Source organism: Anopheles coluzzii, chromosome 2 (genome assembly GCF_943734685.1).
Source record: "Anopheles coluzzii chromosome 2, AcolN3, whole genome shotgun sequence".
Taxonomy (NCBI): domain Eukaryota; kingdom Metazoa; phylum Arthropoda; class Insecta; order Diptera; family Culicidae; genus Anopheles; species Anopheles coluzzii.
The window spans coordinates 56745429-56984195 of record NC_064670.1 but is presented as its reverse complement, the minus strand read 5'-3'; the positions used below and the strand labels follow the sequence as shown (position 1 = coordinate 56984195).

At 39.5% G+C, this 238767-nt stretch overlaps 19 protein-coding genes and 2 long non-coding RNA genes across 43 annotated transcripts; 11 read left to right on the top strand and 10 right to left on the bottom strand.

Moving 5' to 3' along the window:
- Positions 1-38814: 38814 nt before the first annotated feature.
- On the bottom strand, positions 38815-53945 carry LOC120947789 (sodium-independent sulfate anion transporter-like). 9 transcript variants are annotated; one of them, XM_040363503.2, is made up of 5 exons: positions 53750-53945; positions 43367-43804; positions 42947-43297; positions 41992-42875; positions 40779-40904 (listed from the first exon to the last, which is right to left on the bottom strand). In XM_040363503.2, exons 1-5 carry the CDS (start codon positions 53832-53834, stop codon positions 40893-40895), a joined length of 1770 nt encoding a protein of 589 aa, XP_040219437.2. In that variant the 5' UTR covers positions 53835-53945; the 3' UTR covers positions 40779-40892. The 9 variants fall into 9 exon arrangements, 8 of the variants coding, with proteins under 8 accessions (XP_040219436.2, XP_040219437.2, XP_049463848.1 ...); XR_007452249.1 differs by having other exon boundaries at positions 40793-40904; positions 41802-42875; XM_049607891.1 differs by having other exon boundaries at positions 40796-40969.
- Positions 53946-55339: 1394 nt separating this feature from the next.
- LOC120947260 (zinc finger protein 570-like) lies at positions 55340-57072 on the top strand. The gene is made up of 2 exons (XM_040362428.2): positions 55340-55616; positions 55746-57072. Exons 1-2 carry the CDS (start codon positions 55534-55536, stop codon positions 56935-56937), a joined length of 1275 nt encoding a protein of 424 aa, XP_040218362.1. The 5' UTR covers positions 55340-55533; the 3' UTR covers positions 56938-57072.
- A 27-nt stretch (positions 57073-57099) lies between these two features.
- On the bottom strand, positions 57100-59657 carry LOC120947259 (sodium-independent sulfate anion transporter-like). 2 transcript variants are annotated; one of them, XM_040362426.2, is made up of 4 exons: positions 59396-59657; positions 59211-59329; positions 58459-59120; positions 57100-58379 (listed from the first exon to the last, which is right to left on the bottom strand). In XM_040362426.2, exons 2-4 carry the CDS (start codon positions 59293-59295, stop codon positions 57255-57257), a joined length of 1872 nt encoding a protein of 623 aa, XP_040218360.1. In that variant the 5' UTR covers positions 59296-59329; positions 59396-59657; the 3' UTR covers positions 57100-57254. The 2 variants fall into 2 exon arrangements, with proteins under 2 accessions (XP_040218360.1, XP_049463658.1); XM_049607701.1 differs by having other exon boundaries at positions 59211-59657.
- Positions 59658-60804: 1147 nt separating this feature from the next.
- Positions 60805-64867, top strand: LOC120947261 (multiple coagulation factor deficiency protein 2 homolog). 4 transcript variants are annotated; one of them, XM_040362429.2, is made up of 4 exons: positions 60805-61185; positions 61259-61473; positions 61541-61689; positions 62794-63675. In XM_040362429.2, the coding sequence occupies exons 1-4, from the start codon at positions 61087-61089 to the stop codon at positions 63000-63002; spliced, it is 672 nt and encodes a 223-aa protein (XP_040218363.2). In that variant the 5' UTR covers positions 60805-61086; the 3' UTR covers positions 63003-63675. The 4 variants fall into 4 exon arrangements, with proteins under 4 accessions (XP_040218363.2, XP_040218365.2, XP_040218364.2 ...); XM_040362431.2 differs by lacking the exon at positions 62794-63675 and adding an exon at positions 64589-64867 and having other exon boundaries at positions 60806-61185; XM_040362430.2 differs by lacking the exon at positions 62794-63675 and adding an exon at positions 63805-64369 and having other exon boundaries at positions 60806-61185.
- A 3165-nt stretch (positions 64868-68032) lies between these two features.
- On the top strand, positions 68033-88168 carry LOC120947262 (uncharacterized). 5 transcript variants are annotated; one of them, XM_040362434.2, is made up of 5 exons: positions 68033-68392; positions 81639-82146; positions 82249-82339; positions 82433-82551; positions 86138-88168. In XM_040362434.2, exons 2-5 carry the CDS (start codon positions 82011-82013, stop codon positions 86287-86289), a joined length of 498 nt encoding a protein of 165 aa, XP_040218368.1. In that variant the 5' UTR covers positions 68033-68392; positions 81639-82010; the 3' UTR covers positions 86290-88168. The 5 variants fall into 5 exon arrangements, with proteins under 5 accessions (XP_040218368.1, XP_040218367.1, XP_040218369.1 ...); XM_040362433.2 differs by having other exon boundaries at positions 68033-68468; XM_040362435.2 differs by lacking the exon at positions 68033-68392 and adding an exon at positions 68514-69052.
- Positions 88169-94761: 6593 nt separating this feature from the next.
- LOC120953288 (calmodulin) lies at positions 94762-95756 on the bottom strand. The gene is made up of 4 exons (XM_040373091.2): positions 95635-95756; positions 95525-95555; positions 95100-95413; positions 94762-95000 (listed from the first exon to the last, which is right to left on the bottom strand). The coding sequence occupies exons 1-4, from the start codon at positions 95635-95637 to the stop codon at positions 94899-94901; spliced, it is 450 nt and encodes a 149-aa protein (XP_040229025.1). The 5' UTR covers positions 95638-95756; the 3' UTR covers positions 94762-94898.
- Positions 95757-95815: 59 nt separating this feature from the next.
- Positions 95816-98962, top strand: LOC120953280 (scaffold protein salvador). The gene is made up of 6 exons (XM_040373080.2): positions 95816-96000; positions 96080-96257; positions 96392-97925; positions 98152-98327; positions 98395-98527; positions 98589-98962. Exons 2-6 carry the CDS (start codon positions 96170-96172, stop codon positions 98629-98631), a joined length of 1974 nt encoding a protein of 657 aa, XP_040229014.1. The 5' UTR covers positions 95816-96000; positions 96080-96169; the 3' UTR covers positions 98632-98962.
- On the bottom strand, positions 98892-99454 carry LOC120953289 (uncharacterized). The gene has a single exon (XM_040373092.2). It carries the CDS (start codon positions 99348-99350, stop codon positions 98979-98981), a length of 372 nt encoding a protein of 123 aa, XP_040229026.1. The 5' UTR covers positions 99351-99454; the 3' UTR covers positions 98892-98978.
- Positions 99455-99787: 333 nt separating this feature from the next.
- On the top strand, positions 99788-100779 carry LOC120953287 (ER membrane protein complex subunit 7 homolog). The gene is made up of 2 exons (XM_040373090.2): positions 99788-100480; positions 100570-100779. The coding sequence occupies exons 1-2, from the start codon at positions 99908-99910 to the stop codon at positions 100702-100704; spliced, it is 708 nt and encodes a 235-aa protein (XP_040229024.1). The 5' UTR covers positions 99788-99907; the 3' UTR covers positions 100705-100779.
- A 209-nt stretch (positions 100780-100988) lies between these two features.
- Positions 100989-104090, bottom strand: LOC120953285 (src substrate cortactin). Of its 3 annotated transcripts, none has more exons than XM_040373085.2 (7): positions 103887-104090; positions 103163-103811; positions 102965-103075; positions 102488-102745; positions 102280-102417; positions 101797-102195; positions 100989-101725 (listed from the first exon to the last, which is right to left on the bottom strand). In XM_040373085.2, the coding sequence occupies exons 2-7, from the start codon at positions 103736-103738 to the stop codon at positions 101645-101647; spliced, it is 1563 nt and encodes a 520-aa protein (XP_040229019.1). In that variant the 5' UTR covers positions 103739-103811; positions 103887-104090; the 3' UTR covers positions 100989-101644. The 3 variants fall into 3 exon arrangements, with proteins under 3 accessions (XP_040229019.1, XP_040229018.1, XP_040229020.1); XM_040373084.2 differs by having other exon boundaries at positions 101797-102198; positions 103887-104089; XM_040373086.2 differs by lacking the exon at positions 102965-103075 and having other exon boundaries at positions 101797-102198.
- Positions 104091-104504: 414 nt separating this feature from the next.
- On the bottom strand, positions 104505-106572 carry LOC120953281 (protein lin-9 homolog). The gene has a single exon (XM_040373081.2). The coding sequence runs from the start codon at positions 106397-106399 to the stop codon at positions 104663-104665; it is 1737 nt and encodes a 578-aa protein (XP_040229015.2). The 5' UTR covers positions 106400-106572; the 3' UTR covers positions 104505-104662.
- Positions 106573-106801: 229 nt separating this feature from the next.
- LOC120953279 (cell division cycle protein 16 homolog) lies at positions 106802-109485 on the top strand. Its single transcript, XM_040373079.2, has 3 exons — positions 106802-106977; positions 107044-107685; positions 107775-109485. The coding sequence occupies exons 1-3, from the start codon at positions 106894-106896 to the stop codon at positions 109338-109340; spliced, it is 2292 nt and encodes a 763-aa protein (XP_040229013.1). The 5' UTR covers positions 106802-106893; the 3' UTR covers positions 109341-109485.
- A 186-nt stretch (positions 109486-109671) lies between these two features.
- On the bottom strand, positions 109672-111419 carry LOC120953284 (glutamate dehydrogenase, mitochondrial). Its single transcript, XM_040373083.2, has one exon. The coding sequence runs from the start codon at positions 111319-111321 to the stop codon at positions 109753-109755; it is 1569 nt and encodes a 522-aa protein (XP_040229017.1). The 5' UTR covers positions 111322-111419; the 3' UTR covers positions 109672-109752.
- Positions 111420-111480: 61 nt separating this feature from the next.
- On the top strand, positions 111481-113281 carry LOC120953282 (golgin subfamily A member 8A). Its single transcript, XM_040373082.2, has one exon. The coding sequence runs from the start codon at positions 111560-111562 to the stop codon at positions 113204-113206; it is 1647 nt and encodes a 548-aa protein (XP_040229016.2). The 5' UTR covers positions 111481-111559; the 3' UTR covers positions 113207-113281.
- Positions 113217-115800, bottom strand: LOC120953286 (zinc metalloproteinase nas-4). Of its 2 annotated transcripts, none has more exons than XM_040373088.2 (3): positions 115243-115800; positions 114727-115163; positions 113217-113700 (listed from the first exon to the last, which is right to left on the bottom strand). In XM_040373088.2, the coding sequence occupies exons 1-3, from the start codon at positions 115589-115591 to the stop codon at positions 113326-113328; spliced, it is 1161 nt and encodes a 386-aa protein (XP_040229022.1). In that variant the 5' UTR covers positions 115592-115800; the 3' UTR covers positions 113217-113325. The 2 variants fall into 2 exon arrangements, with proteins under 2 accessions (XP_040229022.1, XP_040229023.1); XM_040373089.2 differs by lacking the exon at positions 113217-113700 and adding an exon at positions 113788-114208 and having other exon boundaries at positions 115243-115798.
- A 5003-nt stretch (positions 115801-120803) lies between these two features.
- On the bottom strand, positions 120804-202256 carry LOC120952665 (ETS-like protein pointed). 4 transcript variants are annotated; one of them, XM_040372111.2, is made up of 11 exons: positions 202149-202241; positions 201074-201122; positions 196895-197396; positions 193443-193563; positions 152614-152730; positions 151266-151469; positions 148919-149200; positions 124896-125170; positions 123840-124751; positions 123584-123741; positions 120804-123492 (listed from the first exon to the last, which is right to left on the bottom strand). In XM_040372111.2, the coding sequence occupies exons 2-11, from the start codon at positions 201082-201084 to the stop codon at positions 123429-123431; spliced, it is 2646 nt and encodes an 881-aa protein (XP_040228045.2). In that variant the 5' UTR covers positions 201085-201122; positions 202149-202241; the 3' UTR covers positions 120804-123428. The 4 variants fall into 4 exon arrangements, with proteins under 4 accessions (XP_040228045.2, XP_040228046.2, XP_040228047.2 ...); XM_040372112.2 differs by lacking the exon at positions 202149-202241 and adding an exon at positions 201207-201309; XM_040372113.2 differs by lacking the exon at positions 201074-201122 and having other exon boundaries at positions 202149-202256.
- A 1024-nt stretch (positions 202257-203280) lies between these two features.
- On the top strand, positions 203281-204232 carry LOC125906817 (uncharacterized). The gene is made up of 2 exons (XR_007452165.1): positions 203281-203368; positions 203550-204232. It is a non-coding gene; the product is annotated as an uncharacterized LOC125906817 (long non-coding RNA).
- A 519-nt stretch (positions 204233-204751) lies between these two features.
- On the top strand, positions 204752-208127 carry LOC125906816 (uncharacterized). Its single transcript, XR_007452164.1, has 3 exons — positions 204752-204843; positions 204942-205110; positions 205205-208127. It is a non-coding gene; the product is annotated as an uncharacterized LOC125906816 (long non-coding RNA).
- An 8166-nt stretch (positions 208128-216293) lies between these two features.
- Positions 216294-217069, top strand: LOC120952666 (ATP synthase-coupling factor 6, mitochondrial). The gene is made up of 3 exons (XM_040372115.2): positions 216294-216428; positions 216593-216750; positions 216824-217069. The coding sequence occupies exons 2-3, from the start codon at positions 216593-216595 to the stop codon at positions 216987-216989; spliced, it is 324 nt and encodes a 107-aa protein (XP_040228049.2). The 5' UTR covers positions 216294-216428; the 3' UTR covers positions 216990-217069.
- Positions 217062-224040, bottom strand: LOC120952664 (DNA polymerase epsilon catalytic subunit 1). The gene is made up of 3 exons (XM_040372109.2): positions 223946-224040; positions 223751-223874; positions 217062-223686 (listed from the first exon to the last, which is right to left on the bottom strand). The coding sequence occupies exons 1-3, from the start codon at positions 223990-223992 to the stop codon at positions 217198-217200; spliced, it is 6660 nt and encodes a 2219-aa protein (XP_040228043.2). The 5' UTR covers positions 223993-224040; the 3' UTR covers positions 217062-217197.
- Positions 224041-224320: 280 nt separating this feature from the next.
- LOC120952151 (DNA polymerase epsilon subunit 2) lies at positions 224321-229061 on the top strand. Its single transcript, XM_040371317.2, has 3 exons — positions 224321-224474; positions 224550-225777; positions 225870-229061. Exons 1-3 carry the CDS (start codon positions 224404-224406, stop codon positions 226134-226136), a joined length of 1566 nt encoding a protein of 521 aa, XP_040227251.2. The 5' UTR covers positions 224321-224403; the 3' UTR covers positions 226137-229061.
- Positions 229062-238767: the final 9706 nt, after the last annotated feature.

Genomic DNA, 238767 nt, shown 5'->3' with positions numbered 1-238767 from the left:
TTTCGCTGTTTCAGCAGTTTTGTTAGGTTTTGTCTGTTTACTTATTCTTGTATAACATCATGAAACAATAATTTTTGCATGGTATTTTTGAAACGCATAACGAAATTTTACAGATAGTTTTTTTCTACCTGTATCAAGCACAGCAGGTAGCGTAAGTTGCAACAGGTTCAGAAAATAGGATTCAAACATTCTACCTTTCTCTGTGCCAGCTTACGCGTAATATGCCATGCCAGATAAAAAATCTAAAGGCCATTTTTGGTGCCTAAGGCACGATGTAATTCCTTCTGATTCGACATGGACAGGGATCCTTCCAATAGTGATAGATTTTGTTTTGTGTTTGTTGATTGTTCGATGATTACTTCATCTAACAATTTGACATGCTCAGTGGAACTGAAATGTTTGCCTGGCGTTGACCATAAGGCTTAATAGAATGTTCGCACACATTTCCATGTATTTTATTCCATGTTCTTATCTACACGTGCGATAACAAGCCATGCGTCTCCATCGCACAAACATTTAATAGAATATTGTAAGTATTTATACTAACAAATAAGAAAGAACTACAGATCAAAGCAATCGAAAAATAACAGATATGAATAGGCATGTTTTATACAGTAGAATCCCTACGTTAGTAATAAATTTGCAAAGCGCGTAGTGTCGTGCAGCGCCATTCCTGAACGATTCCTGGTCTGGTACACCTGTTGGTTAGCCACCCGTCGCTGGGATGTATGGTGCGAGTTTTTCGTGTCCTCTTCTATCGTATGACAGAGAGAAGGATGAGGAAACGAAAAAGGCGCTCTCCGCGCAGCGTGAGTATGGATGCAATACCCGTTGCTCTGCTTTGAAGGGGTAGGTTATAAATTAACCGAGCTTGAAACCCTCGCCGTAGGCGGTGTTACTCTGTATTCGATAAAAGTCGAGGCCAATGCAGGAAGGCTGCAACTAATAATACCCAAAAACCGATTCTAGATGGTCACAGAGGAAATAAAAATCCATTCGATTGCCGACGGTGCGTCGAGTCATGCTGTGAACTAAGATTTAGGAAATCTTGTCGACAAGATCAGCCCAAGAGTTGCTTGTTACAATACGTTTTGCGATCGTATTTCGCAAACCGTGTTCCATCGAACCATAGTCAAGTCGGGCACTGTAACTGCCTTGTGACCTAGCAGAGATGGATGAACAACTTTTCCGTTTACAACTCAATTCAGCCGATGTATGAGAGAGACATGGATTGCCTCAGGTAAGTTTTTGCTATCATTATTCCAAGTGTGGACCCTATCTTGCGAGACTGTTCACGTGTCTCTTTTTATGATGGTTCAATCTGGTGGCAGCAAAATCGAAGCCAAAAAGACTCGAGAAGAAGGACACAAAAAACAATCACAATCTAGCGAAATTGTCAAAAGATCTTTCTCTTTAGAACTCGTTTTTTGTATGGTAGACCCCATCGTGCAGGAGATGCGGGATGGTTGATTTCGTCGTTAGTTAGTTCGTTTATTCTTTCGTCGTGGCTCCCCGAGGCCGAATTGGAAGAATAAAATCCCAGGGTGATGCCCGTTGCGGAGGAATATAAACAAGATAATCAAAGAATTTTTAGTTCCACAAGACGCGAGACTCGTGGTCCTGGACATTGCACGTTCTAGTGTGGAAGAACGGGAAAGAAAAAAAAGCGATGAAGAGATAGGAAGAGAGCCCGAAACAGAAACAAAACTAAGAAATCATTGAGTATCATCATGGTCGGGACGGTGTTCGAGCTGAGGAGCCTGGTTCAACGCCAATAAACGCGTTTCATTAGTCCACCAAGGGGGTGAGAAAATTAAGAGGTATCTCTTTAATGATTCCTCCGTCTCGCTTTGAATGGTCTGTTTGCCGTTTGCCAGCTTCTTCGGACAGCAATATTTACTTGCCGTGGGTTTTAAGGCTTTCGTGCAGGGTCCCAAAAAATATATATATTTCACGAGCATACACGCGTCTCTGCTCCATTTATGTACTATCTCTTTCGCTCTTACACTTGGCTTATTGGCCTCTCTATAGGTCTCTATCTTCCTTAATTTGAAGCGACCTTTGAAGGTGCGGAACTGATCGGACAACAGCATCGGAAGCACACGGGAATACAACGTTTACGTTCCCTATGCTACACACAACAAGAAAATTATCCTTTACCGTGGGTTTCGTGTTCATTTAATCACTTATTTAATTTCTCGTTTTGCGTCCGCTGTTCGTGTCTTTGAGGTTTTCACATTTCGCGTGTATGTTTCTAATTCAAACCATTCGCTAGAACGCTGATCTGTTTTAGCAGTTAGCTATCTTGTCTTTATAAATAGTTACTGAGCATAAAAAAATCATCTACATGATGCATACGTCATACGCAAGTAAGGAGAAAATGGACGGTTTTAAATTCTTTCCCAACGCAACAGATAATTCTACCCAGTAGCTTGCTTTTTATGACTGTTCTACTTCATGTTCCATTCCCTGCAATAATATTCCACACCATAGATGTAAGGCAAATTTTATACAACATACACTAAATAATGCAGCTGTAAATTACTTGAATTGTTCGCAATAGTTATCAATTGAAAAGAGATTCAATAACAGAAAAAGCATAACATTTTACATCGATTCAAATATATTCAAAATATTTGACCTGATATAATGTTTCTGTAAATAAACATGCATGTTGTTTGATTCAAAATGCAAAGTTTTAAAGAACTTCAAAGTAACGATAACAAATCTATCTTTTATGGGTAGCAACATATAGGTTTGCACATGTCATCAAAGACAGTAGCGGCTAGACAGACAGGATGGATTTATTTTGATTGTATTGTCTATTTTGGTCTTTTGGTTGAGTTTGGTACATTGTCTAGATGTAAAAAAACATGGTAAAAATACTGATTTGTCAGCCATATCCGGTCGAAGCCGACAAAACATGAAACTATAAAGACATTTTTTTCTAAACAACATGCATGTTGTTGCATGCATGTTGCTCTATAAAAGAGATCAAAAAGAAATTAATCAACTTTCTTCATACCATGATGTTGATTAAAACCAATGATCAGGAATTGCTGTGTACAGAGCGAAAGAAAGCTAACAATCGGGAGCACAGATGTTATAATTTCCTCTTCTTTTTCATCTGGCTTACACCAGGATAAGCAATACATTGATTGGTAAAAAATCTCCACAACCGGAACTCGATTGCCGTTGGTAAAAAACACCTTAAACCGCAAGAGAAGATCCTCCAAGTTTTCCTAAACATTAATTGATATTGAATATCGGTATTTGACGCTGTTTTAGGTTATAATAGTTTGCATATATGTACATGTTTTGCCAGTATATTCACAAAGGAGCCCATTTTTCATGGACAACATTGTATTCACTTAAAAAAACCGGCAGTCTGAGACAAATAATATAAGGAGATAATATTAAAATATAAGAGGAGACCTATCAGACCAACAGTTGGATTTATTAATAATATCCTAAATTAAATATTACAAAATTAAACCGATGAAGTAAATTGAAGGATTTGTTTGAATCAAATACGTATTTCACATAGCTTTCACTTGATCGTTTATTTCATATTCGTACAAATCAAACAAAACAAATAAGGTCGGCGATTTCTTCGCGTTTGCTTTGTTGTATGAGATCCAACTGATGGATTGAAGATTGCAGAATGAATTTATTCTATCGCGGTTCATCTGACCTGGGAGGTGGTTGGAACAAAGCTTAAAATAAAAATACCGTATGCGATCCTACTCAAGACACTCCACTGGGACAGACCCTTTGTTGTGCAAGTTGGATCGCGCGGAAGTATAAATAACTAAATTAAGCCATTATCTTCGTTTTACTCCTCATCAGAAAATTGACGATTGAGGCATCCTTTCGTCGGTGAGTCGGTGGGTCTGCTGTTTACGTGCCCTTTAGATATGACGCTGGAAAATACAGGTTAAAACAGACATGGTACACAAGCACAAAAAATGGAGTTCTAGCGTATGCGATGCGAATGGTTTCATGGGTGCGTTTCGAGCCCTGCAGGGGGAGCCCTTCCCATAGCATTGCTTTTGTGAGTTCATGACTTACCGTGTACAGTATACGTGAAGAGGAGTTCGTGCAATGGAAAACCGATCGATTCTCAACAACATCATTTCACATCTCTATAGGGCCGCAAGGGCTGGCCTGATAATGAGGTAGTGTGGTCTACCTGAGCGTGCAGAGCGTATATTATATCCGCAGTCATAATAATACCGCGGTGCCTCAGATTTCGCCTGGCTGCGTGACTTTTATCAGCGTTTTCGCTTGTTTATTTTTGGGTCCTCATTTATTTGCTTGGTGCCAAAAGAGACGGTATAACTTGTTCCGCGGATACTATTGCACTCATGTGGCTCGTGTGGATCAGACCCTTACACAACCATCGAGCTTTTTCGATTGGATAAAGAAGCCGCAGTCATGATTGCTCGTTCCCGAGGGACCCGTGCTGCAAGATGACCAAAGATGCACAAGAAACTGGGGGTAATATTTCGAAGAAAGATGAAGGAAACACAAGTGATGTAGAAAATGTTAAACCTTCCAGCATTTTGGTACAGTATACCGGTGGTTCCGGAGTATAAAACGAGAGAGAAATCATTTCGGCTCGACATATTATATCAACCAGTCGGCTATTATACACGAATAAAATATTATCAAAAAAAAAAACATTCTATTCGCTTCTTCTATTTGCTTTAACATTCTACGCGGATATGCCGGCCTATACAGGCTTTCGGGACTTTATTCATTACCACGCAGCCGGATAGTCATTATTTATTTATTTATTTATTTATTTATTTATTTATTTATTTATTTATTTATTTATTTATTTATTTATTTATTTATTTATTTATTTATTTATTTATTTATTTATTTATTTATCTATTATTTTTATTACTAAACACATTTTTTTTATTTTAATATTCAGGAGGAATGGTTCAAACAGGCCGTATTGCTTAATATAATTTATTTTATTCATTTTCAATTTATAAGTGTTTAAAAGGCAATTTATTTTTCAGAAAATTAGACAATAAGCTGTTGGAATAGTGGTATTACCTCAAACATTTTACTAAAAATAATGGTAAAACAGGGTTTTCGGAGTCCAAACAACGCACATACCGATCCTCAATCGCAAGAACATGAACATGGTGTATTTTGTTGAGTATTTGAGATGGAAGAACGGACCATGCGACGGTTTTGTGCAAGATACCACACTCGTTCAATGGCGAGAAAGTGAAAGCGAAGGCGATCGCGTCGTATGTGATCTGCACTTAGCCGATTGCGTAAAAAAAACACTCGAAACGCATAGAGATGAATTATTAAAATTCATTCCCGTTAAATATTAATTTAGTCATCATCAACATACCTATAAACTACAAATTATTGATGTATGTATATATAACTTTGTGAAGATAATTCATATTTACAGTTTATGATGGAACCATTGAATGTCATAGATGGAATTGATGGAATTGAAAATTTACACTGTAAGAGTTCTCCGCTAACTACGTGTATCTTCATAAATAAATAAATTATATGATTCGCGTTCAAATAATACTAAATTCCACTCTTTTTGATACGTATATTTGAAGAAATAAATAAATAAATAATCGATGGCTTAACATACATTTCATCTGAAAAAGAAACGAAAATGAATCAGGCATGGTATGAAGTGATGACGTGAACCAAGAATAATGATGCATCAAAACCATCGCCATCGTTATTTTTCAGTAGGAAGCATTGCACCTCACTGCAGATGATAACCCTTTGAACCGTGCAATAGATCTGTGAAGCCTCTAAATCATAACCATTGGTGATCACACTCTTCAACTATACGCGTGCTCTTTGACTGCATTGCTCAGTTCTCTTATCGAACACACAGCTTATTTGTAAGTTCTTAGTACTATGTTCTACTATGATTATAGACAATCGTACAGTTCCGTTTTCAAACATCTGATAACCAAAAAAGTAATCATAAAGAATGAACCAAAATTGATACCCGTTAATGACATTTGTTTTCAAAATTCCATAAACAATAGTTATACGATACATGTTACTGGCAAGGAGAAAATGTTAGCTTAATGATAAAAAATGATAAGAAATTTGCTATAACGATAAAAATACTAACGATTCATTTCAAAGAGCATATAATAAAAACTAAACGGAGCTAAACTTGCTACACCACGTAAATCGAACTATGACTGTCGTCGTAGTTTCATAGGCTTTCATAGTATTTGTGTTTCTTGGGCATGACGCGTTATAAGGACTAAGAATGCGAAAGAAATGGACTATCATCTCTAATAACGCCTAATTATACTCGATTTGATTGAGTCATCAACGATCAAGCTAATCTACCGAACAAAACTAAGCATCAACAGCATGTAATAACGATGTGGATGACCAGTTCAACGATGGAAAATAACCTAAAAACAAACCGACCACTGCAAGGATGAGAAACGGAATGCCGTTCAAAGCGAGAGAACTATAGTCGAATCATCCGCATCAGTATTGAGTCGTAAGATTCTTTTGAACTTTACCGGCACCAGGCCTGTTGCTGGCGCCTACGATAACTGTTGAAAATCCTCCTGCGGTGTGACCGAAAAGCAGAACTTGAGTCGCTGTAGCACTCTTTCCTTGAAAGGAATCAAACATAACAATATTCGTATTAAGCAAGTTATTGTTTACCAATGTTTTTATTTTTGTTTAATCATTGGTGATGGAAGAACGTCAAATCTACACTGGACTGTCTAGTTGCTAAATGAGACCGTTTTCAACAATGTTTTCTAATTCCTGTTTCTTGGTCGTGTTTCATTTGCTGAAATACTGGAGTGAAATCACTATAAAATATTCCTTCCTTCCTTAGGTGATTCTTTGATCGCAAATGACAGCTAGTCGGGGGCTTCCTATATTCAGAGAGATGGTTATCCCGACCAGCCCCTTACATGGCTTGAGGCAACCAATCTTTTCTTCCCTATCCACTCGCATTCGGTGTCGAAATTCCAATCAATCTCACGCAGCGGCATCCTCCGGCTGTGATTACTGGCAATAAATCTTTCACCTCTCGAAACGTGATCATTAATCCTTTCGTTCGTCTTTTCATCGTCAACGGTGTCGTTTACTCATCTCCGTATCTTCATCAGAGTTGATCGTGTATGTCAGAGATAGAAGGTGCGAGCGTGCTCATGCTCGACCTAACCCGTGCATAATTGCTTACTGTTTACTACCTTCTGCATAACTCGTGTACTCATGACTAGGTAATATGATGACTAACTTTCTACGGCCAATAGAACTAGACTATTCCCTTGCACGTTAGCGATAAATATGTTTGTGACAATAAAATTATTTTTGAAGAGTTGCACCATTCCTAACACAGCACCAATAACGAAGATTAAAAAATTGTTTTCAGAAGAAGGTCAAGTTATCTTAATTATAAAAAGGGTTTAATTATAATAAATAATCGTTGTTTGCAACGATACATATTCAATGGTCAGAATATTTTAATATAATATTTTACCAGATTCCGTTTGACTTTTTACTTTTTCATATTCACTAACTCAATTATTCATATTCACTTCAAGTGTAAAAATTTCTTACCGATTCCTTCTACTAAAAAAATCTAAAATCTTCAAAACAGGCTGCATTTTTTACTACCTTTTCTTTAATACATATCGACAATACGAAAAGCAGCTATCCTAATTTGCACCGACATCAATGAAGCCAAAACCAACAGAAGGTGATCATGATATTAATCAAATCATAAAAATGTCTCTCGGCTTCTTTCTCACCTTGGCTTTTAGATATCATCTTTTAGCTACAATTTTCAGGTTGTATTATATGTGCACATAAAGAAAGCCATTAGTAATCTGAAAAAGGCAAACCTAGAAAAACGAATTTGATCTTATAGAAAAAACAGACTAAAATGTATTCGATCCTATTCTGGAGTCAGGAGGCTGGCTTAAAACATTCTAAACTCAGCCCAGGTAAAACGTGGCAATTTTAGAAGCTTGTAAGATTTATGCCATGATCATGTATGGTTCGTTTTTCCTTAAATGGAATCAAACAGATTACAAAATTCTTATTAAAGCTCGTTAATGTTTATCACTATGTATTTTTGTTTAATCATTGATGATGGAAGAACGTCATACTAGATTGTACTGGATGGTGCTTTATAATTCGCCAAATAGGCCTACAGGTCTCCTGTATAGGACGGCATGACCGAGTCGATCGTTACACCAAAACAAAAAGAAGAACACTAAATTATTATTTATATTAAATTACACTATGATTGAACTTTTCAATTTCATTTAATGAAATTTAATTGTTTAATGAGAAATATAACTATGCTACGGTTGTGCTACAGTCGTCAACTCGTACGACTTAACAACATGCCTGACATGGGTTCAAGCCCCAAATAGACCGTTGGACGTAGGACTGACTATCCTGCTATGGGAGGGAATCAATAAGTCACGGAAAGCCAAGCCCACTAGTGGTATAGGCAGGTCTTGACCGACAACGGTCGACCGACAAATTGTGCCAAAAGAAGAAGATAATTAAACAATAATTAGACTATAATTATGTTTTGAAAATGATAACATACTACCTACAATTTGATAACATATATTCGGGTGCTTTGTATAAAAAATCTTCTTCTTTTTTAGTATATCTATTATACACTTCATTATGTTCAAAAAGTCATTTTTACATTATTCGAATACAACAGTTTATGTATTTACGATGTAAGCTTCAATTATATCTGCATAAGCACATCTTTTCTTTCGTCTGTATACATTAACGGCGTCCCTTGGGGGTCTGAGTGCAAAGCAAACTTGCAAAAATATCCCTCGATAACCAACACGCAAGATAGCCTGATTCGTAATTAAGTCATTAAATTTAGCTTTACAGTCAGTTGCTTGCTTACTTGCGTTCATGTTTTAGTGTATACTTGTTTTGCTTTCCTCCTCGATTTATGTACTCAAACACACTGGCAGTTTACAGTGTCCTCAACAACGTCGTCGTTGGACGCATGTTCCAACAGCGATGCTACATATCTCTTGCGCTGGTAACTGGTTAGCACTTTTGTATCTTGTTTCCGAGAGCTGGTCACTTTTTAATGAGTACCAACAACGACGAAAAACTGAGAGCTCCTCAGTTTCGTTGTGTCGCTGGTGTATGTAATTTTGTGCTGAAAATGTATGTTTCGCATTTTACTCAAACGATTGAATCTAGGGCAATACTTGCAACCATTGTTTTGTAAAGCAGATATTTTGGCCCAACAGCAGGTTCCATTCCAATCCACCAATCTACCCACATACAAGCTATTGCTCACTATAACAGCGATCCCCAAATTAGCAGCAACTACCATGCAATAAAGTTATTATGGATCATTTTAGTCGTATACAAATAATGTATGTAAATTTGATGTCGTTTTATTTTACTTTTTCATTCGTATCACTTTACTTATTTTTGACTTTCTTACCGAATTGAATGAAATGCATGACGTGAAACAACCATGCCCTTACGAAATTTACAAACAATTATCAATGAAATCAAAATTTGAACCCGAACTGGCGCGAGTGTGCTACTCAGTGAACAAAGCAAATTGAAACTTTGAAATACAATAAGCTAATTTGTTATACATAAGGTGTAAAAATGGGTTATATGTTGTATATGTTGCATATGTTGTATGTGTATATCAACGCAATCCTGTTGTACAGTCGTAAACTCGCCTAACGAAATAACAACCTCTCGTCTCTTTCAAATCCCATATCCCCGTCCCCCGTAACAACAACTGATTTTCCGGCTATGTGTGGTAATAAATAAGTCTCATGAATAGGACAGTTTTGGCACGTAGGTTGTTACACCAGAGCTGCTATTTTAAATATACATATATTATACTAAAATTCTATCTATCGTGTAACACATTCAGCATTTATCGTTTCGTTCGGGCGCATTTCTGATGCGACATTTTAATCCAGCTCAAATGTCTCACAATAGTGTTGCATGTTATGATGTGTACATGAAGCCTACTTTTTTTAAAGCACACAATGTGTCTTGCCCAAAACCCTCTACTCCACAGCGAAAGCAGCTACGGCCTGCAGTTCCTTGTTTTATTCCTGCTTCGCTGGCGGGTGAATGCAATTTTCTGACGAATGCACCGTCACTAAAGCGGCCCAAATGATTGACCATCACCGAGAGTAGCGCAAAGGATGAGCACAGGAAAGGCTGAAGAAGAAAAAAAAGTAACGAAAAAGCTCTATTGCATGTCCCGAAGCTGCCAATACGCATTCGCGAGAGGTTAAGAAAATAAAACATTTATTACCAGGGAAATATAGCCAGTGCGGCTAAAATATAGATTGCGAGACGAAAGCAATTTGCGACACTCAAGAAGGCGGTCTGTCGATAGTATAAGGGACGATTGGACAGCAGAAGCCTCGTAATTAACTCTTCAATCGATTGAGGGTTACGGATACGTTGGTAATATAGTTGGTGATAAAAAATATTATTACCGAGTATAATGAGTCTGACCACACTAACGTTTCGATTCGTACATCGTAAAATCTGAAAACTATAAATAGTAACTGTGACTACAAAAATACTCTATTCCATCGTGTTAATATAGCATTTCCGTGAACAATTAATTTGCATGCATTTTCAAACGTTTGGCTAGTAATGTGAATCTGATAATTCCTTGATGCAATCATGGCAGAAAAAAGTAATGATTAATGCACCTTCTCATATTTATGATACAACATGAAACATGGCAAAATTCGTCTTTATCAGTGAGTTCATCCTTTCTATTTTGAAATCTCATTTCATGCCATTAGAGTCATTTGAACGTACATGTGCTCTTTAGCACTTTTTAACGTTTACCATGAAATTTGGGGGTTGCCAAGATCAGGGGTAGTAGTATTTCTGAAGAACCAACGTAACCCGAAGGTTCACGTTTTCACCCAAAATGATATTTCAATTTTGATGAAGAAAGTTCAGATTCCAATAATCGCATATTTTTTCACACTCGCTAGTTTTTTAGTTTGACTGTCAGCCAACTATCGCAACTATTCTCTATAGCATGGGTCTTTAATGCGGCTCGTGATGACTTTAAAGGTTAAAGGAGATAGACTTCAATGGCATAAAGGTTAAAATATATAGTTTATTATTTTGACTTTTATAATCAAAATTCAAAAGTCTAAATTAAAGCTTACATAATATTCATTTTGTGACCTGGTAGCCGTCAACTCGTGCAACTTAACAACATGCTTGCTCATACTAGCTTCAAGCCCCGAATGGATCGTGCCTCTCGTACCCAGAACTGACTATCCTGCTGGGTAATCAGTAACTGATAGATATCCAAAGAACATTTTATATCTTATTATAGTTGCTACGGTTACTGCTACATTAAGTCTTCCTTTTTCACTTGAATGTCGTGTATGATCTAATAAGACTATAAGAAAACTCACTTAAGACTGAAAGGGCCCATTTACAGAACTCTGTTAAGACTACTAATTAAATCCACTGCTAGACCTTTAACATGTGAGGCGCAAATAAACTATCAAAATTACAGCATATTGCTATGGATATGTTCTTGAGATGGAATATGCAATGAAGCATTGAATATGAAGTCATAATAATGGTTGAGAATTATTTAAGCTAATAACACGACATAATAATTCGTGCTGATTTTTCTGATGAATTCGCTCGCGTATGAGCAGAAATCCATACCAAGAAAATTTCATTATTGAAATACATTATAGTAATTTGAAAAATATATCAAAGCATCTCAATAATATGCATCTTTTTAGTTAAAAAATACATTACCTCAAAAATAAAAATAAATGTTTTCATTGCCTGCAGTTTGCATCAAAAGCTGTGTCACAATGAACATGACATGAAAAGCGTTTTGTAAAATGCCATTTTTCTATTTGCCATGTAAACTATGAATTTGTTTATCAAAATATCAAAATATCAACACATATTGGACACACAAATCAACAATCATATAAATAAAAATGGATTTCATTGGCTTAAGATCAGAAGGGCTTTCCTGATCACAAGTTCATACGATTTGTAGTGTAATATGTGTGGCTAAGATCGTTTTAAACAACACATTGCTTTAGGAAGCGCTTGTGCAGACTAACAAGTTTTAAGACTCTCCGCGTACAGGCAGTGTCAGAGATAAGCGGAACCTGGTATACGCATATTTACATAATCTCGGTATTTCTTCTTCTATTTAACGTAGCGTCTTAAGCGGACATGCCGGCCTATACAGGCTTTCAAGAATTTATTCATTACCACGCAGCCGGATTGTCAATCCTTGCTAAGGAGGGACGGTCCATTCTAGGCTTGAACCCATGACGGGCATGTTATTGAGTCGTTCGAGTTGACGACTGTACTACGGGACCGCCCCAAATCTCGTTATATATGTATAGTTATATATGTTATATATTTATTTATATTTATAGTACCAGTTTTATCCTATGCATAGGTTATTAGAATTAGACAGATATCGAATCATCTTTGCCAGGGGATAAAATCACCTACTGCAAGCTAAAGGAAAAGTTAAATTAAATAAATTATGGTTGAAAACCGCAAAATACAACTCACGCAGAAGTTAGAAATTCTCGGCTTATCCGTGTTTTGCATTAATAGCGTATTTCAGGTACAACCTGTATAGTCTGTTCCAAGTTCCCTTCAACCAAGACTTAATATGCATTTAATAAGATCAATTGATCTTAATGCTACTGTTACTCTTAAATAACACGTCTTTAATTGTGCTTAAGAATACGTTTACAGGTTGATTAAAGCCAGCCATCAACTTTAAACAAGAATTTTAATTTAAATAGACAGTCTTATAAGCGTCTTCAGAAAGTTTTAAAGGTTTAACAACTTTAAAAACTGTTAAGCATCTTCAAAAGACATGTTAAAACTATGTGCCTTAGTACACTCATAATAAAGAATGTTTTAAGACTTAAAGCAGCTTTAAATAAATGAACAAATGAACAAATACATGTTTAAGTTTAAAAGATATGGGAAATGTTTTTTTTGGGTAAGCCTTTTAATATTATAGGCAGGCCTAGATGAACAAAGGCTCTGCGTCAAAGAAGAAAGAGATCAATATAAATATTAAGAAAATTGACATAGAGAAGTAAATCCCTTCATCTACCATGTGACGTTGGTCATTGTCAAACTGATCAGTTCGAACGATATTTTTCAAAAGTTCAATTCCATTATTTCAGATTTTCAGCATCAGCGTTGTCAAACTTTTTTCATCAGAGGGCCGCAAGTATAGGTATTCCCCGATACACGCTTTTGATGCAGACGGGAGGCAGTAGCGTGTCTCGAATATAAGGGTAAGTCGAATTTCGAGGTTTTCAATCATTATAGCTAAATCATAGCTAATAATTATTGCTAAATTTTGTATAATCTTGCTTGAAGTGGTAGGTTTTAGCCACTAATTAGTTATTTGATCTGATTTCAACTGAAGATTACAATTTTGCACCTTTTAAAATGGTTTTTAAGATTCGAATTTATTTTGCATTTGACATTTGATGTGTCAAATCAGTATAAATTGTTCGAAGAGCTGTGAAATTAAGACAATTGCGTATAGCGAAATCGCGTTTATTGGGTATGTTGAGATTTAAAAATGTACCTCAATATTTATGTTATGTTTGTTATGTTATGGCAAAATTGCTAGGTGAGGGGAAATAGTCACCTGCATTATTAGCAAATAAACACTTCTTATTATTGAAAAACTTCAAATACAATGCTTAAAGCCTACCATGAACGTTTTATAACCTAAGATTTTAAAATAAGTGAATAAATTAGCAAATAAAATGTTAGCTCAAAACGATGTAATTTTCACCGTCTCAAAAATAAGTTTTTGTAAGAATTTAACAAATAATTTGAGAAAAAAGAATGTGAGTTATGAGTCGGAGGAAAGATTAACTTGCTTGCTCGATGTCTAAATCCAATCTTCTTTATTCTACAACTATCCGTCGCTAAACTTATTCCTTACAACTACCTAGGCATCCTGATTTAACTATTACTACCAAACTATCATTATTATTAATACAGTGGTGTTCGTAACGCAATATTGTATTGGTATTCGTAACTTGTGCATCCATGCACAAGATGTTGATCTATGGTTTATGTGAAAAAGTACCCATTTTAATTTAATGTAAAGTTTTTAAAGTTGGTCGTTCCAGCTTGGGGCAAAATGGTCGGTATGTTTTGACAGGAGCAACATGATGAGGCTGTGGTATAAGCAAAGATCGCTACAATATACTAGCTTTACATAAATAAAACTGTATTGTATGTATACTATTATCAACAAGAAAAATTATTGTTGTGACGGTAACGTGTTGGGAATTATTGAAATGCTAAATTTGACAGTTCTTTGAGTACATTGCACTGATTTGACACATCAATTGTAAAATGCCAAATAATTTCCCTTTTGATCTAATGTGAAATACTATTTAAAAAGGTTTAAAATTGTTAAATTCAGTCTTAATCATATCAAATAACTAATTAATAGGCTAAAACTACCACTTACTTGCAAAATTATACCAAAATTAGTAATATTTCGGCTAGAAATTACGAGATCCGACTTACGCGGAAATTCGAGATACACGGTTTTTTGCGGCCCCATTAACCGTGTATCTCGGGGACCGCCTGTACTTTATAAAATTTAATATCCTTCGACAAATAGTAATAACAGATTTTTTGGTTCACAATGCTTTTCTTTCTTTTTTCTGCTTTTCTAGCAATTCTCAAAATATTCCCGAGGACTGCCAGTTTGACATACCTGATCTACATGATCTACTGATTGGTTACTCCATTTGGGAACCCAGAGGCGAGGGCCGGTTTCCGACATTCCTGTAGAAGAACACTTTTTACGCAAGGGTTAGAGATTGAAGAACTTGACAAGACTGCATGCCAGATTTTTGTATGATGTTTTCTAAATTTGAGACTTTGTATGATGAATTCTAAATTTGATTGTTTATCGTTTTTAGCACAACAACGTTAGTTGTCGGTCAAGGCCTGCCTGTATCACTAGTGAGCTTGGCTTTCAGTGGCTTATTGTTTACCTATAACAGGATAGTCAGTCCTACGTATAGGGTCACACGGTCTATTCGGATCTTAAACCCATGACGGGCAAGTTGGTAAGTCATGCGAGTTGACATCAGTACCACGAGACCGGCCGAAATTATGATATATACTTCGGAAATTCAATTACGTACCTTACCGAGGTCACAGCACGTAGTCAGTAACAAATTTTATTGTAATTCCTTATTTTCTCTCAAACATTAATTCAGTATCATGTAGTTTTTGAAAAAATATCAACTAGTAGCCGTTTAGTACTTAACGGTTAGTGTTATTATTCTTAGAAGCAATTTTTCAGTAATCAATACCACGTTGTTGAAATTCGAAAAAAAATAATTTCAACAATAATGCTCTCTTCACGTTCTGCTGGGTTTAAAACTTATTAGAACCATGCACGGCAAATTGCAAAATATGTTGCCTACCCATGGTCTATCTGGTTAAATATTAACCTATTTAGCCTGTTGCATATAGACCATTCCATTTACCACCCAACAAAAAAAAAGATTTTTAGTTAATTTTTGTTTTCTTACACCAAGCGATAGGATTGACGAAAGAAAAGAGATACATTGATTTTTTTTCCAATTCACTGCATCCATCGCACGAGCTGCTGAAATTAAAGAAGGGTTTGCTAATTTACCTTTCAAACGTTGCTACCTGCTATCAAATTGCCTTGAAGTGTCCACTGTTGTCGAAAGATATTGAACTTATGTTTGGTGTGTGTATTTTTTTTATTTTACTTTACTCGAAAAGTCGTTTGAAAGAGCTGCTCAGCATATGCTGCTTTTTTCGCAGTCATATGAGATACTATAACATTTGCGACGGCGTTGCAAACAGAATGAAATTAAGCATGCAAGAAGCAATTCCCGACAAGATGAGTAACTTGATACTTAATCCAATAAATAATCTATACCTAGCTTAGTATTAGATGTCCTGGTTAATAAAAAAACAGGTAGCTTCGAGATATCCGAAATTGAAGCATATGCATTGCTTAAGGCAGTACGGTGTCCGGCCTAATCCGTTTACAATAGCTGAGAGGAATGTGAGCGTTATTAGCTGGATAATAAATAAACATATTTGAACAGAGCACAGAATAGACTCAACCAAACGTTCGCAATGCTCCAGAGCGGTTTGATTGTTTGATCGTCGAGCGGGAAAGAAAAGACGTGATGAGATCAAAATTAATTCCTCCATTTCAATGTGACCAGCGCACTGTCAATATTAGTTAAACAATTTACAGTGCAAACAGCTTAGTGTGTACTGGTTTCACTAAAGTCACTGGCTAAGGCGCGCAAGGAGAATAAATACTCTGTTTCTACAATCCCACTTCGTTTTGTCATTGACTTCTCTCCATAAGCTTGGAGTTGGTGAGATTGTTTACGATGTGCAAAGCAGATTCGTCTCCAAGAATCCTCATATTGGTGGCTACCTGGGGTTATGTACAGCATCTTCTCTGTCAAGGATGATAAAATCGATTACCTTGAACGGTACCTCATTTAAAATCGACGGTAACATATCAATTACCACCGATCTGGCCTGCCGGATTCGTTAGCGAATTCCACTATTTGTCTTATTCGTCAAGCTGAGAATTTCCACTAAATATCTTTCAAAATGCACAGTCTGTTTGTAGTGCAAGGAATCATCGTCATTGGTACCTACCAATTTAAACTAGTATAATACAACAGGTATTCGTAGCATTGCTTGTATGCAGATACTTCTTACTTTTCGTTTAGTGATTTTTTCATGTATACAATTTTGAAGAATATAAAATTACATATTGAAATATTAAATAACCGGATAGAAACTGCCAAAAATTTAATGTTTTATAAAGCCCGTTTTTTATGTCATTTTGCAATAACTGTAAGCAACACTGTCGAATATGTGAACCTTTTGCTTAAGTATGAATCCGATCGTAAGCGATTGTGGCTCATCTGGGAAGCATGTGTGTGCCATTTCCACTTCCACATTAACTTCGCTTCACACAATTGCCCGAGGACAGTCACGTCAGATTACTTTGGTATCTTTCGTTTCTTTCTTTTGTTTCTTTTCAAGACCCTCGACGTGTGGGAGTAGATCCATGACGATTCCGTAACCAAATTAATGCAAAGTGATTCTGCCGGGGCTTCTTTTACGGTGTTATGGAGATAACTTCGTAAGGCGAACCAATTGCAGAATGATCAAAGTGAATGGGTGGAAAGCAAAATGCAACTAAACTGCATGCGCCTGACACGAAAAACAGGCACCCAAACTAAAGCTTTTAGTGTGGCTAAATTGCGTGATGTGTGTAAATGAAAGAAAAAATCAATTACTGCGTGCAATGGCGAGCAGGCAAGAACATTCAGCAGCGTGAAAGGTTATTGACGACCAAAGACACTAAAAGAGAGTTAACAAAATAACATTCAAAACTGCAGCTTTCAGATCATGCAGAGGGATGTAGCGAACATTGAATCACCCTGGGCCACATCTAATGAGAAGGAGAACCCGTTCGCGAATGCTTACGGTCGAATAAAATCGAATGATAAATGTGTTCCGAAATAAATTGAGCTTACCTGTACGAGTTAATCAATTGACTAAAACTTGCCAAAAAAAAAAGCGGATTGAGATATATATCTCAGGTCCCGGACTTAAGTTGGGATATTCGTAACGGAATGGATGCAGTTAATTATTGTCCACAATCCACACCGCTTATCAGTTCAGCTTCAATGTATCCTATTCTGACTATTCAGAAAGTGGTGTACTTGCGAAGGGTATAAAGAAGGATTCAACTAATGTTGATGGTTACTCAGTCGCTCAGTCGGTTTACACGTGGAAGGTCGGTCAGAAGGGTACACGTGGTACAGTCGTCAACTCGTACAACTTAGTAACATACCCGTCATGGGTACAAGCCTTTTGTGAACCGTCCTCCCTGACTATCGGGCGCATGGTATTCAATATAGTGGCATTCAATAAATATAGTTTTACCAACTTAACCCCTGCTGTCTTGGGAGCTTTCGTAGAATTGTGCTCTGTCGATTTCTCCATTTAGTCTCTTTCGCTTTATCATTATCCACAACTTCAACTGTCTTCTAAAAGCGGCATTTTTCAAACGTTGACGAATAAATAATGTTCCGATGAAATCGACAGAAAATAAGAGCAAATAAAAGCAAATTTCAATCCGATCAGTAAGCAATCATTTGTGCAATCGGGCGCGCACGCTTGGTCTGATGCGTGTACAGTGTGGTTCGGCGGCGCGCTTGCACTCCATTAACCATGACCTCAAGTAAGCGTTTTTCCCTTATACATATCGTTTGCGATCGTTTTGCATACATATCCGCCCAGCTTGATCCGTCGACCGTTGCCTCACCTTTTCCATCCTTCACCATTATACTTCAATACCTTGCAGCTTCTCAATCCGTACCCGTAATAGATATGATTGCTTATTTACGCCCATACTGCCATCTCGCGTTTTTTGCAAGTACAAGGGATTCAACAGCTGAGGGATTGATATGTGAGTGGAAGTAATCTATACAGTACGGTGCATCGGCTTTCCATGCTCTATATAGCCAAACCTCTATCTTCCGAGTGTTTACCAACTCGGTTATGGCTCGCTCCCTATTCCTACGTCCTGAAGGGTTTTGTAAAATTATCTGATTTATGATTATAGCAATTCATATCTTCATTTTCTATTATATTGTTACTCTTCATATGAAAAAGCAGGATTCTGAACGTTCTTTTCGTTTCCAGAAAAAATGAAACATGTCTGTAACGTACTTAACTGAGCAGCGCGTTGTCGGTCACGTACTTGGTCGTGGCACGGTACCATAATATGTTTGATATTATTCTTCCTTTGATATACTAGTATTATTTGAATAAAAAACGATTGAAGCTTTTTTTTTGTTTCTTTACAAGTTGTGTAGATAATTACTATAGTCGTTTGAAATCGGTTAGAATGTATTTGATTTTTAAATGAGAAAAAAGATTATGCACCACCGTCTTTTACTCTTCTCTCATATATACATTTTCTCCAGTTAAAGTATGAACCAGCCTCCACAAAGAATTGCTCGCGCTTTTGTCATCATGACATGACAAAAGTGATCGTTGGTATGACAAAACTATTTTACATTTTTTGCGTTGGTGGGCTCGCGATGCACAATGCATTCGTGGGAGCCATTACAAACACATAGACTTAAAGTTAGAGCACGATTTGACTTCTGACGTTTATTTTTACCGTAATCTAGAGAGGTGATGGGCTCGCCACCGTTTCCCAGAACGGTTTGATGGTCTGAAAAATGGAAAGCAGACTGGAGTAAGGATTTCAATCTTTCAACAAGATATTCAACAAGACAGGAACAAAGATGAGATAAACAAAACAATCCTACTCCTTGTTGAAATTATTAATACTTATTTATTTTTGGATTAAATAGTCGCTGCAATTCATATATAATACTGTCAAACTAAAAACTTTCAGTTGTTTCAGTTACAATTATATAACTCTATTATTCAATTATTTCGAAAAGTTCCTTTGACGTTGTTTTATTGGTCTATGTTTTGCCTGGCTTAGTTAATAAAATATCACCCTTGAATGTCTCCTTGCGGTTGTGGGATTACGATCGTGCACTGAATCGTTTCACCGGAGTAATCTAAAAGGCCTGCACCAGTTGTGCATTCAATGTTTCACAATGTTTCTACCTCAACATGGTATGCTCAGAGAATCATCGACTTTCAACAACGATGCTGGAGCAGCACGCCGCAATTCTATGAACACACAATACATAAAATACACACGCTCCCAAAATACATGCTAACTTGCAAACTTCGTTCACATTCTGCCGAGTTGCAGTTTAAAGTTAGATTTTTTTTACAGATTTAAAAATAACAGCAACCGGATAGCCGGGGAAAACATAAAGTGCGGTCCGACAATAAAGACCTCCGAAATGGCCATAGCGATGCGCAAAATGAGACCGTTTCGTACCAGCATCTTCATCACCATATGTGAACGGTATTCGTGCATATCCTGAATCCTTTTCATTGTTTCAGTGTAATGTATCAAGGTCGCAGTAACCGTGGAAACTGTTGCCATATACAAAAATAAAGTCATTAACATTATAAACTTATGACGCATTATAATTCGTCACACACATTTTTTAAATATTTACTCTCTAAGTGTGCTAGGCGCGATACTCTATGACGAGAGAGAAGCATGCGTCATAATCGAATAAGATGACTTCGATTGTATGCATTTTGCCAGGACCATGAAATGGTCGCCTACTCATTCGCATTCTCGGTCCGATCCTTAAGGTCGCTTTAGACCTTGCCTGGAAGGGATCGTGAAAATTTAGTTTTTGTTGCAATATTTCATTAAACATTTATCAGATTATGAAATATCGTACACGAAAAGAAAGGATACTCAACTCTCCAACTATCTAGATTATAAAACAAATTGAATTAAATCCATTTTCTTGTGATTTTCCGCTGACCATTACTTTTTTTAACGGTAACAAAGCGGGGAATCACAAGGAAATGCATGTGATGTATATATTCAAAATGTTTTATAGCCTAAATAGTTGAGTATTTGGATATCATTTCTTTTGGTGTACAATAAGCCCTATTTTGAATAATATTTAATTAAATATATAAAAAATTCACGATCAATTTCACTGGAGCTGTAACGCGGGCTTACAGAGGAAACCAGAGTTGTCAAACATGTTAATCGAAGGAGATTTGTCGCGGGAAGGAGATAAAACTTTATGTTCTAATAATAACTACCTACTAGAATAATAAATTAGTAGAGCAACATGTTATTTAATGATTGATTGGTTCATTCCATGTTATTTTCAGAAAACCTAATGTAGTAGAACGTCGATTGCACGGGCAGCTCGGGACCGGACGGATTTCGCTTAATCGATTGGCGGATTCCAAGAAATGTGAAATTCACGTAAAAATTATAAAATTCTTATAATTTTAAGAGTTAAAGAGTTTTATTAACAATTCACTTCAAATTAATCGATAATCATTAGTAGAATATTTGTTTGTTGTTGTTATTTGTCACAACAACCGTTGTCGGTAAAGGCCAACCTGTACTGCTATACTTTCAGTGACTACATATAGCAGGATTCACTACCCATAGCAGGATAGTCAATCCTACGCATGGAGACACGGTATTGGGCTCGAACACATGACGGGGCATGTTGTTAAGCCGTACGAGAAATAAAATACGAAATACTAAATATTATAAAAATCAATCAGCTCCGGATAACCAACGTTCTTCTGTACAGGCCTCTCCTATATTTTAATTCAGAAAGCTGAAATTTGAAGTCTGTCAGTGGAAGTATTCATCACCTGAGTTGTTACGGTCTGGAATATTGGATTTCAGCAATTGTGTACAAACAAAGATGCATTTTTAAATTGTCTTGTTTTCGTAGCTTATATTTTCTGGATGGGGGGATGGGTTAAGGGGATGGGGATGGGTTGGATGGGTTATGGATAATGAATAATCTTCAAATAGATGTGTAGGAAGAGTGTACTGCTCACAAAACCTTTAGACATAATTTGTTTTTTGAATCTGTTACTTACAATTATCGTACCACTCGTAGATGAAAACAGCAACATTGTTTTTGTGTGTTTCTAATGAATAATGTTTATATTTAAGCAATAAAGCGTACCGTTACTCTAGAATAACCGTTACTCTAGAATAACGATATTTATTGTTATGCCTGATGTTTTTAATTCATGTTGTGTGCATACAAGACTAGACCGCTGATGATAGAAATAATTACACTCGCTGACACACATTGATATTGATAAAATAATTACAGTGTAAACATTATTTTTACATTTAAATCTATGTATCTTTTTATTTGTTCCATCATTCTGGTCCAACGGCGCACCACTATTGCCAGCAGTAATGTAGGCGTCAAATAACGTTGACATCGCTGGCATAAACGTTTGTCAAGCCGCACAAACGCTTGATCATTTTTGTGTTAATAATATTACACACGATGAATGCAATTTGTATCTACTCTTTGCTTTCCACACACTTCACACCTCACATCGTCTCTACACGATCGATCGATTATTGCGTTTGCGAAAGTCGCGCACGAAACTACATACTAAAAAACCGGAATCGCTTGCAATCGCTTGTAGGGGAGGGTAGGTAATGACCGACACTGCGGGTAAAATGGACACTTCTCATAAATGTATGCAAAAGGTAATTTTTGAATAATTCAACAATTCAAATTGAAAATAAAACAACACATTTGAGAACATTTTCGGCACAATGTATGCAAAATTAGATTCACGAACAAAACAAATATTCAATCGTGTGTGTAATTTGATTACTGAGGATCTTAAGCTCAGTAACTTGTATGTAATATTGATAAGTATTATCAGTAATATTTTTATTACAAGAATGAGTTTATTATTATATGTATATGAGAATGAGTAGCAATATTATACAAGAAAGTTTTATTAGAAGAATGAGTTGTCGTGATCGTTGAGCCAAAACTGGCGAAAGAACTAGAATGAAAGCAACAAAAAATCTTGTTTTCTGGTGGTTTAAGCATCCTGACACCAAAGCGGAAACGACGGACACTATGTCAGAAGGAAAGATGAACACCGAATTTGTTAATTTATTTCACTTCTCATATCAATTTGTGATGAATAGATTTCATCAAATACCTTAAATAAAGATATTCGGGAGATATAAACCATCCAGCAACTAGAGAAAGCATGGAAATATGTGAGAAACAGCACACCAGTCAAAATAGCAGCCATTCGTTAAGCTATTACTCGCTCGTTGCTGTTGAGGCACTTCACAAAATCCAATATCTTGTCACAACTTGGACAACATTAATCAATTAAAAGAAGAGGCATTGATATGACATCGTTCAGGAATTACAAATATAAAAAAAATTGACATGGACCTTTCCCTTCATGAAATCCATCTTTCCTATATCAGCTGTCCGTCTTACCCGAACATTTCAAAATTACACGAAAACACCATGTTTTTATTTCATTAAAAACAAATTAAAAATCGATAGAAACTTAAAAGTTTAAATACATTTTCTGATAAACCATGAGTGTAAGATAAGGTATGCTCATTTTTATGGTCGTTGTATTATTACAACTCTAGATTTTTAACATTTTCCTTAACGTGTCCGTCTTTACCTACTTTTTCTTCTATTTGGCGTAACGTCCGGGCAAAAGCAACTATCCGTAATTTTGCCAATGCTGGGAATGCCAGATATCTTCGGAATCTAAATAAATTCAAAAGCGTGATTTAATAAAAACATTTTACATAAAATAAAAAGTAATATTCTAGCGAGTCACAACCTCAATCAAATTAGAAGAGAAATAAGAAAAAAAAATAGAATCAAATAGAAAAGAAAGAGAATTAGAATATAAATCAGGTACAAATGATTCGATAAAGGATAATGATGAATTAAACACGACGTTTAATTTTTTTTTGGCTGAATCACTCACATAGGAATACTCATTTCCTGGTACCTATTACATATTCTGGAGAAAAAGAGGAAATATTTTATGACCTGCTGAGCGCGAATTTTTTCGCTGCGCTATGTTTGCAATGGTAACATTGTATAATAATAATAAAAGGTGCGATTATGCAGTCATAAGGCGGCAGGGAGAAGTGCATTTCAAAATATAGTACATAACTATGTCAATCGTTCCTGTTTTCTAGTTGCATTGGTACTTATAAAATGTAAGCTTTCATGTCACAAATTAACTAATAATAATATATAAAATCCTCTCTGTTTGCATATTTCTTTGCTTCCTACATTTGGCTGCATAAATATTGTTGTCGAATACCAAACCGAGCAAACAGCGTTACTAAAAACAAAAGCGAACTGAACGTAGTTTGGTGATTGAATCCAAGCGATACGATTTCGATCTTCTTACTTTTGCTTCGGTTGCGCGAACCTGGAATGGCTACTCAAAAAGAGACTGTCGTAGTGAATGAACCTTTGTCCACCAAATTAAACATATTTCCCCAAAAGTGAGCACAAAAAGGAACAAGGAAGCAAAAGCGATTATCTTTCCGTTGTATCCAAGCCGAAGTCCAAAACCGACCAGTGTACGTGTTTCCTTCTAACAGTTTCCTCTATTCGAGCATCCCGCTTCTTTCGAAGGTAGAATTCCTCATCGGATCGTTTTGCGGGGTGATCAGAGCATCATCACATACAGAATGACCGCTGATTTGTGTTGCCACGAATGCTTCAACAGCGGCAGGCGAGCGCCAGAGAGGACTTGTGTTTCGGGAGGTAATATTCTCGAATATAATGTCTTAATTAGTGAAATAGCAAAAACCTCCAGTCGAGCATTACTGAAGAGACCGCGTGGACTGAAGAGAAGAGTTATGTGAGCGCAAACTCACACATAACATAGCATATGTTAGGTTGCCTTTTAATCATCCATCGAGAGTATCTTCTGCCTTCTGACCACTGGGCCGACCATGGTAAACCCTCACCATAAAGATTATCGATCTTTTTTTATTCTTCGAACGTAAAGACACACCGTTAGGGTGAATTAAAGAAGTTACTGCGTCCAGTCAAGCGTGGCCAGCCAACGAAAACACAACAGCGTTAACATCGTACGCGCGATGTCTCATGATAAAACTGTCATCACACGTTTTCGCGTGAACAGTTGCAGTAATGTTATCATGTTTTAGTTATATCAACCTTGAAAATGGTTTTTAGGGGGGTTAATGGCTGGTTTATTTTCTTTTTCTTTTTTTTTTCAAGCAAATATGGCAAATTCTGACTTATTTTTTATATTCCTTTTTATATTCATTAGTATGAAAATTTTAAAACTGGAAGTTCTTAAAATAACAATAAGTAAATATCCTTTAAATAATGTTTTTTGGTTGTTGTAGTGCAGCATCAACTGATTTTTTTTTCAATAAAAAAAGTGAATCAAAAACTGAAAATAACTATAACATAATGTACTGAAATGAAGTTAGCTACAAATATAGTTAGCTGACTGTGTCAGAAATAACCGGAATAGATATGGAGTCAAAAAATGGTTTAGTGTTAAAATAAACCCTAGGAAAAGGATCGCTATAGCGGGCATCTAAGATATAGAAAGACAGTGAACATATTAAATTGGTTTGTTATGACGGTACTGGATGCGAACTGGCCTATCCAAATGACCTGTTTCAGCCGCTGACCAATTGGATTTCTCCACTGCGGAGCTTTCTTACCTTTCCATCGATAATCGACATTAAATTTGGGACTGTCATTTTGAAAAATTAATCTGGTTAATCATCACCTTCTCCCGGTGTCAGTCGCGGTATAATAGGGTAACCATCTAATTCTGAAGAAACTTTTTTTTTCATTTTCCGAACAAACATTGGGGAAAGTGTGAGTAAACGATCAATATTCATGAGGAGTATGTATTTTTTATGATAAAATCCGTCCTGTTATAGAATACACCGGAGACAGCAGGGATAAAGAAGATATTTTATGACCCATATAAGAATAGAATAAATTGACAATGATGGGAAACAACAATACTTTGGTCAATAACACGAACGGTCTGTATCAAATCTATTCTTTCTATGCTGAGTTGCAGTGAAAGATGTCGTGAATGTGTACAACTCTATAGTTACGTGAATTCACGGCAGTCTATAGTTTTAACATACTCAAAATACCCTGAAGGTTTTATATATATGTCGTTTTTGTTATGTATTTGTATCTATTATATATGTAAATATATATATATATATATATATATATATATATATATATATATATATATATATATATATATATATATATATATATATATATATATATATATATATATATATATATATATATATAAAATATATGCATATATGGAAAAATATATGCAGCGTTTGATACCTTGATACCTCTATGAATATAAGGTAATCAACAAAAGAAACCGTACATCCTGAAAGAAGACATGAAAAACTCGTGAATCTTCAAACAAATGCCTAAACAAAACGATAGCGTGGAACAGAACGCTAGCTTGTCGGCGATAGAGAATGAAGGAAGATCGAGCACCAGTGCGCATCACGATACCTGTGCAACAGATCCGCCAGCTCTGCTCAGTACCACTCTGCTCTTTGAAAGATTGTCATAAATCTTGAAGATTGCTGCTTCAAAACTATAAGATCGTGAGAGAAACAAATCCCCAACACAGACCGTCAACTCATAGGTATGGACAAGTACCTGGAGTAGGGTCTCTTAAAACATCCCTTACATCTGCCCTGACTTAGATGATGATGATGATCTTCGAATAGTTAACAGTAAACACCATCCAGAGAAGAACTTCTCCACCTCGGCCTGGGATAATTAGTGAAACGATTACTTTATCCTCTTGTGCTACTTGAACGCTTTGAATGAGAAAGCTATGTTGCTCACTATCTCTTTCTATCTATTTCGTTCTCTCTCTCTCTCGTCCTCTTTCTCTCCCTGTATATCTCTATTTCTCTCTTTCTCCTTCCCTCTTTTTCTTTCTCTCTCTGTCTGTTTCCTCCTTTTTGTGAAGTTTTATTTTCTAATTTCGCAGACATTTTTAAAAGTTAGGAAAAACGAAACAATCAGAATAAACAAACTTAATATCTCCTTCCGTCTGATTGAACAATCAAGACGTACGACCAATTCAACCTAAGGACAGAGTAGATAGCATTTACAAAGTTGTTACTTCCAGACAACTGGCAGTGAAGGATGTGGTAAAATTATAAAATCCACTTTAGGAAAATGATCAACGACGTGATTCATCGTGAACATTGGACGCATAGACAATCATGACACACAGAACCATGAAACCCAAATCCGAGGGTCGTGTGTATATCGAAAGTAATGATTGAAACATTTGGATATCTACAAACAAATCGATAGATACAAAAAGCACCACCAAAACGTATATATTCCACGTATGTGCCTGTTTGCGGACTGATTCAGGCTCTGCTACGCCATTCAAGCCAATAGATAATTGAAAATGCAGATACATTCAAGCGCACAATCCACACAACCTCTTGTGCCTTTCCAGTTGGCCGTACAAATTAAGTCATTTTTCACAAATCCCTCTACTTCTTTCTGTCTGTCTTTCAAATCAGCTTGGTCAGCCTCTCTCTGACACATCATTCGTTCCCGCTTCGCTTTCTTTAAACGTAAACTGGTCGATTGAGCTAGCATTTTCATCTCAGCGTCCACACCTTTGTATCGGTCGCATAAATAGTGAGAAAATATTTTGAAGCACGTCTCAGCATAAATTAAACGATTTGTTAATTTTTTCAAGCGGGATGGTTCAACGCGATGCTGTGGAGTGAAAGAAACTATTGATAGTGAGAGAAATACAAATTGAGCGAAAGAAAACACTAAGGGAGAATGAACGATTGCGTTCATGTGCCATTCGATGAGCACGAACACGAAGCCGGACAATACAACATTGGAGCGTTTTTACAACATAACTTTAACAATTGTACTGTTATATATATATACATACATATAGGTATATGTATATATATATATTGTATTACTTCGGGATAGATTGAGGAATGATCATTTGTTCACATATTCACAAAACCACATATCATTACTGCGAGATACCGTTTAAGCTTCAAGGCATACTAGATTTTGCTATGGAACAAACTGTCGAATTGTGTGCCGATGTATTATTGAGGAAGAACACCATAAGCCCACCTGATATACACACTCACTTTGGTACAACTATTGAATTCTGACTGTAGTCGTTAGAATAAGTTTTTGACAATTAAATATTAGATAAATAAAGTGTTACAGTGAAATCTCTCTAAGGTCAATCTTCAAAGGACCGTCAGCTTAGAGAGATATTCATGTTGAGGAAAACTGATGAAAATGTGGCTATCAAGTATCCAAGAAACTACGGCAAAAACATGTCCTCCTTCGACCAATATTTTTATGAGCAGTCATCCAAAATTCCAAAATTCATTTAAAAGAATTTCGACTGCCAAATCGCAAGTTTAGAAGTTTTTATTAGCACAAAGCGCTCGCAGAAAGTTTGTCGCGGTATCATAGTTGGTCGTCTAGAAGCAGTGTTAGGGAGATATTCATCTTCAAGAGACGTAAACTGTATGGAATATGAAGGGACCGTCAAAATGCTCACCTTAGAGAGATTTCACTGTATATCATATTTTTGTTCTGTTCATTCCGCCAGCTAAATTGCAACTTATCGCTTCCACTTCAAACCGAACGAGCGTTAAATTGTTTTTGTTTCACTACAATGTTATGATTTGAAGAGGTGAACAAATGATCATCCCTCAATCTATCCCGAAGCAATACAAGACATTTGCAGAGTTTTCCCTTCATAACGACGATATATAAGCAGCACAGGAGACATTGGAGTGAAACTCCAAAGAAACAATACCCGTACAACGAAGGCATAAGCATGAATACTAATAAAACAAAATATGCCGGATTAATAACAGTTCCCTTTCCTTGGCATCATTGAGTCATCGGGAAATAATCAATTCAATTCAATCCAGATCCAAACTGGCCCGAGCGATGCGCGCGCGTATTCTCAGACAGGTTGTATTCAGTTAGTGCTATAAGAAAGGTCGAGTCGTACGAATGGAAGAAAGGATGGTTATGAAGTGACCCTGATTATGAAGATAAAAACAGAATCTAATTTTCTTATACTGCTTCGCTTGAACTGAAGATGCCTTGCAGATAGAGGGACATACTTTTCTTCGTCGTATTCGCCGCTTATTCGCCAAAACTACCCAGACTATACGCAATACTTCCGCAAGGTTCATTAGGCCCGAGAGTCGATTGGGGGCTGTTTAAGGTTCGATTTTTATGCTTCCTTTGCTTTACACCACTTTTGATGCAATTGTACCTTTGTAGACCCCGGGCATTTAAGTTAACCCTTGATCTTAGCGATCAACATAGACGGCTACTTGGTGATTATATGTTATTTTTATCAAAACAGTCAACCCGTATTATTAAATTTTGGTAGACTACAAAATAGTATACAAAGGCCATCGTTTTACTCCAGTTTATGTTTTTTTTTTTTACATTTAATACCTCTCAAATTCAATATATATTAATGTTTTACAGCGAAACACACCTCGCTTAGACATGGTGAGAGTTGGAAAAAAACATAACCCTATGATCCATTTTATGACATACTCTATAAACATGTTGATCAGAAAGTCTACGCCACTGGACGCCAAACGTCCTGTTTTTCTTGTTCACTTTTCTAGCTAAATTCTTCACTTACTTACAATTCCTCCTTTCGACTAACACGCGAATGCATTCACGCACCACCGCAAAACATCCCCACATCCCCTCACCATGATAATGACTGCTATCGTTGCTTGATCATTGTTCCACTTCGCCCACGTTATAGTAAGATATATCCGCGCCTCTTGTTCCATTTCCCCTCCTCATAAACGACAACGAATCGGTTTATATTGCTAGATGATCGCGCATAGGTTGTGGCGGTTGGAGGAAGGGTTTATTGTTGTTTCACATAGTTTATTACCCGGCCGAACAATATTATTGAAATATCACAATTTTTACGACCTCGCGCGCGCACATCACGCCGTGTTCCGTGAAGGCCTTCCGGCATTTCGGCTATGGCGCTCCAGTTTAGCTAGTTCACGCGCAACATGAGTCGAGGCTTTGTTTTGTAGGAACTAGTGTGTAGTATGGAGAATCAAACCTAATTGTAAATCATCCCGCTTTGATAATTATACAACTAAGCGCATGATTTTTCACAAAGTGTGAAGGGCGAGCTGTAGGTACGTACATTCCCATACTTTCGCAAGGGTAAGTACCCGGTACTACAAAGTTACAAAAATTGCATTGTTTAATATAATACAAAGACAATCTCATATCTAATATCTTATCTTTTATAATAATATATCAATTACAATCCGAATCCGAGTTCATTATATTTTAAAAAAGACCGTGTTTTTTGTTTGTTTTGTAATTATATTAAAATTATGTTTTTTATATTTTACAAATGTTTGACACCCTTGCTAGGTTTTTTTATACTTATACTCAAGACATATCTATTTTTGTCTTTTTCGCCTGCATCGAGTTAGGTTTCGCCATAAAAAGAGACAGGTAGTTTAACGTTTACAAAACAACACAGTAGATAAAAGTGATTGGTAAATGGTCAAAACATATGAAAACATTATACGGGTATTCTCCGATATACGCCATACTCGATATACGCGAATTAGTTACACTGCTTCTTGACGACCAAAACTGCGATACATTTTCTGCGAGCTCTTTGTTCTAAAAAAACGTCTCAGTTTTAGAAAAAAATCAAGTGCAACGATGAGTGTCACGGGTTTGTGAATTTTTCACAGAAACACTGCTTCTAGAAAGTCTTCCGCGACCATTTTTGGCGACACTTTCTATCTGTCAAACTGTCTATTTTTTATCACGAATGTATGGCTTACTTTGATCGTTAAAACGCAAACGTTGCCTTTCACTGCTTCTAGACGACCAACTTTTGTACCGCGATGAATTGGCTTGCTTTTAGATGGCGTTTTTCAATAACATTAGCTTTAATTTATGACGTTTTTCTGATATTGAATAGTTTTCACAACTCAATACGTCGCGGATTTTTTTTCCCATACACACCATTCGATCGAACGATCAAATTTTTGTAGCATAGTTCATTTTGACCGTGAGTGTCACCAGTTTCCAAAAATACCAGTAAAATGAACAACTTGGTGGTGAAATGAGTGTATATATACGGCCTCAGCACAATTTTTCTATCGAAAAAAACCGATAGAAGTTCACGTAAAACTGACAGTATAACTATTTCTTTCATACCCCTACATGAAGTCGTTTCTCATCGAGTTCAGTATTTAGTGTAGGCTAGCCTTTTTTTAAATAATTAATAAATGATTTTTTATCACCCAAAACATTTTTAAAAATTAAAACAATTACCAACATGCTTTTACAATTTTTTCAAAAACATAAACCTTGATTTATGGAATTATTCTGATATTCGAAAATTTCCGCTGCTCAATGCATTGCGGATTTTTTGCTTTTTTGTTAATTTTGCTCGTGAGTGTCATGGTATACCAGTTTTTCAAAAGACCGTTAAGATCAAGGTGTTATAAATGACAAGGTGAAGTTGTTCAGAGCAAAATGACATTTCTCGACTTGACACATCTCTTCCGGGGGCTCCGGTATAAAAATCGGGGAGGGCTGGTGCGGGGTAATGAAATTTGTATGCAGAGAGTGACAGATGTCCCCCACAATGTCGCCCAGCAAAATCGGTAAAAATCAACCTTCTTAATACATTATCCTTGGTTAAGATGAACACCTTCGCGGCGAAATGAGTGTCAAATGACACCCACATGACAGCCGGATCGATCGAATTTTTTTGATCGAAAAATTGTGCTGAGGCCGCTATTCTGTAAGAAAATTCTATTAAAAGCAGCGTTTCGATGGAACGATTTCTGCTTGAAAACTCTCAAAATCATCGTTTCCCATGGCAACGAAAAATCGAGCAGACTTTGGCGAATCTTATTCGTGTTATTTTTGCCATGCACCGTAGGATAGAGGGCACCATGGCATTTGTGTTTAGTTTGTAATGTTTGACAGATGCAAAGGATACTGTCTATTTTGGCTATTAAACTTATTTTTGGGATCCCTGTCCATGGGTGAACATTCGTTTAAAGGTTTTTAGTGATTTCCATATTTTTAGCGGTTTCAATATACAGTGGAGCGCCGTTTATCCGGGTACCTTTTATCCGGATTTCCGTTTATCCGTGCTGTTGAGAAATGACAGTTCAATACAAAAGAGACATTGCGTTATGAGGAGGATATTTGAAAAAGCGGTTATACGAGCACATTGTCATTACAAAAACAATATAATGCATGGCAAATTTTAAATATTCTCTTTGGAAAAACATGAAGTTAGTAAAAACTGAGTTATTTTTATCAAAAAATAAGAAAAATTCCAAAACATAACCAGGAATTGGTGATAAAATATATCATTTTACTCATTATCCGTGTTATTCGCTTATCCGGGCGAGGTCAAGTCCCGAGAAGCCCGGATAAACGGCGCTCCACTGTAGTAGCATTTCAGGAGGTATGCTGGAAAGGCGTAACGGTGCGCCAGTACCGTAGCAACTACACGATCTACCAAAGCGGTGGAGAGACCCGCGAGCTCGGTACTGCGTTCATGGTGCTGGGTGTGATGCTACAGAGCAAAGTGGATTCATTATACAGGTGGGCTTATCCCGATCAATTTGACAGCCGTGCTGTAGAAAAATGAAAACGAAATGACAGGAGGGGATTCGATCATTTGTTGATGTATGCGTGTGAATTCCAATGGCTGTTTTGGTTGATGTGTCGTAGTGTAGGTGAAAAACTACGTATCACAATCGAATCCCCTCCTGTCATTCGTTCGTCCAATATGGCCTTCCCGCCAAACCTATAAGCCCACCTAGTCCCTATACCCACTTTGCTACAGAGAGTGATCGGGTGGTGGCCGATCAATGAGCGAATGTGCAGGTTGAGAATTCGTGTCTGATTCTTCAACCTGAGCATTATAAATGTGCACAATCCGCACCTTGGGAGCACCGATGACGAGAAGGAGTCCTTCTATACGCAGCTGGAGAGGGAGTACGACCGCTGCCCTAAACATGACGTGAAGGTCGTCATCGGAGACCTTAATACTCAGGTCGGACAGGAGGAGGCATATAAATAACGATCGCAAGCTTCAGCGTCCACCAGCCGACAAACGACAACGGCCTCAGGCTGATGAACTTTGACACATGAGCATCCGCAGCACCTGCTTCCAGCATGCACACCGCCATAGTTACACCTGGAGACACCCGAGGGGTGATTCAAAGTCCCAAATCGACCACGTTCTGATTGACGGAAGGTACTTCTCGGATATTATCGACGTTAAAACGTATAAAGGCGCAAACGTCGACCCAGATCATTTACTGGTAATGGTAAAGCTGCGCCAGAAACTCTCCGTGGTTAACAACCAACGGAGTCAGCCCACTCCAAGGCTCAACCTGGACCGGTTGAAGTGTGCTGATGTGCTGGAGGGATATGCGACAGCACTCGGGGAAGCGCTATCGGCCGACAACAACATCGCTGCGATGCCCCTCGCCGATGAAACAGCAAACCCGACTCCTCCAGGCCAAGCAGCGCCGTTTTGAAGAGTTATCGTCAAATTGCATCAGCTGATCGTGAAAGTCTGGGAGCAGCAGGAACTACCGGAGGAGTGGAAGCTGAGTGTCATTTACCCATTCTACAAAAAGAGCGACAGGCTGGATTGCTCGAATTTTCGAGCCATCACAGTTTTGAATGCCGTCTACAAGATTCTGTCAAGATACTGTTCTAATTCCTGATTCCTGTATTAATTGACGGCGACAGTCTCGAGGGGGTAAAGGAGTTTTGCTATCTCGGGACGGTCGTTACTTCGGACAACGACATCAGCAGCGAAATCCGGAGACGCATTGTGCAGGGGAATCGTGCATATTATGGACTTCATGGGCGTGTTTGAGCGACGCATCCTCCGGACTATCTTTTTCGGTGTGTTCGAGCATGGAGTGTGGAGAGGAAGGATGAACCACGAGCTTGCTGAGCTGTACGGCGAACCGAGCATCCTGATGGTGGCGAAGAATCTGCATCCTATGTGCAAGCTAAAAAATACTTGAATCTATAGTTCACTCATATATCCTCTTTATTGTAAGAAACTGCATTATACCTCAGCAACACGGTTTCTTTCCTAAACGCTCTACCTTGACAAACCTTATTTCCTTGATTTCCGTTATCAACTCTAGTTTAGAAAGCGGTTCTCAGGTTGATATCATTTATACTGACTTTAAAGCAGTCTTTGACTATCCTTCTTGCGAAGCTATCCAAAATGGGTTTCATAGACTCTCACATTCGTTGGCTTGATTTGTTTCTTAGCAATCGCTCTTTTCGTGTTAAACTTAACTCCTACTTTTCCAAATCCTTTTCATCCAAATCGGCAGTGCCTCAAGGTAGTGTGTCGAGTCCTTTATTGTTCGTTTTATTTATTAATGATGGTAACTCTGTCATTCCACACGATTATTTTTCTTTGTTATGCAGATGACCTAAAGATTTTTAAATCTATATCGTCTGTTGTTGACTGCGTATCGCTCCAAAACACGCTCAACCGATTTACATCATGGTGCTCATCTAACCAGCTAGTTCTATGCCCCGAAAAATGTCATGTCCTTCAGTCGTTCACGTTGTCCCGTTACGATTGGTTATAACCTCTAAGGTATCGCAATAAATCGCGTACTCTCGTTAGAAGATCTTGGTGCAACTTTCGATAGCAGGTTATCATTCTTCGATCACATTGACGTTACCGTTAATAAGGCTCGTATAACAATCGGTATGATAAAACGTTTTTCAATCCGCATAACCGACCCTCTGTGTTTAAAAGCGTTATATTGTTCGTTAGTAAGACCTATTTTGGAATACTGTGTTGTTGTTTGGTGTCCCAGCTCATATACGTTAATTGCATAAACCGCATAAAAAGGGTGCAAAGATCATGTACTCGGTATATGGTCAGCAAAATACCCGGCTACACGTCAGATACCACTATGAGCAAAGATGCCATCTGTTGAATCTTGACTCATTGGAGAAACGCCGTCACATTTCCCAAATTATGTTTGTTGCTTCGCTCATATCTAATGCGGTGGATTCACAAATCATTCTTTCATCTCTGCATTTCTATGTTCCAACCCGTTCCTTACGCCCTTGTGCTCCTTTATTTATTCCAAATCGGCGCACTTCAGTTGGTTTAAATGACGCTTTATTACGTGCTGTGAGATTCTTTAATTCCTGCGCCCATTTGTTTGACCATCACCTCTCCTCACCATCACCATCCTTCCGATCCATCCTCCGAGCGAATATTTAATAAGTTTAGTTAATAGGTATGTTGTTAAGAATTCAATTTAGACAGCAGTTATGTAAATAAATAAAATAAATAAATAATCGCAGGCACCATTACCACCTCAGCTTCAATACCAACTGTCTCAAAGATACCAAATACCGATTATTTATGACTGCATCTATCAAGACTGGCTGCGTCCGTCACCATAGAACAAGTTGTCTCGATGTTTAGTTCGCAGCTGGACACCCCGAACGTAATCGATTTTAGCCTATTAAAAGCTGGAACGGTTCCTAACTCCCTGAGTGTTCTTAGTAAAGCGCTTAACCCAGCATCTTGGCCTGCCGGGCACGGTGTGCGTGAGAACACTAATTGCATGCGTGATCGAAGGTGTCCTGCTTTTCGGATTTACTACAACAGCGTCCACGCACTTTATCGACGTTATAATTGAATCTGCCACCGCAACACCTACGTAATATAGAAAAAAAACTGAGCGTGCATTACTTGCAAAAATCTTCGCGGAATCGCTACGTTTATGCTACGTTTATTTATTCCCTGTCTCTTGGAAGGTCTCGTGGTTAACACCAATTCATAAGAAAGGCTGCAAGAATGAGATTTCTTACTATCGCGGCATTACATCGCTAGCGGCCGTTGCGATAGTGCTTAAGCGGCTTGTAGATAGAGCGGCTTGTCATTACATCAGCCCGTATCAGCACGGATTTGTCCCTAACAGACCAACAACCACAAACCTTATGCAATTCGTTAGTAGCTGCCATAAATCCATTGATGCTCGCTTTCAAGTAGATGTTATTTACACTGATTTACCGCATTTGACAGGATATTTCGCGCCATGTTACTAGCAAAACTCGGCACACTCGGCCTTCCAGATCCTCTAGCTGCATGGCTGAGATAATGGGCCGTACTTATTCCGTTAGGATGGGGCCCTATCTGTCTAGATCAATTCGTGCTTCATCCGGCGTCCCTCTAGGCAGCAATCTGGGATCCTTACTATTTGTCCTTTACATAAATGATGTTTCCACGATCCTTCCTGCGGATAATCACCTGCTGTACGCGGACGAAACGAAAATCTTTCGGAAAAACCAGGGACCAGACCACCATCGGATACTCCAGGCTTCACTGGAAGACTTCGATAACTGGTGCACACGAAACTCCTTAACCATTTGTGTTGATAAGTGTGTTACCATCACCATCAGCCGTTCACGCACTCCAGTGCATTTCGACTACACGCTAAACGGGCAAACTTTGCAGAGAGCCGATTGTGTCAAAGACTTGGTTGTTTTCGTAGACGCGAAACTCACGATTGAGCAACACCTTGATCACGTTGTGACAAGATGCAGTCAATTGTTAGGTTTAGTCGTTAACATGACTCGCGAGCTCTCTGACCCAATCTGCGCAAAAACTCTTTATTGCGCTCTTATTCGGTCAGTGCTGGAGTATGCCAGCGTTGTGTGGTGGCCCTCCTCTGCTCGGGGGGTTTGGAGTCCATCTAGCGTCGGGCTACCCGTTTCGCGCTCCGTTCGTGGGGGAGTAACAATGACTACAAAACAAGGTGTTTGTTGCACAACTTACTCCAACTCGACGACCGGATACGAAATGCTAGACTGGTATTCATCGTTGGGCTTCTCAACGGTAGCATCGATTGTCCGGCTTTGCTCTTATTGATACAGCTATACGTGCAAGAACCCTCCTCCCTCGGGCGATGCTGTCCACACAAGGACCGCTTTCGCCTCCGACGACCCGTTCTTGCGCATATGTCTTGCTCTGAATGCGGCATCTGATGCGTATGAGCCCGGCATGACTATAGCAAATGATTGATAGCAAATGTATAGCGCCCTTGTTATTGTTGTGTAAATGCGTCACTCTATGTAAAAATATATGTTATATTCGTATTGTACTCTTATATATATCGAGTAGGCTTATGAGGTCCGTCGATCATTTAATAAATATACAAATAAATATACAAACCCAGCTTGGTAGCTGCTGATAAAAATTGTAGCAAGGAGCACATGTCTGCAGAACAGGATCTGGGACAGGATCTTGTAGGCGGCATTAAGGACCGTTATGGCTCGAGAATTGTAATAATCCAGTTTGTATACTGGGTGAACAACACACAACTTCCACTCCTCCGGTAGTTCCTCCTGCTCCCAGACTTTCACGATCAGCTGATGCATTTCGACGATAAGCCTCTCCGGCACCATCTTGAAGAGCACGGCCGCCAGTCCATCACTGTCAGCAGACTTATTGCTCTTTAACTGCTTGATTGCGCTGGCAATTTCATTCAGAGATGGCGGGGGCACTTCGTCGTCTGCACTGATGCTGTTGTCTGCGCCAATGCTGTCGCTGTTGTTACTGCTGAGCTGCTGCTGTGGTGGTTGCCTTGTTCTGCCACTTGTGCCAGCCTCTCCTGCCTCTGCTCCATTCAGATGTTCTTCGTAGTAGCACTTCCAACTTTCGATCACCTCCCGCTCGTCTGTCAGGAGATTTCCTTCCGCATCCCGACACATTGCGGTTTTAGGAGCAAACCTCCTGCAGAACAAGCGGGTGTCTCCCGACTAGGCTAGCTGCTTCAGCAGCTGTTCATCTGACTCTTCAAAACGGCACTGTTTGGCCTGGAAGAACAGGGTTTATTGTGATCTCAGTCGTCTGTAGTGCTCCACGTTCTGAAGGGTTTCATGCCGCAGCATACGGGCGCGCACTGCATTCTTGTCGGTTAATGCCAGTGGCAGATTTAACGGTACACGGACTGAGCGGCCGCGGGGCCCCGTGGATGGTAATTCCAGCATATACAACAGTATGTATAGTAGTCGATGTTGAAGCTTTTTACCGGCACCCACAGTCTGATGACAGCTCCACAGTATGATTGCAAAATTTTCCTAGTCGATTGCAACACTCCCCTATATGCTTGCAAACTTCCACAGCATGATTGCTATATTCCCCTACCGATTTGCAAAATTTCCTTATATATGATATGATTCCAAAGAACTATTTCCTTATATGATTTAAAACCCTGTATCACTTTGTTTTAATTTAACGACCAACGCATTTGAAGAGAATATTTTATTAATTTCTAATTTTGGCGACACGGGATTAAGGCAGCTGTTCTTCTTTTGGCAAAACAACCGCTGCCGGTCAAGGCCTGTCTGTACTCACGTGGCAATAAGTCAAGTAGTCGAGGGATCTCGAATTCCCCCCTATAATAGTGCTCGTCTGCTTAAAAACATAAAAACTTATACAGTAGAACGTCGATTATCCGGGCAGCTCGGGACCGGACGGATGCCGGTTAATCGATTTGCACGGATAATCGTCCAAGAAATGTTAAATTCATATAACAATTATAAAATTCACTAGTTTTATGATTAATTCACTTTCTAAAGGTTTAACAACTGTTCATGAACAAAACTGAATTTCAAAAACAACACTACACACTACAAAGTTGCACAAAAAACTGGTTGCCCACTTGACTATCGCTGCAAATTTTCGCCGTATGTTTGAACAGCTGTCACATTTATGCGCACGGTTAAGCCGTCCGACGGTTAATCCGCCCCCGGATAATCGACGTTCTACTGTAGTATACAAAACTTATACGGAGACCCACTCACGTCTATCTCTCGGCTCAGCTCGTGGGGGAGTAACCTCTTCGAGCTTACTTCGTCTCTAGGTGACAGTCCCTATCTCCTGAGAGAAGGAGGCCCAACCAGCAAGCTGCAAGGCCGCCTACAAGAGGGCACTCCCCACTAACAAAAATAACAACAGTGTGTGTATATTTACTTGGACATGTATCTACTATTGCTTTACAATGGTTCAACTAAAATCTAAACAAATCAATTTAATATAAAACAAATTTTCATTTTATTTCATAAAAATGTTGCTTACGTCTCAATAGTCTGATTTTCAAGGGCATTTAAATTTGAATCAAATGAAATTCTTCCTAAACAGCACTTCTGGTTGGTGTTTGTTGAGCAATGAGCTCCTTGATTATTACGTCTATGCTTTCTTCGTGTCTAAAAGTTTTCTGAAACAAAGTTCTATCCATTCTGAGTAGAGTACATTGTACTGAACGGTTCCATTTCCAGTACACTATTTTCCGATCTGAATGCTCCAGATCGTGCGTCATACTGACGAGTGCTTTCGCTACAGTAGTGTCCACCGAATTTATGTGCAATCCGTCGAGAACGATAAATTGACACTGATGCTTATCTGCTTGCTTAAGAAGTTGATGTTTCAGATATTCCGCGGATGAATACATCAGATTCTGGTCGGGTTTGGCGACTAGGACGCAAATTCCATCGATTGTCAAAGGCATCGTCTCAATAGATGGTCGTGATATTTGGTACAGAACAATACACACGTTAATTCCAATACCGACAATCATACCGTACTCTAGACCAAGAAGTAAACAAGCCACCATCGTACACATCATTGGAATAAAGTCTATACGTTTCGTGCGCCAAATTTCCGCAGCTGCTTGAAATTCAACCATGAAGAGCATCGCCGCTATTATGACTCCTGCTAGCGATGCTTTTGGGATGTAGTAGAACGTTTTCGTAAGCAATCCAAGGGCAACAAGTACGACGATTCCGGTAGTGATACCTCCAAGCTGTGTTCGAACTCCACTGTTATTGTTCACTGCAGATCTCGTAAATGATCCCGTAACAGGCATGGATGACACAAACGAACCAGCAATGTTGCTTATACCGAGAGCTATCATTTCCTGCGTGGCATCAATAGGTTTGCCTTTTGAAAAGGCTTTAGCGATAGCAACCGATTCTAAGACGGCAATGAGCGGTAAGGTTATGATAGAAGTACCTAGTTTGGCAATCATTTCCGAAAAACTGTACGATAGCTCGCCTATGGTGGTGCTGAACGGTGGAAGCTGAATTGGTGGCAAGCCAGGGGTCACATTTCCAGTGAGCAGAAAAGGATGCGAGTTTCGAATATCGCTCAGACTATAAGCGAGGAAAGCCCCAGTTATTACTGCTATCGCATTTCTTGAGAGAGCCACATACTTCCCAAACATCCTCCAAAAAATGTTTCCTTTGAGGTTTTTCATTTGCATCAATATCAGTAGAACAATGATAGTGGAGACACCAAGCACACTATCCCACAATCTGATGTCTTGAACATGTTGGAATACATTTATCCAAGAGTCTAAAAATTCGTTCGATTGTCCAGAAATCCCAATTAAAGATTTCACTTGTCCACTGGCAATTGTTATAGCTGCGGCAGAAGTGAATCCAACCGTAACAGGAAACGAAATGAACTGCACGAGGAATCCTAAATTAAGTATGCCGAGCAATAGAACCACACATCCAGTGACGAATGCCGAGAGTATTGCGAATTCTGGTCCACTATTTCCCACGTGTGCATTTATCATGAGCGACATTATTGCAGTAGGTCCAATTGTTACATCTTTGCAGCTTCCTACAATGCAATAAATGAAACACCCCATAAATGCTGAATACAATCCATATTGCGGATCTAAATTGGCTATAGCTGCGTAAGCAATTCCTTGTGGTATAACTGTCAGCGCAACAGAAAGCCCGGCCACAATATCATCTACTAGATATTGCAATGTATATGACGGCAGCCACTGAAGAATAGGTAAACGTTTGAATAATTGTTTGCGTGTAAAGAATCCTCGTGTGCAGGTATATATTATTTCCATAGGCTGTGGGAAACTTTCACGTATGTCTTCACCTGCAAAATTCAAAAAGCAAAAATATTTCGCTAAATCACTCAATCATAGAGTTTGTTATAATTGCTGATAGGAATACTTTACTAACCGTTTGCTTTGCTTTCGAGTGGCATCTTCAAGTTAGGCGTCTATAACGTTGGAATTTTCTTGTTTTTGTTGTTGTGCTGTTGTTGTTGTTGTTGTTTACCACGGGTTTACTTTCATTGGTTTACAGCTGATTCTGAAAATTCAACCAATATTCAACGCGTCTCTAACAAAATTATTGCTTCGATACTGTTTTCCACACTTCACACAAGTGCACAAAAAAAAGAAATAATACACCATTAGATTTCGCAGGAGATGTTTATATAATTTCTCCTTCTATTTACAACAATAATTGTGCAATCCTGAAAAAAAAAACAATTCTCGAAAACAACAATCACAAAAACCGCCTACTATGAGTGTGTATGTGTTTGACATGAACCCAGTCAACTAAGTTCTATCATACTAATAGTCGCATTGCAAAGCTTTTCCAGTGTTTATATACACAGTCCTCATAAAGGACATATAGACGACAATAAACAGTTTATTAAGTTCCTAATAGCAGCAATCTTGCATTAGTGTTATACACGCAAACACAATTGCAGAGTCAGGCTCACAAGCTTATCAATGATTCAAGTAGCATGCACCATTTACACACTTCAGAAGGACATATCTTGTTCAATAGTAATTGCAGACAACCTACTCTTTGTGATGTTTAAGGCCTTCATCATAAGATATGTTTTCGATGTAGCAGCCAATCAGAAGATAAGTTTTAGTGTGTTATCGTGAGAATACCGCCTGTTATTTCTTCAATCATGAATCTTGATTGGTACTGTTCAATTCTTAAGCTATCTTAACAATTTCATTTTTTTAACAAAATTGGTATCGTTTGAAAAATATTTTATTTTTACACACTGTTAATGCGTGAGCTTATTCACACAATACTGTAGCGAAACAAAAGAAACCAACGAAAATAATACTTCGTGCACAGCTAGGACCCCTTTAACGTCTTATTATTGACAAAGGTTTTGTGTCTAACAAAACAGTTTTTTTAAGAACTTTTAAAACACGTCGTAAAGAATTAAACAATAATCACCTTTTTTCTGAGTTTTCAGCAATTACGTTAATTTCACCTGACTTATTGCCACTTTTGTTATGTTACTATTGCTCTTCTTCAAACAAGAACATACGAACCTATATTTTTTTTACTAGGGTAAGCTTTCGTTACAGATTTCCTTGTCTAATTGTTCTAGTCCTCCATTCTTAAATAGAGGATGGAATTGTACCTTGTTTAATCGTATCAACGTGCACCTCACCGAACGATTCCAGTTCCACAGTAATACTGTGCGTCCTCTCAGCGCTAATTCTTCAATGGTGCTTGAGAAGATTTTTGCGGCCGTAGAATCGACGTAGCTGACATTGCTACCGTCGATTATCACAGTAGTCACTTGAGTCTTATCCGTACGTTTTACTACTTCGTGCTTCAGGTATTCAATAGACGAATAGATAAGGCTCTGATCCGGTTTCACGACCATGGCCTCAATGCCAGAACTCGTACGAAGAAGTGCCTGGTCAATGTTAGGCCTTGACGTCATGTATAGAACAAAACAGATGTTCAAAGCTATTCCAATCAACATACCATACTCCAAGCCAAGCAGTAGACAGGAAACTAAAGTCACCATAAATGGTATTATGTCCACCTTCTTTGTTCGCCATATCTCTAAAGCCGCATGAAATTCTATCATGAAAAACATTGCAGCTATCATCACCCCTGCCAGCACGGTTTTCGGTATAAAGTAGAAGGTGTCGGTTAATAGACCCAGAGACAGCAGCACTAATACACCGGTTACTATCCCACCTAGAGGCGTCCTGACACCGCTGTTATTGTTCACCGCCGTTCTAGTGAACGATCCGGTGATCGGCATGGACGATACAAGCGATCCAAAAATGTTACACATTCCCAGTGCGACTAATTCCTGTGAGGCGTCAATCGATTTTCCCTTCGAAAATGCTTTAACGATTGCAATCGTCTCCAGAATAGCAATCAATGGAAGTGCAATGATTGATGAGCCGAGCATTGATGTCATTTCATTAAAAGCGAGCGTTTCATTATTAAGCACTGTGGTAAACGGGGGCAATTTTATAGGAGGAAGTCCTGGAGTAACCGTTCCTGAAATGATAGATGTACAATTTTTTATAGTTTTTGCATCTTTTTTCTGGTTCCAAGCTAAAAACACGTACCAGTCAAGGAGAAAGGTTTAGATCCAAAGGTAGAACAGTAATACGCCAACGCTGCACCTCCAATGACTACGACTGCATTTCGTGAAAGTGCAAGATATTTACCCATTAGGGACCATTTGCTCCGCAAACTTCGCAGTAGTAAAAGTACACCAATTGTAGTAAATCCCAGCACCGCATCCCACAGCTTAGTTTGACCAATGTGTTCATACACATTGATCCACGAATCGACGAATTCGTTAGACCGACCTGGCAATCCGAGCAAGGATTTCACCTGTCCACTTGCAATCGTTATGGCCGCTGCAGACGTGAAACCGGCAGTCACAGGCATCGATATGAATTGCACCAAAAATCCTGCGTCCGAATCCAAGCATATCAAGTTTGAGATGGTGTTGTTTACATAGTTATTTCTACTGTACATACCTAAGTTTAGTAAACCAAGCATTAAAATAATACATCCTGTCAGAAAAGTTAACAATATGGCAAAGTTTGCTCCAAGACTGCCTACGTAAACTTGCACCATAAGTGCCATGATTGCCGTTGGGCCGATAGTAAGATCCTTGCAGCTTCCAAACACACAGTATACAAAGCATCCCATAAATGCTGAATACAGTCCATACTGGGGCTCCAGGTTGGCCATCACAGCAAAAGCAATCCCTTGTGGTATCACAGTCAAACCAACAGATAGTCCAGCAACGATATCTTCTAGCAGGAATCTTGCTTCATACGCCGGCAACCATTGCAGAATTGGCAGACGTTTGAAGATAAATTTTCGGTTGCAAAAGCCTCCCAGTTTCGAGGTCAGCATTGGTCCCACTGATGGAAATTTCTCGCTGCAATCCTCTTCTACATCGCCGTTTTCTGTTGGGAAATGAGATACAATAATATAAATAAAAAAAAACAGAACAAAAACAATAAACTTCCCCAACAAAGCATGATGCTACTGCCCTTATCAATGTCAAGGTCAACCATTGAACCATTGAAGTGTGAATTCTATCGTTCCAAAGGCATAAACTCGCACATCGATTGCGATGCATCTCACGTTCATAATCGCCACATTGTGGAACCTACCATTAAGTTGCTTTTGTTTACGTTCTTCTAGTTCCGATAACGTCACGCAATGTACTGCCATTTTCGGTTCCAGCGCACAATAACTTGTAATTTTCCTACTGTTAATCAACACTTACACCAATCACCGTTTATCACTAAGCTCCTCTACATTAAGTATTGTTTAAACAATACTGTTTTAAGAAACCAAAAAAGTAAAAATTATAAACTTTTTTTATGCGTTTTAATCTACCGCATACATAGAATACATACATACTGTTTCTACCACTAATCAAAAGGTGTCTTTCCTGATCAGATGTAACAGTGCATGTTTGCTAATAATGCAGTTCATGTGTGACACAAAAACACAACTACCCTGCCACGTGATCTAAAGTTACATTTACACGACAATCAACAACTCAACAACAATGGATTGATGGGACAGGAGCGGGAAGGTATGATTAACTGATCATTTTCTAAATAAAAATTCCCCGATCATGTGTTTCAATACTGTCTGGTGAACTATACAACACTATACTGAACGCCAGCTGCGCTGTGCACTGCCCGTTATATCAGCTGCCGTCATGCCCAGAATTGGCGCTAAATACTTCCGCGCATCGTGCGAGGGCTGCTTTCAAAGTAGCTTACAAAATATTTATTATTCATGTATATCTACATTTTCAATCGAAATAGCTAATGTTTGCTTTGAAACTCTTTCAGTGCTATTATATAAGGGAATTTTATTTACTGCAACATATTATTTGTTTTTTATTAACTGAAACTTTTTTTCTCAGCTCAGCAGAATTAATCTCAATACTTTTCGATTTGCCGACTTACTCAACAGTTATTGTTAAAGCTCAGTAAACGGTAAACATGCTAAAGAATCTATAGTGTTCAATTTCTTGTTATATATGCTATATTGGAGTAGCAAACAATACTAAACAAGTAAGAGCTAGGTACAAAACATCACACAATTCCTTATGAGATTTTCTTTACATGATCTATGGATAAGATAAAGTTTTTTTCAAAATCGATGATCAGACAAGTACGCATTCGACCAGCTACAGCTTCAATCAGTAAAATTCCCATCGTACACCGATGGGATTTCCATGACAAATCTTCACAAACCTGCTGGAGCTTTTTGTCACGACCCCTTCGTAATACATTTTGATATTTGCTGTCTTTTAGTCGATCGTAAGCTTCTGCTCAGAAATGCAAATAATTCGTGTTCACTCTTAACATTCTCACGATCGTGGCAGTGCAGTGATTTTTTTTATAAAAAGTGAAAAAGGCGTTAGATTTATACAATCAAATCAATCGAAAACAGCCAGTCGTACTTTTCCATAAGCTTCACAACAATACTTTATACAGTAAACCATTACTAATGGTAAGTATTATAATAACAGCAAAGTATTATAATTACGATCAATCTTCTTGTGGTTTGGCCTAGCAAACGTTTGATCCGATGACGGGCATGTTTTTAAGTTGTACGTATGATTTGACGATAGTAGCATAAAAATTGTCGTTTTGGGGATTTCAAAGTTATGATGTAAATGTAGTTAAACTTAAAAGTGAAACGATAGTTATTGGTGGAACCAGCAACAACATGTGTCGACGATAAAACAAAAATCCGTCCACCCAAAAGTACACCAGACGAATGTGCAAATATTTATCGTATTATCAACGTTGATAAAACAAAGCGTGTGGACTAAGGTCAAAAATAGCCTACGCGTTTTTATTTATAGCTCGCACGCTTTCAATGGGTTGCAACCATGAAATATACACCACGCCACAATAAGCAAGTATGTAACACTCAAGCCTTAAGTGTATTTCGGTGGAGTATTCGACAAACTCTCTCTCTCTCTCTGTCTCGAGTTTTTTTTACTGTTAATGTAGTTTTGAGTTGTACGTACATTTATTTTATAAATTGCTAGCTACCTAGATGACATTGGTTAAATTAGTATGATGAACTTTATTATAAAATTTTGCTTGAATCTGTATGTATTGTGCGTATGCTGGCAACGAAGACGTTTTACATTCTGAGAGCAAAACGGCTTATTTGCATTCGTAGTTATTGCAAACGATGTTACAAGCAGCCGTTGCTAACTGATTTAAAACTAGCAACAATCATTTATGTCATGCTTCACCAACTGTGGAAAAAAGTTTTTACTCACGGACAAACAGTTTCATCATAAATTTTAAATTGATAATTAGCTGTTAAATGCAAATTGAATTGAATTTAATGCAGATCGAAAGACGAAACTTTATCAGAAATTTAGTGTGTAGAGATTTGTGGTGCGGAAGAATTTAAAAAGTTTTCGCTGGCAATTGGCAAACTCGTGACAGTTATCATGTATTGAAGATCTTAACAAGCACAGAACATGTATTAAATTGTATTTCTTGCCCTTGTCACACAAAAAAAATCCATCTGAACGTTGTCTGAATACATATGTTATCGAAATACGGGACGAACATGTAAATCAGTGTTGCGGAACCTATTCCATTTATCTCAAGGATACATACCTCCAGTAAACACTGATTTCAATAACGGTTTTTCGCCTGGTTTTTCCATTTTTACTGTAGTAAAATGTTACACTGGTTTAACCTGTTGCCAAGTACAAATTAAAGCACTTTAATCGGTTAGCACTTCAAATAGACAGCAAAAGACGTTGTCTACCAATGTCACAGTTGTGTCCCGAAGAATGAACTGCTTCCAGTATGAGTACAGGAGATAAAATGTTACAGCAGCTAGACGCTAGTGATACTTATAATCTACAGAGCGATTTCGTTTTCTTATCTTCGTGATATCATACAAATTTTGCTTGGCGACAAACGTTTTCACGGCCTCAAGTATTATAAACGCTTCGAAATGTTTAAAGAAAGGAAAACTACAGATTATATATCTGTACTCCAAGCAAGGACATTTCACCCGTAGTAGTACAAGGATTAAGTGTGCCTCTAAAATGCTCTTGATCGTTTCGAGATGTAGCGAGTATGTCATGCAAATAAATAATTAAATTATTTAAAAACATATAACATGCATGTTTATTGCGTATTGAATAAATAAATAAATGAATAAATAAATAAATCATATAGTGTTGTACCTTATGATTATTTTGCCGACGGTCTGACACTAATCAAACAAGGCATCGAACATGAAAATTGTATGGAATATGACAAGTATTTGTTTTGTGTTTTTTTCTAGATGTTTGACGGCGCTCCTCCATAAACGTGATGCAGGTTTATTTGAGTCGGAATCTGCAGTGATTAGTGATTTGAATCACGAAGCGAATCTCAATCCTCTGCACAGGCGACCCTCGACATACGACGATTTAGTGATACGACGATTTTGATTGTCGATTGACAGTTAAAAGCCATCATTTGGAAAAAGGTAGTATTTTTTTGAATTTCTTACTGATGGCCGTTTTATACACATTCATAACTAGGCGAAAGAACTATGTTGGAGTCAAAGCCTCTATAAATTATTCTAACATACACATTCATAAATATTCTACAACTAACCAATCTTGAATATTTATATCTTGTTAATGAATTTTTGAGCAAAATCAATACAGTATCGAACATCAGCTGGCATTTCGAAAGAAATGGTTTAAAATTAACAGTCGTTAAAAATTAACCAGAGTCGTTTAAAATTGTTAGAATTTGGCATCGCGATTGCATTGAGTTCATTTGTTAATTTTAACGACTGGTCTTATGCCGTCGTTAAACAAACGACTGTCAAGAGCGTATGCGATGCAAATTAACAGTCGTTTAATTATGTTTAATTAAAAATGTGTTCATTTATTCGCGATGCCGGCTATTGTTGTAAATAAAATACACGATATAGTCTTTCCCGAATTACGCAAATAATAGCCGGAATCGCGAATAAATGAACACGTTTTAACAGTCGTTTAAAGTTCATTTTGGTTTAACCGAGTTCATTTGTTGTTCATTCCTGTTAAAATAAACGATCGTCAAAACAGTTAACGACTGCTCGATATCGCATATAGGCAAACACGGGGAAAAAATCGAGCAGTATAATTAAACGACTGTTAATTTGTATTGCATACGCTCTTGACAGTCGTTTGTTTAACGGCGGCATAGGACCAGTCGTTAAAATTAACAAATGAACTCAATGCGTCCGCGATGCCAAATTCTAGCAATTTTAAACGACTCTGATTAATTTTTAACGACTGTTAATTTTAAATCATTTCTTTCGCGATTCCAGCTGTTGTTTTAGAACAAAGAGCTCGCAGAAAATTTGTCGCGGCACAAAAGTTGATCGTCTAGAAGCAGTGTATCTCGAATGTCGCGTAACTCGGCGAAAGACTATATCATAGATTTCGATTCTTCAATTTCGATTATAACTTTAATTTTACATAAATTCGATATACGACCTTTAGAGCAGTGGCAATGCTTTTTCGAATACGATTTTATCGGATGGCCTGTCAAATTTTTATATGGGATTTGACAGATAACGTTGGACGACGAAATCGCACGTCCGACGTTATCTGTCAAATCCCATATAAATCTCATCCGATAAAATCGCATCCGATCAGCGTTGCCACCGCCCTTAAACTTATGACTTGCTTTGGGAATTTTTTTCGGTCCCAAATACAGTCGTAACTCGGAGATCACCTGTATTTCGAGATACAGTAGAGCGACGTTCATCCGGGCATATCGGGGCTCCCCAATTGATATTTGCTCGAAATTGTTTTTCCATATCTACTCGATTAGTACTAGATACGCTTGAAATTGAGAATTTGTGTGTGATCAAGTGTGTTGAAAGCGCCAATTTGGTGTGTTCGTAAATTAGTAGTTCCTTTATCGACAGACGATGCCGTCGAGCTCAATTTTCATTCATAGCTATGATTTTTGATGAAAAACAAAAGATAATGCTGTGTGACGTTATTCTATAAAAAATGGGTATTATTTAAGTATAAAATGGATTCATGATATTTAAGTATAACACGACCAACTATAACGATAGGAAACATCATTTTCGAGCGAATCTAGAAGAAAGTAACAAAAAAGCCGCATCACAGTTGATTTTAAAGTACTTTTTCTAAAATCTCTTAAAATGGTGCAGTTTAAAAGAAGTTTAAGGTGCCCTAGTGAAATTGTTCGAAATTGTATTTACCTTTCTGCTCGACTAGTACTCGATAGGCCTGAGATTTGTGTGTGAACAAGAATGTCAAAAGCGCCATGATTTTATGTATCCGTAAATTAGACCTTCTTCTATCGATACACGATAACGTCCAGCTCATTTTACATTCATAGTGTAGGTAATCGATGAAGAATACAAGAAAACTCTGTGGGGTGTTATTTTGTGAAAATTAGTTTTTTAAGGTATCAAATGACTAAATCACCTAATATATCGATAAGAAACGTTATTTGCCCGCAAAACTAGAAGAAAGAAACAAAACATTCGCATCACAGGTGTTTTAAAGGGCTTTTTCTAAATTCCCTTAAACTGGTGCAGTTTAAGGGAAGTTTGAGGTGTCAGTTTAAGGAAAATAGCTCGAATTCTCAATAATCCGTGCTTGAAAATGTCAATTGGGTAATTAACATTTTCGAGCACGAATAGCCGGGAATGCGAGCAAAGTCCCTTAAACTGGAGCCTTAACCAAAGTGCCACAAATCCACTAAACGACCACTAAACGGGTTCTAAACGACTTAAGCTCTCTACCTACACGGAATATAGAAAGACTTCGTTTAGCAGACGACAAATAAACTCATGCATTCTTAATATAGCAAAAAGCTGGTGGTGCCATCTGTTGATGGGATGCACAACCAGTGGAGCTTCCTCGCTTAGATAAGAGCTTTCTCATTCCCTCTGTACTATTGTATGGTTTTGCGTTGAAATTATACATTGTTAGAACTAGAACGGCGAACGGAACTAGAACTAGATAGGTGAACGCACTTTTGAAGTCGTCCCACAATTCACCTATCTGGGATCAAAGGTCAGCAACGACAATAGCATGGAAGCTGAGTTGCGCGGAAGGATGCTAGCTGCCAACCGGTCATTCTACAGCCTGAAAAAGCAGTTCACCTCAAAGAACCTGTCGCGACGGACGAAGCTGGGACTATATAGTACCTATATAGTACCAGTACTCACATGCGCCTCTGAGACATGGACACTGTCCAAATCTGACGAAACCCTCTTAGCCGCGTTCGAGAGGAAGATGCTCAGAAGGATACTTGGCCCCGTATGTGTGGAAGGACAATGGAGGAGCCGCTATAATGACGAGCTATACGAGATGTACGGCGACCTCACTGTCGTACAGCGTATAAAGCTCGCCAGGCTCCGGTGGGCTGGCCATGTTATACGCATGGAAACGGACGACCCAGCCCGTAAAGTCTTTTTAGGCCGTCCACAAGGACAGAGGAGGCGTGGTAGGCCCAAATTGAGGTGGCAAGATGGCGTGGAGGCGTCCGCCATTAAGGCCGGGATAACGGACTGGCAGACGAAGGCGCGAGACCGTGAGCGGTTTCGGACACTCCTGAGGCAGGCCAAGACCGCAAAGCGGTTGTAGCGCCGGATAAGAAGAAGAAGAAGAACTAGAACGGCGATACTATTGTTTAAATACTAAACTCCAATTGAAACCACCAGCACTGAAGCAAGTGAGATTTGAGTAATGGTCGTTGGTGTTGATACCCACGTATCTGACCACACGACCATTCATATAGATTTTTGCTCAGAATGTTAGAAGGCTATATAGATCATGATAAGATGAAACTTGTCGAAACACATTGCAAGAAAAGGACAGCATTATAATGATGAGTTGTAAGACGCCATCTAGTAAGCAAACCAATGAAGCTATGGAACATTCTTTTTTTAAATATATATTTGATTTTCCAGTCGTTTAAGCTTAATCTTTGGTGCTTGGGAAACTTCCCTTAAACTGCACCAGTTTGAGGGAATTTAAAAAAAGGCCTTTAAAATCAACTGTGATGCGGCTTTTTCGTTGCTTTCTTCTAGATTTGCTCGGAAATGATGTTTCCTATCGTTATAGTTGGCCATGTAGCCATTTCATACTTAAATAATAGCGATTTTTCATAAAATGACGCTACACAAAAGTAACTTTTGTTTTTCATCAAAAATCAAAGATTTGAATGTTAAATGTGCTCGGCGGCATCGTTCATCGATAGAAGAAAATCTTTTTTACGAGCACACCTAATCTTGGCGCTTTTAACACACTTTATCACGCACAAATCCACAATTTCAGGCGTATCGAGTACTAATCGAGCAGATATGGGACAACAGTTTCGAGCAAATGTCACTTGGGTGGGGAGTAGTCCCTACATTTTTTGGAACTGCGTAATTCTAGAGCCACCTGTACTCGTATCATGACAGCTGTTTAAGACAGCTTTCAAAATAACAACAAAACATTTGTTTGTTTATTGCCAATTGCCCTCCGTTCTCTGCAAGCCACACGTAATTTGAGAAGAAACATGTTTTAGAATTGCTTTGTGCACAAATCGTATTGTAATGGGTTCAAACATTTTTATAATTGTAAAAGAAAATCAATACTCCTTTAAGGGTAATAATTCAGAGGCAACTTAGGGTCTACACTGTATCTCGCGTACGGCACGCGTTCATCGGCAGATTGATACATAATCTGTCTTATTGGAATGACCTATATTGTGATAATGTAATTGTTTGTGCTACTATGACGGTATTTATCATGAAGGCTAAGATAACGATACTAAGCTGGGTACTCTTTATAACCATACTATCAACGCACTCTCATCGTTGCCGACATCCGTAGTTATTAACGGAATATCTTTATGATACGTTTAGGTAAAAACTTCCTTACCAACTTCGGCACACTTCTTCCCTTCAATTCATATTGCAAACAATTGAAATTATGATGGTTTACAACCTGCGGCATCTATGATTATAAAGAGAACGGAGCTGTAATGAAGAGTTGACGACTTATTTCAGATTTGAAACACAATGAACACAGAAGCAACGGAGAGCACATTGTACACGGTGAAGGAGAATGTAGCGGTAGAACCCGAAAGACGAGGTACGTACTGCGCAGATGGGGTGAAAAGTTCAATAATTCATTAGATATACACACGTTTACAGACAGTCTGGATCATCGAGAACATTTTCCCAACTTTGGGCATCACATTGTACGTCAGTTCAACAATTTATGGACAAAAGAAACGGCATTACGCAGGCTCCCATTTTTAAAATGGGCACCAAATTATAATCTTACTAGTCTGGTATCTGATATTATTGCCGGCATTACGGTTGGTCTTACATCTATACCCCAAAGTATCGCCTACGCCACCGTGGCCAACCTGGAACCCCAGTATGGATTATACTCGAACTTCATGGGGTCGTTTATTTATGCTTTCTTAGGATCTGTCAAAGAGATCACGGTCGCCCCAACTGCCGTAATGGCGTTGATGGTTCAACAACCTGTGCTGGACCTTGGACCAGCTGGGGCCGTTTTGTTGTCATTCTTATCAGGATGCATCATGCTCCTGCTGGGATGTTTCAACTTTGGATTTGTGGTGCAATTCATATCAATGCCAGTGATCACGGGATTTATTACAGCTGCTGCAATAACCATCATCAGCAGCCAGCTGAAGTCTTTGATGGGAATTTCCTCTTCAGGAAAGTCTTCTGGGTTCGTCGACACTTGGATCAATCTGTACGAAAACATTGGCGAAACACGGCTTTGGGACACGGTATTAGGATTTAGTTCGCTGACGCTACTGATTCTTTTGACGGTAAGTTTGGTAACTGACTAATGTTTCATATTTTTTCTCTCGTAAGCCTCTAATCAGCCATGGTATATTACTTTATTATTTATTTCAGCTTATTAAGGGACGCGGCAAAGGGGCTTGGAAAATATTCACAAAATATATCTGCTTACTGAGAAATGCCATGATCGTGCTGAGCGGAGGATTGCTCGCATATATTTGTAGCACTCAAGAAAAGTATCCTTTTAGACTAACCGGAAAAGTGGCGTCAGGCCTGCCCTCAATACAACTTCCTCCGTTTGAAACAGAGCATGATGGCAAACATTACGACTTTGGTGATATGTTACGCATCCTTGGATCGTCTGTGATTTCGATTCCTCTCATATCTATTCTCGAAATCGTATCAATAGGAAAAGCATTTTCGCGTGGAAGGTTAGTAGATGCAACACAAGAAATGCTTTCACTTGGGTGCTGCAATGTGGCAAGTTCCTTCATATCCTCCATACCGACAACCGCTTCGTTCGCCAGATCCGCGATTAACAGTAGCAGCGGAGTAGTTACACCATTTGGTGGTGTATTTACGGGCGCATTGGTTTTGCTTGCGCTCGGACTGCTGACAGATTATTTTTTCTACATTCCAAAAACTACATTGGCAGCAGTCATCATTGCAGCAATGATATTCATCATTGAGTATCGAGCTGTAGCAGAAATGTGGCGTATTAAGAGAATGGATATGGTGCCCTTTTTAGTAACAGTTATAGCATGTCTGTTTTTGGGCCTGGAAATTGGAATTGTCGTTGGCATCGCTGTCAATTTATGCTTCCCTCTCTATCTAACATCTCGTCCTAGAATTACCCATCGTATTATGAATGTAAGTAAGGATGCATTGGTTATCGCACGGCATAATCTCATTTCCATATCTTTTTTTGCAGGTCAAAGAAGCAACCGTATTGATCATTCGTCCTGATAGCGACCTTGCGTTTTCATCGGCAGAATATTTCCGCGAGAAGATCCTTAAACTAGTCACAAAAACCTTACCCGATATTGTGTTGATCGATGGTGAATGGGTCAAATTTGTGGACAGTACAGTAGTCCGAAATTTGTCTAGCACCGTTAGTGACATCAAGCAACAAGAACGGCATGTGCTACTTTGGAGGTGGGATAGGAATGTGCGGAATGCTCTTTATCGCTTTAAAAAAGATAAATTTATGCCATTGTTCCGAAATGACGAAAGTGCCGAAAAAGTGATAGAAAATTGGAAGCCAGGATTTGTAAACGATTCTTTTGTCAATAATGTATAAAAATTCACCATTCTGACTTTCTCTTAGCAGTCACGTGTGTTGTGTTTATTTTGTGTATCTATGAGAAATAGAGCTACAACACCGCTCGCGACAAAAAGTAGCTTAATTTTGCAAACAGAGCTACTCGTCTCGCGCGACATTTCTGCTTCGTCCGAAATATTCGAATTGTCAAGTTTGTTTACGAACCAGATTAAGCATAAAAATTACATTTGAACACATTTTAAACATTAAAAAAATAAAAATAAAAATTATTTAAAAACACGTTTTGAATGCAAATCTTGATTTTGATTTTAATGATTTAAGGAGGATATTGTCCGTACTCGCTATTGTAATTTCGATGTTCACTAGCGCATCTGGCGGCGGCTGGTGAAAGCTTTTTTTTGTCATCGAGGGAATGGTCGTGCTGAATCTCAAAATAAATTATTATTTTCATCGTTTTCCATTGCGAAAATGGATGCAATCCGTCCAAACATGTATATATGTGTACCTTTAACAAAACTTTTACTGTCCGATTTAAATAAAACACATAGAAAAATAACATATTTTCTTAAGCAGCTCCAAATTGTTTGGAAAAATGATTCGGTCAGTCGCTAGACCGGGTCCAGGTGCGCTAGAGAAAATTGAAGTTACACTAGCGAGTACGGACAATGTCCTCCGGCTTTTAAAAAAAGCATTTTTAAAATGTTTTTATTTTATTTTTTTCAGTAGCGCTTATTTAGCTTCGTTTGATACTTTGATTTATCCTACAACACGTATGACTAGACATTGTACCCGAACGTAACATTTACCGTGTGCTTACATTAGCCCTCTCGAACCTTTCAAAACTGAGCTACTGGATACCCGCAAGTGATGGAAGACTCTTCCATCGAACCCATCGTACCCTCAACTCCATATAATTTTGAAAGGAGTTCGATGGGTTCGCTACTGGCCATTGACATGTGTAAACAGGGTTTTATCCACTAATCCACTAAACGACCACTAAATGGATTCTAAACGACTCAAGCTCTATAACTAAACGGAATATAGAAAGACTTCGTTTTACAGACGGCAAACGACTCATGCATTCTTAAAATAGCAAAAGGCTGGTGTCGCCATCTGTTGGTGGGATATCCAAGCAGTGGAGCTTCCTCGCTTGGAGGAGAGCTTTCTCATTTCCCCTGTACTGTTGTATGGTTCCGCATTGAAGATTTCGCTTGATTTTTCATGTTGGCTGTCGTGTTCGATTGGTGCCAGAGCGCCGCCCTAGTTGTTGTTAAACAGAAAATTCTGTTAATGACAAGCTGTCAAAAATGTCAACTTTTTCCTTGACAGATTGTTTTACTCGTTTTATCTTTTTTCGTTCTGTTGTCTCCGAATGACATGTAAACAAATTATCGCTACTTAAAATGCAATTTGTAAATAGATAGTTTCTTATCGGATCTTTATCCCATAAATCCAAGGTTCTCGAAGAAAAAAACCTCTTCGGTATCCCGTTGCTGGCAGTATAAAGATTAAACGTTGTAGGTTTGCCAGTAATTGGCAATGTTCAGCAATATCGAAAAGTGCAATATGGAGCAGACAACGCAAACAAAAAACAGTTCCGAATCCGAACTTCGGGAAGACGTGTAAGGAAAACTGACGAATGGTGCTGTTCTGACCGCTCCTCCGCATTATAATCACATTTATATACCGGATATGTAGGTGATATTTGCATGTTTGCATGTTAATGTTCTTGCTTTTCTCGATTGTTACAGGCCCAACGATAACCCAGAGACCTACTGTCGATTGTGTTTCTCCGAAACCAATGTTCATCCGCTCTTCCCACAGAACGGGGGACTGATACGTGAAATGACCGAAAAGATACGGACCTGCGCCGGTATACATATTAGTGTGCGGGACGACTATCCAGCCGGACTATGTTTTGCGTGCCTGTCGATATTAGATGAGATTCATCAGTTTCAACAACGAAGTAAACATTGTGACGAAATCATTCGTACCAAGCGCGGTCTGCTGGAGCAGATTACAGTGAAAGTAGAAATGACGGAAGAAGATGGTGTACATTTTATCCCCCCTGGCGGAGGAAGCTGCACCGGCCTAGGAGCTAGTGAAGACTACGCAAATGATGATTGTCTTACGGAGAGCAGTATTATTGCAGAAGCTATAACTAGTTTGAATGGAATTGGAGAGCTAATGGGAGAATTTCACAGCAGTACCGACTCGACGTCTACGCCACATTTGTTGAAAACCGAATTAGAGGCTACCAGTGGGGGTAAGGATCACCGTTGCATGGTCTGTAGCAAACTTTTTCCTGACCGTGAGACTTGGATGATCCATTTAGGCGAACATGCGGATGAACGACCATACCAGTGCATTGAATGCTTGGCTCAGTTTCGCGAAAAACGATCACTTGCAAGGCACATGAAGGCAGTCCACGAAGAAGTGCGTGATCGTCAGTGTCCATACTGCCCTAAGTCATTTAAATACAGTCATCATCTGCGGTATCATATACGAACGCACACCGGCGAAAAGCCGTATGTGTGTGAAATCTGTAACGATTGCTTCTCACAGCATATACAATGGAAACGACATATGTTAAAACATCAGCAAATTCGCAAACCTCCACCACCAATTACTATTACACCTCGAAATATACCAGTAGAGGAACCAAAAACAATCAAATGTGAATTTTGCCCGCGTGTCTTTTCCCGATTGCAAGACTATCGACGACATCAGCCAAGTCACAATGCACACAACCTTAATCTAAGCTCTTTGCAGCACCACGCACAACTTCATCATTTTCAGCAACAGCAACAGCATCATCCACTGCCGCAACAACCAACTTTGCATCAACATGACTTAACTCTGCAGCACCATCAGCATGCTAACCATATACAGCACGACAACGTTTCACAACAGCTAGGTACGCAATTACCTCTGCGAGAGTAATCATATCTAAGATATTCAATGTTATCGTGAGAATGTCATTTGGTTCACGAAATGATGGCAGATAAGTGATGGTTGCTAGGTCTCGATAAAATTAGACAAATAATATAATAAAGGTAATATATTTCACATTTTCAATGAGGATATGCTGATAAACACCATTAATAAAATAATAAAAAAATAGTATATATTTTTTTCAAATATTCTTGCTGTACCAGGCCTCTTTTCCGCAGATTTGCTTTGGTAAAATTTCAACATTCCTAATTTCGGTTCGTTCATTTGCGCCGTATTGGTTAAACGGTAAGCAACAACTAAACACATCACTCCGTTGGTATTTGATAGTGTAGATGTTTCCAACGAGCCACGGCATCCTGCAGTTGCACATCGGCGCGCAGCAATGGAATAAATAATTCTTTTCGCATGCGCAGAAATACAAATGCTACTTTGGCATCGAATCGCCATAACATAAGACGAATCTGTCGTATCCTTAGATCCTCCTCAATACTGACGAAATTCTTCGCTACGGTAGTGTCAGCAAAATGAATATTTTGACCATCAATCACAACTACATCAATGTGATCACGCTGGTCAATGCGTTTCAGTATCCAATCGCGCAAACATTCTGCCGAAGAAAAGGCAAGCGATTGATCCACTTTGACCAATAGCACGGTAAGTCCTGAAAGTTGGATTTCTTCGCCTGATAGACCGGGAGTCGACATCAGATAAAGTAGAATGCAACAATTTAATCCGATTCCTACCAAAATACCATAATCTAGCTCGTAGAACAAACAAGCCAATGCGGTTGCCAGAAAGGGAATCAGATCCATCTTCTTCGAACGCCAAATGTTACCGATTTCTTCGTAATCGGGCATAAATAGCATGGCTGAGATGACGACCGACGCGAGTGTTGCCTTGGGAATGTAGTATAGTGCATCGGTGAATAATGCCAATGATATTGTCAACACTACCGCTGTTACCGCACAGCTCATCGTTGTTCGTACGCCGCTACTATTGTTTAATGCCGAACGCGTAAAGGAACCTGCTGCTGGCAATGGCGAACAAAATGAGACAACTAAATTCGACATTCCAAGTGCAATCATTTCTTGTGTCGCGTCAATAATTTTTCCTTTGGAAAAGGCTTTTCCGACCGACACAATTTCAAGAGTTGTTACCAGAGGAATCGTTATGATGGATGTTCGCATTACGCTTAGCATGTCCCCAAAGCTGTACTCAGTACCATTTATATTCGTGTACGAGAAAGGAGGCATCTGAAAGACCGGCAATCCAGCCGGCACGTGGCCAGTTAAGTTGAATACAGAATCATCCATATCAGTTTTAAGATAATAAGCAAGCGTAGCTCCTGCCACCACGATCAACGCATTTCGCAACAATACCAGATATTTGAAAAAAATTCGCCATCTGCCTTCACCCAAGTCTTTTGTAAGCTAAAAGAAAGAATAATACATACGTGTGAACTTATTTGTTTCATGCTGCGTTTCAAACGCGTACAAATATTGTACTTACCCTTAGTGAACAAAGAACAACAATCGAACAGCAACCAAGAATACAATCTGCCATTCGTACTTCATCTAGATGCGCGAATACATTTGTCCATGATGTTACAAAATCACTGCTTTTTCCTTGCGTCTTAATGCCCAGTAGAGATCGTATTTGGGCACTCCCGATAGTCAAACAAGCGGCGAAGGTAAATCCCATAACCACTGGTATGGATATGAAACGAACAAGAACTCCTAGATTTAATGCGCCGAATGAGATGGTTACAACAGCAGCCAGGAATGTTAACAATGCTGTGCCATATTCCAGTTCCTTCACTACATGTTGGACCATTATAGCAGTAAGCGATGTTGGAGCAATCGTAACGTCCTTCACACTTCCGAACACAGCGTATGCAAGGCAACCCAATATGTTGGAGTACAACCCATACTGTGGACTTAAGTTGGCCAAAATTCCGTAGGCAATGCTTTGAGGTATAGCTGTTAATGCTACGGTGATCCCTGCTATTAGATCGTACATCACATAAGAGCATTGATACTTTGGTAACCAAGAAAGAACTGGTAGACATTTTTTAACCATGGAATAGTTAAACAATATTCTTGCCCGTCGTCGAAACCATTGCACCATTTCTCTAGGCGGTGACTCTCGATAGTCGTAGCTGATAAAACGCTCTGTTTGATGGTCGGAGTCCGAAACAAAATGCAAAAAATTATTAGATACAATTTAAATTGATGAAGTGAATATCTATACAGTATAGTTACCGTCATTTTGATTCACGACCAATCGAGATACTTGCGGCATTTCTGTTTGGACCTGACTGTCTGCCTCTTTTGACATATCTTGCATCTTCAACACTATGCACCAAAGAGGGAAACGTTTCCTTGACAACGAGCAGGCAATCGGACTATCAGACAAAATTGTAGCTTGTTGTATGACTTTTGCTTACAATGTAAATAGCTCCACCACATCGTAACAACAGTTCGTCTTCGACACCAGCAAAAACAGCAAACAAAGCAGGAAATGGGAGACAGCGATAAGCGATTCAATTAGCTACGTTGCTTCAGTTTGAATTGTCGGATACTGTCTCTTTAGTAAAACAAATTTGTTTCTTATCGCTCAGCTTGAATAAGTCATGGAACAACGAGCGATAAGTTTTCACGCGATTTCCCACATGCATCGTAGTGCGTGATATTCCCGTTGAGAAAAGTAAAGAAAAAGGTACGACCGATGTAAGCAGCTTTTAATCAATCTTTATTAATGATTGGTTTTAGCAAAAAGTGTAGATCCTCTGCTCGGCATGTGCATAGCCCTTCGCTGTTGCAGTAGCCTCCCGTTTTGCCTTTAATCACACAATACATTTTGCATGTAATCGATGATACGACATCTGCAGTAAATAATTTACACGTGGATTGTAATGTAACTGTCGTTCCCGACACGGCGATTGCACATATAAGTGCGATTACTGCTGCTGCAATGAAACTCTTCATAATGATGATACAAAGACGAGGAACCGAACACTGATCCATATTTGCCGGAATATATAACTTAAGTATAGCAATTTCTCAGTATTGCTCAGTACTGGCAAAATATCAGCTGTACAAATAAAGATGTTTCTGTTCATTTCGCGAGTGAAACGGAATATGCGTATAGCATTGGAGTACCTGTAGATGTATGTGTGGGTGTGTGTTGTACTTAGTGACTTCTTCATTCAATAACATGGCATATTTTGCCTAAACATAAATTCGTTTTTAGCATAAATGAAGCCACACACATTCAAAACATGATTAACATGTTTGCATGCTTATTGTCCCTGGCGTTACAATTTATGAGACGATAACGTTGTTCGGGCTCATACAGAAATATGATCCTCATTTTACATCGTTACTGTGTAGTCAAGTCCCTACTACGAAGAACGTTCCCAGATAAGCATCGAAACTCCTCCGGCAATGCAACATCCTACGCGGTGTTGATTGAAGCGTCGCGCTACTCCTATATTAAGTTGTAATTCGCCGAAAACATAATTTTCATGACCATGTATAAAAAAATCATAACGGAAATGTATTTCAATGAAATGTTCGAATATTTGATTTTTCTAATGCTTTTCGCGTTGAATAAAGCTTGTCTATTATTCTACAAACACTTTTAAAATGCATTTTGTTAACAATTGCAGGTGTTTCATAACACATCTTTAAACCAATCATTGTGAAAAAATCAATTCTGAACAATCAGCACCTATATTCGGTGCACCGGTTTAGGTATGCTTTACCCAAAGTAAAGTTTTGCAACAGGTGTTATACGCATGTACAGAATTAAAATGTCAAAATTTCCGCCCTTGCTGTCAAACAAGCCCGTAAACAATCTTCTTGTTGTCAATGTTCGGTTAATACGTGGTGTTTTCCAATCCAGTGGACAAAAATGTATATGCGTGCGATCTTAGAAACAGACCTTTAACCTTCCACGCATAGCGTTGGTAAGACCGCATCGCTTCTCACTGGATAAAGCTTTCATTGTTCATTGTTCTTACCTACGTAATCGGTTTCTATCGTATGCGCTAACGTCGTCTGTTGAATAAAAGTGAAAGTTTGTCAAAGTGCTGGACCTGTAGAAAGTGCCGCTTCGTGACGTGTTGGAACAATAATGAAGCATAGCGTGTTGATAACCTTGGCCATATTGATGCAGCTTGCATCGTTGGCTATTTGTCAACGTGTAGCACCAGGAGTTAATCCAAACCATTATGTAAGTTAACAAGTGTGTTTTAACTCATTTCCTACTTAGCTATATAATCGAATCGATTGGCAACAATTCCCAGCAACAACAACAACAATATCAGCCGCCCCCTCCGCAGTATCAGCAACAAGCTCCCCAACATCAGCAGCCGCAATATCAACAACAACCGCCCCAACAACAGCAGCAACCCCAGTATCAACAACAGCAATTTCAACAACAGCAGCAACATCAGCAGCCCCATGGCGAACATGGGCAACAGCAAGTGCTGCATACTGGAAATTTACAACAGGAGAAACAGTATGATATTCAACCGAAAGCTATGTTAATTAATGCTCTACAAATATAACTCTGCGTTCACTTCCAGGCACATTGCTGAACATATGGAAGTACCAATCGATACGAGCAAAATGAGCGAACAAGAACTACAATTCCATTACTTCAAAATGCACGATTCGGACAATAACAACAAGTTGGATGGTTGTGAACTCATAAAATCACTCATTCATTGGCACGGTAAGCAACTGTTATGACATACCATTTTAAAGCTATAATTATGCTTGTGCGCAATTTATCTGCTATTCATTTACCATCAATATCATGTTTTAGCAAAATATGCACACGGTTTTTGGCTATTCAATTTTATCATTGCTTTGAGTTTTCTATGTACGCATTCATTAAGTTAAGCTGTCAGTTTCAATCGATTCAAATTCAAATGCATGTCTATTTTTCTTCTTTGGTGAAAGATCTACGGAGCCAAATGCACCTTAACTAATTATAATTCTCCTAGCGGATTAGTTTAGTATTGAGGAGGGATGTTGTTTCGAATGGCTTTTAAGAAGTCGACACGTCTCTATTAGACGATCACCGGCCCTCCAAAAGGTATGCGGTGGACCCTTCATAACGAGTATTTCTTTTAAGGAGGGTTTTCACAAAAATGCCTCACAAATACCCCTTTTAACGAACACAGTTTTTCACAATGAGAAACAATATTTGCAGTATTGGTACTTATTATTTTATTACAAAAGCGGAAAAATACCATTAATAAAAAGATGGTTATATTTTAAATATGCTACACGCTTATAAAGCCGTGAGTTTTCATCTCTAGAATCTCGGTTGATTAGTTGGGACTGCCAGTTGAAAAAGCGTCGTATTGAAGTGTGCTATTTTAGCATTGTTTTGGCCGTGGAACCAATTATTCTGCTGCTCATACCAATGTTATGTGAAGTGACTTTTTTTATAAGAATATTGTATAACAATTGAGTGACTGGAACAAATTAATCTCGTTTTTCGGGGTCTAATGCATTGTATTATAATGATTTACTTTTGGTGCTGGCTGACATCCCTTTTACAATGTGTATGTTAGGCAAATATAAGCAACGGTGCTAGTGTGTGCCTTTCTCGCTGTTTTTTAACTTGCCATTGGGCCCTTTTTACTTTTTTTTACTAACACAACATACACAATCATGTAGTACAGAAACAAAACGCAAAACAGTTAAACAAAAACATAAATCTTTGCACGAATTGGTCGCACAATTGTTACACTGGTTGTATTTTTTTTAAACAACACCATCTATTCTCCTATCATTCCTCTTCTACTCTTCGTGCCAAATGATGTAGAGCAAGGCAAGGCACAAGAAAACAGTGGGCATCCGCAGCACGAAGAAAAAATTTTCTCAAACGATGAACTCTCCGCGCTGATAGATCCTATTCTTAACTCAGACGACCATAATCAAGATGGTTTCATCGACTATCCGGAGTTTGTTCGAGCTCAGCACAAAGCAGCACAGCAGCAACAAGACCAGCAACAACAGCAACCACACCCTTAGTTTTTTTTCAGTGCAACTCAGCTCAAATCACTGGCTTAGTGACGTCCGCGATAGACTGGCAAAATAATAACTGAGCTTTTAAAAGCATAAATCCTCCTTGCATTCAAAAGCAGGGTGGCCTACGGGGCAAAAAAAAAATCTAATGTTAGAAACATTTCGTTTGATCTGATAAAGAAACAAATCATTCCTGGGCCGAATAGTTCAAACATCCTTGATCCATACTGATAAAACACAGGGCAGTATTAACTCCGAGAGGACATTCCGTCAAAGTTTGTTCTAGTATTACAATATTTCGAATATTAATCCTTTCAAAATTGGCAGCGCTTAGTATAAAAGACAAGGCTAAGAATTTAGTGGCGTAGCTCGGAGTTTTATTTCTTGTTTCATACATTAATGCAAAGACTGTAAAAAATATACTGAATGCACTTTCATTCTACAAAAAAAGAAAAGGATTAATACGAGACACTAAAACGTAATGGCTGCGATATAATGCAAACGCACAACGATCGCACAAAAACGTTTACTTTTATTTGCATTAAAAACGAATGTTGTGTGCTTATATGTTGTTGTAAATGTACATGTTTGTTTCGCTTAAGATTATTTGTTGCAAAGTGACAAGGTATCAAAAATCAAATGGAAGGGTTGAAGAAAAACCACAACAAGAATATATCAATCATTCTGTGTCGATCATTAGTGTGTCTGAAACCATTCGTCATTTTTTTGTCCGAGTATGTGCATTTGTATTGTTATGAAGGTCTTTATTGTTTCGGTTAGCTGGGCATTACATTATCCGCAATTACAGCTGAGGATAAAACAGGACACCATGAAGAACAAGCGCCTAGGCCAGAGTATACAGACGAACAGTTGGAAGATATCGTCGATTCGGTACTGCGGATGATGGATGTGAATACTGACGGTTTCATAGATTACACTGAATATCGAATGTCGGGTGTAGAAGAAAATAGACGCGATGATTTTCCTGAAGGACGATAAAATTTAACGTCAAGATAAATAATAACTAGAAGCAATTGTTAACATAAATAGATATGTTCATAGTTGTTGCGAATGGTTGTGGACCATTGTGTGCTTACGCCTATGTGGTCGTCCTATAAAAAGATCATCACAACTTGTATAGCGAGAGACTTCCAAGTTCTAACAACACTGTTTCCTCGTTCAGAGAAAGACAACGGCGAAGGCGAACATGATCACGAACCGGTTGCGTACACCGATGAGCAACTGTCAGGAATTGTAGACGCAGTAATGAAAAATATGGATCGTAACAATGATGGTGTTGTTGACTGGCCGGAGTATGTACTGTCCTCAAGCCGGCGTTAAATATGCATGAACTGTTTCTTTCATTCCAACCATAGCCTGTTTTTTGTTTTAATGTTTTTTTTTTCTTCGGTAACTCCCTTTCATGGTGTTTTTATTTTACTGTACTAATAAAAGTATGCATCCTAACCAATTGGGAATTTTATTTCAGTTCAATTATAGAATACATAAATTACCGAATCTGTGCCCTACGTAATGCACAAATATATGCACGAAGATTTGAATATCTTAAATGACTGATTTACTGATTGCAGACAATAAAGATGAACACATCGGCGAAATGCCTTCAGAAGGAGCGCCCGAAAATCACAATGATGCACAACCATACGACGACGCTACACTACAATCCTTGGTTGATCCAATTATGGATATGATGGACAAAGATCATGATGGATTTATAACGTATACTGAATATCGACAGCACGAAAATGCACAAAATTCTTAACAAAATTAGCAAATATTTGCATTCATGTGGCAGTATAAATAGTGGAGCTGTGGTCAGTGAAAAATAAAATAAAATTCCGAAACAATCATTTTTGAGTTGTTCCAATGTTTGTAAATATACATATTTATATCACGATAAAAGTTCCAGAACATGTCGAGAACCCAATTCCGATTCCGATAACTAATTGGTTGGCTTAGCGATACGTTGTAGAATCGCCCGCCCCCACGCTAATGGAGGCGGAGGAAACATGTACCCACGTCTCAACACGGACTCTCTAAGGAACATTACTGTCCAACAGGAATTCAAAGCCGCTTTAGACGAGTCTCTACTACCAGAAAACAGATATGAAACTACGAGCAAGAGATGGATCGCACTAAAAACATAAATAATAAACTGTGCAAGAAATATACTCCAACCGTATAAAATAAATGCATAAAAAATATTTAATATATACAAAATATATAAATTAAAAATAAATGCATAAACCTAATGCATACCGAGCAATGCAACAACGGCATAGAACGCGGGTATGCGCAGAGGAATACTCATGGCTCAGACGCGAAGAGAAACGATTTCACTGCTCCAAGAAACATGCACGGGAAGAGCAAAACATGCGGGAACTAGAGTAAACCAGAGATGCGTATCAACACGAAAGTTTTACCAAGCGATAGCAGGTCATAGAAACAACGTTACACCTAAGGTAACCTGCTGTCGCAACAAGGATAGATATCTGGTTAGTAAGCAGCCAGAGGTCCTTTTGCGGTGGGCTCAGTACTTTGATGAACTACTCAACGACCAGTTTAACAAACAGCTAGAAAGAAGTGCTACTAGCAGATAGTGTCATGCTACTGCCACCTAGCATAGAAGAAACACGAAAGGCTATCCGTCGGCTAAAATAACAAGGCACCGGAACCGACGGAATTGCAGCTGAACTGGTCAAGAATGGAGGTGCACGACAAGAAAACGAGATTCATCAAATTGTTACTTAGGTGTGGGATAGTGAATCGATGCCTTGTGATTGGAATCTCGGCATCATCTACCCCATATACAAGAAGGGAGACAGGTTGGACTGCAACAACTACAGGGGTATTACGGTGTTGAATACCGCTTATAAAATATTCTCCCTGATCCTTCAGGATTGTCTTGTCACGAACATCGAAGAGACAGTCGGAAACTATCAAAGAGGATTCCGAAACTGAAAATCAACCACTGATCAGATCTTCACCATGACTGAATAAAGATACAACAAATACCATTTCTTCATTGATTTCAAAGCCTCATATGATAGCATAGCCAGGGTAAAACTGTATGACGCTATGAGCACTTTTGGAATCCCGGCCAAACTGATAAGGCTAGTTAGAATGACTGTGACCTATGTCACTTGCCAAGTGAGGGTGGATGGAAAACTCTCAGGACTTTTTGCTACCACCAAGGGTCTGCGCCAGGGAGACGGGCTTGCCTGTCTCCTATTCAACCTGGCGCTAGAGAGGGCCATCCGCGACTCGAGGGTGGAGACTACGGGAACCATCTTCTATAAGTCAACCCACACCCTGACATACGCTGATGATATAGACATCATTGGTCTGCGGCTCTCCTATGTATCAGAAGCCTACCAAGGGATCGAGCAGGCGGCCGAGAACCTCGCATTGAAGATAAACGAGCCAAATACCAAACTGATGGTGGCAACGGCGCTACCAATATCAAATCCAAACCTACGTGGGCGTGACATGCAGATAGGTGAAAGCACTTTTGAAGTCGTCCCAGAAATCACCTATCTTGGGTCAAAGGTCAATAGCATGGAAGATGAGTTGCGCGCAAGGATGTTGGAAGACAACCGGTCTTTCTAAAGCCTGAAAAATCAGTTCACCTCAAAGAACCATTCGCGACGGGCGAAGCTGGGACTATATAGTACTTATATAGTACCGGTACTCACATACGCCTCTGAGACATGGACACTGTCCAACTCTGACGAAACCCTCTTAGCCGCGTTCGTGAGAAAGATGCTCAGAAGGATACTTGGCCTCGTATGTATGGAAGGACAATCGAGGAGCCGCTATAATGACGAGCTATACGAGACGTACGGCGACTTCACTGTCGTACAGCGTACCAAGCTCACCACTCTCGGTTGGGCTGGCCATGTTGTACGCATGGAAACGGACGACCCAGCCCGTAAAGTCTTTTTAGGCCGTACACAAAAACGAGGTGGCGTGGTAGGCCAACATTGAGGTAGCAAGATGGCGTGGAGGCGTCCGGTATTAAGGCCGCGATAACGGACTGGCAGACGAAGGCCAGAGACCGTGAACAGTTTCAGACACTACTGAGGCAGGCCAAGACCGCAAAGCGGTTGTAGCGCCGGTGTTGAGAAGCGTTACGATTCGGAAGGATATTCATTTGGTCAAACCTTTATTACAAGGACCTTTAAAAAGATTGCATAAAAAATATAGTTTATTTGCTTCCGTTTTGTTTGACTTCCTTTTTGCTTCTGCCCTTTCCTCCTCTCTCTCTCTCACACACACACTATCTTTTCTTTTCTATTTATCTTGTCTAGAGATCGATATTGGATTCTACGGTCGTACCTTACAGCCGGATAAACAAGTAAGTAAAGGTTCTATGAAAATTAATAATGTGTTAAAATGTGTTCATGGCTGTTTATACGATGGTTCATATTTTCACCTGGATAAAATTTATTCTGGTTTAAGAAACACTGATTGGCGAAAATGTATCGCCAAACAGATTGTTACGCGACAAAATAGAATGATAGGCGCATGCGTAGTTGTCTGCCAATGTCGACGTTGTTCCGTACGAATGGGTTTCTTCGGGGTACTTGCTGAACTTTAGAAAGCCACCAGTCAGCTGTTTTGTATGACGGTATGTGTTTTTAAATCCAGACATTTTACGATGCTCTCAACAGTTTGTGATGTTTCTTACGCACGTTTTTGTTGCCACGCAAACAAACATACCTACACAATTTGTCCAAAAATACGCTTCATTGCGGTTCTCTGAAAACATTATCAAAATTGTCTTTCTGTGTTAATTTTAATATTATGACAAAAGAGTATGCATTCGTAACACCAATCGCCATGCATAAAATGCTTGGAAAATAGGACGTTTTTAAAAAATATTTTAATCTATCTTTAAAATTGAATTTGGATGTATAATTCCGATCTCCGCTTAAGCAAAATTCTTATTAAAGCTGGGTTGTTTTATTCCCATTCATTTGTAACTATTTTTTAACTTCCTTTCGCACACGTTTGCTCCATACTCCTTTTAGAAATGAAAAATCCAACACTTTCCTCTCTTACGATGACGACTACCGGAGTGGCTACGCTAGGGTCGTCAGTACGAAAACACTTAAGTTTCGTTACCGTACCTTCTATTCCGAAACCATTCCCATGCTATGTGTTGCGACACAGGCGAATCCGTCTCCATTCGGGTTTCGCTCGGCATGTGATGCCTGGCTACTCGCTGCTCGTGGGTGGCTGAGGATTCCCGAACACTGTCAGCATTTCATCGCCTCGTGCTTCCGGAAATAAGACAATCGAATTCCGCAGTCTGCAAAGTTCTGACCCGGATCGTGACATTTGCGTTTGCGTTCAACCTGAACATTATACAGGTTTTGCTTAGTTTGTATATTGTCGAGTATATAAATTCATAGCATTTTTCATCCTCATCGGGAATGATTGTTCAAGGTACCTTTTAAGTGGCACAGTCTCGTTCAACTGTACGATAGCTGTAAACCAACTGCAATTGAATATACATTGTAGTGTAGTGCAGTGTAATATTGTGTTTAATAATGAAGAAGATCAGTGTTGTCAATGTGTTAGCTCAAAGAAAATTATACCGCATAATGCGACCATTTCCCTGTTGCTATAAGTTTGCGTGATTAAATTATGTCTTTCAAAAATCAATGAAATTAAATCGTGTTTCAAAACAGGACACTGACAGTGTGGCCAGTGCTAATGTACAGCGATGCTCGGATGGTGATGAGTTCTTCCGAGCGATAATTCATTTACTATCTGTTAATGGTTGCCCACTGACGGACAAAAAAAGTAAAACAGTTTTGCCAGCCGGTAGCTGTTGTTAGTGCTGTGGGAATTTGTTCGGTCTTGAGAGCTGCTCAACAACACACAAATGTCAAACGCTGAGAGCTGTGTGAAGTTTTTAGCTATTTTCTCTGGTTTTCCCGCTTTTCCTCTCACTCACATTCAGTCGATATTATTGAGCTGCGGGGTAGCTGGCAGATGTGTTGCATTTCACAGGTCGCGTTGAGAATGTGCGTATGTTTGGTTGCTTGGCTTCGTATTTTACTTCGCTAGCGCTTACCTGCTTCAGAGGATACTCCTCTGAAAACCAAAGTCATCGCGACATAACCGTGCGTTAACAATTATTTTGGTTTTTGATCACTCGCTGAACATTTTCCGTGTCGAAATCGCTCTATTCATACTGCGTTTTAAAATAATATTTCAGTGTAAGCTTCTACCCGTGTCGTTCGAAAATCTAATTTTTTTCATAATCAAAGTGAAACACTTAAAGAAGGTATCTACTAGTAATGTGAATAACCACTCGTTAACGTGAAGAGTTCACTCACTCTTCCATAAAATTACTCCGACCGTATTGGGAAATTATAAACAAATTCGTATCGTCGTGTGATTCGTTATTCATATAAGTATTCCGATATTCATCACTTTATCACTTCATCACGTTATGAAAGCAATTAGATGCAACTATCTCCCAATTCAAATAGAATGTGATGTGTTCTTACTAAATATTAGTCAGTGTGTTAAATAACCCTTCAGAAAGATAAATCAAGACAGAATTCACTCCCCTTCTCTAAAGCCGACTAGCAACCAACTAACTGTGATTTAAATCATTTGAGAGTTTTTAACTTATTAGCCTCGATACGAAGTTTGCTAAAAAATATTCGATTCTGTAATCGTTTTCCTAATTGGAGGGTTTGAATCTTTTATGCATTTATGCTATCCTCCGAATTCATGGAGAGCAAGAATCTTTGTTTGTTACCTTTTGAGAGTCCGAGAGAATTATTGGTTTCATTCGTTTTAAATCGTGATTATTGGGTTTATCTATACATTGTATCCTCTCATAACAACTAGCATGAGCAACCTCACAAGTTCATGAGCGGTGGGAGTGCATGACAAACCGAGGTATTTAGCGAAATTTTGATCAAAATTTCCCACATGGGGGGAATTCTTACCGGTTCTTACCGCTGTTCTAAGCGGTCAGCAAAGTCCGTCCTGTGGGCCAAATGCGGCCCGTCGCAACATTCAATCCGGTCCGCAAAAGGATTTGCCTGATTTTAAAAGATGGTAAAAAACTATTCGCATTCGTTAATTACTGAACACCTTTTAGTATGAAATTTCATTCCGTCGTATTGTTTCAAATTTAATTATCGTTATATGTATTCACGGACCAATCATAATGGTCGAACTTGATGTGAAATTTCCCGTATGTATCACAAACATTGTCTGTACTTTGCGACTTTCGCAATGGTGAAAATCGCATACGGAATTTTGAAGAAAAAATATTTTTTTGGTTAAGTGGTTTTATAAAAAGTTTTGAAAGCGACTTTCGCATCAACACGCAGTTTGGTGTCTAGCTGTTTTGCGATACTCGATACATACATATGTATTTTTTTCCTCTAAAAAAATTTCATCGAAATGAAATATTTTTGTTTTATTGATATACTCTTATATTTGCTTATATTATTATCTATTTCAATAATAATATTTTTGTAGCATTTGAAAACATAAACGAACAATAAAAAACTTAACAATTATTTTTACGAGTACGACGATGTTACAGGGTTTTTCAAGTCACTTTCGAATGTAAACTTTTGTAAAAATAATAGCCGATATCGCGAATAAATGAACACATTTTAACAGTCAGTTAATGTTCATTTTGGTTTAACCGAGTTCATTTGTTGTTTATTCCTGTTAAAATAAACAATCGTCAAAACAGTTAACGACTGCACGATATCGCATATAAGCAGTCACAGGGGAAAAAATCGAGCAGTATAATTAAATGAATGTTAATTTGTATCGCACACGCTCTTGACGATCGTTAATTTAACGACAGCATAGGATCAGTCGTTTAAATTAACAAATGAACTTAATACGTTTGCGATGTCAAATTCGATCAATTTTTAACGACTGTAAATTTTTAACTATTTCTTTCGCGATGCCAGTTAATGTTTACATTAGAAAGTGACTTGTAAAACGATGTATTTTTATGTTTTTTAATATTGTTATTTTTATTATTATTACTAGGGTACATTTATTTATTTATATTACAATGTTTTGCTGTAAGGATTAACAACAAATTGGCAAATGAAATGAAATTGATTAAACTACATATTATGCCTACAATATCCCACATTACCATACATTTTGTTTCTGATCTATTTGTACGCACCAATTAAACTAATGCGAAGCGGTAAAAATACGACACCGGGAAACTTTGCTGACACTTCCGGCAGATCGCACCGTAATACTTAGCGCGAAGTAATCTACACACTCGTAGCATCCAATTTGATATCTTGTTATTTTTAGTCGATACTCTCTTACTATGGTTCGTTTTATCTGGTTCACTTGTGTACCAGTTCAGTCCACAAGTGTACCAGTTGGTCTAGCCGTGTTTGCATATTAGCTTAAACATTAATAGTAAAGCAGACAACCGGTCGTAATAAACAATGGCCAATGATTACGCAATGTTTTAGAATTCCTGGTAAAAGTAACCACGTTAAAACAAACATGGGCGGACAAAAAAAATCTAATAACATTTAAAACACAACATCTAAATGTGTGTATGTCAATATCAAAACAGTAGAAGACAAAAAGAACGAGTTTTATTGCAAATGGCTAATGGATAAAACCAGAGGGAGTTATAAAATTTTCTAAGGATTTCTTCACATATCACTGGGTTTGTTTTCATATCATATTCTTGTGGATTTCGCCACCAAAACAAATAAAAAAAAATGGGAAAAATGGGATTTTGGGATTTTGAAACAGAAATTTCATAGACTTTTTAAAGACTCATGCAATGTTTGTTCTAAGAAAGTCAATATATTTCATTTTCATCTTTTTCTTATTTTTGGCATTACGAGCTACGCGATCACGTACCCGACTGCATGGTTCCAAGACAGCACGATCGTCCTTACGATTGTATCGTTACCAAGAATATATTGAATAAGAATATATTTGCTCAAAACAAAACAATGAAATATCGTGACAAAATTAAAAAAAAACATACTACAGTAGGTGACCGCTAACTGAGAGGTAAACAAGCTCCAGTTAACGAACAATGTTCGCTAACTGGAGTGACGTTTCTATGGATTGATTGTTTTGATTGGCGTTGACTGGAATAAACATACCAAACTTTTTTTCTCATTTATGTTGATATAAAGTATAGTAATTCGTGTAATAACATAAATTAATAGCAAACGTAGGCAAGAGACCCTAAATTTGTTTGAAAAATGCACATTTGCGACAAATTTATCTTCATGAGATTCCGGATGTTTCATGTTTTGACGTTTAAGTGTTCGTTAACTGAGAATCACTCCAGTTAGCGAACCTCCAGTTAAAAAGCACTCCAGTTAAAACACATCCAGTTAGCGGTCACCTACTGTACACCCAGGAACCCCGGATGTTATATATATGAATGTACGAATTCTTCGAATTAATGTCCCTTTTGATTGATTAAGCCCAAATAGCCAGAATTGCTTTAGCAGCTCATTTTGGCATGCTAAAGATCGCTGCTCTAATTCGCCTTTTGCAGTAGAAAAACAGCATCAAAGTTCTATGTGGGTCTTTCAAACAGCGCACAAGCAGCTTCCTTATGCCACGATGCCAGGGATTATTTTTCTTTGTGTTTTATTTTCAAGCAAGCGTCATCGATGAAATAAAAAAACAAGATTTGTTTCGTTTAATAACATATGTATATTTTTAAATCTTTTGTATTGATGAATTACACAAAATTTTACACAATTTACTGATAATTCACAATCACTACACTCACGCCCTAAATCAGCTATAAAGTACGAGCTGGCTATTTGGGAGTTTATTTTAATGGGAACATCATGTTCTTTTTCACTCGTTAGCGTTATCTGGCGCTTTGCGGTCTTGGCCTGTCTCAGGAGTTTCCGAAATCGCTCACGGTCTCGCGCCTTCGTCTGCCAGTCCGTTATCGCAGCCTTAATGGCGAACTCCTCCTCGCCATCTTGCTACCTCAATTTGAACCTACCACACCTCCTCTGTCCTTATGGACGGCCTAAAAAAGACTTTACGGACTAGGTCGTCCGTTTCCATGCGTACAACATGGCCAGCCCACCGGAGCCTGGCAAGCTTTAATCTCAGGTACAGCCTGTATAGTTTGTTCCAAGTTCCCTTCACCCAAGACGTAATATAATAAAATCCGTGCTAAGCCGAGGGTGCGTGTTTTGTCTGCCCCCATATATTTATTTGTTTGATTATTTGTTTCTTTATATTCAATTGTCCGCTCAAATTAGACTGAACAATTTGTTTTTAAATCCTAAATCTATATTATTTTAATCTATCCTTGCCTGATGCATAGACCGCCCATTAAAACGGTTAATACTGAAATGACAATTATACACAAGAATAACGAACACAATGACAACTATTGATTTACGGTGTGAAGACATCTACTTAACTTAACAGAAGAAATATTGAAATCGAACAGGTGCTTCATTGAAATTGCTGATCGCTCTTAAAAGTGGGTCATTCTCTCATTAATACGGAAAAAACACTGAAATGACAATTATACACAATAATAACGAACACAATGTCAACTATTGATTTAGGGTGTGAAGACATCTACGGAACTGAACAGAAGAAATATTGAAATCGAACAGGTGCTTCATTGAAATTACTGATCGTTCTTAAAAGTGGGTCATTCTGTCCATGACAAGTGCGACGGATCAAGAGCTACAGGGGAGGGCGTATCCGCAGACGACGTGACGGAACATAAAAATTGAGACAGTTCAGCAAATAAGGAGATTCGATCATATTGTACAGAATATTAGCGATAAACATTGTCTTCGCCGGAATGAAGCGCACATTCAGCTTTTCTCATTGCAACAACTGACATCGTGTTTCATTGTCAGGAACTGTTGTATTTGATGATGCCCTAAATGCCTTGTTGAGTGCGATACGAGTGAATCATTTTGTACTTTCTCAATTCTCTCCTTGTCTTTGCTACCCGTTGGGGCCCATATTATGCAAGCGTACTCTAAAATCGATCACACCCAGTAACAGTACAAAACCTTTAAACACCCCGGATCATCAAAATCACGGAATAAACGTAACACTATACCGAGAGCTTGTCTAGCCTTTCTAATAGTAGTATTGATATGAACTTTAAATGTTAATGATTCATCCATCCATACGCCAAGATCTTTCACTACATGCACTTGCTGAATAGGAATATCGCCGAGTGTGTAGGCGGCTGCAATCCTGTTACAAGGGTGACCAAAAGAGATAACACTGCATTTATCAATACAGAGTTCTAGCCCTCTTGCGGTACACCATGATGAGAATTTATTAAGATGATCTTGAAGAGTGGAAGCATCGGATAATGGAAGCATAATGGAGATAGGTAAGAAAAACTTAATATCATCTGCGTAGAGAAGATAACCATCAGATGGAAGAATACTAATACAGTCATTGACAAATAACACAAATAGGAGTGGACTTAACACGCTACCTTGAGGAGTGATGGTCTTATATTTAACAAGATCAGTTAATCTTGATGCTTTATAGACTGTTAAGCATCTTGAAAAGACATGTTCCAACTATGTGGCTCCAATTTTAGTTTTAACAGACAGACAGTCTTCAGAACGTTTTAAAGGATTTAAAACTTTAAAAACTATCAACGGTCATACGATTTTATAAATTGTCATCAGCTAATACAAGATCTAATATTCGTCCAGTTTGATTTCTCACATTGTTGATTTGCTTGAACAGGTACATATCAATGATATCAATTATATGATTATTACCTATAGCGATTTGGGCAAACCCACTACTATTCCATTCAATTTGATTTTGGTTAAAATCGCCGAGTATTATCAGTTCATCGTTTGGTCTCATAATGTCGTGATTTTGTCGATTGAACATGACAGGCATTGAAACGTAAATATCTTCAAAAGACAGATTTGTTTTATAGTAAAATCCCATTGTAGCGGTTCCTTTAAGGCAGCGATGTCAAACTCATTTGACCCCGCGGACCAAGCCACTGAAAATAGTAGCACGGCATGCAATCTAATTTATACATGATATTATTTGATACAAAAATCATATCGTTAGCAGATCTTTTCATTTCATTTTGAGATGATAGCTACTTAACATGACGTAACGTAAAAGTAAAATCTTTGACGCAAAAAGGTAAAAAAATAGCTGTAGTAGATTATTTTCAATTGGTTATAGGCTTCTGATATATCCAATATTTGCAGAGTTTTATGGCAACTAACAAGGTTCAGTACGCACAAATAATGTGCACAAACTGGCCATGACTAACGCGTTAGTTCCAATACGGAGCAGTAAATTTTGTAAAGTTGATATTGGTGTCATTTTGATTATCAATATTTTTGAGCTAGAAATAAAATAGCTGTCTAAAGTCCATAGATTACAACAGGTCGTTCAGTCCAATTCAGATCTTCATTTTGCCTTAATTGATGGCTTAACTAAAAAAAAATAATGTTCCTAAACTACATACATATGAGTAAGACATTCACAATTTTGAATGAGGTTGAAACTACATCGTGAGTTGTTTCTGTTACGAATTGTTCATCAAATATTTTTTGCTAATACAGGGTTCCCCACGATTTATTGGTTGGTTCCCATCAATTTTTGGTTGGGTCCCATATTTTTTTGGTGCGTTCCCACCATTTTTTGGCCGTTTTTTTAGAATTTTTTGGTTCATTTATATTAATATCCAATCGGACGAGACCAATAAATTATGAAATCAATCCAAAGATCTATGGGATACGATCAAAAAATCGTGGGAACGCACCAAAAAATCGTGGGAACGCACCAAAAAATCATGGTTGTTGACTAATAAATCGTGGGAAACCTTGTAAATTTAATCATCGGAATATTTTTCCGCATTTCACTAAAATTGTGCAGAATTTATAGCTCAGTTTCATGAAAATAACTATGTTTGATTTTCTTTCTATGACTTCAACCTTTTTTGTGCAATTATTTTTTTATGCATACATGCATAGAGAGAATAGAGAGATGGTAGATAAAAAACCGACAAGGTTTTATGACGATGCATGGTCTGACAATTCATATAGAAACCTGCGGAGTTGAAAATAGAAGCAGAAATGCTTCTACAAATAATTTTTCTCTCAAGCGGTCACGGGCCAAACCAAAAGACCTCGTGGGCCGCAACTCAGGTCACACACATAGCATTGGATACATCAAACTGCCTAGCGACTCTCGAGTATATATGACTGCAAAGTATAATTTCCATTTCGACTCAACTGAAGTCCTTTCTCCATCGTGGTCTTCGCTGGATAACATTCCAAAATTCCATTTTATCCAAATGTTGTTAGCAGCTGCATCCTGTGAAAGCTTCCATTCGCCACGATTGCGGCTGTACTCTACTCGCATTCCCAAGAAGAACTTCGTTTGTCCACAGTCGGTCATTTCAAATTCATCTGTGAACTGGCGCTTCAGCTTCTCGATCGTTTGAATATTTCTTCCAACAATCAGAAGATCGTCGATATTAAGCAACAAATAAATTGCAGACAGGTCTCAGTTGAAACGTATAGGCAGTAGTCCCGGTTTGATCTACGGAACCCAAACTTTAACAATGACGAGTTGAAGCGGTCATTCCAGAATCGTGGAGTTGTTTGAGACCATAAAGCTCCCAAATATTCGAAAATGTGACTCAAATATTCGAAACAGTTAATATAAACAAGGTGTACCATTTTTTTCAGAAAGTTTTATAAATACTAAAACGGCGAGGTGTCGACCTTACCTACAGTGTTGAACCAACACTGAACTTCCCCTTGAAGTTTTTTTGGCATCATTCTTCGTGATGCACCTGAGTCAAACCACATACCATTTCTGTGAGATACTGTTTAACCTTCAAGGCATACTAGATTTTGTTATGGAACAAACTGTCAAATTGTGTGTCGATGTATTGGTGAGGAAGAACACCATAAGCCCATCTGATATATACACTCACTTTGGTCAATCTATTGGTGATGATGATGATGATGATAGGTCCCACCTCATACCCCAACACAGGATTGAGAAAGACGAAGTATCGTAAGATATTAAATAAACTGGTTTAGTAATGCTAATTCAAATTTATATCGAGCAAGTGGTAAGATCACAGATGCGTTTAAAAGCAACAACATGACAACAAAGGAATTTCCGGATTTACATCAACCTTGTAACGTCAAATAAAAGCGGAAAACGTTATAAAGCTTCCGGCGTAATCAATTGCTCCATGGGTTTCCTTTTCGTATAGCCAGTCCAAAGATAACGTTTTTTATCTTAGTCCACTGCTTTCCAGTATTCCCCACATCTCGCTTAACTGCGAGCACCAGGTTTAACGCTGTTTCACAAGAGTGACCTTCCCTATAGCCTAATTGCTCCCGAACCTAGAGCTCATGAGTATCAATGAATCAACTGTTCTTGGACTACTATTTCTAAATTTTTCTCTAAAACATGGAGCATATTAATAGAACGAAACTCTTCCGCTGTAATTGTGCCACTCACTTTAGGAATTGGAACGATTAATGATTCCTTCCAAGATTTAGGAAAGATTCCCTCTTCCAATGATTGATTAATCAACAACAAAAAAATGTTTCTCACCTATCACATCGAATACATTTTGAACAGTTTTGGCAGACACGTTTTCAATACTTGTAGATTTAGTCAAGTTAAAACATATTTTTTTAGTTTGATAAGTGAGATTTTACGAAAACGAAAAATATGCGTATTATACTGCATGCAAATAAACACAACAGGTTCAGTTTCATTGCAGATGTTGTCATTAATCTGTACCACACTTTTTACGAAAAAACAGTTGAATTTGTTAGAGATCCAAAAATCCTCCGTTTTCAATTCGTTTGCAAGAGAGAAAACATTCTCAAGCACTCAAAACTTATTCTCAGACGCGAGCTCGTGGCCTTCGTAAATTTTTGTCACTCTGAGAAATTGATATAGCCACTCAAGCTTTATTTGGCGCTTTAAATAAAAAACAAATTTTTGATCGCATATTTTATTAAACTTTTTCAATTAGAAACATCGAATACATTTTCCAAACTGATTACCGAAAAACCGATCGCTTCATCGTCACGATTCTCAAAGATTCTCGAACCGATTTTGTGCCGATTCGACAAACTTTGAAAACGTGGGTTTCTCAAAAGCACTCATAAGTGCTTTAGAAAATGAGCGTTTAGAAATCCCATGGCCCCGCGGCCATAAGCCCACCTGTTATATACGAACTTAGCACAATTTTTCGATCGAAAAAATTCGATCGATCCTGCTATACGGCCTCAGCACAATTTTTCGATCGAAAAAATTCGTTAGGCGCTCACATAAAACTGACAGTATAACTATTTCTGTCATATTTCTACATGAAGTCGATTCCCTTCGAGTTCAGTATTTACGGCCTCAGCACGATTTTTCGATCGAAAAAATTCTATAGGCGCTCACGTAAAACTGACAGTATAACTATTTCTTTTATACCCCTACATGAAGTTGGCCCCCCAGGTAAACAATTTTAAAAATAATTTTTTATCACCCAAAACATTGAAAAAGAACCAAAACATTTACCAACTTGCTTTTAAATAACGTTTTTCAAAAACATCAACCTTGATTTATGGCATTTTTCTGATATTCGATAATTTCCGCAGCTCAATGTGTCGCGTATTTTTCCCCATACAAAGCGGAATGATCGAATTTTTGTAGCATAGTTCATTTTGCTCGTGAGTGTCATGGTATACCAGTTTTCAAAAAGACCAGTAAAATGAACACCTTGGCGGCGAAATGAGTGTCAAATGACACCAAAATGACAGCCGGATCGATCGAATTTTTTCGATCGAACAATGGTGCTGAAGCCGTTAGTGTAGGCAAATCATTTTTTAAAATATTTAATAAATTATTTTTTTTCACCCAAAATATTTAAAAAAAAACCAAAACAATTACCAACTTGCTTTTACGTAACGTTTTTCAAAACCATTAACCTTGATTTATGGCATTTTTCTGTAATCGAAAATTTCCGCAGCTCAATGAGTTGCGGATTTTTCGCCATACAAAGCGGAACGATCGAATTTTTGTAGCATAGTTCATTTTGCTCGTGAGTGTCATGGTATACCAGTTTTCAAAAAGACCAGTATAATGAACACCTTGACGGTGAAATGAGTGTCAAATGACATCAACATGACAGCCGGATCGATCGAATTTTTTCGATCGAAAAATTGTGCTGAGGCCGATAATTTTGATGTCATTTGACACTCATTTCGCCGCCAAGGTGTTCATTTTACTGATCTTTTTGAAAACTGGTATACCATGACACTCACGAGCAAAATGAACTATGCTACAAAAATTCGATCGTTCCACTTTGTATGGGGAAAAATCCGCGACGCATTGGCTGCGGAATTTATCAAATATCAGAAAAATGCCATAAATCAAGGATGATGTTTTTGAAAAACGTTGTGTAAAAGCAAGTTAGTAAATGTGTTGGTTCTGATACAGGTGTCCCCCGAGATACGACTGTATTTGGGACCGAAAAAATGTCCCAAAGAAAGGCGTAAGTCGAAAAAGGCGTATGTCGAATATCTATGAATATAAAGTTTATAACCGAAGTTGAAGAGTTGGAATTTATGATATCGTGTATTTTATTTAAAATAATGTTCGATAATGTAATAATTATATTTTAAAACCCGTACACAATATAGATATACAAGATAGGGTAGTTGTGGAATCTTTGGAAATGTGTGTATAACGGTTATCAGCCCAGATATTCAAAAAAAATACATCAATTTCTTGTCAATGACAACTTTTAACTGTCAAAATCAAAATCGTCGTATCTGCGAATCGTTGTAAATCGAGGGGGTCGTAACTCGGGAGACGCATGTATTCGATAACTTGCGCAGCTCAATGCGTTGCGGATTTTTCGCCATACAAAACGGAACTATCGAATTTTTGTAGCATAGTTCATTTTGCTCGTGAGTGTCATGGTATACCAGTTTTCAAAAAGACCAGTAAAATGAACACCTTGACGGTGAAATGAGTGTCGAATGACACCAAAATGACAGCCGGATCGATCGAATTTTTTCGATCGAAAAATTGTGCTGAGGCCGAATGTAATACAGTCGTTGCCGCTAAATTTTGACTCTAACTCACTTATTTTTGTCTCGAAGGCACCAATTTTTGACAGCGTTTCACGATTTTTGCCTCGAAGGCATCAATTTTTGACAGAGCGCATCAATTTTTGCCTCGAAGGCATCAATTTTTGACTGTGAGTCAATCGCTTTATTTACAAAATTTTATGTAATTTCTGAAACTGTGTGTTCTGAAATGATTGAAATTAAGTTAAATAGTGAATAATTTTATTGATACAAATTAAAATAAAATAATTGTTTTGCCAATTTTGGCAGTTTCAATGGAGTGAAAAAAATTGGCACGTATTTTCAGCTGTAAACAAAAGCTTTAGAAATTCTAAAATTTCATCATTTTTTCTCAAGAAACAATCAATTTACACAGTTTTTGTATTTTTTATGAGTTGTGGAATAACAATTGTTAAAAATCTGCTTAAATACCTTGTAAAATTGTCATTATTCCTACAAGAGTCAAAAATTGACGACTTACAGACAAAAATAGGTGCGTTAGAGTCAAAAATTGATGCGCATTGTCAAAAATTGATGCCTTAGAGGCAAAAATTCATGCGCACTGTCAAAAATTGATGCCTTAGAGCCAAAATTTGGTGGCAACGACTGTAATTATATTTTAAAAACCGTACACAATATAGATATTCAAGATAGGGTAGTTGTGGAATCTTTGGAAATGTGTGTATAATGGTTATCAGCCCAGATATTCAAAAAAATACATCAATTTCTTGTCAATGACAACTTTTAACTGTCAAAATCAAAATCGTCGTGTCTGCGAATCGTTGTAAATCGAAGGGGTCGTAACTCGGGGGACGCATGTATTCGATAACTTGCGCAGCTCAATGCGTTGCGGATTTTTCGCCATACAAAACGGAACTATCGAATTTTTGTAGCATAGTTCATTTTGCTCGTGAGTGTCATGGTATACCAGTTTTCAAAAAGACCAGTAAAATGAACACCTTGACGTTGAAATGAGTGTCGAATGACACCAAAATGACAGCCGGATTGATCGATTTTTTTCGATCGAAAAATTGTGCTGAGGCCGACTGTCAGTTTTACGTGAGCGCCTATCGAATTTTTTCGATCGAAAAATTGTGCCGAGACCACCTGTATTGCCAGCGTCCTCCGAAACGGCTGAATCATTTTCAACGAAACTTTGAATCTAATGCGTGTGAAATTATATTAAACGATTTCAGAATCGTATTGGTCAATATTGGCACGTTACGATATCATTTTGTTTAAGAATGAAAACTATCTATCTTGCAATGGGTCGCATACATTTTACATATTTTTTTTTTTACATTCATGCATGATTTTCTGAGATTTTACTTAATATACTTAATGAATTTAGAATATGTCTCTACAGGTTATTATTCACAACTACTACATAACAGTGGCTAGCTGCTTTTTATACACGTCGTATATGATATGGTATACTTTGTTTTTCCAACAATACTTTTTTTTGTTGTTGCAGAAATATAGCTGAAGAGTGTCCTCAACGATGCGTGAAAAAAGTTTTCCTATAAGTGGTCTAAGAAACTGTCCAGGGTGCCGCAAAATCTGATAATAGGTGAAATATGAGGTGTCCGACTTTACGTGATCGCCACTGTAGAATCAATACCGAACAAGTAAAAAACTGCAGGCAAAAGTAGTAACCAATGATCATCCAAATAAATTTGTAAAATCGTTTCTCCAGCAATTGAAGCCCCCGAAAAACTAGAAAGTACCTGCCTAGCTATCGGGCCATACAACGACAGTACCACGGCCATAATAACCAACTTCAATCATTTAATGATCGAAAACTACGTTTCCATTTAATCTAATCGAAAATCGAAATACATACATAATGGAACGGAAGCTATTATATGCATTTCGCGGATGGATTGCCTTTGTGGCCTTCATGGATTTAGGTACAGCCTTCCGGTGTTACATAGAGCGACGGAGTTTTCTAGGAGATCATTCTGAAACGCAGTTTATAGAAGGTAGCTCATACATTTATATTAATTAATTTTGAATGTGCATCAAAAGCCCAAATCAAATATTTTACTTATTATTTTTTTCTTTTTCTAATCTATACAACGCAGGAGACTACACAATTTCTAGGATACTGGGAATATATTGTATATTAAAAGCAGTCGCATTAGTTCATTGTACGCTGTACATACATTACAAACCGTAAGTACATTTGGTTTTTTTTTTTGCAAAAATGTTTTAGAAACTTGTGTAGTGTTAAAACTGTATATGAATTCTTTTATCTATTTCTTTTAGAGTTGTTAGCATGGGAGGCTGCTCATTAGCAATTACAATGATGCTATACATAACGGAGGCCTTGTATTTCCGCTCAACTACGTTAAACTTCTACGTTATATTTCCTTGCGTTTTGAATTGTAAGTATGATATGATAAAAGGGAATGAATGAATTGTTTGCCTGTCATTTTATTAGATTCTTACACCTGTTCTCACTTTCCTCTGAATCTTTGTCCGGTTGCTATAGATCGCAATCCATGAGAATGGATCGCAATCAACTACGTCTGAATCGTTTTCAGCTTCGTCTGAATCGTTTTCAGCTACGTTTGGATCGCTCTCAGCTTCCTTTGGATTTTACGGTAGCTCGCGCAAATTTTGTTGCGGCGCATAGTTTATTTAGTGACGGCTTGGCGTACCTCACGATTCACATCATAACAGACGATATGAAAAACAACAATTTCATATTTTTCTATGTTTGAACCCAATTGAGAGCCTCTCATTGAATTCTGAAACTCCATTTTTAAGCAATGAATAACATTTGACAGATTTATCGGAGGGACTCAGTTCATATTCATACATGTTTTATGTTGTTTTATACAGTTTTTATAGTGTATTTTGTCGCAACAAGCGTAGATGGTTCAGTAAGCACTCACAGACACCACGAAATTTTAGCAAGCACCGTGAATTGTAGCCAACATTATACATACCAACACGGCTACCCCTTCTTTTAAATTAACCCCGAAAGCCGAAATATCATCTGAATTTTTATCGGGGTGCCTGTAAGCGCCTACCAAATCAAACTTTTTACACATCCCGAGCACGAGCACACCGCGTTGTTTTGTTTTGATGATCTGACTGACAGGTCGATTTGACAGAATGAATTGCTGCATTTTCAGTAATTTGTTTTACTAATATTCAGTGAAACGACTAATTTGACACTGATTTTACTGATTTTCAGTAAAATGTGTACTACTGAAATGCATTCAGTAAATTGTTTTACTGAAATTCAGTAAAACAAAATCACATTTATGCTGAAAATCAGTAAAATATTCTATTACTGAACCGTTTCAGTAAAAAACTTTACTGAAGTGTCTTTCACAAGTGTGTCATGTATTCATATGTGTGTTCTTGTATGCATTCTTGATCTACATGCTCTTAAAGGCGAGAATTTCGATATTGAGAATTGCATTTTTCAAGACCTAGAACCAATTATTTCACTTTTCATACAAATTGTATAAAAAAGATCCTCCCGCATAACGAGTGAGTCATTGGAACGTACAGTCTGTTCCCGAGTTACACGGTTCTCGACTTACGCGGATTCGGAGATACGCGGTTTTCTAAATTTGACAGATTAAATGTCAAATCAGTAAAATTTGCTTCAAGTTCGGTATAAATTGCATTTTTGCTAACAAATTGAAACCGCTCAAAAGCCAGAGATATTAGAATTTTCTGCACGAATCATATCAAATAAATGATAACGTCTATAAAAGTATTAATTTAAATCAAAAACTGCAAGTAATACACCTGTTCTCACTTTCCTCTGAATCTGTATCCAGTTGCTATGGATCGCAATCCATGAGATTGGATCGCAATCAACTACGTCTGAATCGTTTGCAGCTACGTTTGGATCGTTTTCAGCAACGTTTGTATCGCTCTCAGCTACCTTTGGATTTAGGGGTATCTCGCGCAAATTTCGTTGCGGCGCAAAGTTTATTTGGTGACCGTTCGTCGTACCTCACGATTCTCCTCATAACAGACGATTTTAATAGCAACAACTTCGTATTGTTCTATGTTTGAACCCAATTGAGAATATGTGTTAAAAACTAATTTTTAAGCTATGAACAACATTTGACAGATTTGTCTGCTTCTGCGCATCAGAACAGATTTCCTCCATTCTAAAGATGGAATATCCGACTATACCTCGAAACCCTGAACAAGACTGAATGACCACGTAGGTCGTTACGCTAAAAAGAAGAAGATTGTGCTGGTTTGTTTGGAAAACTTGGTCTAATAATCAAAAACGTATGAATGGTGATGTAAGCGTCATATAAAATACGATAAGATTTTACAATTGAATGCATTAATTGGTTAGTTCTTTCCTTAGAGTGCAAATGTGTCCCGCGGTCACCAAATAAACGGTGCGCTAAAACGAAATTGGCGCGAGCTACCGTAAAATCCAAAGGTAGCTGAGAACGATCCAAACGTAGCTGAAAACGGTTCAGACGTAGTTGAAAACGATTCAGACGTAGTTGATTGCGATCCATTCTCATGGATTGCGATCCATAGCAACTGGATAAAGATTCAGAGGGAAGTGAGAACAGGTGTAAATAGTATTTTAGTCAAAAAACATGAAATTCGACTTACGCGGATATTCGAGTTACGCGGATTCGTCGGGAACGCAGAAACCGCGTAACTCGGGAACAGACTGTATTAAACTCGTTATGAGAGGTTACACTGTACTTTATTTATTGTACAGTGGGGCGCCGTTTATCCGGGTACCTTTTATCCAGCTTTCCGTTTATCCGTGCTGTTGAGAAATGACAGTTCAATACAAAGTGACATTGCGTTATGAGGAGGATATTTGAAAAAGCGGTTATAAGAGCACATTGTCATAACAAAAAACACTATAATTCATGGCAAATTTTAAATATTCTCTTTGAAAAAACATGAAATTCATAAAAACTGGGTTATTTTTATCAAAAAATAAGAAAAATTTCCAAAACATAATCAGAAATTGGTGATAAAACATATCATTTGACTCATTATCCGTGTTATTCGCTTATCCGGGCGGGGTCAAGTCCCGAGAAGGCCGGATAAACGGCGCTCCACTGTATTTATAAATACAAGTTTTCCGAGTTTTTTTATTTGCTTTTTACATTTCTGTTATTTTTACTCAGAAGGAACATCTTTAGCCGTATTATTGTTCGTTAAAATTTTTGAAATGAGAATGTTTGAAGAAAATGGTAGTATCATCATGATTTTCCTAATCTAGATGCTTCGCCAGAGGAGTAATCGAGCGGGGTTCGCCAATTTTTGAACATTCATTAAACCTATACATTTCTTCATGCGAGACACGAATTATTGTCAGTAATAATAATCCTTAAACAAGTGTATTGAGAAGTTACACACTTTTATCTTCTTTTTCTGCTTCTGTGGCACAATAACCGTTGTCGGTCAAGATCTGCCTGCGCCACTAGTGCGCTTGGCTCAGTGTCTCATTGATATAGTCATAGCAGGATAGTCAGTCGTCCTACGTATTGGAGCACGGTCCATTTGGGGCTTGAACCCATGACGTGCCTGTTGTTAAGTCGTACGAGTTGACGCCTGCACCACGAGATCGGTTTTATGTTTGTTGATCACTGTGGATAATAATTGAATGGTGATCACTACATTGGGTATCATACACTTTTTTAAAATGTGCAAAAAAATGCATGAAAAATACTCTTCTGGATTTCCGGCAAATCACCAAAACGATTATCCATATAGTTATGGTAGGCAGCGTAGTATTATTATAGGATTTCACAAATATCGTTCGAATGCGTAAGAATACAAACCTTCATTCTGAATAATAACATCCCAAAATCCAAACTGTTTGGATGCTTTTGGTGATTGATATTTGTTTTTATATCATTTTGATATCATTTTATATCTCATGTTAACTGAATATTATGTCTACCTTGCAACCACTGCTTAATAAATTAAAACATTATTTTTATTTTCTTGTAGCGATAACACTTATAGGTCTATTATATATTCCACGTAAATTGCGACTCTGGGAGCATCGAATTGCTTCCGAAAATGATGACGAAAATTCGCAACTGTTGAAGCAAATGGGAGGATTCAAAAAAAGACGAGCGCATAAAAATAAAACACCATGAACAGTGTGAATAGCATAATGTGAGGTCTTTTTCTATTATCGTTATTTTCAAACAGTATCCCAACCCACCTGTTCTTATATATTTTGGCACCCTCAAGACTTGTTTTCATGAGTAAGAGTCGACTATGTTGTATTACAAAAGTACGGTAATCCCAACGACCCAACAGATAACCATATCGATGGTATAATCATTAAAAAATTCTCACAATTTTGCACGATTCAATATGTTTTCAAACAATTATTTAAAACACAAATAAACAGCCTCACAATCTTGCCTATACTTGACAAAATTACATTTCTATTTCCGAAGAGTGTCCATATCAATTTTACTCGAACCTTTTTTCCTTCTTCGAAAAGCCATATGTAAGAAATTCATACGCCTTGTGCACCAATTGCAACATGCTATATATTTCATGGTAGCTAACACAAGAAATCAAATCTTCGCAATGATAGAAGGAATAGAATACAAGTAACCATTTCATAATAATTTTCTACGCCTTCCTACTATTGGGTAAAAAGGAAAAGAAAGATATTTCATATATGACGATTTGCTAACACCACGAAACAATTAAAATGAAGGCTTGATGACAATGTTTATTCAAGAAAATTCAGGGGTATTAAATTAGTAGAAGCAGATGGACTTTACAACAACACATTGTGAATGCAACTAAGCTTTAAACATTTATAACACGAATTCTAACGCATGTCACGTGCCGTAAATAATAGTATCACATAATTTAGGGTAAAAGAAAAGATTACCCCTTGGTTGCCTTACTAAGCGCCTCAAAATATGTAATTTAATTATTTATCACATTGGTTTGGCTAGTTCAGTGTAAACGTTCATTGAAAAAGTGAAAAACAATTGTTGGAATTACTCATTAAATTCGATTTTCCAAACATTTAACAAGAATAGCAACAAGTAAAGTTTTTAAGCACTCCAGTTCCTAACTCCGATCCAGTATTGAATCAGCCAAGGGGTAAAATTTACCTTAATCGAATATTTTGTTCGTCGTCTAGCTTTCAACGAAGAAAGTAAAAAAAAAACTATTTGACACCCTGATACCACAAACGTGTGATGAATGATTTTAAGTTATTGGTGCATCCGGTGAGTGTTATTACTAGCATGAAATCAACTTAAATCAGCAAACTAGTTCGTGATAGCAACACAAAGTAGACTGCAGAAATTGCTACCAAGACTACTTCGCTTAATTGAACATTACAAAACGACCAGTTACTCTAAGAATTGCACTTAGAACCTCTCTGCCAACAACTCTTGCTAAACTTGTAAACAGAACAATGTAAATAATTTTCTACATTGCCAAAGCTTACATCTTACAGATGGTGTTGTCTTATTATGCACAACTTTATGCAAATTGTACATTTTGAATCAATTCTACAGCAAATGAATCTTAATGACACCATCGGTGTATTTTTGCCTAGAATCTAATAAAAAGAACATAGACCTTTAAAATGCATTAGTCAACATTTATATTATTAAGTAGTATATTACCACATTTCAATCCACATAATTACCGTCAATGATTATTGACAATCGGACCACCAGCAGAGTTGTTTTTACCTGTAGTCAAATATCAATCTCACAAGATTCACTGGTATGCGTTTAATTCTACAATGCATATAATTCTTATTAAACAAAATATATGTTATACTATAGACGCAAAAACTTGTTATAGGTCATATCGGATTCTGACTAAGAGTGAATAAATTACAAGCAATAAAAGCGTACAACTACGCCAAACAAACAAATTTTATAAAGTAAATCTCGACATCAAGTGAACCTAATGGAAAACGGCAATAGAAATAAAAAGGAAATAAAACATGCATCATACAAAATAAATATATTGTGCATTTTTTAGCTATACCGGCAGTTTCTTTAGATAGCTGGCATAAACGGATTGTGGTAAGTTAGATTTACTTTAGATAGCTGGTATAAACGGAAATAACGGTAAGTGGTCTATTAAATCTGAGAAGTGATGTGTCTGGTTTTCTTTTAATATTTAAAACATAGAAAATTATGTAAATCATCTGCATGACACTTGTAGCAATCAATGAATTGCTGTGTTGGGTGCTGCGCTGCTTCATTGGGCATATCTTAGTGAACGTATGTAGTTGAATTTTTGATGATCTTCTTTATGCTGTGATCTGGAGGTGAGCATTTCGGCTCTTTTGAGTGAACGTGAATGAACCGAGACGTTCATTGCTGTGAACGTGAACGTGATTTCGGTTCTTTCGTTCTTTTGCAAACAGCAATACATGTAAAGTCTGTGAATCAGTACACTATTCGAAAATCGGTAGAACTACCAATCAATCCGTTGGTCTGATTGCATGAAAAGCAAACCAATATTACCTTTTGACCCTAGAAAGCGATTCACACAAACAGTTTAAAGCCGGCCATTTCATGTTTTTATTCTAAATTTGCGGATGGCTTTGAAGGTTTTTTTGTTCATTATTTCAAAATGATCATGAATGATTGCACTTCAGTTTCAGATATATCAAAAGAACCATAGCGTTCTTTTCTTGTGAACCGGTTCATTAATATTTTCATGTAAACTGATTGAACCATACGGTTCTGGTTCATTTGGCACACCTCTACTGTGATCTACTTTACGCAACTAAATACTTGTGCAGCACGACGTGTTAAGCCTTCCGCATTAATTCATTGAACACCGTTTATCGGTCCCTGGAATAACGCTATTCTTATGGCCAATTAAAGTGCTCTACCAGAAAATTAGACACTCCGGTAAATTATAATTTCAACCCTACAGAAACAACTTAGTACTCTATGGGCTTGTTGAAGATCAATATTATTAGATGCGCTATATGCTTCTGTTGTGAACTATTAATTCAATCAGTTTAGTGTAATTCATAAGTATAGTGTAAATAAAAACAACAAACTGTCTTGACTTTTCGATTCTAAATGAACTGTATAGTGGGTTACTGAAGTTAAGCGTTGTGCTTTTAATAGTAGAATAGTTGTGGTCAATTGCCATCGCAATATTAAATACGGCTCGAGAAAGGAATTGCCTGATTTCGAAAGATGGGAAAAACCTATTCGTATAAAATTACAAAACGTCTTTTAGTTCAACATTTTATTCCGTCGAATTCTTTCAACCTTGATTATTGTAATATGGCTTGGCGGATTAATCACTACGGTCGTAATTACGGTTAAATTTCCCGCATGTAACACTAACAACATAACTAACACTAAACGAATATCGATTGTTATTTTTATAACTAAGACGATTACAACAATCTCTCTCTTCTACCCGTTCATTAATTAATCTCCAGGATGCTCGGTCTCTGGCTGCAGCCTCCCATTCATGTAGACACAAGCAAGCTCGTGGTTCATCCTTCTCCTCCAAACTCCATCTCAGACACACCTAGAGCTTTTGCATCATCCGTTCGAATGGTCCAAGACTCGTGTCCATAGGAGGTGTGTGTACAGCCGAAAACAAGTGTGTACTTGCTTGACTCCGTACCGTTGTTATTGAAAAGTTGTGAAAATCGACCCAGTTTTATGTTTGAATTGTTAAAGAGTGTTAAGAGCCACCCTGTACAAGCCTTGACAGAGTTCGTCATGCGCCCGATGTTAGGCGACCGTGTGCGTGAAAGCACGATCGACGCGCTTCGGGATAAAGAGATTTGTATATTTTGCATATTTGTGTATTTATTAAAATGATCGACGGACCTCTTAAGCCCACTCGATATATGTAAGGGGTAGGAATATAACATAAATAGTCACACGCTTTACACAACAATAACAAGACGCTAAAGATTCTGGCGAGAGGCGCGAGTAAATTAATACAACTCAACACATTTGCTATTGTCATGCCGGGCTCATACGCATCAGATGCCGCATTCAGAGCAAGACATATACGCAAAAACGGGTCTCGGGAGGCGAAGGCGGTCTTTGTCTCTGGGATGGCCAGCATCGCCCTAGGGCGGATGGTTCTTGCAGGCACGTATAGCTGTATCGACGAGAGCAAAACCGGACAATCGATGCTACCGTTGAGAAGCCCAACGATAAAAGCCAGCCTAGCATTTCGTATTCGGTCGTCGAGTTGGGGTAGCCCTACGCTGGATAGACTCCAAGCGCGCAACCCCCCGAGCAGAGGAGGGCCACCACACAACGCTGCCATACTCCAGCACTGACCGAATAAAAGCACAATAAAGAGTTTCGGTGCAGATTGGGTCAGAGAGCTCGCGAGTCATGTTAACGACTAAACCTAACAATTGACTGCATCTTGTCACAACGTGATCAAGGTGTTGCTCAAACGTGAGTTTCGCGTTGACGAAAACACCCAAGTCCTTGACACAATCGACTCTCTGCAAAGTTTGCCCGTTTAGCGTGTAGTCGAAATGCACTGGAGAGCGCGAACGGCTGATGGTGATGGTAACACACTTATCAACACAAATGGTTAAGGAGTTTCGCGTGCACCAGTTATCGAATTCTTCTAGTGAAGCCTGGAGTATGCGATGGTCGTCTGGTCCCTGGATTTGCCGAAAGATTTTGGTGTCGTCCGCGTAGAGCAGGTGATTATCCGCAGGAAGGATCGTGGAAGGGACGCCAGAAGAAGCATGGAGGGATCTAGATAGATGGGGGACCATCCTAACGGAACCATCCATTAGGTATAATCTCAGCCAAGCAACTAGAGGATCTGGAAGGCCAAGTGTGTCGAGTTTTGCTAGTAATATGACGTGAGATATCCTATCGAAGGCGGTTTTTAAATCAGTGTAAATAACATCTACTTGAAAGCGAGCATTAATGGATTTATGGCAGCTACTGACGAATTGCATAAGGTTTGTGGTTGTCGATCTGTTAGGGACAGATCGTTCTCTACTCTCCCGACCGGCTAAGGCAAAGGACGTATCGTATGGTCCGTTTGTACAACATTACTTAATATTAATAAAAGCTATTGTTGTAGATTCAAGATACAAAAAAGTCGATTGTTATTGGTAATCTTTACTAGAGAAAGGTGAAGTTTATGTGAGAGCGATGTAATAGCACAGTATAAATAGGTGAATATTATTGCGCAAATTCAATAACATTCACACATACACACACGGCACACAACTGGGAGGAAATCAAAACAAGCCGCAGGATTGAAAGATAAAATTTATTTTCTACGATCTGTCCGAGGATCCAGAAGGTGTGAGGCATTTTTGAATCGGCAGTTGGCGACCGGTGTAATGTCGGCAGCGTTTGGAGCCGGCGAATGGAGTTCTCTCAAGGGGCGCCGGTGGTAATCAGACATTACTACGGTTCATAAGAAAACCAGATAAGACAAAATCCACCACAATATCAAACACTCGATCACGCGGCCTCCAAACCAGAGTATGTACCGCTACCATGGCAAAGACAACTAGCAGCATCGTGTTGGCTTCCTAGCGTCCTAGTATGGCTGGCACTACGAAGTCAGCTACTTCCCGGACTTGTTTGAGCTCCGTGAAGCGGTGAAAGCGATGAAGGATATCACAGACGGAGAACGCGCGCCTACATGAGAAGATGGCGCAGACGCGTCTCTTGCTCGCGAGGTGGCAACAAGAAGCTGAACATCGGGAAGAGAAGCTTCGGGCTGACCATCAACGCGAGTGCGAGTCGTTGAATGCGCTCTTGGTTCAAGCCATTGGCAAGAAGCAGGGGCAAAAGCAGCACCATCAGGAGCAGCAACAACAGACTCGACAGCAGCAGGAGCCCTAACATTCCACGTCGTCCAATTCAACGCGCGCCAACGTGATGCAACTAACCGACTCTGACGAGGATGATGAACAGGGCAGTTTCTCCGAGGTTGTTCGTCGCAAATACCGCTTGTGGAGCACCGGTAAGCCACCCGCTCAGCAACAGGAACAACAACAGCAGCAGCAGCAGCAGCAACAACAACGGTAGCAGCAGCAGCAGCAACAACAACAGTAGCACCAAAAGCGGACGCAGCGTCGGCCTAAGGTTGATCTCATCGAGGTAAGCTCTACAGTACGCTTGCAAAATTCCCCTAATCGATTGCAACACTCCCCTATATGATTGCAAACATCCACAGCTTGCTTGCAACATTCCCCTACCGATTTACAACATTGCCCTAAGTGATTGGACTATTCCCTTATATGATTCGAAACCCTGTAATAACACGTGGTCGATCTGGTTGAGGGTATGGTATGGACCTTATGTATTTTTTGCGCGCAAATTTGGTACTTCCAACAACCAGATTGTTTGCTGCGGCGAAACGGACCAATCTACTACCATTATCGCTACTGTGCTCATGCAGACTGTGACAGCCAGTGTATTGGCGGTACATTGGCTCCCTACCAACTTTTGCGTTCCCAAGTCCCCCAGGATGATTATGAGATCCGTAAAACAGGTCCTTCTCCTCTTCCTCTTTCTCTTCGGTAGGGGCGTGAACGTTTATGAGGCTTATATTATAGTATTTGCCTCGCATGCGCAGGGTGCATAGCCTATCGTTTATAGCCTTGAAATCCATGATTGCGGGTTTCAACCGGGGACCTATGGCGAAACCCGTTCCGAGCACGCGGTGGCGGTCGTGGCAGCTGTAGTAAATGTCGTAGCAATGCTTACCACGCCTGTTGTGTACACCGTTCCCTAGCCACCGAATCTTATGTAGAGCTACGAGGTCCATGCTCAGTGTGGCTAGGGCATCATAAAGTTTTTTCAAGGTTCCGGCTTCGCTTAGAGTGCGTACGTTCCATGAGCCCATTTTAAAAGTAGTCCTGGGGCATTGCGTAGGGCCGGTATTGTTGGTTCCGTTTCGATAATTCCTGGTGCTTTCCGTAGTCTGGTGATACATAAGACTGGGTGACTGGCCCCACGCCCACGTGACCGTTTCTTCTAATTTTCGTCACTTCTTTCTTCTTCTCTTCTTCTTCTTCGGCTCAACAACCGATGTCGGTCAAGGCCTGCCTGTACCCACTTGTGGGCTTTGGCTTTCAGTGACTAATTGATTTCCCCCCCCCCCCCCATAGCAGGATAGTCAGTCCTACGTATGGCGGCGCGGTCTATTTGGGGATTGAACCCATGACAGGAATGTTGTTAAGTCGTACGAGTTGACGACTGTACTACGAGACCGGCTCAACTTCTTTCTTCTAATTTTCTTTAATTCTTCTTCTTAGTTTTCTTTTACTCTTTTTTCTCTAAGTTTATGATAATCTCTACGCTCTACCTGTGTTTTTTCGTTTATGTTTTGCTAGGTCAAGACTAGTTTAATTAGGTTTTTCATGAATGATTTTTTATTTGTTAGTTATTAATTAGTTTGAAGTCGTCATTATTTAGCCTTGATGGCGGATATTGGATTCCACAAATGACTACAAGGACTGTGTAGGAACGAGGTCAAGTATTTGCCAAAATCGCTTTGGCCATCTTGGATGCCCTTTGACAGCAGATAGCACTGGAAAGCTTATCAAACCCTTAAACCATTATTATTAAAAGAGGCATCAATACATTTGGTGAAACATTCAACAACCAATTTACAATTTTCTTCTGATGATTGGACCGATTTAACATTTTTATCACAATTAAATTTTGAATCGTAAAAGACTCTTAGATGTCAAACTGCCTGTAACGAACTTTTGGCTACTTGTCAAATCGTTCTATATTACTTGACCTCGTTCCTACACAGTCCTTGTTCCATACATTTTACGTCTCTTCAAGCTGCATATGCGATTTGGCAGCCGAAATTTAAAAAAAGATGAAGATGAATTTTTGGTTCATAAAAATATTGGTCAAAGGAGGCCATGTTTTCCCATAGTTCTTGGATACTTCATAGCAACACCTTCATCAATTTTCCTCAACGTGAATATCTCTCTAAGCTGACGGTCCCTTGAAGATTCACCTTAGAGAGATTTCACTGTATTAGATTTCTAACATTTTATAATGTAATAATTTATTTATGTGCAAAAATAAATAAATAAATAAATAAATCGCTTTCTCCTGGCCCGCGGCACACGATCATTTACAAAATTTGGCCCTTTACCTTAAAAGGTTGACGACTACTGCTTGAAAGTGATGCATATTTAAAGTGATCAACTGAAAAGCATAACCAGTACAGGTTATCTTGATCCTGCGTTCTGCGTTTTTCTCCTTTGGCAGGTTCGTTCAGTTACGGAACTATTCCCATCACTTTCGGATCCCATCACTAATTTATGCACATGAATTGGTAGACAATCATTCATCTCGGAAATAATGCGTCTAATTGACGACCACTTGCTGTTTCTGTATGTTATTGTGTGCCAAATGTATTTCTTTTTTTTTTTTTTAATTCGGACACTATTGCAGGAATCAAGGTGCAAAACAATAAATTTGTGTTGATGTATACCTTTTCCAAACGTGAATCGTAAAAGTTTAAACATAACTTGGTGATATTCATTGGAAATGACTTACTATTACCTATTATTAGGAGTTTCTCGTTCGTTTCCTTTTTTTATAGAAATGTACATAAAATGCAGCTAAGGGAATAAATATATGGATGTATTTAATTGAATCTTATAGCAACATCAATTTTGTTACGGAGAATAATGGAATATAAATTATTGTAACTTTTAAAAATTGATTGAAATATTAACTGCTCATCTTTCCACAATACATCAATAATAATCGGGAACCGGAGCGCATGCTACTCGGACGAAATCGGTGTACCGCACATGGCCGTTGCTTGAAACATTTGCTTCACGAAATATATTATCAACCTAGTACGATGTTACCAGTCGCAGAATGAAATCGATAGAAGAAGGTTGAGATAAGATAAGGGTATCCAGAACCTCTTCCTGGTGGAGCTTTACACTTACCTCACGAAACGATAGCCCTTCGCCCCAATTCTGAAGAAGGTGACGTAGCTGCCGAGCTGGTATTGTACCTCGACCTGTTTTGTCACCTGCTTTGAACGCCTGTATTACCTCGTCGGGAAGATTTTCCACTCGTGAATGCTGATGCATGACTTCAAGAAAGTCTGCGAAGCTCATACGGCCATTTTTCTTCTTCAGATACTGGGTCAACTCTTGAATGGTGGGAGAAAGTCCCAGCGAACGCATTATTACCGTCAGCTCATCCAACGTAGTAATGTGACCCGAACGGGCAAACAAGTAAAAACACTCGCGAAACTCTGTAAATCAAAGAAAACACAAAAAAAGACAGTTTTTTTCAATCTATGTTACAACAAAACACCATGTTGTTTTTTTTTTAGATCCAGTATTTCACAAAACTGGACACGTACCATCAATATCTTGTTCCTTGAAATAACGGGCCTGGAAAATGATTAAGCAAAAGATTTTTGTATCTTTTATAGGATCAAATGAAATTAATTCGTAATAGAAATATACAAACCATTGTAGAGCAAGTACGGTTGTTAACAAATATGGAAAATATCGTTTTGAAAGCCTACAATTAACTTGTTGATACGCTTCGTTTAGCTTTTCTGAACTACGAATCAAGCAGGGCTGTTTCACCTTTTTTCATCCCCATCGCTGTCAAACCGTTTTGTCCGATTTCTTGCGCACGATTACGATCACACTGTGCATAAAGTACACGGATATTCCTTTAATATTTTTTTATGCAAATTGGAAGCTTCTTGAGCTTTCAGTATTTTCCCATATATATATATTATGTAAAATTAATGAAAAATATTTTTGTTTACCTACTGTTACATAAAACAAATGGTCGAACAAATAACCACGGAAACGACGCCGCTTCGTGAGTAGCTGTCAAAACATTGTGCTGTGTGTACAAGCCTTGCTAATTATTTTTCTATGCGTTCTGCTTTGGTAAAAAGGTTTCGGGAAAGTAGCTCGATTTGGGATCAAAACAAATCATTGAATCCTACATTATCTACCTATATCATCATTCAGTAAGCAGCATCGGAATGTTGTCCAGGAAGAGTAAGGATAAGTCTATTAAAGAAGGTGTGGTAGGTAAATACGTGAAAAAAGATACCCCTCCGGAAATTCCAAGTGAGTATAGTGGTGCTAAATAAAGAAACGTATCTTAAATATCGAAATGTACCAAGTGCACATCGTTTCTTATTGCATGCTAGTAGCTGGGAAAAATCAATGACCTAATACAATTTTGCAACGTTTATTTGTAGCCGTCAACGTTTGGACTACAGAGCAAAACAAAAGCAAGCTAGCTAAAGCTAGGCGCACCTCCCAACAAGTCGTCTCCAATCCCGGCCAACCACCTGGACAGCCGCTGACTGCTAATAGTAGTAATATTCAGAATCTGCAAAAATTTGGCAATTCCAAGGTATTGACAAAAGTGGGAGGTCTGGGTCACGAGGGAAAGTATACCCCTAGCAATAATGTTCCGAACTTAGCTCACAAGTTTGTCAGTATAAGTCCAAACACTGAACCTAGTGGAATCAGTTTGATGAACGGAAATGCAAAACAACTTCCCTTAATTCTGGTTAAAACCCCGACCTCAAACATGGGCATTGCATCTGTTCCGATGAACGATGTGAGAAACAACAATAGCCACGGAAACTATGTGGACATCGATACGATTGATCAGATCCTGATGCAGCAAAGTGAAGCGAACCAGTACCGATTGCAAAAACAGCAGCAGCAGCAAATGTTTCTACAAGAAGAGCACGAACAAAAACAATTACAGCAGCAGCATCTACAACGCCAAGCGTCACAGCAGCACCAAAAGGATCAACGTCAAGAGCAACAGCGCCAGGAGCATTTGGAAATCCTCGAACTTCCGGAGCAGCAAGACCAACAGCAGCAACTTCAAAATCAAGATCAACAGCAGGATCATAACGCTTTAAATGGCCAACGCTATGCTACCAATTTTGAAAGGCAGCTGTCTTACAACCAACATCACGCCAACAACCATAGAAATGGTTTTGACAATTTCGGGCATTTGTTGCGAAATGGTAGCCCTATAGCAGCATCCGGTTCGTCAGGAAACAGCTTGACTAACGAGCAAACCTTGTTTATACGTCACTATTCTACCCGGCAACCGCCTCAGCACTCGTCTTCATCGCAACAACCGCAAAGTCAGCACCAATCAGAAACAGCACAACAGGATCATTTGTACCCCATTTACGAAAACCAATCCCGATTGATTGGTCGCCCCGAATCGCCGATTTACAGTAACACAAACTCCGGCACGCTTTATCAGAACTATAGTAGTAACAATTCTTCGCACCAATCGTTATATTCGAATGTTTGTGTCGCTGGCCAAGCTACGGGAGAGTCTGGAAGCAGTGACAGCCCTGGTCTCACACAATCACAAGCATTGCAAGCTTCCTCTCTTCAGGCCCAAACGCAACCGCTTTACTCCAATATGATAGTTGGCAGTGGCAAACCTAATGGTGTTACGTACGGAGAAGTTATTTTACGCACCGCTCGCATCGGCCCGACTGGTGTTGCTGGCAGTTCGGTTGCAGCACAACGAGGTATTACTCAGGGTCCCGCTGGCCAGCAACCTGAAGGAGACAGTAGCGAAGATGAATTAATGCTGCCACCTGGCTGGTCAGTGGATTACACGTTAAGAGGAAGAAAATATTATATTGATCATAACACCAAAACGACCCACTGGGCACATCCGCTTGATCGAAAGGCTCTACCGACAGGTTGGCAGCGGATAGAGGCGGCTCGATATGGAACCATTTTCAAGTAAGTAAACTCTCCGTTGGGATAGCTATTATACCACTGAGTGAAGGTATAACATAAAGGCAAAGATACCATTCTCTAAGTTCTACATAAATATCGTAGCTATGTGTTTAGGAACCAGTTGAATTAGTTTATCTTGTTGCTATTCAACAGTTCGCCAATCACTTGGTCCTTAATTATGTAATTGAATTTATCCAATTCAAACGTTTCAATTGTTTCTCTTCACCAGCTATATTACTGCGGAACAGACTTTGCCTTACCTGACCTCCTGCTTTTTACCACATGGGCCACCGGTGGAAATTCCGCGTCCGATTGTGTCCCATTTCTCTCGTCACAGTGCCCTTGTTCCGGCAAACCCTTACAACACAGAAAAAGTCCCTGAGTGGCTGTTTCTCTATGCAAAATGTAAGTGCTTTGTAGTGTAGTATATTCCTTTTGTTGGTATCATTAAACCTTTTTTAATGAATTTTAGCCTCCTCGGAGAAAGATCACATTATCAAATGGGACATGTTTCAGCTACAGCAACTAGAAGATTTCCTTGGCATAATGAAAAAGTTGTATCGACAAGAATGCAACATTATCGTTGCCAAATACGAAGTGATCAGGTAGGTAGAGAGGTACACCTTCAAGTAAGTGATTCGTAATTCGCATTATCTTTCATTGCAGGATACAGATACACTCACGAATGCAGGAGCTCCGAAGGATTTAATCGGACTGGATGGAACTTATGTACCAGTGCTTTAAAATTGTGATATCAACCAGTTCCTTCATCGAAAATTTGCATGAGCAATGAGGCATATTCATCATGAGAATTTAAAACATCACTCAAATATTAGGTGTAAAAGGCTTGTGAATGTTCCTCTGTGCCTTGAGTTGACATATTTATCCGACGGGGTATCAGCATTGTGTATCATTATTAAATATATTTAATATTGAAGATAGTAACAAGAAACCGATTACTACATATCCTTCATATTTCACTACATTTTTAAACGTTTTTTTTTATTTTATTTTACGAATAAAGTACTCTTTCCATACGATTTTCCTTGGTTTTCCTTAGCTTTCTACACTAGACGTGGACGTACTATCGGCAGAGCGAATTACGTGATGATCCTTCAGCTCGTATTCGTCCGTTTTCGTTAGCCCGCTTAGCTTGACCACCTTTGCGTTCGGCAGATTTAACTGCTTTGCGAAACGAATAGCCTGTGGTAGTTGCGCTTCTTCGTCGGTTTTGTAACCATAGAATTTGGCCCAATCGTTACGCCCGGTATAGATCATGTAACAAACACCTCCGAACGCATTCCAAGCTACTACAGCGTAGAACAAGCTCAAGCGACTCTTCCAAAGATGTGCCCGGTCCAGTGCTATTGGATTTGTTCTGCGTCGTATCCATCTTCGCAACCAGCGTGGCTGTTGAAACAGGGTCATTCTTCGGCGATTCCTATTTTGGTGAACAATTTATTTACCAATTCACAACAATCTGCTGTCATCCGTTTTTGTTGTTGCATAAGTACAGTGACGGCTATCTGACATATCTCCGTATTAATACACGATGCGCAATCTCAGATTGCGCATATATTCGTTTTATCAAAACATAAGTCATTTCGCGTAGCCAACCCTGAGCTATAAACGTCATTTCCATACATTTTCAGATTGCGCCAAGATTGCGCATAAATTTTCAAGATTATATGTCCGAGATATATATATATTTTTTGACAGATAAATATATCAAACCGACCCGTTTGACAGATAAATATATGCGCAATCTGAGATTGCGCATCGTCTATTGCTACGGTCTCACACCGTTTCTACACGGCACGTTTTCTGGGAAAATCGCTAGCGAAACTGCATTGTACTCTTTATCAAATGTCTTTAGCGCCTTTCGCAGAAGAGGTGTTGCGTAGAAACGGTGTCACGGAAATTTGCGAATAGAGCTGACACAAGGCAAAAATCAATTACAGAGAGTCACGAGCTTGGATTTAATAATGAAAATAGTACTATCTTTATTGGTTATCACATTGCTGGGCAGGCAATATGCACTAGCCGATCATGGAGTGGAAGAGTTCGACGATACCGCACGATATGCAATCGAAGGCAGGGTGTATCCGCCCGAATTGTACGGAGGAGATCCGGATCTTGCCTGGCAGCTAGATACACAAATATCCATCAACGGTGGTGAATACAAGGGATTTCTTCGTGAAGACGGCAGCTTTCTGATTAGCTCAGTGCCATCAGGTAGCTATGTGGTCGAGATCGTAAACCCCGACTATTTCTACGAACCCGTGAGGGTAGAAATCAATCCAAAAGGAAAGTTTCGGGCTCGTAAACTGAATTACGTTCAGCCATCTCAAGTGCTGCAGCTGCCCTATCCCTTGAAGTTGAAGGCGCTTACTCGATTCCGGTACTTCCAGCAACGGGAGCAATGGAAGATAACTGATTTTCTGTTTAATCCGATGGTGTTAATGATGATTCTTCCTCTGGGTATCATGCTCATTCTGCCGAAAATCATGAGCGATCCAGAGACGAAGAAGGAAATGGAAAATTTGAACTTATCAAAGGTAAGTTGAGCTTTTATTCTACATGTGTTCTAGATGCCCGGCTAAATACGTTACACGAATAAAAATACAAACACAATCGTTTCTTTTAGATGACGAATGATTTGCCTGAATTCAGTGAAATGCTAACGTCCTACTTCACGAGCGGTTCTGCGGCAGCCGCTGCAGCCAAAGCGGGAAAAGACAAAGACAAAGCCAAACCAAAGCAAAGCAAAAAGAAAAATTAATAATCCATGTATCGAGCAAGCTAATGTCAATGCTCGTTGCTACAAATAAATTTGACAAATTTATAGATAGTGTAATTTAATTATATATTCATTATACTTTGTTCCTATGTAAATAGCATCTAACATTCAATATTACTCTCCTACAACGGCAAAATGAATTGCTTCTGGAGCATAACATTAGTATAAAGATTAACACGCTTATAAATAGCCAGCAATCCGAATGAAACAATAGAGAAAAAAACCCAAATAAGGATTGTGATATGCGTTCTTTGCACGTATTCATATTCTGCAGAATCAATCGATTTTATTTCGTAACTATTTCGATACAAATGAATAGCTATGTTGATATTATCCTTGAAACATGCTAAATGTCAACGATTAGCACCCTGTTGATCTAACTTGGAGAATTAAATTGCAAATATACCGTAATAGGCAGGTGATTTGGCGGCTTCACCATTTTCGTTGGCGAGTTTTCTACTCATTACGATATAACACGATAGGCAGGGGTGGATAAGCACTACGCAAACTAAGCGACCACATTGTGCCCCGGAAAGGAGAACCCACCCCCCGCACTCTAGTAAATTTGCTTATCAATCCTTCTCTAGCTTAGAATTTCTCATACACCTTCTCAGATAGGCCTACATTCTTGTGTCCGCGTAGGGCTTCCGCTCGTGCTAATCCGCCACTGGCGATAGGTACGACTAAACCAAATGTGTAGCAAAAAAATGCTCAAACTATAATAGATTATGACATTGTCAAGGCCTTTACTATTCAAATAGTAATGATAGGGAAGAACGAGGACATGAATAAAAAAAATGCAAGGAATGTATTCTGCCACTATTTTTACGGCCTTTCAATATGATACGCAAAATATATTGAAAAGAATTCCTGCACAATATTAAAAAAAAAACGGTTTTTTAGCTATGACTGTTACAAACATTCATTGCAGCAACTGTACGTAATTTGCTGGAAATAAGCCATACTTATTATTGCACCATCCTCGCCACCAACCTTCATCAATCTGAAACGTGAGACAAAGGAAAACTGTATTCAATACATTCGACTTTCATTTAGTTCTATGCCGGGATTTACCATTTCGATGTGCGTTATTTTATCGTCAGGATCAAACGATATTTCATCATCTGCTGCGGCTTGATAATCGTACAAAGCAATGGCCTGAATTCCGGGATTGTCCGGGGAAAGAATAAACTCTTCAACGTCATCCTGTACCGGTACAGTATCCGTCGTTTGTTCTTGATGTGCAGTACTGTCTGTGACTGGTGCTTCATCGGTTTCTTCAACTGCAATCGGCGTTGCGCTGTAGGATGTACGCGCAACTGGCAGCGGTTCCTGCACTGCATGGCCAGCAGATTCTTCCGGTTGGTCCTCTTTTGTTTTGGCTGTTGGCACCGACGTAGAGTCGGACGAAGGAATAACATCCGGTTGTACAAACTTGGGTGGTTCATCCTGCTTAGGGAGCACAATTGGATCCTTCTGAAAAGGTTAGAATATTGATACTTCTCGCATACGAACCGCCGATTTATCTTGGTAGCCTGCATGCCTTTATTAACTTACTCTCGTTTTTTCCTTTGTTATATTCTCCTGCGGATTGTTAAAATTGCTTATTGCACTGCTGACGCCGGCTTCCCTACCCGTGTTTATGGGTCCTTTTCTTTCCGGCTTTTTGGGTTCAGCTGATTCTGCCGAATGATTCTGTCGCGCAAAAACGGCATTAGTTAGTTATTCCAAAATTCGGCAAAAATGTTAGTACTCTGCAATTTACCAAGCGTTTCGCGGCCTCTTCACGATCGCACCGATCCTTTTCTTCGCGCAATCGTTTTTGCTCATCGGCACGCTTCCGAGCCTCTTCCTCAGCGGTAGCAGCGAAATTTTCAAATTTAGCTCGCAAATTTGACGGCTTTGCGGAACCTATGTCTGGTTTTACTTTCGTATAGTTAGTTCCAATTTTATCTTGTTCCTGGAACCCAACAGCAGACTTATCCATTCGATCATTTTGCACTCCAAACTTGCCACCGAAACCCTGTAGAAACAATACAAAACTGCCATTTTAATCTACGCAAATGAGCAATGACTAAGCAAACAAATACAGTAAACATAGGGGCCTTGTGAAAAAAGTATGTGAAAGTGGATTTAATGCCGCCACCCAAAACGCCAAGCCTACCACCGCTCGAAGTGTTATAGCAAAGTGCACGAAGCAACGAAGCAATAGTTTATGCTAGTCGTAGTAGAATTTACTCACAATTTTGTGATCGAGCTGGCTTTCGTGCATTTGTGGCTTCTCTACATGATCCCAACCGAAGGCTGACTTATCCTTTCGATCGGTCTGAACACCAAACTTTCCTCCGAAGCCCTATTGGCCACAACACGATGAAACAAGGAAGCTACCAAAATCAGTAATTGTTTTCTTTTGTGTTTGCATTAACATTCCACAACTTACCACTTTGTGATCGATTTGACTTTCGTGCTTCTGTGGAGCTTCAATATGATCCCACCCAACCGCCGATTTATCTTGACGGTCCTGCTGTACTCCAAACTTCCCTCCGAAGCCGGTCTTGTAATCCTTCTGCGACTCGTGTTTGTCAACCTTCTCAACGTGGTCCCATCCGTGGGCTGACTTATCAACGCGATCTTTCTGCACTCCAAACTTACCGCCGAACCCGGACACGTAATCCTTCTGGGAGGCATGTTTCTCCACTTTCTCGATGTGTTCGTGGCCGACAGCGGATTTGTCCATTCGGTCCTTCTCTACGCCGAACTTTCCACCATACCCGTGCGATGCTTTTGGGCCCTCTTTGCGTTTCTTTTCCGAATCAGCTCGCTCCGTTTCCTCGCGGAGCTGCTGCATATCGATAGCAGCTGCGTTCCGGCCGCTCCCTTCGACTGTTTTAGAGCCCCATCGCTGCTCTTGTTCGCTAACATCGTTCACAAAATCGGGATCTGTCTCCCAGTCGTCATCTTCGCCCTGGTTCACTCCGGTTGTATCAATGTCGCGCCCTGCTGTTGATTTCCACATTGTGAAATATTACCACCAAGCACACTTGTTGTCCGAAACTGTAATATTTGCCACTCTAATATTGAATCCAAACCTGTAAATGCACCGAAGCAGGGCGGGGTGATACATTCATCGTAACGGTGTTATCTTTGCGATGATGCTGACTCACCAATGATTGATATGTATGTCGCTTCAAGTAAGTGTTAGTGTCACAATCTTGTCTGTTGGCAAATGGATTTAACTGAATATCGTACTTATAGCAACATTTCTAATTTCCTATAGATAAAACCGCTGAAAACTGTGATAGTTTGCCACACAACAAGGAAGATATTCGATCCGGGATGTTTGACACTTGCTGTGCATAAAAAAAAGTGGAAAGTCTATTTTGACAGCAGACATCACGCTCACTTGACTAGCGTTGATGGCAATGAATGTACGCGATCAAAACTTTAAATATGTAATTTAAGGCTTTTTGAATTCTTTATTTATGAAGGAGGATTTCACCTTATTTTTGCACTTTATAAATTAGATACACTCGTTCGATGAAGGCCTATATAGTCGCGAACATCATCCTGCATTAGCACAGCAATAGCAGTTAATACAACACACCAACTCGGGTGCGATCATGTGCAACTTGTTCGCTGAATAGAGCAGAATCATTCTGCAATCATTCTGTGCGTAAATTGCAATGTTCAGAAAAATATTTATTTTTTCATCTACTTTACCGTTGCACTAAGCCTCCATTTTCGGTACATTGTGTTGCATGAGTAAATTAAATTAGCCAGTATTATTTGTTTAATGGTTTAAGCCTTTTATTAACATTTTTAAATTTTACACGCGTTGCAAAGTTCACACATTCAATCAATATTACTCATCTCCTGCCATCTTATGTACAAAATCCCATTTAATGTTAATCCTTTCTCTTAAGGTTATCGCGAAGAAAAATTATTCAGTTTTTACCATTTTCGACGGACCAGGTTGAGCATCTATGTAGCTCATGTGACTGGCTACATTACGATTGAATGCGGCCACATTTCCCGAATCCAACGTTTCCCTAGTTTCCACAATCGCGCCCTTTAATGCGGTGATACTGAGCTCATCTTTATCGTTTTTACTGACATTCGATGCGAGATACATGATGGTGGTAAGCTGTTTAATTAGATTGGCAATATGCTCGTTCTTAACGTGTCCCTTGTTATTCTTCTCAAATATCTGGGCCGCCTTTTCACGAGATTGCTCGCGATAATGGCTCGGTGTGATCATTGCAAGCATTTCCGGGTCGTGCGTTAAGCTGCCTACATACTCGCGGAGCTGGTTCAATTGATCCGCAAGATCACGGTTCAGCTTGTCGATAGCAACTATTAGCATGGCGTAGCGTTTCTTAAACTCCTCTGGCAGAGGGTTATCGTACGATTTGTAGATCTGTGCTTCTGATGTAATGTTCTGCAAACGCAGCAGTTTCATCTGCTTGGCGGATAGCGTCTTTTTGGTGCGTACTATCAGCTCCAGATATTTCACAGGATATCCACCGATGTTATCCTTGGGGAAGAACACTTTCCTATCGCTGGTGCATAGCTTATGTCCTATATCGCTACCCAGCAGCGGGTCTCCTGCAGTGGCTTTCGGTTTCGCCGTTGGCGAAGCAAGATAAAACGAAGCGTTTTGGTAAGCTAAGCGATAGTCCTTTGTGATACTGTTGAGCTTGATTTTGTCTGTGTTTTCCAGTGAAAACACTTCGTAGTCTGGTATGGAGCGCGATCCCAAACCAGACCGATCAAACAAGATCTTGTAGCTTCTGGCCTCCGGTATGTAGGCTTCCACCGTACCATTGTACATCCCATCGTATGGATCACGAAGCTTGGCCGTAACTTTTGTGCCAGTGGGAATTTGCTTTGATATACTGTTAGGCAAACCTTCGATGAATGAAATGTCTCCAAGGCTATTCCCTTGCAGCACTCTTATTTTCTCGCGTTTGCGAGCCAGCTCCAGTCTTTCTTCCATTATGAATGCGGGAGAAAACAGCCGGGGTTTACCGAATGATCCGCGAATTTTACGCCATTCCGCGCGCGTTAGATTGTTCGTTTTCAACTGTGGATAATGCGTACGAACCAGCTGCTCAAAATCACTCGGAGCACTGAAAAGGTTACGATCAATGTCGCTGTAGAAAAACTCGAAGTAGCAGAACCGATGTGCCTTGGGTAGCAGGAGGAAGTTTCGAAACTGGTTACCAAGTTTTTGAAACCAACTTGGATTTTCCAAACCGCTCGTGTTCATTAACTTCATTGAGTTGTGTGCCTTCTCTTCCGGGTCGATCTTCCTCTTTCGGCCGCTCTGCTTCAGATGCGCGTACCGCGAAGAATATTTCTTTTTCAAAGACATTCGCGGAATCACTTTGCGGGGCGGAGTAGATAACTCCCTGCGAGGGGTCTTGCTGCTGATTAGGGTTTTCTTTGCTGATCCTGGTGTTTTCTTGGGAGTTGCCTTGACCGACGGAATTTTATCGTTGATGATGTCGTCGTCAAAAAAGAGGCGATTCTTTTTTCGAATTCGTGCTGGCATTCCTCTTGCATTCAGAACTTGTATGGGCTGGCTGTTCGTTGTTTTGGGAAATTTGGTTCCAACTGGATGCAAGCCCAGTGCGGCAGGCGTGAATGCGGGTGGCGTTGATCCTTCGCTCTCCATCGGAATTGCACGTAATTTAAGCCGATGAGTAAAACAAGTTGGCCAAGAATTTACACAACCTGGCGCGTTTCCTTTAAATGATTGGAAAAGTGTAATTTAACTGTTTTGCTTGCTGGCGTGAGTTTTCGTTACGGCGTTGTTATTCCTACCGCAAATGTCATTCTGCTGTCATCGAAATCGAGTTGTAGCTTGAATCGATTAAAAAATATACAGCACTGTGTACACGTATGCGTAGTGCTAGGGAGATGATTATTATGTATGGTATCAAGCAAACAAAAAAGTAGGCAAAAATTGGGCGTAATTGATTTTAATTCATCATAAATGATTTCTATTTTGATGATCGAATAAAGAAAAAAAATCAACTCTGTGCATCTGTAAAATTACAGCAAATTATAGAATCATCATCAACAGACATTCATCGGCTATTGATGATCGATGTTGCCAAACATTGACATTTGCCGCAAGCACGGATTTTAGCGCTTTTATTTGCGTTCATGTTTACAATCGCTGGAACGATGGAACAAGAGATGATCGACATTGAAAGTTATCGTAAAACGGTGAAAAATTTTATTGATTTGGTAAGCGGTGCCAGAGAGGAGTTGCCACGTCGCAAGCAGCTATAGAATTTTTCATTTCGTTTCCAGCGTCGGTACCAGACAGCACTGTTTTGGGCCGAAAAAGTAACAGTTCTAAGCAATGGCGATCCGCGTGATGTTTACTGGGAGGCGCAGTGTATGTTTCTGCTGCGGGAATTTCACCGGGCAGCGCACACCATTCGAAGCCGATCGCTGGAGAAAACGAACCTGTTGTGTCACTATTTGGCCGCAGAGTGCTTGAATGAGGCGAAGGAATATCAATCAGCACTGGAGATCCTAAATTCGGTGGACTGCGAAACGCTATCGTATGCATTAAGTGGCAAAACTGGTTCACATTCGTCCAGCATGAAGGACGATTCTACAACGGACGAGAGCTACGACGGAAGCATGTATGAGGATCCGTTCAAAAACGATATCATTGCATCGGTGTATTTTTTGAAGGGCAAAATACTGGAGTCGATGGATAATCGCAGCCTGGCAATGGACTGTTATGTTCAAGCGCTACACAAATCGGTTTACTGCTCCGAAGCGCTAGATGCTTTGGTGCAACACGACATGCTGATGGCTTGGGAGGAGAAAGAATTGATGCAACATATTCCAATGGCGCAGCAGTGCACAGAGCCAGAAAGAAAGGTTCTCAAGCGTCTGTACGAGAGTAAGCTGAAGAAATATTACGAATCGATCGCTATGGTAAGTGAATAGAGGATGAAAGTTAACGTCAGTTTTGTAAAATGCTCTTGAGCATGAGAATAATATATTTTTTATTCCCAAACGCTTAGCAAACCAACCTGGATGATCCACCCGTATCTTCGATGAACACTAGTTTATGGCATGAATTAAAGGAGAAGATGAAAAATTGTAAAAACAACGAGACAAGCAAATCATCAGTATCCAAAAGTTTCACTCCAGCTCCCCGCACAAAACAAAAGCAGAGGGAGATAATGTCACCGGCAAACAAAATTCTGGAGGACCTTAAAAACAATCCCTCCTATCTGATTCATACATCGTTGACTAGAGCATCACTGCTTGGTACAAGCCTAACAGGTGGCTCAACAATGCTCAGCGTAGGCGGGGCAAATAATTCTCGGCAGGAGACGCCTTTTAGAATCAATCGTCCCAAGCCAAATCCTGGCGCATCGGTAGTTTCGTACGAACAGTGCATGGAAAAGCTTGAATCAAGCATAGACCTAATGATCGCACGAGCTGAACAGTATTTTTACAGCTGTGACTATCGGCGATGCATCAAAATGTTGGAAGAAATTCTGAAAAACGATCCCTATCACAAACGATCGCTTACGGTGCAGATTGGATGTTTGATGGAGATGAAAGACTTCAATCGGCTTTTCTATGTTGCTCACAAGCTTGTTGATTTTTATCCGGACGATGCCATCTCATGGTATGCCGTGGGGTGCTACTATGATTTGATCGGTAAAAGTGATCCAGCGCGTCGTTATCTTTCCAAAGCAACCTCTCTCGACCGCCTGTACGGTCCGGCTTGGTTGGCATACGGCCATTCGTTCGCAAAGGAAAACGAGCATGATCAGGCAATGGCAGCTTATTTTAAGGCCACGCAACTGATGCGCGGATGCCATCTACCACTGCTGTACATCGGAGTTGAATGTGGGTTGACCAAAAACCATGCAATGGCTGAAAAATTTTTCTACCAAGCTATGTCCATCGCTCCCCTGGACGTGTTCGTTTTGCACGAGCTAGGCGTGATCAAGTACGAGTGTGAGCATTACGAATGTGCAGAGGAAGTTTTCCGCAGCACGTTGGAAATGGTGCGCAATATGGTGAAGCAGAATAATGAACAGTTGACCGCCCGGTGGGAGCCATTGTTGAACAATTTGGGACACTGTTGCCGGAAAAATAAAAAGTACGAGGAAGCTCTGGAGTTCCACCGATGGGCTCTTTCTCTGAAGCCGTTGAATGCTGCCACGTACACAGCTATCGGATTTGTGCAAGCGTTAATGGGTCAATTATACGATGCAGTAGATTCATTCCACAAAAGTTTGTCTCTGAAACGGGATGACGTGTTTACCACAACTGTACTGAAGTACGTTATCGAAGATCTGACAGAGGTGCAATCGCTTCCATTCTATGCTGCGGAGGATGCCGAGGAAGATTGCGGCGATAAGGAAGGAGATCAAGCGGAAAAGTCTAGGGACGAGAGTAAAACTTTAGACAAACTGAATACTTGCAATGCCACCGAAGGTGACAGCGAAGATGTTAGAGATAGTGCTCCACGACCTACCTTGCGCATGCAACTCAATTTTGACGAATGGTACACGAAAACGTCCCCCATGAGCGATACTAGTGCGGATGATATGAGCATTGATATTTAGATTGAAGGCAAACAAGCTTTGGAACGGTTTTGATAAAATAAGCTCTATTTGAATAATAAGGGTATACAAATTTGCAAAATTGGCATCAGCTACTTTACTGTTCAAGTTTCAACTAATACAGCAGAGTGTGCACCTACCTTTAAAACAGTATTAAGTTCTCGATCAACTAATCTCCGAAATTTTACCATCATTGAAACTTTGTGATATTAGTACAATCACAACACATAAAAAACGGCATTTAATTGAATCGATTGAAGGCGAAAATTGCAACATTCGGATTCCAGGTAAGTACTGCAGTAGATACTTTTATCCGTTAAATCAATACAGCGAATAGAAATTGTAAACATTTATTGAGAAGAATTAAAATTTGGACTGATAATACGTGATATCAATGCTATATGCCTTGTTACATTTACATCGAAAGTCCTGCTTCTTCATAGGATTTGAAAATTTTCTCCACCGACCAGATGTAAGCGGCGGTCCGGATGTCCAAACATAGCTGGTGCTGCGAAGCAACGTTCATAATACCTTTTCCAGCTGTTTCTAGCACAAATTGTAGTCCGGAAGTTACCACATCGGCCTCGCTGGCATGCTCAAAGTAATGCTTCAAGTGCTTGCTGGGTGTTACAGTAACACATACTCCGGCACTCCGCAACGATTCTTGTACCGATGCGAGCACCTCCCGCAAATTCTGCGCTTCATGGCGGAAGGATAACTTACCGAATGAGATGTGATTTATGTTTTTCAGATACTCAAAGTATGACGCAGTAACGCCGCCAGCATTGCAGTACAGGTCAGGTATGACGAGAATGCGGCGTTCCTGTAGAATTTTGTCTGCCGCCGGTGTCGTGGGTCCGTTGGCTCCCTCGGCGATGATCTTGGCTTTTATGTTTTTGGCATTCTCCGAAGTGATTGATTTTTCCATGGCGGCCGGTATGAGAATATCGCACTCTTCTAGCAGCAGGTCTCCATTAAATTCGTTTGCCTTGGGATATCCTTTAATTGTTTTCTGCTGTGTTTTGTATCGACTCAGTGCTTTGATATCAATTCCCGACTTGCAGTGAAGCGAAACATCCTTTTCGATGATGCCGACAACTTTGCATCCCGCTCGATGGAAGTGTTCTGCAGCGTATTGGCCAACGTTGCCAAACCCTTGTACGATCACCGTCTTTCCTTCCAATCCGGGCTCGAGACCGATCTCCCGCATCCAGCTTGCCTCACGCGTGAAGCAATTAGTCGCTATGTATACGCCTTTACCGGTGGCTTCTGTACGGCCTCGAATGCCTCCCTGATTCAGTGGCTTGCCGGTAACGACGGCCATCGTGTTGATGTCGCGATGTCCGAACGTTTTCCCGTACTGATCGGCTATCCAGGACATTTCGCGCGAAGTCGTGCCCATATCCGGGGCCGGCACATCGATCCCCGGTCCGATGAAGTTCTTTTTTGCCAGCTCTACTGTGTAGCGCCGGGTGATGCTTTGCAATTCCTTCTCACTATACTTGGCAGGGTCGATTATGATTCCTCCTTTGGCACCCCCGAAAGGTACGTTTACGCAGGCACACTTGAAGGTCATCAGTGCCGAAAGTGCTTCGACCTCGTCCTTGCAAACATCGCTCGAGTAACGAATACCACCTTTCACTGGAAGACGGTGAAGGCAGTGATGGGCCCGAAAAGCCGTAACCATTTCATACCGACCGTCGTCACGCACGAACGGAAACTGAAACTCTAGTGTACTCGAGTTGTTCGAGATGATCTTCAAGATTGCCTGTACCCGATTGGCTCGCTTTTCTGGGGCCATCGAAGGATACTTGCTCATCGATTCTATTAGCTGTGGTTCAAGCACAATGCAGGCCTTGTGAAAGCAATATTCTACCATTTTCGAGAACGGCGGATCTCGTTCATTCGGAATGCATTCGAGATGCTTCGGAATGGTATGAGCTCCGCGGCGGAGGAGCTTGAAAGTATCCACAAAACGTTGCATTTTCGAGAATTGCAGGAAAAGGGTTTGTTGCGAGATAAGCGAGACCAACTTTCAAATCCGTGCGTTTGGAAATGGTAGAAATAACTTTGTCCGTAGAATTAAATCTCAAAGCGTTCTACGATCTTACGCATATGCTAAGAAAAACAGTTTACTCAGAGTACGTGCAGCACAGCACGATACCCATCGGATGTCGAAGCAAACATTGCCGCGTTGAAGATAAAGCATTCCGCTTTTCAGTATGGCAAACGGAGCGCTTGTCCCTGCCTTTTTTGGGCCGATTGAAAATCTTAGTGCCGAAGACCGTATCGAGCAAATCCAGCGTGAGCGGGCCGAGATTGTCCGATGGAAGCATCGGTACCAGAAGATAGATGCTATTAAGCCGGGAGAAACTGCAGAAGCTTTCCAAATACGATGTTTGAACAAAAGGTTGATTCATTTAGAGCGTGAAAAAGCTCAAAAAGAGCTAAAACTTAAAATTTTCAATGCTCCCGTATATCGTCGGGAGGCCGAAAATCTGCGCCGCTACATCCTCCGGATGCTGGACGATGCCGTACGGTACGAAAGACAAATCGAAGCTGCCAAGACTGACACGAATGAGCTGTTGTCGCAGATTAAGCGCGCAAACGCTGAGCTAGAATGCGCCACCAAAGCAGTTCCCTCGGATTACGTTTACCGCGTAGCGCTGGAGAAATCACGCACCGAGCTTGCTGCCTTGGAGAGCCGGCTTGATAATGCGCGCAAGCTGGAAGGCAAACTGCATGCCGAAAATCGGAAGCATCGCAATGAGATCGATAACATGCTCGGCGAGCGCAAGTTGTATAACCAGCAGTGGCAGCAGTATGTGCGAGAGTTGAACCGGAATAGGAAGTTTTTGCTCGACATGATTGAGCGCGCTACGCTGGCGTTTAATCAAGGTGAGGATCTGTGCCATCGGATCGATTCGCTAAAAGTCCAGGAATCCCGAGACAAGCGGGCACGAACGCAGGAGATGATCGAGGTGGAACGGCAGATCGTTGGCACGCGGCATGTTAATGAGTTCTTACGGACGAAGGGCTACAAAAGGGCGATCGCCGAGCTGGACCCAAGTTTGGTTCGGAAGCGCAATCGCTTCAAAATGGCTAACTGGGAAAAGATCGATCGGTTTGGCGCCGTCATTAACAGTACCATGGAATATTTGCAGCTTGACGCCATCCAGGATGTTCTATTTCAAATCGAAAAACAGCAGGACAAGTATACAGCGTTGTTCCGGTATTTGAATGTAACGAATGCAAAGATTGAGGAGGCGAATGGGATCGCCCGAGATCTGGAGAAAGATAGCGAGCGTTTGCAGGAGGGAGAGAAACGCAAAAGGCTTTCCGAAGAGCGGTCAGTGAAGCAAGACTTGCAAGAGTTGCTGGAAGCTAAGCGGCACTCGACGAAGCTGCAGGAGGAGGTTTGTCTGCAGCAGGAAGAACTTGCGGTAAAGCTCGGAGTGATCGAACAGGCGCTGTCGTTGGTAGGGTTTGAGCGAACAAAAATACAGCAGCTAATGGGAGGTTCTACCAGTTCCACTTACGACCGATTGACAAACGAGTGCTTAATGGATGCGCTGTCTGCCATTGAGCGGAAGGTGTTGGCGCTGGTTAAAATGAATGCAACTGGAGCGGCAGTAGAAGAGGACACCCCAATTAGCACCCTGTATGGCAGTCAGCAGTGTGCGGAATGTGCCGAGGGACAAGACGTGAATCAGCACGACGAGCGTATAGTGTTGCCGACGGAACACCAGCAGCTGGCAGAGAATGTGCGAAAACGCGTAACAGCGCCAGAGATGCAGTACCGGTTGCATACACTGAGCCAGTGCAAACTTCCCCGCTCTCGGATGCTGGTTAACAAGCGATATCAGTAGAGTGCAATGGTTTTGAATATTAATGTAATGATTTATTTGCGGGGTTCCCAATTATATGCATTTTTTTAACGTATAACGCATATATATGCTGGAGTTTGTTTGAAGTCTCTGTAGCCGGGTTACAATCTTTCGGCCACTTCATGTTCACTTGTGTCCGTATCATGCGGATAGTAGCCAAACCCAGGCCCATAACCGGCAACGGCAGGATACGGTCCGTAGGGTAACATTGGTCCAAATCCTCCTGCTGGAGGATAGTACGGATTGAACGGGGAAGGCCCCGATGGTGGGAAATACGGCGACCCACCGGCATTGGGACCCGACGGGTTTACCGGCGCGGAAACTCCAGTTGAGGGCAAGATGCCAAATGTAGGAGGACGAAGAACTGTTTGGCCATTTCCTAAGCTTCCCTGGCATTTGTACATCCGGTTCAGTTTTTCCATATCGCTCCACGAAAAACCTTCCCGTTGACCCATCTTAGCACCATTCAACGGTTTCTGGAACGAAAATGGTAGAACAGCGAGTGTGTAACAAATGTGAACAGAGAAAAGCCACACGGCCTAGACTATGGAAACAAGAACGCGTACGAGGTACGTATACTTTTATTCATGTTGATAAAAAAGGTTAAAAAACAATCCGTAGGTAAACGAGGTAGTTCGGTATAAGTGGCTAAATATAGAGTACAGTTGATATGTTGGAAGCACTAAAGTTTCAGCGACGGACAACTTCCCCCGCAATTGCGGTAGTATTGGTATCTTCTTCGCCAAAGATGGATCCAATCAGGTTTACAATGGCACTGGCAACCTGTGCTCCGCCATTTCCGGGACGATTGTTGCCTGCTGGTCGGGAGGGACGCGTCGGTCGGCCAGGACGCTGTGTTTGTGGGCTAGTGCCTGAGCTGGTGGCGGCTGCTGAATTACCCTTGCATCCGTACATGGCATTCAGTTTGGCCAGATCGCTGGAGGAGAACCCTTGTCGCTGGCCCATTTTATTACCACCGGCGCGCTAGAAAGAATTTCCCACGTGGATGAACGGTTGACGGCGAATGGCAAAATGGTGAATAGCGCAATGCTCGTGAGAAAAGCGAATCGTAGACCGTAAGGCTCATGGTAATGATACTAAGCGTTCATAGACAAATGTATGCGAAAAGGCACCAGTAGACTTTATTAGCATCACAAAAAGGCTCTCGCAAAACACCGAAATGGTCATTCGAGTTGGCCGATTCGCAGGAAGAGAGGTCGGATGAAGGTTAGTTCGAAGTGGGTGTGTTGTGGATGTGTGTTCGATGGTCCGTGCCCATTCTGTGCTTTACTTGCACCCGTACATGAGATTAATCTTGGCAAGATCGCTCTTACTGAACCCGATCCGTTGGCCCATGTCACCAGAGAATGGTTTCTGTGTGTGGAAATGGGAAAATGTAGCGTTAAGTTAAATGGGTGTGAGTAGCGATCAGAGCCAAAGGATGTGCTGTTTGAGTTAAGGTTGATTCCGAACTGGGTGACCCGGTGGTGAACCGTGCTTACCTTCGCTTCGATCGTGGGGTTACCGTTGGTTGAGAACGCATTCGACGAGTAGTGCATGATACTGGCGTAATCGTACGCTACGCCGAAGCTGTTGGTGGTACCCTTCTTGGCTTTCTCGAAATTGTTGGACGTTCCAGCCTTGATGTTTTCGTAGCGAATTCGCACCCAATCATCGCGATCCTCGCGGTTCTGCTCGTGCAGAAAGCCAAGCGCATGCATCATCTCGTGTATGGCGGTACCGACGAGTGTGGTGCAGCCGGGAATCTGCAGATTGACCGCCTGTTTGCCACCAATCATTCCCACGCTGGACCAGCACCCACTGCTGGAACTTTCGAAGGAAACATAGTTCTTTTCGCCCATACGCGGCACGAATCGGATGCACGTTTTCGTGTGATACTCGTTGATGGCTTGCTCGATCAGTTGCATACCCTTAGCATCTGTTCAGACATTACAAGACGATCAAAAGGCTTGAGCAGAGGAATACGGCCGCGCACTGTACTCTGCAGCGTTACTTACCAAAGTTTCCCGAAATCACGAACGGTACCACACCATTGGGCCAACGGGTGGCTGTATTTGATAGGCCATTCCGTCCTTCAGGACGATCGATCAGCATGTCACCCTCGACGTAAGATCCCAATTCCTCCACATTGCCGGCATCGGTTTCCGGATTGAAGTTGGCCACCAGTTTGCCCACCTCTTCATCAGGTTCCCCAAACAGATTCGGTCCCAGATGGGTCAGATCGATAAAATCGCTCGAGCCATCGATGCTGTTCTCCTCGGTATCGTACATGATTACGTTTGCTTGAGTGCATCCGATCACGAAACAACCGATCGCCAACACGCGCAGTATCTGTGACACGGACATGGTGGTCGATATTCGTAGTAAGCCACTCGTACACACATACACACGCTCACACAAACTCACACGCACACGCGGATCGCAGGATCGTAGGCGAATATCGCAAGTTCTTGCTTGTTGAGTTACGCGAGGTTTGCCGATCGAGCCGAAGCCTAGCCTAGAACGAGGTGCGAGACGGTAAAGTCGTACACTGATTAACCGCTTTCGCCAATTGTTCCCTATTTATATTGGCTCCCAACACTCTCCTTCAGCTTTTCCCCTTCAACTCCATCGAAGGCCACCCCGGCGGTTCGTTGCCAGCCTTTTCTTCCCTGTGCCATTGCCACCAAACCTCTACCCTGTCTTGTTCTTGGTAGAATCGGTTCCTTTATTATTTTTACAACACGTGCATGATTGTACCTTCAATGAGGGTGGTGTTACCGGCGGGTTCGTGTGTCCGTGGAAGGTGAGTAAGTGAATCAAATTTGCACCCTCCGCATAGGGCTCCGTGGCCCGAAAAAGGGTTCTGGAAAGCGAAGTACCACGCACCGGGGCTGCGGGTGGATTCTTGGCGCATGGTTCACCGGCAGTCGGAGGGAGATAGAGAGAGAGAGAGAGCGGGCGTCCGTTGGTTTTGTTTATATTTTTCTAGCGCCTCGTGAATCGGTTGCACCGTGACCGATAAGGCCAGTCGCGCTTCGGTTGACAATTGTTGGGCGCCAGCAACTAGTGTAAAGGTGTGTGATACTAGTAATGGTTTTATCGAAAAGCACGAAATCTTTTAGGTGCACACTTCGGCTCTTGCTGCATTCGAGGGTCTTGCGATCTTTCACCATACACACACGCTACTGGACAGCATGCATTCGTCATGTCCTTTTGGGCCTTGGGATTTTGGCCGGAAGGGGGTCATTAAGCTCAACCCAATTTCGATGACCTCGATCGGGTATTGGTATCAGGTTTGGGAGGCATGACTGTGAGGCATGCATTTTAACAACCTGGATGATGTTTGATTTGCCGCTTTGCTGACATTTGCTGCAAGTACGAGCTGCGCTTTGAGGCACAAGGTTTCGGAACACAAAATCCTGCCACACGTACGTGTTCTCGCCTATATGGTAAGAATTTTTCCATTGACCTCATTGTTTTACGACGATTGACGATGCAAAACGAGGTCCGGAAGTAAACCAAACGACACACACACGATACTTTTGGGCGGCGAATGCTGTTTTTTGTGCCTTTTGCAGTGGATGGCCAAACAGGAACCCATGGAGTACTGGAGCGCAACAGAACTGGTTTAACGCGCGGATGTATGCTTCTCGCCCAACCTATGCCTGTTTGATAGCCCATTTGATGTGGGAAATGGGTTGAATCATCTAAGTGGAGTTAAATTTGGCAACCGATAATTATACACCAATATAGGGTACTGCTATATACTATAACGGACTGGCAGACGAAGGCGCGAGACCGTGAGCGGTTTCGGATACTCCTGAGGCAGGCCAAGACCGCAAAGCGGTTGTAGCGCCGGAGAAGTAAGTAAGTAATAGGGTACTGCTGCGCCCTTCCTATCTCTCGCTAAACCTACTGCTTGCTGCACCAAATGGTTAACATAAGCTTACCGGATAACTGGCATGTCCATCATTGAAAGTGTGTATACCACTACGATTAGTATACCACTACGAATTACCCCTATCATTTGAAAAAGACAAAATACAAAAGCTGCTCGTCGGCAGTGCAACGGCTGTACCCGGGGCGCGCTGTAACTATTGGCCGGAATAGTGCTGTTGGTGATGTAAATTGAATTAATTAGCAAAATCCATCAACACACTGGCGCAACGCAACGGTGCGTTCCCTTACCTTTGAACTGGTTTATTGAATTATTTGCTAACAATGCAGATAAAATGAGGTGCGTAAATGTGTATCGATTGCGTTTCCCTTCAAATGGTTGCAGTTGGTTGTTAAAATTGCGCTCTTTCTGTCTGTTTCTATAGCTTCCATCACTAGTAATATGAACGATGTAACGAATATGGATGATGATTTTCGCGAAACACCACCGAGATCGTGGTAAAAATGTAACCATGGATTTGCAATTGTGTTTACGTTTATAATGAGAAATGCAGGTTTGATAAAGAAGCCATTTTCATCTAACAATCTAACGACCAATTGTAATAGCACTGTAATACTGTAGGGAACGGTAGGTAAAGACGGACACGTTAAGGGAAATGGTAAAAATCTAGGGATATATAAGTGCAATGACCATGAAAATGTGCATATATTATCTTATACTCATGTTTTATCAGAAAATGTGTTGAAACTTTTAAGTTTCCATTGATTTTTACGTTTTTTTCATGAATGAAAAACATGATTTTTTTTGTGCAGTTTTGAAATGTTCGGGTAAGACGGACACCTGATATGGGAAAGATAGACACCATGAAGGGTAAGATAGACATCTATAAAAAAAACGTTGGAAATTGAAGAGGTTTATAGTATTTTAACATATCCTATTGCTTTCCATTTCATGGTACGTACATAAACCAATTCTAGGCCAATTGCAACGACGGTTCATTCAGCCATGAATTTTGGAATTGTAAGCGGCGCTGGTAATATATCGTAGAATGCAGCATTTAAAGCATTATTGAAACATCGCGCACTAACAGCTGACGTTGCTCCAGCTTATAGAACAACAGTCTAGAACTTCCTTTAAGGAAATTACTCCACGAAAAGAGGGACTTGTTAATAGTTTAATCCATTTTCCACCATTTTAAAAATTCAACATTTGATGGTTGTACTCCCATAGCATTTCTAATCTATTCCTCAACGATTTCGTATCAATGCCTCATCTTTTTATTGCTTAAAGTTGTCCAAGACGAGGCAAGATATTGGATTTCGTGAAGCGTCTCATCAGCGTCGAGCGAGTAATAGCATAACGAATGGCTACTATTTTGACCGGTGTTTAGCTTATTCAAGGTATTTGATGAAAACTATTCATCACTAATTGATATAAGAAGTAATATAAATCAATAAATTCGGTGTCCATCTTTCCCTACAACAAAGTGTCCGTCTTTCCCGCTTTGGTTTCAGGATGGTTAAACCACCAGAAAATAAGATTTTTGCTTTCATTCTCGTTCTTTCGCCAGGTTCACGATCACGACAACTCATTTATGAAATAAAACTTCCGGAAATATATAAAATACAAGTTGTAGAGCTTAAGATCCGCAGTAGTCAAATTAGATGCACAAGGGTGCACACGCTTGAACATTTATTTTGTTCGTGGATTTAAACAATTTTGCATATATAATGCCACACATGTTCTCAATCAAATGTGTTGTTTAACTTTAAGTTAGGATGCTACATTGTTGGTTTTTTTTTCGAAAATTATTTTTTTCATGCATTTATGAAAAGTGTATATATTACCCGCAGTGTCCGTCTTTACCTACCTTTCCCTAAAAGTAATAGAACAACAGTAGCCTCAACAGTAGCCTGTATGAGAAAGAGGGATATTTTCTTTTTTTAGACTAAGTCGCATCTTGTAGCCGGATAGTTATTATGTGGATCCGATTTCGGTTATACCAAAGCCAGTGCGTCTGCTATTACAGTGTTTTTCAGGGATTTTTTTTCCATTGTTGTGGGCCACTTTATTGACTCTTTATTCCGGGAATTGAACTTCATGCGATGGGAATTGGACTCTATACCACCCTTTTTGGATAAAACAAAGAGGACTTTCCAAGGAGCCTGTCCAAAAGGGTGCCATAGAGTCCCATTCCCATCATATAAATTTCACTATACATAAGAAAGAGCCAAGGAAGTGTCCCACAACTATGAGAACCCGTGAAAAACCTTGTAAGTTGCGTTGTCCCTGCCATTAAGGTGTCGCGATTTGTTGGAGATTGCGCTCTTATGCACTATGGTGTGATCGACCCCGGAATCGACCCCGGAATTGGTTCCGGAATCGGCTCCATAGCTGATTCCGGAGTTGGCTCCGGAATCGGAATTGGTTCCGAAATCGACACCGGAATCGGAATTGGTTCCGGAATCGACTCCAGAATCGGTATCGGTTCCGGAATCGGAATCGGTTCCGGAATCGGAATCGGTTCCGGAATCGAAATCTGCTCTCGTATCGGAATTGGCTCCTAAATTAGAATCGGATTCCAAACGGAGTCAGTTTCAGCATCGCCATAAAAATAGGCGTTTGGGTCCAATTATACTACGTATTTATAACTTCAAAAAAAATTATTTGTAAAAGATCCATTCTCATGGAGATCCCCGGACAGATTTCGCTTTTAAAACTTATTTTTTCAATTCAAGAACTAATTCACATTCCAGAGCTAATTCTAATTCTGGGGTCAATTATGATTCCGTTATCGGGGCAAATTGCGATTCCCAGGTCGATTCCGATTTCGGAGCCGATTCTGATCGCGGAATGGATTCCGGAGCCGACTCGGGAATCGGCACCGAAGACAACTCCGGAATCGACTCCGGAAACGACTCCGGAATAGGAAACGGCTCCGGAGTCAACTTCGGAATCGAGAGTGCAACTGAGTGTGGAGCGCGAAACTGAGCGTGGAGCGCAAAACTGAGCATGGAGCGCAAAACTGACGGTGGAGTGCGGCACTGATGGTAGAGTGTGTATTGATGGTGCAACGTAGAATACAATATGAGATCGACGAAACGTATAGCGATGTGGGGAACTGATGGTATAGTGTGTGTTGAAAGTGATGCGACGAAGATCAAAGCGGGACGCTCATATAAAAATTCTCTCTGCGAGACTGCGATAAAAAAACGAACTAAGATACACGTGCTTGGCTCCCTGCACTCGAATATTGACTGGTTATTGATAACAATACCGTTATCTTTGATACAGCGTATTATCAAATTGGATGATCGGTGAGAGTGTGTACATATTTTGACCGTTACCGTTCGTTCGAATGAGAGTAAACAATATGCATGTTTCAAATTGCTTGTATAGTGAATAAAGATCTAGACAAGAAGTGAGCAAAGAGCCAAATCGAATGAAAAAAAGGGAGAGCTCAGAGCTCTCAATTCAAAGATTGGAGCCCTCAGTAGTGGCTCTTGCTCTTACTGCACAACACTAGCTACTTGAATGGATCGTATCGACTAGCCGGCGCTATTCTCGGGACTCAATCTTTACGTTCTGCCGAGTGTTAGACAGTTACATAACGGGGAGGAACGCGTCAATTCATTTGACTCCTCTAATTAATTTGAAGAATAAACAACAAATAACAAATTTGGTTTTGTATATTTTTTATTATTATTATTATTTTCAATAATTACTTATCTTTTCCTTACCACTAAATAAGGGTTTATTTTCTTTTTTGTTCCTCTCTGCGTCGTTTTACTTTACTACTGTTTTACTTGTTTTTACATCAATTTATAGTAACCTGCATTTGCGTTTAACGTTTTTACTTTACTACATCATTTTACGCTACCGACCCATCTAACTGTTTGATGGATGTGATATTTTGTTACAATGCTCATATAGTTTGAATTACTGCACACGGCCGACAAGTATACAAATACACACAAACACACACAAAGTTTTTTTTTGGACAATTTGACTCCAATCGGTTTCTCTCCTACAGCGATGCAATTATTTAGCGTGAATGTTAGTGGATATCGTTGGTTCGATTGCTCTAGCCTGATCAGATTGATTGTACTTTTGTCCTCAGACACAACGATAGAGTGCTCGACAAACAAATAGTTACAGCTTTTGAGACTGATTAAACCCATAATTATCGTTTGAATGTTGTATCATGAAGCTTGTCGTAGTTCACTTACAATCAACTCGTGCATATACTCTGTATATGTTGTAGAAGTTTATACTTGGGTTAACTAGCTTTGTTTTTCGTGTGCCTGTTGTGTGCTTCTGATTTTTACCTACGGCCTGCAAAACAAAAACATGGACGCCAATATCATGACAGTCATGATTTGATCTCAAATTGTATTTTCCAAACAATCTTAATAGGGGTTTGATCGTTTTTCTCTTTTCCTGTACTCTATTTAATCTTTACATAGCTTCATATTACCGTCGGGGCAATAACGTTTAAAACAAATAACACAAATGATGAAATAAACAAAATAAAACAAAATGCACCACCCAAATCTGAATAGCGGCCTTGCCGAAATCTATTGTTGATGGAAACGAGGCACTCAGAATTGAAGTACACATTAACGAAGATGTGTAGTGCAACTTTCAAGATGAGGATGTTAACGGTAAAAGTTGTATTGCTTGCGACTTATCCTCCCCTTCCCGATTTTTTTTTATAATTGTAATTATTATTATTATTTTTTTTTTTATTGTTAATATTCTGTTAACACTGTTGTTAACATGAAACGTTTTTTGTTTTTTTTTCTGCTACTGCTGTTATGCCATAATATATTTGTTTTTATTCGCAATCTGAATTATCCTTGATTCCTTGCAAGTGCAAGCAAAATTTATTACTTTCATTGCCGATTATTATTAAGCAATAAAAGATTAGAACAATAAGGGAACCAACCAGAAAAAGCAAAAGATTGAAAGAGAAAACAAGAAATAAAAATCAAATGTAAGCAATGTTCCATTGGAACTGTAATACGAAAGCAAACTTCCAAGGCAATTCTAAGTAGTAAGATAGTAGATTGGGCACGCGATTGGAACTGCCTGTGACCGTTGGGACCGTTCCATGTTTGTTTGCAGGAATATTGTTAAACAGACAAAAAAAACTTACATATAATAAAAAAAAAACCTATCAATAAAAACTTATCACAAAGCTTCGAAATTGGTTTAACTAACTTGCATTTCAAGATCCTGTAGGCTTCTTTTCTGATCTTGTAACCACTGTTGTATCTCCCAGACTCTGTATAGCGCATACATCTAAAATGCACTTTTGGAAAGCCACACATTTAATTTGATTGATTGTATTAACTTTACACATTACAACTAACAGTGTTTTAATTAAATGTCTCAAACACAGGACCATTCCATGTTGTTCGTGTGGTGCCCGTGCTCGTGTCGGCGTTGTTGTGGCGCAGTGCTTAAGTAGATGTTTGTAAGTTGTCTTATACCTCATCACTAACTTATAGGGGCTTGCTTGATTTCCTAAGCTAACATGTTTTTTTGTGTTGTTTTTACTTATTTGCACTCAGCACACCATATAACGTGTTTTTGTTCGTCGGGTTTGGAAGCTTTTTGTTCGTAAATTACTAATCGCTATTTGTTGTGTTTTTGTTGCTGTTTGATAAAACACACATTCCTCGTTTCTGTACACATTCCTCGTTACATGGTAAAACAAATATAATACTCTGTTCACTGATACGATAATCAACGCTCCCATCAGCGAAAGAATAGCCTCTGCATCGTAAAAAGGAGCTACATACAGTGAATCTGCAAAAAAGCACGTTAAATAATTCTTTTGAAAGGAACCAAAACATGCTCTAGTGGACCGTTAACGTTACAGATCGGTTTTAGAATAGTGAATTTACACATTCAATTGCATTTTAACGTGCTCGTTCGAAAGAGACTAGCATGTACAATTTCGTAGTGTACAAATGGGCGTGCTGTCCGTTAGCGGTAATGTTTTACATTTTGTTTTGGTGGGAAATCTTTTGTAGTCACTTTTCTTCGCGTTAGTCATTTACATCTGATGCGCGCATTTTCTTCCATCCCTAGATAGTTAGATGCTTTTCTTCACCTTGTGGTTAGAGAAGCAATTTTCCCGTTTTCCGATTGTGGCTCGGGAGAAGAAGTAGGAGATCAGTATTATCAAGCCGCACTTGCTCGAAACGATAGTTACAGAGTGTGTGTGTATGTGAGTGTGTGGGTGGGTTTGTGTATGTATGTTCGAGTGTGTTAGTTCCGCTTATTTCACACAGTCTATTCATCGTCCTTTTTATCAGGTTTGAGATCAACCATTTCGTGCACCTGTTTTGCTGAATAGCTGCAAGAAGAGAAGGCGAAGCAATCGTACCGTTAGTACCGTGATGTATGGATTTTAAAAGGAGTAAATCAGCCGGACGATTGATGCTTACCCCAGCAGTGTTTGAAGATCACATACGAATCGATACACGTATCGTTTGCCGGCCGTTTTGTGAATGATGTTCTTATCGTAATAGTACCGGAGGCCGCGACTCAGCTTTTCGTAATTCATTTTTGGTTTGTTCTTCCGGACACCCCATCGCCGTGCGACCTGTTGGAGAAAAATGGATCAGTGAAGTGAGTGACCCTATGTTTATGCTGTTTTCCTCTTGATGGGAAAGAGGTTTGTGTAAAGTCTCTCGCACTTACCTCGTCCGGGTCGGTCAGCTTGAATTCCCACTCATCTCCGGTCCAGGAGATAAAGCTCTGGCAGGTTTTGTCCGTTAGCAGCTCCAAAAGAAACTGCCACAGCTGAATGGGCCCGGAGCCGGTAAAACACGGTGCACCACCTTGAGCTCCATACGTGCCTAGCATCGTCTTGTCGAAGCCCATGGTCGTGCCCATATACGCCGGGTGTTGAAAGTCCAGCAATGGATGGGGTGCCCCGGCGTGCGGATGCTGCCCAGGATGGTGTAAGCTCCACGGATCTACAACATGACCGCCGAGCAGATCTCCGTTATTATTGTTGCTGTTACCACTTCCATTTGCTCCTCCGGGACCACCTGGCCCTCCGTTGCCGGAAGTAGCCGAGCTTTGCGGTGAGGTCGTATTGCTCGGAACGGTCTGGAACGGAGGGGTATCGTAGGGTGATCCATACTCAGGATAACCGCTGTCAGGGTGGTGAGCCGTCTGATGATGGCTGGCGGGATGATGGTGGGCATGGTGATGTGGATGATGATGAGGATGGTGATGCTGATGTTGCTGCTGCTGCTGCTGCTGTTGCTGCTGCTGCTGCTGCTGTTGCTGCTGTTGCTGCTGCTGGTGCTGTTGATGGTGCTGCTGCTGTGTATGCTGGTTTCCCGATCCACCTCCTCCGCCACCACCACCTCCTCCACCACTGGCATTGCTGCTGTGGTGGTGTGGCTGATGATAGCGACCTCCTCGGCTAGTATAGGGACCCGATTTGTAGTGCGGTGGCATGTACTTTTGTTCCATTTGGATGGCTGAGTAAAACTCGGGACTGTTTTCGAGGTATCCGTGTGAAGTCGTTTGGGTTTCCGGTGCTGGCAGCGAGTGGTACTGATCCTGATCGTCATAATGGGCGGGTACAACTCCATAGTTCTGCGTAAGATGAACAAAAAAGGAAAAGTCACATTGTGTACTTACAGGTACTAAGGTTCATTGTTCCACTGTATTCTTCTGATAAGATATTTTCTGAATCGGTTGGTGTTGTTTTGGAAACTAAATCACAAACAAAAAACTTACCGGCAGATCATCAATGTTAATGAAACTGTTTGGTTCTTGCTCCTCCTTCATCGCAGCACCGCTCCCTGACTGCTGATGGTAGACGGACCCTCCTGTTCCCGAACTGTTGCCCCCATTTAGCGGACCCCGTGAGCCGAGGGACGACAGGTAGGATGCCATGGAAGATGTGCTACTGCTGCCGTTAGTGCTACCGTTTGCTACGTTACCTCCGCTCGAAGTTATTAGAGGTGGCGGTGAACGATCATTTGTACTGCGATCATGAACTGATCCGTACGCTGTTGAAGAGGGAAGAAGAAAATTATTAGCTTAGATGCACACACCAACGCGTCTATCTGCGGACACAATGCATCATTACAGTATGATATTCAGTAGGCAAACACCCAACATCAAATATCATGGAAACCATCGGTAATCTTGAACGCCTTCGATCACCAGTTTTGTTTAATCAAACAACCACAACTAAAGAGGCAAGCACGTGTGATTATAATAGGGGTGAAGCGTTTTTTTTTTCACATAATACTTCCGTTTCCGCTGCACCGAGCCAAGTGCACGTGTATCATGTTTTAAGCTGAGCCCAACAATCGGTAAGCGGACAGCATGAGGCTGTAAAACTAAACAATCCACATTATTTTTCTTTTCCTTTTGTGTGTACTTGATTCATCTCTGATCGTTAATATTCCTCCTGTAAAGAATCATCCTTTTCATGATTATGTCCCTTCCTTAATCATCATTAAATAGGTATAATTGGTAAACAAAAATTAATCACTGCTGAAATGCATGACATTATTTCCAATCGAGCGGAATAAACCTGGAGACTATTCCTCAGTTCATGCATACATTAATTTGTCATAAATAGTTATTCTAGAGGAGAGGAAAATACTTTCACATTTCTATCATTGTGAAAGACGCAGACTATCGGGGAAATTCGGTGAACAAAACTGCAATCCGTCCAGTTATTTATACACACTCACAATACCAGGGAATGGTTTTACGGGAAGTTTAGTTTCCGCTTCCGGCCCAATCTCTTCGAACTGCGCCCCTCTCTCTTCCCTTTGTTTCTCACTAGCTTCGCTAGCGTCAATCTTTGTCCCGTCTAAACTTTCCTCAACTTCGATGCCTGGCCTACGAAAGTACATCATCGACTGGTCTATTCTTTGCTTTAACCACACTGACACTAGTTTGATATTCTTGGCATTTGTTTATTGATGTCGCTTTGGTAGATCAACCGAAAGCGTAGGATAGGAAAATAACGCCACTCTAACGTTGTGCCGCATGGCGAGAAGAACGATCACGAGGAATATGCAAATGCTAAATATAAAAACGATAGTCTTGGTCGCTACCTTCATACGTTTAAAGCCATTCGTTTCATTCTTGCTTTATTAATATGTTTGCTTCGATGATTGCTTCGATGAATCGCACACCGTCGTACGTCGCTGTGTGTTTATGTAAATGAGCGTTTAAGGTGCTTGAGCTTGGCCCAAGACACACCGTCACGAAGCAAACATACCGCGTGTAATGACCACGGACCGGCACGTGGCTGACTCAATGGATGTTCACTTTCATCGGTGTATGTGTGTAAATGTACGGAATAGCTAAGTAAGGCTTGAGAAACAATCCGAACAAACGTCAGTCCCCTGTGTCTTCGGAACTGTAAGGGCATGTGTGACGCGCAGTGTTGTCCAACGTTGAACGCTATTCTTTGCACGCTTGGTATTTAACTCAAAACAAAACGAAACATACACACAGAACACAAATAATCGAACCGAATTGGCCTTTTTCGTTAATCTTTTCTGTGTAGTACATCCGGTGAAAGGTAAACTAAGCGGAAATCAATAGGAAAACACACGAGAAACTACATCTAAAATTGAACTACAGCAAGGCAACCCGCCCAGCTCTCCAGGCTCTTCGAACACCATAACCGGAAACATCGATCGAATCGGATGTTTATTGACACCGTTGCACATTCTCGGGAAATTGGGTTCGATCGGACTGGAAGAAAAAGTGAATGTAAATTATGTTTATTTGTCGTCATGTTTCTTTGCTCTTCAATCAATACCATGTCCTCAGCGCGTTCCATCTTCGAATAATGGGCGTATTGGTTCGGCGGGCAGCCAAATAATCATAAGGGCCACTATGCGCCACCGACGATATGCGCATTGATGTTTGCTTTTCAAAGAAAAGATTTACCACAGAATGAATGAAAATGGTATCCTGCATAAACATTCAGCATCGTACGACAACTCTACATTGCAAAGCATCATGAGCATCGGAACTTATTGGACACGGAACTATCCTTAACGAAATTGCCACATAGCCCCGAAACATAGTGCTAGATGACGCTCGAAAATCCCGAAGCCTGGCCAGGATCGCTGGTATAATATAGTCACCAGCCTGTGTTTACCGTGTTTAAGTGTTTACCGAACATGGTTGTTGTTTGCACTTGTTGCTTTTTATAAATAGGCGCAGTGGACCTTTGATCATGAACCGGCCGTGCTCGTTCATTCATAAAATTGCTCTTCAGCTCGTTGGATATTGATGTACTGGGGTAGAGTGCGTGTGTGCTTTGTGTTTGAAAAGTACCGAAACAGTTTGTGCAAATATTTACAGATCAGTCTTAAGACAGCGTATGTTTGTAGAACTATCAGTGTAGGCCGGAAAGATGTCACAGTAAGCATGGCAATTTACCTGATATACATGAATGAATACCAACTAATTTTAGTTCATATAATATGATTAAATTACTTTTTAAGCAATACGGCAAAGCCATCCGTCCTGAATAAAAAAATGGTTAAATTAGGACACAAAAAATTAACCATTTTTTCTTCGTTGCAAATCATCACACCAGCAAGTATTAATTGCGTGTAAAAATAAAAGATTTAAGTCCACTCTATAGGATCGTCTAGCGAGCGTTGCTCAAAAAGTCATCTGCTCGAAGCAATGTTTCGAACATGGAACTCAGCGAGCTCTTTCCCGATTTGTGAACCGTAACCACGCCTACTATGTTTTGTGCCGCTCAAAAATCGAAACTCGAATCACTATGGGCTGTTTGATATTCATTTCAGCAACAGGGTTTTTTTTTGCATTGGCGTTTCAAATATAAAGCAACTAAAATACACGAAAGTTATAATAATCCTGTATTTTTATGTAAAATTGGATTTCTCATTTAGCATCCAAATTTATGTGTTCTTATTATGGCTTTTAACTTGGAGTATATGGATAAAATTTACTATTGATAATAGAAAAAAAACAGAGCGACTTAGGTTTTCACGAAACCACAGGAAAATGTGCATTTAGCTCTTTTGTTTTAACGATGATTGCATTATATGAATTGGAGCTAAAAAAAATTTTGTACGCAGGAAACTTAAGAAAATTGGCCAAAAAATTCTTTCAAAATATATTCACAGCACAGCACGTTGTCGAGTTAGATGATTGCTGTTTGCTGAAAGCATCGGTGTGCTTATCGTTAGCCGAAATAAATAAATATTGTTTAATATATTAAATTAATGCTATGAAAGAATCCGTTACGAAAACATTCTTATTCGATTAAATTAATTATTTATTTGCTTATTGGTGGAACCACAAGTTCATGATTATAGGTGTGTTAAATCTATAAAAATATTTCGCATAACTGCATAATTATAAAATCCGTTTACTCGCGTATCATGTGTCTCGGGGACAATTTGGACTATAACAGCAAATGAGAATGAAGTAGTATATTCAGTTTTTAATTTGTCAATAATAATATACACAATTTTGTAGCAATGATGTTTCTATTCTAGACTCACTCCTTTCCATTAAGTTTAGTAATTAGTTTTATAGATGTCCTCTCAAGAAGACGTCTAGAAGATCGTATACAAATGTGTAATTATCAATTGTATCGCTTTCAATTGATCATGTTCAGTAGTTCCCTTCCTACCGGGTGTAAACACTGCATACCTTTATACTACCACATGCACCGCGTATACGACACACTAATGCGACGAGTGATATTTTAAATCGTATCTTCTCATCGCGTGAGCGAACGTTTGCTTTCCAGCATTAGGGACGCCAGTGCTATTAGACCAAAAGCACTGGTTGACAGTTTCCTGGTTCGCTCACGGTACGGGTGCGACCAAATTAAAAAAAAATACAGGTCCACAGCCGAGCTGCACACGATCAATGCATGAAAACATCAGAAAAAGGCAGACTGCAATAAAAAACGTACACAACAAAAGTGCAACACGCGTAGTGTGCAATAGAAAGCGAAAAAGGATGAATGAAAGCAGGCAGAAAAAAGAGTTGTTGAACGAGGACGAAAACGACCAAACTTAATGTGATAAAAAGGAGAAAAAAGTTTGCAAAAAAACATAAAACAGGTAACAGAGAGCAGGATCATTAGTCGGTACCGTTTGTGTGTGGGAATTTTCTGCAGCGAACGTAGTTGCCTTTTGCTTGTCCCTCGGCTTCGTACGAGGTCGATCTTCGATCGATGCACACCTGTTGCACTTCCGTTCCATTCACCGGATCCATAACATCCGGGCAGCGAAGAGGGTGCGCAGTGAAATGACCGAGAATCGTGTGGTAAAGACACATGGGATAGAAACCTAAGGGCTGACACAATTGAGTTCTCCTGTTGTTCGTTGTGCTGCTAGTGGAGGTGGTAGAGGGACGATGGAGAGAGTGGAGGGGTGCATGTGGTACCCGTTTGATGTCGAGGAGAGTTGAAGCGAGCCGGAGATTGCATGGAGACATTTTTCATGCATTTTGAGATGCAGAAGCTGGCCTAACTTGATCAAAGCAGAAGTAATTATAATCATTGCGTTATGCCGTTTTAATCGTTCATTGTAAAAAGTTGGTATGAAGAGAACACTAACTGACTGACGCAAGTTGAAGAAAATTGATTGTTCTGTTCCATTTCAAAAATTTCCAGCTTTAAAATCAATATCCTGTTGCCAAAATCGATAAAACTCTATGCCAGCCAGGCGTGGTAGCAATTCAGACCAACGTGCCATTTCTTCCATAACAAATAACCAGTGTTGAGTAAGCTGTATGCGAGTATGTACCAACATAAAAAAAATCTATTATACGCGGTCTAAATAAAGTTAAACTGTTGTCATTATTGGAATGGTGGTAATGAGGTGCCAAAAGCAACACACCCAATAATATCTATCGATAAATCCAAAAGGCCAGGCCATTGCCCAACTACACACCGGAGATGAAATACAAATTTACTTTCCAGTGTGAACACAAAAAAATGTAACGCTGAGGAGCGTTTTTTAGTCGTACTTTAACGGTTGTCACCTTTGTATGTGTTATTTTCATTCGTGTTCTTCATTGCCTTGGGATAAAACGATATTCCTTCGTTGCCTTGGGCAGGTATGAGACGCAATGACGAGATGGCGCGTCGGAAATTACACCGGAAACCGGAATTCAGCGGAATGAGGGCAGTGACACGCAGCAGCCACACGTGCATTTCCATTGCCTGTTAGTGCTGAACTCTGGTGGAGTGCTACCTAACCCTTACACATAGTTATCGTTAAGGTTAGCAATCCTGTTCTAATTCTCATTCCCTTGTATTTTTGAAGAAAGGCTTTGTCTTACTAGATCTATGTGGTGATTGTAGTATGTACAGTACATTACACTATTTATTATTTTAAACGTAAGGCACAATTGCAAACGTAAGCAAACCAAGTGTGCAGCGTTTCGATTAAATGTAGTGCTAAAATTGTTCCTATTCTTATTCAAATATTTATAGTTATTTTACGCTATAAATATTGTGTTTTTTCGTTGCATTTTTAAATAGTGTGTTTTTGTTGCATCGTGTAAGACAAGCTTTGATTGGAGCAGTGCTGAAACTAGGTTATTAAATTCCATTCTTCAATTACTCAATCTTACCAAAACCGCCATCGCTCTGATATGCTGACATTGAACGAATTGCCAGCTATCTTTGAGTTTGCTTTGAAATCCACAAAGATCGCCAATGACAGTGTGGTCAGAGAGGCAGAAAAAATATGGATTTTTTCGTGAATTGGGCAATATCGAATATTTTATTTCGCTACTACATCAAACCGTTCCTCCAGACCGACTGTAAATCGTTGCACTTGGCTGCAGTTATAAAACGATCGTCGTGTGTGAGGTCAACTCTCATTTATATAGTACGAAACAGTAGACAACACCTGCAACATACACACACATACTCATTTACACATAAAAATTGCACAATCTCGTGGTGATGTTTGTATCAGTTTTTTGTTTTCGTAATTTTTGATTTTAGCAAGACAATAGCACGAAATCGAAAGAGCGTAAGATAGCTCAAAATAACTGGCCCTTGACCAATTCATTTTAAGTGAAGATCATCAACGATTGAACGCGATCAATAAATTCAATATAAGCGTGAGAAAGATGGATATGATGTTCTCACAAACAGCAAAGTGCACCTGGAGATAGGTTTCATACAGGTCGATTCACTGCATTATTTTTGTACATTGTAGCTGATAAGTTTATCCCATGTATGATAATTCTGCAGCTTTTTTACGCATCATCAATCGTAAATACGCGTGTGACCGATCTGGAACGTCCTTTTCTTCACCCGTTCAACACATTTTTTAACAAGTGAGTCTAACCTGTCTGGTGGTTTGTGCTGCTGCCTTCACTACTGCTGCTACTGCTATGGTTTTGCTGGGAAACATGGACTGCAGACTGGTGTTGGTGATGCAAATGATGCAATTGGTAAAGATGCGAACCGGTGGTGGCTGGATCCAGATCGGTGTAATAATTGGCAGGTAGCGTAGTGGAGCTTGTCGGCGACGTTGTAGTCGTCGTAGTTGCTGCCGCTGCGGCCGCTGCAGCCGCTAGCAGCGATGATGTCGGGGCATAATCGGCCGCGTATGGCGAGACGTTATCACTTCCGTTCAGTGCAACATCGTAGCTTTGCAGCACCATGTTGGTGCTATCACTGGGATCGCTAGGCCGAATTCGTGCAGAAGCTACCGATACACTGGGCGTAGCCTCTGCCACCGGTGTGAGGAGTTGGTTATTTCGATTTGGAATAGTGTTATTGTTGTTATTATCGCTGACAGTCAGGGCACTAACACTGGCAGAAGAATGATAGTCGCCATTAAAGTAACTGCCGCTAGTCGGATGGGTAATACTTGTGAGTAAACTAAATTCAAGATCCTGCCCTAGAAGGTTCGTCTGACTCTGAACGAGATATGGCAACTGAGACTGGTGATCATTGTGATCATACTGACGATAGGCACGAAAGGATGTAATGATGCTACTGGTCGAACTAGCCGAATCACTGGTCGAAATTTGCGTTGGAGAACGTGACGAGATCGCTGAAAGCGTTGTTGAAGGCTTTGAACCAGCTTCCACCAGTGCGATCCCGCTCTCCAAAGGATTCCCCACCCTATGGATGGATTTAGCAGCTCGAAGCTGCTCCTGCACTAGCGCACACACTTTGAAGCAGATTGGAAGGATGTTTGACTATCGGTATATTTTTGAATTATTATAGTACACAAGCTGGTTAGCAAACACTGCACTTAAAACGTTGCGCTCAAACAAATAACTTTCAAATAATCACACAAACGATAATAAACAACACTCACAAATAACACAAATTCACAAATGTATGATGTATCAACCATCAGCATTAAATAGTAAAACATTAACACAACACAATTATGATGAATTACGATACACTTTGATCATTTTGTCACGGCATCAATTAATTTCAGATCACATGTAAATATATCGCCGTTCACAAACTTATACAACACCTATGTAAAACATGAATAGCGACGAGGTGGTTCACTTTGAAATTAAACACGTTCACACGATAGTTGGGACGATGTTGATCTTAACCGCGCCAAAGAAAATCACCCATCTCACTGGTACACATCTCATCTCGCGCGAAGCCGACGAATGAATGAATGAAAATTCCACATCTACAACCGAACAGCAGAGTTCATCAACGCACCATGGGCAACGACGCAATTCATTGCGGGTCAAAATTTTAATTCATGGCTCATTGTGTTCTGCACGTTCGTGGATTTGATCTTGAAATTAACGTAAGTACAGAGTTTGTTGTACGCATGATGTTTTACTTCATAAATTATTCTTTGAATCATGAAGCATATCAATCCATTCTTTAAACATAGTTTTAATTTATGAAATTGTTGACCTTTTTATTATGTTTCTACACGCTTGGAAATAATTTACTAGATTTTTCTAGTAAATGTGTTAAGTTTACACTGAGTTTTAGCTTTGCCAAGAACGTATATTTCCCATGTTTATACATACATTTACCCACTGTACATGTGCCGGCAAGAAAGCGAATGCGAAGAGGACCCAATAACGCATTACGTGACCATGTGAAGTAATTTTCGCTTCCAGCCGCATTCGTTTCTTTTTCCCAGGACATGTGTTTCGGAACGGTACGATGTGCAAGGGTGTGCGTTTTGGTAACACCACATCCCATGGAGGGGTGCATTATCCCTTCGAGCTGAACACCCGCACTGTTGTTCCTTTCCCAGGGATCGTCATTTGAAACACTCACACAAATGTATATATGTATGCGTTACACGACAGCCACCTGTCGCAGCAGTACTCGCAAGCAACCGAACGTAGACATACGTAACGTTAATACGAAAGGATTCGTGTAGACATGTAAAACGTACGTTGGTGATCGTTTTCTTATATGTTTGTGCTGTTTATGCTTACTTCTGCTATGTTTCGCATGCGTTCATTCAAGCCGTCTACGATCGAATGCCACTTGTGTGAGTGAGTGTGCGGTGATCTTTTCCAACGTGATTTCCGTTTGCTTTTATGTGTCTCTGCTTTGTGCTTCCGTTCTTTGTGGCAATACCGTGCGCTGCTTGGCTTGGTGCTTGTTTCACATGCAGCTGAAAAGTTCTCGGTGGTTACTTGTGAAATTTGATGTCCCTGTTTGATTAGGTTGCTGTCCTGCCTTATGCTTGTAAAAACAGTGATGCTCTATAGACTCTTTCTTCACTCGCTTCAAGGCAGTGTATATGTTGGCTTCTCGCATCTTTAGGACCGCGGTACATTGAAGGAACATTAAGGTTAAAAAGGAAAAAGTCCTAGAAGGATATGTACACGCTTTTCACACTGCTGCACTACTGTACAGTGTTTATGGTTTTTCATTTTCTCACATCGCTCTACATGATACTTGAGAACAGTGGTCAAAAGTATGATGCTCAAGAATATGACAACATAGAGAATAAGTGATGCGATTCTAAAATAGCTCCTTTTTCAGCTCCTCTGTTCTCTGCTTACGAGCTAGTAAAGATGAACAAATAGACAAAGAAATGCATGCGAAAGGACACAAAATTGTCCCATTGACTTGGGATAGTATCTTGTTTAACGATCCCACGCATATCTACGGACACGGAAGAATGGGTGAAGAACATCATCATCGGAAGGAAATGCACAAAAACCACAACTAAAGAATGCTTGGTGACGTCATTTCAAAGCCTTTGCAAGCATGTCAATAAAAGGTCGTCCAACAGCAGATCAACAGGTAGGACAGCATTCTTGAAATCATTGAAAGATTAGCTCCTCTGTGCACAGCAGTTTGTCTAATCCGCTTGTTTTCTTCGAGTGGGTCTTATTACACCTTCGTGCGTAATTTGGAGCTTTGAATGCTCAATGGGTCGATTTTACCGATACCAACATACCTTTCGATCTTCATTCGCTTGGAAAAGGAAAGTTACTGGTGTCTCATTGAATTTTGATTCTCTTCAAACGGGAACCTTAGCAAGCTCTAAGATTGTGAGCAAAAAATGGAAGAAATCCAGGGAAAAGGAAACGTTCGAAACGGATATTGGACAACAATGCAGGTCGATAACGAAGCACCACATCAGTGTCGATATACCTTTACATGGTTCTCCGCTGACGGTAAAAGCAATGATGCAATCAACGTGTATTAAAAAAAAAATAGAGTTTGTTTGCACGCCTAACAAGTTATGACAACAATGTAAAAGTACGCAATAGCAGAAATTCCAAAATTTTTAATATACAATTGATTCTCTTCTCACTAATAATATTGGTTTGGTTGCAAAAGAGAACTTCATGTTCCCTCTCTGCTTTACATTTTGTTTCCTTCAGTAAAAAATTCTCCCACGATTTTAATCGGTTCCCTACGCTGACTTCGAAACAAACCACCCTCAGTTTCGGCTCGTGTGGGAGCACTATGTAAAGGTGCATAATTTTTTACCAAATTAACCAACGAACATTTCCCATTAATTTTATGACATCAACCTCTCTTTGTCCTGCAGCTATGTTTGCGCACGATCGCGGCTATATTCAGAAGGGTATCCGATCGGCAGTGCCTAAAGTTTCTGGATGGAATTGTAAGTCATCATCGGACCCTAGTCGCCACCAGGAGCGGCCAATATTAACCTCGAATGACTTACGAGCAATGAAGCGGGGTTGTATTGGCTGCACACACCTAGGCACACCTGTTTTCCAGCGAGCTACCTAAATGACGCGGGAGGCAGGATCTTGTCTCCTCACTCCCTCGAAACACGCTGTCTAATCTAAGATCGTAAAGGGGTGGACCGAAGGTACGGTGGAGGCAAGGACTCTGAAGTGCAGGACGCGCACTCATGCGTTAAATGAATATATATGTATATATGGGTGCAGACCACAGTAACATGCCCCTGCTGTCGAGGGTCGAGGAAGGTTTTATGTTAACCGTTGTAGCTAGCAAATGCCGCCAAATCGAGCTGCGGGCGTTTATTATTATTATTTGACTGCGTCGCATTTTCATTCCCGACAATCCGCACCATCCGTGCGTACAAGTATGGCATAGGAGATCGTTTATATTGCTTTCCTCGAGAGTTGTGAAATATTAATTTGATTATAGAGCATTTGGATACAATCATCCAACCATTTAAAAAATCGAACGTACATTTTCACCCATCTATTGAGTATTAAACATATTCAGCAAAGAAAACGCGTTTGCGTAGAACACCTCACCTGCACAAGCGCGCAGCTCGGACACACAACGTTAACGAAAACTGTTTTGGCATACACATCAAGCTGAAGGGATTCATAGCATGTGTGCGTGTTATTTATTCCGTTTCTCATTTTCGGCGATCTTCGTGTGTGTGTGAGTGTGTGTGTGTGTGTGACATTGATGCAGAGAAACGACCACAGTTCGTTTGCTAGTCTTTTTCCCACGGTTTATTTTTAATTTGAATGCTAAAATGTGTTGCATTTATCTTGTTCTCGGTTTCCCCCAAGAGATATGTGTTTACACCGACTCCTTCCACGCAGCTACCACCTGGACAGAAAGCTGGGGTGGGAGAACGTAATGTCCTGCGCGATACCCCTATTTAAAAGTATTGTCAACGTATACTGTGGAAACTTTATAACTCTTGGCCAAGTGGTGTCACACTAATAGTTATATCACTCTGTCACCCATTTGATGAATTCATGTTTTTTTATATCTCCTCCTTCCCTTTCAACCCTATTGGATGATTTTCAAATGATGAGCAGCTAAAGCAAAAGGCTAAAGACTCTGAAGATGGTGATGAACATTTTTACAAGTTCTTCATTTCACTTGCTGGAGCTTTGAGAAAACACTAATGACTCCAGCTTATTTATTGTGTCAGCAATTGATACTCACAAAAACTGAACGATTTGATTCATGACGCAACAAGCTACGACAATGTGTATGGTACAATAAAAGACATTGTGTGGCTATTTTTTGATGATAACAGTTTGGAACACTTTTTCTACTCAAAGACATTTACATTATAGTTTATTATTAATGATTTTAATGAGATTTTGCATGGGTCTCAACGCATTTGCCTTAACCCTTCGCAAACGGTGACCCAGGTTGTTGTTGTTTTATTTTCCATGGTTCTTTCTTTGTCTAGCTAGTTGATTCTATCTCCATTTCCTTCGGGTCTACCACTACATTGAGGGTCAATTTCCGGTGCTGTTGACGCCCATGCGACCATTTGAGACAGGAAACAATAAAGACAGGAGATGGTAATCCAACACCGCTGCCACCGTCTTTTCCTGTCCAAAATCTGTGCTGCCTGCACACGGTGGCGTTATTCGTACCCGTGGATGTCGTCCCCTGCGTATCTTTAGTTCCTTCTCTTCTTGGGTGAAGGGCAATCAAAATCTGAACCGAGTGTGTTTGATTGGCGGAGACAAAATCCAATCACTTTCCACTTTTCCTATCCTTAAGAAGCTGTTGGTACTGTTTTCTCTCTCATCCCTCTCTCTCTCTCTAGCGCGCTTACTACTACTTCATCTTTGTGCCTTCCACATATGCGAGTTTCCTTCTGCCAGCGAACAGGCAACCGGATTGAGATGTGACCAATTAAATCAGTGCTTCCGGTGCAAAAATCGTTCCCCATTTTGAGCCCGTACACCGAACGGTTGAGTGTGACAAAGCAGGTCATCATAATCGTAACTCAACGGAAGTGATAGTAGAAAAGGGTTGCATAAACAGGAGAAACACAGACACAAACAACAGATTCAGCTACGCACCCCGTTCCCGAGTGACAGAAGGTGTTCAATTTTATGTAAGAAGAACAAACGAAACAAACGTTTCGTTTTGCGCTTTGTCAAGTGTGGCGAAAAACGATCCAGCGGATTTGCCAAGACGATTCAGCGACATTTTTCTAATGTCAGTGACTTAAAACCACTCTTTTGTATGTTGTATGTAGGTATGTATGTAGGTATGTAGGTACGATTCATCATTTTCGTTCTGGGGACCATACTGTTGTCTATCATTTTACCACCTCACTTAAAGCGTAGAATTTAGTTATAGGACAATATTCATCGTGTTTACAAGAAGTGTTTCTGAGTTGAAATAGTAATGAAATGGCATATGGAAATATGAAATTCACAGTTTCTCACTGTCAAACAAAAAAGATACCTTATCTATTGGCTCACTAAATGCATAATAACCGTCACATAGCGCATCTTATTTATAAATTCTCATTCACGCGTAGCTCGTTCAGTTCTTCAATTTACTTCAATTTTCGTAAACGCGGACAGACTTAAACATATTTTTTTACTGGTTTTTCTATAAACATTTCACCATTAAATCGTACGCACTTCCGGTTCTTTCGCTTGCTCAGATTGGATCACACATTGACCTGAAGGTGTTCCTTTTCGTAGTGGGTTTGGGTCGCCCTTACCTTTTTTTTCGAGCGGAAATGAAACCAGATACCCAAGACCGGATGGTGCATCATAGATTTTCGATCTCTCTTTGTCTTGTTCTCTCATGTTCTAGTGTAGCCACTGCACATAAGAAAAGCGGTTACCCTGCCCTATGTCTCGTTTGTTAACATCCGATGGGATCGTATCATCGCGCTCATTTGAACACTTGCGCTGAAGTGGTTGATGGTACGAGCCATAGAGCTTTGTCACTTGCAAGAGCCTCTTTCTTATAGTAGCTTGGTTGAATTTCTCGTTTTCATTTTCAAAAAAACTGATCCTAGAAGGTATTGTTCCCATGTATGATCGCCACTTCCGCCAGCTGGGCTGCAGTTAAAAACATTATCCTTGCTTTGAATTCGAAATTCTGACATGAAAACACGTGCGCTAATCGAACAACTTACGTTTTGACGGCGCACGTGCTCATCTGCGTTCATACATTCTTTGCATCATATTCACAAACACTTGCGAGCCTTTAAGCCTTCTTAAGTTCAGATGGTTTCAATAGATCAGTTTTTAAATGCGTTTTCTAAAAAAAAGTTTTTCTAAAAGATAATTACACCCGTCATCGAAACATTACAATTGGAAAGATCTTATTGTTTTGATGTCAGTGACGTATATGAGTTTTTGTTTGTTTGCTAACATATGACATTTTGATCTCGAATCAATTTGCGTTTAACCATTAGTATGGCATCGATTTTTTTCTTATATCAATATGTCGATCGAGGCTACGTTTAATCCATTGGCGCTATTAATGTATAAGTTTTATCTTGTATGGTGGTCGGTATAGTTTCGCATGCGGGCCTTGTTGCCATTTTTAGTGTGTGGGGAAATGTCGAATCTCTGAGGCGATGTTTAAAAAGCAGCCTTTTCGATAAATGTGATCGGTTTTGCACACTCTTGCACACACTATCCAATCACATCCGGTGACGGCCTGAGAGGCCGCAACGTTCGCCCCAGCAACGGTACCTATACTCGAACGGTACCATACGAGCTTTCGGCCTGAAAGGAAACTCGCCACCGAAACGGTATCCTCCTTCCTCCTTCAGCCGCTCACCGCACTCGATTCATTTATCCATTTCATTCATGGAGCTCTCGTGCCCCAAGCGCACAAGAATCGGGTGATAGTGATTTAGTTTCATTTCCTTTCCCATGGATTGAGGAAGGGGTGCCTCCTTTTCCTAACCAACCGGCCATCGTGCCCCACTATCAGTGATTTTTTTCTTCTTTTCAAACAACCATACAGGAAAAGGTAACCACAAAAAACTAGTTTCAGATGCAGATGATCAAGCAGATCTGGACAAAAATCGGAGTACGATCGGAGCTTTTTTTGTCACGAGATAGGACGCTTTGCACAAAGATAAAATGGAATATCGTACGATCTTATTTGGAAACTAATGCAATTTTTTTATGTTATTTTATGTTAGGCGACTATTGAAAGTATGCATATTATTACGCCATTCGCCGAAACAGGTAGCGCATTTCCTTTACTGAAGCAGATTAATGTATCGGGCTGTCACTGGCCCAGGTGGTACCAGTTTGTATAATTGCATCAGTTTCCTTTGCATCAGCAATTATAAGGTTAGGAGTAAAAATCATAACTCTCCCCCCTCCAATCCCCCATATGGGTAAGGTATTATAAACTTATGCCTCAGGGGCGGGCAAAGCACGGTTTGATTGTACCAAACCATTTCCTCGGTTTATGTCTTAATTGTAAGTGAGGGAACAACTGAAACAATTTCTTTTGATACACTCTCTTTTATCTCGGGAATACAACAGTGAACAACATAAATCCTACAGTTTCAAGTGGTTATCTAATCGTTTAATCACTCGATAAACGATAAATTAAGGCTTTTCTAGATAGCAGGTGCTGGAATCGCACCAAATCCGCCATACATCCTTTAAATAAAAGTGTTTGGAAATTATACGGGAAAGTGCATGATTTTGCTCTATATTTTCTGTCTATATGTACCTGTTCTAAAGAATTACTGGAATTACTTGAATGACTAAAAAGTACATTTTAAGCAAAAATACAATGACTCGAGACTCGATGGTCATGGCACACTAACTTTAATGTTTGCAATTTCTACATCAATTCAAAGTAATGATAGGTTTCAATTGACTATTAAGAGGCGGATCGACCTGCACCAATTTATGATACTTGAAAACATGGCTTTTCATTTTGCTTTTGACATTAATTCAAGATGAAATGCCGCCAATCTACTATTTCAAACACGAAAAATATTATGTGTTAATCAAAGTGCATTTTGGAATGCTGAAATAATTTTGAAATAACGTAATAAAAAGTGTACTTTTTCGATGGAATTTAGTGAAATATGTTAAATTTGTTAAATATGGTACTCGCACATAAAACCAGATTATTTTACTCATATTTTCAGGCTCAGCTAAAGGTACTATTGCACGAAGTACTAATTCTAGGAAGAATCGCACGAGACCGGTTTATACCGGATGTAGTGTCGTTGTCCGACATCATGTGTGATTAAACATGTGGAAAATAGTCAAAAATAACACAATGCTTCAAAGTTGGAGTTTTTACAGGCTGAAGCAACCAACTAATAACAACAATGTGATCAAAATATACGTATTCTTGACGGTTTCGAACTATTTACTGGAGATCGGCTGGGATTCTGATTATTTTAATTATTTTCATAATTCAAACTTGTTGCAAATTACCTTCGAAATATAGCTCACCGTCAACGATATAGAAGCCTGGTCTTCGTTCTTTTTTGTGTTTTGTCAACTGTTTTCAGTTTTACTCAACTTGATTCTCTTTGTGTGTTGTGTTGTTTACGTTATAAGCCGCTTTTTCTTGTTTTCTCTATCGCCTTTCCTCTGTCTTCTATCGATTATATGCGTGACTAGAGTGAACACGACCTACGATCTTCTTGTTGTTTGCCGTTCTTTTAGTTGTTTTACGTTTTACTTCTATCTCTGTTGGGCGTCTTTCCTCTTTCCAACAGGCACGAAAGACAGCCACTAACTTTATGCGGCGTTTAATTTCTAACATCCGCTCACTTGTGATGCTTTTTCTTTTCTTCGACCATATATTCGCTACGGACACACAAGAACACCAAAGGAAAGGAAGCAAAGAAACGAACTATCGGAAGATACAGCAAAGATACGAAGAAGAGCATACAATTTAATTGAATATTCATTACAGATAAAGATTTATGAAGGCGCGCAGTGACGAAAGTTTCTGAACGGATCCAAATTACTAACAACAACATTTTTATAAGCGTGCAATGTAAAAAAAATGGTGCAATTGCTTGTCATGTTATGGTGACGAATTTTGTACTATCCAAGAGGTTTGTCTTAGGATAATTTGAATATTTAGTTAAGTTTGATAATGCCTTTTGAGTGCGCAATGATCTTAAATGCGCTTAACTCAATGATACTGTCATTATTTATCAATAATGAAATGATGGTAAAATTCTCAGCATTTTTGATATTTTTAGCACACTTTCTGAATTATTTGCGACGTAATTTATGTCATCTTTCATAACAAAGACCAAAAAGTATTTACTCACTCATATTCGATTTTACAAATTCGGTTTGTATTGTCTCTACTACTAAAAGAATAATACATGCTGTTCCTGGACTATGTTAAACTTATTGTTTTTTCGTGCCCTACTACACAGAGACGAGGCTATGCGTAAGATTGATTAGAACGTGGTTTGAAGCTGGAAACGAAACGGTTTAGTATTTTATATCTTACTCAACATTTCGTATAGTCAAAGTGCCAACTTCAAGCTAAAGTCGTATGACTTCCACTCTCCGGAAATGTGGACCGTTATGCACGCACACCGGCTAAGCGTCTTGGCGGCATACCATGAAGTAATAGGTTAATGGTGGTCGGCGGAGACGAAGGAAAAGATATTCAGTCAATTGATTGAGTCGCGCATCTTTGATGCATCGCTCGGTTCGCTCACTTCCTTCCCGTCAGCTCAACTACCAATGCAACGTGGATGGCGCTTGGGAACTGTTTAAGTATGCACAGACACATTTATATTCAAATTGATACTGCAACATCACAACATGTTCGCGCAGGCGTTTCAGTTTTATTGAACTACCGCGAAATGAGCATGGTGCAACACACATTTTTTTTTAGCAAACTGCATTTTGGCTAGATATTACATGGATAGCTTCGCAGATAAAGGTAGATAGGAAATAATACTTCTAGTCCCAATGAATTCGAATATCAACCAAACATGAAAATATTTATTCTCGCTGAATCCTACTACAAGCATATTTAGCTTTTTTATCACAAAATAAGAAGAATAGAGAGAGCTTGAGATAATTTATTAATCATTTGGATTGATAGGTAATAGATTTGCTCCAATCTCTTCCGGTGCTCAATTAAATCATGTTGTTGTGTGAAGGGTACAACCTGCTCGTGCCGAGTCTAACATTAATTGAAATCATTTATGAAAACTGGTTGATTATGGTTCGTTTTATAGCGTTTAGATTTCAACCGTAGACGAGGCAGCTGCAGTGCAATTATGTTAATTCATGGATAGAAACTGCAATGACACTCGCTAGCTCTTCCTGCTCGGATACTACAGCACTAACTTAACTTTAAATACTGCTAGCCGTTAGCCGCTGGATGTGATGATGATGCTCATGATGATATTTATGAACGAACAAATTTGCACTGATACATTCGTTATCAAACGCATATCGTATAAATATCGAAGTAGAAATAAACAAAAAGTATTCGAAAATTTTAGTATTTTTTGTGTAAATGTGTAACGCACAGCTCGAAACAAAGCGATGTTCAGTCATAATAAATATGATCAATATGAATGAGTCAGTTTGTCATGCTTAAATTTGTGATACATATACAAATGTGCGTGGCTGTCTATTTCACCTGCATCTGTTGCTATACACGGTACACCAGAACGATAGAACGCGCAGTTTATACGCAGCGTTATACTTGAAATATATTTTTAGTAAAGTTTTTTTAGCTGATGAACCTAACCTATACAGTCGCAATTATCATATTGTTTCTATACTGGTTGGCCCGATTTCGATTGGTTCATAATAGGAAGCATTTATGAGAAGAAACGTATTGAGAAAATATGTATTGTCATGTTTTTCTATAAAATGTTTGATGGCTAACATAGTTATTGGAGCAGTTGCAATAAAAAAAACAATGCAAAATAGTATGTGTATTCCCGCCAAATATAGCTGACCAATCAGCGATATGTGTTGGATGAAGTTCAAATTTCAATCCGAATCCAAGCACATGTTTGCTCCATCTCGGCCAATCAGAGCTAGCTCTTTGCGCATGCTTTTTAGAGTGGGAGAAAGCTTAAACGAACTTTGTAGTCGCGGGATTGTCTATTTGCAAAGGTGGGATACGTACATTCTCTTTTACGATTCGCAGCATGCGCGAGCTATTCCCGAGTAAATTTGAGGCATACGATACCTGGTGAGGTTCCACCCGGTACTAATAAGTCTCGGGTGGCTGTATAGGCCGACATGACCGTGTAGATTGTTACGCCAAAACGAAGAAAATACCAGCAGAGCTACGACTGAATTAATTTGAACTTTTTCAGTTGAGAAAAGTATAACTTCAATAAACAATAAGGTATCGCACTGCTCAATAGTCTTTGTAAGTCTGTTATAGCCCAAAGCGTGTGAAGAAAGACACGTTTAATTGAATTCTTCTTTTTCTTCTTCTTCTAATTGGCGTAAAATCCTACGTGGACATGCCGGCCTATACAGGCTTTCGAGACTTAATTCATTACCACGCAGCCGGATAGTGAATCCTTGCAACGAAGGGACGGTCCATTTCAGGCTTGAACCCATGACGGGCATGTTATTGAGTCGTTTGAGTTGACGACTGTAACACCGGATCGCCCTACCGTAGAATACGTTTAATAATATTAGGATTGTAATATTGTATTCGATTTGGTACATAGTGCTGTTGGCCATTCGGCAAAAAAGTGATCGCTTACCGTGGCGTTATTACGTCACACTTTGCCTCGTGTTTTTCAAGCGCAAAATTTATGAAGCTACACTACTACAACCTTCACCTGCATTCCACGCCCCGGAGAGTTTGCACTAGTTCAGGTCTTTACAGTCTACGATAGTTTTTCGCGGTTGCTATGGCAGCCGACAAACGCGCTTCAATGTCACGCAAGAAGGCTTTCGAGAGGAAATTTTTTTAACCATCTTGGCATCTGGTGAGCACGAAAGGAAAAGTTCCATCCTTTACTTTTTACACACCCTCGTAGACGAAATAGCTGGTTATCGCGATCTTCAGTAAACGGGAAAGTGCACCAGTTCTGAACAGATTGATTTTCTAAGTAGCTCATCCGAATGGTCGAGCTACATTCCTTAGAGCCAACGTAAGTCATAACCTACGAAATGTTTTATCATAAATGATGAATTAAAGATGAACAGAAGAAAGAGAAATAAGAGCATAAAGCGTCAAGGTTGAGATCGAAAGTTTAAGTGTGAATAGCGTGCTACTTTTTGTGGTTGCGATTCGTGCCGAGTCAAAATTGTAAAATCTTTGTTATCCTTCCAACCACCAGTTGCATTATTCATTGGTCAAAGGCACAATCTCTCAATTTAGCTATAATTTATTCACCGTAGTACAGCTCATTAAATATAGTTGTTGCTAAATGGTATTGACTACTAGTATCGTGGATAATCCGTTACATTACGAGCGTTCTTACTTAGTGGTCGTTGGATGAATTTCGTTCATAGTGTCATTCGAAAGCCCATTAACAACGGGCTTTGTTCTTTGGTAACGAATTGCACCTGTGCGCACCATGAATTTCCCTTCACTTGGTTGTTGGTGTGTGTGTCAGTGTTTTGATTCTCTTTCAATTTCAACACTGTTTCACTTCAGTGCATTCGGATGCACGAAGCGACGTAGGACGACGGTATTGTTTTTGTTTTATATGAGTATAAACTCACATCTACCAGAGAAGCATTAAGTCGCGGGAAAATGTTACCCTACAGTAAGACATACTGATGAGTATTTATATGTGTGAGTGTTTTTTTGTATGCAGACTGTGATAGTGGGTCCGATTTGTCTGTAGGTCGTTGGGACTGTTGCTGTTTGAAGTAGCATTAGCCCACATGTGCCACGAACCGGCAAGAAAGTGTGAGTCGTACATTTGTTCACTCGCATGTACGATTGACGCCCGAAACAAAAGAGTCGTACGCCGAACCAAAATGCACCGAAGGGTAACGACTATGACGCTGCTCGTTATTTTGTCCACGATCACGTTTATGCTCACAACGTTTTCTGACCGTTAGTGCCCGCTACATTCGTCAGCGTTTGCCTGCAATGGTAAGGGTGTGGTGCTTGAGGTATTCCACCATATTAAAGCACAGAAAACCCGTCTGAGCTTTATTCATAGGATGGCCAGAGTGGTCAAATTTAAGTGTTCACACGGTGCTGCAAATGTTCATTTGGTTGTTTTCTAAATGCGTGAAAAAAAAGACTCGTCTTCTCATCTTCGTCTGACTGAATGTTTCACTGGATTCAAGGACAATAGTACAGGAAAAAATGCAGATTTTGCAACAAGGGATGTTCTCTCCATAGATTCACAAAACATAAGTTTCCTATAGGCTTGGTCATTTTTCATAGCTATTTTCAATCTGCATTGAAGGAGGGAGAAGGGTCTTGTTTTTAATCTATGAAAATCATTTCTCTACTAGAAGGGCGGTACATAATTGAATTATTGTTATACCTTTTGATCTGGTTGTTTGAATATTGTACTCTGTACAAACTCCTATTTTATTCGGAGCGTACTTATAAAAAAGGAACGAACTATTGCTGTCAAACTGTGAAAATCAAGACAATTGAAAACACAGATCGTTGTAAAATATCGGCAAAAGGTTAGCATTTTTTACATTAAAACGGACATTGTATTTGCGTATTAGCAATGGACATTAATTTAAATATATTTGCTGCAATGCTATGAAGTTTATCAATTTATAATGTTGCATTTTTGATATTTTTTCGATGTACCCACTAGTGGAGTGAGCTTGGCTTTCAGTGACTTATTGTTATCGTAGCAGGATAGTCAGTCCTACGTATGGGGGCACGGTCTATTCGGGGTTTGAACCCATGCCGGGCATGTTGTAAAGTCGTACGAGTTGACGACTGTACCACCAGACCGGCAGCTACTCTTTTTTGACCAGACTCTTTTTATACTGTTTTTAATTTAGTAGTTTTAGTAGTTTTTGATGAAAAACAATTATTGTCCAGGTAAATCAGATAAAGCCTAGTTGAATTCGTTTGACTTGCTATGTTTTCAGTTACTGTACCTAAATGCGCTATATGTACGTTTCTTTGCACAGAACACAGGCAGAGCATTGAAATGATGTGAATCATCTTATTTCTTCTGCCGGTGTAACAACAGCGGCATACGATGACAGTAACTGTTTTATTCTCTTTTCATTCATGTATTCAATTCAATCAACGACGAACGGCCACGCGTTTCTACTCATTCATTTATTCCAGTTCATTCATTCGCTCTATTCGTTGAATCTTTCGAGCAACGCATATCACGACCCACCACTGTTTCATATGTTGTATGAAGCTGCTACTGAAGCTTGAATGGGGCAGTATGTGCAGCAACAACAGAAATTAGAACTGGTAGGAGGGGGTGTACATGTGAAACCAACTATTTAATCAACGATCACCAACAGCCTCTATTACGATTGGCACTCATCTTCTCGTGTGTTCAACGAAAGAGAGAGCGAAAGAGAGATAGAGAGAGAGAGAGAGAGAGAGAGACAGAGAAAGAGAGAGACAGACAGACAGATAGAGAGATATAGAGAGGAAGAAAAATCGGGAGAGAGAGAGCAAGAGAGAGAGAGAGAGAGAGAGAAAGAGAGAGAGAGAGAAAGAGAGAGAGAGAGAGAGAGAGAGAGAGATCGCACAGAAGACTTTTGTACAGTAGCATACCCATACACAAATAACATTAATAACTTTGCAGTAAACTTGGATGGAACAAATAACAGTAAACTTGGATGGAAAATGCGAACATACTACGATCGAGAGTCAATTTGACGACTCAAAAATATTTTAATACCATAAACTCAGGAAGGATTAGTAGATTCTGAGGCTAGTCATCTACACATATGCAGTAACAATCATGTATCGCAATTCAAAATCGGTTTGTAACCTCATAATGATTTCGTTTTAAAATGCACCAGCACATTAATTCATTGCATGCTTGTACAGGTAGTTCCTGAGATACACGGTACCTCGTATGCGCGGATTCGGAGATACGCGGTTTTCTAAATTTGACAGTTCTTTGAGCACATTGTAATGATTTGACACATCGTAAGTAAGTAAATAAGTAAGTATTTTGCGGTCGTTTTCGGTACCCATTAACCGTGTAACTCGGGGATCACCTGTATATGTATTTGGTCGCTTCCCTTGTAGTGTTAAGCTTTAACAGCCAAGTCCAACGACAATTTATTCTATCTCGCTGGTTGCGTACTCCCTGGAAACCTGTTGTGTCCACCAACACCGAAATATGTCCACTTGTAATGGCACTGCGGACTAACAAACGTTACGCATGTGGTCTTTGTTTCGCTACCAGCTCGAGCATGACTATTCGCAGAGGGAAGAGGGGAAAGCAGAAAAAAGAAACAAACCGGCGTCGACACAATATAACAGACCGCCATCGAAATGGAAGCCCGCATTAAAATAGTATATGCATTTAAAGCACTCACAACTCAAAACAGGGTAGCGGTGTAAATAGCACGAAGAATGTATAATAATTGCATACAATCGATTTAAGTGACTTCAGCCAGACGCAGCGACCATCGACAGTCAAAATGGGAATTGAACGAACCAATTATGACATATTTGTACATTGGTAAAAAATTATTTATACCATATTATTGTCATGCTTTATTTTTGCAACTTTATTCTTTATTGTTAAAATTTACGATTCAGATGTTAAAGTTTTACGCTGCAGATGAGTAACGAATATCGGTGGCTATTCACAGTCGATGGCTATTAACAGTTACAATAATATTTAGCAGATATATTTTGCTTCATTTAATTTCTGCTTTTGAAGAAAAAACAGAACGAATGATCAATCAATGCCGATCAATGCCGATATTGGTTAAGATTGGTTATTAGAGGGCGCGCGTGTGCGCGTTAGTGCTCCCTACCATGATCATAATATTTTTCCCAGTAATCAAACGAAATGGAAAGCACTCTTTCCTTTGGCTTGTGTTAGAAATACAGCAATCTTCCACAAACCACTGGTGGTGTTGCTTTTGAAAGGGATTGTCGCTAGGAGTATATATTTTTTATTCCTTTCAATACACAGTCAATCGAAATTATAGCCTCTGGAATCCCAACCAAGCTGCGTTGCCCTCTTGTTTGGCCATCTCCAGTGACCAACGCGGAGTGGAAGTAAAATCAGAGGAACAAAACCTTTTTTCGTTGTTTCTTATTTTGCTCTTTCCCCTTAACCCCGGTACGCATGATTACTCATTATTCTCCGGCTCCCTAATGTGGCCACATCGTGTTCCCTACACGCAGCAGCTTCCGCACGAGGGTTGTGGGCATGAAGCGGCTTTTTAGAAGGTTTGATGTAACTAATTATACGGTGCTGTTTTCTTCATTTTTTGTGTGGGTAAAGTCATTTTCGTCTACTTTACCGTGCCTATATTTTACTAATGCAGGGTTCGGAAAGCGAAGGCAAAGAAGTCTATTGTACACCCTCGGACTAGGATACACACATATATCCCTTTGCAAGAATTAAACTATTGATGCATTTTGCCACAGCAATTGTTAAGTGTTTAAGATGAAAAAGGCCACTTACCTCCGTTGCTGCCGCTGCTGGTGTTAGTAGTACTACTGCTGTTTGGAGTGGTCGTGCCGGGAGTTGTGCTGGAGGTAGATGCGGGAGTATTACTGCTGTTGCTATTGCTACTCGAGCCATTCCCTCTTCCAAATTCTTGCTGCTGGCCACTTAACCGCTGAAGGGTACTGTTGTACTCATTGAGTTCGTTAACGCCAACACTGCCAGCCGCCTGCCCGCAGGACGCATCGTACCCACCATTGTTAACTGAAGAACTGTGCTCTAGAAGCGCCTTTTCGCAATCTGAAAGTTGCCGAAAGCAGCGAAATAAAGCATTAGTCATTGTTGTTCTGGATAATAAAATCACATGAACACGCGCACATCCACTAGTTCATTTACGATAGTGTAAACTAGGAAATTTAGAGCACGTGTTAACCTGTTGACATTTTGGACCCAAATAGACGAATAACCAAACGTTTTCATTTCCATAAACAAATTTGTTTACAGAGATATTTTCATTCAGCAAACCGCTCATCCGAAACATATAACCTAATCAAGCACGAAGTTTACCAGGATCCCACAGGACGCAGATGATTTGATTTCCTTTATTAGATTTTCAAACCTGGACCCATGTGCAATGATAAAACAGATTTTTAATGCGCTGTGTGCTTCAAAATTGGCACGAAAAATGACATTGCTATAAGGGTATTTCAAACCGGTTGCAGCAGATTTTGTAACTGTAAAATTCAATTTATTTCAGGAATGACGATTGCCAGCAGCGTAAATATAGTATTCACCCGCACATTTCAATGCTGTCCATATGCGTGGGAAAATAGCATTAACCTGCTGTGTGGGATGCGTTGATTTACTTTTGGAATCAAATTTGGACTTAGTCCGGTTGCGTGGGTAAAGAGGATCCAGCCCAGATAGGCTTAACCGGAATCTAAAATTACGAAATTTGGGAAACACAGATTACAGATTGCAATTTCCTCAGGATAGTTAGATTTTTCAGTTTACTGCTTACTCGATGTGGTATTACTTCGTTTCTTACACACTTTACTGACAGTTTTTAAGTTGATTTTTGTGTTTTCAAATGATAATTTAGACCTTTTAGAAAATTTTGAAATAGGTAATATGCTAAAAAAGACATAAAAGGTTTAAAAAGAACAAACGTAGTAGTAATAATAAACAATCAAATTCAATAACAAATTATCATGTTTCATACATAACTTAAATTGATCTGCTATCAAACAAAAAAAAACCATTCCGCAAATCAAAATAATTGAAAAATCAAAACACGTACCATTTGCCCGAGCCACATTCAATCAAATGCAGCAATTTATCGAGATGTACCCTCGTTAGTATTAACCAATTTCAATTAAATGGGCCTACCGCCCAAGACTAAAGATCGTAGACGTTAATCCAATTAACCTCGAGCATAACCGATTTACGGCAATAGAGTCAATTATCCAATCGCAATCACAGCCGACCACATATATTGCTAGTGTGTAGCACGAGAAAGAAATCAGTTCGTCTGAATGTTATGCGATGATATAGACAGAGACAATCTTATGAAGACGAAATTGTCTTGCTACAGATGCTTGTCTGTTGACATTATGATCCCCGTGAGCCTTTGTTGACCTCTTACGATCAGCCTTGATAAGGTTTGAGTCAGCAGTTGATATGTTTGGGGTCAGACCAACGAAATAGATTAATTGCACCCTCTTGGCTCACGCACCCTCTTGTAGTTGACGTGATTAAACACTAGGGCGGATGTGCTTTGCTACACCATTGGGTTATATCATGATGTCTCGCAGGGATTAATTCTGAGATGGATGGAAATATTGAATAGTCCAATGAGATAAAATGCTGTACATTTTATGGTATTAGTGTGTATCTATTGTCGTTTTACTTGTATTTAATGGTTTTGAGACAGACATGTTGTGATAGGCAAAATAACATTCAGTGTAAATTTGAACATGACTACATTCGTAGTGAACAATACAATACAACATTACAACAATTAACTATCTTTCTTGCTATTTGCAACAATCGTTGATATTCAAATTAGCATCAGAAGTAAAATATTTGAATGTTTGAACAGTAACAACAGCCAATCCAGTATTGTTTAATGTTATGTTAAACTCACGTTGCATAACTCGTGTTTAACAGTCTATTGCTGCTAATTACTAAAAACACAACTGCTAACGAAGTCTTTACGTTGATTGAAGTCTTAAACCACCATATAAGTATAAACCACCAATAAGTATAAACCATCGAACAAATGTGTATCTAAAATAACACCTTTACAAACGAACCATTATTCTTTTGAACTTACATAGGACCTTCAATTTGGTTTATATCTTACCTTTTTGTAGTATTTCTAAGTGTTCCCATAGAATATCTCCGGTGAATGGTGGTGCAATAGCTAGAAATCCTTCGCGACCAAGACCGACTATATCGCGGCCACTCATTTTTTGAAACGGCTCCTTGTTCACACCCTCGAGGGAGAATTCTTTGATCGACCAGTTCAACCATATTAGCACATGTTCTGCTGTCCATTGCCGAGGATCTACAAAAGGTTAAAAAGAACATACTATTAGATTTCCTACCGATTGTAGAAACAAAAGGAGAATTATAAACAATAGCCTCAAGAAAGTGAAATAAAATCACAAGTAAACAATAGACGAATCGCTGAAAGGAAAACTAAAACCAAGGAACCGTTGTGCTGAAAATGAGCACAGGTCAGTCTAGTTGGTTAGTGGACATTCTCACCCTTCAGATAGATGGACAGTTTTGAAGGACAGAGTGATACACACAAAGGGTCATAAAATATTAATTGTTTGCTGATTTTGAAGTTTCCCGTCCACTGTAACAAATTCACATCAATTGCACCTTGGATGCTGCCATGTAAATTTGTTTCTTCGCCTTGGTCAGACATTTTTCATGACATTGACCTTAGCATATTTGTCATAATCGTGCTACTTTCGGCAAAGCTGCTGTTTATCAATCCTGTATAGATAAAGTAATATAGTTTTTTGTGAATGTGCTGGTACCATGAACTGTACTTAACAAGATATTCAAATAAAACTTTAAGTAAACATCAGTTACAACTTTGCTGATGGTTTGTTAGGTTGTTAGTTTTGGGGAAGTGTGAAGTGTTTGTTAATAAAATATTTTTTTAATATATTTAGTGTTGACGATTATTAAAAAGTTTTCAGGAATGGAAAATCATGGGGAAGAACTGAAAAAATATTGTGATGCATATACAATACATGGCCAGAGCCGTAGCTTGGTATCCTGGTGTGCCCTTACCAAAAATTCATTCACAGCGCCCCCACTGCTGTGATTTCTGAGCGAAGGTGATTTTTTCCAGAAGTTTTGTTTTTGATTTTGAATCTCTACTTTGAGCAGTTTATGAAAAACAGCGGATCATATTACTCATTAATAATAGTTTTAATAAGTTTTAATAATAACCATCCTCTCAGCCTGCCTACACGTATCATAATCACGACCTAATTTTAGTTTTCACCCTGTGCAAGATGTTATCACACATCATACTGATATTTCATTTGCATGCTAATAACTTTTAAAATCATCAGTATGGTTTTCAACACTTAATGGATCCTGCTTAAAGTTTCTATTCAATACCACCCAGTTCTTATTTCGTGGAATATTATCGATTAACTAAGAATCTATGAGATGTCAATGCTTACCTTTGGTAATTTTGAATGTCTGTACTTCCTTCTCCCAAGAAGCGAATGATGCGTAGAGTACTTCAGTCAGTTTTTTGTTTGTACCCGGCGTCAAAGGTGGCATCTGTGTTGGGACATCTGTAATGTATAAATAAAAAAACAAAATATATTCTTTATCTTCAATCCACTATTCACTAAATATAAGTATTATGTTTGTAGATATGCCTATGTGGTAAATATGCTCTACTCATATTCTAATCTCGTGAGAGACAGGAAGTTTCAATAAGAGCCTTCAACTAGACCACCTTTGTATTTAGTTAAAGTTTAGTATTAAAAGAAGTGATAGTTAGTTCCGGGATCTAAAAGCATTCGTCATATCCTCCACATCCGAAGGATTCCATTGCACGAAGGAAACTCGTCAGCATCACCAGTGACACAATTTGCAGCTTATAAACGTTTCTCTGCTATAGAAAGAGAGCGGAACCAAACGAAACGGAAGTATTTAATTTCACAGAACACACACAATGTGTTATAGTCACGGGTATTCAGAATCGACATCGTCTTTAGCTCGAAGAACCATAGCAAGGCCCTGATTTTAGGCCCTACCAAATATCTCTCAATTCATCCAATGGCGGTTTGGTGCCAGCGTGATTTTGATCAATGAGTCTTAAAGATTCTCTTTGAAGTGTTTATTCCTGTTCTTTCGATCCAATCTCGTAGAGCAATCTATTTTTTCGTCGTATATATTAATGCCGTACTGCATGACCAAGAGTCGGAACAGTGAAGAGAAATGGGACGTCACATGAGATGATCCAGAACTTACAAACGTTTGACGATCAAATTCTTCCGATCGAAGTGTAATCGTTCGGTTGATTCTACTTTGCGATTGGGGGTGGAAAATTGAAATTTTAACGGATTACGCTGCTATTTTTTCCTTGAATCTTAGCGCCTTGATGAAGTGTCGACAGAGGAAACATAACTTGTGTTAAAGCAACTAACCGAACTTCATCTGGGACAGGGTGTATAAAAAAGAAACAAATCATTCCTTTTCTCCTCCTCCTCGTAATTCTCTGGATGCTAAAGACTTTTGAGTACGTTTAGCAAAGCCCTTCCTGAGTTAATACGATCATGTGTCGTAGACAATTGGATTTTGTTTCTTCTTCTATACTAAAGCGGCTACGGAAAAATAAACTCGATTTAGTCTGTTGGTGTGCCTACTATGGAAAATCCGGACTTCCGAACCGGCAGTCCGGTAATTCGCTTTGGTGGAAGTGAACTTCATTTGAATCTTAATCGTCAGTTGATGATCAATTCGATGTGTAGCGACAATGATTGGACGTGTCAAGGGATAAGAGTTCTTAATACAAGTTTTTGTCAGCATGGTCAGATTAGCATCGGATCGAAAGGAGACTGTCTCCTTCTACATGATTTCCTCTCGTCGGAATCACGTCCAGGAAGAGGGAGGTTTCTTCAATGGATGGTTTCGATCACCGAGATCAAAATGTTGCCACTTTATTTTTCATTTTTCAAAGCTTTCGCCATCTAATATGCAATTTAACCCGAAGGGTCAACAACAGTGATTCGACGAGATGTATTAGTGATCTACTTCGATTCGCTAACGTGAGCATCTATTATAATTAATACAACTTTGTACAGAGCAGGCCTTACATACTGCTAACAAGCCAAGCGGCAGTGCGTTTGCTATTTTTATCCATTCGAAATTGCCTCCACCTCAAGATCAGAAAAAAATCATAGCACATAAAAGACCACCTATCATGGTTTCGATTTATTCCTATGGTCGTCGCATAACACGAACGATTTCCAAACCCAACAATCATCACGCTTGATCGTGATCAAAGCATGGGACGACCCTTTCCCCCTCGTTGCTGGAGGTTACTCTGTTGTCGATAATCAATTTTCGGCTTCAACGGAACGACTATCATCCGGAATGGTCGGACGTATGGTAGCTTCTAATTTCATCATCTATCGTCAATGGTAGTATGACGTGCGGACACCGCCTTTTTTCTCGAACGATGCCGACCATCGCAAACGGAATGAGTGGGTGGCAATGGGAGGGAAAACAGTAAAATGGAGATAAACTACACAAAAAATGGTCAAGTGAAACGACTCCACACTCGCATTTGCCGAGAACGCCAGCTATTTTGCGTGTAATTAAATTTCGACGTAATTCTTTTTTGTGGTTGATTGTTTTCTTAGCTTATTCGCAACGTTGCGTAGGTTTATTTGTTTTCAATTTCACTGTATGTCATATCTATGTTACAGACCATACAATCGACCCCGACTGTTTTATCTGTTGTTTTATTGGGCAAATTACTGCAATGTGACGGCTACATCGAGGTTTAGTTGTAGTTCAACGTTCATATCTCATTTCAATAAAAGCGTTCTGCGATCTGGAACATTTGGTCATGTAGCAAAAGGCATGACATTTACTTACAACACATACATTTTGTTTCATTTCATCCCGATAACCGTTACATACACATTCATGGAGATGAAAGCAATTCGAATTTGAACATATGTATCGTGTGAACGCTTGTTGGAATAAATTTAGCATATTCTTGAAAAACATTTTAGTTGAAATACACTTTATTCTTACTCTCGACTCTTCAAGTACGTATTAACACGATCATACGAATTACGAATACGAATACGAATATTCGACATATCTTCTATTTTAAATTTCCTCTTGCTCTGGGGCCTTTTTTATTCATACAATACAGTCTTATGTCGAGAGAATTCAATATAAATTAACCCACAACAAGGAGCACATGGAATAACAACCTGTTAATAGCAATTTTCTACCCTGTTGATAAAAATGGGAGATTGGATCATTACATACATTTCTGTAAGCAAGCATTAAATGAATTTCATACCACGTTTTCAGTACTTGCAAAATGTGCTTAACTATAGTTAGAAGCGTCTTGAATTGCTGATCATACATTCAAGTGTGTAGTTGTGATCAGTCAATCAGTCAGTCAGAAATTCAATACACTTTATTTTGTGCGTAATGATTAACATGCATATAATGAAACATGGATCATTTCAGTATTTCATGAAATCGAAACAAATGATTCACAGCAAATTAAAAAAAAAAGCTGATAGTGCTTTAATTGATAGTGTGTGATAACATTTTTACCAATGATTTTAAAACAATGGCAGCCAACAAGACCCGTAGACTGCCAAATTTATAAAAGTTGTTGCTGCTTTACGTCTAACAAACAATGGATTTGTGATGATCCAACAAGCTTTAGCCGTTGGAGCGTCTTGACTTGAAGTCTTGACTGAATTTTGCTGTGCGGAGACAAGGAGACTTGAAAAAAGGGTGACCAAGAAATATTACCATGGTCAAAGCACCCAATAATGGGTTCAAGGTGCATCAGACACCGTTACGGTTGCGCAGTATACGGCAGCGATGCGCTTCGGTGCGTTGAATTGTTTCTGACAAAGTGCGCCATTTTCACGGGTACGCAAAGCTTTCGCTTTCTTGATCAACTTTAGGTTAAACTTATATAGGAATAATGTATTATTTGGCCGGCGTGAGTCAACATCCCTGGTTAAGCCGGTTTCGTGGTACAGTCGTCAACTCGTACAACATGTCCGTGATGGGTTCAAGCCCCAAATAGACCGTGCCGCCATACGTAGAACTAAATATCCGGTGGGGGGGGGGGGGGGGGGGGGGTAATCCTAATGTTACTAAAAGACAACCACACAAGGGGAAGAAGAGTTAACATCCAAACCGTTTTTACACATTCAACGCACAAAATGCAAGTGCGATCAGTATAATCTTTGTACAATAAATAAATTCAGTTGTAATACAATAGCAATATAATTGCTTGATAATGATTTTAAACTTAAATTTAACTATATTGTTATCAAATGAATATTACCTCTTGGTTTCTGTAAGCCTTTCATCAGCGGATGGGACTTTAGTCCCATTCCTGTAGAAGCTAACTTGTTCAAACTGTAGCTATTAAGGAAACTTTGCTGGTTGTTATTAAGAAAGTTCACATTATTATTGTTATGAATTCCTCCGATGCCACCAACACTGCCAATTATTCCGCCAGCAACACTTGACAGTCCAGTTCCCAAGTTATGATGATTTGCTCCTCGTAACGGAATCCTGCCGAGAGGACCGCCACGGCCAATCCCGGGGTCGTTCCACTCCATCCATTCGTTAGTCATTTTAGGACGAGGATCGAAACCTTCGAACCCTCGTAACTCATTCACGTTTACCTTTGTAGCCACTTTTTCTGGGTTTGTTCACTTTTTGATTACCCTTAACTGCCAATTCAGATAATCGGATGGCAAATGGTAAGCACTTTTACTTTATGTAACTAGGTTGTTGGAACAATATTCACTCTTCTCTTAGCACAAATATACAGTTCGCACTATTTCTTATAAAACTGCATTGCACTTCACTAAATAATACACAAATAATTAGACAAACATTACTGTCATGAACACATTGATTCAATTACATTGAAATAAATGTTAAGTTTGTTCATTACCAAAAGTAATTTTCATAGAGGGAGATCGATTGTATTAACTAATGATCATTTTAACTCAAACAACAATGTAAGCACGATAAGCCAACACTTTTTTCCACTTACAATAAATTAAAAAGGAAAATTTAAAGTAATCATATTTTGCTGGACTTTAGATAGAGGTTGTGAGTAAGCAATTTTGTTGAAATGTCATATGAAGCAAGGTTTAGCTGGCGAATAACATCAACGCTTAGTTGTTGATATCTAGTGGATAAATTGAATGTGACTAATTTGATTTACTTGCACAAACAATCATCAACGTATGAAAAACCTTATGAAAAACCAGCACGATGCGTTTTCTACAAATTTGCAATTCTGTAAAAACAAAATTGTCGGTACAATATCATTTTACTTTTAACAATAATTCCGATACATGCTAACAAATACAAAATCTTATATCACCATCGTGGTTGACAATTCACGAGAAGAATTATGAATGAGGTAGCTAACATAAAAGCGTAGCTGTTTCGTTTTTTTTACTACCCACATGTCAAAGATTGGTACATCTCATGGTACTGTGTGGCTCTTTAAAAATGTCCACTTAATTAACATAAATTATTAAATTAACATTTCATTTACTCCAATTGTCATCCAATTCTTTCCAATTGATGTGTTGAAGCAGCAGCCATTGCGCCAACTGGCTTTACACTAACTGTTGATGCTTTCTAATACCCATTAGACTGTTGACCATTAGACACTAGCAAAAACTTCATAACCAAGCGAATACGGCGGAAACAGTCTCTTGGAGGAAAAAGAGTGAAAATGCATAAACAAAGAAATGTTTCAAACGGTTCTCCAAAGAGGCTTAGTGGTTGTATTTTGATAATAGAAAATCAGATACTGTAGTCATAGAAAGCTCATAGGTAAAGTTTCTCAGTTTCATCTTCAATCAATGTTGGGAAATTTTTAAAATGAAACGATAGCACGGCGCAAAATAAATAAAAAAACATTCTATATATGTTTATACATGATATCGTTATCTTAAACGAAACCATTTAATACATAATGGTAATATGACCTGAATTTTGGTAACCTGAATAGAAAATGTTGCTTTTCCGTAACAAAATCATGTAAAATTATCATGAGTTGATCATGAAAATGATCACACCATTGCGCAACAGACGAAGATGGCAATAATTCATATAGCAAATATAAAAATGTCGACATGATTTCCATGCTGGCAACATACACAGTAAAGCATATGTCAATATCGAACGTAATGTGATATATTTCACCCCTCAGAGCTATAAACCTTCCAAAAGCAGTTACACTTAAATTCCATTCAAATACGTGGCTTGTAAATGTGCTACGGTTGAACGGGAACTAAGTGGCTGTAGAACGACCCTGAATCGGAAGTACCTGTCTTATGCTGTTGATTATACGACTTAATACATTTCCTTCGTGACCTTTGGATTCCATGTCACTGAAACCGAAGAACATTTTCAGGAAACATTTTGTTATTAGAGTTTTAAAATTTGATGACATAGCTTTAGCCAGTTATCCATCAACTGGATAAAGTTAGCAAATGTCACCTGTGATGGTTTCCTGTAAAATCGTTATTTTAAATATATTACAGCAACAATCAACGGACAACCAGAATCTTAAGTAACGCTACTCAACAACGATGTAATGTAATTGAATGTAATTTAATTTCGAATAGCAAAATAATACAATTCAAATTATTCAATTTCTAGCAATATAATTCATCATTGAGTGAATATTATTTTGAATCTTTACGCTCAGATCATTAAAAAAAATGATATCCAAAAATTGATAAGCTACACAATTATCACAACTTATGACTAATTATTTCATGAGTTGTGACTAAATCCTAGCTTCTAAGCCAAAAGACTATCTTCTTCATACAATTTCGGCTCATTTCGAACCTAGTTCAAATACAGCGACATAACTATGGAAACGATCTATAGAAGCGAACGAATGACACTATAATGTTGTCACGTAGTCATCATCATTTAAGGTGTTTTTCGACTCACACTTTCGGTGTGTTGCCATTGTATGACATTTTTATTCGTTTTCGGTAAAGTATAATATGTTACCTGTAAAGCATATTATATACAACATGTCAAAGGAGCATGTCTAATCTTAGAACATGTTTAAAAAGTCGTATGTACTTTAAACGTAATTCACTATAATTCAACAAACTATATATTGATATGTATATTTATATATTTTTCCCATTGACTTTAAAAAAAAACCCTTTAAATTTCACATTCTTACACCATGGATCGGCCTTTCAGTTGGCAACGGATGAATTTCAGGCTACATATTTCGCATTAGTATTGCCATCAAAAGCAATTTACATTATAAAATATTGCATCGGCACCTTCGTGGCCAAGGTCGAAATCATCCTAGTACCGTGAATTTAGAGTGCCGCTTGCCGCGGCAAGCTATAGTTGGTGCTTGCTCAAGCGTTACAAGTCCGTTTCCACAAAGAAAGTTGCGTAAAACGGCAAGCATGTGTGTACCGATCGCACAACACCCACAATAAAAACGAAGACGTTTCAGCGCAAGTTGAGCAAAACAAAGAAAAATCCTCAACAACACCTATGTTGGTACTTGCTGGTGCTTTAGTGCTTAGGTGTGTGTGTGGCGCCTGCAGCGACATATAATAATTCAATTCTTGAGAAATCCAAAGTCAGTGTCTTAACTTCAATGCTATCGATTAGTGGTAAGCTTTTCGGATAAACACAAAGGAAAATTCTTCCTCGCCTAACTGGTCTAGTGGTGGTAATCGTGTAATCCCGGTTTGGCCGGACACTGGCCAACAATATTATTTTACCTTTCCGAACAACAAGAAGAGGATCATATTTCTGGCAACATTTATGAGGATTATCTGTTGTGTAATGAGCATTTGATAGGATTTCCACAACAAAGGATGTTAGAACTTTCTATCAGTCCAATCCGAGAGCTCGATTTCGTAAGTATATTTTTAGCATATTTAGCATATTAAAATACGATATACAGCATAAACGGATTTAAAAATAAATAAAAACATCATATTTGCTGGTTGATGCAATTTTAAGGCATTCACTTGTACTAAAAGTTATGATTTTTTAGAATGTTATTGTAATATGAATTATAAACAAACAAACTGAAATTATTACCACTTCCAGCTAATATACATAGAAAAATAGACAATTAATTCGCCCTTCGTATCATTCGATCCTGACCATTGCAGGATGGATGCACGTAGCAAGTGCTTTATAGGGCTTTCAATAAATTATGTATCAGCCAATAATGATTGGTATAGTTTCTTGCTCTCCAATAAATATGAGAGAACTGATTATTATTTTAATTATTAAAAATGAACATTCTAAAACAGTCTAAACAAACTTCATAATTTCATGTGTACGCTTTGTTGTAGTTTTGCTAGTTTACCATTGCCGACGGATTTTGTAGCGATGGCCTTCAATGCCATTTGTAGATCGTTGGTCAGTGTGGTAAATACAAAAACAAAATGAATAGTGTGCCACAAGCACCGGCATTACGCCATTAGCATAATGCGCGGTTTATACTGCTTCAGCTTATAACGTAGTACACTAGAATGCGAAGAAGAACGCTTAAATCACTTCTCAAACGAGTATATCAAACAAAGCAAATGACATACGAATATTGCTGTATGCTGTATAACATATGTATATATATAACAATACACTAGTATTCGGTAAAGTTATGTGTGTGGGTTTAGCTCAGTACATTGGAGTTGGAAGCAACAGGAGAATGAAATTATTTTTGTTTCCAACAATGGAACACTATTTGCTGCAGAGCACATAAGGTTATATAATAATTAAAGCACAAATTAACACACACGCGCACATGAATAAACCGTTTAAACAACCACAAATCATCTTCTGTATACAAAGCTTCACCAGTAACTAATGTATGTATAGGTTCCAAAGGATATTTTTTGCGAATTCAGGGGAATCCGTTAATTATTCAAAACGTAAAATAATGCTCTGTTTAATAAATATGTTTTCACACTTGATCATAACTTTGTACACACACAAACCAGAATCACTTTAACTAGATCTTAGCACTTCGTAAAACAGGATTTATACGGGGCCACCACAATATCACATACGATAGGAACTCACGTTAATAACTGATCGCAATACGCACAGGTTGCTGTTACCACTCAACGCGGCGCAACGTATTATTGAGCACTAAAAACACCTAACCTTCCCGAGAACCCCACAACAACCAGTCAAACAGCGACGCGTATCGACTAAGTAGAATGCGCGCTCACAATTCAAAGGGTGCGTCGTGTACGGTTCGAGAGAGCACGAGATCACGTTTAGCAGCAAAAACTAGACGAGCTCGCCGACACACACTCCATCGTAGACGCTGTGGAACTGAAAACGCTGTTGGGATTTTTGTTGTGTGCGGGTACGTATTCGTGGCGGAAGTACTGATCTTTCTCTTCTTCACTTCTTTCGTTCTCAACCAACACACTGACAAAACCAAAGGGAGGCTTGTTTGAAAAGAGAATCGCGTTTGTATTGGTACTTGCAAGGAAGTAAACAACAAAAGCAATGTGTGTGGGTGCGAGTTCCGGCACAGGTAGTTCCGATGCGATCTTACGATGAACGCAGCCACATACGATATGAGAGCGTTTATATTGGAAGTTTAACGCTAGGGTAGAAGGGAAAAGATATCGTGGTTTAAAAAATATCCGCTACTGAATGATGGCACATTGATCCAACATTTCAAGATTTGATGGGTTATAAAACTTCTATAGGGCTGAGTTCAATATCAGATTCAGTACATTAGTACGATAGCGCATTTATTTGTTTCGATCGATCACAAGGCGTCTCTTTGATAATGAATCGATTCTCTCGAAACAACAAGGACCTTTATACTATTAAAATTTTAAAACCAGGAAGAGCATCAATATTTATATTTCTTAGCAACGTTGCATGCATTTTTTATGATTCTTATATTGTTTCTAATCCCTCCTGTACTCCAATCCTACAGAAACTCTCACCAATTTTAATAAAAGTGTGCGAAACATTCACAGCAAGATTGTTTTATTTTAAAACTCTATTGTTATGATGTCGATTTTTGAAAGAAAATAAACAAGACTGTATAATTCCTGTGTTTGGCATTATCAGTGTGTATTTTATAATGAGCGCTAGTGTTTTGACTAAATTTGTTAAGGTTTGGTAAAGTAATCATCAGCAATAAGGAAAAATCCGTAGCACAAACGTACGCTGAAAACGAGATCGATCGAGAACGATATCACACATTCTTTGTAGCATACGTAGGAAAGGGCTTTTATCGTAAGAGTACAACCCTAGAATTAAAAACGAAGGTAAAAACTATCGCTTCTACCACCCGAAATTTCGGCAGCTACAGCTAGATCTTGGTGGCAACGGCTATATGCTGCCCAGCCGCCTGCCCAAACCCGAATGTATAGCCGCTTAGCGTCGAACGACAGCACAAATCGAATGAAAGACGTAGCATGAGGGATGCTTATAACAGCATAAGAATAACAACAACAGCAATAATGACAATCGTGGACCAAAGAAAACAACTTAAAGTAAGAAGAGTAACAGCGAGCTGCTACACGATGGTAGCGCAAGAAGAAGAAATTCATTCATTGGAGTAAGAGCGCCCAAACAAATGCGACTGTGGGACAGAGTAGGACAGCAGGGTAAACTTTCATTCATAAAATGAAAAGAACTACGCTACGTTTGCTGTTGTATTTGTCGGTACCCGTTGTGTTGTTGCTTGTTCGTTTTGATCTTCGGAGCCCACATTTCTCTTGATTTACCCGTCGATGGCGTTTGCACCATAAAGCGTACTTGTTTTTAGCTTTACCCGGCACTCATTCAAAATTCGTTTTCTGTCGCTTTTCCCATATTGTAGGTAGATATATTTTTTCTTATGGTGAATGTTGCGATGAATTTGTTAAAGGTACGAAAAATGCTCGAGCTGTTATAATGTAAGGGGTAGGGTAGAGAGTTTAAAATTTTTAAATTTTATATTTTACATAAGTACCTGTTGATTTTTAACAAAAATGTTTTGATACTGCTAATATTTTTCTGCCAAAGAAGCTAGTTGATCGTTTTGAAAAAATATAATAATAATAGAACTATAAAGGTAAGATGTAGGCATAATATTTGGAAATTTACTAATGTGTATCATGATGACAGCATTCTTTTCCATAAAATTGTGTTTATTGACATACTATCAAAAAATCTCCTTCTTCTCATTTGTTTTTACATCCCTAGTCGGTCGAACCTTGAAGAAAGTAATAAGGACTTATTGCCGTTATCATATATGTCAGAGACTTGGTCCGCTCTAGATTTGATTCCATAGCGAGCACGTTAAATCCTACGTTCGTTACGTCTTAACGTTAACCAATTGTAAGTTTGACAAACAAATCTAATATATGCTGATTCTGTAGTAGCTTTTAAACGCTATCAACGAAATGTATAATTCCTAACAGACACATTATTGAAAAAATCAACAAAATTACCAATTTGTGCTGATTTTGAAGTCAAGAGTATAATGTTCATCTAATCTGTGTTTTTTTACTCGAAGTTGTTGCACACACCTGCACGAACAATTCTTCCCCCAGGGGTAATAAATACTCACCAAATCCTCTCACTCTTGTGTTAGACAACAAAGTCAACCGCCTTAATCCCAATTCACATGTTTTCTTCTCTCTTTCAAACCAAATTTGGTTCCAATTTTCTATTGACCCATGAACGAGTGGAAAAGATGGTAACATTCAAACCAATTCCTTTATTTACAAATGCCATCGCGTAAGGGATGCCAAATGGTCCTTTCTTGATGGTGTTGGAATGGTATGGCAAGTTTTCAAATTTACCTGAAGTTTATTCTGCAAGTACACGCTGAGCTGCACAATGACCTTTGCACTTCCGGAAATAAGTTAGTTAAAACGGAAGAAACCTTGTGGTATAAATATGAGGCGAATAAGTACACTGATTTACAGCTTAGTGTTTTTATGCTTTTATTGTAAGAAGAATGTTGAAAAGAAGAGCGTTTCATACAGTACTTATTTACGATTTCATAAGTTCAGTTCGCTTTAGCAGCTAATTCTAAATTTTAAGTAGCTAAACAAAAACATACTATTAAATTAGGCACGTTGAACGTAACATCAATTGTTAAACAAAAGTTGTTTAAAGATATTTTACCACCTAAACTAATCATAAAAATGAAATTACAAATATTTAAAATAAATATCCAAATCAATGGTTGCATGTGCAGGAGAACGAATGTAAAAAAAAAAAACATATTAAATGTTTCAACAATACTGTTCAAAAACACCTGTTTTAAACAATATCGGTTAATGAGCACACTGTAAAACAAACCAATCATTTATTCGTTAAACCTTTCCTTGGTTTTGTGTTATGAAGTTCCTTGCTGGGATGTCAGGCAATGTGAAGGCGCGTACCTGGACGTTGAAATATACGTACTAATAATGCAATAGAGATACAAGAAGGACAAAGGTAGCATTACGATTGTACGTGTAGAAATGAAGTAAACGATATATAACCGAAATGTTTGAGAAAGGTAAAATAAACGAAGGATACGCATCATCCAAAGTATCGGATGAGAGAAAATATGTTTACTCTCCCATGGCCAAACCTCGGCAAACATTGCATATGATGAACTACATATTTTTGTATTCCAGTTATTATATATATATATATATATATATATATATATATATATATATATATATATATATATATATATATATATATAAGAAACAGAGATATACTCCTGATATGTTTTAATCCATTGTGATGATTGTACAGAACATTATATTATTATTTTATAAGATGCACCAAAACCGATCTAGTAATGTGATGATCCAGCTGTAAACCGTCCGCAACGTGAATTGCAGTCCACCACCTAACTAGCACAAAAACAGGTAATGGAACAGCCTAAGGCATTGGTGAATGAAATACCTTCGACCACACATATGCGGTTGTGCTCGAAAGTTGCCTTCCCCGCGCCATTCATGTACTGGGAATACATTTTATGAATGAATTCGTTCCATCTCGCTTTTTGTCGTTTCTTCGCATCTTACACACGCGCAAACTCAGCACAAGAGCACAGAAATGAACGTTGTAAAATGAGAAGAAGAATAGTAAAAACATACTAAACTGTAACGAAAACGGGAAGCAGCAAATAGTGTTGCCAGTAACATGCACAAAAACCCCTGTCTGTCCTGCAATGTGAAGAGTTGACGAAGGAAGATAATGTACGTTTGTGAAGATCGTGAATCATAAAATCCATAGCAACGTTTGTTTGCTGATATTGTGAACTTTTATCCACTCTGCAAAATTAGTAAACCAGTTTTCTACATTTACAAATTTATTGAATACAAAAATACATCAAAAGTAGAAGTTTTGTTTACTTCCTCGTAAAAACTTAATACTAATTAAATAGAAAATAGATAATTCGAATATTGAAATAATCTTAATTTCTAAACCATTTTTATACCTTAATTTTAGCACCGTATAGCCCAAACGCAACGGAAAACCCTGTGGCAACAGTGTGTCTGCCGAGATAGTCACGTTGGTGAAATGTGTAGATACATAGCATCCTTTAACTTGAAACCTATCCTGGTAGTTATTTTGGGATGAATTACGCAATTCATCACATTTATAACATATTTCTCTGAATGCAGTATTTCCCAAGCAAGAAGAGTGTTTGGTACGGGAGATCTGCAAGTCCCAAGACATAAGAAGGACAGATAGATAGAGATGATGAAATAGGTGTTTTACACGCGTGTATGGTGCAGTTTGGGATGCATGTTTAGTATTGTACAGGGGGCCAGACCAATTCCAACTATAGCACGAATGAATATTTTTGAGTCATATTTTTAGCATATTTCTCTTGGGTAGCTAAAAGAACATATGGCATTATGTACATAGAGGACGTACCGCTTTCTCACGCAAGTACGCACGTTCTAGTACGAAGCATACGCGTATGCGTTCTGCAGCGGGTATGAATGAATTACAGAGCAGCAGTCGTTCAAGCTCGCGTTTCATTTTTATCATGCGGAAGTGTGACCTTCGAGAGTTATGTTTTCTGTAAAACCATTAAATTTCACAGGGGCTACCCGACGAGCTATTTAATAGACGCATCGGCTCCTACGAGAACGGCGTGGACAACAGGTCAGATGACAGAAATACCAATCTGGAAAGAGGTTAGACGTAGAGCTTATGTGCCTTTTCTTACTAAGCAGCAAAATAATTATTTTCCATTGAGGTTTCAGAACAGATTTTATGTTCGTAGTGTCTAATATATTTGTTTATTTTGCAGTGCAGTTCTGTGCGTACATTTAAAATCCATGGTGGTCAGCCGTAGACACCTCAGTATTCCATGTGTCAACAGGAAACGATAAAAAAACGACTCCAGAAGAAGCGACCAACATCAAAGAAATATATCAATCGCGTATGCTTTACAGGAAATCTACGAAAACACATTGTCTAATATCGAAGAAAATAGATTTGAGCAAACATCAAAATATTGACTGGATTTGTAGATCAAGAGAGTGTATGCTTACCCTCGGCAACACTAGAAACCTAACAGTGTGAAAACCACATTCTCACTTCGAAAAGAAAATCTTTCATGTACCACCCATGACTATAGATTGCTCAACAAATTAAAAGGTTGTCGATCGTCTTTAAGAAACATGATCGTTTCAAAGTTCACTCGTCACATAAGCCACAATAACTTGAAACCTTAGATCAGTTTCGCTTTAGTGCTACGTACCTGATTCGATTGTTATTTATTTTATCACCTCATTACATGTAGAATGGAAGCATCTGTCCCACTGTGTACTGTGCGGCAAATGTCGGTGTACATTTTCTTTGATCTTTGTGGACGCACATTATATTTTGAAAGATAGAACATTGTTGTTGGCGTAGACCTTTGCACGTGTGCAAGCCGAAGCAGTATGACCAGTTGGGTGTTTCGCTCCACAGCCCAGCAGGGAGTCTCCCCCGGTAAGCCTCAAGCGATGATGACGATGAAGACGACAAGGTGTCGAATTTTACGGCACTTAATTGAGTGGTAAATGGAAACGATAATAACAGTAACAGTAAGCGATAAATTTACTTCATCAACACAGGTTGATATCAGTGTGGAAAACCAAAACGCGTTCTTTACGGAAAGCGTTTGGTGTAGGCAAAGTGTTTGCTTATTGGATTCACAGCAGGAAAGATTTTCGGAGATTGAACAAACAAATCTCCAAAACTAACGTACGTGGATGATTAGCGCTTTACATGCCAACCGAAAGCATTTAATTTTTATCATCATCGTAGGCTTAACACTAAACTCAACAAGGGGAAAAAATAAATAATGCGAAACCAAACCAGCGATGTAGTCGATAAGAGATATGTTACAGTTTAAACGTGTTCGTATCATTTAATTTTACCCTTTGCAACCGGGATGATCCGGTAGACTAATTAGTCTTGGAAGCCTATATAAGCCTGCATGGCCGTGTACCTCGTTTCGCGTAGAAGAAAAATAATCTTTTCAATAAGCAAGTCAATTATAGTAAAGCAGTTTTTGAAATGTTTTCAGAGAATGAAAAGCACCATAAATATAAGAATTGATTTCCGTCGATTCAGGGTTTAATGCCATGGGCCAAGAAAAGTTGACCTATTTTTATCAAGAGCTCTTCATCATTTCCGAGTAACATTACGTGCTGTCGCAAATAGGAAACACCTTTCATCCTCGGGGGATGCGAAAATCCAAACCGGACACGATTAATTATGTGCTGTGTTCTAGATTTTCGAGGCCCATCGTTGAGTTTCTCCCTCAATGTCGCGAAGTGGGGAAGTTGCCTCGTGCTGCGATTCGGTCATCCATTCTAAATTGCACTAATAACTTACACTCGCAACAACCCGCAAAAGTGAATGAAAAAGAAGTATCGCTTGAGGTTGAAACGGATGAGAAAGTTCTTCGCGGAACACATTCAGACAGGTTGTCTTTCGAATGCGTAGCGTAACCGGGCTCTAAGGAGTCGAATGCACATTCTCCTCAATTCTGTTGCAACCGACTCTTACTTCACTGTTGCTTTGTGGTCGCTAGGCTGGTGCGTTAACGTGTCGCTAAATTTAGCCCCCCTCACGAACACACCGTCAAATCCTGGTACACAGAGAAACATGTACAGCATCCCTTGCTTTGTATTTCCTTGCTCATACCAATCTCACGCACACCACAGGCCACACACCGGAGAAGGAAACCGGACATTCCTCTTCCGCGTTTTAATTAAACGTATCTCCGCCACAGCCACCATGGTTGCCGTCTGTTGATTCGTTCGTCGGTATATCTGATCCAGTGACCGTAATAGCGGGAGAGACTGGTTAAATTTAATTAAAAATTTTCATCACCATCACATGTGTACGATCGACTTAATACACGCACAACGATGTAAGCGCACGGTATTTTATATGCTCTCATCTGGAAACGAAGTACATTTTGGCAAATAAGAAGGACCCATTGAATCAATGAACGCTGGTAAATGAAAATTAAAACTAATTCGATTACATGCTTAATTTAATGAATCAAAAATTCAAACTATTTTTCTGATTAATGGTCAAACTGTGAGTTTCATATCAACCACTGTGGTGTACCAAAAATAATGCAATCTATTAACTGCTAAGAATGAAACAAATTTCAAATCTGGTCATCCCATTTAATTTCAATTTCGTCGTCCCTCTATTGGTCGGTTTGTCGTCTTCGGAATTGAGCAGGTTGGCTAATTAAAAATTGAAACCAGGTAATGAGCATGTTTTGCGGCATGTTCTGGTCTATTTTGACGCGAATCGTTATTTTTCTAATTTCAATCACTGGCGCTAGCCTTCAAGCCTCAGCCACAGCAACAGGGCATCGACAACAAGCGGAAGCTGACGGTACTGTTTCCGGATTTATTCTTCTAATTACCTTTTCATGCTACAACCTCACTTGTACTAAGGCATGGCACATGAAGAGTAGGATTTGATTATTTAGCTTTAGCCGGAAGCTTAAAGGAAAGTAGCTGGCTAGATATATAATGTAATCCGGCATATTGCCCGATTTCTTTCAACAAGCTGTTCAATGAGGAACTAAATAACCCAAAAAACAAACGTTTTTACTAAATCTATCCTCACTTGGTAAGTATAAATAGGTAAACGTGTTATCAGGTTAATTAGTTAAAGACTAGTGCACAAAAAAAAAAACAATTCGCTATTGCTATGACTGATTATCACATTACGCGGTACACATAAGTCTAGTAATAAGGTATTAATAATAATATTAGCATAACATGGCCGTGTAAATCATTTATGTTAAGGAAACGAAGAAGAAGTGCTGTAGTTTGCTTAATATTATTTAGTTCATTTTGATTGAAAACAAAAGCTCCTACAATGTTAAATATTTCACTACAATGTAGATCACCAGGTATTAAAACCTTTCCGTTTTTTAAATTAAAAAGTAATTTCTCAGATTTTTTGATTACATAAGATTCAGAATATTTCTGCTATGTTTGTAAATAAATCGAGCTAAAAAAATAAAAGAAATAATACTAACAGCAGATAGAAAATGGCAAAGAGTTAGACGTGGACGCGAAGTTTGCACAACGCAAGGGAAATAGAGATACCTCAACGACGCACGCAAACGTGTGTCACAGAGGCTGACGCTAGTGATGAGCAACATACAAAATCTCGGCCGTGGGAACGAAACTATCACACTTGAAGCCACTAAAACCTTCGGCGGCCATCGTGATCTGCACAGCCGCTGTGTTATAAGCAAATTGATCGTGGTCATCATCATCAACACAAGCTTGATCATCATGACTATTAGCAACAGCCAGTTTGTTACATTCAAACTGTAAAACTCTCTTCTGTTAATATCACTGTAAAAGGATTATATTATTCACAAAATCTCGTTAAATTACGTGATTTTCAACAAAAGCTCCTTTTTGCAAATTATCAACATAGACAGCAATGAAATAATATGCTGAGATGATATAATACTTTGTACTTAGATGAATTATTATTATTTAAGATATTCAATCTTATCATATTAAAACTCTCAAATCACGAGAGCCATGTGTTATAATTCATTTGTTAAATTTATGTTTTCATATGAGCTATGTTCCACCTTACTACGAAAGATGCGCATTTTTTGTATATTTTATTTGTTGTGAATATAATAACATAAAGTTATTTTTACCAATTGCAAAGTTAAAGAATAATTAAGCAACCGAGAAAAAGATAAGGTATCCAGAAACAAGAATATGCTCTTTACACTATCAAATTGGTGGAACTAATTATACCGATTTTCATGACTTTTTTCATCGAGAAGTGCATTCAAAACAGAAGCGTAGGCATAAACACATTCTTCAAACTCAACATCGTTTGCCTTTGTATGGGCAAAGTTAACATTGGATGGAATTGAATGGAATTCAATCTGATTATGTTTGATTCTTTCAAACAGTAGCCAGCAAAATGAGTTGGGAGAAAAAAATCTGAGCAATAAAAAGAATAAAAAACTTTAGATCAGGGAAAAACAAAGCAGAGATATTGAAGGAATTAACGATACCAGCGCAAAATCATTCGGAAGTAAGCCATAAATATTACGATAAACGAATCAATTCATGTAAAATTGCTATAACAAGACCATGATAGGATTGGTGATTTGATGAAAAAGTGTTGCTTAAGTATTCTGCATGTGGATATAAAGCGAAAATAGAAAAAAAGAAGATAAATATGAACAAAACTTTCAAAAACAATTTAACATCCATGTCATGGCTTAAACGGCATTGTCACTTAAAAGTATATAAAGTAAAATTGTAATATACTTAACCGATGTAGGGTCTAAAACTATACAAACAAATACAAATAAAGGGATAGTTAATTATCTAACATCCTGAAATTATAGATCCAGTACGAAATTTTGAAAGATTGAAAGGCAGTATGCTATTTATATCTGCCATGGTAATCGGACTCGATGCTTCGAACATTAGTCTACATGACTAGTTATAGGCTAGTTATAAGCATCTTATATTTTTGTTAAACCATTAGGTAGACAAAATAAAGGAAATGAAATGAAATGATATTGTCAGGAAAATCACCAAAGTTGTCATAACGAACCGTGAGGGCTAGATTTTTCAACAATCCCTACAATACACTTACATACATCCAAACGTATGGCAAATGAAAGAATGAGATATAATGCACGATGAGCAGTTGACAAGTTATACGCCGCCCTTTACAATTGCTACGAGAAAAAAGTGACTTGTGACGCTATTACGCTGCGTAACTTCGTCGGCGTCAGTACGAGAAGGCCGGTCATATTCTGATTACTAATTTCCGGTCTATGTGTGTGCATCATAAACAACATCGTCACCGTCATCGTCGTGATCATCCCCAACATCAATGTCGACTCCAATGCTCGGATTGGAGAATGCAAGTACGCGATTGCATTTGATCCACTTTCGTTAGTGTTATACAAAAAAGAGAGTCTGGTATTAATAAATAGTGTATCCCAGTAATGTGTGCTCGGTTGTAGCAGTAGCTTAATTATAAATTTTTCTAATATCAATGAGATAAACAGTGTATTTTCAAGCTCGATCTTCTTGATACAAAACAATTGCGTACTGCGTACGACGCCAGTTTGTCTGTCGAAATTAAATGTATGTACCAGGACAGACCCTTACTCTGCACATCGAAACAGTGCATAGTTTGGGAACTGATCGACTATGAAAGATGCAACTAAGATCGACTGTGGATTGATAATCTAGCTGATATTACCTTATTTCAGAATATTTTTTGTTATATATCATTTTTTGAATATATGGAGACATTCCATTCACGATAAAAAGTCTCAGATATTTTCTGTACGACGGTATACCTTGCGCATCTGGTTCAGTTCATTTTTTATCTCATTGAACCAAAAGGAAACCCACTGTTTCTATCGACGAAAGGTAAATAAACAAATGAAAATAATTATCATCCAAATGCAGGCACATCTGCTATCTGTTTTATTTTTACTCTTTTTTTGTGATGCGCACGAGTTATTGCACCAGCGCATGCTGCTTAGCCTCGAGAGTAGAACACATATTTAAAGAATCTTTTCCGAGTTTCCCCATTTTATCCACACCGACCGTACCGGCACATTTCATCTCCCTTCGCGCCATAATGTCTATTGTGGCTACATGATGTGCTGATCAAATGCTACAGGCCGATTAAGTTGCTACGCCAAATAAATACTAATGTACCAAAAGCATGCCAGATAAGTAAGTAAGTACCACAAGCAATGCCTTAAACAACGTAAAGAAAGTATAGAGTTTGAAACAGTTACAGTAATCAAAACGGATAGCGATATGGCAAAGGATTTATATGTTGTTTACGATAGATTGGTACGAGACCTCACTGCACTGGTTGTAACAGAATACTCTAGACAGCTTGGTGTGTCGTTTAAAGTGCCATTGCTTTCCTGCAAGATGAACGTATGCGTTTTGTGAAAAACGTGTCAAAACTAAAAAAAAAGAACAAAATACCGCACATATTATGCCAGCATTACACATATTTTGGCCCACAAGGATATGAAAAAATTAAATAAAAATAAACGAAACAAGTCCACAACAAACCTATTTCGATCAAAAAACGCACAGACCAAACTGCCCTTGCAATACCTAGTGTATGAAATCTATGGAAAAAGGAAAGGGACGAGGAAACCCAAGAGAACCATTTCGAATTTATGTTCGATTCGGCACTTGGAGGCTAATTGGCAGAACGATCTTCTCGTTCATTAGCGATTATGCGGCCGCCTCCACGTTTGGACAGTTACGCAAAGATGTGTTAGAGTGTAGACAAGAGTGAGCAACGCTTAGGCAATGGTACAAGAAGTTGAAACTCATATTTGGCTTTGTTTCATTGGAATATGAGCCATCCGTTGAGTTTGTTTGTCGTCCTGTCCTACTCGTGCTCGTGGAAACTCCCATGGCTGATTGCTCTTTGGATTCTGGCGCACTCCGTTTACCATTCGATTTGAAAGCTTACTTGCAGCTTCTTATGCGTGGTAGAGTGCTCGTTCTGGAGCTCTCATCTTTGGTCAAATTAATGAAAATTGAAAATAATAAAAACATAATGACTTATCTCCGGTTCAAGCCCTGCGGTTTGGTCCGGTTTGGCGCATGTTTGCGTACATTTTTCTCCAGGAGCTCTGTTCACGGGGCTTTTGCCCTTCTTTTAGTATTTTTTTATTCTGCTTTTTTTGTTTTTTTATTTCTCTCTCTCTTTTTCTATCTCTCTCAATCTCTCCCTCTCTCCCTCTTGCCCCTTCCCTAAAGGTCTGCGACTTCCGTTTTACGTTTCTTTCTCTTCAATTGACTAAGCGTGCCATTGCGTTCTCACACGGGCAAATACCCTTTTACACAATTCTTTGGGGCTTCTGCTTCGCATCTTAGTTTGACTGCTTAGCGTGCGCAGCCGCGATCAGTAAGCGGTTAAGTGCGCGTGCGTTCATTTTGCTCGAAGAAGAAAAATACCTTTAATCGCTTCTGTTTTTCGGTAGTTTGAACAGCCAAAATTGAACATCAAACCTGGTGAACGACTGTTAAGAATGCCTAAGTGGAACTACTTTCGGTGAAAACTAGAAATTAAAAGTAGTATCTTGGGAATGGTTACACATCATCATTCATCACATCACAGAGATCATTCATTTCCGAGTCGTATACTTTGTACGAAACTTGCAATGTATATCACAATGTTCTGGCTTAAATGTGTTATTCTTTATTTGATACATAACAAAAATATTACACTACATGTTTTAGCCTAACAAAAATGTTTCAAATAACTCACTATCATTCCCTTCTACTATTAAGTCCTTTAACGTAACGCAACGTAATTACCAAAACTATTATTCTTTTTTCTTTGTTAGGTCAGTTATAAAAAGTAATAATCCAGAATCCTGACGAAAGGACAACTGTTGGCAAGTTTTTAGCAATCGTCTGTTCCTACAACAGCCTATCACTTACTTACAAGTAAGATCTTTTAAGCTACACATTTTAATCGAACTATTCAATCGTCGATTGAATAAAGGTCAGATTCGAAACTATTTATTTACTAGGAGCAATGGCATGATATGGTTAATTTATGATAACCAATTTTTTAGTGTCAACATTCAAATAAAACTAAATAAATCGGGCCGGTATCGTGGTACAGTCGTCAACTCGTAAGACTTAACACCATGCCCGTCATGGGTTCAAGCCCTGAATGATGGACCGTGCCCGCATACGTAGGACTTGAATATCTTGTTATTGTAATCAATAAGTAACTGAAAGCCAAGCCCACTAGTGGTACAGACAGGCCTTGACCGACAACGGTTGTTGTGCCAAAGAAGAAGAAGAAGAAGATTCAAATAAAACTGTTCTGTTGTAACAACAGAAGGTTGTTCAAAGGTGGTAGACAGTTTTTTTTTTATGAATAGACTGGTAAACTCTGAAAATAATTGAAATTCACTTCGTCCCACCCATCAAATCAGGCAAACAGTAAGAAACTGCACCTTTTTAGATTTCGTAAATCGAACGATTCTCCTATTATGTACAATTCTGCACTCCACAGCGCTTCCCGTTTTGTACTCATGGAGCACCAGATCCTGGCTCATGGTTTACCAAAAACGGTAACCACTATGCTTAAGATCGAATCTGTGCGATACTGTGCCATGCATAGCTAATCAAGCAAATTGCATCAAAAATACTTTGTGCGTACATTTACTTGTCTATTTCATCGTTCGTAAACTTGTTTCCGAACATCGCATTGACCACGTCCTTGTTCAGGACATTATCATTAAATGTACTCGTCGTATGTTAAACTTGGGTGATTTCTTTTCTTTCTACGTACCCACTGATGTGTGGTCTGATCCATCAGATTACTTAAAATGATCGCATTGTATTATGAATGTCAATTGGAAACGTGAAACAAAATGCTTCTGCATGCATTACACGACGCATCGCATGTCCCTTGAAATGGTTAATGGAATTCTGTCTGGAAAGCCCAGAGCAATAGCTTTGTCAACTTGCCCTGCCATGCTTATAATACATAGGTGTAATCTTCGAAAGCGCAGTGGGTTAAATTGAAATTGACAGTAACAAGATTTTAAATCACGTCAGAATGTGCCTTCAATACCAATGACATGATTGCAACCCTATCAATACATATTCAATAAATCTGATCAAAATTATTCCAAAAATATACAGTCGAAACACTATAATGCAAAACGTAGCACAAAAATATATAAACAATCGTACGATATTCAAACAATATGACCTCAACGACTCTAGTACACTAACATATTTAAGAACAGCAAATGCAAATCGCAAAAGCTTTATTGCTATTGGCACGTCTTTGTCAATCATAGGATAGCAAAGCGAGACAAAAAAATATTTTACGCCACAAACGTTAACATGCGTGCAGACAGCGCGCTTCAAGGCAGAGTTAGTGATCTTAAAATTTTATAGCTTCGATAGAAACCGGTAGCATAATTCTGTCGAATCATTCCTCTCCTTTTCCTATGGATAGCAAACCACATATATGCAGACGATTCAACTTCCCGACCTTTTATTTCACCCGTTCATGGTCACTGAAGTTCGTCTGTATTTCGACGCCACAATAAAACAACCCGCCCCTTTTCTCATACGTTCGATCCTTCGATTTGATTTATATCTCAGATCCCGAACTAGTGTGGACTGCCGTGTTTTAATCATCCGCGTGATCAGCAGCATCACCAGCGCAGTTAGCTACCGAATTACGAATGTAATACACACCAAAAGCATTAATTATCATTGAAAGCTACTCTGCATGATAAGTTTACATTCGCAGAAAATATGTTTGACTAAGCCCATAAGATGATATTATATTTTGTCAATCAGCAAAACAGGACCAGAACTGAAACCGCATACATATCCGTTGAGCAAAACATAAATGATTTTTTCTTACCAAAAAATATTAAATTGTATAATAATCTTCTTATAAGTTATGTTATGTTTTAAATTTTCGCATCAACTCAAAACCATTCGATTCTATAAGCGCTCGGACATATTTTAAATATTGAATTATTATCGATGTTTCATTACTCACCTTTTTGAACTCGACAATTTGAGATCTACATAGATGCAGCATTTCATATTATCATTCCTTAAGACAGTTCCACAACATCAACAGTTTCTACAGCATCTTGCAACACCAACTAGCCAAACCCTTTAGCCTGGATGTGCGGTATAAAAATGCGACCCTGTGTCCGTCCATTTACCTATCGTTTCATCTATCCATTCATCATCGCATCATCCGGGAGGGAGCATTTGAATTGAGAGACCAACAAAACATGGAGCACAAGTAGGAGGGGGAGGGGGTGGAGAGGATATGAAAGCTATCTTCGCAATGGCTTGACTTTATGGTGTGCCACTGGAGTGCTTCTGTGTGATCCATGGCTGCCCCACAAAATATAGATCCTCTGAGTCGCGTGGCTGTAGACAGTGCGGCCAGATATTAGCTTGCCATAGCTAAGAGATTTCGAAGATTATTTCCTACGAAGACCAACCTATCAGTCATCCATCCATGGCCACAGACAAACCGTGAAAATGTGTGCAAGCACTGATTCAAGCGGAGAGCTTTCCCGATCGAATATTATAAAGTACTTCCATGCTCTATCCTTTGGGCTTTCCGACCCCTATCGACCCAGAGGATGGCTCTTGGCGTTCACTCTAAAAAGCATCATAAATACAGGGATATAATGCCGCCCCACTCGAAGGTAATTATTTTTGTAATATAATTTAAGATTTGCCTTCCATCGTCTCCGTAGGTCTAAACATCTTCGGGAGCGGTGTCGAGTGAGCAAACTTTCCTGAAGAGCCGTTTAATGGGAGTCTTCTTGCTGTAGTTTTATTTTATTATAGTTTCCTGATCTCCATCCATCCCGCTGTTGCCTGTTATTTAACGTATCTCTACTTTAATGCCCTTTTGTCCATTTTGCCAGATATGGCCCACGACACCATTCATCAGGGAGCGTCGATCGAATGTAACACCGGTAGCCTGTAACATTTCCTGCCCAATTCGTCAGCGCTCGGTCAGCCGTCCCATAAGATAAGCAATATTAAATATCCAATCCATTTACACATTTGCAAAGAAATTGATGATGATGGTTCTCAATTTATAAGCATGCAGGAAACCGAAAAATATTATTTACACCCTTGAATAACTTTGACCTTTTTTTGCTTCTCTATAGATTTATCTTTATATAAATTGTCTTAAGAACAAACCCCCGAAAAATAGTAAACATCAAATAAATTTTATGCGTGCAAACCAATTGTATGTTGAAACTCATACATTCTCAACCATTTTTAATTCCTAAATAGCGACTGATTGTAATTTCAATTTGGGTATTGTAATTTATGATTGACTATAACATTATTTTAAACACACGTAATAACAACAGTGGCTTTAAATGCATCTCCATACGCGCTGTCGAAACGCTGTCGAATGTGACGCACAGGACACGTGCAGTACCGTAAACGTTGCCACGCGGGGTTCATCGAAATATCTGCAGCGTCAGCAGGGCTTTCCTTAGTACGAATGAATGAGAAACAATCTTCTCTCTTTCTCGAATTGCTCGCATTGAAAATAGAGGATGTAAAAGCGAGGGTACGGAGCAGCCTAAAAGTTCTAAACAAACAAACCAGTGCTGGGAAATCAAATAAAACATTAATTATTTTATCACACCCCGCGCATGTACCTTACGACGGACGCAGTTATGGTAAGTTGTGCGAAGCGTAAGGAGTGTTAGCGGAAAAGTGGGAACGTGTGAGATATGACAACCCGTGGCCGCAACTAGCCTACTTAGCCAGGTGGGGTTCCCTCGATGCGGCGCCAATGTTTTATTTCAAACAAGTGCATTACTTGAACCGCTTGCCTGCATGAGTTGTTGTGCGTTTCACGCGCTTCAGCAGCGTCCGAACACAACTCTTCACCAATAATGCACTCAAGCAACACTCATCCGGTGCGCGCAACCGTATTACGGCCATAATGCAGGATGATGCTCCTGGGCCGGTTGTTTCGTAAACAATCACAACTGTCAAAATATCCACAGCAGCCTCGGCTGCATGCATCGACTGGGGTGTCGGGTCGATTGCCGACCAGGGTACCAATGGTAGCGCCATCTATCTTCTGGTGTTACTGATGTATACACACCACCGCTGAGCTTCTTCCGGCCATTTACCAGGAGCGACGTGAGAGGCGGCTAGCTGTCTGCAAGTGCATTTGTTGCTGCAAAGCCTCACGTTGTTATGGTGCGATGCACGGGAAGTGTGCTTGTTATGCTCTATCTTGTTTTCTCCTACTGTCTATGCATTTTAACTCTGCATCAAAGATGTAGAATACCAGGCGGACGGTGTTTGGATATAGTGGCCCTATTGTTGAACCACAACCACATCTGGTTAGAAGTGATAGAAAGAAAACAATATTGATAATTAATTGAGTTTTAACTGACAAAGAGCCTTGGACATGAACCACCGCACCAAAGTGTTCGGAATACATTGTACGCTTGGCAAGGAGAAAAAATCTCCATACTTCGTTGTTCAGGTGCAGGCGCATTTGAGTATCTATTTAAACTAATTAGTGCGGCCATCAGGCGATCGCTAATTGAGTTAGATGAAGGCAACACTAAAAGGTGCACGAGAAAAAGAATGTAACAACTACACGAGCATCGGTTGATGATGTTACCTTTTTTATTCCATTCACCAGCATCCCATGCTTAGAATTGGCCAAACATCAATACACAAACAATATTGTCGTGGACGCTGCAATACGCTATCCTTTGGTCAAACGGGTAATAATATCTCCTTCAAGCATTTCACGCGTATGGTATGGTACACCAAATTTAATTACATCCTGTGTTAGAAAATAGACAGACCAGATAACTAAACTCTGGTCATGCGAACAAATAGTACATTTTCATTCTTGCTAACAATTAAATTAAAACATCCAGACCTTTTGTTGAAGATGCGAGCAGTGTCCCGCGTCATTTACTCCCGTCACCAATGGTGATACATTTTTCAAACAAGTCTACGAGCGGATCGTAATAATGCAATAAGGAATTATGCGAACTGTTATCTTGTAAAAGACGCAGAGCACCTAAACTTCAATACGTTGGAAAAAAAACACACACACAAAGGTAAGGTTGATTCCGTTTGACTTAGGATTAGCCTTGCTCTGTTGGTTAGAGCTAGTGGCAACGTGGAGAGGTAAATAATAAAATTTCAAATTGAATTAGGATTGCTGCGAGGCAAATGTAATTAAAACATTTGCGACTGTATTTCAATCGACACCATCGTAATATTGCCGTAAATATCGTGAAAGCATGACTGATTAGGGCGAGAGTAACCAAGACCGCCGCACTGTAGCATTTGTCAAGAAATGTCAATATTTAATTGGCAGGCTCATTACAATCTCTCTTCCAAACCGCACGCGCGCACTCCAGCTCCTTTAAAAAGGTAGAGTAACGTTATATATAATACAGACCAACAAAATGCCAGTGAAAATCATCGTCTTTGATGTTCGCATCTTTATCCATTCTCTACAAACTGAAACATCTTACACAAAACGTTTTCAGAGATGTTCTATAAGGTCTAGGTTATATAAAGAACTAAAGTAAAGAACGAGATTAAATAGTAAAAGATTTTTGTAATTTCGATTAAACAAGAGTACATAGATAAATCTGATAAAATTATAAACGTAGTTTTGTGGTTTTTTATGAAGGAAAGAGCCTTTTAAAACCACATACTTTATTGCAGGAGAGTCACCCCATCGCAAGACCAACCAGTTTCATTTCGTTTTGCATGACAAATTGTGTATACATGAAATAGACGTGTTGAGTCGGTACTTTTGGTGGCGTTGAAAATTTCAAATGACCGGATGTGTGCTTCGTCGCATATCGCAACCACAACGCCGTACCACCGGAGACGCATCCAATCGCACAACGCACAGACTCGGACACATGTACCAGCAATGATTATGTGTCTCCGTGCGCTGGCATGTAGGCACGTAGTACCCGGCGTTTCTTTATAGTAGAATGGAATATGACACCGATTGTGGGGTCCGAAAATCATCACCTAAAAAGCACATTCTGATGTGCAAACCACAACGAACAGCACAAGTGTGCCGTTTATATCGCTGTAAACAATGAAAGCATCCATTTGTAAATTTTCGTCCGCGCACCGTAACAAGATTTCCATCATTTAATTAGGCGTAATAGTTTCGAACGAGATAGAAACATTGTTACTCCCTCGAAGTGAACTTTTCATCAAAAGAATAACAGAATTTAAATGCTTGGAGTTATTTAAGCAAAACGACCGGGATGGTCCTTTCGTATAAAATAAATCCATCAAAGTTAATACTATTTATGAAAACGACTGGTACATTGTTCTGTTCAGTTATTGCACTACAAGATTTCAATAGGCTATTTAAATATAGAATTTGCAGCATTTGATATCATCATCAACCATTGATGGTGTGATCGACTATATCAGTAGCCGTGTGCCTTCGACGAAAGGCTGTACAGAGAACTAGTCCGTTTCCTCCGTCTTCCCAATGCAGATTGTGACCGTCGGCAACAATACGCGCGATCGCCTTACAGACTCTTTACAGGTTGTATACCATTTTCTTCTCATTCATGAGAAATCCTTGCGCGGGGCTAAAGTATTAAGAAATCGCTACATCCTCTCAAGGATTATCTGTGCGAAATGTGAGAAAACAATCGAAAGAAAAAGAAAAGTTCCCATTGCAGCAACGATGGAACGCTACGCACGTCGGTCAGAGATAGAAGTAAAAGTCATAACAATAACAATAAATTAAGCACCAACCGGAATATGAACTCTTCCACCCCTAGGGCTATTACAATCAAGCAGGGTCGAATGGTGTTGGAGAGCAAAAAGACCGCGCGGCTGACGATGTTTCTTTGTCGCTTCTGGCTGTTCTGCTGCAACCCCCATTGAATGCACCGGATGAGGAGCCACGCGAACGTACAAGTGATCGAGTTCCATGTAGGCAGTGCTCTCGTAGAACGCACATAAAGGGAAGATACCGATGGTAGCTCCAGCTTCTCGTAAAAGTAAGTGCAAGTGTATTCATGTTCCTCTCCCGCCTTACTTCGCTTCGATATCTGTTGCACTTGTTCTGGGATCAGGTTGTGAAGCGGACGGTACCTCCTGCCGCTGCTCCTTCAACTTTTTTTTATTATTTTTAACTAAACCGTTTCTGCGGTGATCTGTCTCACGGTTGATCAAGTTACACGAGCGTACGCCGGCATGCTACCCATCAATTGCAGAGAACAAAAAAAATGTCAGAAAATATCAACCCCGCATGTATACAAACGCATCTGTGTGGATAAGCTTGCTCCTGCACACCTGATGACCAGCCGTTTGCATGCTGCATAGCGATTATGCCCATATGCTGAAACTTGACTTTTTACGTTTTATTTTTATCTGCATGAGAAAACGGTCGCGTGGCTCTCTTATGCCTTGCTGCACGATCTTGGCGTATGTATGCCTTGCGCTGGAGGATCCAGTTTGTCCAGTTAACGATAGAGTAGAGCCACTCGTTGTAGTCTCGGTCTTTTTTCGCTCGTTCCATTTATCATCGATCGGCAGTAGTGGGGCAGCTTCAGCATACGCATCCTGTTTCAGCGCAGAAAGAAAGATAGACTTCCGATGGCTAACAGCAGCATCCAGTAATTGCATAAAGGAAAGGTGAATTCAACAGGATAAACACGAGCAGGACGGACAACATAGCGAAATTGAAACGCAAAAGCAAGATAACAATATTCGATGGAGCTTAACTCAAAACCGGTTTAGCAATCGAAGACAGGTTGGTATCGATCTTTCGTTTCATCCCGTTTCCCTTGTTCAACCAACTGCCATTCAACTGTCTAGTCATTCAAGAACAGTTCACACAGACCCCTTCACTGGTTCGTTGCTACTTCCTGGACTAATCGGATTAGTTATGCTGAGCAATCATCGTTTGCAAATGAGCCACCTTACCAAGAGGGTGCTTCATTTTCTTGGCCTTGTCACCGTTCCTCACGCTCCGTATACGTGCTCGACGGATCTCTTTCGATTCCAGGTTTACTGGAAAAAAAGTCATAAATTACAACGCCAAAGCGTTCACGGACAGGACGACGAATGTTATCTAAAATTTGAAAATTTATTACCATCTTCAAGGCATCGTAAATCTCGTCACAATCTGCCTCCATTACAATGCTCTCGTCTGCTCCATCTTTTTTTAAATCAACAAATCTTTGCAGGGTATCATTGAACGCATCTGAATGAGTGCTCTCCGCTACCAATACTAGGGGTAGCAATTCCCCGGGCACTTCAAATTAGTGCTGCAGTCTGGACAATAATGTTTCTACTAGGCTCTTAAAATATAGTATGATATGTATGCAGTGAAAAGGTGTTCACTCTCCGAATCTGTTCTACGGTTATTCTCACATGTCCCGCATCCGTACCATAATTGAAAGGTGTGAATCAGACCTACGAGAGGAACACACTTTGTGCGAGAGTTGGACTGATTGATGATGAAGGTAATTCATCTATTCGTTTTCTTCCAGCGCACAGGCTTGCTTGATTTATATCGACCAATGACCCGACAGCGAGTAACAGTTACGACGCAGGACATAACTGGCCGTACGAAAATGTCCTCGAGTTGATCGTATGGCGTGCTCAGCCCAGGAATAAGGTTAAGAAAATGATAAAACCGAAACAGGTTTCTGCTTCTTTGATCACGACTCGTCGAACGCATAAAGTGCGCTTTTCGTGCATTTTTTTATCACAGTAAGAAAATAATTGTTTTTGCCAAATACAGTATTGCAACTAACCCCAACGGATTTTGAGTTCCCATTTTTATTTACACACGTAACTCAATGCAATCGATTAAAATAATCAAATGGCTCTGCATGAATTTTCTTTCCTTGCTTCAAAACAAAGGTACGAATGTTTTTTTCCATCACTGTCAAGTATATTGAGGTTGCGCAATTTCACAACACATCTACGCTGCATTGCTTTTTTGTTATTTTCCGTTAATCCCTGTCGAAACAAACAAATTTCTTTCCTTTTCTGAAGCACATCTAATGAAGAAAAAATCTTCATCGACTTCATTCATTAAAAGATCTGCCAACAGAGAGGTAAGATCGTGCGTGTAAAGCTGCTGGTATAACAAGAATAACAACGCTACATCAAGGGAGGAACCTTCATTCAAGCTAACCTGTTTTGAAGCTGATACATCGGGTCGATCGCCCTTTGCCTTTCCCAATGATCTCGTTTTTTCACTAGATTGGTGCGAATGGTAAGGATCGATTGAAGGCTGTGTTGAACGCGTTTTTCTACTCTTCCGAGTTTCTGCCCGTTTCTTCATACGCAGGCTTTCCTCCTTATTTCTCAATTCGTAATCAAATATTCGCTGTCACCTTACACAGTGCAATCAGCAGACAAAGGAAACAAAACGGAATCAAAAAAACTAAACTAACACGATACACGACCAGCTTAACCGACTCATTAAATTTTATGCTAATATCGAAACTCCCTGCATGCTGCTTCCTCACGAACCCGGCGTGAGGTTTCTTCGATGCCGTTTACGTACCGTGCCTTACGGTTCAGTTCTCGACTTTCACGCAGACCAGAGCCTAAACTATACACCGTTCCCAATCGGCTGGTGGGCCGCTGCAAAGCGAATGAGATCTACACAAATGAACTATTTAAACTGAAACGACAGGTTTTCGCCACAGGTGGTGACGCCACTGAAGGCCTAAATATTGAGGCTCCAAGACATCGATCGATCGTAAACGGTCGATCTTACTTTCATCTTTTATGCTATATGTTTCATTCATAAAGATCGATCGTTGTGTTGTAGCAGAATACAATGTATATGGCATGATTATATCTATGAGTCTAGCGATCGAATCAATTTTGCAGCAATGTATGATGCACTTACATGTAATGAGTATACCATGAAGTATGTCACATGGACTTACCACACATGGATGGTGTCTACATTACGTTGGTTTAATAGAGCCTAAAATGAGCTTATTATTTTTGCTACATAATACTAGTAACCGATGTATCAAGTAAATGATATTCAAGATGATAAAAATAATCAATAATATAAATGATGATCAAGATCAGCATATATATAAACGAGCTCAGACAACCAACGAATGAAACGCACATTAGCTGCAAATTTCATACAAAAAACATCACTAACAACACTGTCTTATTTCATCCACGATGCACTATGGATGTGTGAAATTTGTTCGTAGATAGTAAATTGCAAAATTATATTTAACCAAGCTAAAATATACTATGACACTAATACATTTGTGAAAAAAATATTATAATGGATTAATTGGCACGCTAATGAACATTTGACTAAAATTAAATCACATTTCAATTTTTTTTAATTGCAATCGGCAATAGATTCAATAACTAACTAGCTTCACTATAACCCTTTTGGCAGTGCTACATTCATATGAAATAAGCTCTACTGTTGGGTTGTGCTATCGTGTGGTAATATGAATGAAATGATGAAAGAGAAAAAAAGGTAAAATGGAAGATGTATCATAAATTTTGTGACTCTATTTACATATCTCTTCCGTTCATCGCCATGCTGACGGCAACTAAGCTGTATTGGTGGGTTCTACGGTTTGTGAAGGGTTTACGACCGGACGACAACACCCTTCGTTTCCTTCTTTTCATTATGCTTGCCGTGCTTGCAGGCCTCGAAAGCATATGATTCTGGGTCGACGGTTTAGCCCTGCCAGTCAGCTACTGCTGTCAGTACTAACATTCGTTCGGTAGCAAAACAGCAGTCAGCACTACAAAAAGCTTCGTCCATGTATATGCATACGTTTAGCGCGATCGCCCGATCGACGTTTGTGGCCATTAAACCACAAAAGCCTCCAGCGTAGCCGAGGGAATTACAGGGTGTGGAGCAAAAATCACATTCTGCGTAAGGGTGGCTCATTGAAAAAAGGCTTCATTCATTCATACGCTAGAGCTCATTCATTCATCCGATTTCTCACCGGCTATGCTGTGCCAAACGCTTTTCTGCTGAAGTTTGACTACTACAAATATGGGTTTCCAATGCTGTTTTCTTATTCGTGTCAACTAAAGTCAAACATCTCACTTGATACCCATGGATTTTAAGTAAAGAAAATCTCTAATATAAGAATGCTATGATCTGTATTGAATGTTTTCGAAAAATAATTTTGAACATTCAGACAAGAAGATTAAGTATCCATGCTGGATTGGATGGATTGTGGATTGTGTAATTTCGTTTTATTTTATTTTCGATAGATTTTTATCATTGTTTATTTTTTACATCTTTTTTATTTCTTTTCTCTAAAATTAAATTAGCATACTGAAAAAGCTTTGTATGTTTGATGAGGCCAGAGTCAAGAAAAAGGCGGGAAACCTGATAGAAGCTCATTCAAACATCATGAATATTTAATCGAGCATATTTTGTTTCGATGGGGAGAAGAATCTATAGAATGTGAAAAGCACTGGAAAGCGCCACTTGGAAGCAGACAGAAGATTAGCAGAATATCGGTACAGACAATTATAGAAACATTTATTATAATTTCTTCCAAACGATCATTTGATAAGTTCATCAAAATGAACGCATGTCACGTTAGCATTTTGACGTTCAGCGTATTAGTAAATATGCATTGACAGAAGTAACGAGTAAGCCATCTTAAATTCATATTACAATGTGCGAAGTGTTGAAGTCTTTAAAAGTTGTGTAATTTACTTTCAGTTACTTCTATACGTTCGACAAATAGGAACCACTGTAAAACAAAATGTAACAAAAAATATTCTGTATAGCTACCCACTGCACTTCCTAAAACGATGAAAGTGCGTAATGATTCCGTGGAGCTAACCGTCTTGGGTCATAAAATTGGGACAAGCCTGTTAAGCCGCGCCGCAATGGGATACTGTACATGATTCGGTAATGTATTAGAATAAACTGTGCAGAGCATACAAATCGTGTCGTTAACATGATGCGAAACGCTGTTGATTTTTTTCAATTTATAAGGATTCGTGACGTCTTCTAAAAGTTTTCATAAAATCAACAATGAATTCTAAAACATGCTATAAAAAGATACGTTCAAACAACTTCCGTTTGAATGATCAATTAGGACAATAAACTTGTTACATGCTTGTTTTACAAACAAATAGCCTAATATAAAAGAGAATAATAACATACTACTAATTTTATCAATATCAGCGTCTGATCAGGATCGAATGATCAAGTATCCATATGAACATGAGTATCAATCGTCATAGATCAATTGTTCTTCTTGCCTTGAATGATGCTTGATATTTGAAAGATGCATAACATAAAAAACATGTGTAAACGATTGGTTGACGGAATCAAAATTATCTGATGTGTGCAATACATGAGCAATAGCTGTAATTCTGTAATAGCTTGTAAACCATAGGCTTGCTGCTGGGTGTACTCCATTTAAAACGCAATTCAACGTCAAAATTTTCTAACATCCAAAAACTGTCGAAAGGAATATGTGACAACAACCCAAACTGTTTATCTTGTACCTCTCGGTTTTGGTTAATATAAGCGTAGGTGTGTTGATATATAATCCCAGTTTACGAACATTTCTCGCTTACTGGACCCTTCTCTTATTTATTGAGAACCTGATGTATTTATATAGTATAGAGTTACACATTTCATATAGTAGTACATGATGAATCTCCATACAGCAGTGATAAACTTGTGGCATTAATGTTACAGGGAAATGGCAACATCTTGATAAACAAAAATCATTCGTAATTAACACAGCTACCGAATATTAGTCACTCGCTCTGAACGCTTCAGCATCATTAGCATCTTGGTTTGTTTTCGATAAGATTTCCCATGTCCAACAAAGTTCGATTCAATCCATCGGTTCATTTCGAGCTAATTAGCTATAACCACGAAAGGCCACCATGCTTGCAAGCGCCACAGGCCAAGCTTCTTAGGTATCTCAGGAACGAATAAAATAGTCTAGTCGTGCCGCAGAAAACGAGAAGAACCATCTAGCAATCGACAAACATCACAGAAATCACTCTATTTGGGCCACCGAGCCATCTTTTTCACTGTACTATCACAGTATCTGATTCACTCACATGAAAACGTGTCTTTCTCCATTGCTATGAATACAAAATGAGTTAAAATCTAAATTTCGGTTTAATTTCTAGTTCTAAACAATCCAATTCTAGTCAAATAGCTCAAACTGTAACATACATTGTCATGTGCAATGATAAAATAACAAACATAATTTAGCAATTCAATCCTGTTTTTTAAGAGTAAAACAAATAGAACAATTAGCAATGATCATCGACGTATTATCGCAAAAACAGTGATGAAAAGATCAGGCGTGTTAGATAACATAAATGATGTCCATCGTTCATCGAACTGTCCTCAAATAATCTTGTGCTCTCTGCGGAGCAACAAAAATCTAATTGATATTTCCTTTTCCTTTTAAGAATGATTGAAGCAGATGCTGAAAAGATATCATGCAAAAAGATGGCAAAAACCTTATATTTACGATAATTGCTTATCGTTTTGCCGCATCATTTTGATTTTCTCTAATTATTGTGGTTGATGACAGCTTAATATCAAATTCTGAAATCAACTATCAAATGAAGAAATGCGAAAATTGTTAAGCTAACAATAATAAGTTACGTCTATAACATTTTATTGTATGTATTTTTGATATCAATATGGTAGAAAACAAATGTATGAAGTTTGAAAAACAGAATAGTCAGTTGCTTAACGTCACAAACACAACACACGTCTCACTACTACGTAATTTTGCAACCAGCAATCCAAAGCAAATGGAGCTTAAAACATTGAATTGCTTGTCAAATTCTCGATAACATAACTTCAATGAATAATCAAGCCGGAATATAGAATGCAATGGAAGGGTCTGAAGATATCGCAAGATAAAGAATAAAATAGAATAAAAAAGGGCAAAAAGTACACAAGGCACAACATGATCAGATACGCAAGCGAATCGCGTTTTTAAATGATTCAACGAAGGTTAAGGCCCATTCAGTAAAGGAAGAAGCTGAATGACTGGCTCGTGGAGGCCAACGATAATAAACTCCGAGTAAGTTATCTTACACTGACGGAAAGATGTGAATGATGCTGATGGATCTAGAGATTCTACCCTTTGAAAACGGCGCGAAGCTTTTCTACACACTTAGCCACTCGAGTACCAAACACTTGCTTTGAGGGCGAAATACGCATGAATGAATGAAGCTCTTATTGTGTTTGTGAGCAGTTTTGCAGTGGCATTGATGCTTGGGCTAATGTTTTCATTCATATACATCAATCAACCGTGGCTGCTGCTGACTCGCGGAGCAATCATATGGACGACACACTGCTAATGGCATAGTACCAGCAGATAAGAAATACAGCGAGACGCACGGTGGAGATAAATGATTCTATATGTGGAGAGGAAGTAGAAATGTTCTTCTCTTATTTCATAATGTGAGTCTGGAAAAAGGGCATTGCTTTATGCAATAGTCAATGTGAAATTAAAACAAAATATAGATGATCATTAAAATATAAACTGCATACAACAAAGCAATTCTGATATAAATATTTTCAAACACTTTAAATAAAAATGTATGTAACCTAAACAGAAGAGCTCATTCCAAAATAAAATATCTTTAAAAATACTTTCGGTAAAGGAATTTTTATAAATTTTATTTAACTACATATTATTTATTATTTTATTGGTTCCTGTTAAAAGAAATAAATTATTAAAACCTCTCACACACACTTCATCGCTGGTAAACCGGAAACAGCGTGAGTTTCAAGAGAAAATTTAAATTTGATTTTCGTGTAAAAGTTGTTGACCACTGTTCGTAAAAACCAACTATGCTTTGAGCTTTATCTCATAGATGGCGCTGTTGGAATGCAAGTTGCACGGAAGCTTGAACGCAAAATAGTTTCCCGTTTGCATACAGGTTTTCCCCGACATACGCAACTAAGGCGGTGCTCTGGCAGTCATCGAAGAAGACTTTAGGCAACGTTAATCGCACCCGCGGGCGTGCGTGCTTTTTTTTTTTTGAAAATGTATAGAATTTGACACCCGCTGCATGTGTCAGTTTGAAAATGCATGCGTCAGAATCTTTTTTTATTTAACCGCACGTACACCCGCACGTTCGCACTAATCGCAGGAGCGATTACCGCTACCTTCAATACGAACAAACGTATAGAGCAATGTGGAGATGCACCGTCAGATACTCTCGAACAAACAAGACCAATGTCGCTTAGGACCAGTCAGTTTCATTGTGAAAGGAAATGATGGTGGTCGTGTTGCGCAAGCGAACGATGCTTGACACCGGCAGACCAACCTAAGTTTCATTCTGTCTTTGATGTTCGATACAGAAAGTCCGATTTATCTGTATTCCTACCAAGGTGGATTAAAAATACCAGGTGGTGGAAAAGGGCCTTTGAGGGGTCGTCATAGTTTAGGGACTTTACGTCATTTTAAAACCGTTAAAATTTGGTTTCCGCACATAAAGCATAGCAAATAGAACAGATTTCTTTGTTACTACGAGCATTTTTGTATGTCTATTGATTTTATCGAAAAAATGAGGAATAATATGTCTATGATAAGCATATAAGCATTTTTGTATGTCTATTGATTTTATCAAAAAATGAGGAATAATAACAAAAGATTTGATGATTTGTTTCGTCACGAAATTTAAAATCATGTGAGTAAGAGTTCTAAATCACTTAAATTGTCCATGTGTCTCGTAAATAATGAGAAATAAATGTTAAAATAGGAAATATACATGATTTCTTAGTTTTTATCCTCAAACATGTCGAAGACACAATGAATTAAACAATAAATTCACGAAATAACACGAAATAATACACTTGAATCTATGTTTGCGACAAGAAATGAGTTTTCTCGATTTTCTAGCTTTTCAGGATATTAATATGATATTTTGTTATTTCTTTATAAAGAGAATCATTATTTGATGTTATATTAGACATTTGACAGCTGAAATAAAATCGCATGCTGCAGATCGCAAATGCTGTCATTAACGTCAAATCCCATACAAAAGCTTGCGGCAAAATCGCATGCGGCGAGGATCTGACCGTTCCCTCACAGATGACCACCCTAAGGCTGCGCTCTGGCACCAATCGAACACGACATCAAATATGAAAAATGTATGGGATTTGACATGTTCGATTTGATAACCAACAAATCGTACCGTCTTACAAAAAGGAACGGTACGGTATGGAAATTAGTCCTTGAGGTGTGGAGGTCCACTAACAGTGACACCATAAATTGTCGCTCTCTTGCCATGCTCACTCGAAGCAATGCGATGTCCAGCGGTCAAAGTGTTAATAGTTTACAAAAGAGGAATATATATGTTTCATTTTCTTAGCAAATAAATGGAAAATTATTAAAGACTAACTAGGCCGCTCTTACAAGACCAAAAATGGCCGAAAAAAAGTTGAACAAACAAAACCAAGCGTATATTTTCTTCTTGCGCACAAAATGCAGCGTTTTGCAAGTCACTTTCGAATGTAAACATAATTATTCACCGCCTCCACATGTTTTTCAACAGCTGTCAAATGGTGTATTTGCTTCATATTGAAGCTTCACATCGATCTGATATTTCATTTTCATCGTATAATTTTTTATTTATTCAGCATGATTTTCAATACGTTTCAAGCTGGATTAAGTTTGACAGTTCTTTGTGATGTGTTGAAAATCATGAGCAAAAACTGAAATTTCAATATGAAGCAAATATAACATTAGACAACTGTTGAAAAACATCTTGGAGGCGGTGAATAATGATGTGCACATTGGAAAGTGACTTGGAAAACTCTGAAACTCGTTTTTTCTTCTTTGGATAACCATTGTCAGTCAAAGACTGTCTGTACCACTAATCGGTTTGGCTTATGACTTATGAATTTACCCGTAGCAGGAGAGTCAGTCCTACGTTTGGCGGCACGGTCCATTCGGGACTTGAACCGATGACGTGCATGTTGTTAAGTCGTACGAGTTGACGACAGTACTACGAGACCGGTTAAACGAGATAATCCATTGCAAAATCAGAAAGATAATTAAGCTGTATTAAAACACTAACCACGCTAGTGTAACACTTGCGATAGTTGCTGATTATGTAATGTCCGGACCCGGCCGTAAACAAAAAATATTGGCCGTGGTTGGTAAATGACCGAGTTAAATAACTTAAAAGTCATTTGAACCATGTTAAGAAACTTAAGACGGGAGGACCGAGTTCCCTTGAATAATTCTATCAATAACATAGAAGCCTAGGAAAATGTGTAATAGACTTCGTCGACTTAGTAAGTACCATGGAACTAAATAGTCAGTCCATCCTACGGAAGGATGATTTAGGTGTGGTTTATCTTGTCCGATATTGTCCAACATAGTTATAGAACAGCCCACATGATCGTCCCAACAAATAAAATTGTTTAATCAAACAAATCAACAACGCATTACATACATAACAGTATATTACAGGTACATACCAAGATATTGGTTATGCAGCCGTTTTATCAGTATACTTATGCTGTTAATGATTTCTTAGAACCGCTTGTTGTTTCCTGTAAGGTAATGTTTCATCATCACAGGAAATTCAGGAATTATTTCTGCAGCTCTGTACATCTTGCTCTCCAAAGAACTACAATGACACAATTCTTACCAAGTCATTGCCTGCGTAACCCTAATCTTTATAGCGGTTCAATTAAATTGGTCTCCTTAATTTGAAATAGCAAAAACCCCATATTCAATAATTGCTGATCGTTTGATTCCATATCAAAAACAGTCATATCTGCAAGGTAGCCTCTGAAATATGATTTCCGTCTATTAATCCTTTTACTCAATCACATTTGACTGCCGTGCATGGTTTGAATGTTTTTTGACCGCAATGGTCACATATTTTACTGTTTTATTGTACCTGCTTATCCGAATACGTTGGCATTGAAGATATCTGTTCAATCTAATCAAACGTTTTTCCAAGCCAAACCATTCTTATTGACACCACACAAAAAGTTTACAAGCCTACGTGCATTCAACATACACAATCAGTTCCAAGCTGAAAGCTGAAGTGAAGATGTTTGTTAAGTTTTTCTTGGTGATCGCCTTGCTGCAAGCTGTCTGCGCACAGCAACGGTTTGAAGTGCTGGTTGAGTTTGGTACCAACTTTAGCACACTTGCAATCGACACGCAAAATGAAATCAATGAGTTGTATCACTTTAACGCGGACATGGTGCGTGAGTTCAATAGAGAACTGCTGCTAGAGCTGGGTCGCATGGTACCGGAAATGCGCGAAGCAGACTCATCCTTCCAACAGCAGATTGCAGCCGCCGATGGAGTAGACGACGAGTGCCGAGAGTATGTGGAAGAGCTGCGTGAGTTGTTCCTGCTATTTCAGAACTGGGACATTCAGGATTGCGCATACTACGCGCATGTTGAACTGGCAGACGACAGTGTAAACCGTTTTTTGCCGTACGCCATCACATTCTTGTCGGAAAACACGCGATCCATTTCACAAGTGGTGGAATCATTTTCACGTAACAATGCTGTAGCGGAGTTTGATGCACTCGTGGAAGAGCTGGATGGTGAATGGGAGTACTACCAGACGTTGGCCGTATCATTTGGTGATTTCCTGTTCGATGAGATCCTCGCTCATGCCGACGTGGCAGATCGTGTGTATCTAGATCTTGTTGAATGTCGTGAAACGGCTGTGCGCCTGCAAGAATCAGACCAGGAATACATTCTATCCTACTTGGACAGTAACTGCGAATAATAAAACAAGCCTTCTTTAACGCTTGAACTTTTGTTCTTTCTCGTTTTGTTATCGCCTTTTCTCTTTCTCTCTTTCTCTCTCTCTCTTACCCCCCTCATCGCACCCCCCCCCCCTCTCACAGTCTGTCTCACTCTTTCGGCTACCGTGTAGTAACCGCGTATGTTGCATTTGGTAAATTCGAAAATTACCCTTGATTTCAGCTCAATTGACCATTATGTTTAACAACAGAATAGACGGTTTAGTCGTATCAGTAACAAACAAATATAATTCGTCGTTTGCATCACTCAACGGCTTCTCACATACCTATTCAATTGAAGCCAATATTGTGCGTTGTTGCAACATATGAGATATGAATAAATGAAAACCACATGTACACTCACCAAGTGATGCTTCGGGATCAGACAGATCGGAAAGGCTTGGTACCTTTTGAATATTTCGTATAGGTCCATCGTCCAACGGTTCCTGCTTGAGCTGTATTGAACCTGAATCGCCATCGCAGCCCTGTGAAGAGATTTATAAAAGTTAAGAAAAAGGTAAGTTTGTTGTTCTGTCTTATCGACAGCTTCTGCTTATCGATCTTATTGACAGCATCTGCTGGGGTAGTGTTGGGGTTATGGTTGGTGTGCTTTTTATTATATTTTTCGTTTCATAATGCCTTAATAATTTGGACCCAAATATTCTGCTTTTAAACTGCTTCCGGTACTAGCGGTGAGCTGTGCTAACCGCAGTCAGTCTACTATTCGAACTGCAGACTGAGAAATTACCTGTAACTTTTCCCTTTTCCCCTAATTACTGTAACTTTCCTCCAAACGAGAAGATCGTACCTTTTACAATATTGTAAACAAGTGCAGACCAAAAACCAAAAGAAGAAGACGATTGCTTACTTAAAACTGAATTATTCCATTGCGATGGTACCAACTTATTCGAGAGATATTAGAGTAAAAATAGCTACCGCCCTTTTTTCTCACTTATTAGGAGGCACTAAATAGAGACATATTAGGATTCTCTTAGCATACTCAATCATCATGTCATACCCGATGTCTATATTCAAGCGCCCGGAAACCATCAAGGGAGTGTGCTTCTAATCGTAAATCATGAAATTTTACTACGCTTTGAACAGGGAGTACAAGGGATACAAGTCACCATAAATATGTTAACACGATAATGATTGAAGGGTCGTATGTATTAATGCTCCAGTTTTCATTTCTCATCAGCGGAAGTAAATTGGAAATAGAAGGTGCAGTGTTGCGACTATCAACGAGCCTTGGCTAAAGTGTGCGGAGAAAGAAATGTTATCTATTTTACTGACGTATTTATTCCGAAATCAAGAAATGACTAAATGTTTGTAAAAGTTCCATTGAATGCCAAGGGAATACAAGTAATCTTTCCTTGATAATGAACTAGACATATATTTTTGCAAACAATTCAAGAATATCGAATTTATCTTATGAAAACCGGCTTTTTGCAGGGTTTATTTTCGAAATTACAGAATTATTTTAAGAGGTATACATATTTATGTCAATAAATGTGGTATCATTTCATAGTGAGATGGATTAAATTAAAAGGTTTGGGTTTACATTCAATCACGCTTAAAAAAGCTCTTCAAAACCTCAATGGGTAATATGGCCATCCTTGCTGTGCTGCTTCGTGATAGCTACTGATCTGTACGTTTTATTATATATAGTTTTGAATGTCTACAATAAATTAAAATAAACAAAAGTGATTTCTTGCAGCACTCAGTATAATCGATTCTGACTACTTGCTTTATCTTAAACATCACATACCATCACCCATCGTATACACTTTGTATGCGTATGCTGCATGTAAACCACAACACTCAGAAGAGAACGATTCACCTCAACGCTACTATGAAGCAATAACAACCGATTTCATTCATAAAACTAACTATACATGCTGGAAGCGTAAAACGGCGAGAAATACACGCGTGGTCGTCTAGTCAGTTGGGGTCACGTTTAGGCAGCCGTTTCTTCACTCCAGATACCTCCTTTGCTATCCTAGCCCCAAGGGTTTGACCTGACAAACCGTAAACAGAATATGTAAACACACACGCGCCAACCCGGGCGAGTGCATGCCTCCCACACGTTGATTGTAAAGCCGTTCGCCTTCAGAAATTGATCGAAAGCATCAGTACGATCGACAGCTGGATAATACCAAAAGGCACTTACCAACGTTATACAGAGGAAGCGCCGCGGCTTCACATTGGCACTGTTCACACAGCAGATGAATGATCCACGACACACTGAGATAGCTACTCTTTATCTAGTGAACGTCAACGACATCATGTATTTGCAAACACATGTAAAAATACTTTCTAACATGCAATCAGTTTTCTCCTAGATGCAATTGTTAATGCCGAAATAGTCTCTCATGAATTAACCAGCAACACGAAAAAAAGAGTAACACAACAACATGTAACCAACCTGACTCTCAAAATTGATGATAAAATTCATTTTCTCAAATCTCATACGATCACCATCAGAAAATAGAAGAACCAAAATGAAATAAAAAACAGTAACAGAACTGTAACGAAAGAGTTGCATCCGACCACTCGAGATGTGGCCATAAATTTACTGCAATGTTTTGACAGTGTTCGGCTTGATAAAGACAGACCTGGTGGGTGCTTAAACACGGCATCTCATTTGTGTTAAGATTCATAAGCATCTTTTTGCTTTTGCTTACAAAAATCCGATGTTCGTCGCAATCACCTGCTACTTTTAGTACGCACCAGTTGCATGCTATAGCAGTAAGTTCACAAAAACTTACAAACGTTCCCGAGCCGAACATTGATCAAGGCAAATAGCAAACGAGACCGACGACGCTCTCAAGTTGTTCACGGGTCGTTGTAAATAATTATCTTAAATAGCAAAACAGATTGACTCTTTCTTGAAACGAATGCCACACAGACATGCTGGAGGATTTTTTCACCACCAAGATGTTGTTACACACCAAATATCTCAACTCACGCGCACAGCTAAAATATGATGCTGCATGTCATAATGAAATTTTAAATATGCGATTTTAATTCCAAATATACAATTCGTTCCATCGCCAGAAGTCTGAGAAGTATACGCGACAGCCTTGCGTAAACATTCGCATTTTTGTCTGTAATGATGGCGACAAGATATAACGTTGACATCATCATCGTCATCGGGTAAGTATTTCATGCCATCAGTCATCGAACAATCAAGCGCTCGAAAAGTGTTCGCAATCAGCATGAATCAATTGTGTGTTTTGGGTAAGTAGTGCATTGTTCCGCAAACAGAACTCATATGTTTACAACCCACTAGGGACGCATATTCTCCATATGCTGCTAAAGGCGATATCTTAGTGTAGTTATCGATTCGTCTGTGACGACACGTCGCTATCTCATGCTGAATACAACGATAAGTACGATAGGCATGGTGTTCAAAATTATCAAGCATCGATGGGGGAACGTATTCCATAGCTGATTTTTTTTATTGTTGAACTACTATTTTTTTCACCATGCACTGTCTGACCATGTACCTCAAGAATGATGAATATTTCATAAAGTGTTCATCGAAAGCAGATGCATTTCGGTTCCATTGAATGGTGCTGCCTTCGTCACAGAGCTTACGTTGTTAAATTAGAATTCTTCCTTGTGATTGCAGGCGATCCCACCATCCTGCTTGGGTATCACAGCAGTATTCTCTTACTTATTATTCGATGTACGTTCTGTAACATTGTTTTGGTGTTGGAAATATGTGAATGATTTAAGCGGTATAATATACATATTTGAATTAATTATTGTTGCTCATGCCCCTCACCATTTATACGGATTTATATTACTTACTTGTACAAAGGTTGGTAGAAAACTGACGGATTTCTTCATTTTCTTCGGCCTCGTCAGGCCTTCACCGTTGCCTCCACTACAAATTGATGATGTTAATGATGATCCAGAGCTAAGGTTAGAAACACCCATCGGAACCAACGCCATTCCGGTTTGGTGTTGATTTTGGTGATTGTTCTGATGTATTCCTCCAGAAGCACCTATTGCCCCGACGCTTGGTCCCGATGTTGTAGCACTACCCGTGTTCATAAGCTGCATTTTGCCAGTTAACATAGATGTAGTCAGCGAAAGATCAAATGCTGTATCGTAGCAACGAGCTGTGTTGTTCAAACTGCGGGACTGCTGAGGACCGCTTTGATGGGGCGATTGGATATCGTTCGGTGGTGGATAGAAGTTGACACTAACAGCTGCCGTTGGTGTCGGAGCCTCGTAGAAGGGGGTCTCTTGCAGCGAATAATCCGCCAGTACCTCGTATGCCAGGTCCGTTTCCATTGCTTGGATGTGCCTTTATTTTTGTTCCAATAATATAAATGTAAGAAGAAAAAAAACATTAAAGAGAGCAATTAGAGTACTATAGACACATGTATTTGCTAAACATGAAAGAAAATAAAGAAATAGCCTTTACATGATATAGTTAATGAAACTATTTATAATGCATAGATAAGCATTGGTTTCATTATACATAAAATATTATTCTATAAATAGTATTGCATTGTTAGTATTGTTACTTCATTAAAGTACTACTGATTCCCTTGCCAGACACCATTAACTTCCCTATTATGTATTTCTACGAATTTTATTTGTAGCCTAAAAGTATGACAGTGTGTAATGATGTCGCCGTCATTGTCGCCATCTCCAAACGGTGATTATGGACAGCAGGACAAGAAAGATTCCAAAGCTTTCGAGTGCCAGGCGCCATCATTAAGCAATGGTAACCCAATCCATGTGCAGGGGAAAGAACTTGTATGGCATGCAGCCGTGCTCGAATATACTTAAATAAATATATAAAGATGTATAAATATAAATATATGGCAATATTTATGTACATATACGTACTTTACTTCAACGTACTATTTTCATACAGTCAATGTTACATCTATTAGTTTAACAAAAAATAAATTCCATCCGATTTGAACAGAACTCCGAACAGAACCGAATCTTGGTAAGCATGCATGCTGTAACATGTGTTTGTAGACCATTACCCGATAGCAGGTAGTCCTTCGCACTGTCCTAGGATCTGGGATGCTATTCTACACTTTTCCATTCTATCCCCATCCGTTTCCCACAATTCTTGTCCGGCGTCCGTTATTGTAGGACCTAACCGCCTTGCAACTGTTCCTGAATGATACAGTATGCATTAACTTTGAAGGGAAACTACACGTAAAGCGTTTTCGTACTAGTTCTTATCCATCCCAAAAAATGTAAAAAACAAGATGTAAAATGTATGTATTTGTATGTCCGAATCAAATTATTTTTACTGTATTTGTACCAAAATGCAGACTTAGATTATGAAGATTTATACTATAGATTTACATTTAAATGAAAATCTGACAATACAATTTAAAGAGGCGATTCATGCAACGTAACCCTCTTTAACGTTAAACATTAAAGAAACATTTTGGTTATAAGCTCTTTTTAACATTTCCTTTTACTTGCATCGAACTGCATTCGTTAAACAACGTGGTGCAAGGTTATACATTTTCCTGGAATATGTGAAGGAAGATTGAAAGAAACAGATGAGCTAAAGCTTTATTTCACGTGTTTTTTTGCATTATTTTTTTTAGATTCTGGTTGAATCTTCTCTTTTCTCACAGTTTCAAACTCCTCGGATAGATGTGTAGCAAAGCAAAAAACAAATCCACCATATGGTAGACTAACAACAACGTGACAAAGAACCAAACAATCATCAAGCGTTTTACTTTTGTTTATTCAGACTATTTTGCAAAATGACTGTAAAATGTCCTAAGTACCTTACATTTGAAAACTAATGGAAGTCACTTATTACATTTAAAGATAATATAGAAGAGTGTAGTAGGAATAGTAAAACCTTGCAGTTTTTATCTTACACATCTATAACCACCAAAAAATCTTTAATCTAACGTTTAACATCAGAGTAACTAAAACGATTATTTTCGAAATGCTTCGGTTCAACGTTCGCAGTCGATTACCACGTGCGTTTGAATAAAATGGAAATAAGATAGCAGGTGTCTGGCAATTTGGTTAGGGATGCTGAATCCTTGGCGAAACTGTAACTTAATCCTTTTACACAATCGGAAAACCTGTCTGGCATTTCAAACGGGTCTAAGCAGTATAGCTAGCTCTGAAATAAATCTCCATCTTTTGGACCCAACCAGTGGCTCACATGTGCTGTAGCAATACGGGTTGGACGTACATTGAACAGTGCGCTCAAGGATCAGGATGCATTCCTTCCCAACGATGCTTATGACCACTATCCCATGAACGATCGATCTTGATTATCATTCTCTTATTCCCTTATACTACATATTGTATCATGTTTCGTAAAGCTTCACACATACTTATTTATCTTATTCGTTGTTGCTTCCTTAGCAGTTAAAACACATCAATCTCCCATGAGAATAAGGATCAATAAACGATCAAACGAGGATGTATCTCATGTAACGAAAAAAAATGACAAAATTCCCACTCTTCTGTGGTATGACAGGAAATACATGAAAGATACCTCACAAGTGTACAATAAAGATACCCTTTCAATGTATAAAACGTTCAACTGGTCAAGCATAAGTAACAAGAGTAAGTTAACATATGAATCAAAATGTTTCATAGAACACATCTCGATTTCTGGAGAATTTCCGAATTCGTTTCGAGTTACCGTTTGCAATGAATATATAAGTGGCCGACATCGCAGAGGTAGTACTCAAATCGCACGGTTTATACATGTACATAAAATGAAGTTTCATTCCAGAAATAAATCCCCTATGTAAAAGAGGGTTTGCGGCGTTCAGCACGCGCTGTTTGTGACAGAGTACGTTGTGCTGCTTTCATTATTTTGCATCTGATTGTGATTCTAATTGTGCTACAATACAAAACAACGCATTATACTGGTACGATATTTACTATTTCAAGAATCACATCCAATCTTACGATCGGACAATGCGCTAACCGAATTGTCATATAACTTTTATTTCCGATCACAACACATTATTTTCGTATTACCTAGTCCGCAATTACTTGATAGCCATTTGTGAAATACGACTATAGCACATTTGGACCATTTTTCACCATAGACATAGTAGTTTTATTAGTAATCAATGAGGAAATACAGTATACGAAACAAAGGCTATATTTCAGCTTTCTCAAGAATTTGCCTTCAGTAGGACTATATTGTCGCTACTTATTACGTGAGGCCTTGTTGATGACGACAGATTCTGTATTTGAAATGCAAGCAATGGCTCACGTTCCGTTTCAGACACGAGGTACAACGTCACCGAAGCGTTGAAGGATGCTGTTTGTTTGTTTACTTCAAAACGGAGAAAAATGAATACACTGATATGCTTTCATAGCGCGTCACACGCGCACAAGACTAACCGAACGTTTTCGTCATTTTTGTATTGACATGATAATGTTAAGCCAATTCCTAAAATTAACCCAAGATCGTAACGACACACGAGAGTCAACTGAATGACGGTTTTCAAATGCCCGCCTTTGAGGAGTCAACAATTACGAAGACAAATATTTGTTACCTATACATAAACGTGAAGTACAAACTTTCACGCATGACATTGTTTGGGAATTACTAATAGTCGAATACAATGCTTGCTTGAATTCACTGAGTCCGTTCATCCGTTACGATGCAATATTTTTGTAATCTTATATTAAAGAAGTGTATGTATAGATGTATATTTACACGTTTTGTGATATACTTGTTAATTTTCATTCGATCGTATCGGTAAAACAGTTTATCAAAGCAAAGAAGAATACACGCAACAATTTATCATGGTAGTTTTTGAATTGATAAACTAACACAGTAAACATCTAGTGAAGATTTGAACACCTCCCGGAATGAGCCACAACAATTCAAATTACCTATTCACGCTGTACATTTTTGATATATGAATCACGGCAACAACAACTTCTGGAAAGTTTACAGATTTTGAACAAACTTTTTAACCAAAGCTGCTTGACTATTACGTGCATAATTACCTTATCATCATATTCTAGTTCCACTGTACCTCCGCAATCACGCGCTTGTCTGCAAGATAAAATGTACAAATGATAAACTTTGTTTTGTTTTCATTTTTATGCAGCGTGGCAGGATCGAAGGGCCAAATTTTACCACATTATCAGCGAAACCATTCTTGATTAGGCTTGGCTTGCTCAATTTTAATGTATGAATATCTGGATGTACCATAGACGAGTTTCTTTCATTTATCGCTACTAATGATAAGCTCGTAGTGAGTGTTGCCAGTGGGCGTACCCACGGTGGGAACAAAACAACCCTCCAGCCCGTGGAGAAGCTTACGATTACTGCTTTATCTTATCACTAGTAAGGGGATTTTTCATTACATGTTCAATATGGCAGTATGTACTGGGTCTAGTACATGGATATGGTATTTGTTGTACCAAACCCGTTGACGTGCTAAATTATTTGTCTTCAATTTTGCTACATTATCAAACCAGCGCTGAGCACTCAGAGAATTCTCATTCTTCGGACAAGCACAGATGTGCGCAAGTTTGTTGAGTGGCTCATTCCGCAGTGGCAAGAATTGTCACGAGTTGCGCAACTGATTGCAACGATTTTTACAGAAAATGTACACGTTATTCCGTGGAAGTATGAAGCAATAAAAAGCGCCAACGTCTCGTCCAAGTACACGATCTACAAGCTCCCCGGCGAGGCATGTTAGATTATCAGGGTGAAAACAATGCATACACATGTAAAAAAAGCTCCTGTTTCCTTGAAACTCTACTACAAACTACCAACAAAAAGGCAACCGGGGTATGTCATCGTGCTGGAAAAGCAAAAATAATGAACAGTCTAAAGCGGTGTGCAAAAAAGCTTTAAGTTACAGTAGAACCTAGCGCTTGCGACCAGCAGATAGCAGCTGACTGTGCTACTCCGTTGATACCATGCCACCGCGCTTTCGCCTCTCGCCTGTAGGTTACGAATTCATTCACAAAAATTATGCTTTCTAATTAAATGGTGTCTAGCATGGATACATTGGAAGTATTATGATGTAATGTGTTCTCATTTTACTTCAGTTTTTTTCAAAATACTTACCCCGCCAGTAGAAGATCGTTCTTCGCTGGTTGAAGCGTCCGTGTATTGCGAATCTTATAATATCTCACTGCTTCTTTCTTTTTTTTAGCACGGGTATGGAAGTTTAAACTGAACCGACTTTTGTCACCAATGTCAACCAGTGATAAGTGCTGCAGCTGCACAAAATCAGTTATCAGCAAAACGCGACAGTACAGAACGCTACTGTACACAGTCTCATCGAAACTCTTTAGGGCCTAGATATACACTTGTTCTTATTATACACTATATTCACATAAATAATGCAAACAAATACACTGCACTATACGGCTGAAATCGTACATAACACGCCAAAAAACCTGGCTCCAAACCCAATCAGTTGCACTATACACTGGCGTGGTGCACTTTCATAAAGCTAAAGATTTGTTTATTTCACAACTCACTCACTGGCGATGCTTTTGGTACAAGTAAGAAACTCTTTTAAGCGCGAACACAGCACTCTACAGGATATATCAAAACTCACTTCACATAATTAATTGTTGCAATCTGATACATTGTAAGCACCGAAAGGAAGCTACGGAAAACGACGAGGAAAAGAATGTAAACTTTTTATTATATTTGAATTATATTTGAATCATGCATAAGAATGATTGGAAGACCACCGCAAACATCAAGACAGCTGTCACCGCTTGCTTGGAGCTATTTTTGCACATGAACATCTAAACAAATGGTTCAAGTACTACTCTTACCTAGCAACACACCTTACTTGATCTTCCTCAAATTCTCTTGCACACAACACAAACATACACACACGCTGTTTCTTTCTCTCCTCTATCTCTCTCACTCTTTCGCGACTAGAAAAGCTGTGATTAGAACGTGGATTTACTATCCCTTGCGTTTATTTCTTTCTGTACCTTAAACCACGAAAACGTCACAAATAATGATGCAAAATCACCTACGACTATCGCACAAAAACCAAGCGTACGGGAGAGGAAGAGCAGAGGCGCTGGCTCTCAGCGTCTGTACTTCAACGTTACCGTTCAAATGAAGATTTTATGAATGAACGGATCGACCGCGCCTCAAGGCGCCTTCCACCATTAGCCGAGCGTTGTTTCCATTACAAGCAAATCGTCGCGCGTCGTTCAATTCCCGTTCTGCTTCTTCACAATCTACTTGCACTACAGTCTGCTTTCCCTTCAACACTGTCCACCCGATCGTACGTGTTTGTTTGCTTGCGGGCTGTGGTAGGTTCTGTTGTTACTCTTTGTCTCTTTCGTCTCTCCGTAGTGCTGTGCTTCGTTTCTTTCGCTTCCAGTTCGGTTTAACATGCGCGATGCGCGTTCACTATCGTTATTTTCTTCTTCGCCTTCAATATTCTTTTCCCATCTGTGTTTCAAATCGTTTTACATCTCTTCTCTTCCACAGTAGCACTACGCATCGGCGATGAAACTCCCTTCCCATCCCTACCGCATGTAAAGGCAATCTAGCAACCGAGTGGCTCGACACTGTGTTCCTCACTTTGTTTCTCCCACATCATTCCAGCATTGCTGTAATGCCGGCAATGGTTTAGGGTTGCATGCGTGCGCCGCGACTGACTAGCATATTAATTCGTGGATCTTCGATTGCCTTTCCACCTTCTCTACCAAATCTTCCTGTCGCATTTACTGCCTTCCTGTGAGAAGCCCATGCGATCGGACATTATTGCTAACAGTGCGACTGTGCTATTCTCACACGACTGACTTGAATGAAGTTGATTGTCTTCGCGAATACGTCCACACACTCATACACACACATACAACCACACGCACACTTTAATACTCACATGCATGCACACTGGCGATCACACACTCTAAGCAGGCATTATATTCCGTATTTTCATTCACAAAATCACGGAACGGAGCAAACCGAATGAATTAGGCAAACTAAAACCAAAGCACCAACGTACTGTCTGGGGACTATCATAGGCCTCCCAGTGCGTTCCATCCTAGCAACACTCTGTGTCGGTTGATCTTAGTGTTAGGTTGAAGCCCTCGGTTTCAGCAACACAGCACAATCACTGGCGAATCAACACACTTCGACTGTCCCAGCAGCGAGACGGGGACAGTAAATGTTTTTTCGACTATGTACGCACATACTTGGAAACCGGTCAGCGTTGGAGCAGCTTGCGTTGTTATCACTGCCGCTAGGGTAGGGCCTGAATTGAGTCCATTTCAGCGATAAGAACCTTGGACGTTTTTCTTTCTTTCTTTACACTTGGGCACCATTTTTAAATACGTATACATAAATTCGAAATAAATACCGTTTTATTTGTTGATCACGAAAAAGGTTTACACATAAGAGATCAAATAACAGACATTACGTGTCAATTACCCGACTAAAACACAACTTATGGCCACTCAAGCTCAATTTTTACGTTTTATTAAAACTGCACTATTCATTAACTACGATATTCAATATTGTTTTTGAAGCTAGCGTTTACAATACAAAAATGCCGCATTCGCGCATTTTCAAACACCACACACTTCAACACTACCGGAGAACGTTCTCCTGAAAGACTTGGAAGGAAAATTCGTTGCTCAGCTTGTGATCATCCGAAATAAACACCAGTACTGCCGACTGCACACACACCATCCCCAAACAACGATCTTATTTGTAGCGTATGGGCGATGTACAGACGAGAAAAATTAGTTTCAATGCTGAATTTTTGTTAATATGTGAGGTACGCAACATAACATAGAATTACGTAAAGTTGTACTGCAGGTGAAAACCTGTGATTGTTTATATGCTATGTAACATACATATTTTATTTATTTTTAGCTATTCATCTATCACAGTGGTTACAACTTTCCCCCCCAAGCAGGGTACATGTACGATTTCATTACCTTTTTACAAGTAAATGAGCGGGGCCCAGCGTGGCAACCCATGGTGTTTAGCGAAATTTTGATCATAAATTCAATGAGGGGAATTCTCCACTGGCTGAAAAAAGGTGATCTATCATCATCCACCATCGATGGAAAAAATAGTATTATGGAAGAATATTTGAAATCGATAATGTCTTACTAATAATATCATGATTTTAGGATGAATTTCAAGCACCAACGATTGAAATAACATGTGTGTACGGCACCATAGATCATCACCTTCCACTGTGTCGTCCCTGGTCCTTCGTGTAGCCATGTGGAGAGGATAGATTTCATACACTCCAAAGGCCTTTCCATAAAGAATAGAGGTAGAGTGAGCGAGATAGAGAGATAGAGTGATATAGAGACAGAGAGAGAGAGAGAGAGAGATGGAGATGGAGCAAAAAATAAAGAACAAAAGTAAAAAGAGAGAGCGCGCGCGAGAGAGAGAGGGAAATAAAGAGATCACTCGATCGACTAGTTGCCTCTCACATATACTGCTTCCAGATCCTATCCGTTGTATAGAGCAAAGCAAGAACAGATGAATGAACAAAAAAAGGAACCACATGCGGTTAAGGCCAGCACACATACACAGACACACTGAGACTGTTTGAATTGATCGCTCCTTTGTGGGTGTGTAACCTGTCAGGGTATAGGCAGGTAAGGACCGAAGAGCGAACAGTCTGTTCGTTTTAAAGTTATGAATGAAAACCCACACACCTTCCCAGAGCTGCGCTAGCAGTATTCATTCTGCTACGCGTGTGCTAGTGGAGCAGCGGCGAAAAGGGCGTTTGCTGAGGCAGCAAGGTGGTGCGTAAACGGTCTGACCGCGCGTCAGCAAGATAGACTAAAGTGGGGGTTCCATCGTCCCACTCAAGATGACATAAAGTCGCATTGAGTTTAGCCAAGACGGTGTAGCAGCCGTTGCAAAGAAAATAGTGTAAACAATTATCAGGCAGGTATGATAATTGACGGGATGGGCTAATATTGTTGTTAAATGATATGCTAATACAATATTGTTTACTAAACTAGCAGCGTTGATTCGATTGCCAAAGTATTTATTTAAAATTTATAAGTATAAAATAAAGCCCAAAAGTTAATGAAAAACGAAAAGCATTATAATTAGGTCTTTTCAAGAACAATTATTAAAATTTTCAAGAACATTAAATTATGATGTACAAGTACGAGCATATAAGTAAAACTAATATATTTAATTATTCTTCTATGTAGCGTAATGTCCAAGCCGACTTGTATATTTCAGCTTAATTTCGCATTTCAACTCTCAATTTTACTCGTTACCATCGAATGTTTAAAGCGATAGTGCTATCAACGAAATAACTACGTGCTGCATAAGGAATTGCAGCTACCGCGGTCACAGTTACTACGGTCGTTCCATATTCGTGCAAACTAAACTCCAAAAAGAGTTTTTTTCGCGATCTGTAACGGTAGCTCAAAACCCTGCGCTATCGTTATTCCCTTTTTAACCTCTTATTAGCTTCGAGTTTCTACATAAGTTACACGGAGCAAAGTATGTGTACGTTCATCCAGACACCTACACACATACACGCTGCCTTGGTAGATCAAATTCTGGCTTGAATGCTGTCCTGGTTCCCATCCCTTGTTTCCACTTGCATGCATCTTTTGATGCTGATGTTTGTTGTCATCTGTTATTTGGGATTTATGTCTGCTTTACTTTCCCTTCACTTTTGGTAGCCTGACTTTTAGTTCTTTTCTTACGGTCTTTTACAACGCTGGCCTATCGTTTTTCTCCCATCATCTTCCCATATCCTCCTTTTCCTTGTCTCTTTTCCGCGCATCTGTCTCCTTTTAAAATTGCTGCTCTGTCTTTTTTTTCTTCTTGGGAGCCTTTTGTAGACTTTCTCATTTGTATGTGTTAGTGATTTGTAATACTTCAATGTCTTCACACAGTCTTCTTTCAGTCGCAGATTGAACAGATGCGTAATAAAAATAGACACAAGAATTGAGAAGGATAAGTGAAATCAGCAATCATCCACTGGTGATTAAAGGCATGTTACATTAACATACACAAACATATAAGCGCAAGTGAATTTTGTTTGAAATGTTTCACTTAATAAATCAAGAACAGATTATTTTGCACCGTAAGGTATCAACATAGCGACTCGTAAAAACAATATCCTAGCTCATCGATTAACGACTAAAACTACGAACTACAATCAAGAATTAAGACAGAATAAAAATGATAACCACCCAAATAGCCAAAATTGCTTAAGCAGCCAATTTCGGCAAGCTAAAGATCGCTGCTAGAATTCGCCTTTTGCAGTAGATAAACGAGTAGATACAGGTGTCCCCCGAGATACGACTGTATTTGGGACCGAACAAATTTCCCAAAGGAAGGCGTAAGTCGAAATAGTCGTATGTCGAATATCTGTGAATATAAAGTTTATAACTGAAATTGAAGAGTCGGAATCTATGAAATCGTGTATTTTATTTAAAATAATGTACAATAATGTATTAGTTTCCTCCAAAAGCCGTTTACACAATATAGATATTCAAGACCGGGGAGTTGCAGAATCTGTGGAAATGTATTTGTAACGATTATCAGCAAAGAAATTAAAAAAAAAAATACATCAATTTCGTCTCAATGACAACTTCTAAATGTCAAAATCAAAATCGTCGTATCTGCGAATCGTCGTAACTCGAGGGGGTCGTAACTCGGGGGACGCCTGTAATATTAAAATAGCCAGCTCGAACTCCATAGTTGATGTGGGGCTGTTTACCGAAAAATCGTTCCGATGTCGTACTTTGTGGGTGATTAAGAGATGAAACGGTACTCTTTGGAACCTCGCGGCTGTTTAGCCTGATGAGTATGGTTCATGATGGAACTTGAAGGCTTGTTAAGAAAGCGTACCGAACTTGGGGGAACTTTATAGATTTTTAATGCATGGCATCGGTACAAGGTGGCTCTTGTCAAAATGTCAAAGCCACACACCGTCTCGTGGTTTGTGCTCCAGTTAGATTAGTTATTTGATACAATAATATTAAGTGAAGTGGTTTTTTCTTAACTGTGAATTCTTTAAAATTCTGTAAACGTTATGAACATTTACAGTTCACAAATAACTACAGTTCACAAAACATGCACACAAAGAAAATAAAAAAATGTGTTGTATTTCAATGATGACGTCTTGCTTGAAAATAAAACACAAAGAAAAATAATCCCTGGCACCCTGGCATAAGGAAGCTGCTTAGGCGCTTTTTAGAAGGACCGCCTGGGACTTTGATGCTGTTTATCTACTGCCAAAGACGAATTCAAGCAGCGATCTTTAGCATGAGAAAATTAGCTGCTGCCAGGGTACCGGGGATTATTTTTCTTTGTGTTTTATTTTCAAGCAAGCGTCATCGATAAAATAAACAACAGGACGCTGATGATATAGACATCATTGGTCTGCGACTCTCCTATGTAGCAGAAGCCTACCAAGGGATTGAGCAGGCGGCAGAGAGCCTCGGATTGCAGATAAACGAGGCAAAGACCAAACTTATGGTGGCAACATCAGCGGACCTACCAATAAATAATCAGAATCTACGTAGGCGTGATGTACAGATAGGTGAACGCACGTTTGAAGTCGTCCAATAAAATCGCATGCGAAAAAGCGTTGCCACCGCCCTAATTCGTCTTTTGCAGTAGATAAACAGCATCAAAGTTCCAGACTGCATCAAAGTAGAATGACCGGTTGGCAGCCAGCATCCTTGCGCGCAACTCAGCTTCCATGCTATTGTCGTTGCTGACCTTTGACCCAAGATTGGTGAATTCTGGGAAGAATATTGTTTAACCCTCGAACCGGTAGTGTAAACTATTTTTATATTGGAATCCGCTATACGCGAAAACTCGATATACGCTATTGTGCTTGGTCCCGTACGATAGCGTATATCGGATAATGACTGTATAATACAGAGGTCGAGTCGTCCAGAACATTTCATCAAAAAGCGTGAGAAAGTTTTGACAACTGGATGAAAAAGCTTCAATAGTTTTATCGTAGTATACATTGAGGTTTTAGTTGTTGTGCATGCAGTGGTCTGAATGCATTTTCGGTCATTTTACATCGTTTGTTCGTAATATTGTGCTTAAAAAAGTTGACGAATATCAAGAAAAGATAGAATTATAGTACAATTATTGATTATAACAAGATCAATGCCCAAAATTAGGACGAAATCATGTGCAGCTCAAGAGAACCAAAGCTAATAGGCTTGTTTCCTGATTTTATTCGTTTTCAAGTGATGAATTAGAGAAACTTCTCCATGCCACGTAAATGAGAAGGAAATGTATAATTACACTAGATTTTGTACAGAAAAAGCATAATTGGCCCTAAAAAATGTTTGGTTGTGTGGTATCCTTCACAAACTTTTTCATCTAACTGTCAAAAACAAGCTTTCAAAATGGTGGACCAAAATCGAGCTATGCATCGATCTCTGTATTATATAGACTTTGGGTTTTACTCAGGCGTAGCACGAAGAAAGAAGCCAAAAAAACTAACGTGGCAGCCAGTTCTTAGATTAAAACGAAGATTTGAATGCTTTAGATTCCAAAAAAACATTACATTCGCCAAATCTGATACATAGGCAACAATTATTGAATCCTTTCTGCCAGCAGGCAAGGAGCAGTGTACCAACCGCCTTCAACAACTCGCTGAACATCCTAAGTGTCACAAATCCACTAAACGACCACTAAACGGCTTCTAAACGACTCAAGTTCTCTACCTAAACGGAATATAGAAAGACTTCGTTTAGCAGACGGCAAACGACTCATGCATTCTAAAAATAGCGAAAAAGCTGGTGGCGCTCTCTGTTGGTGGGATACCCCAACCAGTTCATCGCTTTGAGGAGAGCTTTTTCATTTCCTCTGTACTGTTGTATGGTTTTGCATTGAAGTTATGCATCGCTAGAACTAGAACGGCGATACGATTGTTTAAATACTAAACTCCAACCGAAACCACCAGTACTGAAGCAAGTGAGAATTGAGTAATGGTCGTTGGTGTTGATACTCACGTATCTGACCACACGACCATTCATATAGGTTTTTGCTCGGAAAGTTAGAAGGCTATATAGGTCATAATAAGATGAAACTTGCAAGGAAAACACATGAAACACATTGCAAGAAAAGGATAGCAATATAATGATGAGTTGTAATACGCCATCTATTGATCAAACCAATGAAGCTGTGGAAATTCATTTTTTTTTCTATGGATATTCAATTTTCCAGTCGTTTATGTTGTGGGCAGCCGTGCGTGCCGACCCCTGGACTTGCCGTGGTTGCGCTGCCACCGGTCAACGTCCAGGGGGACGACAGTGTGTACACGCACACTGTCGCACACACTAAGCGCGCAAGGCTTAGTGTGTGCCGAGCGCCGAGCAGAGTGTGCACGAAGGCCGATCGAGCAGGAGCTCTCGGCAGGGGCGCTCGGTGCGGCTGGCGCGCGGCCTACGTTGTAAAGTGTTGTACGTTTTAACGTGTTTGTATTTCGTGTATATTATTTATAAATGTAAAGTTCTATGTGTATAAATAAAGAGCAAATAGTGCAGTCACAACAGTGGCGACGAGGATGGGATCCTCCTGCGTAAGGGGGATCCCAGTACGAACCCGCGGACGCCATCGCGATTGGGCACGTCTTTCGCTGCATCATCGTAGCGGCCATCGCGATGGCAAAGGTCCGGGAAACCCGTGGAAGGATTGGGCCGCCGCGACCGCCAAGACCGAGGCCCCCGGCTGCCGTCCCATCAAGGGGACCGTAGAGGCAGCGCTGCACACTCTCGGCGACGTGTGAAGGTCGCCGGGCTGCAGTCCAAGCAACGCCGGCAGCGTCATCGGCGAGGAAGCTTTCCGCCTTGCTGCCGGGCTATAGGCGAGAGCGTCATCCGCCAGGCTGCAGCCCCAACTTCAGCGGGCGAGGGTCAATGCCGCCCTGCAGTTACAACAGCAGTCGTGCCACTGTGTCCTAAGAGGGCGAGGGATCTATGCCGCCCTGGATGCAGTGTGGAAAAGGGACGAGGACCCATGCCGTCCCGGGTGCTGCCCTGTACTATGGGGGCGAGGGTGTCATGCCGCCCCGGGGGCAGCCACAGTGTCCAGAGAGGGCGAAGGTGTCATGCCGCCCTGGATACAGCACTACGAGCAACAGCAACGCGCAAAGGAAGGGCGAAGGGTCATGCCACCCTGGCTGCATCGTGACCAAGAGGGCAAGGGTGTCATACCGCCCTGGAACAGCATCATCAGCATCAGCCCCAGCTTCAGCGGGCAGCAGGAACGTGTAAAGGAAGGGCGAGGGTCTATGCCGCCTAGCATCAGCATCAGCAGCAGAGCGCAGCAGCAACAACAGCAGGAACATGTGAAGGAAGGGCGAGGGTCCATGCCGCCCAGCATCAACAACAGCAGCAACAGTGTCCAAAGAGGGCGAGGCCGCCCTGGATGCAACAAAGCATCCGACGCCGCAGCAGGGTTGTCGTCGTCGGCTCGACTCAAGCACGACAAAGGGCGATAGCAGGGTGGAAAAAGGCGACGAAGGCGTACGCAGCATCGCCACCGCGGCAAGTGATCGTCACCGTCGTGGAACAAACGCGAGAAAAGGGTGAGAGCGAAGCCGATAAGGGTTTCGGTATCCGTGGTATACCGAAAGCGCTCGCGCCACAGCATCCCCAGTATTCATCAGCATCGGCCGGAGGGTGTCACCACACCGGTATTCCCTCAGTGGAATATTCCGTGTCGGTTCGACCCCTCCGGATAAATAAAGGGGGAGATGTTGTGGGCAGCCGTGCGTGCCGACCCCTGGACTTGCCGTGGCAGTTGCGCTGCCACCGGTCAACGTCCAGGGGGACAACAGTGTGTACACGCACACTGTCGCACACACTAAGCCTGCAAGGCTTAGTGTGTGCCGAGCGCCTAGGCAGAGTGTGCACGAAGGCCGATCGAGCAGGAGCTCTCGGCAGGGGCGCTCGGTGCGGCTGGTGCGCGGCCCATACAGTATACGTTTAAAGTGTTTGTTCATTATGTATTTTATTTATATCGTATGTTTAATAAGTGTTTAAATAAAGCAAAAGTGTTTAAACATAACACTTATGGTGTTCTTTCTCACCAATACATCGACTCACAATTTGACGGTTTGTTCCAAAACAAAATCTAGTATGCCTTGAAGTTTAAACGAAATGTCGCAGAAATTGTATGTGGTTTTACCAAAGTCTATACAGCAATTATCCGCAGTACGCGATACTCGATATACGCGAATTCGCAGTACGCGATTCCTCTAAATTTGACAGCTCTATGTGTTTTTTGCAAATATTTTAATTCTTTGAAATATTTTATGCTATTGTTGAATTTTCTAGATGTTCTTAAAGCATTTTGCATTAAATTTGTGCAAAAGATACCTGTTTTACAACAAAAAAACATTAATGCAAAACTCTGTGGCGATATTGTTTAACCCTCGAACCGGTAGTGTAAACTATTTTTATATTGGAATCCGCTATACGCGAAAACTCGATATACGCTATTGTGCTTGGTCCCGTACGATAGCGTATATCGGATAATGACTGTATAATACAGAGGTCGAGTCGTCCAGAACATTTCATCAAAAAGCGTGAGAAAGTTTTGACAGCTGGATGAAAAAGCTTCAATAGTTTTATCGTAGTATACATTGAGGTTTTAGTTGTTGTGCATGCAGTGGTCTGAATGCATTTTCGGTCATTTTACATCGTTTGTTCGTAATATTGTGCTTAAAAAAGTTGACGAATAACAAGAAAAGATAGATTTATAGTACAATTATTGATTATAACAAGATCAGTGCCCAAAATTAGGACGAAATCATGTGCAGCTCAAGAGAACCAAAGCTAATAGGCTTGTTTCCTGATTTTATTCGTTTTCAAGTGATGAATTAGAGAAACTTCTCCATGCCACGTAAATGAGAAGGAAATGTATAATTACACTAGATTTTGTACAGAAAAAGCATAATTGGCCCTAAAAAATGTTTGGTTGTGTGGTATCCTTCACAAACTTTTTCATCTAACTGTCAAAAACAAGCTTTCAGAATGGTGGACCAAAATCGAGCTATGCATCGATCTCTGTATTATATAGACTTTGGGTTTTACTCAGGCGTAGCACGAAGAAAGAAGCCAAAAAAACTAACGTGGCAGCCAGTTCTTAGATTAAAACGAAGATTTGAATGCTTTAGATTCCAAAAAAACATTACATTCGCCAAATCTGATACATAGGCAACAATTACCCAAGCGCCACAGATTAAGCTTAAACGACTGGAAAATTGAATATCCATAGAAAAAAAATGAAAGCTCCACAGCTTCATTGGTTTGATCAATAGATGGCGTATTACAACTCATCATTATATTGCTATCCTTTTCTTGCAATGTGTTTCGACAAGTTTCATCTTATCATGACCCAAATAGCCTTGTAACTTTCCGAGCAAAAATCTACATGAATGGTCGTGTGGTCAGATACGTGGGTATCAACACCAACGACCATTACTCAAATCTCACTTGCTTCAGTGCTGGTGGTTTCTGTTGGAGTTTAGTATTTAAACAAGCGTATCGCCGTTCAAGTTCTAGCGATGCATAACTTCAATGCAAAACCATACAACAGTACAGAGGAAATGAGAAAGCTCTCCTCCAAGCGATGAAGCTCAACTGGTTGGGGTATCCCACCAACAGAGAGCGCCACCAGCTTTTTCGCTATTTTTAGAATGCATGAGTCGTTTGCCGTCTGCTAAACGAAGTCTTTCTATATTCCGTTTAGGTAGAGAACTTGAGTTGTTTAGAAGCTGTTTAGTGGTCGTTTAGTGGATTTGTGGCACTTGGGTATTGAATCCTTTCTGCCAGCAGGCAAGGAGCAGTGTACCAACCGCCTTCAACAACTCGCTGAACATCCCAAGTGTCACAAATCCACTAAACGACCACTAAACGGCTTCTAAACGACTCAAGTTCTCTACCTAAACGGAATATAGAAAGACTTCGTTTAGCAGACGGCAAACGACTCATGCATTCTAAAAATAGCGAAAAAGCTGGTGGCGCTCTCTGTTGGTGGGATACCCCAACCAGTTGAGCTTCATCGCTTTGAGGAGAACTTTCTCATTTCCTCTGTACTGTTGTATGGTTTCAAATTGAAGTTATGCATCGCTAGAACTAGAACGGCGATACGATTGTTTAAATACTAAACTCCAACCGAAACCACCAGTACTGAAGCAAGTGAGAATTGAGTAATGGTCGTTGGTGTTGATACCCACGTATCTGACCACACGACCGTTCATATAGGTTTTTGCTCGGAAAGTTAGAAGGCTATATAGGTCATAATAAGATGAAACTTGCAAGGAAAACACATGAAACACATTGCAAGAAAAGGATAGCAATATAATGATGAGTTGTAATACGCCATCTATTGATCAAACCAATGAAGCTGTGGAAATTCATTTTTTTTTCTATGGATATTCAATTTTCCAGTCGTTTAAGCTTAATCTGTGGCGCTTGGGATTTCAATATAATTCTCGAAAACCCTGTAATATCGCCGAACATGTCAATGCCTACTTCCGAACAATTCTATCGGCCTCAGCACCATTTTTCGATCGAAAAAATTCGATAGGCGCTCACGTAAAACTGACAGTATAACTATTTCTTTCATTCTCCTGCATGAAGTCGATTCCCATCGAGTTCAGTACTTAGTGTAGGCAAACCATTTTCTAAAATATTTAACAAAAAAATTTTATCACCCAAAATATTGAAAAAGAACCAGAAAAATTACCAACTTGCTTTTACATAACGTTTTTAAAAACCATTAACCTTGATTTATGGCATATCAGAAAAATGGCATATTCGAAAATTTCCGCAGCTCAATGAGTTGCGGATTTTTCGCCATACAAAGCGGAACGATCGAATTTTTGTAGCATAGTTCATTTTGCTCGTGAGTGTCATGGTATAACAGTTTTCAAAAAGACCAGTAAAATGAACACCTTGGCGGCGAAATGAGTGTCAAATGACACCAAAATGACAGCCGGATCGATCGAATTTTTTCGATCGAAAAATTGTGCTGAGGCCGTATATCTCGCTGAAAGTCAATTATATGCTCGAACGAATCAACAACTCGATGAACATGTCAATTAGCGCGTGGCCACGGAGCTGAAAAAATGTTGAAAATTTTTTCAACTTTGTCAAAATTGCTTGTCAACTGCAAAAAAGAGCTTTTCTCGTGGCCGCACCAAAAACATACACAAGAGCGACAAAAAGCTCCAACATCTGAATATCATCGATATTTTGTTTAAGAAGAACTAACTAGGTACATAAATCAATTAGAATCATGCATTTTAGCATTATTATCATAACAATGGGTCACAACTGCGCCAAATAGCTGTTTGTATACGCTTTTTCACGAACGTCAGATTTTGTCAACTTTTGTCAACTTTTTTTCCTGACTGCTCCAGATCACAAAATTTTGACAAAAGCTTAAAAAAGTGAAAAAGCTCACATTTTGAAAAATTTGTCAGCATTTTGTCACTCCCGTGGCCTTTCGCTTAATAATATCATTGAAAACCTGGTAAAATCACATGCGACGAAGCACAGACAGGGCCCTAAATCGATTTTTCTGGTCACTCTGTTTACTTTTCCGCCAATGGCTATACAGGCGGTCCTCGAGATACACGGTACATCCTATAGGCGTAAATCACGAGATTCGACATACGCGAAAATACGAAAAACGCAGTTATTTTGCGGCCGTTTTCGGTCCCCATTAACCGTGTATCTCGAGGACCGTCTGTACTTGTGACGGTTTTTTGACGTTTCGTGCGAGGGTTTTTGAAGGATGGCCGCCAAAAAGCTCGCCTTGCCCTGTGGGTATAGTGACCAGTAATACCGATATACATATCTAGGGTTCGAAGGAAAAATCTCATTTTTTAAAATCATTGAACTATAAAACTCCAAATAGCCCCGAGAAAAAGAACTTGCCACCACTGAGAAGAAAATATGCATCTTAGTCCTTCTTTGGCTTAAAATTCCTGGTACAATTTTCAGATCTACACTTCAGAAAGACCTTCGTTTGTGTAACCGCTGAACCAAATCTAATCCATAAAGTATACTAGATAAAGTATACATATTTTTGTGAGATGGAACTTTCATTTTGCGCATTAGCACTCCCAGCACCCCCTCCCTCCCCCTCCCGCTCCGCTTAACACTTCTTTTTAACTGAATTTCGAGTTTTAACCTACAGATAAAATATTGATGTTCCTACCGAAATCGGCCAAAATAATCTGGTCACACTGCCATATTTGACGGCCGATGTCAGCTCACTGTCAACAGATCGTGCTCAAGATTTTCTCGACATCCCAAAATCTTCTAGCATCTGTTCTCGAAGCGATAAGGACGATTCCGTGAATTAAATAAACCGAAGGTAGGTTCTGCAATACGTTCGCAAATAGCACTACCTTAAGGAAATGAAGGCAGAATAATGCAATACGATAGTGGAATGAAGTGATGTGCAAACAATGAATTCCAGTTGTTTTCGAGTTACATAACTTACTGTCGCACTCATCTCCATTGTTGTTTTTCCGGCAGATGCTGACCAACCAGATTCTATCCGCTGCCCGGATTGTTGGACTGCAGACTCGCCGTAATTACGGTGTCTCTGCTGTACTGCTGGCTAAGGCAAGCGATCCAATCCAGCAGCTGTTCGTGACCAAACTCCGTGAATACGCACAGAAGAGCCAGAGCGCGTAAGTATTTTGTTGGAAAGTCTATCGCATCGCCACTGCACTCACTAATTTATGAATAAAAAAAATATTTCAGTGGTGGCAAACTAGTTGATGCTACACCGGAAATCCAGCGTGAATTGAAGCAAGAGATGGAGAAACTGGCCAAGCAGTACGGAGGTGGTCAGGGCGAAGATATGACTGCCTTCCCCGCCTTCAAGTTCGAGGAGCCCAAAATTGATCCGATCAATTCCAGCGCTTGAATGGTGCCCGGTCATCTAAAAGCAGGCATCTTTAAATAGGAAATAACATTATCACTGCTTCTGAAACAGATGTAAAATAACTTACGTTTCGTTGATATTTATTTGCCGAAAAAAGAGAAACATTATCGCAGCGCATAGAGCATTATACAAAAAAAAACCCTTTCTCTGCTCCATTCTATAGTCTATACTAATGAAGAGCTGAAACTGCTTACGTTTCCAGTAGGTGTTGAACGGTTTCCTCAAGAACACTCATGCGATAGTCTTTGGCAAGCGTGTAGAACGTTTGCAGCAAGCGACGTAACTCCGATGTAGAGATGAGATTTTCAAAACATCCCGTGCACGTGCAGTACTGAGAAAGGTTTTCCCGTTTGATTTGCTTGCACTTGATGCACCGTAAATCCTGTAGCGTGTATGACATAAGCTTCCGCTGTACCACGTCGAGGAGCCGCATTTCGATTTCGACGTTATCATAATCCACGTTGCACTGTGCACATAACCAAACAGGCAATTCACCGTCTTTTAAAGCTCGGTGTGTGTCCTTGCAGAGATCTAGATCCCGGCAGTGATTGCATGCCTGACAGATGACCTCGGTAAGAATGAAGGATTTTCTCGATTCTTTCCACACGGCCTTGTCGCTGAAGTCACCAATGCCTACGAGAAGTAACATGTTGCGACGCATAGTTGTTAGTTGATCTTCAGCTTCTTTGCATGCGGCTAGCGCTTTAGTTATCGCCTTTATAAACTCCAATGCCGGGCCGTTGGCGCCACGTGCGCATCCATCGTGCATTTTTTGTACCATTCCGTAGGCAATGCAGGCTAGCTTTTGCAGTGCGCTTTCGGGCGAGACACCTTCGGCCATCGTTTGGAGGAAAGACACAACAAAGCTTTCAAAATTCGCCCGACATCTTCTTTCCTCGGGCAGCTGCTCGGAAATACTCCAGTTCATTTCGAGCGCCAGCTCTTCTTCGTCCAATTCATCCTGCGATGTTAACGTATTCGGTTCGTTGGAGTCAATCGCTTCCTTCGGTAGGTTACCTCTCACTCCGCCGTAGTTTGTTGGATCGTTCCACAATAGAAATTCCCACGCTTGCTGAAACGACAGCGAAACGCTGTGGAAGAGTTCGCGGTTGCGAATGTTTTGCACTATATAGTCCGTGTAGCTGATCGCGTCGCCAACAGTTCGCTTGCCTGTATCAATCACTATACGATTAAAATCCGCGTAAATGATCGTTGCTTTCATGCGTCTAAACTCGGCTACAATTTGCAAGAAAAGTTTCCGCATAATAGTATTGAGAGCGCGTCTTAAAGCAGGATCGTAAAGCAGAGCGCGACTGGACCGTACCCAACGGTAAAAGTGGATGATTTGAAAGTCGGAAAATACATTGCGGTTGATTGAAACTTCGCGCAGCCATGTGTTGACCATCATCCGCATCACACGGAATGCCTGACTGCAAAGTGCTGTTTCGTCGTAGTTGGAAAGCTGCTGACCGTTTGGTCCGCTAGTGATCATTTCTTCTAACGATGCTTGGGGCATTACGTCGAATGTAATTGCGGATGAAGTGCCTTCCAGTTCCTGTACCTTGCTAGCCTGGAGCAGGGCAGATACCGCTAAGCTTTCTACGGTTAGTTCAACGCAAACTGAACGATAAAAACCACTTCGATTCTGTACGACCGAGATGTTGTCTTCAAACTCGGCTAACAATCGACTGTCATCCGCTTCGCGTCCTCCAAGGTCGGGACGGGCCCCGCCAGAAAACCATAACACAAAATTATGGCGATGTAGAAGCCGCGCGAAAAACAAATCCGCACCGAAAAGCACCGTGTCGGGAGGCATGTTGCCCAGCGGAAGCTGGAAATAGAGGCACTGTTCTAGCATCATTTGAAGAACGCGACCTAAATTAAGAAAATGTCGTATCATTGACCGAGCACCGTGCCGTTGCCAATCGAGCCCAGAGAGCAGGGCCGCGTCGTCTGCTATGTGAATGGAAACCTCTGGGAACTCTAAACAAATCGGCAAATGCTGATTTAACTTGTACAATCCAAGGGCCGTTTGAAGGCATAGTAACGTTGGGCCACGTTTTTCATCACGATATGCCGATAACGCGCGCGTTACGCGCTGATACACCTGCTTGGCATCTATTTCCATAAAAACTTCGAACGTCATGTCCGACGGAGGAAGCATATCTTCCCCATGTTCATCGCTGGCGGTCAGTAGTGCTATTCGTTCGGAAGTGTATAGATTTTTTACTGTTGGCAGTTGGTTTGTGCGTACCGTATCTAGAACAATCACGAGAGCTTTCTTACTGGCGGCCGAGAATAGACCCCACATCTCGCGTTTTCCTGTCGGTGACACGTGCTGGTAGAGGAATATCTTGCGCAAATTCACGCGACCATTCAAGGAGTTCTTGAGATACGGTGTACAGGAGACGGGGCGCATCTCCAACTGCTGGATGTTGAAAGCATCGAGATCTTTCGTAGCCATTGCTGCTAATGCTCTTGCTTCCGATCGTTGAACCGCACATACGCAGCCTAGCTCCATGAGGGCACGAAATTCTAGCGTCATCTGCGTCTCGTATATTCCTTCGATATCTGGCGTCGCAAGATCAGCCAGCAAACCCAAACGATTGTCGCGAAATACTTGCTCGGGCACCACGTATTGGTAAAGATGATAAACGGGCCGTGCACGAGGCAGTACTCGATGAACCTTTTTCCACATAGTTTTGGATCCTCCCGCTGCTCCGGCATCCTCAGGGGGAGCCGGCGTTCGTTGATTTACGTAGAAGATTCGCGGAACAGTGAGCCGAATTTTGTGCAGCTCGTCACCTACCATAGCCCAAACGGTAAAGTTACCCATATCGTCCATCGGCAAAAGCTGTATTATCTGCCAACTCTGTTCAATCAGCGAACGTTGCGTTTTGCGCAGAAAACCACCTAATGTTGCGGTTCGTGCTGATACCGCGACATTAACGCTATCATCGTTAGTCGTGCGGATACGTTTGCTATTGCGCACATCACGCCGGTTTGTATTGCGCTGCGATAATTGCCAGCGCCACTTCCGCTTATGAAATTGTAGCCAATCGATCAATTCAGCCCGACTTGACCCCGGCAAGGGAGGTTCTCCTAAAGCTTCACGCCATGTTTTTGGGATCGGTTGCTCCGCTTCGGTTTGAAGGCAATCGTCTTGTTCTTCAGAACCTTCTCTGCGCCGTTTGTGGGTGATCGGAACACCCGCTAGTGATCCGTTGGTTTGTTTCCTTACTAAATCTTCGACATCGGTAACCTCTCTGTTCGGTTTTGGTGGTGCGATGCTAAACATTTCACTTATACGTCGTTGTTTCAAGGTATCATTTTTGTCTAACATTTTCTTATGCAGCCAATCGGGATGTTGCACACGCGGTACCGGATTATTGAGGCCCTGCAATGCGGCTGGAATTGTGATGATTTTTTGTATCGTTCCTCCCAAGCGTTCGATGTAGTAGTTCCAATCCAAAACATCGCGTATATCTGCATCACCCATGGTGTTGTCTTTCAGCCAGCGCCGTAAATAATGTCGTCGAACGCTTATTTCCGATTGAAATATTGCCAAAGGAATTGCCCGCTCCGTCACGGGTGCTCCTTCCGGTTTGCGAGAAATGATAAATTTGCAAGCCAATCCTGCATCTTTTACCATCTGATCGCCCAAAAATTCAGCCAACCGTTTCGCTGTGGAAATGGACGTTGATTTCTGTTCCCCATAATCCTCGAGTTTACGTGACATTGAACGATTTTCGGAAATCAGTTCAAAAAGTTCACTATCTGGCATATTGTGTCCTTTGCTGTACAAAACATCCAGCCAATAATCGGCGATTTTGGCTACAGAAGCATAGCACTGCTCCAGAGTGGACCCTTGCAAGAATGCTTCAAAAACGGATGATTGAAATATTTTTATCAACTGGAGCTCGCCTCGTCGCTTCACCTCAAACCCCTTCAGTTCGGCCAATGAACCGTCAAAGTTAAATACTGCATATCGTTTTTTCAATTTTTTACCTTCCTCCTTGGCGGCAGGAAGCACCATTGCCAGATAGGGCCCGTCTACTTCAAAAAAGATGGAGTTCTCCGAGCGTATAGAATATTCGGCTTGCTTACCATCGGCAGTGTGTGGTCGCTCCAGCACGTGGTACTGATCGTTCGTAAAGTGATCCTTTACCATCGTATTAAGAACGGCATTCGGGTAGGAAACATTGATCGTTTTCTTCTTCTGATGATTAGTTCGGATCGTAAATTCTTGCGGAAATGATGCCGGCAAGATACACCATATGCCATCGGTGTCCAGCTCAAGTGGCCTTCCCACGCGTTCGATGATTTCTCGAGCTTTCGTAATGATGTTTGAGCCAGTCAAACAGACAATACCTGCCATTGGCATACTGTGCCAACGGGCACCTTTGCGCATTACATATCCGTAGAATGAGTTTAGAATACACTTGTGTGCAAGCTGCAGTGAGTCATACAATACCTCACGTCCTTTTGCGGCTTTTATTTCACCAGCATCGCCACTCTTCACTGCCGCCGTGACGGCTGCCTTGGCAACCTTCGTTAGAGCTTTGTATTCATATCGACGATCGCGAAACGCTCGCACCGTATCCACGTAGAAACTGTTTTCCTTTTGGCATATGGTTGATGTTCGCGTCTCCAATCGCGTTACTTTTGTTTTCTTGTACGCTTTGCGGCAATAATCTGACAGGCGCTTTTTCTCATAATTTGCCTGATCCTCTCGTGAAAGTTCGTGAAAAGCGCGTTGCGGACCACCTGGGAATAGTGGGGGAAATTTTTCAGTTTCTAGCTGCTGCTGAATGCGCTGAAACTCATTGCGGCTTGCAGGAAGCATTTCACCACGCCATAACCATTCCATATCTCGCTTGCAACGTGCGCCAGGTTTGTTAAAATCACACGCAGCACAATCCGCATCGTTTACCATTGAAGATGGTTGCAGCCGATTTGTGAGAATGATGTTCGGATACATTGCCCCCACATCTAGATGATAAATAACGGGCTGTTCTAAGCGAGTTGGAATATCGTACAATTGCTGCAACGCGGACAATATTTCAGTTTTCACTTCTTCAAAGTTGGTCACTTCCGATAACGGTACACCTTCCTCGGTGACAATTGCATGTTCAAGCACCTTGTCCACGTTTTCTTGCAACTGTTTTATCATATCTGGATCCAGTCGAAAGCGGGTGCTGATGTCAGCGCGAAACACGCCCGACTCAAGTGCTTCTACGTGGCCTCCTACGTACGTTTCAGAATCCAGCACATGCCCATCGTTTGTCAGCTTGTTTAACTCGGACACTTGTTTGTTAGGGAATACAATGTTCACCTTGAACGCTTCTTTCATCAGCAACGATTCGCAAAGCGTCCCCGAACCTTTCCGCAGAATTTCGTCCGGTTCCATTGGAATAATCGTTGCCAGGGCGAAAATAAATGGATGAACGTACTTCATATACAGATAATAAGTCGCCACCGCATCTGAGACTGAATAATTTGCCAACACTTGGGGTTGCTCTACTGCCATACGGCACATTTCTTCGGGGTCCAGTTCGACTGGGTCGTAGCGCAGTTTACTCTTTGCCACAGCTTTCAATCCTTGCGAGCCAACGGGAAGATAGGAATCGCGCTTCACCCAGCACAGACAGTCAAGATGCATCGCAGGTCGGCAAAGGTAATTTCCGTCGCGCCCATTTACCTTCGAAAAACCTATCTCACGCTTCATGTCCAAATCGTAGACAGCTGCACGCGCCTCAACGAAAGGCCAATCGAAGAAGTCACCGTTGTACGTTACAAAGATATGTGGTTTTACCTCTAGCACGTGGTCAAAAAATTTTTGCAGCAATCCCAGCTCGTTAGGCTCGTTGAAAACGATAAAGTTGCCTTCAAATTCCGGCTTCGGAGTGTATTCAAAATCGTTCACATCACCGCTAATGATCTCACGATTCGTGATCAGGTATCCTTGGCCGTCTATCATGTAGGAAATCATCATGATTTGATCCGTTTGTGCGTCTGGAAACTTTAGCGGCAGCTTTGTTGTTTCTATGTCGAACGCAAGAATGACCGGCTCAGGACGATCGAGAATGTCCGGACGCGGTGTAATGACGGGAGGTTCTTCGCCACCACGACAGCGGACGGTGTACCATGTGCCACAGAATATGTTCAAATCAATTGACATTCGAACATGGTACGGTACATCATGTTCCCGTATATCAACGATATAATCGTAAAAGTCTACATTCTGATTTGGTCCACTTCCTTCGGCCTCGATGCCGTCATAACGGATTGCCGTCGATAGAGACGTACTCAGCATTTGCATGTAATATGTATTAGCCTTTTCGCGCTCTCGATTCTTACGTACCGCGCTGGACAGATCTCGCTTTACCTTATTCATTTGAGTCGTGTTGGGAAAGCTAAGTTTCAGCATGTTCTGCTTTAAGCCGCTCAAGTGGTTCGGCAAATCCAGGTCTTCTTTTTGAATGTGCTCAACGCTTAACAGCTGTCCAGAATACTTTTTACCTAAAAACTTTGCCACTTCCAGAGAATTTCCATCGCGCGTAATCAGCAGCAAATAAGGCGCGTATATGACCGTTGTTTTATATCGACTGCCGTCCATTTGCAAGAAATACATATCCAATGCGGCTACCAGTCGGCGATCTTCATTTAGTATTTCCGTCTGTAAATAGTTATTAGCACAGGGGGTTTAGCATACTGATGATGCATAGCATATGACGACGTACCGAGTGTATGTTGATGAGATAGCCTGTACGTTCTTGTGTATCCTTCACCCGTTCGAATCCATATTTCTGGTCGATTTGATCATTCTCCCGGGATTGTCGATATCCGATCTCATTCGTATCATCGCTGGTAAGAAAATGAATCCAATTGAATTAGCCACCCTTTCGGTTAATGTATGAGCCAAAGACGAGTCTTACCCATCCGCCTTTTCAGCATTAAATTTTCCGGTGTTAGTAGAAAACATTTTCACAAACTCTTCGCTACGCTTTCCAAAACAATAGCCATACAAAGCCAAACTGACAGCTTGATTTGCGCGCCAAACGGTGTTGTGCCGTCAATGTCAATATTCTGCCGCGTATACACAATGCACGGCAATAATCGTTGTTGTAAAAATGTATTTAGCGTTTTATCGTACATTTGATAGTTTTTGTTAGTAAGGTTATCACATTTTACAAAATGCAATAGATTTATTATAAGACTGCCATTTTTTGCTGTCCAATGGATAACAAATTAATACAGAAACCAATAATCTTGCAGGTGCCGTAGATACTTGACTGTTGTTTCGAGCTATGTGTATAACCAGCTAATGTGCCAAGAAGCGATTGTTTGCTTGACTGTAGCGTCAAATTAAATTGGTAATAGGCAAAACACGAAAATGAGTGAAATACACCGCTTAAAATCGCAAATAGTTTCCCGATTTTCGCTTGGAGGTTTTCAGATTCGAAGGTATTTATGCTTATTGTAGTTTTTCTTCGTACAAACACTATTTTATGGGGTGTTGTTGTCCGGATATCATTTTAGTGAGGCCAGCACGTTTCTTGCCCAACAACTTCAGCCTCTTAACGACGCAGAACGCAAGAAATGGATCACGAATGTGGCCAATCATGTGCAGGGGCAGTGTTTGAACCTTCCCGTTATAGAAAAACAACACATAGAACTGGCCATCAAGGAAGCGAACAATACAGGATTAGATGATACCGAGACGATTTTCCGTGTCATCAGTGCTTTCGAGGTGCCTTCATTCGTGTACTGTGCGGAGAAAAAAAAGTTTCTGCCAGACACCAACAAGAGAAGTTTATTGGCAACACCGGATGGTAAGTCTAGCTACATTCGCGAACGATACTGGTTGCTGTGGCAGAAGACAAGCCGCCACGAAACATTCTCCCAGCGCACGACACCTGGCATGGAGGCACCGGGCAATAGAAACAAACTCAGCCTACGGAAAGTAGAGAATATACTCTCAACCTCGAAAATGAACGATGTTGTCTTGCTGGGATTATTGACGCAGCTAACGGAAGGTCGTTATTATTTGGAAGATCCTACTGGATCGATTCCGATCGACATAAGTACGGCAACCTACTCGCCGGGACTGTTTTGTGAGGGATGTTTCTTGCTTGCGTACGGTAAATATCGCGACGGTGTATTGAAAGTAGAGGAGATTGGATTTCCAATGCCGGAGCTTGCTACCAACAGTAGAGCGTTCTTTGGAACCGTGAACAGTTGGGGTGGTCCCTCAAAAACGCTTCTGAAATACTCTCGCAATCTAAACGATTTGGAGAAAGCCAATGTGGAGCACAGTCTTGTGTTTCTGTCCGATTGTTGGCTGGACAATCCGATCGTGATGGAAAAGTTGGAACAATTGCTGAGAGGATACGATGATTTCCCCCCGGTAGCGATAGTACTTATGGGACCGTTCGCAAGAAGCATCGAGAATGTCTACACACTAAAAGGTCACTTTGTAAAGCTCGGTGAAATATTGTCCAGTTGTGAGAAGCTAAAATCGCAAACCGATTTAGTTATTGTGCCTTCCATTGATGATCCCGCAGCTGCAAATATCTTACCTCGACCTCCTGTACCAGAAGCTTTAGCAGGAGAGCTGAAAAAACGATTCCCTAGAACTATTTTGACCACAAATCCGTGCCGGTTGCAATACTGTACTCAGCAAATTGTTGTGTGTCGTGCCGATTTGGTAACCAAATTGTGTCGGAATACGATACATTTTCCCAAAGAAGGACTATTGGAAGAGCATGTGAGTATTAAGCGAGCTAAAACGATCGAGAAACGATTGGTTTGTAATTAATGCTTTTATTTTGTACCTCGTTTTTTTTGTTACCTCTGCAGTTTGCCCGGACAATTATTAATCAGAATACGTTAGCGCCTTTAACACCGATTGCGTTTCCTACACACTGGAATTATGATGCTGCCCTCTCTCTCTATCCGTTACCTGATTTAATCGTTATAGGGGATCCATGTCAAGGCTTTCATACAACTGAACAGGAGTGCACTGTTATGAATGTGGGATCCTTTCCGAAATCAAAATATGCATTTAAGGTGTATTATCCCTCTAGCAGAACAGTTGAAGATTCGCAAATACCTGATGAGGAGTAAGCAAATATTTAAGTACACAGAACAATCGCGAATAAATGTATAAATTACTTTTAAACAAGTTTTTAATATTGCTTTATTGTTGTTTTGCGATTTGCACATCAGTATACCAGAGCTACCATTCAATGCATTTTTTATATCAGTGTAACATTGTTTACAGCAGAAGTAGGACTTATGGACATGGACCACATAGGCGGAATAGTTAATTAGTCGTGCATTATTTTAAACTTTGCAACCATGGTTATAATACTCACTGTCGTCACCGTGGACGTTGACTGGCGACAGCGCAACTGCCTCGGCAAGTACTGGGGTCGGTATGGCTGCCAACAACATTCGGTGTCTTTTATTTGGACTAGAACGTCTTAGAACAATGATGAAGAATTTATACATAGGCTTGTTTGCGGGTCTCAAAAAGATATTTTTAGATCCTTAGATGTAGGGTATTAAGACCCAGGCTATTTTAAGCACGGTTCGATACATTTTGGATCAAATGATCGTCGGATTAAAATGGTTATTGGTTTACTAGCTCCCACAAGGCCAAACTGTAACGATTACGAACACTAGACCGTCTCCCTGAAGCAAAGTCCTTCTTTCCGTATGCGTGGACATATTATATAAGTCTCTGAAGCCTATATAGGCTGGTATGACCGCGTAGGTTGTTACGGCAAAAAGAAAAACAAGAAGACGAAGTTTATGACATCTTAGGAAGAAATGTCGCTTTTGGATTAAGTTTATATACGATTAGTCCGGTCTCGTCGTACAGACATCAACTCGCAAGACTTGATAATGGGTTGCGTCATGGGTCTCTCTCTCTATCTCTCTAGTTGGCCTGCTCACGATAGAGCACGTCGATGTGACATGGCCCGGTTAACAATAATTCTCCAGGATGTTCGGTCACTGTCTGCAGCCTCCCATCCATGTAGACACCTGATCCAGCCATCGAGTTCGTTGTGATCCCCTTCGCCTTATGCTGCACTGAGGATCGCTGTCGAACACCTCTTGGTGGGGCATGAGTCCGGCATCCTCATGACATGCCCCAACTATCGTATCCTTCGCCACCGTCAGGATGCTCGGTTCACCGTACAGCTCAGCAAGCTCGTGGTTCATCCTTCTACTCCACGCTCCATGTTCGAACACCGCCAAAAATGGGAACACCGGAGGATACGTCGCTCAAACACGCCCAGAGCGTTTGCATCCTCCGCTCGGATGGTCCAGGACTTGTGTCCGTAGAGGACCACCGGGCGAATCGATGTGCAATATATCTCACATTTCGTGCGGGCTCGAAGTCTTCTGGATCTCAGCAGCCGGTGATGCCCATAGCATGCACAATTCCCCTGAACAATGCATCTCCGGATTTCGCTCCTGATGTCGTTGTCCGAAGTAACGACCGTCCCGAGATAGCAGAACTCCTGTAATACCTCGAGATTGTCGCCGTCATCTAATACACTGCTTCCCAGATGGTCTGAGTCTCCGGCAAGCAGGTACTTCGTCTTCGTCGCATTGATTCTCAATCCAATTCTTGCTGCTTCGCGTTTGAGTCGAGTGTACGCCTCACACACCTTCGCTGTTGTCCTGCCGATGATGTCGATGTCATCCGCGAAGGAGTTGCTGATTTATGGTGTAGGGGGCCGTAAGCGGTAAAAGGAGTTGAGGCCCCTTGTTGGTGTCAGGGGGATATTGCATTTGGCTTTGATTCAAACTCACCGTAATGGCTTGCTGGCGGGGAGATGCTCCAGATCCCTCGACTACTGGGCCCCTAAAGTTTATTTATTTATTTATTTATTTATTAAACAATTTAATTTATTTATTTAGCTAATCAACACATAATCCCTAACTTATTCCCCTAACATGTGCCTCAATCCTGTGTCGCCAAAATTGGAAATTAATAAAATATTTTCTTTAAAGGCTTTGGTCGTTTAATTAAAATCAAACTGATTAGACCATGTATTGAATTGCCTTGTCATAGCTAGCAACAGTTCATTGTATCCATATAAGGAACGCTTGCTCCCACCAACAAGCAAGTTACGAGAGCGAAGAGGTCTCGAAGGCACGTAGTTGCTGCTCTTCTCTAATAAACAACGTCTAATTCGTTTATTTTTTTATTTTTTAGCAACAAATACTCATTGGTTTACCTTAAAAAGGTATTCGAGCGTCTGTAGACCAAGCAGAAGGCAACGCGAGCGATAACTTGGCAAGGTTGTAGTTCCTCTGAATTGATGGCATTTTAAAGCAAGTCTTGTAAACTTCCGTTGTATTGCCTCTCTATTGTGTAAATCATCGTAGTGCAATGCGGGAACCGAAGTACTGACCAGTACTTCACCCACCAGCGCACAAGACAAGTAAACAACGACCTAGATCACCAACTTCCTGATGACGATCTAACACATTGCCTAACAACGAATAATTATGCCTGATCGTTTTTTCAAGTCTATGAAATGATATAATAAAACAATTATCAAGGGCTCTAGATCATTTTTATACATAAAGTACCAAATACCAAGTATGTACCTCTTTGTCCGTGGGGCCCTTATTGGGCACAGAAGTTCTCTATGAGACTAATGTACACACTGTTGTGTACCGCCCTGTCGATTTTACCCCCATTGGCCACACTACTATTGGAGACATTTTATACAGTCGAGTTACGCGACACTCGAGTTACACAAATTCGAGTTACGCGAATTTTTATTTTTGACAGTTCAGTTGTCAAATTAGTACAAATCTCCATAAAATGTCAAATGAAAAATAATTTACAACATTTTCAAAAGTTTTTAATTACTAAAAACACAGAACTAACCTAATTTTCTACACCAATTTCATCAAATAAGTTATAAATTACATGAATGAACTAAACTGAATCAAAAATTATTATCCATCGAATATATTTTGGCTGTAAAACGTGATATTCGACTTACGCGAAAATCTGAGTTATGCGAATGTCTCCGAAATGCATTATTCGCTTAACTCTGGGAGAGACTGTACTATATAGTTTAATATGAGCCCACAGTGAAAAAACCCGGAGTTATTTAAAGATAGCGCAAGCTATATTAGTTATTTTACCAATGTTGAATGTTTTCATGTGGTATTATAATTTTGTGCCGTTTTATTCATTCAACAGTCATGGATTTATATAATTAACTATTGTTAGGTAAACTTATAAACGCTGGATGACTTACAGGGTTTCAAATCATATAATGGACTATTTGAGGTAATCGGTGGAATGTTTCAAATAGTTAGAAAATGTTTGCAAAGTTGCTATGAAGGTTTGCGGGCATATAAGGGAATATTTTAAATCATCAAGAGAAGTTTTTAAAACAGCTATGGAGTTTTGCATCCAGTTATGAAGTGCTCGGTTGTACACTGTAGAAATTAAACTTAGATAGTTTTTTTTAAAGAACCGGGTGATGATTTCTGCATTTGGGGTGATTAAACGCATGTGCACGCTCGAGACTATTCTCCTTTTAAATACTCACGATCGTTAATCGACACTTCGCTAATCCGCACTTTGGCTATGTAATTCATCAGATGAAACAGTGTTCGCTTAAAGTAGTGAAATATTTTTTAAATGATAAGTAGATGACCGCTAACTGGATGTGTTGTAACTGGAGTGTTTTTTAACTGGAGGTTCGTTAACTGGAGTGATTCTCAGTTAACGAACACTTAAACAAAACAAAATATGAAACATCCGAAATTTCAAGAAGAGAAATTTGTCGCAAATGTGCATTTTTCACACAAATTTAGGGTCTTTTACCTACGTTTGCTATTAATTTATGCCATTACACGAATTACTATACTTTATATCAACATATATGAAAAAAAAAATATGGTATGTTTATTCCAGTCAACGTGAATCAAAACAATCAATCCATAGGAACGTCACTCCAGTTAGCGAACGTTGTTCGTTAACTGGAGCTTGTTTACCTAAAAGCAACACTATATCAAATAAAGTACAATCTCTTCTCGAGTAGTACTGAGTTGACAGACATATTGTTTAATGCAAAATATGTTACCTTTTTGCAACCATTTTTAAATAATTCAAAGAGCAAAGATAATCAAATTTGCTCTTACGAAACCTATAAAATTAATAATAAGAGTCTAAAAACCATCATATTTATTCAAAAATACTAGTACATTAAATCCATTTTTCAGAAAATCGTGATAACCGCGACAAATACAACTAAGTTGAGTAGTGTTTTACTTAAACTAGGGGAATATTTCTGTTTGATAGCTTGTTTCTTAAAACCCCTCGATGAGCTAAGAAATATCATATCTCGTTAAAAAAAAGATTAGCCATTTTTACACTCTTTATGAACCGATCCCAACGAGAGACAAACTCCAAATTCTTATAAAATACATGTTCCATGGTTGTAGCTTCTTTGCAGATGCGAGGCACTTGTTCAAACAAATGAAATGCATACGTTATATGTGCCACGTAAAGTGTAATGTTCGGCTGTAGGAACAAAATGCAATGTCTTTCGTCTTTTAATGTAACACTTAAATTATCACGTGTATCATTTTTTATTGATAATGAACTATTTTATGTAATTGTTTGATAATTAAAAAATAAACCAAAGTTTATTTTTTCTATCTAAAAGACTTATCATCATTTTTATACAACATTTGCTTTTGTATCGAGACTAGAGAAATTAAAAAAATATATACCGTCACTGTTCTGCATATGTCATTCACACGATGTGGATTCAGATTGTTTGTGTCTACTCAATTTAATCAGGTGGAATATTGCTGAAGTTGGTGAAAATTCGCAGAAATGCGTTGTATTTGTTGAAGCCATAAAGTGCTGTTTTGTGTGGGCTGGCTAACTGAAATCTATTCAAAGTATAAAACACCTTCAATTCGAACAATAGCACGTGTGTGTAGTACACGAGCAAGATTACTTGAATAGATTAAACATCACAAAAAAGGAATTGGAAATGAATTTTTTTTCCTTCTTCTTCGCTGCGACGACCTTGGCATCGCTGATATTCTTCGCCGTAGAAACCAAAGCTGATATGATTTGTGGAGAAATTCTACCTTCTGCAGGTGCAATCATCTGTCCATTGAAGTGCGTTGATTTAAAATTCAAAGGAGGCCAATGTTTAAACGGCAACTGCGTTTGTTCTTAAGTGTGATTATAGTGCATTGACAGTGACAATAAAAGAATTAAGTTATTATAAATAAATAGTAGATTTTTGTGCGTTCTACCATTAAAATATAATATTTACATAATTTATCATTATAAGTTTACTAATTTATAAATATGCCTAATTAGATACAAACTACCGACTATCAGATCAATATATCAAAATGGTTTTTAGATGATATAGTAAAATAAACAACATTTCATATACATGCATGATGCAGATGCATCAACTATCAACTATCAACATGCATAACAACTGGCTTGTTATGCACGTAAACGAGCTTTTACAATACAAAAATCAATGTTCACAACACCTATTTATCCAGTTATGGGAAAACGAAAAAGTCTTACGGCCACTTTCTCAAACTCCATAGGAGAGGAACGATAGTTGCAATTGCCTGGATACAACAGTTGCTTTAATATATTTTGTGAGTACTCTGTGCAGTTATGCGTACAATTAAGCAACATGCTCAAAAACATCCACAGAAACCACCTTTAGGACATTTTAACAATCGCTTCCATCCGAATTCGATCGAGTTTTGGAAAGTGGCTGTTAGATATCAAAGTCAGTGGTGCCTTATGGCAGCCTTAGATCGATTATGATTATTGTGCCAATCAAGAAAAAAACCGAGTAAGTTAAAAAAGATCATCAATTGATTTGGGATTTCTATGACTCTTCCATGACGTGACGGATTTCTAAGTGTGATGGAAAACGTTGTAAAACGTGTACAAAAATATTATTCATTCTACATCGCATGCTGTATGATTAATTTTGGCAACTTTGTTACACATTTTTAGAGCAGCCAAAATTGAATTTTATAATAAATATAAAAAATATCTCATAGTACACATTCTATTAACAATATTTAGTAGTGCAATAAAAACGTGTTTAATTTAAAAAGGTTTAAATAAAAACGTGAATTTTAATTTTCAGCATTTAATTTAGCATTTGAAATTTCATCAATCAGATTCATCCAACTACACGTATCAAAAGACATTGCACAGTCTATCAGCCACTTTCCCAAACTCGATCGAAGCGGGAACAATCGATGCGGTTGTCAAAAATGATATAAAATGTTGGTTTTCTTGGATGTTTTTAGAACATTATGCCATATTGTAGGCATTACAGGACAGTGATGAAATAAATTAAAGCAATCGTTGTATCTAGGGTCGGTCTGGTGGTACAGTCGTCAACTCGTACGACTTAACAACATGCCTGTCATGGGTTCAAACCTCGAATGGACCGTGCCCCAATACGTAGGACTGACTACATGACCAACATATACAAATCAATCAACAAAAAAAGTGTAAGGTTATAAATATTATACAAATTAGACAAATTTTGTATTTTTAAAAAAGTATTTGAATCAAACATAATGGTTTATGCTGATTTAAACATTTTTTTTTGGAACAGTAAGTATCATGCTGGCAGACACAAGGCGTTTAAGACCGTTGAGGCCAGCAAAAAAGTTTAGAATTGCTCGATGAAGCTTCTTTACTGAAAGAAGAAGATGTATTTAAAATAGGTTAAATTTATTTAATTTTTGGCTATGCTTTATTTTAATTTAATAACGCATATAACTTTATAAAACACTTGAGGAAACAAAATAATAAAAATTCTTGAATTTTAACTATAAAATGAAATTACTTTAAAATTGTTCACCTGAATTTGTTGTTGGGTCTTTTTATACAAATCTACGTAATATGGCAACAGAGTTAACATTTTCCTCCTGGCACGTAAAATTGGACAGTCGCTAAACAACGAAAATATCTGTTTGCGCATGGTACTGATAACACTTTTGTAAAATCGGCTTGTCGTATGATCCATTTGCAGAGATTTAGAAAATCTAGAATATTCCTGTAATTAAACAGCTGTTTTGCGCATCAGTTTCATTAAGTGTTTGAACAAATGGTTTGGCGTTTCCAGGGACTTCGGGGAAGGTCTCCAAAACATGAGCAATTCATTACCCTGTCTCCGACCATATAAAAGGGAGATTTCGGTTGTCGTGCAGCATTTGCAAGGAAAGTAAAGCCAGAAGTAGTGCTTCAAGATGAAATTCACTTTCGCATTCTTGTTCGCTTTCCTCGCTCTGTGCTCGCTGTTCGGAGCTGGATTCAGTGCCGATGTCTGCAGTAGCAAAAATCCGAAGGCCGCTGCTAAGGCTTGTGTACAGCGGTGCCATGCCAAGGACTTCGATGAAGGAAAGTGCGTCAAAGATACATGCGTGTGCAGCAAGGCTCGTGCAAACTAACAAAGCCCAAGTGTAACACAAGACAGGACAATAGAACCAATTAAAATGCAATAAACAATAAAACTATTTTCTCTGGCAACAAAAAACAGTAGTGTTTTTTTATTGATATCGCACTGCTACAGCAGAATAAACTTAGGAAACTAAATAGTGTTAACAAAAAAGTTTAACTGAGTAAAGTGTGAGTATTTAATGTACATTCGAAAATGTGAAAAACTTAACGAACCAATGAAGTTCAATTTAAATGTATTAAATTGCAAACAGCGACTTAACACCGATTTATTGTACATTTACAATGAATATACTCTTATCTGTTTTTGTTAATGGTTAAAAAATGTTAGTTGTTACTGCATAACCATACTTGGAAGAAACTTCTTCGGTAATCAAATCAGCTGAGACTAATAATCAGCTTCGGTAATCATATCAGCTGAGACTAATAATTTTTATTTGATTCCATTCCATTTCCACGGTCTAGTTGGAGCTTGAACCAATGACGGGCTTGTTGTTAAGTCGTACGAGTTGACGACTGTACTATGAGACTGGCTAATTTATATTTGTCCATTGTCTTACACGGGGCCAATAATCCTTCTGAGAATCTTCCTCTCGAACGCAGCTGAGAGGATTTCGTCAGATTTGAACAGTGTCTATGTCTCAGAGGCGTATATGATTACTATAAAAGTGCTATATAGCCACAGCTTCCGTCCGTCGTGACAGTTTCTTTTAGGTGATCTGTTTTTTTTTCAGTCTGTAGAATGACGGTTTGGCAGCATGCATCCTTGCGCGCAACACAGCTACCATGCTATTGTCGTTGCTGAACTTTTAACCTTTATAGGTGAATTGAGGGACGACTTCAAAAGTGCGTTCACCTATCTGTACGTCACGCCTACGTAAGTTTGCATTGGTAGTTGGTAGCGACACTGATGGTGCCACTATCAGTTTGGTCTTTGGCCTGGTTTATGTGTAGCCCAAGGCCTAATAATTTTAATTTGATTATTTTCCTAATAATATCTAGATGATAAGATTTTAAAACAGTTTAACTTTAGTACATTTACAGGCGGTAATTAAAAACCACTTTCCTAGGTATTGAAGGACCTGCCTGTTAGGCTCGCTAGATACTTTCTTTCTTCAAATGTAATTATTCACTGAGAGGTGCATGGTATAGTGAAAAAATCAATTCGACCTGCTGTATAAGAAAAAAAGTCCAGGCCAATGTTGAAGAACACTGATTTCCTTAGATGACAATTAATAGCGAGGCAGATAGCGTTACCGTAAGAACTAATTCGTTTTGGGGTCAGTTTATTCAGTAAATTTACTCGCAATAGTAAAGGGAATTTCAAAACCTACTAAAAATTATGAAGTAGCGTTACCAATGCGTATAAGAAGAAAAAACAGGCACAAAGGAAAACAAATCTTAAAATTGTCTCTTAGAATATAATTTATTTCATTCTACATCTTGTCCACAAGATGTGCACTTTTATCCATTTTATCATTAGTGTATCATCAATTGTCTGATTTTCAACTTTGGTGGTTTTGAACTTTTTGGCTCGAATAGAACAGACAACGTATGTTGATTTGGAGTTTTAACATGATAACTCAAGAATATGCTCGATCGATATATGAAGGTATTGCGATATTTGGTTTAAATAACAGTCCTTACTTACTTACTTATCCGCTGCTACAACCACTACAAAGAACAGTCCAGGAAGCATGAAATGTAACACATGTCTGATGTAAAGCATGACAGAAATGAGGCGCAAGAGTTAGGGTTTCAGCTACTGTACGTCAAAAGTTTGAGGACAACATGAAGTTTGCCTGTCTCGGAGAATTTGCGGAGACCTGGTTTATATTACCTGGCCCTGAATAGTATAAATAAGTAAACATAACTATGATGCAAAACATATTTCGAAGCAAATCGTTTTTATGATTTTCCTACGCAGAGCTTTAAAACTAGGATATTAGATTTGTACGCACTCGGTAATAGGCAAGATTAGTTTTAGTACCAGACCCTAAAATTGTCGAAATAAATAAATGAATAAATATTTTATGCCAAGAATGTAAATTTTGCTATATAACCCATCGGTATAAACATGACATATCATCCGTACAAATATTTTCCGACAAGTCACTGATTCAGTTCCGAATCTGAATTAAATTTATAAGTATTAAAGGTATGTAATTAATTTCTGCTTTCTATTAATGTTCATCGACAGCTTGTGATAGTAGCCATCATGATACAGCATGTGATATTGATTTAACATTTTAACACACCTGTTGGAACCTCGCATCAAAGGTATCCAACTACCTGTCATAAACGGGACATTTAAAACGAGCGTAAAACGAACATAGCACGAAGCGTAACCTAAGAAAAGGGTTAAAAAGGGCCGCAAGACAGGAATCAGCCCTTTTTCAAAACCAACTGTGGAAAAAAAAAATTTGGCGCGTTATATTTTAATAAATCGTTTTGGCAAGAATTTCATTCCGCCTTGGTTTTAGTTCCCATCAACACCACTTACGTAAACAAATTTCAAATGTAGAAATATTGCATATCGTTGAAAATAAGGTAAGTTACTGATGTCATAGCAGAGTTCAGTCATAAATAAACTGGCATGATTTGATCATATTTTCGATTCTCTATCAATTTTTCCCATTTTGTTCGTGCAAACCTACCAATACTGATAAAATAACGTGATCATGTTAAAAGAAAAACCGATGTAAACAAAATTTAGAAGTATTAATGGTGTTGAAACCATCGGGGAAGGAATCTTTCATGCAAATTTCATTGGAAGTTGTATGTAGAGCATACATGGTGATGAAAAAGGCAGATTTGCTTTGGCCTACCGATCGTCAAACGTTCTCCCTGCTAAGTTATTATATTGCTTCCGAAGGCATTTCCGTAACGGTTGTTGGCAAAAGGATGGATAAAGCAACATAAAAACGCACAGGAATTGAGCGGTTCAAGCCCATGTATCGAGACAAGTGAAGAAAAGAGTTTGCTTATCTCTCAACGATATTGCTTTTGCTATCATTTTGGTATTCTACGGTTCCCCCAGTAAGGATGTTAAACGTGCGTTTGCCGCCGAGCGTTGATTGGTTTAAACAAATGGAGATAAATTGAGTGGTTGAAAGGTCTCTGAGTTTTGAGAGGTTTCGGTACATCATTGGATTTGGTGGAAGTGTAACCAACGATTTTGAGGTTCTCCTCATGAGTAAAGCAAATAAAGAAAGCTCGGATATATGCGCGTCGATTGTAGCGAGATAAGGTAGGACCAAATCGGTTTGATTTCATAAGGAATTGAAGAAGTGATCGGATTTTATTTATAACAACCATGTAATTGTTTTCGATTATACAGGCAAATAGAAAGTGGTTGTATTAAAGATTTCTGATGTTTTATCACAACGGTTAGAAAATTATCACCACAAGGTAAAGAGTACTTTCTAGGTTTTCTTTCTTCACAAATTAGCACTTTGTTGTGAAAAAAGTTAAAGTTAATATGTTAAGAAAAATCAAACATAAGAATGTATTTATGAAGTCTTATAAAAAAAACATAAATCTTCAAAATGTAGTACTTTAAATAATAAACTATCAAAAATATTATTAAGCCAATGTTTGTGTTTTTCCATCATTGGTAAAAAATCTGTACTCATATTATCTACAACCACTGCCTAATCACAGCATTTTGATGACTTCTTGACTTCATGAACCATCATCAATTTTATATTAAGAATGTTACTAGGATCATTGCGTAGTATCTTCTTGACAAACTTAGGTCCGTCGCCTTATATATAGACAACAGCGCATCTTGTGCGAAATTTGTAAAAACACAACATCAGTGCAAGATAACCGTGCAAATAAACGAAGCCCGATATTGTCTCGCGCGACAATGTCGCGCTAGCTCTTGTTGAAATATGATGAGTTTTCGATGAATTGGGATGATAAGTTTCACATCGCGTAGTTTGAAGAAGCTCAATTCACCCATCCAATCTACCTATTTTTTGATTATAAATGTAAGCGAAATAAGTTAAAATGAGTTAAACTTTATTTGTGTTTGGCATTTATCTCGCTGATACACAAACATTATTCAACTGTACCGGACAAAGCAAAATTGAGCTATGAACTTTATGTCACGCGAGGCAATGACGCTCAACGTATATTAGCATTAAACAACAAAAATAAACGATTTTACTGTACTTTTCTAATAATGGAACTAATAGATCACTAATAGAACCTCACTATTAGTGATATACTCAGTGGCGGATTTAGGGTACCGGCGGCCCTAGGCGGTAAAACGAGTTGATGCTCCCTATAGGAGGGGAGAGGGGGGGGGGGGGGTGTTACTTGCACCCAGCTTGCTGTTGAGAGATTGAAAAGTTTACTTTAATTGCTGACGGGGGGCGGAGGTGGTGGGAGGTTAACTATCGTAGACTATCGATCTACAAGGTTCCTAAATTGCCCCCTATAAATATAAGATGGTATAATTAAATCATACCGTCGATAAGACTATTTTGCAGACGAATTATCAAAATAATGAACAAATTACCAATTGATCTAAATATGACATATAAAGGATTTTGCAAGATCGAACGAGGATGTAGCCTTTACTTTGTTAGACCTTAAAACACCGGACTGATTGCAAAGATGATAATTTTTAAAAAGAGCCAGAAGCAAAGGATGCAGGGGAACGTTACCCGATCATTACCGTTTTTATAATAAGTCATTTTGCTATGAAATTCATTAGATCAACGCACTAACATCAAACCCAATTAGAAATGTCAGTTTTTTTAACTATCAATTGAAATGTATCAAATGTAACTATGTAAGATCTGACTCTCGATTCATATGTGATAGCAGTGGCGCATAAAGGGTATCGGGGGCCCTAGGCGGAAAGACGAGTTGATGCCCCTGTAAATGTTGTTGGGGGGGGGGGGGGGGAAGGTTAGTGATACTAAACTTGCTGTTGGGCTATTGAACAGTAAACTTGAAATAGTAGTCTGCCCATACGGCATACTATAGAATGGCGATCTACGGGGCCCCTAAAGTCTTTATTAACTTCGCATGGCTAAAAATGACTTTATTATCTTTCGTCAAATATTTGTCTCCTTGTTAGTCATCTAACGCACTTAAAATTGAATCAAATTTGCAGGGTGGTACATGAATATCTCATGCTACAATTAAGTCAGCAACAACACACATTCTTCCAACAAATGCCATCAGTTGATAATTTCATTTCGAATGGAATACAACAATTTG

Excerpts from the sequence above, each read along its gene's own strand:
- LOC120947789 (XM_049607890.1), bottom strand. The coding sequence starts at position 53,834 with ATGTCACTAACGGTGCTAGACAAATTTCGGACTACTGTACTGTCCACA. Across the intron at positions 43,805-53,749 it reads ATCGATCAACACAATATCGG|AAAACGGCGATGTAGAAGAG; the intron begins GTAAGGTTTTTG and ends ATTTCCCAACAG. Across the intron at positions 42,876-42,946 it reads TAAACCTTTCTCCTTGACTG|GAACGGTTACTCCAGGACTT; the intron begins GTACGTGTTTTT and ends CTATCATTTCAG.
- LOC120947260 (XM_040362428.2), top strand. The coding sequence starts at position 55,534 with ATGTTCAGCAATATCGAAAAGTGCAATATGGAGCAGACAACGCAAACA. Across the intron at positions 55,617-55,745 it reads TCCGAACTTCGGGAAGACGT|GCCCAACGATAACCCAGAGA; the intron begins GTAAGGAAAACT and ends CGATTGTTACAG.
- LOC120947259 (XM_049607701.1), bottom strand. The coding sequence starts at position 59,295 with ATGCAAGATATGTCAAAAGAGGCAGACAGTCAGGTCCAAACAGAAATG. Across the intron at positions 59,121-59,210 it reads GGTCGTGAATCAAAATGACG|AGCGTTTTATCAGCTACGAC; the intron begins GTAACTATACTG and ends ACCATCAAACAG. Across the intron at positions 58,380-58,458 it reads TTGTTCTTTGTTCACTAAGG|CTTACAAAAGACTTGGGTGA; the intron begins GTAAGTACAATA and ends TCTTTCTTTTAG.
- LOC120947261 (XM_040362429.2), top strand. The coding sequence starts at position 61,087 with ATGAAGCATAGCGTGTTGATAACCTTGGCCATATTGATGCAGCTTGCA. Across the intron at positions 61,474-61,540 it reads AATTTACAACAGGAGAAACA|GCACATTGCTGAACATATGG; the intron begins GTATGATATTCA and ends GTTCACTTCCAG. Across the intron at positions 61,690-62,793 it reads ATCACTCATTCATTGGCACG|AGCAAGGCAAGGCACAAGAA; the intron begins GTAAGCAACTGT and ends CAAATGATGTAG.
- LOC120947262 (XM_040362434.2), top strand. The coding sequence starts at position 82,011 with ATGGAACGGAAGCTATTATATGCATTTCGCGGATGGATTGCCTTTGTG. Across the intron at positions 82,147-82,248 it reads TGAAACGCAGTTTATAGAAG|GAGACTACACAATTTCTAGG; the intron begins GTAGCTCATACA and ends TATACAACGCAG. Across the intron at positions 82,552-86,137 it reads ATTTCCTTGCGTTTTGAATT|CGATAACACTTATAGGTCTA; the intron begins GTAAGTATGATA and ends ATTTTCTTGTAG.
- LOC120953288 (XM_040373091.2), bottom strand. Across the intron at positions 95,414-95,524 it reads CAAGGAACAAGATATTGATG|AGTTTCGCGAGTGTTTTTAC; the intron begins GTACGTGTCCAG and ends TTTGATTTACAG. Across the intron at positions 95,001-95,099 it reads AAGGGCTATCGTTTCGTGAG|GTTGATAATATATTTCGTGA; the intron begins GTAAGTGTAAAG and ends ACATCGTACTAG.
- LOC120953280 (XM_040373080.2), top strand. The coding sequence starts at position 96,170 with ATGTTGTCCAGGAAGAGTAAGGATAAGTCTATTAAAGAAGGTGTGGTA. Across the intron at positions 97,926-98,151 it reads CGATATGGAACCATTTTCAA|CTATATTACTGCGGAACAGA; the intron begins GTAAGTAAACTC and ends TCTCTTCACCAG. Across the intron at positions 98,328-98,394 it reads GCTGTTTCTCTATGCAAAAT|CCTCCTCGGAGAAAGATCAC; the intron begins GTAAGTGCTTTG and ends AATGAATTTTAG.
- LOC120953289 (XM_040373092.2), bottom strand. The coding sequence starts at position 99,350 with ATGACCCTGTTTCAACAGCCACGCTGGTTGCGAAGATGGATACGACGC.
- LOC120953287 (XM_040373090.2), top strand. The coding sequence starts at position 99,908 with ATGAAAATAGTACTATCTTTATTGGTTATCACATTGCTGGGCAGGCAA. Across the intron at positions 100,481-100,569 it reads AAAATTTGAACTTATCAAAG|ATGACGAATGATTTGCCTGA; the intron begins GTAAGTTGAGCT and ends CGTTTCTTTTAG.
- LOC120953285 (XM_040373084.2), bottom strand. The coding sequence starts at position 103,738 with ATGTGGAAATCAACAGCAGGGCGCGACATTGATACAACCGGAGTGAAC. Across the intron at positions 102,418-102,487 it reads AAGAGGCCGCGAAACGCTTG|AATCATTCGGCAGAATCAGC; the intron begins GTAAATTGCAGA and ends TTTGCGCGACAG. Across the intron at positions 102,199-102,279 it reads TAACAAAGGAAAAAACGAGA|AAGGATCCAATTGTGCTCCC; the intron begins GTAAGTTAATAA and ends TAACCTTTTCAG.
- LOC120953281 (XM_040373081.2), bottom strand. The coding sequence starts at position 106,399 with ATGGAGAGCGAAGGATCAACGCCACCCGCATTCACGCCTGCCGCACTG.
- LOC120953279 (XM_040373079.2), top strand. The coding sequence starts at position 106,894 with ATGTTTACAATCGCTGGAACGATGGAACAAGAGATGATCGACATTGAA. Across the intron at positions 106,978-107,043 it reads TGAAAAATTTTATTGATTTG|CGTCGGTACCAGACAGCACT; the intron begins GTAAGCGGTGCC and ends TTTCGTTTCCAG. Across the intron at positions 107,686-107,774 it reads ATTACGAATCGATCGCTATG|CAAACCAACCTGGATGATCC; the intron begins GTAAGTGAATAG and ends CCAAACGCTTAG.
- LOC120953284 (XM_040373083.2), bottom strand. The coding sequence starts at position 111,321 with ATGCAACGTTTTGTGGATACTTTCAAGCTCCTCCGCCGCGGAGCTCAT.
- LOC120953282 (XM_040373082.2), top strand. The coding sequence starts at position 111,560 with ATGGCAAACGGAGCGCTTGTCCCTGCCTTTTTTGGGCCGATTGAAAAT.
- LOC120953286 (XM_040373088.2), bottom strand. The coding sequence starts at position 115,591 with ATGTCCGTGTCACAGATACTGCGCGTGTTGGCGATCGGTTGTTTCGTG. Across the intron at positions 115,164-115,242 it reads CGTGATTTCGGGAAACTTTG|ATGCTAAGGGTATGCAACTG; the intron begins GTAAGTAACGCT and ends ATGTCTGAACAG. Across the intron at positions 113,701-114,726 it reads ACCCCACGATCGAAGCGAAG|AAACCGTTGAATGGTGCTAA; the intron begins GTAAGCACGGTT and ends TTTTCGTTCCAG.
- LOC120952665 (XM_040372111.2), bottom strand. Across the intron at positions 149,201-151,265 it reads CTTAGAAATACTACAAAAAG|ATTGCGAAAAGGCGCTTCTA; the intron begins GTAAGATATAAA and ends GGCAACTTTCAG. Across the intron at positions 125,171-148,918 it reads CAGCAGCGGCAGCAACGGAG|CGTACGGATCAGTTCATGAT; the intron begins GTAAGTGGCCTT and ends CCTCTTCAACAG.
- LOC120952666 (XM_040372115.2), top strand. The coding sequence starts at position 216,593 with ATGCTGACCAACCAGATTCTATCCGCTGCCCGGATTGTTGGACTGCAG. Across the intron at positions 216,751-216,823 it reads GCACAGAAGAGCCAGAGCGC|TGGTGGCAAACTAGTTGATG; the intron begins GTAAGTATTTTG and ends AAAATATTTCAG.
- LOC120952664 (XM_040372109.2), bottom strand. The coding sequence starts at position 223,992 with ATGTTTTCTACTAACACCGGAAAATTTAATGCTGAAAAGGCGGATGG. Across the intron at positions 223,875-223,945 it reads AATGCTGAAAAGGCGGATGG|CGATGATACGAATGAGATCG; the intron begins GTAAGACTCGTC and ends TTTTCTTACCAG. Across the intron at positions 223,687-223,750 it reads ATCTCATCAACATACACTCG|ACGGAAATACTAAATGAAGA; the intron begins GTACGTCGTCAT and ends AACTATTTACAG.
- LOC120952151 (XM_040371317.2), top strand. The coding sequence starts at position 224,404 with ATGAGTGAAATACACCGCTTAAAATCGCAAATAGTTTCCCGATTTTCG. Across the intron at positions 224,475-224,549 it reads GGAGGTTTTCAGATTCGAAG|TGAGGCCAGCACGTTTCTTG; the intron begins GTATTTATGCTT and ends ATATCATTTTAG. Across the intron at positions 225,778-225,869 it reads AAGGACTATTGGAAGAGCAT|TTTGCCCGGACAATTATTAA; the intron begins GTGAGTATTAAG and ends TTACCTCTGCAG.